The 243,202-nt window shown below is 42.3% G+C and overlaps 5 protein-coding genes, 1 long non-coding RNA gene and 1 pseudogene across 72 annotated transcripts; 3 read left to right on the top strand and 4 right to left on the bottom strand.

Moving 5' to 3' along the window:
* Positions 1-7,131: 7,131 nt before the first annotated feature.
* On the top strand, positions 7,132-38,198 carry LOC110528216 (arf-GAP with GTPase, ANK repeat and PH domain-containing protein 1). Its single transcript, XM_021610075.3, has 19 exons — positions 7,132-10,226; positions 15,289-15,347; positions 15,555-15,642; positions 16,934-17,019; positions 17,231-17,372; positions 17,575-17,709; positions 17,896-18,017; positions 18,260-18,424; positions 22,164-22,250; positions 22,529-22,633; positions 22,936-23,101; positions 29,299-29,421; positions 29,578-29,715; positions 30,123-30,182; positions 30,683-30,834; positions 31,014-31,104; positions 31,482-31,704; positions 31,977-32,316; positions 34,169-38,198. The coding sequence occupies exons 1-19, from the start codon at positions 9,056-9,058 to the stop codon at positions 34,424-34,426; spliced, it is 3,711 nt and encodes a 1,236-aa protein (XP_021465750.2). The 5' UTR covers positions 7,132-9,055; the 3' UTR covers positions 34,427-38,198.
* An 8,114-nt stretch (positions 38,199-46,312) lies between these two features.
* Positions 46,313-49,046, bottom strand: LOC110528995 (phosphatidylinositol 5-phosphate 4-kinase type-2 gamma-like; annotated as a pseudogene).
* A 3,775-nt stretch (positions 49,047-52,821) lies between these two features.
* On the bottom strand, positions 52,822-59,018 carry LOC110527137 (insulin-like growth factor-binding protein 6). Its single transcript, XM_021608285.3, has 4 exons — positions 57,008-59,018; positions 56,142-56,176; positions 55,895-56,017; positions 52,822-55,632 (listed from the first exon to the last, which is right to left on the bottom strand). Exons 1-4 carry the CDS (start codon positions 57,513-57,515, stop codon positions 55,519-55,521), a joined length of 780 nt encoding a protein of 259 aa, XP_021463960.3. The 5' UTR covers positions 57,516-59,018; the 3' UTR covers positions 52,822-55,518.
* On the top strand, positions 58,972-124,174 carry LOC110528215 (SPRY domain-containing protein 3). 8 transcript variants are annotated; one of them, XR_005052634.2, is made up of 11 exons: positions 58,972-59,111; positions 59,723-59,848; positions 61,300-61,375; positions 78,559-78,683; positions 89,709-89,844; positions 90,689-90,877; positions 108,914-109,063; positions 121,129-121,186; positions 121,947-122,066; positions 122,264-122,399; positions 122,663-124,174. XR_005052634.2 is itself a non-coding variant. In XM_021610074.3 (11 exons), the coding sequence occupies exons 2-11, from the start codon at positions 59,730-59,732 to the stop codon at positions 122,795-122,797; spliced, it is 1,230 nt and encodes a 409-aa protein (XP_021465749.3). In that variant the 5' UTR covers positions 58,972-59,111; positions 59,723-59,729; the 3' UTR covers positions 122,798-124,174. The 8 variants fall into 8 exon arrangements, 2 of the variants coding, with proteins under 2 accessions (XP_021465749.3, XP_036839700.2); XR_005052635.2 differs by having other exon boundaries at positions 122,256-122,399; XR_016497349.1 differs by having other exon boundaries at positions 90,689-90,882; positions 122,278-122,399.
* A 4,464-nt stretch (positions 124,175-128,638) lies between these two features.
* On the bottom strand, positions 128,639-164,885 carry LOC110528214 (LIM domain and actin-binding protein 1). 10 transcript variants are annotated; one of them, XM_090241484.1, is made up of 11 exons: positions 164,576-164,885; positions 155,415-155,545; positions 148,163-148,208; positions 140,893-141,345; positions 134,019-134,073; positions 133,231-133,328; positions 132,709-132,759; positions 132,298-132,349; positions 131,895-131,977; positions 131,587-131,720; positions 128,639-131,261 (listed from the first exon to the last, which is right to left on the bottom strand). In XM_090241484.1, exons 2-11 carry the CDS (start codon positions 155,537-155,539, stop codon positions 130,151-130,153), a joined length of 2,208 nt encoding a protein of 735 aa, XP_090097610.1. In that variant the 5' UTR covers positions 155,540-155,545; positions 164,576-164,885; the 3' UTR covers positions 128,639-130,150. The 10 variants fall into 10 exon arrangements, with proteins under 10 accessions (XP_090097610.1, XP_036839697.2, XP_021465744.3 ...); XM_036983802.2 differs by having other exon boundaries at positions 131,587-131,717; XM_021610069.3 differs by lacking the exon at positions 164,576-164,885 and adding an exon at positions 162,097-162,277.
* A 6,782-nt stretch (positions 164,886-171,667) lies between these two features.
* On the bottom strand, positions 171,668-175,237 carry LOC118965312 (uncharacterized). Of its 2 annotated transcripts, XR_016497346.1 has the most exons (4): positions 175,154-175,237; positions 174,058-174,138; positions 173,139-173,190; positions 171,668-172,341 (listed from the first exon to the last, which is right to left on the bottom strand). It is a non-coding gene; the product is annotated as an uncharacterized LOC118965312 (long non-coding RNA). The 2 variants fall into 2 exon arrangements; XR_016497347.1 differs by lacking the exon at positions 171,668-172,341 and having other exon boundaries at positions 173,139-173,732.
* Positions 175,238-193,687: 18,450 nt separating this feature from the next.
* On the top strand, positions 193,688-233,829 carry LOC110528212 (uncharacterized). Of its 50 annotated transcripts, XM_036983747.2 has the most exons (26): positions 193,770-193,883; positions 202,714-202,882; positions 203,738-203,923; positions 204,421-204,567; positions 205,139-205,265; positions 205,514-205,597; positions 209,295-209,378; positions 211,416-211,499; positions 212,046-212,129; positions 212,643-212,726; positions 213,053-213,136; positions 213,709-213,792; positions 216,547-216,630; positions 217,012-217,095; positions 217,849-217,932; positions 218,902-218,985; positions 219,536-219,619; positions 219,808-219,891; positions 220,243-220,326; positions 221,099-221,182; positions 222,942-223,025; positions 225,268-225,351; positions 227,264-227,347; positions 228,245-228,328; positions 228,804-228,922; positions 230,986-233,829. In XM_036983747.2, the coding sequence occupies exons 2-26, from the start codon at positions 202,838-202,840 to the stop codon at positions 231,157-231,159; spliced, it is 2,394 nt and encodes a 797-aa protein (XP_036839642.1). In that variant the 5' UTR covers positions 193,770-193,883; positions 202,714-202,837; the 3' UTR covers positions 231,160-233,829. The 50 variants fall into 50 exon arrangements, with proteins under 50 accessions (XP_090097573.1, XP_036839642.1, XP_036839645.1 ...); XM_036983750.2 differs by lacking the exon at positions 205,514-205,597; XM_090241438.1 differs by lacking the exons at positions 205,514-205,597; positions 212,046-212,129.
* Positions 233,830-243,202: the final 9,373 nt, after the last annotated feature.

The following is a 243,202-nucleotide window of genomic DNA, read 5'->3' as shown; positions in this document are numbered from 1 at the left end:
AGGCCTATGTCCCAAATGGCACCCTATTCCCTTTATAGTGCACCACTTTTGACCAGGGTCTAGGTCCAAAGTAGTGCACTATGTAAAATATAGAGTGCCCATAGGATGCAGATTCAGTTTCTAACCAGGTGTGTGTCAGGTCCAAGGTTATTATAGTAAACTAAAACTGAACTAAAGATGGAAAAAAAAAATGTAAACTGAAATAAAATAATTAACAGACCCGTTTGAAACTGTTATATTTGACTCCAAAATGAACAAAAGTAAAATAAAAACCATCATGAATTATGTTTTTTCTTCTAAACTTTGGGCAAAAATCAAATGGTGTTTTCAAGCTTCTGAATCTGCCAGGTAAATTCTGACAGGAGATGTCGATGTTTCAAAAAGGCCTAGCTTGTGTATCACAATCACTAGTTATCACCAGCTAACAGGGAAGACATCCACTACTTTGTGTCCCTAACACTAAAACTGAAACAAAATAATATAAAAACTAAATATATACATTTTTATAGAACTCAAACTAAAGAAAAACTAGTAAATCATGTATGAAAACTAATTGAGACTAAACTGAATTTGAAATAAAAATCGAAAAACTAACATAAATAAAAATGAATATAAAACCACAAAACTATAATAACATTGGTCAGTCAGCCCACAGTAGAAACTGAGACAGGACTGCTAACAGACAGTAGGTATAGAGAGACACTGATGTTTCAGTGTGAACATGCTGTGTTGACAGAAATTCATGTTCCTTCAAGTAATGCAGACACCTTATATCTCTCTTCCTTTACAGAATGTCTTTGTTACATCTATTGCTGTCCATACAGCCTGATATTTTTGCTGCTGTTTTGGCTAAAGCTGCAATATGTAACTTTTTGGGCGACCTGACCAATTTCACATAGAAATGTGAGTTATAGATTTGTCTATAACAAGTCTAAGAAGCGGTAGATCAAATCAAATCAAATGTTATTAGTCACATGTGCCGAATACAACAGATGCATACCTTACAGTGAAATGCTTACTTATGTGCCCCTAACCAACAATGCAGTTTAAAAAAATATGGATAAGAATAAGAAATAAAAGTAACAAGTAATTAAAGAGCAGCTGTAAAATAACAATAGCGAGACTATATACAGGGGGGTTCCGGTACAGAGTCAATGTGCGGGGGCACCGGTTAGTTGAGGTAATATGTACATGTAGGTAGAATTATTAAAGTGATTATGCATAGATGATAACAGAGAGTAGCAGCAGTGTAAAAGAGGGGGAGGGGGGCAATGCAAATAGTCTGGGTAGCCATTTGATTAGATGTTCAGGAGTCTTAAGGCTTGAGGGTAGAAGCTGTTTAGAAGCCTCTTGGATCTAGACTTGGCACTCCAGTACAGCTTGCCGTGCAGTAGCAGAGAGAACAGTCTGTGACTAGGGTGGCTGGAGTCTTTGACAATTTTTAGGGCCTTCCTCTGACACCGCCTGGTATAGAGGTCCTGAGGGGCCCCTGTGTTGAGGATCAGCATGGCGGATGTGTTGTTACCTAGCCTTACCACCTTGGGGCGACCCGTCAGGAATTCCAGGATCTGGTTGCAGAGGAGGTGTTTAGTCCCAGGGTCCTTAGCTTATTGATGAGCTTTGAGGGCACTATGGTGTTGAACTCTGAGCTGTAGTCAATGAATAGCATATAATAACAGAGATTGCATCATCTGTGGATCTGTTGGGGTGGTATGCAAATTGGAGTGGGTCTAGGGATGATGGTGTTGATGTGAGCCATGACCAGCCTTTCAAAGTACATGGCTGCAGACGTGAGTGCTATGGGTCGGTAGTCATTTAGGTAAGTTACCTTAGTGTTCTTGGGCACAGGCATTATGGTGGTCTGCATAAAACATGATGGTATTACAGACTCGGACAGGGAGAGGTTAAAAATGTCAGTGAAAGCACTTGCCAGTTGGTCAGTGCACGCTCGGCGTACACATCCTGGTAATCCGTCTGGCCCTGCAGCCTTGTGAATGTTGACCTGTTTAAAGGTCTTACTCACATCGGCTGGGGAGAGCGTGATCACACAGTCATCCGGAACAGCTGGTGCTCTCATGCATGTTTCAGTGTTATTTGCCTCGAAGCGAGCATAGAAGAAGTTTAGCCCGTCTGGTAGGCTTGTGTCACTGGGCAGCTCTCGGCTGTGCTTCCCTTTGTAGTCTGTAATGGTTTGCAAGCCCTGCCACATCCGACGAGCGTCAGAGCCGGTGTAGTACGATTCGATCTTAGTCCTGTATTGACACTTTGCCTGTTTGATGGTTCGTCGGAGAGCATAGCAGGATTTCTTAAAAGCTTCCGGGTTAGAGCTCCGCTCCTTGAAATCAGCATTTCTAGCCTTTAGCTCAGTGCGGATGTTGCCTATAATCCATGGCTGGCATGGCACTAAGACAGCATGGAATGAGCTGTGTTGCGAGAGCAAGAAAAACGCTCACCCAGAGACGGCGCTCCTAGTAGCCGGGGACTTCAATGCAGGGAAACTTAAATCCATTTTACAAAATTTCTATCAGCATGTTAAATGTGCAAACAGAGGGGATGTACGTATGGTCACTGTGGGGACGACGTCATCGATGCACTTATTGATGAAGCCAACGATTGATGTGGTGTACTCCTCAATGCCATCGGAGGAATCCCGGAACATGTTCCACTCTGTGATAGCAAAACAGTCCTGTAGTTTAGCATCTGCTTCATCTGACCACTTTTTTATTGATCTAGTCACTGGTGCTTCCTGCTTTAATTTTTGCTTGTAAGCAGAAATCAGGAGGATAGAATTATGGTCAGATTTGCCAAATGGAGGGCGAGGGACAGCTTTGTATGCTTCTCTGTGTGTGGAGTAAAGGTGGTCCAGAGTTTTTTTCCCCCTCTGTTTGCACATTTAACATGCTGATAGAAATTTGGTAAAATGGATTTAAGTTTCCCTGCATTGAAGTCCCCGGCTACTAGGAGCGCCGTCTCTGGGTGAGCGTTTTTCTTGCTCTCGCAGTACAGCTCATTCCATGCTGTCTTAGTACCAGCCTCTGACTATGATAAATACAGATGAAAACAGATGAAAACTCTCTAGGTAGATAGCGTGGTCTACAGCTTATCATGAGATACTCTACTTCAGGCGAGCAATAGCTCTAGACTTCCTTAGATATCCTGCACCAGCTGTTTACAAAAATACAGAGTCTGCCGCCCCTTGTCTTACCAGACGCTGCTGTTCTATCCTGCCGGTACAGCCAGCTGTATGTTGATAGTGTTTTCGTTCAGCCACGACTTGAAGAATAAGATATTACAGATTTGAATGTCCCGTTGGTAGTTTAATCTTCCACGTAGGTCATCGATTTTATTCTCCAAAGATTGCACGTTTGCTAGCAGAACGGAAGGAAGTGGAGTTTTTTTTCAGATCGCCTATGAATTCTCAGAAGGCAGCACGCTCTCTGGCCCCTTTTTCTCCACCTTCTCTTCACGCAAATCATGGGGATCTGGGCTTGTTCCCGAAAAAGAAGTATATCATTCACGTCAGGCTCGTCAGACTCATTAAAGGAAAAAAAGGATTCTGCCAGTCCGTGGTGAGTAATCGCAGTCCTGATGTCCAGGAGTTATTTTCGGTCATAAGAGATGGTAGCGGCAACATTATGTACAAAATAAGTTACAAGGGCCTCCCGGGTGGCGCAGTGGTCTAGGGCACTGCATCGCAGCGCTAGCTGTGCCACCAGAGACTCTGGGTTTGCGCCCAGGCTCTGTCACAGCTGGCCGCAACCGGGAGGTCCGTGGGGCGACGCACAATTGGCCTAGTGTCGTCCGGGTTAGGGAGGGTTTGGCCGGTAGGGATATCCTTGTCTCATCGCGCACCAGCGACTCCTGTGGCGGGCTGGGCGCAGTGCACGCTAACCAAGGATGCCAGGTGCACAGTGTTTCCTCCGACACAGTGGTGCGGCTGGCTTCGGGGTTGGATGCGCGCTGTGTTAAGAAGCAGTGCAGCTTTGTTGGGTTGTGTATCGGAGGATGCATGGCTTTCGACCTTCGTCTCTCCCGAGCCCGCACGGGAGTTGTAGCGATGAGACAAGATAGTAATTACTAACAATTGGATACCACGAAATAGGGGGTAAAATTCAAAAAATAAGTTACACAATAAGTTACAAACAACACAAATCAACAAACAAAAAAACATAATCAGTTGGGGACAGGTAAAACGTCAGACTTCTTCTCCAGCATCATTATTATTATTTTTTTCAAGATCTGTTCTATGCTCTATTTCTATGCTTCCTGTTAAGTTTCAGTTTTGCACACCAGCTTCAAACAGCTGAAAACAAAAAGTGGTTATGGAAAAGACATTTCACAGTGGTTTAGATGTTATAATGATTCTCTGCACTTGTTTTTCTTGTTTTGTCACATGAACTGAAATTAGGCTAACTATTTGAATTTTAGCAATGAGGAAATGACGGAGCGATTTCTACATATTGCACCTTTAAAAATGGTAGCCTTTCCTGATCCTTACAGCATTGCACATCAAGCTACTTCCTCTCTGTGTTACTAGTCACGTGTTTGCTTTGATTCTATTTCTATGGTTGGTCCTATTTCCTCTGTCTGTCTGCAGAGCCACTTCCTGCCTCAAGGAGACAGGCAGACCATGTTTTGGTACAGCTTCCTCCCTCTCCTGCACCCTAATTCACAAATTAAAAAAATGCTCCTTACCTTCCCTGTTTCTTTCATCACACACATCACACACCGCCCCCGTCTTACCTCATATCTTCTCTCTTCTGTCCCTCCACCTTGTGTTGTCATTTAGCCTTTCTTCACAGCAGGTTACACTCCTTGTTATGGGATCTGTCCAAATGTCACGGACACTATTCACCTTGACTACCATCTCTATGAGAGACACAGAGACAGGAGAGACCACAACTCACTGCAACACACCCTCTGGCATCTCTCCACTGGTGTGGCAGTTAGACGATTCTGTTTCTGATATCCTAATCTCCAGTCGTTATCACTCAGATGCAGACTTGTCAGACTCGTCCAGTTGCTCTCTTTGTGTTATTGCAGATCTCATATTTTGCAGTTATGTGGCAATTAGGCCGATTCGTAACCCCCCGGATCTTCTCTCAAGAGCTCTGATTAGATTTCTGAACCCAGTCCCCCTACACGTGCATGTTTCATTCTGCAATGTCTGTATGTAAGGCGTGTACGCACATCATTCCAACCTACACACTAATTTATGTGCGTTTTCCATCATACCATTTGCATTGCAGATGATTCAAGGGTCATAAGCTCTGTGTGTGTGTCCCCAATTTCTTGATTGCCTGCGTAGGTGGTCCCCTAAGTCCCCCGTTACACCCCCCCCCCCCCCCCCCCCCCCCCACACACACACACACACACACACTGCCTGCACCCTTAAAGGAGGATAATAATTGTCATTACGATGTGTCCCTTTAAGAAAGAGGTCACACCTCAGAAAGACATGTTAGTACTCTGATGCCGGCAATTACACCAGAAAGCAGAACAGAGCGCGTGTCAACTATCAGATTAGCATAAGGACAGCGGTGGCGTGGCTCTCCAGAGCAGTGTTTTAGTTATGCAGATGGTGTGTTGGAACGCACAGGGCTGTGGTCCCCCGAGGAAAGGGAACACAATCTTTCTTTACACAGTAAGGTGGTGGTGGCCTTGATAAATGTCACAGCAGCTAAAAGAACAATGACAACAATGACATACAAACATGACACCACGTTCAATGCAATGGCTTTGCCACCCCTCACTGGAATGTTTATTTCGTGTGTGATCTTTGAACTTTGGTGTGCAGTTTGCACTTGTTGTGTTCAATGGATATTTTATCTATTTAGTTCACAATATGTTTTTACATGCTTTACAATTCAAGTACCTCACCTGTGTGTGTGTGTGTGTGTGTGTGTGTGTGTGTGTGTTCTCTCTGAGAGTCTATATTCAACATTCTGTGTAAGTGTCACAGTGAGTGACACATAATTTCAGTTTAGAGGGGACATGATTCATCCCCATGCTCTGTGGGTGTCCTTGACAGATTCCATCCAATTAAAGAAGTGACACAGGTGGGTAACACACAGCAGCCACACACACACACACACACACACACACTGAAGTCCCTGGGAGACTAGTCAGGATCGAGGGAAAGATGAACGGCGCAATGTACAGAGAGGTCCTTGATGAAAACCTGCTCCAGAGCGCTCAGGACCTCAGATTGGGGCAAAGGTTCACCTTCCAACAGGACAACGACCCTAAGCACACAGCCAAGACAACACAGGAGTGGCTTCGGGACAAGTCTCTGAATGTCCTTGAGTGGCCCAGCCAGAGCCTGGACTTAAACCCGATTGAATATCTCTGTAGAGACCTGAAAATAGCTCTGCAGCGATGCTCCCCATTCAATCTGACAGATATTGAGAGGATATGCAGAGAAGAATGGGGAAAACTCCCCAAATACAGGTGTGCAAAGCTTGTAGCATCGTACCCAAGAAGACTTGAGGCTGTAATTGCTGCCAAAGGTGCTTCAACAAAGTACTTAGTAAAGGGTCTGAAACTGAGTTTCAGTTTTAGATATTTAATAATAGATTTGCAAACATTTATAAAAACCTGTTTTTGCTTTGACATTATGGGGTAATGTGTGTAGATTGATGAGGGGGAAAATAACTATTTAATCCATTTTAGAATAAGGCTGTAACATAACAAAATGTGGAAGAAATCAAGGGGTGTGACTACGTCCTTAATGTATATATTTTAAATCTCTGAAATACTTTTCATTGACCCCCAGCAGTACCTCCGCATACCCCAGTTTCAATATCTCTGGTTTAGAGAGAGCGGGATGAAGGAGACAGCCAGGGTGGTGCACATGTGACTCACTACCGTAATGTCCTGGAGCTCCAAATACCTTGGTCACAGGCGAGCCCATCATGAGAGGTGAAAGAGATGGGGGGAATAGGCTGTTGCTACCCGCAACGCTTACTGCTTAAGAGGGGGTTGAGGATAACTTTTCTGGAAGGAGATAGTGTGACTGCAAAAGACAGAGAAGAGGGAGAGGATAGAAAGAGCCTTCTCCCCTCTCCTGTCTCTTCCACGTTTTCCATCTCTCCTTTTTCCTTCCTCTATCTCCTGCATTCTTATTCTCTCATCCACCTCTAGCTACCCTCCTGTCTGTTCCTCTCTCTCCTCTCTACGCATCCCCTCCCTTTTCTGTGCCCCAAGATTTATGACCCATTCAGTTTGTTTTCAAACCACCTTATTTATTTGTCGGTTATATCCTTCCCCACACATACTCTCCTGTTCATTTTTCTCCTATTCCTATTCCTACTCCTACTCTTTTTTTCTCTTTCCTCCCTCACTCTCTCCTTTCATTCATCCCTGTGACGTCTGATGCATCCAGTTCATCATCGCCCTCTCCCTCTTTCCTGAGAGGCAGGATGGGAGGGGACAGAAGGAGAGAGAGAGAGTGGGAACTGCCCGGAGATTGCCTGAAAAAGAGAGCAGGAGAGAGAGAGAGCAAGTGATGGGTAGGAGGAGGCAGAGGTTTTTCTCCTCTTTGTTTTGTCTGATCCGACACGAGCCACAGAACGTGTGGGCTTGACCAAGGAAAGGCATCTCTCCCATGACGCTTCACCCTCAGCCTTTCCCTCTGTTTGTCTGCCTGCCTGGAGCTGAGGCTGGAGCTGGACTAGTTGTTGGCTAACGGAGAGGCTAGTGGCCCTGAGAAGAGCTGGAGGAGGAAAGGAGGAGGGGCTGAGCTGAGCCAGTGGGCTCGCTCTCTGCCTCACAGACACGTTTTATTGACTTGCTAATTGCCTGAGACACTCGGAGGAGAGGATGCAGTGAGGGAAGGGAGGGAAGGAACCTACTGTACATAAGAGTATTACAGGCAGAGGAACAGAAACAGGACTGTGTTCTTCCTATCTGGCCACCATCTCTGCTTCTCTTTGCTGGGGGAACTAAAACAGATGTTTGCAGCCTGCCTTTCATTGATCCACGATACGTACATACGTGATTCATGCATGACATTAGTGTGTCTTTGCCTCGTATGCAGTCGGAAGGAGACTACCCACCCACCACACGCTTTTGTGACACGTGAATGATTTCCATATTTATGTTTTTTCTTGTATTTACCGTAAATGTTTTTCCTCTGCTGGGTCAGCTAAAGCGGTTGTTTGCTGTGTTGCCTGCTATGTCTGGTTTGGCTTTACCACGGTACATACCCTTTGGTGTCTGTGACGGTGCAAATTAAAAATAGAAACATATTTGTTAACCAATCAAATATAATGGGAATAAGAAAATATGAAGATTCTGAAGCGTACAATGGATATTCTTCAATGGAAATGAAGAAATTATCTGAGAAGCTTACAGACTGAAGACTGGCTTGAGGCAGTTCATCTTGTGTGCTTTTGTGGAGTGGGGAGCTACATAGTACAGTCTTGGTGGGCAAATGGACCAAGCTCATTTGTTGGCTCTATCATAATTCCAGAATACCCAGTCTCAAACATCAAGATCGTGGAAAGCAATCTCAGATCCCTGGCTTTGGGCTGTAGATGAATCTTGCGTATGGAGAGAGGGAGGGAACGAGAAAGGGAGGATTGTGAATGAACCCGTGGAGCAGTCCAGTGGCAGCAGTCTTTACAGATCAGCAAAGAGGAGGTGAAGAGACGATTACAGGAAGGATTCAAATAAAAACTAGTCTAGACTTAATTCAGTAATTTAGCCTTGTTAAAAGTATGCTCCATTATTTCAAGATACCTTAGAGTGATTCTCTGTCTCGCTTGTGCTGACTCTTGAGTTTTCACGTCATGGGTTCAGAAGCCTGAAGAAGCAATCCAGGAAGACTCCAACCACCTCTTGACAAAGTTACCATTCACCCACATCAGACGTATCCATACGCCAGGCAGTTTGACAGTACCATCTGACTGGTGTCTGGCCTGGCTATTGTCTCCGTGGTGAAGCCTCCGGCTGTGGGTTGCTATGCCGGTTTCCTGTGGGTCTGTCTGGGTCACAGCGAGGGTGCTGCCACTCCGCTGAGGTTGGTCTGCCTGTCTTCCAGCCTGCCGCCCCCATGAGCCACGCGGGCACCCTACAGAGACGCACCACCTACCTCATCTCCCTTACCCTGGTCAAGGTCGAGGCCGTGGGGGGTGATGGAGTTTCCATCGGGCCCCAGCCACAACGGACCCTTGCTCTGGGGAGAGCAGGAGTGGAGGGCCCAGAGGATGAGGAGCTGAGCAGGACCACTGAGGATGAGGGAGGACATGCATGTGCCGAGATGAAGGGAGAGGGGAACACAGAGATGGAGGAAGAGGAGCAGGAGTACGTTAGCTTTGGGGGACCTGTACAGGAGCGGGAGAAGCCTGAGATAAAGGAGCGAGAGAGTCGTGGTCCAGGCTCCTCAAAAGATGTCACGTTGGAGACTAAGAGCAAGGAGTCTCCCCTCTTACCGAAGAATGTGAAAGACCAAGTGAAAGGACTTGCAGGGGTGTCAGATGTCCCCTCAGTGGGAGGGCTGAGGAGAGAGGGAACCCGCCCTAAAACAGAGCTCTATAGGGAGCCACCCATGCTGTTCCCAAGGTGCGAGGAAGGGATGGGCGACGCAAGCAACACCCTCTCCCGGGGCAGCATGCCCATCACCGTACCGCCCAGGCTCACCCAGAGACCCGAGGTCCTGATGAGGTCACATGCCGGGGGCGGGGCTGTAAGCCGGCGGGAATTGAGGGAAGCCAATCAGAGTATGCCTCCATCCGCCAAGAGTCTGGACCGCAAAGACAACCGCATAGGGGACCGGTCTCCCATGACAGCTGCTGTGGCCTCTCTGGGACCATACCGGGCGTCCTGGGCGGACAGTGATGGCAGGTCCACCCTCCTTCGCCAGGGAGCCCCCGTAGGGGGGAGGTTTACAGACGTGGTGACCAGGGAAAGCCCCAGAGGGGACAGGCTGAAGACAGGCTCAACCTCCCTGCCAGCCCAACCCACGCCTCAAATATCCAAGCCGCCGAGGAAGGGCAAGAGCCGCACTCTGGACAACAGTGACCTGCACTCCCTCTCTGAGGACCTGAAGAAGGGGAAGGACAGCCAGAGTCAGGGGGGTAACACCCAGCGTCCCCCCGCCCGTGACCGCAAGATGCTCAAGTTCATCAGCGGCATCTTCACAAAAAGTACGCCTGCGCCTCCCTGCTCCAACACAGCGCCCCCTATCTACACGCCCATTCAGAGGGGTTCTAGTGAGGAGGAAGGTAAGATACCCTTACCCACCTAACCACATTCCCCCCCCACTAGGGCTAGCTGCCCTTCCCATTCCATTTCAGACTTTTCACAACTGGAGGCTGGATTATTATTTTGCCGTACCATTTTACTCTAATGGTTTACACAATGGTTTACACAACGCTAGTGCAGTGAGTAGGTGCTCGTGCACTGTGGTCTCGTTCTAGATGGTTGTCCATCATCAGTCCGTATGGCCGGAAAACCACACACTGTAGGTCAGGATGCACTGTGCAAGGATGTGGTGAAGAAAAGGAGGTTGAAGACCTTGAAGTGAGAGGGCAAGCCTTGGGCTGTGTCCAATATGGCACCCACCCTATTCCCTTTATAGTGCACTACCTTTGACCAGAGCTCTATGGGGCCTGGTCAAAAGTAATGCACTACATAGGGAATAGGGTGCCATGTGATGCATCTTGGTCATAAAATATGTTATTGGATGGCCAATATGCCTCGATGGACCCTCAGAGAGAAGTGGAATTCCAATGGGGAAATTGCATTATACATTATAATCCGTTCACACAGTCACATACTGGATATAATGTAGAAGATATCACTTGAATGATGATGCATTCATGTGATACAGTAAAATGAGCACATCCACTCATAGGTCCTGTTGGGTGTTAGGCATGAAAAAGGTTGAATAACGAGAGAGGACAACCTGCATATGCTTCTCCTGCTCCCAAGAGTAATGCTTCCGCCAATGAAAACCTACTTGGCCTAAATTTCTCTCCAACTAGAAGCAGTCACAAGATAACATGAGATAGCCCATGGTAATCAAATATTCAGATTTCACTATATTTGCGAATGTGCTGTTGTAGACGTGTGTGATGAAGGAGTATGTAGAATTGGTGTAAGTGCTGAATAATTTGTCAGGAGTAAGTGGGACATGAATAATTAAGGGTGGGAGTACACAGAGCTGTGTTCTTCTGAGGGAAGGAGTGAGGGGGCAGGGGGTAAGGGAGGGAGGAAGGGAGGACGGAAGGGGACCCTTCCTGCTCTGCTTGCAGAGTTAATCAACATCCAAATGAAACCCATTAACTCAATGACTCCACATTGGGATTGGGTAAACAAGAGATCAATAGCCATTTACATTTTGGGGGGCATTTCAGTGTGATTGCAAAATATTTGATTGCAAAATACCAATCAGAGTTGGGGTAAAGTAATAACTAATGAAAATAAACATTTGGGGAGATTTTCAACGTTTTAATTGTATTTTGTTAACTCAGTAAATATCATGTCTGTTTTATATCCATATCATCAATATTAATAAATATAGTATGTGTGATTTACATTTGTGTAAATGTGCTCAAACACACACACCACTGTATGAATGAGAGAATGTATTGTGCTGAGAGCCAGGCAGTTTCTGGAAGAAGGGTTGCCATGGCAACAACAAGCGGCAAGAGATGCTATTTGGTCGGCGATATGACGCTGAGGGGGGGGGGTTTAAAGAGTGGGGGGGTGGAGAGCGGGAGAGACCAATAGACATACAGACAGACAGAAATTGTCCGGTGGGTGTTGGGAAGGGTACCAGGGTTTTGTTTAAATGTAATCTCCCCTGAGAGCAAGAGTGGAAGGAAGTGGTGGCTGTGTTACCGTATTGTCACTGAGGTGTGGCCGGTGCGCACAGCAAAGCACAGGCAGTATACAATGTGTCTGTGGAGACTCCCTCACTTCTGGTGTGTCCCCACAGAGAGAGGATTCAGTGTCTGAAAGGATCATACTGTCTGACTGGAGTTGGCTTCAACACTGCTTTACTCAGACCTCCAAAGGCCCTTTTGAATGAGGCAGTGTCATCATTTATATGGCTGTTTGCGCGCGCGTGTGTGTGTGTGTGTGTGTGTGTGCGCGTGTGTGCGTGTGTGTGTAAGATGCTGCCTGTTGCCCAAATCAAGAATTTGTCCACAATTGGAGGCTTATATACGTTTGTGTGTGTGTCCATGTACAAGCATATGTGTGTGTATCTGCAACCCTGCAGAATGAATCTGCTTGTTAAGCTTTTAAAGCTTTTATTTCCCATCCATAACTTCAGTCTAATTTAAAGGGGAAGTTGACCTAAAATCCAACATTTCCCAAGTGATTCCATACATTGAAACTACACTGAATTGTGTTCGTTGTTCATAGCTTATGACTGACTGCCCATACCATAACCCCACCGCGAGGAACTCTATTCACAACCTTGACATCAGCAAACTGCTCGCCCACACGACGCCATATAAGCTTTCTGCCATCTGCCTGGTACAGTTGAAACCGGGATTCATCCGTGAAGAGCACACTTCTCCAGCGTGCCAGTGGCCATCGAAGGTGAGCATTTGGTAACTGAATTTGGTTACAACGCCGAACCTCAGTCAGGTCAAGACCCTGGTGAGGACGACGAGCACGCAGATGAGCTTCCCTGAGACGCTTTCTGACAGTTTGTGCAGAAATTCTTTGGTTGTGCAAACCCACAGTTCAATCAGCTGTCCGGGTGGCTGGTCTCAGACGATCCCGCAGGTGAAGAAGCCAGATGTGGAGGTCCTGGGCTGGCGTGGTTAAAAGTGGTCTGCGGTTGTGAGGCCGGTTGGACGTACTGCCAAATTCTCTAAAACAACGTTGGAGGCGGCTTATGGTAGAGAAATAAACATTCAATTCTCTGGCAACAGCTCTGGTGGACATTCCTGTAGTCAGCATGCCATTTGCACATTTCCTCAAAACTTGAGACATCTGTGGCATTGTGTTATGTGACCAAACTGCACATGTTAGAGTGGCCTTTAATTGTTCCCAGCACATGGTGCACCTGTGTAATGATCATGCTGTTTAATCAGCTTCTTGATATACCACACCTGTAAAGTGGATGGATTATATTGGCAAAGGAATAATGCTCACTAACCAGGGATGTAAATACATTTGTGCACACAGTTTGACAGAAATAAGCTTTTTGTGCGTATGGAACATTTCTGGGATATTTTATTTCAGCCCATGAAACATGTGACCAACACTTTACATGTTGCTGTAAGATTTTTGTTAAGTATAGTTAAGTGTGGAGTTTTCCTTCTCCCCCTCTCTCCCCATGCAATCTAACCCTGTGTTGTGTTTGTAACAGTTTTCTTTCCTCTCCTCGCCCCTACCTGGGCTTGAACAAGGGACACATCAACAACTGACACCCTCGAAGTATTGTTATCTATCGCTCGACAGCAGAGCAAAGGAAACAACTACTTCAAGGTCTTAGAGCGTGTGACGTCACCGATTGAAACACTATTATTGCGTACCCCGCTAACTATCTAGCCATTTCACACCGGTTACACTCACCCCCCTGACCTCCTCCTTTTCCGCAGCAAACTGCGATCCGGGTCTACAGCATCAATGTAACAGTTTTCCTAACATCCCTCTCCTCTCCCCTACCTGGGCTCGAACCAGGGACCCTCTTCACACATCAACAACTGACACCCCCGAAGTATCGTTACCTATCACTCCACAAAAGGCACGGCCCTTGCAGAGCAAGGAAAACATCTACTTCAAGGTCTCAGAGCGAGTGACGTCACCGATTGAAACACTATTAGCGCGCACCCCGCTAACTAGCTAGCCATTGAACACTGGTTAATCACATCGGTTACATGTGGTCTGAGTGCCAAATGGCACCCTATTCCCTGTATAGTGCACTATATAGGGAATAGGGTGCCATTTGAGATGCGCAAAACCTTGTAAAGGAATTTCACATTCATTCTACATGCGTGCTCTACTGTATATTATGTCCATTAGTCTTCAGGTCAACATCTGAACAAATGCACTCTTAGGTCTTGTGTGGCTGTTGGTAGAGCATGGTGCTTGCAATGCCAGGGTTGTGGGTTAGATTCCCACAGGGGGACCAGTACAAAAAAATCTGAAAATGTATGCACTCACTACTGTAAGACTCTTTGGATAAGACTGTCTTGCTAAATGACTAAAATGCAACTGTTATTGATGGACTCTGTCACAATGAGGAATGGTACTGGCAGCCACTTACAGGATGTTACAGTACCTACTAGTCCTCTTCCACTCTGCTATGCAGTTGTGTGACTTGACTTAATCCTGTTGGCCCCCATGTGAGCATAGGGTGTTCTCCACCTCACTCTTTTCTGTGTGATGGCTATTGCAGTAGTATATAGATAGAAAATTATGTGACTTCAATAAAAGTCTCAACTCATTGGCAGTCACCTGTAGTGAGGACCCCTGTCTGTGCTTTTCAGATATTATTGAACACCTCTGGGCGATGCAGTGAAATAACAGGTACCCAGTAATTATGATGCTTGGAGGATATCCAAATTCTCATTCCACTGTAGACACAGAAATGTTCTCTCTCTCTCTCTCTCTCTCTCTCTCTCTCTCTCTCTCTATCTATCTCTCTCTCATCTCTCTCTCTCATCTCTCATCTCTCTCTCTCATCTCTCTCTCTCTCTCTCTCTCTCTCTCTCTCTCTCTCTCTCTCTCTCTCTACATCCCATTTTCAGCTTGCTGTGCAGCATCTAAATGATGGTGAAATCTACTGAGGCTTGTATTTGAATTTTGGATGAATAAAACACATAGAGATTGTTTGGTAATCATTTCACATACACGCTCAGGCACACATACGTACACACACACACGTGTACACAAACACACACACACACACACACACACACTGGCACTCTCACTCCGGCTGCGTCCACAGAGCTGCTAATGAACTTGAGCCTCACTACTGAGCCTGTGCAATTAATTTGCACTCGTCCTTTGCGGCTCTACCTCATTCCCTCGCTCCTTTTCTCCGTCTCCCCCCCTCACCTAACTCTGTAGTCTATGCCATCTGGACCTGCGACAGGGCACGTATGGGGCCACACACACTAAGAACGGCGCGACACGGCATTCCTCACAGCTTCAGAGTGCTGTAGAGCGAGACGGCCGGTGACTGTGAAAGTTTCCCCTGTTCTAAGCAGGCCGTAGACAGGAGGCAGAAAGGGAGAGGGAACACGTGATCAACATTGACCTTGTGTTTTAATCAGTCTCCCTCTCTCTCTCTCTTTCCCTCTCTCTGTGTGTTCACAGCGGCTTGCGGTAACAGTCAAGAATGGACCTTCAGTCGAACCGTCCAAGAGCTCCGTCTGGTGAGAGTGATTGCTGTTGTCATACCGCTGGAATAGGAAATAGGTGTAGTCTTGTTTCTGCTTCAACAGAGACAACGACAGTGACAGTGTCTAATAATGGAATACTTGATGATAATTGTAGTAAATAGAAGTAGCTGTTGTAGATTATGATAAACATGTCGCTATTAGAAACAGTGGGGTGATATATCCTTCTGACTATGTGTCCAGGGGGTGTTGGGAGGTCTCCGCAGTGGGAAGTCAGCCCTGGTCCACAGACACATGAGCGGCAGCTACCAGCCCCTGGAGAACCCAGAAGGTGAGTTTGACATTTTTCATTTTGGCACTCCTTTTTTTTTTTGATTTAGTCTTGTCTTAATAATTTTGACTAAAATATAATTAAGTCTTAGTCAAATTTTGGTCATTTGAATAATGATTTAGTCTGGTTATTGTCAAAATGCTAAAAACAGTGGGACATTTTAGTCAAGTATAAATGCCTTTTTATTTTAGTCACATCACATTTCCATTGCCTCATTAACCTGGTAAACATAAATCACTCACTTCCATGTGCACAAACATACTTAGCCTTGTCCTACCAACATATCGGCATAACATCCTATCCCGTAATTCTCTTCCCAACAGGCAAATTGGCAAACACCCCTTGACATACTGTAGCTATAATGTAATCAAAGTTCTGTCATAAGTAGAGGTGTGATAGGTTGCTGCAAACTAACTAGCTAGCATTATTAATATGTTATTATCTGAGCGTATATATTGAGATGATGCACTTTCAGATGTCTCTTGAGGTTGGTAGTATTTTTCCGCATTAGCTTGTGGGTGCAAACTCTGTCTTCCACCTAGCTATCTTAAGGTGAATGCACTTACTGTAAGTCGCTCTGGATAAGAGCATCTGCTAAATGACTAAAATGTAAATTAAGACGTTGCATTCGGTCTTGTTTGAATTAACACGATAAGTGAAGTGGCTCCAAACATTGCCCCTTTTTCTACCGGGAGCAATGTACCACCGGGAGAGACGCCAAGGCGTGGGCCTTATTTGCATCAATGATTTGTTGCCGCCAGATTGGAAAACGGTTGCTGGGCAGAGAGGTGACTTGTGAATGACCTGGACATGGTATTTATTTTCCTCCATTAAAAGCATTGCAACTTTGCAATGGGAAAGCCTTACAATTATGTCATGTATGCTTTTCATTGGACCCTACAAATAACACTGAAAGCTCTCAATCTCTCCAAAAACTCTTGTCCAGTCCATTTACTAGTCAGATTTTAGTCACAGAGATATTTTTGTCTCGTTTTATTATTAATATTTATTCATATTTCTTTCTGAGTCTATTTAGTCAGTTATAGTCTCGTCAACTGCCACTGAAAAATAGGTGTTTGACTAATATTTAGGTCCTTATTTTTGTTGACGAAATTAACACTGGTTTGACATCATACCTTGTACTTAAGCCTTAAAGCATTCCTGTAAAGAAAATACTACTGTATCACATAGGGCTTCTCTCTCTCTCTCTCTCTCTCTCTCTCTTTCTTTCTTTCTTTCTTTCTTTCTTTCTTTCTTTCTTTCTTTCTTTCTTTCTTTCTTTCTCTATCAGGGGGCAGGTATAAGAAGGAGGTACTTGTTGATGGCAACAGTCACATTTTGCTGATCAGGGAGGAGACAGGACCCCCGGATGCACAGGTAGGTGAAGGCTTTACTGACTGCAGACCTATGAGTAGTGTCCCCCTTAAAACACATGGAGTTGACAGGAGTTCACTCTGACACGTTGGACTGTTTAACTCTTCTCACCTGTTATTTATATGTTCTCCTCTGACAACTCTCTCTTTCACTTGTTCTCTCCCCATTTGTTCCCTATTACCTCCTTTACGCTACCCTCTCCCCTCCTCTCCAGATGGCTAGCTGGGTGGACGGGGTCATCCTGGTCTTCAGTCTGGAGAATGAGGCCAGTTTCCAGGAAGTGTACAGGAACTACAGCGAGCTTGGCATCCACCGCAACATCGCTGAGATCCCCTTCATAGTGGTAGGAACCCAGGGTAAGGAACCCAAATCATCCTAAAGATGCATTCTCATAACTTGATGCCCACCTCTAACATGTCCAGGGCCCACTTTGGGTCCCGACCCATAGTTTAAGAAACCCTGCTCTATATTATACTAAAGATAGCATCTGCATGGGTTTCTAAATGTTTATTAGGGTTTCTAATAGGATGTAGTTGATGTAGTTCCTCCTTCCTCCAGATAAAATCACCAGCACCAACCCTCGGGTGATAGAGGATGCCAGGGCTAGACAGCTGTGTTCAGATGTCAGGCGCTGTACCTACTACGAGACCTGCGCTACCTATGGTCTCAATGTCAACCGCGTCTTCACCGAGGGTGAGGACCACACAAACACACACACACTGCTCCTTTTTTCTGTTGTTTCAGTACAATGTAGCTGGAATTTGAATCAATAAACCAATGTGAATTAATTTCACATTCATCTATATCAGCATCTAGATTAGAAAGATGACTGTCTAAGAAGGGTAATGTTTGTTTTTGTCCTCTCTCTACTTACCACAGCTGCCCAGAAGATCATGGCAGTGAAGAAGCAGGCAGCTCTACTGGCCTCCTGTAAATCCCTGCCCAACTCCCCCAGTCACTCTGGAGGCTCTACCCCAGTGTCAGGAGTCTTCCCTGGTCAGGTACAGCAGCAGCTCTGGCCTCCAGTCCTTCATACTGGAGATAAGATACTGGTCCAAATCAATAGGATGGTAATGTTGGACAGGAGTGTACAGATCAGTGTTCATTTAGATTTATGGATTTTGTTTCCAGATTTTTCCACATATTCAGCTGTCTTTCTTTGCCCTCTGTAATCTCTCTCTCTTTTGTCTTTTTTGTTGTCTGTCACTCTTTCTGTTTCTTTGTTTTTGTTTCTCTCTCTCAGGCCAGTAATGGTGGTCAGAGCAGTGACTACTCGTCCTCTCTGCCCTCCACCCCAGTGATCAGTCATAAGGAGATCGGTGGGGCAGCAGGGGGGGAGAGGCTGGGCAGCGCCACCCCAGGGTCTGTCCGCAGTGCCCCTCGGCGACGCACCGGCTCCCGCTTCACGGTAACACACCAACCAACCACAACCACAAACACACACTTTTACTGTTTTAGATTCCTCATTGACCCATCCATAACCCTCTCTCAGGTCCCCTGTGCTTTCTTTGAAATGTAATCTTTTTAGCTCTATTCATGGATTATAGTCCCAATGTTAGCTCTCTTCATGGATTATAGTCCCAATGTTAGCTCTCTTCATGGATTATAGTCTCAATGTTAGCTCTCTTCATGGATTATAGTCCCAATGTTAGCTCTCTTCATGGATTATAGTCCCAATGTTAGCTCTCTTCATGGATTATAGTCTCAATGTTAGCTCTCTTCATGGATTATAGTCCCAATGTTAGCTCTCTTCATGGATTATAGTCCCAATGTTAGCTCTCTTCATGGATTATAGTCTCAATGTTAGCTCTCTTCATGGATTATAGTCTCAATGTTAGCTCTCTTCATGGATTATAGTCCCAATGTTAGCTCTCTTCATGGATTATAGTCCCAATGTTAGCTCTCTTCATGGATTATAGTCCCAATGTTAGCTCTCTTCATGGATTATAGTCCCAATGTTAGCTCTCTTCATGGATTATAGTCTCAATGTTAGCTCTCTTCATGGATTATAGTCCCAATGTTAGCTCTCTTCATGGATTATAGTCCCAATGTTAGCTCTCTTCATGGATTATAGTCCCAATGTTAGCTCTCTTCATGGATTATAGTCCCAATGTTAGCTCTCTTCATGGATTATAGTCCCAATGTTAGCTCTCTTCATGGATTATAGTCCCAATGTTAGCTCTCTTCATGGATTATAGTCCCAATGTTAGCTCTCTTCATGGATTATAGTCCCAATGTTAGCTCTCTTCATGGATTATAGTCTCAATGTTAGCTCTCTTCATGGATTATAGTCTCAATGTTAGCTCTCTTCATGGATTATAGTCCCAATGTTAGCTCTCTTCATGGATTATAGTCCCAATGTTAGCTCTCTTCATGGATTATAGTCCCAATGTTAGCTCTCTTCATGGATTATAGTCCCAATGTTAGCTCTCTTCATGGATTATAGTCTCAATGTTAGCTCTCTTCATGGATTATAGTCTCAATGTTAGCTCTCTTCATGGATTATAGTCCCTATGTTAGCTCTCTTCATGGATTATAGTCCCTATTTTAGCTCTCTTCATGGATTATAGTCCTTATGTTAGCTCTCTTCATGGATTATAGTCTCAATTGTAGCTCTCTTCATGGATTATAGTCTCAATTGTAGCTCTCTTCATGGATTATAGTCCCTATGTTAGCTCTCTTCATGGATTAAAGTCCCTATTATAGCTCTCTTCATGGATTATAGTCCTTATGTTAGCTCTCTTCATGGATTATAGTCCCTATTTTAGCTCTCTTCATGGATTATAGTCCCTATGTTAGCTCTCTTCATGGATTATAGTCCCTATGTTAGCTCTCTTCATGGATTATAGTCCCAATGTTAGCTCTCTTCACGGATTATAGTCCCAATGTTAGCTCTCTTCATGGATTATAGTCTCAATGTTAGCTCTCTTCATGGATTATAGTCTCAATGTTAGCTCTCTTCATGGATTATAGTCCCTATGTTAGCTCTCTTCATTGATTATAGTCCCTATTTTAGCTCTCTTCATGGATTATAGTCCTTATGTTAGCTCTCTTCATGGATTATAGTCTCAATTGTAGCTCTCTTCATGGATTATAGTCTCAATTGTAGCTCTCTTCATGGATTATAGTCCCTATGTTAGCTCTCTTCATGGATTAAAGTCCCTATTATAGCTCTCTTCATGGATTATAGTCCTTATGTTAGCTCTCTTCATGGATTATAGTCCCTATTTTAGCTCTCTTCATGGATTATAGTCCCTATGTTAGCTCTCTTCATGGATTATAGTCCCTATGTTAGCTCTCTTCATGGATTATAGTCCCTATTTTAGCTCTCTTCATGGATTATAGTCCCTATGTTAGCTCTCTTCATGGATTATAGTCCCTATTTTGTGCTTTTTCCTTCACTCTGTCTGTATAATAGTTATCTCTCTCTCTTTCTTTCCTTCTTTCTTTCTTTCTCTCCCCCCCAAATCAAATCAAATGACATTTTATTTGTCACATACACATGGTTAGCAGATGTTAATTTGAGTGTAGCGAAATGCTTGTGCTTCTAGTTCCCAACCATACAGTAATATCTAACAAGTAATCTAACAATTTCACGACAACTACCTTATACACACAAGTGTAAAGGAATGAATAAGAATATATACATAGAAATATATGGATGAGGACCTTCCGGATGGCGCAGTGGTCTAAGGCACTGCATCACAGTGCTAGATGTGCCACCAGAGATTCTGGGTTATGTAGAGCAACAAGCTCTGTATAACCGTGTAAATTTGTTGTCCCCTCAAAATAACTCAACACACAGCCGTTAATGTCTAAACCGCTGGCAACAAAAGTGAGTACACCCCGAAGTGAAAATGTCCAAATTGGGCCCAAAGTGTCAATATTTTGTGTGGCCACCATCATTTTCCAGCACTGCCTTAACCCTCTTGGGCATGGAGTTCACCAGAGCTTCACAGGTTGCCACTGGAGTCCTCTTCCACTCCTCCATGACGACATCACGGAGCTGGTGGATGTTAGAGACCTTGCACTCCTCCACCTTCCGTTTGAGAATGCCCCACAGATGCTCAATAGGGTTTAGGTCTGGAGACATGCTTGGCCAGTCCATCACCTTTACCCTCAGCTTCTTTAGCAAGGCAGTGGTCGTCTTGCAGGCCTCGCCATGGTCGGCCATGGCGAAGTTGAGTGCCATGGTCGACCAAAGAAGTTGAGTGCACGTGCTCAGCGTCATATCCAGAGGTTGTCTTTGGGAAATAGACGTATGAGTGCTGCCAGCATTGCTGCAGAGGTTGAAGGAGTGGGGGGTCAGCCTGTCAGTGCTCAGACCATACGCCGTACACTGCATCAAATTGGTCTGCATGGCGGTCGTCCCAGAAGGAAGCCTCTTCTAAGATATACTCAAATATTTACAAAATTTGAGGGATGTACTCACTTTTGTGATATACTGTACATATGAGTAATGTGGGGCATGTAAACATTATATAAAGTGTCATTGTTTAAAGTGGCAAGTGATACATTTATTTCATCCAATTTTTTATTATTTAAGTGGCTAGAGATGAGTCAGTATGTTGGCAGCAGCCACTCAATGTTAATGATGGCTGTTTAACAGTCTGATGGCCTTGAGATAGAAGCTGTTTTTCAGTCTCTTCGTCCCTGCTTTGATGCACCTGTACTGACCTCGCCTTCTGGATGATAACGGGGTGAACAGGCAGTGGCTCGGGTGGTTGTTGTCCTTGATGATCTTTTTGGCCCTCCTGTGACATCGGGTGGTGTAGGTGTCCTGGAGGGCAGGTAGTTTGCCCCCGGTGATGCGTTGTGCAGACCTCACTACCCTCTGGAGAGCCTTACGGTTGTGTCTGTGTGGGTGGACCATTTCAGTTTGTCCGTGATGTGTACGAGTGTTGAGGGTCAGCGGCTGGAGATGTTGTTTCCTACCCTCACCACCTGGGGGCGACTCGTCAGGAAGTCCAGGACCCAGTTGCACAGGGCGGGGTCGAGACACAGGGTCTCGAGCTTAATGACGAGTTTGGAGGGTACTATGGAGTTAGATGCTGAGCTGTTGTCGATGAACAGCATTCTCTCTCCCTCTCTCTCTCTTTTCTCTTTACCTGCTTATTCTTGTTGTTTGTCTTGTGCCATGTCTGCAGGGCCGTAGGGGCAGTGACTCGGAGAGGAGGAGTACAGACGGTAAGATAGGAGACCTGGGTAGTGGACGCTCCATCCCCATCAAACAGGTAGGTGACAAACAGACAGTATATCCTGTAGGAGCTGTATGCTCCCTTCTGTAGAGAGGAACTGACAGTAGTCTATAGGAGCTCATCACAGACAATGAACTAACATCATGGAGCTAGGAGAGGGATTTGACTTACCTTTGAGAATTTTATTGAGGTAGATTTTGTAGAAGCCCGCTATGCTCTTTTGGCATAAGGAGCATAATAAAGAACAGATAAAGAATGTGTGTCTTATCCTTGTCTCCTCTCCTATGTCCGTCATCCCTGTCTCCCTCCACCAGAGCATCCTGCTGAAGCGCAGTGGGAACTCCCTCAACAAGGAATGGAAGAAGAAATACGTCACGCTGTCCAACAACGGCATGCTCTCTTATCACTCCAGCGTCAACGTGAGTCCATGCACTGACACTAAGTGCTACACTATATTTCAGCTGTTTGTATTGACACACATAAAGAGCTGATCAGGGACATGCATTTATGATAGAGCTTCCACATGGCTCTATTACAAAGACTTTGGAATATGGTTGGATATTGAATCTCATTGAATCCCTGAGTTGGCTACATTGTTATAGTTTGTATAAGCCGCTGAACACCATTTTGAATCTCAGAATGGGTTGGACCATGCTACAGTAACATTATATATGTTTGAAATATCTGCTGTAATGGTTGGCCTTTCCCCCTGACCTGACAGGACTACATGCAGAATGTCCATGGGAAAGAGATGGACCTGCTGAGGGTGACTGTGAAGGTGCCAGGGAAACGCCCGCCCCGTGCTGGTGCCGTCCCTTCCTGTGGTCCTCCGCCCGGCCTCAACGGCCTGGTCAAAGACGTCCAGGGGCCTGAGGGGGCCAGCGCGGGTGAGAGGGGCTCCAATAGGGGTGTGCCGACATGGCCATACTCGGATTTGTAATCATATCCATAAATTGACAGTTGAGAGTCGGATCTGTTCGGATGATAATCATGATGGGAAAGAACGTGTTTTAATATGCTTTAAGTAGATGTTGGCAAAATACTCACTGCAAAAGCACTGCAGATTAGAAGCAGCGCGCGGAAGGGGTGTGTGTGTGTGTGTGTGTGTGTTCAACTTGCAGTGGGCTGCCAAGTTTGCTGTCACTCAGTCAGAATGAGCATCGGCATCTTTTTCGCTACCCTTGCCCCATTTGTTAGATATTATGCACATTAATAGCTTGATAGTAAACGTCCTGGCCATGTGATTTATTCTAGTAGGATGCAACAGCAATCTACAGTGCATTCAGAAAGTATTCAGACCCCTTGACTTTTCCCACATCTTGTTATGTTACAGCCTTATTCTAAAATTGATTAAATTGTTATTTTTTTTCTCATCAATCTACACACATAACCCATAATGACAAAGACAAAACAGGTTTTTAGAAATGTTTGCAAATTTATTACAAATAAAAAACTGAAATATTACATATACATAAGTATTCAGACCCTTTACTCAGTACTTTGTTGAAGCACCTTTGGCAGGGATTACAGCCTTGAGTGTTCTTGGAGATGATGCTACAAGCTTGACACACTTGTATTTGGGAAGTTTCTCCCATTCATTTCTGCAGATACTCTCAAGCTCTGTCAGGTCGGATGGGGAGCGTCGCTGCACAGCTATTTTTAGGTCTCCAGAGATGTTAGATTCGGTTCAAGTCCGGGCTTTGACTCATCCACACAAGGACATTCAGAGACTTGTCCCGAAGCCAGTCCTGCGTTGTCTTGGCTGTGTGCTTAGAGCCATTGTCCTGTTGGAAGGTGAACCTTTGCCCCAGTCTGAGGTCCTGAGCGCCCAAGAGCAGGTTTTCATCAAGGATCTCTCTGTACTTTGCTCTGTTCATCTTTCCCTCGATCCTGACTAGTCTCCTAGTCCCTGCTGCTGAAAAACATCCCCACAGCATGATGCTACCACCACCATGCTTCACCGTAGGGATGGTGCCAGGTTTCCTCCAGATGTGATGCTTGGCATTCAGGCCAAAGTGTTCAAACCTGGTTTCATCAGACCAGAGAATCTTGTTTCTCATGGTCTAAGATTCTTTAGGTGCCTTTTTGGCAAACTCCAAGTGGGCTGTCATGTGCCTTTTACTGAGGAGTGGCTTCCGTCTGGCCACTCTACCATAAAGGCCTGATTGGTAGAGTGCTGCAGAGATGGTTGCCCTTCTGGAAGGTTCTCCCATCTCCACAGAGGAACTCTGGAGCCCTGTCAGAGTGACCATTAGGTCCTTCCCCCCCGATTGCTCAATTTGGCTGGGTGGCCAGCTCTAGGAAGAGTCTTGGTGATTCCAAACTTTTCCTATTTAAGAATGATGGAGGCCACTGTATTCTTGGGAACCTTCATGCTGTAGAAATTATTTGGTACCCTTCCCCAGATCTGTGCCTCGACACAATCCTGTCTAGGAGCTCTACGGACAATTCCATCGACCTCATGGCTTGGTATTTGCTCTGACATGCACTGTCAACTGTAGGACCTTATATAGGCAGGTGTGTGCCTTTCCAAATCATGTCCAATCAATTGAATTTACCACAGGTGGACTCCAATCAAGTTGAAGAAACTTGATTGGAGTCATGATCAATGGAAACAGGATGCACCTGAGCTCAACTTTGAGTCTCATAGCAAAGGATCAGAATACTTACAGTGGCAAGAAAAAGTATGTCGACCCTTTGAAATAACCTGGATTTCTTCATAAATTGGTAATAAAATGTTATCTGATTTTCATCTAGTTCAAAACAATTAGACAAACAGTCTGCTTAAACTAATGACACACAAACAATTATAAGTTTGTCTTTATTGAACACACCGTGTAAACATTCACAGTGCAGGCTGGGAAAAGTATGTGAATCCTTGGATTTAATAACTGGTTTGGCAGCAATAACCTCAACCAAAAGTGTTCTGTAGTTGCGGATCAGACCTGCACAGCGGTCAGGAGGAATATTGGACCATTCCTCTTTACAAAACTGTTTCAGTTCAGCAATATTCTTGGGATGTCTGGTGTGAACTGCTCTCTTGAGGCCATAGCATCTCAGTCTGGTTGAGTTCGGGACTCTGACTGGGCCGCTCCAGAAGGACTATTTTTTTGACCCATTCTGTTGTTGATTTACTTCTGTGTTTTGGGTCGTTGTCCTGTTGCATCACCCAACTTCTGTTGAGCTTCAATTGGCGGACAGATAGCCTTACATTCTCCTGCAAAATGTCTTGATGAACTTAGGAATTCATTTTCCCGTCGATGATTGCAAACTGTCCAGGCCCTGAGGCAGCAAAAGCAGCCCCAAACCATGATGCTCCCTTCACCATACTTTACAGTTGGGATGAGGTTTTGATGTTGGTGTGCTGTGCCTTTTTTTCTCCAAACGTAGTGTTGTGTGTTCCTTCCCAAAAACTCAACTTTACTTTCATCTGTCCACAGAATATTTTGCCAGTAACGCTGTGGAACATCCAGGTGCACTTTTGCAGACCTCAGACGTGCAGAAATGTTTGTTTTTAGACAGCAGTGGCTTCTTCCGTGGTGTCCTCCCATGAACACCATTCTTGTTTAATGTTTTACGTGTCTTGGACTCGTCAACAGAGATGTTAGCATGTTCCAGAGATGTCTGTAAGTCTTTAGCTGACACTCTAGGATTCTTCTTAACCTCATTGAGATCTGCACCATGATCTTGCAGTCATCTTTGCAGGACGACCACTCCTAGGGAGAGTAGCAACAGTGCTGAACTTTCTCCATTTATAGACCATTTCTTACCGTGGACTGATGAACATCAAGGCTTTTAGAGATACTTTTGTAATCCTTTCCAGCTTTATGCAAGTCAACATTTTTTAATCTTAGGTCTTCTGAGATCTCTTTTGTTCGAGGCATGGTTCACATCAGGCAATACTTCTTGTGAATAGCAAACTCAAATTTTGTGAGCTTTTATAGGGCAAGGCAGCTCTAACCAACATCTCCAATCTGATCTCATTGATTGGACTCCAGGTTAGTTGACTCCTGACACCAATTAGCTTTTGGAGAAGTCATTAGCCTAGGGGTTCACATACTTTTTCCAACCTACACTGTGAATGTTTAAATTATGATTTCAATATAGACAAGAAAAATACAATAATTTATGTGTTATTAGTTTAAGCACACTATGTTTGTCTATTGTTGTGACTTAGATGAAGATCAGATAACATTTGATGACCAATTTATGCAGAAATCCAGGTCATTCCGAAGGGTTCACGTACTTTTTCTTACCACTGAATGTGAATAAGGTATTTTATTTTTTATATAAATGTTCAAACATTTCTACAAATCTGTTTTCACTTTGTCATTATGGAGTATTGTGTGTAGATTGATGAGAAAAAACATATATTTAATTCATGTTAGAATAAGATTGTAACGTAACAAAATGTGGAAAAAGTCAAGGGGTCTGAATACTTACCGAATGCACTGTAAATGATCAGCCCGAAAACATGGAAGGAAATCTGATCAGGTGAAATTATGAAGGGAGCGGACAGAGAAATACAGCAGGATCAACGTACAACCCACCCTTCTCTTTACAACCCACCCTTCTCTTTACAACCCGCCCTTCTCCTTACAACCCGCCCTTCTCTTTACAACCCGCCCTTCTCTTTACAACCCACCCTTCTCTTTACAACCCACCCTTCTCTTTACAACCCACCCTTCTCCTTACAACCCACCCTTCTCCTTACAACCCACCCTTCTCTTTACAACCCACCCTTCTCCTTACAACCCGCCCTTCTCCTTACAACCCGCCCTTCTCCTTACAACCCGCCCTTCTCTTTACAACCCGCCCTTCTCCTTACAACCCGCCCTTCTCTTTACAACCCGCCCTTCTCTTTACAACCCACCCTTCTCTTTACAACCCACCCTTCTCTTTACAACCCACCCTTCTCTTTACAACCAGCCCTTCTCTTTACAACCCACCCTTCTCTTTACAACCCACCCTTCTCTTTACAACCCACCCTTCTCTTTACAACCCACCCTTCTCCTTACAACCCACCCTTCTCCTTACAACCCACCCTTCTCCTTACAACCCACCCTTCTCCTTACAACCCACCCTTCTCTTTACAACCCACCCTTCTCCTTACAACCCGCCCTTCTCCTTACAACCCGCCCTTTTCTTTACAACCCACCCTTCTCTTTACAACCCACCCTTCTCTTTACAACCCACCCTTCTCTTTACAACCCACCCTTCTCTTTACAACCAGCCCTTCTCTTTACAACCCACCCTTCTCTTTACAACCCACCCTTCTCTTTACAACCCACCCTTCTCTTTACAACCCACCCTTCTCTTTACAACCCACCCTTCTCCTTACAACCCACCCTTCTCCTTACAACCCACCCTTCTCCTTACAACCCACCCCTCTCTTTACAACCCACCCTTCTCCTTACAACCCACCCTTCTCTTTACAACCCGCCCTTCTCTTTACAACCCACCCTTCTCTTTACAACCCACCCTTCTCTTTACAACCCACCCTTCTCCTTACAACCCACCCTTCTCTTTACAACCCACCCTTCTCTTTACAACCCACCCTTCTCCTTACAACCCACCCTTCTCTTTACAACCCACCCTTCTCTTTACAACCCACCCTTCTCCTTACAACCCACCCTTCTCTTTACAACCCACCCTTCTCTTTACAACCCGCCCTTCTCTTTACAACCCACCCTTCTCTTTACAACCCACCCTTCTCTTTACAACCCACCCTTCTCCTTACAACCCACCCTTCTCCTTACAACCCACCCCTCTCTTTACAACCCACCCTTCTCCTTACAACCCACCCTTCTCTTTACAACCCGCCCTTCTCTTTACAACCCACCCTTCTCTTTACAACCCACCCCTCTCTTTACAACCCACCCTTCTCCTTACAACCCACCCTTCTCTTTACAACCCGCCCTTCTCTTTACAACCCACCCTTCTCTTTACAACCCACCCCTCTCTTTACAACCCACCCTTCTCTTTACAACCCACCCTTCTCCTTACAACCCACCCTTCTCTTTACAACCCACCCTTCTCTTTACAACCCGCCCTTCTCTTTACAACCCACCCTTCTCTTTACAACCCACCCTTCTCTTTACAACCCACCCTTCTCCTTACAACCCACCCTTCTCCTTACAACCCACCCCTCTCTTTACAACCCACCCTTCTCCTTACAACCCACCCTTCTCTTTACAACCCGCCCTTCTCTTTACAACCCACCCTTCTCTTTACAACCCACCCCTCTCTTTACAACCCACCCTTCTCCTTACAACCCACCCTTCTCTTTACAACCCGCCCTTCTCTTTACAACCCACCCTTCTCTTTACAACCCACCCCTCTCTTTACAACCCACCCTTCTCCTTACAACCCACCCTTCTCTTTACAACCCACCCTTCTCTTTACAACCCACCCTTCTCCTTACAACCCACCCTTCTCCTTACAACCCACCCTTCTCCTTACAACCCACCCCTCTCTTTACAACCCACCCTTCTCCTTACAACCCACCCTTCTCTTTACAACCCACCCTTCTCTTTACAACCCGCCCTTCTCTTTACAACCCACCCTTCTCTTTACAACCAGCCAGTTGAGTTATTCAGACCACGTAGAACCTTGCACATGACTGACTAGTATGAGAAAGATGTGTGCTGGCCCTCAAATGTTTTTTTTTCTTCCAATCACCGATAATTACAAAAAATACTCGGATCATAATCGTATGCAGAAAATTGTCCATACTTGTTTTTGTCTGACTACTCGGCACACCCTAGGCTCCAAAGGACAGCCAATCTCTCTCTTTATCACCTCTCCCCTTCTATTTTTCCTTGTCTCTGAACCTAATCTAGAGCCTCCTCGCTCTAGCCGTCTTGGTGTCTCACTGTTTTTCATTCTCCCTGTAACTTACTCTTCTTCACACCTTTCTTTCATCCATCTCTCTCACTTATGTCATAGAACAGAAATAAGCACTTTACATTTTTTGTGTGTGATCTACATTACAATATCTATACATTATTTGGTTTGATCACTGAATTGTCATGAGTGTCTTTATGTAATATCTCTTTGAAATATGATGCTGTCTCCCCCATAGTCCCTGGTAGTGGTAGTAACCTCCTGCCCGTAGAAGAGGGGGCGGGAGGAGGGTTGTCTCCTGGGGGGAACAGAGGGGTGCAGCGCTGCCCCTCTACTCTCTCTAACAAGCCCCAAAGCATGGGTACGTACGCCACCCTGGTCCTCTGTGAATTATTTTGTCACTTTTGAATTTACTTACTAGTGTAATCTTATTTGAGTCATTGTAGATATTCGTTTTTTAAAAACTTTTATACCATATGGCACAAACCTATTTCCTGTGCTTGTGTGACTGTGGCAGACTCTGCCATCGAGGGGGTGTCCAGACCCTCCTCCTATAAAGATACAGGCCCAGCCTCCCCAATGGTTGACAGGAAGAAGCATCGCAGGAAGAAGAGCATGAACCAGAAAGGAGACGTAGCCATTGGCCAAGCAGATGGTAAGCTTCCAACACAGTGTATTCATGGTTTAATGAGGTGAAACATTCAGAACATTGCAGATATAAATGTATGTGAGATCAGATGATTCCCTACTCATAACAGATAATCATATATTTTCTGCACATTACATTTCTCTCTGAACATTGCACATTGAATTCTGCCACCATATAGACTTTGGGAGTGAATCAGAAAGGGGTCAATACTGAACAGATATATAAAGAAAAAGCTTAGTCTCAACTCAGTCTATGCCCTTCTGCTGGAATTTCTACTTATTCTCTCCAAAATATCTGCCTTTATCACTTTGATCTATTTTGTCTTCCTCCTCATTTCCTCCTGTGTTCCTTTATTCTCTCTCTCTCTCCCTGCTTCCCTGGGATGTCTGATCTGCTAATCTCTTACCCTGTAGCAAAGCGCAAAATGTGGAAACTAAAAAGCTTTGGTAGCTTAAGAAACATAAACAAGACAGGTAATGAGGAACTCTTGTCTGTCTGTCTGTCAGCCCTGTTTGTCTGTCTGTTTCTGTCTGTCTGCCTGTCAGCCATGCTTTTCATCCTGTCTGACTCTGCTTTTTAGTTTGTCAACTTGTCTGTCAGTGTCTGCTTTTATTGAGCAGCCTCTTGAGTCTGTCTCTAAGACAAAGCACTTACTGTATCTCCATTCGGTAAAAGACTTCTCTCCATATACTCCATACTTCTGCATTTGTCCACCATGACAGCAATGCAATAATGCATGCCGATGTCTACTTAGCAGGTACGTTCCGTTTGGAGATCCACCACCAATCATCATTGTGATGGAGGACGTAACCCTCTGAACCCACAGTGTGGTACTTTGTTATGAGTTCATCCTGACCGTGTGACCTGATTGGAACCAATGTTGTATTCCTGGTCAGGTTACATGGTCAGGGAAAACGTCATGATTTGACTGTCTCTAATACAAGTCTGTGTACTGTATGTGTTCTGTCATCAGACGAGGATAACTTTGACTTTCTGATCGTGTCGAGCACGGGCCAGACGTGGCACTTCGAGGCCCAGAGTGTGGAGGAGAGGGACTCCTGGGTGACGGCCATCGAGAGCCAGATCCTGGCCAGCCTGCAGCTGTGTGAGAGCAGCAAGAACAAGGCAAGGATGCAGACGAACACACACACACACTCACGCACACATACGCACACACACACACACATGAATGCACACACACACACACACACTCTCTACAAGAAAATATCTGTGTCTGGCAAAGTGTTTGTGTTGGAAACCAGCTGTCACTGAGGAGAGACTAATTGTGTGTGTGTGTTCCACAGGCTCGTAAGAACAGCCAGAGTGAAGCTGTGGCACTGCAGGCTATCCGTAACGCCAAGGGCAACAGTCTCTGTGTGGACTGTGAAGCACCTAGTAAGTCATTTATTAGGGATGGTTGTATCTCTCCGTGCTGCTCTTAATATCTCTCTATTCTCTTTCCTTTCGTGCTCTACTGCTTTTTCTCCTTTCTTGGTCCCTCATCCATCTTCCAGATGTCACTGAGCTTGGTTTTCAGTGTGGGTGGAACCCCCTCCGTTCTCCATATCCTTCCACTCTTTCTCCCATATACATCCTACTCATGCAGTTTCAACCCAGAATAAAACTGTACTGTAAAACCGGTACTCTAATCCCATCTCTATGTTTGCTCTCTGTTAATCCGATGCATGCAGTTTCAACCCGGACTAAAAACTGTACACGTTTTAGTCTATTATATAGACTGATCCCAGACCTAACTGTGTCTTCTCTCTCAGACCCAACATGGGCCAGTCTGAACCTGGGGGCTCTGATCTGCATTGAGTGTTCAGGAATCCACAGGAACCTGGGCACCCACCTGTCCCGTGTCCGCTCTCTGGACCTGGACGACCTGCCCAGAGAACTCACCCTGGTGTTGGGTGCCATCGGCAACCACCTGGCCAACAGCATCTGGGAGGGACGTACGCTGGGCCGCAGAAAACCCACGCCCGACGCCACACGGTGAGGACTGGGGGACAGGGGAGACAAACACTGGGGGACAGAGTATAGGACACTTAATGTGTAAATAAGTGGCAAGCTTGCTGGGCTGCAGATGCAGTATTAGTTGTAGTTGTTGTAGAAGAGGAGGCAGTTGCGTTGATAGAAGTGCTAGAGCTAGTAGTAGAAATAGGAGATGTGAAGGTGTCTGACTACATACACCTGCCTGTATTCACACACTCCGTTCCCTTTGTAACCGTGTCTCTGTCACCATGTGTGTCTGTTTCTGGTCCCAGAGAGGAGCGGGAGTCATGGATCCGAGCCAAGTACGAGCAGAGGTTGTTTGTGGCTCCGCTGGCCCTGCCCTCCTCCAGTCAGGGGTTAGAGGTCAACACGCTGTCAGCCAGTCTGCTGGCGGCCGTGATGGAGAGGGACCTCCCCCGCCTGCTCCTTCTCCTTGCCCATAGCACCAAGGATGACATCAATGCCCCCCTTCCCTCAGGGGGTCACCTCTCTCCACCCCCCCCTGCTGCCTCCCCCAGCCCTCCCCTGGAGGGCTCCCTCCGGCCGCCTTGCTCTGCGCTGCACGCCGCCTGCCAGCTCGCCGACGTGGTCATGACCCAGCTGCTGGTCTGGGTGAGAGAGCGTCCCTCCTATAATCTCTTCATCCTGCTTTTCCATTTTTTTGTCTTTCATCCATTCTCGGTTTGAGGCATCATGACATCATGCTGTCAAAGAATGGCAGAAATAACTTACAGTTGAAGTCAGAAGTTTACATACACTTAGGTTGGAGTCATTGAAACTTGTTTTTCAACCACTCCACAAATGTCTTGTTAACAAACTATAGTTTTGGCAAGTTGGTGAGGACATCTACTTTGTGCATGACACAATACATTTTTCCAACAATTGTTTACAGACAGATTATTTCACTTATAATTCACTGTATCACAATTCCAGTGGGTCAGAAGTTTACAGACACTAAGTTGACTGTGCCTTTAAACAGCTTGAAAAATTCCAGAAAATGATGTCATGACTTTAGAAGCTTCTGATAGGCAAATTGACATAATTTGAGTCAATTGGAGGTGTACCTGTGGAAGTATTTCAAGGCCTACCTTCAAACTCAGTGCCTCTTTGCTTGAAATCATGGGAAAATCTAAAGAAATTAGCCAAGACCTCAGAAAAAAAATTGTTGACCTCCACAAGTCTGGTTCATCCTTGGGAGCAATTTCCAAACACCTGAAAGTCCCACGTTCATCTGTACAAACAATAGTACGCAAGTATAAACACCATGGGACCACACAGACGTTATTCCGCTCAGGAATGAGACGCATTCTGTCTCCTAGAGATGAATGTAGTTCGGTGCGAAAAGTGCAAATCAATCCCAGAACAACAGCAGAGGACTTTGTGAAGATGCCGGAGGAAACAGGTACAAAAGTATCTATATCCTCAGTAAAACGAGTCCTATAAAAAAGCCAGACTACGGTTTGCAACTGCACATGGGGACAAAGATCGTACTTTTTGGAGAAATGTCCTCTGGCCTGATGAAACAAAAATAGAACTGTTTGGCCATAATGACCATCATTATGTTTGGAGGAAAAAGGGGGAGGCTTGCAAGCCGAAGAAGAGCATCCCAACCGTGAAGCATGGGGGTGGCAGCATCATGTTGTGGGGGTGCTTTGCTGCAGGAGGGACTGGTGCACTTCCCAAAATAGATGGCATCATGATGAAAGCAAAATTATGTGGATATATTGAAGCAACATCTCAAGACATCAGTCAGGAAGTTAAAGCTTGATCGCAAATGGACAATGACCCCAAGCATACTTCCAAGTTGTGGCAAAATGGACAAAAAAAAAAAGGGCAACAAAGTCAAGGTATTGGAGTGGCCATCACAAAGCCCTGACCTCAATCCTATAGAACATTTGAGGGCAGAACTGAAAAAGCATGTGCGAGCAAGGGTGCCATACAAACCTGACTCGGTTACACAAGCTCTGTCAGGAGGAATGGACCAAAATTCACCCAACTTAATTGTGGGAAGTTTGTGGAAGGCTACCCAAAACGTTTGACCCAAGTTAAACAATTTAAATGCAATGGTACCAAATACTAATTGAGTGTATGTAAACTTCTGACCCACTGGGAATGTGATGAAAGAAACAAAAACTTAAATAAATCAATCTCTCTACTATTATTCTGACATTTCACATTCTTAAAATAAAGTGGTGATCCTAACTGACCTAAGACAGGGAATTTTTACTAGGATTAAATGTCAGGAATTGTGAAAAACTGAGTTTAAATGTAATTGGCTAAGGTGTATGTAATCTTCCGACTTCAACTGTACATACTGTAGTGGATATTACACAGAAGTGACACTTGAACAAAAACAGCTATACATGTGTTTTTTTTATTCACTTCGAATTTCAACTGAATCTTATTGCCCTCTCTCATTCTCCCTAATCCTCCTTGCTCTCTCTCTCTCTCTACCTGGTCGCAGTATGGCAGTGATGTGAGGTGTCGGGACGCCCAGGGGCAGACGGCCGTCACGTTGGCACGTTATGCTGGCAGTCAGGAGTGTGCCGACATCCTCCTGCAGTATGGCTGCCCCAACGAGCCCGCACCTTCGGTTGCCACAACACCAAGCCTTTCTGTTGCCACAACACCAAGCCTCTCGGTCGCCACGACACCCAGCCTTTCCCGCAAGAGCAGCGCAGGCAGCCTCAGCCGCAGCAGCTCCAGAAGAGCAGTGTCTTAATGTGAGGGGGGTAGAAAACGTGTGTGTGTGTGTGTGTGTGTGTGTGTGTGTGTGTAAGAGAGAGAGGGTGTATGTGTAAGAGAGAGGGGGGATATGTGTGTGTAAGAGAGAGTGGGGATATGTGTGTGGGTGGATGTGTGCGTCAGTGTGTGTTAGAATGCCCGTGTGTGTGTGAGAGGTTGTGTGGGTGGTGCATGTGTGTTTGTAACCATATGTATGCCAGGGTGGCTCTAGTTGAAGGGGGAGGCTGTGTCCTCAGTGTCCTCTAAAAAGGAACCCATGAAGTCACACCAGGATGTAGTCACAGACCAAAAGGACTGAATGGACAAGCAGCTAATACTGTCACCACCGTAAAGCCAGAGCTCACTCTTACCTGGCTCTCTGTGTGTGTGTGTGTGTGTGTGTGTGTGTGTGTGTGTGTGTGTGTGTGTGTGTGTGTGTGTGTGTGTGTGTGTGAGAGAGAGAGGGACTGCTCTACTCAGTGGCTACCTTGTCCCCACTATGACACTGATGATCCACTCTTCCAGGCTCCCCTCACCACCGCTCTGTGGGAACTTTGACCTGTGTGTTACTGCTACACCACCATCCGTGCCCTGCACCTTAGTAACACACAGACAGAAAGACAAAGGGATAATGTAATGACAAGCGCTGGGGCCAAAATGGTGGCCCATGTATGCTGACTTGGGTTCATGCCCAATCACATCTCTCAAACCACAGGGCTGGGAGAGGAAAATGAACCAGAGGTACAGAACTGCAATAATTGAATTACCAGTGTGAGACAGTGGATTTGTAGTTTTTTCTCACCCTACTGTACCTCTAGGTGCTTGGAATCCCACGATAACAGACTACAATATGAAAACGGGAAAATGCTTTCCGTTATCGATGGCAGAAAATGTTTCTCCTGTGCTTCGATGGTTAGGTGGAGCAGGTTAACTCAAAATGCAGCTAAATCAATGAAGATGCTACATTATGACAAAATGAGTATGAGGGGGCTCATTGAATCCTCTGAACGGCATTGTACTTACTCACGCAGAAACGAAACAGTGGAGCCAAGACCAACAACAACTGCCAGTGCTGGAACGAACATAACCACTGTTAAACCTCATCACTGTACCACAGTCAAACAAAACGGTCAGTTACTGAACAATGCTCAGCTGAGGTCAAATTCAAAAGAAATACTGTCCGACAGATAAAGGATTTGTATTTTAAGAATTTAGGTCAAAATATTAATTGTATAGAAAGACATATATGAAATTGATATTATTACTTTACTTGTCATAGTTATCAATATTGAGAAGTACTTCATGTTCAAGAATGTTATTGTATGTTCTGAAGTTTGTATGGTAGGTTCTTGTTTGTAATACACATGGGTTACTCTTAGCTGTTGAGAGATTCAAAACTGTGACAGATTTGGTGATTCATTTTATTTGGCAGTCCGCTATCTACAGTCATGTGAGAAAGTAAGTACGCTCCCTGTGGTCTTTTGTTATTTGACATATTTGGACACATGGATATCGGAGCTAAATTCCAACCACATTCATGGATAAAGGTGATCCAATTTAACAAATCACACCAAAAAAAAATTTTACTTTGAAAATGTTATGCAATTAATATAAACAAAAATGCAATTTCTTTAAGCAGAAAAAGTTAGTACACCCCTACCTTTACCATCACATAAAATGGCTAAAATTAGAACCAAGTGCACCAACATAGGTGAAAATCATTAGAGAGTACATTGGGAGGGTCCAGCTTTCCATAAAGATTAGAAACTGGTTTGGTCTTAACCATATGGGTGTTTGATAAAACATCATGCCAAGATCAAAAGACCTACCTGAGGCCCTCAGAAGAAAGATTATTGATGCCCATGAGTCTGGGAGGGGTTACAAATCCATTTCCAAGCAATTTGAAGTACATCATTCCACTGTCTGACGGCTCATCTACAAATGACCATTGGCAATCTACCTAGGACAGATCGTCCCACCAAAATTAGCCCAAGAGCTGACCGAAAGATGCTCATAGAAGTCTCTAAGAACCCCGGGGTAACATCAAGGGATCTACAAGTCTCTCTTGCCACAATCAATGTCAAAGTGCATGAGTCAACTGTCAGAAAGAGACCGCACAAACTTGGCCTACATGGGAGGTCAGGAAGGAAGAAGCCTCTGCTCTCAAAAAATAATATGAAGACACGGCTGACATTTTCCAGACAACATCTGGGTGACGACCAAAACTACTGGAACAATGTGCTCTGGACAGATGAGTTAAAGGTGGAGTTGTTTGGCCGCAATGCCAGACGCCATGTTTGCGGAAAACGGAACACTGCCTTTGAACAGAAGAACCTCATACCAACTGTAAAGCATGGAGGCGGTGGCATTATGGTTTGGGCTGCTTTGCTGCCTCAGGGCCTGGCCAACTTGCCATCATTCAACCACGAATTCCATATTGTACCAGATGATTCTTGAGGAGAATGTGAGGCCAAAAAGCTGAAGCTGAACCGAACATGCATCTTGCAACAGGACAATGATCCAAAACACACAAGCAAAGCTATAACAGAATGGCTCAAAAATAAGAAATTAAGGGTTATGGAATTTCCCCACAGCATCCTGTCGAAATGCTGTGGGGGAACTTGAAGCTGGCCGTGCTTGCAAGAAAGCCTGCGAACATGACAGTTGAAGTAGTACTGTAAAGAAGAGTGGGCAGAAATTCCTCCCTGTCGATGTAAGAGACTAATAGATAGTTACAAGAAACGGCTACATTAAGTTATTTCATCTAAAGGGGGCAACACAGCTATTGAAGCTAGGGGTGTACTTATTTTTTTCCGCACTATGGAGTTACATTTCTGTACATTTTTTGATGAATAAATTATTACAAAGTATGATCTTTCAGTGTCATTTGTTAAATTAGGTTTCCTTTATCTGTCAATTGTGGTGAAGTGAAGATTACACATCCATCTGTCCAAATATGTACAACAAAAGACCACTTTCCAGGGAGTGTACTTACTTTTTCACATGACTGTATCTCCATGACATCACTTTGAGTTCCAAGATGGAGACTTGTAATGTGTGTGCATAATGTGTGTTTCAGAAATGAGAAACATGGATTTACTGTGTAGTCATAATCGAAGAATAGAGAGAGAGAGAGACCCACTAGTGCAGTTGCTCTATGTCCTATTTAAGCTGAACAGTGTTACTGCCAGACGCCGTTTTAGTGTGAAACAAATGAAATGCCTTCAGTTTGATTGAATGTATTGCGATTATTGGTAATGTTTTGGTGAACTGCCACACCTCCAAAAGAAGGGTTTCAAAGCCAGAAGTCGCAAACGTCATTCTGGATTATCATCCCAACTGTACAAAATGATCATTAGTAAGAGAAATCATTGGCCTTGTGCTGAGAATGTTTTGCTAGTGGCCACATTAGAGACTATTATAATAACACCACAAGGACCATGTTGCTTGAATATTGGGACTTACAAATCTACTGTAGTGTGATCATACCGCTAGTTGTTTTTGAACTGAAAATGAAAATCGCCAATGACTTTGTGTCTGTAAATAGTGTAAGCTTCTCTTTTTTTATTTGCAGTGTTTTTCTACTCATGTACATGATTCATGGCTCATTCAAGTTAGCTGTCAATACAATTACTGTCCAACCTGTGGTGTTTTATTTATAGATTTGGGGGTATTTCATATTTTAATGTGAAACTTTTATCTGCTTAAAAAAAGAAGGAAATAGAAAACAACACCATACAACAAAGCAACAGAATAAAATGTTCATAATATGTTTCTGGGTATTTTGTCATTAGAATGAATTGACTCAGAGGGTTAAACAAAACTCAGGCATGGATCTGTCTCTACATGTATAGTGTTTTGCTATGCAAGGTTGTGTGCGTGTGCGTGTGTGTGTGTGTGTGTGGTAAATGAACCTGAAACACTAATTTCCAGTGTCGGCCATGGGGAGGCAGCATGTACTGTAGATTGTGAGGAGACATGTGAAGGCAGACGATATCATTCAAGAATTCTGTAGTGTCAGCCCAGCTCAGGCCAGGCGACAGAAACCTGCTAATGAATCCTGGCTGCGTCTCAAATAGCACCCTATTTCCAATGTAGTGCACTACTACTAGGGGACATACCCCTGATTCCTCAGAGCAGCAAGATGTCAGCATAGCCAGGTAGTGACAACCTGGCCTGTACCAAAACTATTGACATTTAAGTTGTCATCTGTTTTTTCTTGTGAATGTGACAAGAATATACAGGCAGCAAGACATTCATTTTGAGGTTAGTAACTTGTTTGTTCATATATGAAGAAGACATGAAAGTTGTGATCCGTAACCAACCAAACATTTCAGAGTAAGGAGAACAGTAATTGGATATTTGATATATCCATATCCTGAATCTGGTTTATTGCTAATGTTTAGTAGCTTGTTAATATAGTGTTATTGAAGAGATTATAGCAGTAGGTTTTAAGATTTTACAATGAAACATCGTGAGAAAAAACTATGTGGTATAAAAAAAGCATTCTGAATAAAAGACTAATTAGCTAATTATAATATTAATTTACAGGTAATTCTTACAACAATCAAATCAAACTTTACAAAATGTAGAATTAGTCACCACTCACTTGATCTGTGCTTAAGCCAGTCTCTGCATTCCTCGACATCAGTGTTTATGGACACAGGACATGGATGATATTCCCTTCCTGGAAATGTTATGCCACTGGGGGACCCTTCATTACAGCAACGAGAAACAGGAAGTGCGTGACAGAGGAAAAGAAAGTAACCGCTAGCTTATTCCATCATGCACTTTATTGAGGGAGACATTAAGCATGGCAAAGGTAAATTCCACCACATTAGTTTTGTTACTGCGCAACAATGGGTTAAGACTACAAATCTGATTGGCTGGTGCAGGCGTCACTCAACTCCTTTGCCTTCTCATTGGCCGCCGTCCTCCCTTTACCCCTGCGTTGACGTAATTCTCGTCTCTTCCCCTGGCAGGTGGCGAGCCAAGTTGGTGATGAGGTTGCCATAGAAACTCCTGCTGAGGAAGTTGTAGAGGATGGGGTTGGCCAGGCAGTGGAACAGTGACAGGGCCTGGCCCACCGTCTGGTAGCTCAGCACCCTCGGGTTCAGCTAGTTCACCAGTAGCAGCGGCAAGACAATATGGAAGGGCAGCAAGCACAGCACAAACAATAGGGAGTACAGATGAACCAGCCACAGCTCCCCCTGCTCCTTCCCTTGAACCAGCCCCTCAGGGCTGGTCCACACCGCCTGCAGAGTTTGCATGTTAAAGGTCATGATGATGGCCGCCGGGCCCAGGAACTGGAAGATCAGATAGAGGAAGGTGTGGGCAGCACACCAGTCCACAAAGTTGTGCTGATAGATGTAGCAGCCCAGCTTGTCCCACTCCAGCAGCGTCACATGGGCGTTTCCAGCAGGTAATGAGATCATAATGTATTTGCATTGTGTGTCTATATACAGTATCTTTATTAGTTTGCCATGTTACCACCACAGCTCTCTTTGCTGGGATCTCTTGATTGGGCCAATACTGACTGTGAATTTATAATTATGCCCACCTCTGTGGTATTGTTCAGTTGACATTGATTATCATTGCCTTGCACGCTGAAGAAGGGCTCATACCCAAAACGATTGTGCAGCAATAAAAACATGTCAAGGAGTGGTGTCCTATATATATTCTTTGCGTTATCAAGCAGGCCTAGAACCATGGACAGGACCCAGAGGAATCCCCTGAGCCTGTCTGCTTGGGGCCCCAAGTTCGTGTGGTCCCCACAACCACACGTTCTCCAACATGGCCTACAGGATGGATAAGGGCACCACCACTATAATCAGCAGGTCTGACACGCTTACATTGAGCATACAGAAGAGCACGCCGTTGCAGCTGCTGACCAGGCGCCAGTTCACCCACACCACCAGGGCGTTGAGCGTCAGGCCGGCCACGAAGAGCAGCAGGTAGAGCAGGAAGAGCGCCATGCGCTGCGAGGCGTTGTCCTGGTCTGTGTAGTTGTCTTCGTACCAGGATGAGTTGCTATGCTAGTACTCGTTCATGACCTGTAGGTGGAAAACGGTAGTTTATCCATTACAGGACCACGAGAAAATACCGAAATAAATCAGAGAAATGAATACAATGTCATAAGAATCTCTATGACATGCAACCCACCAGAGTACCACCAGAGCTCTGGACTGTTACAGATTATTTCTGTGGATATCATAGTTACAAATAAACATTTGTCTGGAGAATTATCAGACCATGTGGAAAGGGCCTGCATGAGAAATAAGTAATCAAATCAAATGTTATTGGTCACATACACATATTTAGCAGATGTTATTGCGGGTGTAGCGAAATGCTTGTGTTCCTAGCTCCAGCAGTGCAGTAATATCTAACAATTCACAACATTACACACAAATCTAAAAGTAAAATAATGGAGTTAAGAAATATATAAATATTAGGACGAGCAATGCTGGAGTGGCATTGACTAAAATACATTAGAATAGAATACAGTATATACATATGAAATTATTAAAGCAGTATGTTTACATTATTAAAGTGACCAGTGATTCCATGTCTATGTTCATAGGGCAGCAGCCTCTAAGGTGTAGGGTTGAGTAACCGGGTGGTAGCCGGCTAGTGATGGCTATTTAACAGTCTGATGGCCTTGCGATAGAAGCTGTTTTTCAGTCTCTCGGCCCCGGCTTTGATGCACCTGTACTGACCTCGCCTTCGGGATGATAGCGGGGTGAACAGGCCGTGGCTCGGATGGTTGATGTCCTTGATGATGGCCTTCCTGTGACATCGGGTGCTGTAGGTGTCCTGGAGGGCAGGCAGTGTGCCCCTGGTGATGCGTTGTACAGACCGGTAACCCCCTCTGGAAAGCCCTACAGTTGCGGATGGTGTAGTTGCTGTACCAGTAGTCCTTGTTCTACTGACTGAAAAGCTAAGATTGGACTCTATTCACTACATAGTTCACTACTTTTAAGTAAGAATGAATGCATTTTTTATTTTTTTTATTTAACCTTTATTTAACCAGGTAGGACAGTTGAGAACAAGTTCTCATTTACAACTGCGACCTGGCTAAGATAAAGCAAAGCAGTGCGACAAAAACAACAACAGAGAGTGACACATTAACAAACGTACAGTCAGTAACACAAAATAAAAATCTATGTACAGTGTGTGCAAATGTAGAAGATTAGGGAGGTAAGGCAATAAATAGGCCGTAGAGGCAAAATAATTACAATTTGATGAAGAGAAGAGAAGACTACACATCAGGAGGCTTACCTTGAGTAGCAGAGAGCAGCGACGAGAGGACAAGATGAGGAGCGAGAGAGCAGAGCAGAGCAGGATACATACGGCTGAGAGAGATCAAAGCCCTGGCTTACTGAGCACTGTCCCAGAGCATAGAGCAGACTTTCAGCCTCTGTGCACTTGCTCTGTATGTTCCTCAATGACCACTGTGCTGGTACAGACACAAGTCTCACAGTTAAAGTACACTCCACGCCCACTCCCCCAACCCACCAGTTAGATGAGAGGACAAGAAACTGTATCCACGCTGGAGCATGAGCGAAGAAGACAAGAGAGGAGAGGACAGGAGACCAACATAGAGGGGAGATATACACAAGACAGAAGCCTCCAAAAAGAAAAAAGACAAGAATTCACCTAAATGAGCCTCCCTGGGTTCATTATTATGATGTAACTAAAGGGGCTAAAATTAAGTTATTATTAAAGCTCTTCAAGACCCAGAAAGACTCACAGCTGTCATGGCTGCCAAAGGTGGTTCTAACATGTATTGATTCAGGTGTGTGAATAGTTATGTAAATGAGATATTTCTGTATTTCATTTTCAATAAATTAGCAAGCATTTCTTTATGGGGTGTTGTGTGTAGATAGGTGATATATATGTAATCCATTTTGAATTCAGGCTGTAACAAAACAAAATATGGAATAAGTCAAGGGGTATGAATACTTTCTGAAAGCACTAACATGGTAGGCTATTTGAGATTTTGCCATACCCAAATACTGCTGTCTTCTATTGTTGTCTTCTATAACCCCTGAAATATTGTTGCCACCTAAACATTGATATCCACTAAATTGTGTCACAGTTTTACAGAATGCATTAAAGTTACAGTAAAGCTTGCACAACGATAGACACCAGAGTATTCTTTGTTTTCTTTATTGTTTTGGTTAGGTCAGGGTGTGACATGGGTGATGTATGTGTTTTTGTACTGTCTAGGGGTTTTGTAGGTTTATGGGGTTGTTTATCATCTAGGTGTTTATATATATGTCTATGGTTGCCTAGATTGGTTCTCAATTAGAGGCAGGTGTTTATCGTTGTCTCTGATTGGGAACCATATTTAGGCAGCCATCTTCTTTGGGTATTTTGTGGGTTATTGTCTATGTCTAGTTGCCTGTGTATGCACATTTATAGTATAGCGTCACGGTCGTTTTGTTGTTTTTGTAGTTTGTTTAGTGTCCGTCTTTATTAAAATATATAACATGTATTCATATCACGCTGCGCTTTGGTCTCCTCTTTACGCCGAATGTGACAAAGGAGCACAGTTTATTTTCTTCCCATTCCATATCACTCTCAGGTCACACAGACCCAGATCATATCTGTCTTGGATTTGTTTCAGGCTATTTCTTAGAAAAGAGTGCCTTTTACAACAACTGTGTACCTCTGTGTCCACTCAGCAATTGCCATTGTTCCCCAGAAGAATGTTGTTTCTTAATGTTCTCTGAACAATTTGAAAACATTACTTTAAATAGAACCATGAGGAAACCTGTAGGAAACATTATGTTTAAGTACTGAAATTCCCACCTAAGAGACACATGGTTCTCAATGTTTTTTGCTAGCTGGGTATATTGCACCATTCCCAGAATAAAATAATCATAAGTCAACCACGCTCTAAGAAACCTATGGTTCTCAGAACGTTATATTTTCAGTTAATCAGATTGCACTGTGACTGCCTGCTGTGTGGGATTTGGTGGTTTGCTGGAAGGCATTAGCATGTTCATGACATCCCTTAGAGATGGTCAGGACACCTACAGTGCCTTGCGAAAGTATTCGGCCCCCTTGAACTTTGCGACCTTTTGCCACATTTCAGGCTTCAAACATAAAGATATAAAACTGTATTTTTTTTGTGAAGAATCCACAACAAGTGGGACACAATCATGAAGTGGAACGACATTTATTGGATATTTCAAACTTTTTTGAAGATCAAAAACAAATCAAAAACTGAAAAATTGGGCGTGCAAAATTATTCAGCCCCCTTAAGTTAATACTTTGTAGCGCCACCTTTTGCTGCGATTACAGTTGTAAGTCGCTTGGGGTATGTCTCTATCAGTTTTGCACATCGAGAGACCGAAATTTTTTCCCATTCCTCCTTGCAAAACAGCTCGAGCTCAGTGAGGTTGGATGGAGAGCATTTGTGAACAGCAGTTTTCAGTTCTTTCCACAGATTCTCTATTGGATTCAGGTCTGGACTTTGACTTGGCCATTCTAACACCTGGATATGTTTATTTTTGAACCATTCCATTGTAGATTTTGTTTTATGTTTTGGATCATTGTCTTGTTGGAAGACAAATCTCCGTCCCAGTCTCAGGTCTTTTGCAGACTCCATCAGGTTTTCTTCCAGAATGGTCCTGTATTTGGCTCCATCCATCTTCCCATCAATTTTAACCATCTTCCCTGTCCCTGCTGAAGAAAAGCAGGCCCAAACCATGATGCTGCCACCACCATGTTTGACAGTGGGGATGGTGTGTTCAGGGTGATGGGCTGTGTTGCTTTTACGCCAAACATAACGCTTTGCATTGTTGCCAAAAAGTTCAATTTTGGTTTCATCTGACCAGAGCACCTTCTTCCACATGTTTGGTGTGTCTCCCAGGTGGCTTGTGGCAAACTTTAAACGACACTTTTTAAAAAAAAATACATTTTTTTTATTTTTATTTTACCCCTTTTTCTCCCCAATTTCGTAGTATCCAATTGTTGTAGTAGCTACTATCTTGTCTCATCGCTACAACTCCCGTGCGGGCTCGGGAGAGACGAAGGTTGAAAGTCATGCGTCCTCCGATACACAACCAACCAAGCCGCTGCTTCTTTAACACAGCGCACATCCAACCCGGAAGCCAGCCGCACCAATGCGCCGGAGAAAACACTGTGCACCTGGCCACCTTGGCTAGCGTACACTGCGCCCAGCCCGCCACAGGAGTCGCTGGTGCGCGATGAGACATGGACACCCCTACCGACCAAGCCCTCCCTAACCCGGGCGACGCTAGGCCAATTGTGCGTCGCCCCACGGACCTCCCGGTCGCGGCCGGTTACGACAGAGCCTGGGCGCGAACCCAGGACTCTGATGGCACAGCTGGCGCTGCAGTACAGCGCTAAACGACACTTTTTATGGATATCTTTAAGAAATGGCTTTCTTCTTGCCACTCTTCCATAAAGGCCAGAATTGTGCAATATACGACTGATTGTTGTCCTATGGACAGAGTCTCCCGCCTCAGCTGTAGATCTCTGCAGTTCATCCAGAGTGATCATGGGCCTCTTGGCTGCATCTCTGATCAGTCTTCTCCTTGTATGAGCTGAAAGTTTAGAGGGACGGCCAGGTCTTGGTAGATTTGCAGTGGTCTGATACTCCTTCCATTTCAATATTATCGCTTGCACAGTTCTCCTTGGGATGTTTAAAGCTTGGGAAATCTTTTTGTATCCAAATCCGGCTTTAAAAACTTCTTCACAACAGTATCTCGGACCTGCCTGGTGTGTTCCTTGTTCTTCATGATGCTCTCTGCGCTTTTAACGGACCTCTGAGACTATCACAGTGCAGGTGCATTTATACGGAGACTTGATTACACACAGGTGGATTGTATTTATCATCATTAGTCATTTAGGTCAACATTGGATCATTCAGAGATCATCACTGAACTTCTGGAGAGAGTTTGCTGCACTGAAAGTAAAGGGGCTGAATAATTTTGCACGCCCAATTTTTCAGTTTTTGATTTGTTAAAAAAGTTTGAAATATCCAATAAATGTCGTTCCACTTCATGATTGTGTCCCACTTGTTGTTGATTCTTCACAAAAAATACAGTTTTATATCTTTGTTTGAAGCCTGAAATGTGGCAAAAGGTCGCAAAGTTCAAGGGGGCCGAATACTTTCGCAAGGCACTGTATTTCCCTCTAGAGAACTTTGGGAATACTGTAACTTTTACTGTAGGCCTACAAGGATCTCTGAATTTATGGGATAGAGCCACAACTTCTGAAAATGTTACACAGACAATTTAATAGATATCAACTAAAACATAGATTTAACAAACATTGAATACATTTGCAAAAAAAATATTAAGATACATCAGTGAACAGTGATAACATTTCTTTTGGAGGGGAGGCATTTCTTCACCATGTGTTTTGATTTAAGCAAGGAAGTCCAAGTGAAGTAGGACTTTAAATCAATCAGTCTTTCTGAAATACCAGTCCAGTGTGTGTCCATAAAACAGCCACTGTCCTTTTGTGCCTCCATCTGGTCGGAGAATCAGCTGGAAGAGCATGCCATAAAGACAATGCTCTCTCCCTTGCCATCATCATAGAAGCCATTAAAACACACCCTGTTGTCAGACTTCAGAGAATAGGACTGATTGGTCTCCAAAATTCCAGAAATCCAGAACTCGAGGCACCTGATGATGATCATGTTTCTCTGTGTTCCACAGGTGACAAAGTTAGTACTAAGAGTCTTTAAATTTATTGATGGATACAATTAAATAAATAGCTCTTTTATAAACAGTATATTTTATCTCTATACGAAAGTACTTGTCAGTTAAGGAATTGTAACAAGGTAGTAAATAAGGAGTGTTTTCATATTGAGCCAGCTATGGTTCTGTAGCTGTGTTCTGATGAGCTACGCAAAGATCTCAGCAATGAACTCATGGAACCTCTTGGCGTACTGCTCAGGGTGAACGGTGGAGATTTCTTCTCCAGACTAGGAATCACAAACAAAACATGTACAGATACTGATAAACCAACAACGATGAAAATGAAAAATGTTCAGATAGGGAAGACATCTTGAAAACAATAGATCAATTAATAATTCAATCAAATGTATTTATAAAGTAATTTTTACATCATCAGTGGTTATGCATAATGTGCATAACCACTTATGCATAATGTGCTGCTGTGCTACTGATGCTGTACCCTGTCTCTGACCCTCACCTCCACGTCTCTGTTGAGCTTGTCCATGATCCTCTCCTTCTCCTTACTCATAAACCTTCTGCATGTTATTCCTGAAGTCAACATCTTTGCACGTTGGCAACTCTAATCTGACATGAGAGAGGGAGCAAGTGAACAAGAGAACCAATTTAAAATGACAAAATCACCTTTCAGCAGGACAATAACCTAAAACAAGGTCAAATATATATTGGAGCTCTACCATCTGCCTCCTGTGTTTGCATTTGGGTCTCACCTTGTGTACTTATAGTGCTTGAAAATATGAAGAGTGGTATTCAGTGAAGTGTCGGAGTTGCCCAAAACATAACACTTCGTATTCAAGACAAAGTTAATTTCTTTGCCACATTTTTTGCAGTTTTACTTTAGTTCCTTATTGCAAACAGGACACATGTTTTGGGATGTTTTTATTCTGTACAGGCTTCCTTCTTTTTACTTTGTCATTTAGGTTACTATTGTGAAACTACAATGTTACTGATCCATCCTCAGTTTTCTCCTATCGAAGTCATTGAACTCTGTCACTGTTTTAAAGTAACCATTGGTTTCCTGGTGAAATCCTTGAGCGGTTCCCTTACTCTCCAGCAACTGAGTTAGGAAGGATGCGTGTATCTTTGTAGTGACTGATTCTATTGATACACCATCCAAAATGTAATAACTTCACCATCCTAAAGGGGTATGCAATGTCTGCTTTAATTTTTTTTTTTACTCATCTACCAATAGGTGCCCTTCTTTGCGAGGCAATGGAAAGCTTCCCTGGTCTTCGTGGTTGAATCTGTGCTTGAAATTCACTGCTCGACTGAGGGACCTTTCAGATGATGAAGTAGTCATTAAAAATTATTTTAAACACTATTTCACACAGACCATGCAACTTATTATGTGACTTGTTAAGCACATTTTTACTCAACTTATTTAGGATTGTCATAACATAGGGGTTGAATACTTATTGACTCGAGACATTTCAGCTTTTCATTTTTAATGAATGTGTAAAAATGTCTAAACATAAATCCACTTTGACATTATGGTATTGTGTGTAGGTTAATGACAATCTAAAATTAATCCATTTTAAATTCAGGCTGTAACAGAACAAAATGTGGAAAAAGTCAAGGGGTGTGAATACTTTCTGAAGGCACTGTACATGGTGCCAGCTTTTTATTATCTCATTGTATCAAAGACTTTAGTCATTCAAGCTCAAGTAACAGGCAGGATGGCAAGTTGTCTGAAATGTAAGTTGATGTACTAAAAGTGAAAAATCTCACAACTAACTCTTGAAAATAAATAAATAATTTGGAGATTTCTCTGATCTTACCTTCTCTTTGAAACTCGCTTCACGGGACACCAGGGACCCCTGATAAAAGAACAGATTCTGTTAGCAACGGCTCAAAACGACTTCAAACAATCTGACTCTATTTTCAACAAACCTGCCAGTAATTCTATCTTTGGTGGAACTGAGCAAAACAACTGTGGACAGAATGGGTAAGGACACTAGAGTTCTCTCTAGTGGTCCGTCTGTGTGAGAGCATAATCACAATATAACCACATTATTTTAAGTAGACAAACTTTATCCTGAGTCCAAACCACTATCAGACCTCATATCAACAGCTTTAAACATCCTAGAACACGTTAAGTTAGAGTTGAAAAAACAAACAAATGTGGTTGCACTCAAAACAACCTAAACATGATTGGTCAGATCGTGTGTATAGGACTTTGTGACAACAAAGAGCGAGTGTATAGGTCTCTGTAACAACTGATGTAAAAAGGGCTTTATAAAATAATGAAATTGATCGATTGATTGATACCTTGAGGTCGTACTTTCTGTGGACGTCAAGTCTGCAGCTGAACATGTTTCTCATAACAATGAGGTAGGTGTCCTCACTCTCCAGTCACCCGGTACATGGCCAGGAACTGAGGCACCAGCCTGCTGCCATGACACATCACTATGTGCTGGGGGTGGGGGGGGGGGGGGGGGGGGCATGCTGTTATTTCATTTAAGTGTGATCCTGCATCTTTATGAGATTTCTTGTTGTCAACTACTGTACAGGATGTGCAGGCTTTTGTTCCACTCAAGCACTAACACACTTGCTTGAAATATTCAAGGTATCACAAATTGAATCCGCTGTATTAATGCTTAGTTCAAACAAAAGCTTAAACATCCTGCAGCTCTCCAGTCTCCAGAACCAGATATGCAATCTCACGGTGGCACAGTTGTGCACTAAAGGGAAAAGGGTGCCAGATGAGAAGCAGACTCAGTGTTGTTACGTGGTGATATTCAGACCTGGTGATATTCAGACCTGGTGATATTCATCTTGTGCAATAACGGCATCTTGATTTACAAGATGGTGTAGCAGTCGGACGTCTATTTGTCTTGTCCCGTCCCATGTATACAGTTGAAGTCGGAAGTTTACAAACACTTAGGTTGGAGTCATTAAAACTAGTTTTTCAACCACTCCACAAATTTCTTGTTAACAACCTATAGTTTTGGCAACTCAGTTAGGACATCTACTTTGTACATGACACAACTCATTTTTCCAACAATTGTTTACAGACAGATTATTTCACTTATAATTCACTGTATCACAATTCCAGATTGTCAGAAGTTTACATACACTAAGTTGACTGTGCCTTTCAACAGCTTGGAATATTCCAGAAAATGATGTCATGGCTTTAGAAGCTTCTGACAGGCTAATTGACATAATTTGAGTCAATTGAAGGTGCACCTGTGGATGTATTTCAAGACCTACTTTCAAACTCAGTGCCTCTTTGGTTGATATTATGGGAAAATCAAAAGAAATCAGCCAAGACCTCAGAAAAAAAATGGTTGACCTCCACAAGTTTGGTTCATCCTTGGGAGAAATTTACAAATTTACAAAGTGCAAATCAATCCCAGAAACACAGCAAAGGACCTTGTGAAGATTCTGGAGGAAACGGGTACAAAAGTATCTATATCAACAGTAAAACGAGTCCTATATCGATATAACCTGAAATGCCGCTCAGCAAGGAAGAAGCCAATGCTCCAAAACCACCATAAAAAAGCCAGACTACGGTTTGCAACTGCACATGGGGACAAAGATCATACGTTTTGGAGAAATGTCCTCTGGTCTGATGAAACAAAAATAGAACTGTTTGGCCATATTGACCATCGTTATGTTTGGAGAAAAAGGGGGAGACTTGCAAGCAGAAGAACACCATCCCAACCGTGAAGCACGAGGATGGCAGCATCATGCTGTGCGGGTGCTTTGCTGCAAGAGGGACTGGTGCACTTCACAAAATAGATAGCATCATGAGGAAGGAAAATGATGTGGATATATTAAAGCAACATCTCAAGACATCAGTCAGGAAGTTAAAGCTTTGTGGCAAATGGGTCTTCCAAATGGACAATGACGCCAAGCATACTTCCAAAGTTGTGGCAAAATGGCTTAAGGACAACAAAGTCAAGGTATTGGAGTGGCCATCACAAAGCCCTGACCTCAATCCTATAGAACATTTGTGGGCAGAACTGAAAAAGCGTGTGCGAGCAAGGAGGCTTACAAACCTGACTCAGTTACACCAGTTCTGTCAGGAGGAATGGGCCAAAATTCACCCAACTTATTGTGGGAAGCTTGTGGAAGGCTACATTTTTAAAGGCAATGCTACCAAATACTAATTGAGTATGTAAACTTCTGACCCACTGGGAATGTGATGAAAGAAATAAAAGCTGAAATAAATCATTCTCTTGTCACGAATATTACCGAAGGTGGCTCCCCTTCTTGTTCGGGGTGCGGCCGTCGTCGCCGGTCTACTAGCTGCCACCGATCCTTTGTTCTGTGTTCGTTTGGTTTTGTCTAATTGGTTTCACCTGTTCCTTGTTTGGTTGTTAGGGTGGGGTTATTTAAGTTTGTTTAGCCCGCTTCTGTTTGTGCAGGCTTGTTCATCTGTATGTGTGAGATTGGTTAGTGTTTTGTTGGGTTTCTCGCTGTCCTTGTATTTCACGATAGGGTACTATTTTGTTTTGTAGTTATACCTGTGTTGGGTATACTATTTTGTTCCTGTGATTTTTTTGGACATTAAAGCGTGATTTTTTTGGACATTAAAGCGTGTTTTTTTCCCGCATCCTTTGCTCTCTGCGCCTGACTCCACACCCATTCACTCATTGAGCGTTACATCTCTCTACTATTATTCTGACATTTCACATTCTTAAAATAAAGTGATAATCCTAAATGACCTAAAACAGGGAATTGTTACTAGGATTAAATGTCAGGAATTGTGAAAAACTGAGTTTAAATGTATTTAGCTAAGGTGTATGTAAACTTACGACTTCAACTGTACATGGATAAACCTTTCTTTTAATATTCAATTAGTAGCAAATTGGTTTGTGGGGAGATACAACAGTTTTGAATAAAACAGAACGAGTCAAGAAGGGAATTTATAATCAGATTACATGATGATTAATTTACACTCCACTTGAGAGTTACTCTTTGACGGTTGTTGACTTTGATTTTGGTATTGGCTTTGAAGTCATCAGGAAGAAGCATGACATGGACAGGCACCTGGACCAGGTCATTAATCTGTGGACACTGTTAGAACACACACCACACCACACAAACACACGCAATAATAATATCAACAAAAACATGAATTTCATCGACGTACCGAGTGATTGACTCCCCACATAAGGACACTTAGAACAGGGTCCCTGGATTGGAACACCTCCACTTTCTGCTGTACGAAATGTTTCTTCTTTGTCTTCGTTTTGGGAGCCAGGATACTCAAAGGGCTCGAGTTGGCACCCGGAGAAGTCATTGCGCCGTTTAAGTAAACAATCATCTGAATGGGTTGCAACACTATTTTGTTTACATTAATTCACCTTGGTGCACCGGTTTGCTGTACTCCCTTTGCCTCCTTATTTAAGTGTTTGACTCTGTTGACCCAATAGAAAAACAACCTCAGATGACATAAAAAAAAAACTCGCCAACATCTGGCATCATTTGCCCAGTGTCTTGTGTCCAGCCTAGTACAACAGGTGTGCGATAATTTATGCGCTAGCGCTCCGCCCACAACAAGTGCAGCAAAACAATTAACGTCTCATTAAATTCCCTTAGATTTGTATATTACTATCAATTGTTCCATATTGTTGCCGACCTAGGATATATTATTATCTTAAAGGCTAGAATAGGACTTAAATTACACCAATGAGACTGTACATGTTCCCACATCTCTAAGATTCAAATTTGTATTGCAATTTAATTGCAATTTTAACCTTATTCTGGACAAATGGAGTAGAGTTACAGTGCATTCGGAAAGTATTCTGACCCCTTAACTTTTTCCACATTTTGTTACGTTACAGCCTTATTCTAAAATGTATTAAATCATTTTTTCCTCATCAATCTACACACAATACCCCATAATGTCAAAGCGAAAACAGGTTTTTCAATTAATTTTTGCAAATGTATAAAATAAAATAAACTTAAATATAACATTTACATAAGTATTCAGACCCTTTGCTATGAGACTCAAAATTGTGCTCAGGTGCATCCTGTTTTGCAAAAATGTCTACAAACCTGTTTTTGCTTTGTCATTATGGGTAATTGTGTGTAGAGTGATGAGGGGAAAGTGACTTAATCAATTTTAGAATAAGGCTGTAACCAAACAAAATGTGAAAAAAGTCAAAGGGTCGGAATACTTTCTGAATGCATTGTAAATGAGTTCAGGTCGTCCTTCCTAATTCAATTTGTGGAAATGGAACAAAACAGTCTTTGTTTGTGTGTATGTGTATACTGTGTCCATCTGTATATAAAGTTGTACATGCCAACTAATTGATGTATTATTCCTGTCTGTTGTTTGGAGAACCTGTGTATTCTGTGTCTTTATTAAGGGTCCCAGATTGTGTTTTTGGATGGTACATTTTTTTCCCTTTTTAAAAACAAACTTTGAAGAGCATACCAACTCTGAGAAGCAACTCTGAGAGTCTGGTCATATGAGAAATATTTCTGGATTAAGGGCACACAGCCCAGCCACTGCAACCATAGCAGGGTTATTTTCAGACACAGACAGGTTTTTGTTGAACTGTAGACCGAATGCTGTTATGAGGCTCACATGGAACCTCTCAAACTTATATTATAAAGCAGGTCATCTTCAGCAGACATCTGAGACTTGCATATTTACCCATCAACATCAGTTTGCTTTTAGTGTGCTTCCACTCAGAGACTTTCAATGATAAAATATCACATTTACTTGTATAAAAAAATGTATAAAAAAATGGTCAACATAAATAATTACATACAATAAAATATCATGTTCAGTGGGTACAGTACAAAATAAAATGTTTTGTCATGCCCAATACAAAAACAAAAACCTTAAATAAAATGTAAAATTATTATAAAAAAAATACATACTGTGAATTAAATAATACATCAGCTTTTAATGTATATACAGTACCAGTCAAAAGTTTGGACACACCTACTCATTCAAGGGTTTTTCTTTATTTTTTACTGTTTTCTAAATAATAATATTGAAGACATCAAAACTATGAAATAACACATATGGAATCATGTAGTAACCTAAACAGTGTTAATCAAAAAATATTTTAGATTCTTCAAAGTAGCCACCCTTTGCCTTGATGACAGCTTTGCACACTCTTAGCATTCTCTCAACCAGCTTCACCTGGAATGCTTTTCCAACAGTCTTGAAGGAGTTCCCATATATGCTGAGCACTTGTTGGCTGCTTTTTCCTTCACTCTGCGGTCCAACTCATCCCAAACGATCTCAATTGGGTTGAGGTGGAGGCCAGGTCATCTGATGCAGCACTACATCACTCTCCTTCTTGGTCAAATAGCCCTTACACAGCCTGGGGTGTATTGGGTCATTGTCCTGTTGAAAACAAATGATAGACCCACTAAGCGTAAACCAGATGGGATGGCGTATTGCTGCAGAATGCTGGTAGCCATGCTGGTTAAGTGTGCCATGAATTCTAAATCACAGACAGTGTCACCAGCAAAGCACCATCACACCTCTTCCTCCATGCTTCACGGTGGGAAACACACATGCGGAGATCATCCGTTCACTTACTCTGAGTCTCACAAAGACATGGCGGTTGGAACCAACAATCAAAACATTTGGACTCATCAGACCAAAGGACAGATTTTCACCGGTCTAATGTCCTGCTCGTGTTTCTTGGCCCAAGCAAGTCTTTTTTTACTTATTGGTGTCCTTTAATAGTGGTTTCTTTGCAGCAATTCGACCATGAAGTCCTGGTTCGTGCAGTCTCCTCTGAACAGTTCATGTTGGGATGTGTCTGTTACTTGAATTCTTGTGAAGCGTTTATTTTGGCTGCAATCTGAGGTGCAGTTAACTCTAATGAATTTATCTTGAGAGAACCAATAACATCATAGCGCTTTATGGTTTTTGCGACTGCACTTGAAGAAGCTTTCAAAGTTCTTGACATTTTCCAGATTAACTGACTTTCATGTCTTAAAGTAATAATGGACTGTCGTTTCTCTTTGCTTATTTGAGCTGTTCTTGCCATAATATGGACTCAGTCTTTTACCAAATAGGGCTATCTTCTGTATACCACAACACAACGGATTGGCACAAACGCATTAAGAAGGAAAGAAATTCCACTATTGAACTTTTAACAAGGCACACCTGTTAATTGGAATGCATTCCAGGTAACTACTTCATGAAGCTGGTTGAAATAATGCCAAGAGTGTGCAAAGCTGTCACCAAGAATCTCAAATATAAAATATATTGGATTTGTTTAACACTTTTTTGTTTACTACATGATTCCATATGTGTTATTTCATAGTGTTGTCTTCATGTCTTCACTATTATTCTACAATGTAGAAAATAGTAAAAATAAAGAAAAACCCTGGAATGAGTAGGTGTGTCCAAACATTTGACGGGTACTGTATGTTTACAAAAGACTATCTTATAGTATTAAAATTTGTCTGCTGCAATGTTAGTAAAAAGGTTGGAGGTGCTCTAGTAGTGCTTGACCCTGGAGTTTAAACATCAGAATAATGTCAGATTTAAGAGCATAGTTTCAGAGTTATAAGAGAGACAGTGGATACATCATCAGAGACAAGCCTCATCACTAGGCCAGGAAAAAAGCGGGTAAATGGAATTGGGTATGTAGTTTACTACAGGCCTACCAACTTTGAGTTAGATTCTAAAATGAACTCACAACTCTGCGTCATAGCACAGAGAACAGATTTTGAAATGATAACAAAGTGCATAGCAATTCCATACCCATCTAGTCCACACTCACAAATGTACTTGGTAAATCATCTGTTTCTGGTCTGTATTGCATCATAACTCATCACTAGAGGGTGCTGTGAGACCAAACTAACAGGATGGATAAAGAGAATGACCATGAGAAATGGAATTGGAAGGATTGTGCGTGTAGGTAGCATGGTTGGGCTCAATTAGAATTTAAGGCAGTCAATCCAGGAAGTAAACAAAAATTACAATTGAATAATCTAAAAAAAAAAGTGAATTCATTTTCAATGACTTCTCAAACTGAAAAGTAGAAGTTATTTATGTAAAAAAATATGTAAATGTATGGATTTTAAATTAAATCATTTCCTGAATTGACTGCTTTCAATTCGAATTTAGCCCAACCCTAGTAGGTAGTAGTGTTGTTGGTGAATTTGTATGTGTCCCAAATGGCACCTTATTCCCTACATAGTGCACTACTTAGGGAATAGGGTGCCATGTGGTACGCAACCTTTGGCTTGTATCAGCCATTTAGTGTAAAGCACTTTGGGAAGTGCTTCCTCTTCCATCCCTCACTTTTCCTCCTTTTCTATCCCTCTCTTTTATTCTCATCTTGCTCTACTTTTCTTCCTCTCGATCCTCACCCTATGGCCCATATTCCAGACTGCAGGATAGGGTGGGCTGGACAGTGCCCTTTCATGCGTTGTCACAGATCAGGGTGCCCTCTGGGCTTGTGTGTGATGGGGTTGGTATGCCACTCTTGTCCACACACCAGCAGTGGCCGCGATGCATGCCCCGAGACGACCGACACTGCCATAGGGCACACACAGTGATAAAGCATATTTGAGATGTCAATTGTTGTATAGGACACAACTACACAACTACACACACACACACACACACACACACACGTTACTGACCAGGCAAAGTCATAGTCTATCGAGCCCAGCTTACAACTCAAGATTGAGTTAGCCCACTGAGCTCCTGTTTAGGCAATATTATACTCATCATGCAAGCAAGCATGATTCAGTGAACCACCTCTGCTACAAATACCGTTTGCTTATAAACCTACCTGCTTCTTTCTGAAGAAACCATGCTTGTCACAGTTGGGCATATATATATCAGCACAGTCTGACTGGAAGACCAGGGGCTGCAGACCTTTAAGTACAGTGTTAAGCAGCCTACGGCATGGAGCCTAGAGAGAAGAGAGAGAGATTTTTTTTAAACACTACCACATTGCTTGTTCTATTGTTGTTCAATTATATTGCTCAACACAATCCTCCTAACATCCATCTGTAAGTAAATACGAGGGATTTTACCTTCTCCAGGTCTTCACTGGGTGTTGGGTGTGTGGCTGGGAAAATACATGACAGCAGCTTTAGCATAGTGATGGATTACATTACCACAGTAACTGATTGATTACTGAGATGAATGCAATGACAGAGACAAACCAGTAGCTAGAGTTGCATATCATGTTCACAGATTGGCACAACAGGTTGTAGAGCAGGGCTCTCCAACCCTGTTCTTGGAGAGCTATCATCCTGTATTAACGGAGTTACAACTGAGGTTGGATTGAAAACGTACAGGAGAGTAACTTTCCAGGAACAGGGTTGGAGAGCCCTGTTGTAGAGTTAAAGTACTAGCTGCTGCTGATTTGAGGTTAACATCACATCATTTTTTATTATTTAAGTGAAGATAATTTCCCATACCCAAAACAAATTAATTTCTTGTGGAGTCTGAACAGATCTATTTTAAATACATTTGAAGTCTTATGGCTGAGTTTGGAGTCGTCATACTAAGACTTGGTCCTGCCTCCACAATGTAAACTACTGTCAATTGTGTGCTCCATTACATCCTAGCTGTACTTCACTGAAGCTTACTTCTGATTCACTAATGTTCTACTTCCACAGTCCAATACAATCTCACAATCGTGACCTGTCTTGTCACAACGAAGTCATCAGCACAACATCCACATCTTTATTTGTCTAAAATATACAGTGATGTGTCATGTCCATGTCCTGAGCAGGAAAAACTGGGCTCTAGTATTATAGGCTATAACTAGGTCGTGTGAACTGTCTGCAGAGGCTAAATTTACCATTGCTTTTAGTTTACATAACCCCTCCTCCACCCCATCAGATACATGTAACTAAGTGGTGTCTCCCTCTCTGCTGTAGTAGGTGCTTACCTGTGGGCTGGGGCCTCTCAGAAGGGCTGGGCCCACTGGCATTGCTACAGATTCCCCGGCCCTGCAGCAGGGCCTGGAGGGGGCTGGGGTACCCCAGTGGTGGGGTGCAGCGGAGTCCACGGGCACAGCTCAGAGTGTAGACCCCACAGGGCTCCCCCAGGGCCAGGACAGTGGTGCTGAGCTCTCCAGACTGCTGCCTCTGTGTGGGGGCCCTGGCCACCTGGGAGCCCTTACTGAAGGGATTCCCTCCACTGAGAGGAGGCAGCCGGGAGGCTAGTGTCCATGGGCTGGAGAGCGCAAGCTGGAGGAACAGTAGGGCCAGAAGGTCAGGGTACAGAAGCATGTTTCCCGCAAGATACACGTTGTCAAACAACAACGAGTAAGTAATAGTCCAGGAGGTTCCTATTTGTTTCAATGCCAGGTAGGCTGTTGTCTGAGGTTTGTTCTTATTCAGCTCAGTTCCAGTTATGGGTTGGGAGATGCAAGGCAGAGTGGATAGGAATCCCATCCAACTATGACAGAGCGATAATGAAGCAGACAGACACCAGAGACAGCAGCTTTTAAAGAGCCAAAAGGTAGAGAGAGAGGGTGGGGGAAGGAAAGAGGGAGAGAGGAATATTAGTCTCCCCTCTCATTTTCAAATTGCTGAGCACACCCCCACTTCCCCTTGTCTCTGACACGCCTCTCCTTCACCAGGGCCAGCTGGTGAAATAGGGTTAGCCCTACCTAACCCCATCATGAATGTCCTACTTTTCCAGTTTCATATTCAGCATGATTTCCCACCAGTAATACGAGTAAGGATTACTGACCCATTTATTCAAATGACAAGGTGGGACAAGAGAACTTTATAGAAAACATATTTGTGGGATTGAGTGTCACCTTCTGTGTAGGCCTATAGAAACTGAGACTAACCCTTGTAATCTGTGCTTTGATGGCTATTGTAGGATGAAGAAGCCTGATAATTAATCTGGACATTTTCCAACAGTAATCATGTTAAAGATTTAGATTTTGTTCATTTTATGACATGTTGTCATAAACAATATACTCTACAAGTGCATTAAACTTCCAGTGTGTGTTCTCTGCTAATTCTAAAAGTATGATCAATTTTATGAGCACCACCAACAGTGAATGGAAATTGATTCAAAAGGAACTCCTTCTGCTGGTGATTTGCTGAATGTGCAATCCTAATGGAGGTCTGTGATTAGTTAATGACCTATAATGTCAATTTTGGGGTATAAAATTGGTGATATCCTTCAAAGTACCAGAAAGCCTACACTGGCATGGAGTCGCCCACATGATTATTTCTTCCATCACAGGAAACACATTCCTCTGTGTGTGTGTCATGATAATGGACTAGTGAATGACTTTGAGTGGGAAGACCACCTCTAAAAAAACAACTTATTTAAAAAAAATAAGTTTTTTAAAAGAATGCTGTTTGATGCTAAAGCCAATCTGGCAAGAAATATGTAAAGACAAGAACAATTTGCTGGCAGTTCACCATATGAACTCTATTTGGTTAACACATCTCACAATCGAAAATGTTCCAAGCAATGTGCCAGAATCTATGGATGATTTTACCTATGGAAACCCTCCCTTTCCACACCTAACTAGAAGTACTCCCCACAGAACTCAGAATTTCTCCTTACACATGCCTCTGTCCCATAATTAGTCATTTATTATTTTACTGTCACCTCAAATTCTCTATCTCACTCACTCATCCTCCATACCACACACAGTATAGGCTAATACAAATGTTCATGGTCAAGAGCCTAGTCAATTTTGATGATCATGCTCTTTGAAAAGTAAACTACCAACATGCCCACTACATGTTATCAGAACTTAGTACCACGGAAATATTCTTTCCCCTGTCATATAGTCTACCCATAATATTAATTAAACAGCTACAATAAAGAGTAGTTTATTTAGATTGCTGATGCAAGAGCTCGAAATTTACCCGGAACCGTACATTTTCTAGAAAGTAAATGATGTCATTAGAAGGCGCCATTTGAACTCTGCGGAATTTGTTTTGATGGAGCTCGACGTACTGGAAATATGTAAACAAAAACGAATGCGGCCACTTGAAAGATAGAAGTCTAACGGCAAGGTGGGCAACTTTTGTGTGTGTTTTATAAATAAAATAAAACGTTCCCGGACGTGTGAGACGATATGCTACGTACGGAATTATGTTCTTCCTGTGTGTGAAGTCGCCAAGTGCTTGATGTGGATAGCTAGCATCATAGCCAGCCAGCTAGCTATTTCCCAGTGGCGTTATTATTAGTCCAAACAGTTGCAAAACGTTTCGGTAAGTACCTCCCCGTTGCGTTCCGTTTAAGAAACGTTTTGCAACAGTATCGGCGGAATGAATACAGCCCTGCTGTTAACGTTAGCTATGCAGTTGGCAACTGTAGCTCGTTCATTTAGCTATGTGTCATGCATTGGTAGGTATATAGCTATCTAGTGTATTAAGTAGGTATTAAACCGTACATTAAATATGTTATTATTAGACACCCTCACCCAAGCTTGCTACTTTTGCCGGGCATTTCATTTTCAGTTTGATTTTGATCCAACTGACCCAAACAATGCCGGCGCAACACACCGACCACCTCTGAGTCCATATTCCGTGCGTGGAGCCTGCTATTCATATGAAGCGGTCTCTGTAAAAAATTATATGAGCGTAAGGGATGAGCACCTCGTGGTTCATGTCTCTGTCCTCAGGTAAACGATGGACGAAATCAACCCCCATTACCGCTTTATGAACTGGAGGCGGAGGATACGGGAGGTGCGGGCCGTGCGGTACCGCGAGCGGTTCAAGAGGATGATGAGGGATGGAGAAGTGCTCAGGTGTGTATGAAAACTGTCAGAATTACTTTTATTCGCCAAGTACATTTACACATACCCGGAATGCTGCTTGGTGAAGTGTAGTATGAGGCATGAGAGATAATGACACTCTAGCCAGCCCAGTGTTCCTCAACCCTGGTTCTGAGTAGTTACAATTGACCCAAATGGACAATTTACTCAAATTCCTGGTTCTGGGGACCCAACGGGTCAAGAACGTCAAATATGTGATGCATTCTGGGTAAATTGTGACTGACTGACTGATCTACAAAAATAATAATTAGTTATTACGCAAGGTGATTTTTGCAGTCATGTCGAACAGCCGAGTAGTAACACAATTTATTCAAGCCCTTGGTGAGTTTTTAAAAATGGTTTTACATTTTATTTCACCTTTGTTTAACTAGGCAAGTCCGTTAAGAACAAATTCTTATTTACAATGACGGCCTAGCCCGGCCAAACCTGGACGACGCCGGGCCTATTGTGCTCTGCCCTATGGGACTCCCAATCACAGCCAGATGTGGTGAGCGAGATCAGTTTGTACTGGGACCAGGATTATCCCACTCTTGGTTAGCCTCTATTGGCTTAAAAAGCCAAACGTAACACATCTGCCAACTCATTTCCAGCAATTGTCCTTCTGTCTGTGCGCACGTTTGTCTTTCACTATGTATGTAGCCAGTTAGCGATACTAATTATAACCGTCTTGTGGGTATACAGAAAGACTTTCCCCAAAAACCTTCTAAGTTAAATGTTAACTGCCATGTAGGCATAACTGACATAACTATATCATGATTATTTGTATCAATTGGGTGGCCATTGTTTTGCAAACTGTGCCATGACATGTTGCAGTAGCAGGCCTAACAGCAGAAACATCTCTAGACTGACACATTACTCTCTTGCTAAATGTGCAATTAAAGAGGAATTACACTAAAATCAACAATGGTCTTCTGATTTGATTTAATCATTGTCATGAACATTCACTATGAATAATTGTAATATTAAGAATAAAAACCAAAACAATCCCAAACCAGGAAAAATAAAACCGAGAACAGACAGAATTCAGGAAAATACCAAAAACAATTTTATGTTTTAGCCCCCTTAACCATTATTTTACCAGGTATATTGACAGAAAACATGTCTCTTGTTCCGGGTGAAGAGTTGCAGGGTAGAGGAGCAGAGAAGTATGTGCCTAATTTGAAATCTATAAAAAAACGAGTAGCTTGCAACATGTTTCTTTAAAAAAAAAATGTAGCTCTTCTCATGCTAGAAAAGGTTGGAGACCCCTGCTTTAGACTCATACTTTCTTTCACACTGTCCTCCTCTCACTGACTTGGCTGACCTGTACCATCCACAAGTTAAATAACAACTGTATGTTGTGTAGCATATGCTTGTATGTTTGTTGAGTACATTTGCAAATGCGATACGATTAATGTAAACACATTTCTGAAATTCTGTTACAGTTACCAAGGGAACTCTGATGAAGTTGGCTGCTACGTGGCTCCAAGGCCGTTATCCAAAGGAAACTGCTACTTTGAGGTAGGATTCAATACAGAGTTAGTTACAGTGCCTTCAGGAAGTATTCACAGTCCTTGACTTTTTCCACATTTTGTTGTGTTTCAGCCTGAATTTAAAATGTATCACTAGCACAATACCCCATAATGCCAAAGTGGAATTATGTTTTTTGACATTTTTACAAATTAATCAAAAATGAAACGCTAAAATGTCTGGTCAATAAGTATTCGACCCCTTTGTTATGGCAAGACACAATAAGTTGCATGGACTGTCCAATAATAGTGTTTAATGTGATTTTTGAATGACTACCTAATCTCAGTACCCCCCCCACACATACAATTCTCTGTAAGGTCCCTCAGTTGAGCAGTGAATTTCAAACACAGATTGAATTTCAACCACAAAGACCAGGGAGGTGTTCTAATGCTTTAAAAAAAAGCAGACATTGAATATCCCTCTGAGCATGGTGATGTTATTAATTACACCTTGGATGGTGTGTCAATAAACCCAGTCACTACAAAGATACAAATAAACTAAAGTTAAAAAAACTTTTAAAAAAGTAACACAATAAAATAACAATAATGAGGCTATTTACAGGGGATACTGGTACCAAGTTAGTGTGCGAGGGTACAGGTTAGTTAAGGTAATATGTACATGTTTGTAGGGGAGAAGTGACTATGTATAGATAAACAGCGAGTAGCAGCTGTTGTGTCTTGATTATCATTAATGTGATGACGATTGTTTTATCAAATTGATTAACAATGTTTAATTATTACGATGATTAAATTAATCCCGTAACAATGAACTAATTTGCAATCTTGGGGCACCATGGAAAAAGTTTATTTAACGAGTTACTGTTTTCCGAATTAACTCTTTAAGATATAAATATCTCTTACATTTCAGTCATTAATTAATTGTTTATCTTCTATCAGTCTCATTCCAAATGTCGCAAACCCTTGGATATCTGCACGAACCCTAGTATAAATGATGAATCAGCAATATACCAATTGGCTTAACTATTTATTTACTAACTAACTAAATAATCACACAGAAGTACACAAACACACACAGGTTATACATTGGTTACTAACATGATACAATGAAAAGTCCCTGGTGGACTAAACCTATATGACGGCTTGTTACACCAAATGAAAAGGGAGAGGCAGGTAAGAAAGAGCAAGAGAAAAGACAAAGGACTCCACTATCATACACACAGCTGATAACTAGGCTCATGGAAATGCTAATACACATGAACAGCCGCTCATTCGCAATGTACATATTTACGAGTGTATGCCTTTGTCTCTCTGAAAAAGCCGGTCCATCTGCTGGAGAGTCAGTCGACAGAAAGTCTCTGGTTTGTCCACCAGAGATCAAAGTATTTTGTAGTTATAGCTTGTTCCCTTTGTTCTGGAAGTGTCTGTTATAATGGATAGGTCAGACATACCAATGGTCCGTTTGATAGGGAAATGTTCTCCAGAGTAGATCTTTCAGAGTACCACCCGGTGGTCCTCGGTCGCGTTTACCAGACTAAAGTACGTAAACAGCTGCAGACTGGATGTTCCTGTGTAGTTTTGTAGATTTCTTAACCATTCGTGACGTCCGGTTCAACACCGTCCGTATGCTTTCTAGTCTATAGCGTAGTAGCCATTTCAATGTAGGGACTCCAGTCCCTGCGTTTTCTTGACTTGCAGAGATTTTCTCCTTCTCTGTTGAAACTTTCAGAGTTTCTAGCCATTATGTACCTCTCAGCTCACGCTGCTTGTCTCGTTGGACTAATGTACATTTTGACGGAAGTAGGATTTCTACACTTCTGGGAAAAGGGGGCATTCCATAATGTCGGTGTCATGTCTGTGCTCACGTGGGCTTGGCCACCGACTTGGTTAAGACTTCATAAGTGAATTATTCATTTCAAGCAATTTTGAGATTATATTTTTTTTTCACCTTTTATTTAACCAGGTAGGCTAGTTGAGAACAAGTTCTCATTTGCAACTGCGACCTGGACAAGAAGGTGGCCAGTTTGACACATACAACAACAGAGTTACACATGGAATAAACAACATACAATCAATAATATAGTAGAAAAAGTCTATATACAGCATGTGCAAATGAGGGAGGTAAGGAAATAAATAGGCCATGGTGGCGAAGTAATTACAATATAGCAATTAAACACTGGTATGGTAGAATGTGCAGAGGATGAATGTGCAAGTAGAGATACTGCGGTGCAAAGGAGCAAGATAAATAAATAAATACAGTATGGGGATGAGGTAGTTGGATGGGCTATTTGCAGATGGGCTATGTACATGTGCAGTGATATGTGAGCTGCTCTGACAGCTGGTGCTTAAAGCTAGTGAGGGAGATGTCTCCAGCTCCAGTGATTTTTGCAGTTCGTTCCAGTCATTGGCAGCAGAGAACTGGAAGGAGAGGCGGACAAAGGAAGAATTGGCTTTGGTGGTGACTAGTGAGATATACCTGCTGGAGCGCGTGCTATGGGTGGGTGCTGCTATAGTGACCAGTGAAGGAGAAATGGGGAGGCTTGTGCGAGTTGCTGTGGAAGGTGGAGGGCTGTTGATCGGGGTAGGGGTAGCCAGGTGGAAAGCATGGCTAGCCGTAGAGAAATGCTTATTGAAATTCTCAATTATAGTGGATTTATCATTGGTGACAGTGTTTCCTAGTCTCAGTGCAGTGGGTTGCTGGGGGGAGGTGCTCTTATTCTCCATGGACTTTATAGTGTCCCAGACTTTTTTTTGAGTTTGTGCGACAGGATGCAGATTTCTGTTTGAAAAAGCTAGCCTTAGCTTTCCTAACTGCCTGTGTATATTTGTTACCTAACTTCCCTGAAAGTTGCATATCACGGGGGCTATTCGATGCTAATGCAGAACGCCACATTATGTTTTTGTGCTGGTCAAGGGCAGTCAGGTCTGGAGAGAACCAAGGGCTATATCTGTTCCTGGTTCTAATTTTTTTTAATGGGGCATGCTTATTTACGATGGTGAGGAAGGCACTTTTAAAGAATAACCAGGCATCCTCTACTGACGGGATGAGGTCAATATCCTTCCAGGATACCCGGGCCAGGTTGATTAGAAAGGCATGCTCGCTGAAGTGTTTTAGAGAGCGCTTGACAGTGATGAGGGGTGGTCGTTTGACCGCAGACCCATTACAGATGCAGGCAATGAGGCAGTGATTGCTGAGATCTTGGTTGAAAACAGCAGATGAGTATTTGGAGGGCAAGTTGTTTAGGATGATATCTATGAGGGTGCCCGTGTTTACAGATTTGGGGTTGTACCTGGTGGGTTCATTGATAATTTGTGTGAAATTGAGGGCACCAAGCTTAGATTGTAGGATGGCCGGGGTGTTAAGCATGTCCCAGTTTAGGTCACCTAGCAGCACGAGCTCTGAAGATAGATGGGGGGCAATCAATTCACATTTTGTGTCCAGGGCACAGCTGGGTGCAGAGGGTGGTCTATAGCAAGCGGCAACGGTGAGATACTTGTTTCTGGAAAGGTGGATTTTTACCAAAAGACCAGTAGGCATATGCTAGTAACAGTTGCTTGACGCTCAATTGCCGGTAAGCTTGCAAACAGTTAATACTTTTGATTACCAAACCATTTTTGGAGCTGCATATTTATTTATTTCAATCCTCTCTCCCTACAATTTAAACTTTGCACTGCACCCGATTCTTCTATAGATGTACGCTAGCTCTACCGACCTGTGTTGATTGACAGTTTGCTGATTCAACCAGACAGCAGAGTGCATTTTCACTAGCATATTTATTTTACAAGGACCGATGTTGCGGCTTCTGTCTCTAGCTGCGTGGAGAGTAATCCCCAGACTCTGTGACATTACGTTATAAAACATGGCCATACCATTTCAAGTCATCAGTCTCAATTCAAAGTCGAGTCTTGAGGCTCCAAGTCAAGTCTCAAGTTATTTCATTTTCTATTAAGTTGAGTTTCAAGTCATGTCACTCAAGTCCAAAATGTGCCTCTCTTGTGTTCCCACACGGTTTTACCCTGTTCTCAAACTGTTCCCTACTGTTGTATAGGCTAGTGTTTTGACAGTTCAAGTCGAGCATTGTAAGTCTGAGCCCATCGCCAGTCACACCCTGTAGATTAACTGCTGTCTATGCTCAGAGAACTGTACAGTTGCTAAATTTAGCTGACACATTTGATTAAAAATAGTTTGCAGACTAATCCAAAGCGTGTTATTTTTGGATCATTTCTTTTTTAACAAATTATCTGACAAATGGATCAAACATGGTAGTTTTTCCAGTGTAAAATAATTCAGTGTGTAATATAACTCCCCAATTATTCACCAGTACCTTTTTTTAATAAGAGTCCCTCCAGGCTAAATCATGAAGGCAGCAGGCTCGTTAAAAATCATCCTGGGTTTTGGGAAAGCTCAGGAAAGGAGGACTTGGCTGTACATTTTGGGATAGGGAAAGGTCTGGTTCTGGTATGTAGTGTTGGCTTCCTGAGCCTACTGTATGCTATGCCAGGGCAGTGAGTGGTTTGTGAGGGAGTCCTGCTTGTGTCTGTTGGTCCAAAATGGCACCCGTCCCTACTCCCTTTAAAGTGTACTACTTTTGACCAGGGCCTATATATATGTTAACGGAATGCTATTTGGGATGTACAGTATGACATTGGAGGACATATTGAGTGTCTGACTGAACGCACGCGCCTGCTTTAACTTTCATGGAAGGAAAACATTTCCCTCTTTTCAGGAATGAAGACCTTAAAGGGTAGGTAGCATAAACATAACCACATGTAATATATATATATATTATTTTTTGCATTAGAATATGCATTAAAAAAAGTCCCAAAGCAAAGTTACACCTCACTTTTTTTGTTTTTTTGTTATTACATCAAATTTATCAGAATATGTCATGCTGGAAAAAAAACATTTATGGGGTGTGACGTAATATGACAGAACACAACAAAAAAAGCCAGCAGATATAAAGTAGAGCGAGCGGAGACATTCCGATTGACGGCTGAGTTAGATACCGAAGTGCGAAGGAGAGGCCTTCAGAGTGATAGGCCATTTCACCGGCCGAAGGAGAGTCAGCTAATCCAATAGCGATATAGTGAGGTAAATCCACATTTGAATTTACCCAAATTATCTCCACTGCTGACACCTACGATGTACCGGTAGGCCAGTAGGAAATATCAGTTGTAGGTTTCACATTAATGCTTGACACTGCACCTGGTTTCAGTCATAATCTCATTCCCGAATCCTGCCTTCCACTGGCTATACTAAGCAATCAAAGTCCTCTGGGGTGAAATGAGCATCGCATACAGTAGATGTGCGCATACTTCAATCCATTATTTTCAATCGGACAAACCGGTCCCACTTTGAAGCTAGAGTCTCGTTTTTGGGCCACAAATGAGTCGTAACCCTGTCATTGTGGGTATTACTGTACTATGTGGGTATTACCACACTAGCTATGAACGACGGAAAACTACTACAACGCTCAGTCGACAAATCAAATGTATTTATATAGCCCTTCGTACATCAGCTGAGATCTCAAAGTGCTGTACAGAAACCCAGCCTAAAACCCCAAACAGCAAGCAATACAGGTGTAGAAGCACGGTGGCTAGGAAAAACTCCCTAGAAAGGCCAAAACCTAGGAAGAAACCTAGAGAGGAACCAGGCTATGGAGGGGTGGCCAGTCCTCTTCTGGCTGTGCCGGGTGGAGATTATAACAGAACATGGCCAAGATGTTCAAATGTTCATAAAGGACCAGCATGGTCAAATAATAATAATCACAGTAGTTGTCGAGGGTGCAGCAAGTCAGCACCTCAGGCTATGAAAAGCCAACTGACATTTACTCCTATCATTAAGAGTATCTCTACCACTCCTGCTGTCTCTAGAGAGTTGAAAACAGCAGGTCTGGGACAGGTAGCACGTCTGGTGAGCAGGTCAGGATTCCATAGCCGCAGGCAGAACAGTTGAAACTGGAGCAGCAGCGCGGCCAGGTGGACTGGGGACAGCAAGGAGTCATCATGCCAGGTAGTCCTGGGGCATGGTCCTAGGGCTCAGGTCCTCCGAGAGAGAGAAAGAGAGAATTAGAGAGAGCATACTTAAATTCACACAGGACACCGAATAAGACAGGAGAAGTACTCCAGATATAACAAACTGACCCTAGCCCCCTGACACATAAACTACTGCAGCATAAATACTGGAGGCTGAGACAGGAAAGGTCAGGAGACACTGGCCCCATCCGATGATACCCCCGGACAGGGCCAAACAGGAAGGATATAACCCCACCCACTTTGCCAAAGCACAGCCCCCACACCACTAGAGGGATATCTTCAACCACCAACTTACCATCCTGAGACAAGGCAGAGTATAGCCCACAAAGATCTCCGCCACGGCACAACCCAAGGGGGGCGCCAACCCAGACAGGAAGATCACATCAGTGACTCAACCCACTCAAGTGACGCACCCCTCCTAGGGACGGCATGAAAGAGCACCAGTAAGCCAGTGACTCAGCCCCTGTAATAGGGTTAGAGGCAGAGAATCCCAGTGGAGTGAGGGGAACCGGCCAGGCAGAGACAGCAAGGGCGGTTCGTTGCTCCAGAGCCTTTCCATTCACCTTCACACTCCTGGGCCAGACTACACTCAATCATATGACCAACTGAAGAGATGAGTCTTCAGTAAGGACTTAAAGGTTGAGACCGAGTCTGCGTCTCTCACATGGGTAGGCATACCATTCCATAAAAATGGAGCTCTATAGGAGAAAGCCCTGCCTCCAGCTGTTTGCTTAGAAATTCTAGGGACAATTAGGAGGCCTGCGTCTTGTGACCGTAGCGTACGTGTAGGTATGTACGGCAGGGCCAAATCAGAGAGATAGGTAGGAGCAATCCCGTGTCATGCTTTGTAGGTTAGCAGTAAAACCTTGAAATCAGCTCTTGCCTTAACAGGAAGCCAGTGTAGGGAGGCTAGCACTGGAGTAATATGATACATTTTTTGGATCTAGTCAGGATTCTAGCAGCCGTATTTAGCACTAACTGAAGTTTATGTAGTGGTTTATCCGGGAAGCCGGAAAGTAGAGCATTGCAGTAGTCTAACCTAGAAGTAACAAAAGCATGGATTAATTTTTCTGCATCATTTTTGGACAAAAAGTTTCTTATTTTTGCAATGTTACGTAGATGGAAAAAAGCTGTCCTTGAAACATTCTTGTTATGTTCGTCAGAAGAGAGATCAGGGTCCAGAGTAACGCCGAGGTCCTTCACAGTTTTATTTGAGACGACTGTACAACCATTAAGATTAATTGTCAAATGCAACAGATCTCTGATCTCAGATCTCAGATCTCTTTGTTTCTTGGGACCTAGAACAAGCTTCTCTGTTTTGTCTGGTAGACTACCACTATCAAACACACAGGAGAAGAGGAGATGCAATTTTCTGCATGTATTAATATGGTTTCTTCTTTGTGGATGTACATAGTAGCTCACAAGCGCCAACACTTGGTTTGGAATGTAATTACATGCTAGCATGGCTAGTAGCTAATGTTAGCAAGCTGGAACTATCTAGGTAGCACTATGATGTTGAGAAATAGTGCATTGTGGGTAGTTCTGAAGATATCTGGAAATAAGTTAATAAATATATAAAAACTCTAAAACATAACTATGTTTGTAGTTATAGTTAACCACATCGTGACTACAACTAAGTCTTTGACCACACTAAATTTAAGTAAAAAATTGCTTCCTATCCTTTTAAAAGTGAATAAAACACAGCCTTGTGTATGGAACAGAGGACTGAAGCCATGTAATTATTATATTTTTTTTTTACACATCCACTGAAATATTCCCATGTTTTCAAGACGATCATTGCCAAACCACTGATTTTATTAATAAATCATGTAACTGCAAGTTTAACTTAATTCATGGTTCTTGTATTTTGTATCAAAGCTTTTGGTTTTTGAGGTTAAGACCATTTAGCAGTGGGCTGTTTGAAAGCACCCATCTCCAGCTCACCTGTGCACATCTCATTTGAAGTGTCTTTTACGTCCCAAATAGCACCTTATTCCCTTTAAAGGGGCATTACTTTTGACCACGGCCCCATAGGTGCCATTTGGGACACAACCCACATTAGTCTAACTGAGGATTTAGGGAGCTCCAAATGGGATTCAGAACATGATACAATGACACAACATTGAGACAGACTGCTGCATATTCTCTCTCACACTCTGGGGACTATGCTAGTGAGGTCATGGGGAAGGACTTAATGGTTTCCCCTTTTCTCTCTGGATCCGTCAGTGCTCTGATTGCACTCCATCCACGCTTAGAGCCGCCCCCCCAGGGATGATGTCATAATTAATCGCCCTCGGTAGGAAAGTGTGTAGTCGCAGGTGCTCGTGAGCATCTGTCTGACTGACACCCCCACAGGGAATCGTGAATGAGGACTTTTTTCCCCCTCAGCATGTTAGGACAACTTGCTAATGCCTTTATGGTCATGTTATGGTTGAAGTGGTCTGTGATGTTTTCAGGTTTAGTTTCAGGTTATGTTATAGCCTTATTCTAAAATGGAAAAAACAAACAATGACAAAGCAATAACAGGTTTTTAGAAATGTTTGCAAATGTATTAAAAATAAAAAACATAAATACACTTCAGAGTGGCGCAGCGGTCTAAGGCACTGCATCTCAGTGCTTGAGGCGTCACTACAGACATCCTGGTTCAATTCCAGGCTGTATCACAACCAGCCGTGATTGGGAGACCCATAGGGCGGCGCACAATTGGCCCAGGGTCATCCGAATTTGGCCGTCATTTTTAATAATAATTTGTTCTTAACTGTCTTGCCTAGTTAAATAAGGTTACACATTTACATAAGTATTCAGACCCTTTGCTAACTGAGCAATCGGTGGAGAAGGGCCTTGGTCAGGTAGATGACCAAGAACCCAATGGTAACTCTGACAGAGCTCCAGAGTTTCTCTGTGGAGATGGGAGAGCCTTCCAGAAGGACAACCATCTCTGCAGCACTCCACCAATCAGGCCTTTATGGTAGAGTGGCCAGACGGAAGCCACTCCTCAGTAAAAGGCACATGACAACCTTCTTTGAGTTTGTCAAAAGGCACCTAAATGACTGACCATGAGAAAAAAGATTATCTGGTCTGATGAAACCAAGATTGAACTCTTTGGCCTGAATGCCAAGCATCACGTCTAGGGCTGTGGCAGTCATAACATTTTTGTCAGCCGGTGATTGTCAAGTAAATAACTGTCAGGCTCACGGTAATTGACTGTTAATTAACATAAGCACATTTAGCATCTCCTGGCTTCCACACATAGTCTACAAGCCACTGATGCTGACCTTTGGAACATTTCCATTTTAGAAAGTCTAATAAATCCATGTAATATAGCCGAACACATTCACAATAAACCCATCATTTTATTTTAGACACTTCTAAAGAAGCATGATTTGAAGAAAATGTAGACTATTTCTGAAGAACAGAATAGCATACTCTGAGTTGTCAGGTATGTTAGGCCCTGATCTGGATATGCCAAATGGCTGTGGGCTACACTAGTTGATTTAGCACACAAGATTTGCTTAGAATTCCGTGGCAGTATTTTATAGTATGAAGAGTACAATTGAACAAAAGCTGAATAAAATGGAAAGGATATATTCTCCAAACGATTTGAGGGAGTGCGCACATGCGGCTATTCTGTGTTGAGCGGTTACCAAAAACAGGTCTTCCTATATGCTTAATTTAGAGTTATTAATGTAACTATAGTTGTTCTACAAACGTTGCGCTATATTTGAATTTTTAATACATTGTAAGGCTGCATGATGTGTGTGGCCGTAATGCACCCTAAAATAATCCATGCCTTTTGCGGCCAGTGGCCTGTGCCCTTCTCCCGGAGTTCTACGTGCTCCATCATGTAATCAATCGGGTCTTACTCACAGGCTACAAGTGAAGACCGATACATCGGGGACGCAACTGCGTGTGTCCTTATCCAATTCCAAGGTGCATATTGAAGATATTGGAAGTAATGTCCGCATTTACCTTTCGTCAGCCAACAAGATCAGTAGGCATAATGAACAGCAAAAGCACTAGTCTATGTCAATCTACTATCCCCCATAGTATAAAAGTAGACGTATTCTGTGCAATAAATAAATATTCCAAACATAGTCTAGGACATTTGTGGGATGTGATAGATCCCAATTAACACAACCACTAGCATAAAAACTTATTTTTGCAATGTGGCGAACGCAACAGATCAGAAAGTTTAGCTTAAAATGTTCATAAACTATTGGGCTATTTCTTCACATTATAAGCGCAGCAATGCTCGCATCGTAGTAGACTTTTATTTTTATTTCACCTTTTATTTAACCAGGTAGGCCAGTTGAGAAGTTCTCATTTACAACTGCGACCTGGCCAAGATAAAGCGAAGCAGTGTGACAAAAACAACAATACAGAGTTACACACAAACAAATGTACAGTCAATAACACAATAGAAAAAATCTATATACAGTGTGTCCACATGTAGACGAGTCGGGAGGTAAGGCAATAAATAGGCCATAGAGGTGAAATAATTACAATTTACCATTAACACTGGAGTGATATACAGTGCCTTGCGAAAGTATTCGGCCCCCTTGAACTTTGTGACCTTTTGCCACATTTCAGGCTTCAAACATAAAGATATAAAACTGTATTTTTTTGTGAAGAATCAACAACAAGTGGGACACAATCATGAAGTGGAACGACATTTATTGGATATTTCAAACTTTTTTAACAAATCAAAAACTGAAAAATTGTTCGTGCAAAATTATTCAGCCCCTTTACTTTCAGTGCAGCAAACTCTCTCCAGAAGTTCAGTGAGGATCTCTGAATGATCCAATGTTGACCTAAATGACTAATGATGATAAATACAATCCACCTGTGTGTAATCAAGTCTCCGTATAAATGCACCTGCACTGTGATAGTCTCAGAGGTCCGTCAAAAGCGCAGAGAGCATCATGAAGAACAAGGAACACACCAGGCAGGTCCGAGATACTGTTGTGAAGAAGTTTAAAGCCGGATTTGGATACAAAAAGATTTCCCAAGCTTTAAACATCCCAAGGAGCACTGTGCAAGCGATAATATTTAAATGGAAGGAGTATCAGACCACTGCAAATCTACCAAGACCTGCCGTCCCTCTAAACTTTCAGCTCTTACAAGGAGAAGACTGATCAGAGATTCAGCCAAGAGGCCCATGATCACTCTGGATGAACTGCAGAGATCTACAGCTGAGGTGGGAGACTCTGTCCATAGGACAACAATCAGTCGTATATTGCACAAATCTGGCCTTTATGGAAGAGTGGCAAGAAGAAAGCCATTTCTTAAAGATATCCATAAAAAGTGTCGTTTAAAGTTTGCCACAAGCCACCTGGGAGACACACCAAACATGTGGAAGAAGGTGCTCTGGTCAGATGAAACCAAAATTGAACTTTTTGGCAACAATGCAAAACGTTATGTTTGGCGTAAAAGCAACACAGCTGAACACACCATCCCCACTGTCAAACATGGTGGTGGCAGCATCATGGTTTGGGCCTGATTTTCTTCAGCAGGGACAGGGAAGATGGTTAAAATTGATGGGAAGATGGATGGAGCCAAATACAGGACCATTCTGGAAGAAAACCTGATGGAGTCTGCAAAAGACCTGAGACTGGGACAGAGATTTGTCTTCCAACAAGACAATGATCCAAAACATAAAGCAAAATCTACAATGGAATGGTTCAAAAATAAACATATCCAGGTGTTAGAATGACCAAGTCAAAGTCCAGACCTGAATCCAATCGAGAATCTGTGGAAAGAACTGAAAACTGCTGTTCACAAATGCTCTCCATCCAACCTCACTGAGCTCGAGCTGTTTTGCAAGGAGGAATGGGAAAAAATGTCAGTCTCTCGATGTGCAAAACTGATAGAGACATACCCCAAGCGACTTACAGCTGTAATCGCAGCAAAAGGTGGCGCTACAAAGTATTACCTTAAGGGGGCTGAATAATTTTGCACGCCCAATTTTTCAGTTTTTGATTTGTTAAAAAAGTTTGAAATATCCAATAAATGTCGTTCCACTTCATGATTGTGTCCCACTTGTTGTTGATTCTTCACAAAAAAATACAGTTTTATATCTTTATGTTTGAACCCTGAAATGTGGCAAACGGTCGCAAAGTTCAAGGGGGCCGAATACTTTCGCAAGGCACTGTATGTGCAGATGATGATGTGCAAGTAGAGATACTGGGGTGCAAAAGAGCAAGAAGATAAATAACAATATGGGGATGAGGTAGTTGGGTGTGCTATTTACAGATTGGCTTGAATGTTCCATTAGCGGAAAACACCATTATCAAAAGTGACTGCAAATGCAATTATGCATGTAATGCTTTTATCATAAAGGTGCATGTTTATGGTGAAAATGATCTTCCCCAAACTTGAAACTCACGCGCTGTTTATGTATGCCCGTTAGGCTTTTCACCCCTTGTAAAGCAGATTAATTTGCTTCGTTTTAAGAAGTTATTTGGCCACTTTAGTTGTGATACAAATTAAAACATCTAGGCCCATGGGCTAGGCTAAATGAGGTGTGCGACTATGATTAGAAAAAGTCGCAAAAAAAGGCGTTGTTTCTTATGCTGGACATCATTCACAAGTGATAATCTATAATTCACAAGTATTAGGCTAATATTGTCACCCATCAGACTATTCCTGATTTAATCTTGTCTTTACATATACTAGATAATATACAGTACCAGTCAAAAGTTTGGTACTGTTTTTTACATTGTCGAATAGAGAGACATCAAAACTATGAAATAACACACATGGAATCATGAGGTAACCGAAAACGTGTTAAACAAATATAAATATATTTTATATTTGAGATTCTTCAAAGTAGCCACCCTTTGCCTTGATGACGCTATATCCCATAACTGCTCAACATTGAAAGCTCTCTCACAACCCATGCTCGCAGACACTCTGGGATTTGCAACCATTTTCTTTTTTCACTTAACTCCACACTTTTCCAAACACAAAACACACACCCCACCTTCCATCACAATACACCCACACATACCCACATACTGTGCCTTCTATGTCCTCTGTTTGCTGTGTTTTTACCCCTACCATGTTCATTCGGAGTACTTTTGTGTTCGGTGTCCTTACATTTTAAGATGTATTATTTAGCTAATTACATTTCTTCTAATGCGGTCTTATCTATTAGTAAAGTACTATAAATATAATTATTTTACAACTTGCCCTGTCTTGAATGGTATAGTGTAGTTGTAGTTTATTTCTTTATCAATTGTTGTATTTTATTGTTTTCCTATATATTTTGTTAATACAATCCCTACCATGGATAGGATTGGGGGTTCCTTTATTCAACAACTTTGAGAACCTTGTAATATTTTGAATAGCAAATTTTTGTTTGTTTCTGTGATGTTCGTAACTTATTTTTTAAACTCTTTTTGTACATAATGTTGCCTCTACCGTGTCTTATGACCGAAAATAACTTCTAGACATCAAGACTGCGATTACTCACCATGGACTAGCAGAATCCTTTTTCTTCTTTCACGACTCTGACGAGCCTAAGGATATACGGCTCCCTCGGGAACAGGCCCCGACCCCAGTGATCTGCGTGAAGAGGAGGTGGAGAAAGAGAGTACGGAGACCTTTTGAGGAGTTGGAGGCGATCGAATAAACCCCCACTCTCCTCAATTCTGCTAGCAAACATGCAATCTTTGGACAATAAAATGGACGAGTTATTGGGAAGATTAAACTACCAACAGGACATTAACAACTGTAACATCTTATGCTTCACGGAGTCGTGGCTGAACGACGACAATATCAACATACAGCTGGCTGGTTATATGACGTACCGGCAGGATAGAACAGCGTCTGGTAAGACAAGGGGGGGTGGCCTATGTATTTTTGTAAACATCAGCTGGTGCACAATATCTAAGGAAGTCTCGAGCTATTGCTCGCCTGAGGTAGATAAGCTGTAGACCACACTATCTACCTAGAGAGTTTTCATCTATATTCTTTGTAGTTGTTTATATACCACCACAGTCAGAGGCTGGCACTAAGATAGCATTGAATGAGCTGTATTCCGCCATAAACAAACAGGAAAACGCTCACCCAGAGGCGGCGCTCCTAGTAGCCAGGGACTTAAATGCAGGGAAACTTAAATCGGTTTTACCAAATTTCTATCAGCATGTTAAATGTGCAACCAGAGGGGGGAAAAAACTCTGGAACACCTATACTCCACACACAGAGATGCATACAAAGCTCTCCCTCGCCCTCCATTTGGCAAATCTGACCATAATTCCATTCTCCTGATTCATGTTTACAAGCAAAAATGTAAGCAGGAAACACCAGTGACCTAGATCAATAAAAAAGTGGTCAGATGAAGCAGATGCTAGGCTACAGGCCCCCGTCCCCACAGGAGGCCTTTTAGCTTTTGGTAGGCCGTCATTGTAAATAAGAATTTGTTATTAACTGACTTGCCTAGATAAATAAAGGTTAAATAAATAAAATACATGACTGTTTTGCTAGCACAGACTGGAATATGTTCCGGGATTCCTCGATGGCATTGAGGAGTACACCACATCTGTCATTGGCTTCATCAATAAGTGCATCGACGACGTCGTCCCCACAGTGACCATACGTACATACCCCAACCAGAAGCCATGGATTACAGGCAGCATCCACACTGAGCTAAAGGCTAGAGCTGCTGCATTCAAGGAGCGAGACTCTAACCCAGAAGCTTATAAGAAACGCCGCTATGCCCTCCAACATACCATCAAACAGGCAAAGCGTCAATACAGGACTAAGATTGAATCGTACTACACCGGCTCTGACGCTCATCGGATGTGGCAGGGCCTGCAAACCATTACAGACTACAAAGGGAAGCACAGCCGAGAGCTGCCCAGTGACACGAGCCTTCCGGACGACCTAAACTTCTATGCTCGCTTCGAGGAAAATAACACTGAAACATGGATGAGAGCACCAGCTGTTCTAGAAGACTGCGTGATCACGCACTCTACAGCTGATGTGAGTAAGACCTTTAGACAGGTCAACATTCACAAGGCCGCAGGGCCAGGCGGATTACCAGGACATGTACTGCGAGCAAGCGCTGACCAACTAGCAAGTGTCTTCACTGACATTTTCAACCTCTCCCTGTCCGAGTCTGTAATACCAACATGTTTTAACTTCTTGAAGCTAGGGGGCACTATTTTTATGTTTGGAAAAATAACATTCCCAAAGTAAACGGCATATTTCTCAGGACCAGATACTAGAATATGCATATATGACAGATTAGGATAGAAAACACTCTAAAGTTTCCAGAACTGTCAAAATATTGTCTGTGAGTATAACAGAACTGATATTGCAGGCGAAACCCTGAGAAAAATCAAACCAGGAAGTGGCTTCTATTTTGAAAACTCAATGTTCCATAGCCTCCCATTGCTCCATTTAAAGGGATATCAACCAGATTCCTCTTCATATCGCTTCCTCAAGGTGTCAACAGTCTTCAGACATATTTTCAGGCTTTAAAAAAAAAAATGAGCCAGAACGATAACATCGCGTCAAGTGATCACATGAGTTTTGCTCACGCAACAGAGTTTGGATAGGTATTGCTTTCCCTCTCCTACTGTGAAAGACATTTGCGGTTGATATTATCGATTATATATTTTAAAAACAACCTGAGGATTGATTATAAAAACATGTTTCTGTGGACATTACGGATATTATTTGGAATTTGTCTGCGTTATCGTGACCGCTCTTTCCTGTGGATTTCTGAACATAATGCGCCAAACAAATGGAGGTATTTTGGATATAAAAATAATCTTTATGGAACAAAAGGAACATTTGTTGTGTAACTGGGAGTCTCGTGAGTGAAAACATCCGAAGATCATCAAAGGTAAACAATTAATTTGATTGCTTTTCTGATATTCGTGACCAAGCTACCTGATGCTAAGTGTACTTAATGTTTTGTCATGCGATCGATAAACTCACACGAACGCTTGGATTGCTTTCGCTGTAAAGCATAATTTCAAAATCTGGAGGAAAAAGGGGGATGCTTGCAAGCCGAAGAACACCATCCCAACTGTGAAGCATGGGGATGGCAGCATCATGTTGTAGGGGTGCTTTGCTGTGAAAAACTGAGTTTAAATGTATTTGGCTAAGGTGTAAGTAAACTTCCGACTTCAACTGTATATATGTTTTTACTATTGCTCGACTAAAGAGATCTTGGTCGACCAACAGCCTATCGGCCAAACAATCGACCATTCGGCTAAATTGGGTCAACCATTATTTGTTCAATCGCAATTCTCCCCATTAGTTTACAAAAAAAGGCAAACTGATTGGCTGGCTGTAAGAGCTAGTAAATAGTTCTTTACTATTTTTAGGTAGTGGAACTACTTTAGCTTCCTTCCATGCCTGTGGACACACAAACTCCTTTAGGCTTTGGTTAAAGAAATTGTAATGTGTGCGCTGGGGGCCGGGAAGCAAGTTCAGGGAGTGCATAATTTATTAAACAAATGAACAAAACAAGAAACACAAACAACGCACAGACATGACACAGAAACAATGACGCCAGGGGAAGGAACCAAATGGTGAGTCTGAGTCTGACGCGCAGGTGCACGTAACGATGGTGACAGGTGTGCGCCATAACGAGCAGCCTGGTGACCTAGAGGCCGGAGAGTGAGCACACGTAACAGACATGGCAAATAGGTGTGGCAATACAGTCTGCTTCCATCCTCAATACTTCCCGATATAAGTTTTAAATACCTGGCGGCTTATCATTATTGATGGATAACAACTGTTTTTCCAACTCTTCCACAAAAACTTGACAGAATTCAAAACGGCAATACTTCTCTTTCCTTATTAGATCTTCAAAACACAAATATAATGGTTCACTGTTAAATTTTCTCAGTTTGTTCACTTTAAAGCTGAAAAAGTATTTTAAATGATTTGGCTATGTCAAAAGGTTTTGTTATAAATGACCCATCAAGTTCAATGTATGATGAAGATGAATTGGGTTTTCTGCCCATGAAGTCATTTAAGATGCTCAAGTCTTTTACCATAGTTTGTCAATGATCTTGTTTTAGTAATATAATTGTATATATAATCGTTGATCCAGGGGGCTCACGGTAAGTTTATTAACAGGTGCATGTTTGTCAACAATTGAGAAGAATAATTTTACAAATACTCTGCTGCATCTGGATTCTTCTCCATATACTCCTCCAGGTGACCATCATTGACACAGGGGTGAGGGGGATGATTGCTGTTGGCCTGGTGCCTCAGTACTACAAGCTGGACCATCAGCCTGGCTGGCTCCCGCACTCAGTGGCCTACCACGCTGATGATGGCAAGTATGTGTCGGGCCCCTTCTTAGCTTAAAAATATGTTTTTCCACATTCTAAAATCTCCTCTTTCAAACAAAGTTTTGAATATACCTCAACATTCCAGCATCAGTTTGGGATAATTTCAATGACATCGTCTAAAAGGGAATATAGAAATAGGCCCAATGTTCCTCAACATTAAAGAATAAGAGATTTGTTTTGAACGTTCCACATCACCACTTTATGAACATTTGACCAACGTTGAGATCACTACTTGGCCTTGTGTTGTGAAGCATGCAAGACTTAACAATCAGGTCTATAATTATTGGTACCCTTGAAATACTGAATAAAATAAATAATGCAAATACAGCGCTATATTGTATGCTCCAAAAAAATGGGTCAATTATTTTATAATACAATTGCTCAAAGAAAGACCTTTTGTATAACAAGAAATACAATTCTCCTTTTTTTTTAAAGATAGGGGTCCAAATTATGAGCACACCTGGTTTCAATACTCAAGCACCCTCCCCTTGCAAGGATAACGACACTGAGCCTTTTTCCAAAATGTTTTATGATCTTTTCAGGTCCTTGATATCATTCGTCTGCTCTTATTGACTGCCCTCTTCAATTCAATCCACAGGTTTTCAGTGGGGTTTGGAGACCAAGATGGCCATTGCAAAATGTTGCTTTTATGGCTGTCCCTGCCTAAAAAAAATCTTGGTCGACCTAGAGTTGTATTGTTCTTTCGACCAATCGCTTGGTCTACATGTTTAAAATAATTTTTCCATATGGGGAAAGGGGGATACATAGTCAGTTGTACAACTGAATGCCTTCAACTGAAATGTGTCTTCCGCATTGAACCCAACCACTCTGGTAGCCTAGTGTTTAGAGTGTATAGTCATTGTAAATAAGAATTGGTTCGTAATTGACTTTCCTAGTTAAATTAAGGTTACACACACACACACACCACACAACACTCACCAAAAAGTTATTTTGTTGCCATTTACGTATACTCCATTACCAGTAAAACATAATCAAAACCTATTTCATTCACTTACTTGCTGTGCTGTTTCATTGTTCATTTGTTCAGTCGTTTCATTCTCTACCAGGATTTCATCACACATGTCAAGCAGTGAAGTTTCTCCTCTATCTGTCCGTGGCCTCTTCCTCAGCAGATACAAAAGTATCTATATCCACAGTAAAACGAGTCCTACATCGACATAACCTGAAAGGCCGCTCAGCAAGGAAGAAGCCACTGCTCCAAAACCGCCATAAAAAAGCCAGACTACAGTTTGCAACTGCACATGGGGACAAAGATCATACTTTTTTGAGAAATGTCCTCTGGTCTGATGAAACAAAAATAGAACTGTTTGGCCATAATGACCATTGTTATGTTTGGAGAAAAAGGGGAGACTTGCAAGCAGAAGAACACCATCCCAACCGTGAAGCACGAGGATGGCAGCATCATGCTGTGCGGGTGCTTTGCTGCAGGAGGGACTGGTGCACTTCACAAAATAGAGCAAACATGAGGGAGGAAACTGATGCGGCTATATTGAAGAAACATCTCAAGACATCAGTCAAGTTCAAGCTTGGTCGCAAATGGGTCTTCCGAATGGACACTGACCCCAAGCATACTTCCAAAGTTGTGGCAAAATGGCTTAAGGACAACAAAGTCAAGGTATTGGAGTGGCCATCACAAACCCCTAACCTCAATCCTATAGAACATTTGTGGGCAGAACTGAAAAAGCATGTGTGAGTAAGGAGGCCTACAAACCTGACTCAGTTACACCAGCTCTGTCAGGAGGAATGGGCCAAACTTCACCCAACTTATTGTGGGAAGCTTGTGGAAGGCTACCCAAAACGTTTGACCCAAGTTAAACAATTTAAAGGCAATGCTACCAAATACTAATTGAGTGTATGTAAACTTCTGACCCACTGGGAATGTGATGAAAGAAATAAAAGCTGAAATAAATAATTCTCTCTACTATTATTCTGACATTTCACATTCTTAAAATAAAGTGGTAATCCTAACTGACCTAAAACAGGGAATTGTTACTTGGATTAAATGTCAGGAATTGTGAAAAACTGAGTTTAAATATATTTGGTTAAGTTGTATGTAAACTTCCGACTTCAACTGTAACATCGAGCATGGTGTTGACACAGTAAAGAGAGAATTCCACCGAATTGCTTGTTCACAGCCTGTGTCGCCAGTTTTGTTGAGCAAGCGTTTCAATGCCATAACAGAGGGTATCATGTCTGCTGCAGGCGCAGTTGTTGAGCTTATTTCTCAAGTCAGTTGTTTGAATGGAGCTAGCTAGTGTGTTTTATGTTTCCAAGTTTTGAACATATTCTCAAATGCCATTGAAATGGCAGCAGCGGTATGACAACCATGAAATACGACTTCCTCAGTACAATATCCCCGACGACCCACTGTGCTGTCAGACTCAGCATGCTCATGGGGCTGATATCGCTGGTCCAAATGTCAGTCGTGAAGCTAATAGCAGTGACGCTATACTGTGTAACTCCGGTAGGGAAACATCTGAAAAATAGCGCACTTGGTAACTTAGTGTGTACTGGTGCTCGACCATTCATTGAAAGCCAACATCACACACGACAGAGAAGGGGCAATGAATTCTATTATCTTGGCATTATTGGATTTCACCTTTTTGAGTTGTCTCGCTGAAATATTCTTTCAAATGACTGCTCGATCCACGCAGCAGACATTGTGGTCTAGGTTAGGAATACTGTGTTGCATGTGTAGCACTACATTTTACGTGGTGTCATTACGTCATGTTAGTATGCACGTCAGCTTTGACATCGGTTTTGCACATTGGCGTTAAACTAGACATTGGGCCATTGGCGATGTTGGCATTTTTAGCTAATATCGTCAGATTCCGATATCTTCACCGATATATCGTGCATCCCTAATAATCACCTCAATAAATTGGTTATAACAAATTCCAAACACAGTAATGTCGACAGCTAAATGAATGCGGAGGACGTGACAAAGAAAGTTGAAGCAGGCAAATGTTTACTGGTTACTCAGGAGGGAAAGGGGAAGTCAGATCTGACATTTGACTTAGTTGTGGAATAAGTAGCCTAGTGTTTAGAGTGTTGGACTAGTAACCAAAAGGTTGCAAGTTCAAATCCCTGGGACCACAGTCTCAAAGGAAACCATTAGTAACACACTACGCCGTCATGGGTTAAAATCCTGCAGCGCACGCAAGGTCCCCCTGCTCAAGCCAGCGCATGTCCAGGCCCGTCTGAAGTTTGCCAATGACCATCTGGATAATCCAGAGGATGAATGGGAGAAGGTCATGTGGTCTGATGAGACAAAAATAGAGCTTTTTGGTTTAAACTCCACTTGCCGTGTTTGGAGGAAGAAGAAGAAGGATGAGTATAACCCCAAGAACATCATCAAGCATGGAGGTGGAAACATTCTTATGGGATGCTTTTCTGCAAAGGGGACAGGACGACTGCACCGTATTGAGGGGAGGATGGATGGGGCCATGTATCGTGAGATCTTGGCCAACAACCTCCTTCCCTTAGTAAGAGCATTGAAGATGGGTCGTGGCTGGGTCTTCCAGCATGACAACGACCCGAAACACACAGCCAGGGCAACTAAGGAGTGGCTCCGTAAGAAGCATCTCAAGGTCCTGGAGTGGCCTAGCCAGTCTCCAGACCTGAACCCAATAGAAAATCTGTGTGTGTGTGATATATATATATATATATATATATATATATATATATATATATATATATATATATATATATATATATATATATATTAGTTATTCTGTAGCTACTACATGTGCCCATCTCATTGATATCAAATTATTAGAGGTACACAAGTCGTTTTTGAAATACGTCACTGTCATTTTATCTACCGCCACTGCACGTAATGGTCATATCGGCGGGTATTCCAACTGTTTCCAATGTAATATTTTTTTTATTTTTTTTACAGTTGCCGGTTCTGTTCTTTACAAGTATTCTGTATTAGCCCTGCACTGAAGTTTTTTAGGAAGTGCGTATGACCACAAACTTTTCTGTAGATGGTATTTCCTTTTCACACTCCAAGCTGCAAGACTCCATTACGCACCTCCATTTGTGTGTCAATCTGAGATGACAAATCGAAATGAAGAGGATTTTAACCTCCATAAGACATTTGAATTCACAATGGAAGATTATGCCCACATTATGACACTTTGTTTGACAATCATGTTGATCCAGTTAAAACAACGGATTCACTACAAAAGAGACTGAAACACCTATATGACAGAGGGATTCATCTGCATCTCCATCCACTCTGTCACTTTGAATGACTATTTGGGCAAGAAACTGATTCCATGAGGCCTTAGAATCCAGAAGGCACCCACAATCTGCAGAGACAATGAGACTTTGTGACCGGTGTGTGCTAAATAACGAACAAATGCTCATTTGTGTTCATGGTTCTCATTATTCATGGATGGAATATGTGAGAAGATACAAGCGGTGAGATTACAACTGCACGCCTCAATAACTGACCCAGAGAAACTCACAAGTATGGAAAGCACACTTCTGAAATTCAAGACTGACCTGGAGTAGGACATCAGAGCGAGGAAGATAAAGGAGTTCGATTGACACTCCAATGACTATAAACAGAACGAGGTGTAGCTGGGGAGGGAATCCCCGGCAAGGCCGTAGACAAACGAGCAGTGGCGTCAGAGACAACCAACGACAGGCTACCCCACCTCCTCACTCGAGTGCATCTTCTCTTGATGCAGATCTGGATTACAGCTATGATTCCTTTGGTAGTGGATATTTTTTAGGATAGAAGCGAGGGGGAAGAGAACCCTCAATGGCCCAAATCAAATCATCAAATTTGATTTGACGCGTACACATGGTTAGCAGATGTTACTGCGAGTGTTGCGAAATGCTTGTGCTTCTAGTTCCGACAATGCAGTAATATCCAACGAGTAATCTAACCTAACAATTTCACAACAACTACCTTATACACACAAGTGTAAAGGAATGTATAAGAATATGTACATAAAAAAAAAAATATATGAATGAGTGATGGTATTGAACGGAATAGGTAAGATGCAGTAGATGGTATAGAGTACAGTATATACATATGAGATGAGTAATGTAGGATATGTAAACATATGAAGTGGCATTGTTTAAAGTGGCTAGTGATACATTTATTACATCAATTTTTCCATTATTAAAGTGGCTGGAGTTGAGTCCGTATGTTGACAGCAGCCACTCAATGTTAGTGATGGCTGTTTAACAGTCTGATGGCCTTGAGATAGAAGCTGTTTTTCAGTCTCTTGGTCCCTGCTTTGATGCACCTGTACTGACCTCGGCTTCTGGATGATAGCGGGGTGAACAGGCAGTGGCTCGGGTGGTTGTTGTCCTTGATGATCTTTTTGGCCTTCCTGTGACATCGGGTGGTGTAGGTGTCCTGGAGGGCAGGTAGTTTGCCCCCGGTGATGTGTTGTGCAGACCTCACTACCCTCTGGAGAGCCTTACGGTTATGGGCGGAGCAGTTGCTGTACCAGGCGGTGATACAGCCCGACAGGATGCTCTCGATTGTGCATCTGTAGAAGTTTGTCAGGGTTTTTGCGCCTTCACCACACTGTCTGTGTGGGTGGACTTTTCAGTTTGTGTGATGTTTACGCCAAGGAACCTTTCACCTCTACTGCTGTCCCCTCGATGTGGATAGGGGGATTCTCCCTCTGTTGTTTCCTGAAGTCCACGATCATCTCCTTTGTTTTGTTGACGTTGAGTGAGAGGTTGATTTCCTGACACAACACTCCGAGTGCCTTCACCTCCTCCCTGTAGGCTGCCCCGTCATTGTTGGTAATCAAGCCAACTACTGTTGTGTCGTCTACAAACTGATTGAGTTGGAGGCGTGCATGGCCACTCAGTCGTGGGTGAACAGGGAGTACAGGAGGGGGCTGAGCACGCACCCTTGTGGGGCCCCAGTGTTGAGGGTCAGCAAAGTGGAGATGTTGTTTCCTACATTCACTACTTGGGGGGTGCCCTTCAAATGATGATGAGCTTGGAGGGCACTATGGTGTTGAATGCTGAGCTGTAGTCAATGAACAGCATTCTTACATAGGTATTCCTCTTGTCCAGATGTGATAGGGCAGTGTGATGGCGTTTGCATCGTATGTGGACCTGTTGGGGCTGACCGGAACATATCCCAGTACGCATGATCAAAACAATCCTGAAGCGTGGATTCCGATTGGCCACACCAGCGTTGAATGGTTCTAGTCACTGGTACATCCTGTTTGAGTTTCTGCCTAATAAGACGGTAGGAGCAAGATGGCGTTGTGGTGGGATTTGCCGAAGGGAGTGCGGGGGAGGGCTTTGTATGCATCGCGGAAGTTAGAGTAGCAGTGATTGAGCGTATTACCCCCGCGAGTACTGCAATCAATATGCTGATAGATTTTAGGTAGCCTTGTTCTTAAATTTGCTTTGTTAAAATCCCCAGCTCCAGTAAATGCAGCCTCCGGATGTATGATTTCCAGTTTGCATATAGTCCAGTGAAATTCTTTGAGGGCCGTAATGCTGTCTGCTTGAGGGGGAATGTTCACGGCTATGACGATAACTGACGAGAATTGTCTTATGACCGGAATTTGTTTGTAAGGAATTCTAGGACGGGTGAGCAGAAGGATTTGAGTTCCTGTATGTTGTTATGATTACACCATGAGTCGTTAATCATGAAGCATACACCCCCGTCCTTCCTCTTCCCAGAGGTGTTTATGGAGAAGCCTGGTGGCTGAACAGATTCCAACAACATATCCCGCGAGAGAGACATGTTTCTATGAAACAGAGAATGTTACAATCTCTGATGTCTCTCTGGAAGGCAACCCTTGCTCGAATTTCATCTACCTTGTTGTCAAGAGACTGGACAGTGGCGTGTAGTATACTCGGGAGCAGTGGGCGATGTGCACATCTACGCAGCCTGACCAGGAGGCCGCACCGTCTGCCCCTCCTGCTGCATCGTTGTTTTGGGTCAGCTTCTGGGATTAGATCCATTGTCCTGGGTGGTGGGCCAAACAGAGGACCCGCTTCGGGAAAGTTGTATTCCTGGTCGTAATGTTGGTAAATTGACGTCGCTCTTATATCCAATGGTTCTTCCTGGCTGTATGTAATAAGACTTAAGATTTCCTGGGGTAACAATGTAAGAAATAATACATTAAAAAAACTAAATACTGCATAGTTTCCTAAGGACTCGAAACAAGGCAACCATCTCTGTCGGCGCCATTTTCCACTTGAGGTATGAGGTACTGTTGGTATGAGGTACTTTTCTCCATATGCTTCTGTTTTTCAACACCAAACCCACTACTGGTGTGTCTGGCCAAAGAGCTCTATTTTCATGTCATCTGACCATAGCACCGGTTCCAATCCAAGTGCCAATGCCGTGGATCTTCCAGCAAGGCAATAACACCATGCACACATGAAAATCCACAAAGAAATGGTTAATTGACCACAAAATCAACATTTTGCAATGGCCATCTGTCTCCGGACTTGAACCCCATTGAAAACCTGTGGTTTAAATTGAAAAGGGCAATCCATAAGCGCAGACGAAGCATATCAAGGATCTAGAAAGACCATTCCTTTATACAGAATCTAAGATCCCTCCCAATGTGTTCTCCAATCTCCATAAAACATTTTAGAAAAAGGCCTCCGTGTCATTAAACATTGTATTGTTGAGAGGGATGAAGCAAAAGGAATGGTAAATAAGTCTGGCTACATAACCAATTAGCAAACGTACTGCAAATAGACTAAACTGAATAAAAACAAGAAGAAACTACACTATGAAAAAGGTAAATGGCAAAAAAAAGGTACATTTTGAATTCCGTAAAGTGAGTGTGGAAGAAGTTACTTTTTTTTGTCTATCAACAATGACAAGCCACCGGTGTCTGACAACTTTGATGGAAAATGACTGAGGATAATAGCAGACGATATTGCCACTCCTATGTGCCATCTCTTCAATCTAAGCCTGCTAGGAAGTGTGTGTCCTCAGGCCTGGAAGGAAACTCAAATAGCCAACCAATCGGCCTGTTACCAACCCTTTTGGAAAAAATAGTTTGTTTTATTTGACCAGATACAATGTTATTTTACAATAAACAAATTGACAACAGACTTTCAGCACGCTAATAGGGAAGGACATTCAACAAGCACAGGACTTGGGGCGGCAGGGTAGCCTAGTTAGTGGTTAGAGCTTTGGACTAGTAACCGGAAGGTTGCAAGTTCAAATCCCCGAGCTGACAAGGTACAAATCTGTCGTTCTGCCCCTGAACAGCTAGTTAACCCACTGTTCCTAGGCCGTCATTGAAAATAAGAATTTGTTCTTAACTGACTTGCCTAGTTAAATAAAGGTAAAAAAATGACTGATGCATAGAGAAATTGAAATTGATAATAAAAAGATTGTGGGAGCTGTTTTGTTGGACTTCAGTGCAGCTTTTGACATAGTCTGCTGATGGGAAAAACGTATGTGTTCTGGCTTTACACCCCCTGCTATATTGTGGATAAGGAGTTAACAGTCTAACAAAACACAGAGGGTGTTATTTAATGGAAGCCTCTCCAACATAATCCAGGTAGAATCAGGAATTCCCCAGGGCAGCTGTCGCGGCCCTTTGAAAAAAGTAATCTTTACCAATGACATGCCACTGGCCTTGAGTAAAGCCAGTGTGGCTATGTGTGCATATGACTCCACTATAATGGCGCCGGAGGGGATGGCTGCTGTTTTACGTGCACCTAACCAACTCTGCTATCTACCAAGAGAGTTCTCATCTATATTATTTGTAGCTGTTTATTTACTACCAATTCTGGCACTAAGACCACACTCAACAAGCTTTACAAGCAAACAAGAAAATGCTTATCCAGAAGCTGCGCTCCTTGTGGCCGGGGACTTCAATGCAGGCAAACTTAAATCCGTTGTACCTAATTTCTACCAGCATGTCACATGTGAAACCAGAGGGGAAAAAAACAGAAATCCTAGACCCATGGGTCCCCAGATCCTCAAAATTCTACAGCTGCACAATCGAGAGCATCCTGGCCGGTTGCATCACCGCCTGGTTTGGCAACTGCTTGGCATCTGACCGTAAGGCGCTACAGAGGGTTGTGAGTACTGCCCAGTACATCACTGGGACCAAGTGCCTTTACGCAAGTGTCTAAACTGACATTTTCAACCTCTCCCTGTCCGAGTCTGTAATACCAACATGTTTTAAGCAGACCACCATAGTGCCGGTGCCCAAGAACACTAAGGTAACCTGCCTAAATGACTACCAACCCGTAGCACTTATGTCTGTAGCCATGAAGTACTTTGAAAGGCTGGTCATGGCTCACATCAACACCTATTATCCCAGAAACCCTAGAACCTGGGACTAAACACCTCCCTCTGCAACTGGATCCTGGACTTCCTGACGGGCTACCCCCAGGTGGTAAGGGTAGGTAACTACACATCCGCCTCGCTGATCCTCAACACAGGGGCCCCTCATGGGTGTGTGCTCAGTTCACTCATGACTGCACGGCCAGGCACGACGTCAACACCATCATTAAGTTTGCCGATGACACAACAGTGGTAAGCCTGATCACCGACAACGACGAGACAGCCTATAGGGAGGAGGTCAGAGACCTGGCCATGTGGTGCCAGGACAACAAACTCTCCCTCAATGTGATGAAGGCAAAGAAGATGATTGTGGACTACAGGAAAAAGAGGACTGAGCACACCCCCATTCTCATCAACGGGGCTGTAGTGAGCAGGTTGAGAGCTTCAAGTTCCTTGGTGTCCACATCACCAACAAACTAAGACAGACAGTCAGACAGTCGTGAAGAGGGCACGACAAAACCTATTCCCCCTCAGGAGACTGAAAAGATTTGGCATGGGTCCTCAGATCCTCAAAATGTTTTACAGCTGCACCATCGAGAGTTGCATCACTGCCTGGTATGGCAACTGCTCAGCCTCCGACTTCCAGGCACTACAGAGGGTAGTGCAATCGGCCCAGTACATCACTGTGGCCTTGCTTCCTGCCATCCAGGACCTCTATACCAGGCGGTGTCAGAGGATAACGTGCCATAGAATTATGTGGCACCATGCAAGCTGTGCTGCAGTACGTTGCACATTTTAAAGGACAAACCACTTTTGACTACTGTCCAGTTGTGTGGTCAGGTGCCACAAAGAGGGACCTCTGAAAATTACAATTGTCTCAGAACAAAGCAGCACAACTGCCCCTTAAATTTAAATGGGGAGCTAACATTAATAATATGCATGTAAGTCTCTCATGGCTCAAAGTGGAGGAGATTGACTTCATTAGTACTTGTTTTTGTAAGAAGTGTTGACATGCTGAATGCATCGAAATGTCTGTTTAAACTACTAGAATACAGCGTGGATACCCATGCATACAACACAAGACATGCCACCAAAGGTCTCTTCAGAATCCCCAAGTCAACATAAGACTATAGGAGGTGCACAGTACTACATAGAGCCATCAGCTAACTGATATAAAAATACACCTTATGGAACACCGGGGACTGTGAAGAGACGCACATACACATGATAAGACGCGCACTCTACAAACACGTACAGATGGATGTTGTATTGTAAATATGTGATAGTAGAGTAGTGGCCTAAGGGAACACACTAAATGTATTGGGTAAAGTGTTATGAAATGTAATGTCATGTAATATTTTAAACTGTATATACCTTTCTTAATGTTGCTGGATGGCAGGAAGAGTAGCTACTGCCAAGGCAGCAACTAATGGGGATCCTTAACAAATACAAAGTGTAAGGTGCTTGAGTACTGAAAAGAGGGTTTCCAATAATTCTTTATTACTTGTTAAACAAAATCTCTCTCTGAGCAATTGTGTTAGTATAAAATAATATAATTTTCAATATTTCTGGCGCATGCAACATAGCTCAGTATTTGTATTATTTATTTCAGACAGTCAGTTTTGCTAATTTTGTATCAAGTGTGCCAATAATTATGGACCTGACTGAATATAGCTGCCCGAGCTGTGGCTCAGCCAGCACCCTCACTTCTCACATCTGGCAATCCACAGGCTGTACAATGGGAACACTATTGGACAGCAGTTTGGTCCCAAGTGTAATTGTGGCGATCGTATTGGCTGTGGGATCTACCTAGAGGCATTCGAGGACAGACAAACGACGGTCTTCTTCACCAAAAATGGAAAAGAAGTAAGCTAAGATTTTAGTCTCTTTCACACACGTATGCCTACTACATACAACCAAGCTCTTGCTGTCATTTGAAAAAGATTACTGCACCTCCCTCTGGTATTCATATGTTCTATGATATGAATGGATATGCATGGTTATGTTTTGACAGAACTGCATGGTTATGTTTTGACAGAACTGCATGGTTATGTTTTGACAGAACTGCATGGTTATGTTTTGACAGAACTGCATGGTTATGTTTTGACAGAACTGCATGGTTATGTTTTGACAGAACTGTATGGTTATGTTTTGACAGAACTGCATGGTTATGTTTTGACAGAACTGCATGGTTATGTTTTGACAGAACTGCATGGTTATGTTTTGACAGAACTGCATGGTTATGTTTTGACAGAACTGCATGGTTATGTTTTGACAGAACTGCATGGTTATGTTTTGACAGAACTGCATGGTTATGTTTTGACAGAACTGCATGGCTATGTTTTGACAGAACTGCATAGTTGTATACTAATATGTCATATGGGTGACAGAGATTGAGTCTGGACCAGTCCAGGACCATTGAGTACTAGACCCAGACTAAGACCAGACCCTTGACCCTGACTACATGTACAGTATGTGTTCTCGAGAGTAAGACTACAAAATTGAGACTCCATCTCTGATATGTAACAATGAATGCAGATTGCGCCACATATCAGAGATGGAGTCTCAATTTTGTAGTCTTACTCTCGAGACCACATACTGTACATGTAGTCAGGGTCAAGGGTCTGGTCTTAGTCAATGGTCCTGGACTGGTCCAGACTCAATCTCTGTCACCCATATGACATATTAGTAACATTGTGTTTGCGTTTAGGTGGGCACGGTGGTGGTCCCAGTGTCTCCAGAGGCGCTCTACCCGGCCGTGGGGATGCACTCCCTGGGGGAGGAGGTGCAGCTGGACCTGCAAGTGGAGTGGGGGATGGAGAAGGAAGACGGACTGATGATAGTGGACAGCCACGAGGACGAGTGGGGGCGTCTCCATGACGTCAGGTTCACTGGCTCAGTAAGGTCCTGGCTTTGCCTGTTGTCTTTTAGGCTACTTCATACATAATTAATGTTATTCACATAGTCTTCTTCAAGTGAAGAATATGAATATGAATAACATCCTTTGTATGAAGAGAGAGGGTATGGTTAAGTTCCAATGTCCATACTAGCATACCACTTAGAATGCATGCCCAATATATTGCTTCATTCAAGTAGTATGCCAGTGTGGATATCGGAAATAGTCTTTATATGTTTGTATCTGTGTTTCAGTCTGTGTGTGTTTGAATGTTGGTGTCTGTTGGTAACTGCTGAGTGGATACCTGCCTGTGTTTGGCAATGGCATGCTTGCTGAAGGCAGCAGTTACTCTTGCTCTGTGAAAACAGCCTTCATACTTTAGCTACACCTGGGATTATCTCTACACACCTATAGATTACCAAAGTCTGTTTAAGGTGGAAAACTGAGGGGGAGGCCTGGAATGCTTGCTGCTTCAGAAGGAATTTTGATATGAGAGCATGGAGTCTTCCTTTGTTGACTGAACCCCCTACCATGTACTTCAGATCCAAGAAAAATGTCATGGGTTGTCAAGGTGTGACCTAATCATTCACATTGTTTCATAATAGTTTTCTTATTGATATCACTAATCAGTGATTCATGGTGTTTAGTGTTGTTAACCTGTGAAGGCAGGTAGCCTAGTGGTTAGAGTGTTGGGCCAGTAACTGAAGGTTGTTAGATCGAATCCCCGGGCTGACAAGGTAAACATCTGTCGTTCTGCCCCTGAACAAGGAAGTTGTTCTTAACTGACTTCCCTAGTTAAATAAAGGTTAAATAAAACAATATAAATAAATAAACCTTTCATTTTGGTTGCCTGGCAACAGCAGGGCTAGACGTTTTGCAGTTAGGTTTCTAAACCCAGTGGCCCAACATCGCGAGACTTCCTGGAATGCTTGCGATGCAGATTTGGCAGACCAGCCACAACCTAGATTCGCCCCAATGTCTTAAGTAGCTGTACATGTTATTACGCCAACATCTTGATCGTGACAAACTGACACGTTTTCATTTTCATCAAAAACAACGTTATATCGAAGGAGCGCCTTTGATTTGACGACCTGCACATGCCCAGTTCGGCGCGAGACGACCGTTAGACTCGGTGACGCGTTTCTGTGCATGAGCTTAGCTAGCCAACGTCGCCATCACATCGCCTACAAGCGTGATCGGGGATTTCTATTGGAGCAATTACTACATACACTATGTGGACATCCCTTTAAATTAGTGAATTAGGCTATTTCAGCCACCCCCGTTGCTGACTGGTATAAAATCGAGCACACCGCCATGCAATCTCCATAGACAAACATTGTCAGTAGAATGGCCCGTACTGAAGAGCTCAGTGACTTTCAAAGTGGCACCGTCCAACAAGTCAGTTTGTCATATTTCTGCCATGGTAGAGCTGCCCCGGTCAACTGTAAGTGCTGTTATTGTGAAGTGGAAACAACTAGGAGCAACAACGGCTCAGACGCGAAGTGGTAGGCCACATAAGCTCACAGAACGGGATTTTGGAATGAGATGTTCAACGAGCATGTAGTGTATCGTCATACGAAACCATATTTGGTTAGGTTGACAGTTAGAGATTTAAGTTTTTTTTAAGCAATGTAAAACCACAGCATTTCCTCATTAGAACTTTGTCATATCATTGGGATGATTCTTTTGGGATGGTTACTTTTTTTTGTTGAGAAAAAGCAGAGTGCCTGCCCGTAGGTATTTTCCCTTAGCTCATGTAAAGTGATAGGTCACTACAAAATCAGCGTGGACTCCACATTTTAATATTTGAAAATGTCTGAAAATTAACATTAAGTTCAGTGACCAAAATAAGTATGTAAAAAAAGTCCTTTAAAAGAATGTGGTTAAGAAAATCACTTGTTTAAGGTAACCCACTCTAATTTGGTGAAACGTATAAATGGAACACTAGTCACTATAATAATGTTTACATACAGTGCCTTGCGAAAGTATTCGGCCCCCTTGAACTTTGCGACCTTTTGCCACATTTCAGGCTTCAAACATAAAGATATAAAACTGTATTTTTTTGTGAAGAATCATCAACAAGTGGGACACAATCATGAAGTGGAACGACATTTATTGGATATTTCAAACTTTTTTAACAAATCAAAAACTGAAAAATTGGGCGTGCAAAATTATTCAGCCCCTTTACTTTCAGTGCAGCAAACTCTCTCCAGAAGTTCAGTGAGGATCTCTGAATGATCCAATGTTGACCTAAATGACTAATGATGATAAATACAATCCACCTGTGTGTAATCAAGTCTCCGAATAAATGCACCTGCACTGTGATAGTCTCAGAGGTCCGTTAAAAGCGCAGAGAGCATCATGAAGAACAAGGAACACACCAGGCAGGTCCGAGATACTGTTGTGAAGAAGTTTAAAGCCGGATTTGGATACAAAAAGATTTCCCAAGCTTTAAACATCCCAAGGAGCACTGTGCAAGCGATAATATTGAAATGGAAGGAGTATCAGACCACTGCAAATCTACCAAGACCTGGCCGTCCCTCTAAACTTTCAGCTCATACAAGGAGAAGACTGATCAGAGATGCAGAGGCCCATGATCACTCTGGATGAACTGCAGAGATCTACAGCTGAGGTGGGAGACTCTGTCCATAGGACAACAATCAGTCGTATATTGCACACATCTGGCCTTTATGGAAGAGTGGCAAGAAGAAAGCCATTTCTTAAAGATATCCATAAAAAGTGTTGTTTAAAGTTTGCCACAAGCCACCTGGGAGACACACCAAACATGTGGAAGAAGGTGCTCTGGTCAGATGAAACCAAAATTGAACTTTTTGGCAACAATGCAAAACGTTATGTTTGGCGTAAAAGCAACACAGCTGAACACACCATCCCCACTGTCAAACATGGTGGTGGCAGCATCATGGTTTGGGCCTGCTTTTCTTTAGCAGGGACAGGGAAGATGGTTAAAATTGATGGGAAGATGGATGGAGCCAAATACAGGACCATTCTGGAAGAAAACCTGATGGAGTCTGCAAAAGACCTGAGACTGGGACGGAGATTTGTTTTCCAACAAGACAATGATCCAAAACATAAAGCAAAATCTACAATGGAATGGTTCAAAAATAAACATATCCAGGTGTTAGAATGGCCAAGTCAAAGTCCAGACCTGAATCCAATCGAGAATCTGTGGAAAGAACTGAAAACTGCTGTTCACAAATGCTCTCCATCCAACCTCACTGAGCTCGAGCTGTTTTGCAAGGAGGAATGGGAAAAAATGTCAGTCTCTCGATGTGCAAAACTGATAGAGACATACCCCAAGCGACTTACAGCTGTAATGGCAGCAAAAGGTGTCGCTACAAAGTATTAACTTAAGGGGGCTGAATAATTTTGCACGCCCAATTTTTCAGTTTTTGATTTGTTAAAACAGTTTGAAATATCCAATAAATGTCGTTCCACTTCATGATTGTGTCCCACTTGTTGTTGATTCTTCACAAAAAAATACAGTTTTATATCTTTATGTTTGAAGCCTGAAATGTGGCAAAAGGTCGCAAAGTTCAAGGGGGCCGAATACTTTCGCAAGGCACTGTATCTTGCATTACTCATCTCATATGTATATACTCTATTCTATACTATCTATTGCATCTTACCCTATGCGTTCTGACATTGCTCATCCATATATTTAAATATTTTTATTCCATTAATTTACTTAGATTTGTGTGTATTAGGTATTTGTTGTGGAATTGTTTGATATTGTTGCACTGTCAGAACTAGAAGCACAAGCATTTCGTTACACTCGCAGTAACATCTGCTAACCATGTGTATGTGACCAATACATTTTTTTAGATTTTTTTGACGTATTTCAGTTGGTTGGTTTCTTCATATTAGCTTTCCCTAGCCTTTTCTCTCTCTCGTTCACTCTCGCTCCCTTACTCTTTTCCTGCTGTGTCGGACGTTTCTCCTGGAACAGTACATCTGAGACCCATTGTAGGACAGGTGGTGCCCAGCTCTGTTTGTGTGTCTTTAGATGGGTGTTGAAATGCACAGACACACTTAAAGAAGTGTAGTGGTGTAGCGGCCAATAGAGCAGGGCATGCAAGGATACAGTACAGTAAGTACAGGGGGGGCAATTGGCCATTCCCTGCAGATTCAGTGTGTTGGTACAACGCAGGGCTAGAAAAGCTGCCCTCGCTCTACACAAGATATTAATAGACTAAAGATCTGGAGATTAACTTTTGACAAACAATAGTGATTTGCTGTTGTTTTTATTGCTACGATTCACACTGAGTGAGAATGATGGTAAAATAAATGGGGCAGGAAATGTAGACTATGAGACAGACATGGCAGGAGTCACATAGCAAGGACAGACACTCCTGTATCAGTTGGAGAATGTAGCCAGCCTCTGTACAGTACTTGAGTGCATAGGAGGGTATGAATGAAGTAGATGCATGACTGTATCAGAAATACTGTAAAAGCGCCAATGATTAATGGCGTGAATATCAATTGTGGTTGGATGTTGTTGGTATAAGAAGGAAGGGATGCCATGGGGCCAGGATATTGACTTTGCTTGGGGTAATTTTCCATGTCTCACTCAGACACACCAATTGTTAGGCTACCTCTCTCAGCAGCTGTGTGTCTTTCCCTTTTCTGTCTGTTTGATTGTCTGTCTGTCTCCCACTGTGTCCATCTCCCTGTCTGACTGTCTGTCTCTCCCTCTGTCCCGCTCTCTTTTTCCTGTCTTGGTCTCTCACCCTGTCTCTCTTTCTGTCGTTCTGATGTAGATTTATGATGGGGGGGTTGTCTGTCTGGCTGTATCCGTCATGAGGCAGGCTGTTGGGCTGGTGTCTGACTCAGTGGGGAGACACACCATACCTGCGTTAGCATGGGGGGGTAGAAGAGTTGTGCAGGGTTAGGGAGTGCAGCTGAATGGCCCTGGGGCAGGCAAGGTAAACCTGCATACCTCCTTCACTTTTTAATTACAACCCCATACCGCGTCACCACAACAGGGTAGCCTAGTGGTTAGAGCGTTGGACTAGTAACCGGAATCTGCCGTTCTGCCCCTGAACAGGCAGTTAACCCACTGTTCCTAGGCCGTCATTGAAAATAAGAATTTGTTCTTAACTGACTTGCCTAGTTAAATAAAGATAAAATATATATATAAATAAATAAAAAACTGCCAAAAAACACTGTCTGTGAAACCTTGTGTCCACTCCACATTGACCCTGGCAAGTGGCAATCCCAGCCACACCACTCACACGCTTCCCAAATGTGGAGACAGCAGCCCATTACTTTTTTTGGTAGGCTAAATCCAAAGCCAGGAAAGGAAAATAGATTCTGGCATCTGATCTTAAAGCAGGATGTCGTGTCCTGATGTCACACCTCGTGAAATATAGTGGAGAACATGATTAGATTATTCTGAAAATATTCTAGCCATATTTATGCCAGGGTGGGAACTCCTCATGCGGGATATGTGGAAAGTCTGTGTGTCTGTCTGCAGTGCTTGCCTGTGTGAATGTGGATCTGTGGCTGGATGGATGACTATTGTGCATCAAGCCTATGTGTATTGTGTGTGTACGTGTTGGTTCCAGCGTAGCATAGTCCTGGCATTAGGACTAAAACCTGCCTGGAGCGTTTTAAAACAATTATTGTATTAAGAGGTGGTGACATACCCAAGGAATGAAGGTGTTGACACAAAACTGCATGGCTATGTTTTGACAGAACTGCATGGCTATGTTTTGACAGAACTGCATGGCTATGTTTTGACAGAACTGCATGGTTATGTTTTGACAGAACTGCATGGTTATGTTTTGACAGAACTGCATGGTTATGTTTTGACAGAACTGCATGGTTATGTTTTGACAGAACTGCATGGTTATGTTTTGACAGAACTGTATGGTTATGTTTTGACAGAACTGCATGGCTATGTTGACAGAACTGCATAGTTGTATTTTGCTCAGATGATGAAACCGTCTCCCACATAACATTGCTGCTGTGTGGCATCCTGCAAAGGTTGGCTAGATGGTGGCTAGACATGATTGTGGGCACAGCCCTGACTTGCCCATGGTGTAGGAAGGATAACCATTGGGCTGAGGATTACCATCTCTGTTTTAGTTCTACACACAATACCCCATAATGACAAAGTAAAAAAGTGATGTTTTTGTAAATGTATTAGGGGAATTAATATTTATGTAAATTAGATATTTATGTACTTCATTTCTAAGTCAATACTTTGTAGAAGCATCTTACAGCTATGAGCCTTTCTGGCTAAGTGTTCATTTATGCTTGATCCGAAAATGTGGTCTGAGGCTCCGTATGGAGGGTGTGCTGCAATTGCGGAGCCTCCGGAGGCATGCAGAGGCCAAATTTCAGCTCGGTACTGCATCGCCGTAAGCCTCCCAAATTTTGTAACAATGCGGAGGGCTCCGTATAGCCCCACATTGGCATGATTGGTTGACAACTTCCTTCATAACAGCTCTGCACTGTTCCCGGAAGCACAATAAGAATGACTGACCTGACTTCACCGTAAATGCTGCACGGCCAATGCAGACGTCGAATTGACCATGCAGCACCTTTAAGTCTTAGAGCTATCAGAGTGGGAAATTAACTTTTTGGTCCACTTGCCAAACAACATAGCACGTGAACAAAACGATGTAACTTGCCAAGAAACATGAGGACAAAGTCACACTTTAGTAGCCTTGTCAATTTGACCAAACGCTACATATTGGCTTTGGATTTTTTTTTTAACGGTTCCCAAATGCTCTGTGTGACCACCTGCCAACGTGGCTAGAGAAATATACATTCTTACCCGCCAATGACTAAATGTACCCGCATTTGGCGGGTGTTAATTTCCAACCCTGCTGACAACCATTTTCAAGTCTTGCCATAGATTATACTGCCACCACTATACTGAGTACCACTCTCCATATTTTTAAGCAATGTTCTATTGGGTTTGCCACAAACATAACACTTTGTATTCAGGATAAATAGTTTATCCACATTTTTTGCAGTATTACTTGAGTGCCTTATTGCAAACAGGATGCATATTTTGGAATATTTGTATACTGTACAGGCTTTCTTCTTTTTAATCCATCAATAAGGTTAGTATTGTGGAGTAACTACAATGTTGTTCATCTGTCCTCAGTTTTCTCTTATCACAGCCATTAAACTCTGTTTTAAAGTCACCATTGGCCTCATGGTGATATCCCTGAGCGATTTCCTTCCTCTTCTGCAACTGTGTTAGGATGGATGCCTGTATCTTTGTAGTGACTGAGTGTATTGATACACTATCCAAAGTGTAATTAATAACTTCACCATGCTGAAAGGGATATTCAATGTCTGCCAATAGGTGCCTTTCTTTTCGAGGCATTGGAAAACCTCCCTGGCTTTGTGGTTGAATCTGTGTTTGATATTCACTGCTCGACTGAGGGACCTTACCATTATCTGTATGTGTGGGGTACAGAGATGATGTCGTCATTCAAAAATCATGTTAAACACTATTATTGCACAGAGTGAGTCCATGCAACTTATTATGTGACTTGTTAAGCACATGTTTATTCCGGAACTTATTTAGGCTTGCCATAACAAAGGGGTTGAATTCTTATTAACCCAAGACATTTCAGATTTTAATTTTTAATTAATATGTTAAAAAATATGAAAAACAACTCCACTTTGACATTGAGGTGTTATGTGATGACAAAATCTAAATTGAATCCATTTAAAATTCCGGCAGTAACACAACAAAATGTGGAATAAGTCGAGGGGTTTGAATACTTTCTGAAGGCACTGTAGGAAAAATAGGTCAAATGACCTATCTTATAGGTAAAATTCACAGAGGCCAGCAGGTTCATAGTGACTGTTTATTAGGATCCCCATTAGCTTTTGCAGAAGCAGCAGCAACTCTTCCTGGGGTCCACGAAAAACACAAAACATGACAAGTGCAGGGTTAGGGAGTGCAGCTGAATGACCCTGGGGCAGGTAAGGAGAACCTGCATACCTCCTTTACTTTTAATTACAAAACCACTTTCCGTCCGTCCAACCGCTGTCCAAACTCTGTGTCCACTCCACATTGACCCTGACAAGGGGTAATCCCAACCACACCACTTACACAATGTGGCAATTACATTTTTGGTAGGCTAACTCCAAAGCCAGGAAAGGAAAAAAATATATTCTGGCATCTGATCTTAAAGCGGAATGTCATGTCCTGATGTGTCACACCTCGTGAAATATAGTGGAGAACATGATTTAGATTATTCGGAAAATATTCTAGCCATGTTCATGCCAGGGTGGGAACTCCTCATACGGAATATGTGGAAAGTGTGTGTGTGTGTGTGTGCGCAGTGCTTGCCTGTGGGTATGTGGCTGGATGGATGCCTATTTTGCATCAAGCCTATGTGTTATATGTATTGCGTATATGTGTGTGTACGTGTTGGTTCCAGCGTAGCATAGTACTGGGGTCAGGGCTAAAACCTGCCTGGAGCGTTTTAAAACAATTATTGTATTAAGAGGTGGTGACATACCCAAGGAATGAAGAAGGTGTCGACACAGAACTGCATGGTTATGTTTTGCTCAGATGATGAAACAGTCTCCCACATAACATTGCTGCTGTGTGGCATCCAGAAAAGGTAGGCTAGATGGTTGCTAGAAATGGTTATGGACACGGCCTTGACTTGCCCATGGTGTAGGAAGGATACCCATTGGGCTGAGGTTTACCATCTCTGGGTAACCAGTTGAGGTTAGCACAGGATGAGGTTAGCGGTTCTCCCTTATTTGACCTAATTTGCACTAACTGTATATAGACTTTTTTTCTACTGTATTACTGATTGTATGTTTTGTTCATTCCATGTATAACTCTGTGTTGTTGTATGTGTCGAACTGCTATGCTTTATCTTGGCCAGGTCGCAGTTGCAAATAAGAACTTGTTCTCAACTAGCTTACCTGGTTAAATAAAGGTTAAATATTTTTTTAAATAAAAAATTGTCAATTTGGAAGACCCATTTGCGACCAAGCTTTAATTTCCTGACTAATGTCTTGAGATGTTGCTTCGATAAAGCCACATCATTTTCCCTCCCGCAGCAAAGCACCCCCACAGCATGATGCTGCCACCCCCGTGCTTCGCGGTTGTGATGGTGTTCTTCGGCTTGCATCGGCTGGGAACGCTGCGCCTCACGGACCTGCTTCCCGATTCCACAGCTGAGTGCCGTTGCCATGAAGTGGGAAGGATGGGAAGGATGGTCTCGGGTTCCGGGGTAGTAATCGTGGGGCTATAGCAGTGGGACAGTGCATCCGGCTTGACACTCTTAGATCCCGGCTGGTATGAGAGGGAGAAGTTGAACCGTTTGAACAGCAGGGCCCATTTGGCTTACTCCAGGTACTTGTGGTCAGTCCACACGATGAACGGATGTTCTGCCCCCTCCAGCCAGCCACGATTCCCCCACGTCGTAGTTCCTTTCCGTGGCATTGAGGCGATGGGAGAAGGCGCAGGGATGTAGCTTGAGGTCAAGGGCAGAACGCTGGGACCAGACAGCCCCCACTCCGACATCTGAAGCATCGGCCTCCACCACGAACTGACAAGATGGGTCAGGATGAATCAGGATGGGAGCTGTGGTGAAGCGATGTTTGAGGTCCCGGGTCAGCAGCTGGAGACCGGGTGAACGGAACCTTGGGCGAGTTGTGTCCTGACAGTGAAGGGTTTTGAATTAATCGTCACCTTCAAAGCACTGTCCATTTGCTTGTGTTTGGCTTTAAAACAACATCCAGAACGACCATGTTTTCCACTCAGTTTCAACCCTTCTTCAATTGATTTATTACAGTGAGGTGAGATTGAAAGTCTTGAGACTGTTTTGATGATAAATGTTTGTTGTGATTTTAGATTGCATTTGCATTGATGTCAGTGTGGTTAGAGGGACAGTAGAGCCCTGAGTAGCAAGCCATGAGCAACCTGATGATCATTAGCGAGTTGGATACTGCCAACGCATGTCCAGAGTGCATAAGAGGAGATAACCGTGACTCAACAGTCACGTTTAATTTAACTGCGGTCATGACTACTGGTGTGGCAGTAATACGGTCACCGACTCAGCCCTACCTCCAACCCCACATCTGCCCTCAAAATGACCTTATTTGCTCTGGTAATGACTGGTTGTTCAATACGGACCGGAGTGATCTGTCAAGACGACGTGCTAAAAGACAGTATTTATGGGAACTCACATATTTATGAGAACATGGAAGATGAGCAAAATGAGATTCCACTCTGCATTGCCATAGGTAAACTCAGACTCTGTTTGAAACTTTGTCTAACACATGTATGTCACAATTTTGAACTGGGCCTTGCACAATTTTCCCATTAACTCTTGCAGCATCTTTTAGTCAATCTATAACGCTAGAGATGATTCTACCTGACATGATGCCTATGACCTCAGGGGCATCTAAAGGATTGTAAACTGCTGTTATCTTTGGTCGTTGTTTAAACAGGAATGTTGTTTTCCCTCAAGAAATGTAATCTATCAAATGTCTACCAGAAGAAAGTCAGATGCATGTGCACGTGCCCTGCAAGACAGATGGTTCATCAGGGTCATAGTCTTCTTCATTTTATTATATATGTGGTTGGTGCAATTTAAATATGCATTGGAATAACTATTTAAATTATACTTAAATGTTAGACCAGCTATTAGCGGTGAGTCCGATGTCATAAAGTTCACCAAGGTCAGCCCTGCTGCCTCTGCTGACAAAACGACACAGATCGATAAATTAACACGGCCTTCTCACTGTACCTGTTGCTGAGGCAGCGAGCGGTTCAACAAAATAAGTGCTTTACCTTGCCAACATTCCTCTACACTCACACACACACACACACACACACACACACACACACACACACACACCTTGAGGATCAGAGAGAGTGAGATTTAGCGATCTGTCATCACACCCACCGGATCCTTCTGAATGCTACAGGGAGGGCCAGCACCTTTAAACGTGACCACAGACACAAACAGTCCATTACTCTGCATTAGGAAGGTGTCATTAGACCTATGAGCCCTACTTGTTCGTCAAAGAAGTAGCCTGTGTGAAATGGCTAGCTAGTTAGCGGTGTGCGCTAGTAGCGTTTCAATCGGTGATATCACTTGCTCTAAGACCTTGAAGTAGTTGTTTCCCTTGCGCTACAATGGCTGCGGCTTTTGTGGAGCGATAGGTAACGATGCTTTGAGGGTGTCGATGTGTTCAGAGAGTCCCTGGTTCAAGCTCAGGTTGGGGTAAGGAGAGGGACGGAAAGCAACACTAACACAGACATGATATATAGGAAATACATTTACATGGAAGAAATATCACGATCAAGTTCACATCCATCAATATTATATTTTTCTTTTTTCTTCAAAGTTCAGAAGGACAAGGTGAAGGAGGGAGGAATAGGAAGACAAAATAGAAAGGTTGATAGAGTTGGTTGGTAAGCCGGTAATTGCTCTACAGAAAGGAAAAGGAATAGAGTGGCATTGACAGATTGTGGTAAAGTAATAATAATTTTTTCCATGCGCTTTATTTACAGTACTTGTCTATTCTCTTTGCTAATCAAGGCAGAGGGAAAGGGTCACACACAGTGCAGTCTGACACATACACCATGTACGTTAATCCTTTCACAACAGACAAGCAGAACATGTCACGGCTGTTTTTGTATTTGTTTAAGATGGGAACCATGGTTCTCTGGCAGATGAAGCATGTCTAGAGTCAGATCAAGGTCACGTTGGATTAATGATCAGTTATTAATGCTGAATGTAGTTAGCAAACGACCAGGGAAACGAAGCTATGAGAGGAATGAGGTCATGAATCAGATAGACTACCTCATTGAGTTGTATTGATATGACCGGGCCATCAATGTTTTTTTTGCTTGATTTATACTCTATCAATGAGATGGCAGAGAGGAGTACCTCAGTCCCCTTTGACCTCTTAGCTTCTCTGTTTTCTCATCTGGACTGGTAAGCTGTTATTGTTCATTATGGACATCCTAATTGGCCACCACATTTGCTTGTCGACCATTTCATTTGTCACATTAGCTCCAACCTGAGAACACTTTCCTCAATTGACAATTATAGTACTCTACTCTATAATTAGAGGAGAGTACAGGAACATGTGTACAGGAACATGTGTACATGAACATGTGTACAGGAACATGGTACAGGAACATGTGCTCCTGTCAGCTCTACAGATTCTGATCAAGTCATGCCAGATTGTTCCTGGCCCACCAGTCTGGTTGCAATCAGAGAGATTTTGTTATGTTTGAGAGAGTTTTACCTGGCGAGCCACAGTAGCCTTAGGCCTGTTTCAGTTGGATTGGCTCAATGATAAATGGGTATAAAAAGCACTACAGGAGGAGTCAAGTGGAATTGTTCAATTGAATAGACAGTCAAATCGATTCTCATGTCTGTCGCTCTCATGACCTGGCCTCTAAAAGCCTTCAAGAGCCCATGGCCCCATCGACCTCCACTGGTATAATATTCCTATCTGAGGGTGTGTGTGTGTCTGTACATGTCTGCCTGATTCTATAGTTTCACAAGCACCACAGAGATATCTGTTGTAACCTAAATTTGTCCATGGTACAAATGGTACATTCTAGGCTTGGGTGGTGCACCGTATATACCGTATACAGGGGTACTTTGAAATACCCACACTATGATTTTCAATACCATCCCCCCCAAAAAAGTAACTTCCAAAATTATTGACAACCTTGATAAAGATTAAAAATACTGTTTTGATCTCTATTGTATGCTCCAACGTTTTTGGGAAATTGTTATTTTATATTAATACAATTGCTCAGATAAATAGATTTTGTTGCACAAGTCATATTTTTTTCACAAAAAGATGGGGGTCAAAATGATTGGCATCCCTGTTTTCAACACCTTTCAATAGCTCGCCGTGCGAGGATAATGGCACTGAGCCTTTTTCTAAAATGTTTTCTGAGATTGGAGAACAAGGGATCTTAGACCATTCATCCATACAGAATTTTTCCAGCTACTTGATAACCGTCTCTGCACTTATGGACTGCCCTCATCAATTCAAACCACAGGTTTTCAATTGGAGTTCAAGTCCGGAGACTGAGATGGCCTTGCAAAATGTTGATTTTATGGTCAATGAACCTTCTTTGTGGATTTTGATGTGTGCTTGGGGTTATTTTCTTGCTGGAGGATCAACTTGTTACTGCCAAGTTTCAGCCTCCTGGCAGAGGCAAAATAGGTTTTTGGCTAAAATGTCCTGGTACTGGCTAAAATTCCTGATGCCGTTGACCTTAACAAGGGCCCCAGGACCAGTGGAAGCAAAATAGCCCCATAACATCAAAGATCCACCACCATATTTTTCAGTTGATATGGGGTTATTTTCTGCATATGCATCCTTGTTTCGATGCAAAACCCACCACTGGTGTGCATGGCCAAAGAGCTTTATTTTTATGTCATCGAACAAATGTAAATGCTTGGATTGTAACCGGTGCTATGGTCTAATGACATGAAAATAGAGCTATTTTGCTGCGCACTCCAGTGGTGAGTTTTGGTCGAAAGGAAGATGCATATTGGTCTTTCTATAAACTAGGGTACCAGTGAGGATTTCCTACGCTGGACAACTTGTTACAGCTGTTGATAATAATCTGCCATTTAAAAACATATATAAATACGTTAAGATATCAGGGGGGAACATAGTTATTCAATAAAATTCACGAATTGATTTTAAATCTATGTTTAAACCCTCATGGTTGGTATCTTGATGGATTTGTCCAAAATCGTGTGACATAAAATATTAATTTTCTGTCCCTGCATTTATGTCAGTGTAAGTTTTCGTTATATGATATATTAAGCATTAATCAGTTAAATTAGACATTTAACTTGAACACTGTAAGAGTCCTGGATCTAGCTGTCGGACCGTTTTCTGTATAAAGAACTCAGAAATGCACTGTAACGTAACATTTCGTGTCTCCCTTATGTTACGGGGTGAAAACAGTTTTCATGCGCACACAAATCCCCCGAAATGTATGTGATTGAAAAATCGAATGCTTCTTAACTTGCAAAATCGAATGCTTCAAACTGAGGCACCTTACCTTGGTTCTTCAATAATTATGCATAATACTTGTTGGATGTGCATTTGGTGTTGAGCTGTTTAATTACGCCATGATATTTTCACACATCATCTGATACAGAAAGGACTTTTCTGAATGACAGCCATGTGACAAACAGCTGTTATACCGCATGCGATGCAACAACTGCCAAAGTGCTGGAAAAAAGTTGTTCGCGAGGAATGTCCATAATGTTTGTGTTTCATTTGTTACGCAAGCGAGTTATGCTTGGAACCACGTTTTTTATAATGTCCCTAGCGAATTGATGTTGATCATCTGTTGTTGTCTGCTTGATTTACAGCAGAGTCTCGTTAGGTCTAACTGAGAAAGCGTCAAGGTAATGAGTTCCTGTTTTTATGCCTCGGATTGGACACAGAGTCTACTGTGCGCAATCGTGTAGGATAGACTATTATGCAACACCCAACGCTATTCCTATGAATTATTCTGGATATTATGACAACAAATTACAGCCTAGTGGGCTTCTTCACCATATGATCTACTAATGAAATGACGACAAATACATTTGGGTTTCCATGTTACACCTGCAATTTTAAACAACACAAAGGCCTTGAGGTAGCCTACTTGAACTCGAATAAAGTACTCGAATAGGCCTACCTTGAAAATTAGACATTTCCTCAATTTGATGCTTGAAAAGTCCTTGTAATTATTGTAGGCAATTTATAAGTTCTCCTGCTCCATAATAAATATCGGTGATAATATTTTTGAATCAGTTTTTGTGAGAGACGTGGCCACTTGTTTTTTTCCCTCAGCTTCAATTAAAGGGTGTTGTGCTATTCTGTTGTGGTAAAACTATTTTCGCTAATTATGAGGGTGACAACATCATCTAATTCTGGCTTCAACATGGCTTTCCATACAAATCCTTCCATCACAAAATGAAATGTTTTTGGTCGCTTTTTCATGTTAATAACAGAGATGGTGAGCTTCAAATGGTGAGATTAATTCTACCACTATTCATGGCTTTATTATGTGTGCCTGCATTGGCCACATAGGCTACAGAAAATGTATAGCCTACATGATGAGATTATTATGGACAAAGGGGTAAAATTATTTGAATTTGTCAAACGGCAGCCAAGCATCTATCATCATATAACCAGAATAAGACTATTTACTTATTGAAAGGAGCATCAAACTCATCTCCTGGCACTTTTACCACCCTATGCAGTTCATCATCATTCATTTCATCTGTAGCCTAATTAACAGTTGTAGTGGGAGGACCACACAACATATTATCACGTGACTCCAAGTTTACTTCGATATGATGGTTATTATATTAATATTTGTGCATAAAAGCATTTCCACCACATTTTTCACACAATTTATTTTACAGACACAAAAAGATCCCACCTTGTCCAGCGTATTTTGATTTGTCGACATTTGGAAAGTTTACCAACAAATTTGCTGTTTCCATTAGGCTTGTCATGACATTTTTTATCCAACTTACTTTACCCCCATAAAAATGTTGGATGGAACCTGGTTAATGTCATGCCATTTTGAGGATACTGGAATTAAATTTTGGATGAATGTGCGCATGCCTACAGGAGACTTGAAGTAGCCTAATCAGATTACAACATTGTGACTGGTTGTGTTTATGACACATAATAAAGTTTCATTATTAATATTTAGGCTATATTAAAGTGTTAGGTTCTATGTGCACTGGGATAGTCACGGCACCATTCTGTATACCTCTGGCCCTTCTTTGGACACTGTGTTAACAAACCTCCAAACGAGCTTCAATGCCATACAATACTCCTTCCGTGGCCTCCGACTGCTCTTAAACGCTAGTAAAACTAAATGCATGCTCTTAAACCGATCGCTGCCCACACCTGCCTGCCCGACTAGCATCACTACTCTGGACGGTTCTGACTTAGAATATGTGGACAACTATAAATACCTAGGTGTCTGGCTAGACTGTAAACTCTCCTTCTAGACTCAAATTAAGCATCTCCAATCCCAAATTAAATCTAGAATCGGCTTCCTATTTCGCAACAAAGCCTCCTTTACTCATGCTGCCAAACATACCCTCGTAAAACTGACTCTCCTACCGATCATTGACTTCGGCGATGTCATTTACAAAATAGCCTCCAACATACTACTCAGCAAATGGGATGCAGTCTATCACAGTTATCACTTTGTCACCAAAGCCCCATATACTATACACCATTGCGACCTGGTCCTCGCTACATATTCATAGCCAAACCCACTGGCTCCAGGTCATCTATAAGTCTTTGCTAGATAAAGCTCCGCCTTATCTCAGCTCACTGGTCACCATAGCAACACCCACCCGTAGCACGTGCTCCAGCAGGTATATTTCACTGGTCATCCCCAAAGCCAACACCTCCTTTGGTTGCCTTTCCTTCTCTGCTGCCAATGACTGGAACGAATTGCAAAAATCACTGAAGTTGGAGACTCATATCTCCCTCACTAACTTCAAGCATCGGCTGTCAGAGCAGCTTACCGATCGCTGCACCTGTACACAACCCATCTGTAAATAGCCCATCCAACCAACTACCTACCTCATCCCCATATTTGTTTTTTGTTTTTTTTCTGCTCTTTTGCACAACGGTATTTCTACTTGCACATCCTCATCTGCACATCTATCACTCCAGTGTTGATTGTTAAATTGTAATTACTTCACCACTATGGCTTATTTATTGCATTACCTCCTTACTTCATTTGCACACACTGTATACATATTTTATATTGTGTTATTGACTGTACGATTGTTTATCCCATGTGCAACTCTGTGTTGTTGTTAAGCTTTCCTAAATAACTGGCCTGCCTGGAGCATATGGCCACATTATTATAGGACGATTTGGGAGAATGAAAATATGCAACAGGCATCTCACTATCAGAAGTGAGAATATAGCCAGTCTGATCTGCTACTGTGACTTTCTAGACCTTATAAACTGTGGAGAGTAGAACCACAACTGATCCAAATGGAATGAAACATTTTTGTGGCGTTATTCAAATGACATTTTCACTGCAGCCTAGAGGAGAATTTTGTACTCACTTGAAAACAATAATTCAATTATTCATTGCATTGTGGTGTTTGTTATAGACGAGTCTAGGAAGGATAATTGTATTGTCCCTAGACAAGATCAATAGAGTACCAAAGCATCTTAATATAGAAGAGGCCATGCAAACAGGTAAGAACATTTGGCTACTATGGAAGAAATTATATAGTAAAACCTACAAAAGAGCGAGTGCAAACCAGGGGGGGGGGGGGGTGGACTGATTTCAGGATCCCTGCTGCCTAAATTAGTTTTGTGTGTGCAGCACAACTGTGAGTAGCCTTTTAAGATAGGGGCTGGGTTGTCTGTCCTTGCAATTAGTTTGTTTGATTGCACTTGTTAGCTAGCATCCACTATGGGAATTAACTAGTCATTTGTTAGCCTTTGTAAGCATTTTTTAAATATCGTCAACAACAAAAAACGTTGGAAATAAATAGCGCCCTTGTGTGCACTGCCGGTAATATGTATAACCCATTATAGAACAGGAACGGTATGAAAATCTGGAAACCGCCCAACCCCTGAATACATTCACACTGAAAACAGTTTTGAGGGTTTGCCTTCATTAGTTGAAGGTAATTAGCACAGTTCTATGCCTTGTTATTTTTTCTTTCTTCCTCAGGTTAAATGAGAATAGACTGCAGGCCAAAATGTACGTGTTTTCTTTTGTTGTGCTGAGCCAACAGTGTGTTGTTATCGTCAATATATGACATAATCATATCATAAATGGTCTGTTGTTCTTGTCCTGAGGGTAGTTGTGTGCTGAGAAGAATGTGCTTCTTCTCTACGTCCCTGGCCCTGTATCCTTAATGCTGTTAAATTGTACTGAAAGTGCAAGATTGGGTTTTCATTGAGTTTAATTTATATTTATTTATTTATAGATAGTTTCCTTATTGTGTTGTGTGATACCACCCTTCTGCCCCTCAGGTGTTGGAGTACATGGGTAAAGGGAAAAGCATCGTGGATGTGGGTTTGGCCCAGGCCCGTCTACCCCTCAACACACGCTGCCACTACTATGAGCTGGAGATCACTGATGCAGGAGAGAAGTGCTACATCGCCCTGGGACTGGCACGCAGGGTACGTGTTCTTATCATATAGGAAAGTAAGCAGCAGAAATGCTGTGCTAGCAGGGCATGCAGGGGCAATATTGGAGCAATGCAATGCAGTTTAAAAAATACGGATAAGAATTAAAGTAACAAGTAATTAAAGAGCAGCAGTTAAATAACAATAGCGAGACTATATACGGGGGATACCGGTACAGAGTCAATGGGCGGGGGCACCGGTTAGTTGAGGTAATATGTAGAGGTAGAGTTATTAAATATGTAGGTAGAGTTATTAAAGTGACTATGCATAGATGATAACAGAGAGTAGCAGCAGTGTAAAAGTGTGCGTGGGGGGGGGCAAATGAAAATAGTCTGGGTAGCCATTTGATTAGATGTTCAGGAGTCTTATGGCTTGGGGGTAGAAGCTGTTTTGAAGCCTCTTGGACCTAGACTTGGCGCTCCGGTGCCGCTTGCCGTGCAGGAGCAGAGAGAACAGTCTATGACTAGGGTGTCTGGAGTCTTTGACAATTTTTAGGGCCTTCCTCTGACACCGCCTGGTATAGAGGTCCTGAATGGCAGGAAGCTTGGCCCCAGTGATGTACTGGGCCATTCGCACTACGCTCTGTAGTGCCTTGCGGTCGGAGGCTGAGCAGTTGCCATACCAGGCAGTGATGCAACCAGTCAGGATGCTCTCGATGGTGCAGCTGTAGAACCTTTTGAGGATCTGAGGACCCATGCCAAATCTTCTCAGTCCCTTGAGGGGGGAATAGGTTTTGTCGTGCCCTCTTCATGACTGTCTTGGTGTGCTTGGACGATCTTAGTTTGTTGGTGATGTGGACACCAAGGAACTTGAAGCGCTGAACCTGCTCCACTGCAGCCCTGTCGATGAGAATGGGGGCGTGCTCGGTCCTCTTTTTCCTGTAGTCCTCAATCATCTCCTTTGTCTTGATCACGTTGAGGGAGAGGTTGTTGTCCTGTCACCACACGGCCAGGTCTCAGACCTCCTCCCTATAGGATGTCTTGTGGTCGGCAAACTTAATGATGGTGTTGGAGTCGTGCCTGGCCGTGCAGTCATGAGTGAACAGGGAGTACAGGAGGTGACTGAGCACGTACCCCTGAGGTACCCCTGTGTTGAGGATCAGCGTGGCGGATGTGTTGTTACCTACCCTTACCACCTGGGTTCGGCCTGTCAGGAAGTCCAGGATCCAGTTGCAGAGGGAGGTGTTTAGTCCCAGGCTGTGATCACACAGTTGTCCGGAACAGCTGGTGCTCTCATGCATCTTTCAGTGTTATTTGCTTCGAAGCGAGCATAGAAGTAGTTTAGCTCGTATGGTAGGCTCGTGTTACTGGACAGCTCTCGGCTGTGCTTCAGTTTGTAGTCTGCAATGGTTTTCAGGCCCTGCCAAATCCAATGAGCGTCTGAGCTGGTGTAGTATGATTCGATCTTAGTCCTGTATTGACGCTTTGCCTGTTTGATGGTTCGTCGAAGGGCATAGCGGCATTTCTTATATGCTTCCGGGTTCGAGTCCTGCTCCTTGAAAGCGGTAGCTCTAGACTTTAGCTCAGTGCGGATGTTGCCTGTAATCCATGGCTTCTGGTTGGGGTATGTACTAGAGGTCGACCGATTATGATTTTTCAACACCGATACCAATTATTGGAGGACCAAAAAAGCAGATACCGATTAATGGGACGATTTTTACATATATATGTATATATATATATATATATATATATATATGTGTGTCTGTGTGTCTGTGTGTGTGTGTGTGTGTGTGTGTGTGTGTGTGTGTGTGTGTGTGTGTGTGTGTATATATTATATAATATAATATATATAATATATATATATATTTGTGTAGTAATTACAAAAATACTGAATTAACACTTTTATTTTAACTTAATACGTATATTTTATTTTAGTCTCAAATAAGTAATGAAACATGTCCAATTTGGTTTAAATAATACAAAACAGTGTTGGAGAAGAAAGTAAAAGTGCAATATGTGCCATGTAAAAGAACGAATGTTTAAGTTCCTTGCTCAGAACATGAAAACATATGAAAGCTGGTGTTTCCTTTTAACATGAGTCTTCAATATTCCCAGGTAAGAAGTGCTAGGTTGTAGTTATTATAGGAATTTATAGGACTGTTTCTCTCTTTACCATTTGTTTTTCATATACCTTTGACTATTGGATGTTCTTATAGGCACTATAGGGTTGAAGTCATAAACTACGCTGTGCTTCAAGCATTGCGAAGTCCTGCTGGCAAACGTGGGAAAGTGCTGTTTGAATGAATGCTTACGAGCCTGCTGCTTCCTACCACCGCTCAAGTCAGACTGCTCTATCAAATATCAAATCATATACTTAATTATAATATAATAAACACACAGAAATACGCGCCTTAGGTCATTAATATGTCAAATCCAGAAACTATAATTTCAAAAACAAAACGGAACCATCCCGTATTTTATCGAACGGGTGGCAACCCTAAGTCTAAATATGTTACATTGCACAACCTTCAATGTTATGTCATCATTTTGTTAAATTCTGGCAAATTAATTACGATCTTTGTTAGGAAGAAATGGTCTTCACACAGTTCGCAACGAGCCAGGCGGCCCAAACTGCTGCATATACCCTGACTCTGCTTACACTGAGCGCAAGAGAAGTGACACAATTTCCCTAGTTAATATTGCCTGCTAAAATGAATTTATTTTAACTAAATATGCAGGTTTAAAAAAATGTTGATTTGAATATTGATTTTAAGAAAGGCATTGATGTTATTGTTAAATCAGCACCTGTTTGGCGAAGTAGGCTGTGATTCGATGATAAATTAACAGAAAACGCATTGATTATATGCAACGCAGGACAAGCTAGTTAAACTAGTAATATCATCAACCATGTGTAGTTAACTAGTGATTATGTTAAGATTCATAAGATAAGATAAGTTTTATGCTAGCTAGCAACTTATCTTGGCTCCTTGCTGCACTCTCGTAACACAGGTGGTCAGCCTGCCATGCAGTCTCCTCGTGGATTGCAATGTAATCGGCCATAATCGGCATCCAAAAATGCCGATTACCGGTTGTTATGAAAACTTGAAATCATCCCTAATTAATCTGCCATGCCGATTAATCGGTCGACCTCTAGTATGTACGTACAGTCACTGTGGGGACGACGTCCTCGGTGCAGTTATTGACGAAGTCAGTTACTGATGTGGTGTACTCCTCAATGACATCGGAGGAATCCTGGAACATATTCCAGTCTGCTAGCAAAACAGTCCTGTAGCTTAGCATCTGCTTCATCTGACCATTTTTTTTTATTTATCTAGTAAATGTTGCTTCCTGCTTTAATTTTTGCTTGTAAGTCGGAATCAGGAGGATGGAATTATGGTCAGACTTGCCAAATGGAGGGCAAGGGAGAGCTTTGTGTGCGTCTCTGTGTGTGATTAATGGTGGTCCAGAGTTTCCCACACCCCCTCTGGTTGCCAGCCTCTGACTGTGGTGGTATGTAAAACAGCTACAAAAAGTACAGATAACTCTCTAGGTAGATAATGTGGTCTACAGCTTATCATGAGACTTCCTTGGATATCGTGCACCAGCTGTTATTTACAAAAGTACATAGTCCGCCGCCCCTTGTCTTACCAGACGCTGTTGTTCTATCCTGCCAGTACAGTGTATAACCAGCCAGCTGTATGTTGATAGTGTCGTCGTTCAGCCACGACTCCGTGAAGCATAAAATATTACAGTTTTGAATGTCCCATTGGTAGTTTAATCTTCCGCGTAGGTCATCGATTTCTTTCTCCAAAGATCGCACGTTTGCGAGCAGAATGGAAGGAAGTGGAGGTTTATTCGATTGCCTACGAATTCTCAGAAGGCAGACCGCCCTCTGGCCCCTTTTTCTCTGCCTCCTCTTCACACAAATCCCAGGGATCTGGGCCTGTTCCCGAGAAAGCAGTATATCATCCGCATGGGGCTGGTAAGACTTGTTAAAAGGGGGAAAACGATTCTGCCAATCCGTGGTGAGTAATTGTAGTCCTGATGTCCAGAAGTTATTTTTGGTCATAAGAGACGGTAGCTGCAACATTATGTACAAAATAAGTAAAAAATAAGTTACAAACAACGCAAATATACAAACAAAAAACACAATCGGTTGGGGACACCTTCAGCCACCTTCTCTGACCCCATACAGTATATGTGTGCTCCAAAGACAGCGGCACTAACCGCTACATCACATCATGCCATGTCCTCCTACATTATCATCATCAACTTGATCATTATCATCATTCATTGCTATTGTCAATATTGTCATTATCTCCAGCACAATGAACATCAATGTCACTATTATGATTTTCATCATCACTCTACATTCTCATTATCCAGGCTAGAATGAGTCCATCTGAAACATGCTATACTTCCATAACATTCTACGGTTCTTAATTCACTCTGTCACATCAAATGTTTTCATTCATTTTTTGTAAGTCTTCACAAGGTTTTCACACACTGTTGCTGGTATTTTGGCCCATTCCTCCATGCAGATCTCCTCTAGAGCAGTGATGTTTTGGGGCTGTTGCTGGGCAACACGGACTTTCAACTCCCTCCAAAGATTTTCTTTGGGGTTGAGATCTGGAGACTGGCTAGGCCACTCCAGGACCTTGAAATGCTTCTTACGAAGCCACTCCTTCGTTGCCCGGGTGGTGTGTTTGGGATCATTGTCATGCTGAAAGACCCAGCCACGTTTAATCTTCAATGCCCTTGCTGATGGAAGGAGGTTTTCACTCAAAATCTCACGATACATGGCCCCATTCATTCTTTCCTTTACACGGATCAGTCGTCCTGGTCCCTTTGCAGAAAAACAGCCCCAAAGCATGATGTTTGCTTCCCATGCTTCTCAGTAGGTATGGTGTTCTTTGGATGCAACTCAGCATTCTTTGTCCTCCAAACACGACGAGTTGAGTTTTTACCAAAAAGTTATATTTTGGTTTCATCTGACCATATGACATTCTCCCAATCTTCTTCTGGATCATCCAAATGCTCTTTAGCAAACTTCAGACATGTACTGGCTTAAGCAGGGGGACACGTCTGGCACTGCAGGATTTGAGTCCCTGGCGGCGTAGTGTGTTACTGATGGTAGGCTTTGTTACTTTAGTCCCATCTCTCTGCAGGTCATTCACTAGGTCCCCCCGTGTGGTTCTGGGATTTACAAGGTACAAAGTATCTATAACCATAGTAAAACAAGTCCTATACTAACATAACCTGAAAGGCCGCTCAGCAAGGAAGAAGCCACTGCTCCAAAACCGCCATAAAAAAGCCAGACTATGGTTTGCAACTGCACATGGGGACAAAGATCGTACTTTTTGGAGAAATGTCCTCTGATCTGATGAAACAAAAATAGAACTGTTTGGCCGTAATGACCATGTTTATGTTTGGAGGAAAAAGGGAGAGGCTTTCAAGCCGAAGAACACCAAACCCAACCGTGAAGCACAGGGCTGACAGCATCATGCTGTGAGGGTGCTTTGCTGCAGGAGGGACTGGTGCACTTCACAAAATAGATAGCTTCATGAGGATGGAAAGTTTTGTGGCTATATTGAAGCAACATCTCAAGACATCAGTCACGAAGTTAAAGCTTGGTCGCAAATGGGTCTTCCAAATGGACAATGACCCCAAGCATACTTCCAAAGTTGTGGCAAAATGGCTTAAGGACAACAAAGTCAAGGTATTGGAGTGGCCATCACAAAGCCCTGACCTCAATCCAATAAAAAACGTGTGGGAAAAACGGAAAAAGCGTGTGCAAGCAAGGAGGCCTACAAACCTGACTCAGTTACACCAGCTCTCCCAACTTATTGTGGGAAGCTTGTGGAAGGCTACCCAAAACGTTTGACCCAAGTTAAACAATTTAAAGGCAATGCTACCAAATACTAATTGAGTGTATGTAAACTTCTGACCCACTGGGAATGTGATGAAAGTAATAAAAGCTTAAATAAATCATTCTCTGTACTATTATTCTGACATTTCACATTCTTCAAATAAAGTGGTGATCCTAATTGACCTAAGACAGGGAATTGTTACTAGGATTAAATGTCAGGAATTGTGAAAAGCTGACTAAATGTATTTGGCTGAGGTGTATGTAAACTTCCAACTTCAACTGTATATGCAGGCCTCAATGCCAAATGATTGGGAAAGATGGGCACCATCTAAAAAGGTGGAATTAGTCTAGATGCCAATCAAACCTTAATTTTGGGGTACAAAGGAGGTCAAATGAAAAAGAAACTGAGGCAGTTGTTTAACCAGTCAGTGTCTTTGGTCAAATGTTGCTGTCACTTATCTCGCTAGCTCAGCCATGACTATCCTATCCTCCTTCAACTACTTCTCCTCCACATCTCTCACTATTTCCACCCCATTCAGAGTGATGAATGATGGAGAGGGGAAAAGCGAACCCCTCATTTGGTTTTCCGTAGAAAACACAGGCTGTTCCATTTACATGCTAGCCGATCGTGCTAACATGATAGCAACTCTGACTGAAGTGGAGTGTGGAAAATGTGCTGTATCGAACCCGGTCTCCACCTCACAAGATTACAGCCACTTAGATATATTTATATATATATATAAATATATCTATCTATCTATATCTCAAATTATCCACCTATCGCTGCTATTTTTCTTCTGTTATTCATGGCAAGCATGGTTTATTTCACTATTTCCAAGTGAATGACAACTTTCACAGTGTGGCAGTTTTCCAAGCATGGCTATTTAGCCGCTAGGTAGCTGGGCATTTTTGTCTGATGAGTTGCTTACCACTGAGTAGCACCATACACAGAAAAAACTACATAAAAAGAAAGGTATGCAGCAAGTGCTTGTATTCTCTGGGTTAGAAAGATCAAGTTGATATCCTAAAGTAATTAATTTGGACCCCTTCCAATGGTGTCTCTCTCTGTATAATTCATGATGGTGATTATCTCCATATTGTGGGAGGGCTTGTCTAATGACTGTTTGCTCAATACAGAGACACCTGAACTCATTATGACAGCAGAAATTTAATCAACATGGAATCTGCACATCCTGTTTAATATAAATCAAAGAGCTGCTCCTTCAGATATGTCAGTTATTTGATCAGATAAGAGAACCTGGAAATAAGAGCCCCTCGATACTGCTGGATCCTTCTTGATCTTTTTGACTGCATCTGGAGCTCCCACTCTTGTGACATCATGGAGAGTTTCAAGTAAATCACAGTTCAGGTAGGCCTCCCGGTTTCAGCAAACAAAGGGGAGTAGGTTTTCTCAACAACAAATGGCAGGACAAAACTCTCCAAAATGACTTATTCAGAGGAGAAACGTCAGGATACCTGTGCTTCATCAGAGTATGGAGCAAAGCCTGAGCGTAAGAAGTAGATCTCTGCCTGTTTTTTTTTAGTGCTCCAACTCCTGTTTACCATGAATTGTGCTTTTGGAAGTTTTTCCTGGGTAAGCCCTATTATTGAGGTTTTAATAGGTATCATAGGTGTCTTCTATCTTTGGCCTGTACCTCCTGATAGCTAACCACTGTGGTCCCATGGCTGTTGTAAGGATGTGTTGTACCCAGACAATGAATGAAAGTCCTCCATTGGGTGTTGAAGCGAAACCATCCTGATGTCAGTTAGTTACGTTTGCCCAATTCATCTACCTTTGATCAAGTCCACACCCTTGTTAATCTCTGGGGTTGCCTAATGTCATATCACACACAGTCACTCTCCCTACCTCCTAAACCTTTGCACTCTTGTCTGTGTGTGTTGCTTGGCACTAAAGGCTGGATGAGGGCGAGAGAATAGAGCTCTGTGATTTCACTGATTTGTTTTCCGGGAATTGTTTTCTGAAGCAGTCGGCGGTTCTGGTGGGGCATCATAAATCCAGCAATCTGCCATTCCTGAGGTTTCAGACTTCCACTGCTCCCCTTCACCTCCTAGCAGGCCCAATGAGCCATCCTGTCATTAATGTGTTGATTGTGAACCATTACCTCTCACAGGAAAAATCAAAGGCGGGCGTCATCCCCGTTGAAAAACCACTTGTGAAAGCAGATCAGTGACAACTTTGACTCCTCTTTTTTATTGGAAAACAGTGGGATGGTGTGATACACATTCCTGTGCCACTCTATCTCTCGGTCTCCTACCTCTCCATCTCTTTCTCATCTATCATGATCTTCATCTTCACTTTTTCATCCCTTAAACATACTCACATTTAATCTCATCTTCCCATCTCTCCATTGCCTCACCTGTCCATCTCCATACCTCTCCCACTATCTGACCCTCTCTTTATCCACTGTCCTCTCCTCCCTGCGTCTCTATCTCTTCATATCTGTACCAATAAAGCCCTTGCCACTGTGGCCATAGGGGCTTCCATTGGCACAAAGGCAGCTCTCTTTTCATTCTTCTCTAAACCAGTTAGCATTAGTCGTGACCTGTTGGCGCTACAGCCACCCTAGCCACCCTAGCTTCTATACCAGCAAAGAAGCTAGGGCTATTAGCTCCGGTGATGCCATCCCCAGCTGATGTTACCCACGGTGTGTTAAAGATTAGCATCTGAGTGTTTTGGGAAAGCTGTTTCATTAATGGATAGCGGTTGCTGTGGGTAAAGCCTATAACAAATGGTGTCTTCAGAGTAGCAGTGACTCATCATAGTGTTTTATGGCTCCAAATCCAGATCCTTTTAATGACCCTTATGTGTCAAAATGTATTGCAGAGATGGAGTAGAGGAGGCTGGCTGAAAAACTAGAAAATAAATGCTCTTATTGTTCCTTCATGAGGACTTCCATTGTATGGGCTGATGGACAGGGTGCACCCCCATTAAATGTGACTCATCTTCAGATCTTATCAGCTACAACACTGGGCCTTTGTTGGGGTTTCTGTTGGATCACCTGGGGGCTCAATGGCACATTGGCAGGAAACTAAATCAATGAAACAAACTCAGCAAAAATAGAAACGTCCTCTCACTGTCAACTGCGTTTATGTTCAGCAAACTTAACATGTGTAAATATTTGTATGAACATAACAAGATTCAACAGCTGAGATAAACTGAACAAGTTCCACAGACATGTGTCCCTAGACTAAGGGGGGGGGGGGGGAGTCAAACTCAAAAGTAACAGTCAGTATCTGGTGCACCAGCTGCATTAAGTACTGCAGTGCATCTCCTCCTCATGGACTGCACCAGATTTGCCAGTTCTTGCTGTGAGATGTTACCCCACTCTTCCACCAAGGCACCTGCAAGTTCCCAGACATTTCTGGGGGGGAATGGCCCTAGCCCTCACCCTCCGATCCAACATGTCCCAGACGTGCTCAATGGGATTAAGATCCGAGCTCTTCGCTGGACATGGCAGAACACTGACATTCCTGACCAGCAGGAAATCACACACAGAACGAGCCGTATGGCTGGTGGCATTGTCATGCTGGAGGGTCATGTCAGGATGAGCCTGCCGGAAGGGTACCACATGAGGGAGGAGGATGTCTTCCCTGTAACGCACAGCGTTGACATTGCCTGCAATGACAACTAGCTCAGTCCGATGATGCTGTGACACACCGCCCCAGACCATGACGGACCTTCCACCTGCAAATCGATCCCGCTCCAGAGTACAGGCCTTGGTGTAACGCTCATTCCTTTGGCGATAAACACAAATCCGACCATCACCCCTGGTGAGACAAAAGCGCGACTCGTCAGTGAAGAGCACTTTTTGCCAGTCCTGTCTGGTCCAGCGATGGTGGGTTTGTGCCCGTAGGTGACGTTGTTGCCGGTGATGTCTGGTAAGGCCTACAAGCCTTCAGTCCAGCTTCTCTCAGCTTATTGCGGACAGTCTGAGCACTGATGGAGGGATTGTGCGTTCCTGGTGTAACTCAGGCAGTTGTTGTTTCCATCCTGTACCTGTCCTGCAGGTGTGATGTTCGGATGTACCGATCCTGTGCAGGAGTTGTTACATGTGGTCTGATACTGCGAGGACGATCAGCTGTCCGTCCTGTCTCCCTGTAGCGCAGTCTTAGGCGTCTTACAGTAAGGACATTGCAATTTATTGCCCTGCCCATATCTGCAGTCCTCATGCCTCCTTGCAGCATGCCTAAGGCACGTTCACGCAGATGAGCAGGGACCCTGGGCATCTTTCTTTTGGTGTTTTTCAAAGTCAGTAGAAAGGCCTCTTTTGTGTCCTAAGTTTTCATAATTGTGACCTTGATTGCCTACCGTTTGTAAGCTGTTAGTGTCTTAATGACCGTTCCACAGGTGCATGTTCATTAATTGTTTATGGTTCCGTTGAACAAGCATGGGAAACAGTGTTTAAACCCTTTACATTGAAGATCTGGGAAGTTATTTGGAATTTTACAAATTATCTTTGAAAGACAGGGTCCCGAAAAGGGAACTTTTATTTTTTATAGTTTTTAGAGTTTATACAGTGGGGATAACAAGTATTTGATACACTGTTGATTTTTCAGGTTTTCATACTTAAAGCATGTAGAGGTCTGTAATTGTTTTTATCATAGGTACACTTCAACTGTGAGAGAGGATCTAAAACAAAAATCCAGAAAATCACATTGTATGATTTTTAAGTAATTTATTTGCATTTTATTGCATGACATAAGTATTTGATACATCAAAAAAGCAGCATTTTGGTATTTGGTACAGAAATCTTTGTTTGCAATTACAGAGATCATACGTTTCCTGTAGTTCTTGACCAGGTTTGCACACACTGCAGCAGGGATTTTGGCCCACTCCTCCATACAGACCTTCTCCAGATCCTTCAGGTTTCAGGGCTGTCGCTGGGCAATACGGACTTTCAGCTCTCTCCAAAGATTTTCTGTTGGGTTCAGGTCTGGAGACTGGTTAGGCCACTCCAGGACCTTGAGATGCTTCTTACGGAGCCACTCCTTAGTTGCCCTGGCTGTGTGTTTTGGGTCGTTGTCATGCTGGAAGACCCAGCCACGACCCATCTTCAATGCTCTTACTGAGGGAAGGAGGTTGTTGGCCAAGATCTCGCGATACATGGCCCCATCCATCCTCCCCTCAATATGGTGCAGTCGTCCTGTCCCCTTTGCAGAAAAGCATCCCCAAAGAATGATGTTTCCACCTCCATGCTTCACGGTTGGGATGGTGTTCTTGGGGTTGTACTCATCCTTGTTCTTCCTCCAAACACAGCGAGTGGAGTTTAGACCAAAACCTCTATTTTTGTCTCATCAGACCACATGATCTTCTCCCATTCCTCCTCTGGATTATCCAGATGGTCATTGGCAAACTTCAGACGGGCCTGGACATGGGCTGGCTTGAGCAGGGGGACCTTGCGTGAGCTGCAGGATTTAAATCCATGACGGCGTAGTGTGTTACTAATGGTTTTCTTTGAGACTGTGGTCCCAGCTCTCTTCAGGTCATTGACCAGGTCCTGCCGTGTAGTTCTGGGCTGATCCCTCACCTTCCTCATGATCATTGATGCCCCACGAGGTGAGATCTTGCATGGAGCCCCAGACCGAGGGTGATTGACAGTCATCTTGAACTTCTTCCATTTTCTAATAATTGCGCCAACAGTTGTTGCCTTCTCACCAAGCTGCTTGCCTATTGTCCTGTAGCCCATCCCAGCCTTGTGCAGGTCTACAATTTAACCCTGATGTCCTTACAAGCTCTCTGGTCTTGGCCATTGTGGAGAGGTTGGAGTCTGTTTGATTGAGTATGTGGACAGGTTTATTTTATACAGGTAACGAGTTCAAACAGGTGCAGTTAATGCAGGTAATGAGTGGAGAACAGGAGGGCTTCTTAAAGAAAAACTAACAGTCTGTGAGAGCCGGAATTCTTACTGGTTGGTAGGTGATCAAATACTAATGTCATGCAATAAAATGCAAATTAATTACTTAAAAATCATACAATGTGATTTTCTGGATTTTTGTTTTAGATTCCGTCTCTCACAGTTTAAGTGTACCTATGATAAAAATGACAGACCTCTACATGCTTTGTAAGTAGGAAAACCTTCAAAATCGGCAGTGTATCAAATACTTGTTCTCCCCACTGTATGTGCGCACACACAATTAATCATTATCAGGAAGGTGTCATTAGATACACACACACCTCGTATGAGTCAAATGAGACCTCATTGACATATTATCACTTAATTTCACAGGGATATCCCAAAAACAGACACCCTGGCTGGAGCAGGGGCTCCATAGCCTATCATGCAGGTGAGTGTCCTGAGTCATGTAACGTCTGTCCGTCTGCAAGTGTTTCTGTAAGATGGTTTGTTTTGTTGCTTGAATGTTTATATCTCTGTACCTGCTTGTCATGCATGATTCTAATTATTGGTTAGACTGACTCCTGTGGCACCCTTCCTGCCCATAGGGCTCTAGTCAAAAGTAGTGCACTATGTAGGGAATAGGGTGCCATGTAGGGCTCAGCAAGAGATTGCGAGATAAGCAGAGAGTTGTCCAAGTCCCCATGAATGGTGGGACACCATTATCAGTGTGTTACTGTTATCATAAGCCTGTGTGTTTATCGCTGCTTATCTGCCAAAGTGGTGATTAGGTGAAGCCCCACCTAGTGATCTCTTCATGTTTCATCTGTTCCATGTCATTGTTTCTTTCTTCCTAAAATCCACCCTAAAGATGAGAAAGTAGCTCTTTCCTCTCGCATTCCCCCTGACCTCTAGTTGACTATTCCACTGCCGAGGGAGGTTGAGTTGAGGACAAATGGAGTTTTAAGTTAATGTTCTAGCTCGGGAACACAGCAGTCATCTCACTCATTTGGAAGTTCTGGGTTGGGCTCATTTTCAATTCAGTTAATTTAGGAGATTCATTGAAATAGGAATTTTCTGTTTACCTTGAACTGATTGAATTTGCATGGATTTGAAATACAGAATGATTCAAACTTGCATACATGCTCTCATATACACACATATCCCGAGCTAGAACATTAACTTATCTTTTCTCCTTCCCTCTCTCTCAGATGATGGGAAGCTCTTCCAGGGTAGTGGGGTGGGGGACGCCTTTGGCCCTCGCTGTTTTGAGGGGGACGTCATGGGCTGTGGCATCATGTTCCCACGGGACTACATCCTGGACAGTGGAGGTGAGTGCACCATTAGGCTGCTGCCATCTGAGACAGACAACCATGAGACAAACAATGTCATTAGATTATAAAAATGTTTATAAAGCAGCAAATGTGAGGAGGTATTTTGAATGGTAAACTTAGTTAACTTTATCCTCGTCCTCCCTGTCTATCAATCTGTCTGTCTCGCCACGTGTCTGTCTTTCTGAGCATTTCAGTGTGGCTCCCTCAGATGACCGTGACGACGGGGACTCAGAGTTGCGGCCTAAGCAGCAGCGTGTCCAGAATGACCTCTATATGAACGATGAAGACGAGGAGGAGGATGGGGAGGAACTGGAGGGGAGGAAGGTCGTGGTGAGAGACTTTTGTCTACATCAGCAAACCTTCAAACAGGGCCAGAGCGTCAGCTCTGTGAGAGGCAGGAGAGGGGTTATGTTAAATTATTCTTAAAATTCAGTGCCTACTGTTTTACCACTCCTATATCCAATCAGAACACATCACATATAAAACCCTAACTAATTTGTCACTTTTGTTCATATCCTAAATTCATTTAAATGGAATCAACCCCAACCCTAGTGTGAATAGTAGCTCACTGTCGCCCCCTTGTGTTGTGCTAGGTGTTCTTCACACGGAATGGGAAGGTGGTGGGCCGCAAGGAGGTGGCAGTGCCAGCAGGGGGGTTCTATCCTACCATCGGCATGATGAGCACCGGGGAAAATGTCAGGGTGGACCTGCACCCTCTAAGTGGGTGAGAGGAGAGGGGGAGGATGGAGGGTGGAGTGAAGAGAGTAGGGACATGACCAGAGAGAAGTGGCTCCAACACAGACAGACACACACACCACAAACTTGGAGGACAGGGCCAGCTGTATGGCTCCAAGCCACTAGCCCCCCCCCCCAAAAAAAAAATGATGTGGTTGTGCATTAGCAATTTTTCTCTTGGTATGTCAGTCACTGACAGTCACTCAATTAACCATGTCAGCTAACTATTTTAGATTGGTAAATTATTCTTGCCAGCTAAACTAGTAATCATGGTAGAATACTGACAGGTCACGCAGGATGCATGCCCAGGGGCCCATTGCTTTTGTTAGTCACTTTCACTCAGATATCATTAACATGGCAAAATGTGAAGAATTACAGGAAATTAGCTTTAAACTGCAACAAAAATAATCTGCCCCATGGCAAAAGGGGCAGAATTGGCCAACAAAATCTCGCTTAGGGCCCCCAAAAGGGAGGATGACGATATGATGCTAGACCAATATGGGAATTTGTTGTCGTCACAGTGCAGTATCCCTTTTCTTCACATCACTCCTGGATCCAACATGTTGTCTGGGAAGTCCCACCTCAGTTTAGTTTACTCTGGGTTGACTCCTATCAGTAGAGGAAACTCATGCTACTAGATAGTATGAAGATTAATATTATTCAAAGCTGATATGTCAAGACTATACTGTATGGGTGCCTCAAAGTGCTTACTTTTATCATGTCAATAGAAAATGCTAGAACCAGTTTAAAGAGATGCTGGACCAATCCCAGTCTTTAGCAACAATCATTCAAGTCTTATTAGTTCAACTATATTTTGAGATTATTAAAGGAATGCATTCAAAATGCTGAAATAAATGTAACCCACAGACAAGAAATACAACTCTCAGGTATGCCAAAATCCAAATAACTATAACTATGATGTTGTGATATGTCATTTTTTTCTAAGACTATGATAATACCATATCATTTTATCACAAGCACTTTATTGTAGATATACTGAATTATGATGCATACTACAGGCATTTGAGAGGCTTTTTGTTTGGGCATGTCCATGTTCCTTCTCTTTTGGGTTCATTTATATTGTGGAATGACAGGTTAAATGAAATACTTAATCAAGATCTGCCTTTCTAGACCATTTTAATTTGTTTTGATTAATCTTCTGTAATATCAGAACTGTACTCAAGCAATGTGCTGATTGATTGTATTTTATGATTAAAAAAACTGAAGATCATGCAATAAACTGTTCCTGACAGAGTGTCATTTGATTTCATATTAGGTTCATTTAATCATTGATATGAATGTATGTGTCACCTCTAAATTGTGCACTTGTATGCAATGTTTATAAATAAAGATGAGTATCTATTTATAAAGGATGGCCTGCTTTGTGTTTTTTCTCTCATTTGGATGAGACTTATAGCCAGCAGAGGGAGCTATATTATTTTATTTAACTAGTCAAGTCAGTTCATTAAGAACAAATTCTTATTTACAACGACGGCCTAGCAAAAGGAAAAGTTCTCCTGCGGGGACGGGGGCTGGGTTTCAAAAAATAAATAACAAAACACACATCATAACAAGAGAGAACACTACATAAAGAGAGACCTAAGACAACAGCAAGGCAGCAACACATGACAACATGGTAACAACATTATTGGGCAAGGGCAAGAAGGTAGAGACAATAATACATCAGGCAAAGCAGCCACAACTGTCAGTAAGAGTGTCCATGATTGAATCTTTGAATGAAGAGATTGAGATAAAACTGTCCAGTTTGAGTGTTTGTTGCAGCTCGTTCCAGTCGCTACCTGCAGCGAAATGAAAAGACGAGCGACCCAGGGATGTGTGTGCTTTGGGAACCTTTAACAGAATGTGACTGGCAGAACGGGTGTTGTATGTGGAGGATGAGGTCTGCAGTAGATATCTCAGATAGGGGGGAGTGAGGCCTAAGAGGGTTTTATAAATAAGCATCAACCAGTGGGTCTTGCGACGGGTATACAGAGATGACCAGTTTACAGAGGAGTATAGAATGCAGTGATGTGTCCTATAAGGAGCATTGGTGGCAAATCTGATGGCCGAATGGTAAAGAACATCTAGCCGCTCGAGAGCACCGTTACCTGCTGATCTATAAATTATGTCTCCGTAATCTAGCATGGGTAGGATGATCATCTGAATCAGGGTTAGTTTGGCAGCTGGGGTGAAAGACGAGCGATTACGATAGAGGAAACCAAGTCTAGATGTAACCTTAACCTGCAGCTTTGATATGCACTGAGAGAAGGACAGTGTACTGTCTAGCCATACTCCCAAGTACTTGTATGAGGTGACCACCTCAAGTTCTAAACCCTCAGAGGTAGTAGTCATACCTGTGGGCATTCTTTTTACCAAACCACATTACCTTTGTTTTGGAGGTGTTCAGAACAAGGTTAAGGGCTTTGTTGTAGAGCTGAGTATAAGACTGTATCTGCATATAAATGGATGAGAGAGCTTCCTACTGCCTGAGCTATTTTTTTTATTTTTTTATTTTTTTACTTAACTAGGCAAGTCAGTTAAGAACACATTCTTATTTTCAATGACGGCCTAGGAACAGTGGCCTGTTCAGGGGCAGAACGACAGATTTGTACCTTGTCAGCTCGGGGATATAAACTTGCAACCTTCCGGTTATTAGTCCAACGCTCTAACCACTAGACTACCCTGTCACCCTGAAATGTTGTTGATGTAAATTGAAAAGAGCGTGGGGCCCAGAATTGAGCCTTGGGGTACTCCCTTGATGACAGGCATTGGCTGAGACAGCAGATTATCTGACCTTATACACTGCACTCTTTGAGAGAGGTAGTTAGAAAACCAGGCCAAAGACCCCTCAGAGACACCAATACTCCTTAGCCGGCCCACAAGAATGGAATGGTCTACCGTATCAAAAGCATTGGCCAAGTCAATAAAAATGACAGCACGATATTGCTTAGAATCAAGGGCAATGGTGACATCTTTGAGGACATTTAAGGTTGGACCTTCAAAAAAGAAGGTCCAAGCGTCTTCGATAGAGGGGATCAAGCTGATTCTATACCATTTTACAGAGGCTAGTTCATGAAGGAAGGCAAATCAGGACAGGTCGTTTCACTGAGCTGCCATTACGAACACAGGCTGTCAAACAGTGATCACTAAGGTCATTACAGAAAATACCAGACTGATACTTATCAGGATTATTTGTAAGGATAACATCAAGAAGAGTAGCCTTTTCTGGGTGTTTGGAGCCATAGCTTGTGGGATTGGTAATCTGAGAAAGATTTATGGAGTCCCATTGCTTTAGGACTTGGTCAGGTGGTTAAATGTTAGATGTCCCAGTTTAGGTCGCCTAGCAGGACAAATTCAGACTTTGTGTAAGTGGACAGGAGAGAGCTTAGGGCAGTTAAGGTACAGGCCGGGGCTGATCAGAGGACAATAGCACCCAACAACAGTCAACAAAGAGCTATTCGAAAGTTGAATACTTAAAACCAGCAAATCAAATTGTTTGGAGACAGACTTGGTGGAGACAACTGAGCACTGAAGGTGATCCTTGGTAAAGATTGCCACTTTGGAAGATCTGTCTTGCCGAAAAAGGTTATAACCAGAAAGGTTAACATCAGTGTTCAAAACACTCTTCCTTAACCACATCTCAGTAATGAACAACACATGTGGATTGGAGCTGTGAACCCACACTTTCAATTGATCAATTTTAGGTAATAAGCTTCTAGTGTTGACGTGCAGAAAACCTATGCTTTTACGAGAGCAGAAATCAGTGAAGCAGATATCAGAGCACAAGTCAGAATTGGGGCTAGCAACAGTAGATGGGCCAGGGTATACATGCACCTTTCCAGATATTATCAACAGTAATACAGTCAAGGCACGGGAGAGGACAGGGAGAGCTCTGCAGTGCTGATTTATGACATCTGAATGTGCATCAGATGGCAACAAGATTATATTGTACAGCAATTTCATCAGGTAACATGAATACAAAGCCGGCAAGAGGTGGTTAGAATGGGATGGGAGGCCATAAGTCTGTGTAAACAAGAGAGTCAGAGTCCCGAATGTGGGAACAAACATAGTCTGTCCCACAGTTGGGCAAAGAAAGTTCGTAGTCAACAAAGCATGCAGGAGTCATGAGGCAAATAGCAAAATGCACAACACCAAAAAATAATATACACTGCTCAAAAAAATAAAGGGAACACTAAAATAACACATCCTAGATCTGAATGAATGAAATATTCTTATTAAATACTGTTTTCTTTACATAGTTGAATGTGCTGACAACAAAATCACACAAATTATCAATGGAAATCAAATGTATCAACCCATGGAGGTCTGGATTTGGAGTCGCACTCAAAATTAAAGTGGAAAACCGCACTACAGGCTGATCCAACTTTGATGTAATGTCCTTAAAACAAGTCAAAATGAGGCTCAGTAGTGTGTGTGGCCTCCACGTGCCTGTATGACCTCCCTACAACGCCTGGGCATGCTCCTGATGAGGTGGCGGATGGTCTCCTGAGGGATCTCCTCCCAGACCTGGACTAAAGCATCCGCCAACTCCTGGACAGTGTGGTGCAAAGTGACGTTGGTGGATGGAGCGAGACATGATGTCCCAGATGTGCTCAATTGGATTCAGGTCTGGGGAACGGGCGGGCCAGTCCTTAGCATCAATGCCTTCCTCTTGCAGGAACTGCTGACACACTCCAGCCACATGAGCATTGTCTTGCATTAGGAGGAACCCAGGGCCAACCGCACCAGCATATGGTCTCACAAGGGGTCTGAGGATCTCATCTCGGTACTGTCTGTTTCTGACCGTTTGAGCAGACACATGCACATTTATGGCCTGCTGGAGGTAATTTTGCAGGGCTCTGGCAGTGCTCCTCCTGCTCCTCCTTGCACAAAGGCGGAGGTAGCGGTCCTGCTGCTGGGTTGTTGCCCTCCTACGGCCTCCTCCACGTCTCCTGATGTACTGACCTGTCTCCTAGTAGCGCCTCCATGCTCTGGACACTACGCTGACAGACACAGCAAACCTTCTTGCCACATCTCGCATTGATGTGCCATCCTGGATGAGCTGCACTACCTGAGCCACTTGTGTGGGTTGTAGACTCCGTCTCATGCTACCACTAGAGTGAAAGCACCACCAGCATTCAAAAGTGACCAAAACATCAGCCAGGAAGCATAGGAACTGAGAAGTGGTCTGTGGTCCCCACCTGCAGAACCACTCCTTTATTGGGGGTGTCTTGCTAAATGCCTATAATTTCCACCTGTTGTCTATTCCATTTGCACAATAGCATGTGAAATTTATTGTCAATCAGTGTTGCTTCCTAAGTGGACAGTTTGATTTCACAGAAGTGTGATTGACTTGGAGTTAAATTGTGTTGTTTAAGTGTTCCCTTTATTTTTTTGAGCAGTGTATATAACGACTTGGGGCTAGCCATTGTAAGTTCAGAGTCACTCGCCCCAACAGTGTGTGTGTGCTGGCCAGGGCCAGGGCAGATGGTGAACAGATCGCCAGGTGGAACCCAAGCAGCAGTGCAGCAGGCAATGGGAGTAGGTGTCACACCCACTTGGGAGAAACTTTTATTTCTGGAGGCAGATTTCTTGAAGAAAATGCCAGTGGATGGTCTTTGAACAGTATCAGTATCATAACACTGTACTGAGTTAAGCACGCTATAAACGCAGATCTGACATTTAAAGGTAATTTACAATTGGGCTGACATTTACAGCATTCACCATGAATGTGATGTCAGCAAACGCGGAAACATTGCCTTTCAAAGCTGGCTACAAGGGCGATCGTATTGAATCCCGGCCTTAGTTCATGTACTGAAACAAGACAACAGATGTATCAATGATAGACCATTTATTATTTATTTCAAACACATCTCAAGACGTACAATTCCAAGATTACTTTATGGAGGACCCCAAAAAATTAAGTATAAAACATTGAGGGTAAATATAATAATCTGTATTTATCCAGTTTTCTAAATTCATTATAAAATAGGATGCTTTTTATACAATTTAAAACAGGCACTGTGTCAAATGACAACTAAAAATATACACCCAGGAAGGGAAAGGGCCCAAACATACATCACAGATAGTACATTGTTGGTTTAGTCATCCCGGATCAAATTACCACATTCTGTCACAAGCCTTTTTTGATTCTTAAGGTATATTACAAGATCAAGTACTATCAAACCCATGAAGCGACTGCTTGTGATTATTTAAAGCAGCTCTGATCCTGGAATCCATCTGGCAGTGCTTTGTACTAGCCCACTTAAAGGGGCAGTGCAGTCAAACGTGATTTCCCTATTTTATTGATATTTCCACACTACGGGGTCGAAATAACACTGAAATTGTGAAAATGTTGATAATGCCCTTTTAGTGTAACAGCTTTTGAAAAAAAGGGGATGTAGTTTTTGGCCCACAGCATTACATCACAATCTGATTATTCTGACCAATGACCAGTCATCTTTTATTTGCATAATATGTATTGTCCTACTCTGAAGGGGTAGGCTCTAGAGCCCTCAAACTCATCTCTGGACCTCCAAGCTAGTTCCACTGAGTTTTTCATTGTTCCCCTCTAATCAGGGACTGATTTAGACCGGGTACAATTAATGATCAGATAGAACAGAAAACCAGCAAGCTCCGGACCTCGTAGGGTAAGAGTTGAATACCCCTGCTCTAGGGTCTAGGCCAGGTTTTCCCAAACTCAGTACTGGAGCCGACCCTGGTTGCATATTTTGTTTTCTGCCCTAACACTACACAGCTGATTCAAATAATCAAAGCTTGATGAGGAGTTGGTTATTTGAATCAGCTGTGTAGTGCTAGGACAAAAACCAAAACGTGCACCCAGGGGGAGGCCCAGGACCGAGTTTAGGAAACCCTGGTCTAGACGATCCTATCCGCCAATCAGGGCTGTGTATCCTATCCGCCAATCAGGGCTGTGTATCATAAAGATCGTAACTGTATTCACTCCCAGTTTAAAAAAGACCAGCCTTTCCAGCGTAAAAATACAAAACATGGAAAACGGTACTAAATGTTTTTAATCCAACTGTCTACAATCTACCAGTCCCTTCTATCAGGCTCCCTCAGAAATCACTCAAATAAATAGGCTATTTGGTTCAATGTAGTGTAAGACTGATGTATTGCTAACTTTTCTACTGTGAACGAAACAAACACTCAAAATGATCACAAATTACACCCAAACAGAAAAATCACAATTGTTGTGTCCCTGCACTTAAGAACTCCCTGGGTTTAATAAAGTGGACAGGGAATACTAGGGACATAATATGTTGGTGTGTGTCCATGGTGTGTGTCCAGTCTAAATCCAGTCTGATTCAGAGCTAAGTGTCTATTCAGACGTCATCTTCCCCTTCCTCCTCATCTTCCTCATAATAGCGGTTCCTCTTGATCATCTCCTCTATGGTGAGCTGTTCCCCCTCCCCTTCGCCTCCCTCCTCCCCCTCGCCTCCCTCCTCCCCCTCCCAGAAGCCCACATCCTGGGAACTGCGGTTGTGTTTGGGCTGCGGGGGCGGAGATGCTAGGATGTCTGGAGAGGCACTTTTGCATTTTAAAGAAGCCCTTTCCTCTTCATCTTCCATTGCTGCTTCTTTTCCTTTCTTCATCGGCTCTTCTTTCTTGTCCTGCGTTGCCAGGAGACTCTCCACCTCCTCGCAGCTGATCTCTCCGTTCACCGCACTGCCGCTGGGCGGTGTGGGCTTGCTCCCCTCTTTCTTCTCCTCTCTCCCCCTCTGGAGTTGGGGTTCTGGTTCCTTAAGCGTGGAGCAGCTGTCCTCCAGCGACCCCCTCCTCTCCATCAGGGATTTGAGGGGCTGGCGGGGCTCCCGTGGCCCCAGGGCATTGGTGTTGGTGAGGCTGGGGGCCACCGAGAAGGGCCGACTGCGCTCCTTCAGAGACGAGCTCCTCCTGAGGCTCTTCAGCTCGGCCCTGTCGGGGCTCAGGGTGGACGATGACACCTCACCCTCCGGGGGCCACTTGGCCCTCCAGGGCCGGCCCACACCACCACCCTCCAGAGCAGGAGAGGCTCCAGCATCACTGTCAGCAGGAGGGGGCCAGGCAACCCTAAGCCTGCGGGCCTCTGGGACTTTCTCGGCGGTGGAGAGTTTCTCAGTGGAGGAAATGTGGCTGTGTGTCTCATGAGAGGCAGTCAGGTCTGTCACCTTGGCCAGGGGAGACTCCTCCACCGTGGGGCTGGACTGCTTGGCTGGGGAGAGTGGTGTCTCAGCTGGATGGGACACCACCACAGCTCTTTCTGCCCGCTCCGTAAACCTCATCTCCACTACCCGGTCTACTCCTTCTTCCTCCTCTTCCTCGGCACGGGGCGTCCACAGGTCCTTGTGGGGGCGGTGGCCAAAGCCCTCGTCATAGTTGCCTTTGGCCTTGAACAGCTGGCTGAAGTGGGGCTTGCAGTAGACCTTACCGTGTAGAGAGGCATAGCTCCCCAGGCTGAACAGCAGAGGGCAGCAAAAAAACACAAAAACATACATTAGCTAGATGCAGACAAGACACCGGTCACTGAAACAAATGTACATTTCAAAGCTAATGTTTTTCCAATAGATTCAGCTTAGGATAAATCCAATTAAAATGGCATATTGAAAAGATAGAATTATCATGCACGATAGACAATATTTTTAACATGTTCTTTTTTATTTTCCCCCAATGGTTTCTAAATGTTTTGGAATGTGACATTTGAATGAAAAAGGACATTGACAAAATTACAATATAACGTTATTTGAAGTGTCCCGTAGTGAGTGAGCATCCCTACTAGTACCTGAGCTTGGTGTTGCAGTGGAGACAGCGGAAGCAGGTGGTGTGGAAGATCTGGGTGTTGGCCACCAGCCTCTCCAGCGGGTACACTGTCTTTAGGCACGTAATGCACGTCTCCCTCGCGGAAAGGCAGAACTTCTACACACACATTAAGGATTTGCCTTTCATACACTGAATTGTGGTTGTCAGTAACAGTAATGGATAAATACATTTAAAAATGTAAAAACTCTTACTGTCAGACTTTATATGGATTTAATACATGTTACTACAGTTGTACGTGTCATTGTGATGGAGGCTATGGAGAGAACTCACCCAGGCTGCCTTGGGCAAGTCACTGTGGACTGAGGATGAAGATGAGGTGCTACCCTTAAAACTAGATATGTCCATGCCATCCCCTGAAACAGACCAAACACATAACATACAGATCAGACTACAGGGACTCCATCTTGACTCCAGAGGTCAGTGTCACAGCTGGGCAGAGCAATATATATATATTTTTTTTTAAAGGAGCCAGGCTTTTCACTAGACACAGAGCAGTAACTCAGAGTAACGACCCAGTCGGTACTCCACCCCTCTCTGCCCTTTAACCTAGAATACAGAGGACCAATCAGAGGCAAGAGCAGCCGTTGCCCCGCTGTCCCCGGCGCCCCCAGCCAAGAGCTGTGGGGTTGACATCATGCGAGATAGGGAGGGAGGGAAATTAAAGCTTACTCACCATTGGTCTCTGCTACAGCAACTTTTCTGCTGTAGGACTCTAAAGCCTGGCTCTGAGTGGAAAAAAAGAGAGAACCTTGTTATAGAAATCCAAAAAACAGTATAGCTTGTTCATCCATTTCAAATAGTACAAAAAGAGTTTACTGTCACTGTGTATTCATGTTTAAGAGCAGGTATTTCAGGAGACTATGTTCAGTCTTGTATGTTAATTTACTCACAGCACATCAGCTTTGATTGGTTTACAGTGTGTAACTGCTTAAACGCTGCTCCCCTATCCAATTAACTAATCTTCACACACAAACACAGTTTATCTCAAAGATTCACTATGTTCACTCAGTCGCTCGCTCTCTCACGTACCCACCTCAAAACCAACTTTTTCACACGCACCACATGCACACATGTAGGTACTTACCACAGCCACATTCTCCTTCAGGCTGTTATACTCTCGCTCTGACTGACTGGTCTGCAGATGAATGGAGGTTGATCAGTAGAACACAGTGACAAGAGAGACATGAAATGACAAACCAAGGCCATCTTTACAAAATATGTGAAGTATGATCTGTCTTTCTTTGACATTAGTTTAGCAACTTTTCCCATTTACACTATCCTTACATTAGCCTTGAATGTTTTATTTTTTCTTACTGACTTTGCTGATAGCTACTTTGTACTTACTATGACTGTGATATGTGGTTGTCCCACCTAGCTATTTTAAGAAAAATGCTCTGGATAAGAGCGTCTGCTAAATAACTAAAATATAATGTGACCATTTAACAAGAGCAGAGGACCACTTTCTAAAAAGGACATTTAGGTCTGGTGACTGAGTCAACGGTGTCTCTAGTCTCTCCTAAATAGAGGAGACTAAATGTGAGAGGAGGGGAGTGTGTAAAAAATTTAGGATAGCATCTATAATAAACAAACACACACACAAACTCACAGTGTGTACTAGTGGGCCCTTTTTGGTAGCGGCTGACTGGTACTTGGCCATTCTTTCCTTCAGGGAGGTGGTCTCAACCACTCTGTCAGGGGACAACACTACGAGGAAACAGACACACAGACACACACACAGAGATGAGCATAATGAAGTTTCTTTCTCCTGATCCACCAACTAGTTCTGATACAATGTTATCAGAAGCTCTGTATGTATATTTGAGACCAAAAAACAAACAAAAAATGGGAAAGCACGATCCTACATTAGCTACTATGACAAAAACCTGGGCAAAGGGGACAGAAAAGCTGCCAAAAGTTTAGGAATTAAGTAAATAAAGCTGGTCTTTTTAGATGGAGCACAGTGCCCTCACTATGAATTGACACACTGTTCTGCCACACAGTTCACCCACAGCCCTTCTAAAAAAATACAAATAAATAACCTGCAATTGTCTTATTCCTACTAGCACCAACTTAGCTGATAATGCCTTTATTGAGGGGAAATGTACTTACTATGACATGTGGTTGTCCCACCTAGCTATCTTAAGATGAATGCACTAAATGTCAGTCGCTCTGGATACGAGTGTCTGCTAAATGACTCAAATGTCAAATGTTGCTGTCAATGCAAACCCTGCATCCTCATCTGTAACATTCATGGATAGAATGAGTGCACTGGCACCTCTCTGCATGGGATCCTTTGTCAGTTATAGCCTAGTGCTGGTGATACCAGCTGTGAATTTGATTATACTGTATGGGTCTTTTGCAGTGTGTGTGTGTATTTGTGTGCTCATGCATTACCTCCTAGTCTCTGGTCCATGTCCTCGGAGGAGCTGCTGTGTAGTCCTGTCCTCACCTGGATGATAACACAGGGGTCAACGGTCAGGGATCAGCTTATTACACAACCTCAGACAGGACTCACCTTCAACTCAGCAACCACAGACTCTTCCTGCTTTCTCTACTCCCATCTATCTCTAAGCCTTAGTTTGTTGGCCTCTGCGTTGCTACCCAAATCAACACTCATACAACTCCGTCATTGGTCACTCTTGACCACCCCCACAATTCCCACCTCTCTCACAATGGCATCAAAGCCAGTTCCTGCATATCCTTTACATTACAATGAGCCACTGATGGTTGCTTAAACAAACCCCTATTAACACAGGTACACACACAAAACACACACCCATTTGGAGCATGTTCTATTCCCCCCCACACCTTGCTCTATTTTATTTATTTATTTATCTGACCTTTAAGTCAGATATTTACAATGACATCCTATCCCTGCCAATGCTGGACCAATTGTGCACCGCCCTATGGGACTCCCAATCATGGCCGGATGTGATGCATCCTGGAATCGAACCAGGGACTGCAGTGACGCCTCTTGCACTGCGATGCAGTGCCTTAGACCGCTGGGCCACACGGGAGCCAGTATTTTAGCTCTAGACCTAACCAATAACCAAGTGTTCACGTCTAATTTGCCCAAGAGAGAGACTGATAACAGTAAGGAACATTTTACTGTTAAACACCAAAACAATCACAAAATATCTATGCTGATATCATATTTCATAAGAAGCTCAATTGTCTCAAGTTGCTGAAACATTTCAGATTTGAACAAGATGGTGAATTTACTGCATTCAGCAAATTTTGGACAGCAGATGTAATGAATTCTACAGCTAAACCCAATTCTTTATGGTTTATAACAAATAACCATTATGCATAATATGTATTTAAAATTGGAAAATAAACAAATATGACAAGACAAACCACTTCATAGATGTGAAACACTTCTAGCACCACACAACAGATGGAAACGGCAATGAACCACATAATTACTTACCAGAAAGTCAAGGGAGACGTGCCCCCTACACCACCACTAACCACACACACTATTGCATGTACACATACTGTATGGGTGCGGAAATGTGTACACAGAGTTAATCCCCTAATAAGCTCAAGAGCCAGAGTCAGATAGGACTGTCTGTCCCCCCCACCAACTCCCCCATGACATTAATGGCCGCCTCGCTTCGTGTTTCTAGGAAACTATGCAGTTTTTTGTTTTTTTACGTGTCATTTCTTACATTGGTACACCAGGTCGACGTGGGTTTCATTACATACAGTCGAGAAGAACTACGGAACATAAGAGCAGCGACAACTCACCATCAGTACGACCAAGAATATGACTTTCGCGAAGCGGATCCTGTGTTCTGCCTTTCACCCCGGACAACGGAATGGATCCCAGCCGGCGACCCAAAAAAACGACTTCGTAAAAGAGGGAAACGAGGCGGTCTTCTGGTCAGACTCCGGAGACGGGCACATCGTGCACCACTCCCTAGCATTCTTCTCGCCAATGTCCAGTCTCTTGACAACAAGGTTGATGAAATCTGAGCAAGGGTAGCATTCCAGAGGGACATCAGAGACTGTAACGTTCTTTGCTTCACGGAAACATGGCTCACTGGAGAGTCGGTGCAGCCAGCTGGTTTCTCCACGCATCGCGCAGACAGAAACAAACATCTTTCTGGTAAGAAGAGGGGCGGGGGCGTATGCTTCATGGTTAACGTGACGTGGTGTGATCATAACAACATACAGGTACTCAAGTCCTTCTGTTCACCTGATTTAGAATTCCTCACAATCAAATGTCGACCGCATTATCTACCAAGGGAATTCTCTTCGATTATAATCACAGCCGTATATATTCCCCCCCAAGCAGACACGTCGATGGCTCTGAACAAACTTTATTTGACTCTGTGCAAACTGGAATCCATTTATCCGGAGGCTTCATTCATTGTAGCTGGGGATTTTAACAAGGCTAATCTGAAAACAAGACTCCCTAAATTTTATCAGCATATCGATTGCACAACCAGGGCTGGAAAAACCTTGGATCACTGCTATTCTAACTTCCGCGACGCATATAAGGCCCTGCCCCGCCCTCCTTTCGGAAAAGCTGACCACGACTCCATTTTGTTGATCCCTGCCTACAGACAGAAACTAAAACAAGAAGCTCCCGCGCTGAGGTCTGTTCAACGCTGGTCCGACCAATCTGACTCCACACTCCAAGACTGCTTCCATCACGTGGACTGGGATATGTTTCGTATTGCGTCAGACAACAACATTGACGAATACGCTGATTCGGTGAGCGAGTTCATTAGAACGTGCGTTTGAAGATGTCGTTCCCATAGCAACGATTAAAACATTCCCAAACCAGAAACCGTGGATTGATGGCAGCATTCGTGCGAAACTGAAAACGCGAACCACTGCTTTTAATCAGGGCAAGGTGACCGGAAACATGACCGAATACAAACAGTGTAACTATTCCCTCCGCAAGGCAATCAAACAAGCTAAGCGTCAGTATAGAGACAAAGTTGAATCTCAATTCAACGGCTCAGACACAAGAGGTATGTGGCAGGGTCTACAGTCAATCACGGATTACAAAAAGAAAACCGGCCCCGTCACGGACCAGGATGTCTTGCTCCCAGGCAGACTAAATAACTTTTTTGCCCGCTTTGAGGACAATACAGTGCCACTGACACGGCCCGCAACTAAAACATGCGGACTCTCCTTCACTGCAGCCGATGTGAGGAAAACATTTAAACGTGTCAACCCTCGCAAGGCTGCAGGCCCAGACTCAACCACACTGCCCTAACCCATCTGGACAAGAGGAATACCTATGTGAGAATGCTGTTCATCGACTACAGCTCGGCATTTAACACCATAGTGCCCTCCAAGCTCGTCATCAAGCTCGAGACCCTGGGTCTCGACCCCGCCCTGTGCAACTGGGTACTGGACTTCCTGACGGGCCGCCCCCAGGTGGTGAGGGTAGGCAACAACATCTCCACCACGCTGATCCTCAACACTGGGGCCCCACAAGGGTGCGTTCTGAGCCCTCTCCTGTACTCCATGTTCACCCACGACTGCGTGGCCACGCACGCCTCCAACTCAATCATCAAGTTTGCGGACGACACAACAGTGGTAGGCTTGATTACCAACAACGACGAGACGGCCTACAGGGAGGAGGTGAGGGCCCTCGGAGTGTGGTGTCAGGAAAATAACCTCACGCTCAACGTCAACAAAACTAAGGAGATGATTGTGGACTTCAGGAAACAGCAGAGGGAACACCCCTCTATCCACATCGATGGAACAGTAGTGGAGAGGGTAGTAAGTTTTAAGTTCCTCGGCGTACACATCACAGACAAACTGAATTGGTCCACCCACACAGACAGCATCGTGAAGAAGGCGCAGCAGCGCCTCTTCAACCTCAGGAGGCTGAAGAAATTTGGCTTGTCACCAAAAGCACTCACAAACTTCTACAGATGCACAATCGAGAGCATCCTATCAGGCTGTATCACCGCCAGGTACGGCAACTGCTCCGCCCACAACCGTAAGGCTCTCCAGAGGGTAGTGAAGTCTGCACAACGCATCACCGGGGGCAAACTACCTGCCCTCCAGGACACCTACACCACCCGATGTCACAGGAAGGCCATAAAGATCATCAAGGACAACAACCACCCGAGCCACTGCCTGTTCACCCCGCTATCATCCAGAAGGCGAGGTCAGTACAGATGCATCAAAGCTGGGACAGAGAGACAAAGAAATCAGCAATTGAGTGCACCTCAGATTGCAGCCCAAATTAATGCTTCACAGAGTTCAAGTAACAGACACATCAACAAACTGTTCAGAGGAGATTGTGTGAATTAGGCCTTCATGGTGGAATTGCTGCAAAGAAACCACTACTAAAGGACACCAATAAGAAGAGTCTTGCTTGGGCCAAGCAACTCAAGCAATGGACATTAGACCAGTGGAAATCTGTCCTTTGGTCTGATGAATCCAAATGCGATTTTTGGTTCCAACCGCCGTGTCTTTGTAAGATGCAGAGTAGGTGAATAGATGACCTCTGCATGTGTGGTTCCCACCGTGAAGCATGGAAGAGGAGGTGTGATGGTACTTTACTGGTGACATGGTCTGTTATTTATTTAGAATTTAAGGCACACTTAAACAGCATGGCTACCACAGCATTCTGCAGCGATACACTGGTTGAGAGAATGCCAGGAGTGTGCAAAGCTGTCATCAAGGCAAAGGGTGGCTACTTTGAAAAATCTCACATAAAATATATTTTGATTAGTTTAAAACTTTTTTGGTTACCACATGTTTCCACATTGTGTTATTTCATAGTTTTGATGTCTTCATTATTATTCTACAATGTAGAAAATAGTACAAATTTAAAAATAAAAAAAACTTGAATGAGTAGGTATGTCCAAACATCTGACTGGTACTGTACAAAACTATGCAAAAAAAATGTATAACTTCGGTACCTATGTTTTGAATACTATGGTAATAGAGATAAAACGAATGCCAGTGGCAAGCAATATAGGGTTTTATTTAGGGCCCAGCCAGGCAGTGAATCAGAGCCCAGCATGATCTGTTCCATTTCAACCTTTTATGTCCAGGCTCCATTACAGCTATTTAGATGGACTGATATACAACATCCTAGCTCATAAGGTGGCTGGTACCAAGCCGAACTCTGAAAAAATGTGCATTAAAACAAGTCGTCTTTCGTTGAATAACGACAAAACCTTAATTGAAAAATCCCTGCTGTTGACCAATCACTGAAGAAGGGGCGTAGACGTCGGCTACTTTTCTTTTTTCACGAACCGTTCGGAAAAAAACCTTACGGAAGACCAAAACGTCACAAAATGTCATCATAATATTATGCACAGACTGTTCCGGATGGGAAGCATGCGGATTCCTTACACCCAGGGCTGATCGAAAAACAGTAGAGACAAAGAGAAAGTGTGAATACAGAGAGTAAAAAATAACTAGAAACAAGGGGAGAGAGGGAAGGTGTGAGTGAGTGAGTGAGTGAGTGAGTGAAAGAGAGAGAGAAGGAGTGTGAGTTTGTAGGCCTTCAGTGATTGGGGGGTAAGGAGTGTGTGCATAACACTCCCATGACATCGTCACTGCTGTAGATGGCATCAGTCAAGAGCAGGCGCTGAGCTACAGCTGGGGCGGGCACTAATGTGTGTGTGTGAGATGGAGCATGAGTGCGTGTGTGTACACCTGGGGACGAGATTCGCCTCCCCCCAAGCTCAACCCCACCTCAGCTCTGGTCAGCCGGGTGTAGTCAGCTGAAATGCACTGGGGTAGCAATACATTTTGTGCGTATGTGTATTAAGGAAACACACACCGAGCACAGCTCTCAGACAAAGACGAGACGAGGCCCTCCTACCGTCACTCCCCTCTTTAAAAGCTCTGGCAGTAAATTCAGTACAAGTCCTGAACCATGGCCATTGTGGCACGCCTCGTCTGACTGGCTGAGAGAACAAAGACTACAACACAACCACTGTTCTCAGACCAGTCTCCCTAAGGAGACACTGGGGGAAATTCCAACATGTAGGCCTAGTTCTTGGACTAGTGGTCATCATGAACACACTTAAGAGAGATAAACACCAACGCGTGGTGGCAACTTACTCTGGTCCGAGTTGGACTCCACAGCCTTGCTCTCCCACCTGGACCATGCATCAACACTGTTGGCTAAGCCAGGGTAAGCAGAGACCACCAGGAATACAATACACTATTGTCTCACAATAATATGATGTATACAAAATACTATTGTCTCACAATAATATGATGTATACAAAATACTATTGTCTCACAATAATATGATGTATACAAAATACTATTGTCTCACAATAATATGATGTATACAAAATACTATTGTCTCACAATAATATGATGTATACAAAATACTATTGTCTCAGAGTCACACCCCAAAGTTTTACTCAACTTTTATTAGACAAGAACATTTGAGAGGAAACAGGAGACTTAAAAATAGGAGGATCAGCAGTGTACAGAAGTGGAGTGTAATCTTGTGTGATGCTGAGAGAGGTGGGTTGTGGGCCATGGGGGGTGAATACCTAACTGAAGGAGAATTCCAAAAATGGTGGGTCTTTGAAGAGAGAGACAAGGAATGTGGGTACATTCTTGACCCTGGGCAATTATGGTGTACATACGTGTATGTTTGTGCACTAAAGAGGGGGTTGTTTAGGAAGAGATAAGGGACAGGGCATATGGGCAGTGTGAATAATTGAGTTAAGGAAACTTTTTGTGGGGACAGAAGAGAGGGACTGAAGGGTTGAGTTAGTTAGGCAGTAATGGGCCTGAGAGGGCCGGTTCATTAACATGGCCACTAATGAGTGACATTTGAGAGCCTCTTGTGTTATTAGGTAAACTAGTTTTAGCAAGTTTCCTCTAAGTGTGTGTGCGTGCTGAAGTCTCAGTGAATGGGTGTTCTGTCTGTGCTTAGTGATGTGCACTGAGACAGACAGTGGTCTTTGAGGTGCCTTATGAAGTCAAGAGACAGAGCTTTTTGAAAAGCACGATTGCATCAGGTACCAAGGAATGTGACTGCTAGCATGACTCTAGTTCAAAGGAAGCATTCAAATCTCTGGCTGTGCAACAACAGATCAAGAGTTCAGCTGCATCCCAGCTGGATACAGGGGGCTAACCAATCACACACACACACAGATGACTGACCTGACCCCACAACTATGCGGAGCAGCTACATGTTGAGGAATATGCCAAGAGACAGAGTGAGAGAGAGAAGTATCATTAGAGGAAAGAGGGAAAGATACGGTGTAGAGGGATACATACCCACTGTGTATGTGTGCCTTATCAGTCTTACCTTTCCCTTGGTGCCCTCTCCCTTCTCAAACATCATCTTCAGGCTGTTGAGAGGCACGCTGGGTTTCTCGATGGGTGTGCAGGGGCTGGGTGGCACCACCTCGTCTTCCACCTGCATCAGCTCTTTCTCCTCCTCTCGCTCGCTTGGCCGCTGCGCTTTCTTCTCCATCCCTCTCTGTCCCTCCTCGGCTATAGCTGCTGGTGCAGGATACTGGAAGCGGCTGAAGGCTGTGCTTTGGCCACCCTGAGTGTTCAAGGATTCCGGAGACTTGGCTGGGGGAAGGTGCTCGGTCAGGGGGGTTGGTTTTGGTACGGCAGAGGGGGAGAGGTGGGCACGGGGTGGCCCGTTGGGTAGCGGGGCGGATCTGTCTTGGCGAGGACCTGGCTGCTCCCAGCGCTTCTTCAGAACACTCAGGTTCCCTGAACGCAGGGTGGGAGGCAGGCTCTCCACCGACTGACAGGCAGAAGAGGAGAGCAGATTAGTGAATGGTCAACAGGAAGAATGTCTTGAAGTTACTGACTAAAGCAATGTCCTGAAAGAGGTACTTGTGTGTAGGAGTAGTCTTGTATGAGAAACACGGTACCAATTTATAACAGTTAATAATACAAATAGTCAGTCTCATTTTTCAACTGTGTGGGATCAAATGACTAAACAAGCTAGAATGAAACCATTACCAACCAAATAGTCATCACCATTTACTTCCTACATCCTGTATTATGTAATCCAATTCCAAGCACCGAGACTGCAACCAAATGAACAGGAAAAAACAGAGGAAAAATCAAAAGCTCATAACTTTCTTCCTGAGTCCACAGTGGGAAAATACTTTGTGAACAGCAGTAGTTACTGACGTGGAAGAAAATTATAATTAGATAAGCAGCTGTTCCCAGAGTTGGTCCAGGAAAGAGATATTTTGTCACAGTAGCTGAAGTCAGAGCTGGCAATCATCAGCTGCTGTACAATCAACTCTAGAGAGGCAAACAAAGTCTTGGCTCAAGATGGAGAGAGAGCAGCACTAAACATGGAGACCTCTTTCCCAACCGCATTCCATTCAGTGGCACCCTACCTCACCTTTTCCTGAAAGTACAGAGGGTTCTCTGCTCTGCTAAGCATATAGGCTCAACCATCCATGAAGCTCCCAAATCATAACTGACGCCGAGTAGCAAGCTGAACTATTAGAGGACAACAATACTCCACTGTGTGACGTCCATGAGTTAGATTTTCACTAGAAAATATGGAAATGAACACCCGCTTGGAAACAGTCTGTGTAATATGGGGAAGTTCTGAAAAGGTATGTAAAACATACGGCCCTTTGAAAGCAGAATAGAGTCAACTAATGAACTAATAAAGTTAAGTTTACATGGGGAACTCTATGTTCCTGTCATGGAACCGCACTGGGCTATGGTAAATAGAGCCCAACTCAATACAAACCATCTATATCGCACGGTTCACACCCATGAAGAAGAGAAACAATATGTATTCTTAGTGGTAAAAGGACATCCATAACACAAGCCCCAAGCAGTAGGTAACCATCAACATCCACAACTCCCTAACAAAGAACAAACCTGACTTTTCCCTTCAACGTGATAATGAGGTGGTCAACCATATAGCATTGGAGGTCCACACAAACTTGAGAGAGATATAAAAAGCTTACACGACTTCCCAATGTCATCGCATTGACCACACACACACACCACAACCATGCAATTCCAACAAACCTAACCTGCAAAATACATCAAGCCATGTTCCACCAACAAAGGATGTGACAGAAACTAGATGGAAACACATGAAAAAAGAGCAGAGCTTAAGGGAGGACTGAACGGAGGGAAAGAAGGTCAGAGAATCCCAATAATTATCTTTGTGAGAGCAACTGGAGTACAATAAGTACAAAAGAAAAGGAGCAGCAGACAATGAAAAGTTTGTTCCTGTTTTTTTAAAAGAGAAGTGGTGAAACCTGTGAGAGCGAGACGAAATGAGGCGTAGTGGGGAGGCTAGGTGGCAGGCAGGGGGAGAGAGTCCTGTAGCTGGAATCAGTCTGCAGTCCTTCTCTCTGGTCTGTGCTAAGTGAGAGTGATCAAGCTCTCCCAGATGTTAGCAGTTAGAAAAACTCTGCATGTAAGAACTAGCCCACCCCCCATCAAGACCAGGAGAGAGAGACTGCGGTGCGGCGGGGGTAATACCCCAGGAAACCAGAAAATGATACATTTGGGAAAAGGTTTAACTCTTCACTGACTGAGTCTTTTTTTTTTACTTTAGTTTTCACTTCCCTTATTGATGTTGATCCCCAAATAAAGATGTTAAATATATGTTGTTGTTTTTTGTGTAAATCCAGCTCAAACACAGCTGAAGGATTCCATTTTTGTGAGAAATAAATATTTATTTTTTAAACTTTACTTCACCTTTATTTAAACAGGTAGGCCAGTTGAGAACAAGTTCTCATTTACAACTGTGACCTGGCCAAGATAAAGCAAAGCAGTGCGACAAAAAAAACAGTTACACATAATTGTACAGTCAATAACACAATAGAAAAGAAAAATAGAAAAATCTATGTACAGTGTGTGCAAATCTAGAAGAGTAGGGAGGTAAGCAATAAACAAGCCGTAGATGCGAAATAATTACAATTTAGCATTAATACTGGAGTGATAGATGTGCAGATGATGATGTGCAAGTAGAGATACTGGGGTGCAAAAGAGCAAATCAAAATGTATTTCTATAGCCCTTCGTACATCAGCTGATATCTCAAAGTGCTGTACAGAAACCCAGCCTAAAACCCCAAACAGCAAGCAATGCAGGTGTAGAAGCACGGTGGCTACAAAAACTCCCTAGAAAGGCTAAAACCTAGGAAGAAACCTAGGGAGGAACCAGGCTGTGGGGTGGCCAGTCCTCTTCTGGCTGTGCCGGGTAGAGATTATAACAGAACATGGCCAAGATGTTCAAATGTTCATAAATGACCAGCATGGTCAAATAATAATAATCACAGGCAGAACAGTTGAAACTGGAGCAGCCCCCCGACACATAAACTACTGCAGCATAAATACTGGAGGCTGAGACAGGAGGGGTCAGGAGACATTGTGGCCCCATCCGATGACACCCCCGGACAGGGCCAAACAGGAAGGATATAACCCCACCCACTTTGCCAAAGCACAGCCCCCACACCACTAGAGGGATATCTTCAACCACCAACTTACCATCCTGAGACAAGGCCGAATATAGCCCACAAAGATCTCCGCCACGGCACAACCCAAGGGGGTAAGTAATAATATGGGGATGAGGTAGTTGGGTGTGCCATTTAAAGATTGGCTGCATACAGGTACAATGATAGGTAAGCTGCTCTGACAGCTGTTGCTCAAAGTTAGAGAGGAAGTTAGAGAGGGTCCCTGATTTTTTTCCGGGAGAGAAGTGGCTTCTTTGCTGCCCTTCTTGACACCAGGCCACTCTCCAAAAGTCTTCGCCTCACTGTGCGTGCAGATGCACTCATTTCGGCAGATCATTTTAGAAAGAGAGAGTACAAATTGTCTAGCCCAGCTGATTTGTAGGGATACAGATTTTACAGCTCTTTCAGAACATCAGCTGTCTGGCTTTGGGTGAAGGAGAATCAGTGTGGGGGGGGGGGGGGGGCAAGTTGCTGCAGGGTGTGCTGAGATGTTGGCCGGGGTAGATTTATCGGTGGTGACAGTGTTTCCTAGCCTCAGTGAAGTGGGCAGCTGGTTGGAGGTGCTCTTATTCTCCATGGACTTAACAGTGTCCCAAAACTTTTTGGAATTAGTGATACAGGAAGAACATTTCTGTTTGAAAAAGCTAGCCTTAGCTTTCCTAACTGACTGAGTATATTGGTTCCTTACTTGCCTGAAAAGTTGAATATCGCTTGGGCTATTCAATGCTAATGCAGAACGCCACAGGATGTTTTTGTGCTGGTCAAGGGCAGTCAAGTCTGGGGGAACCAAGGGCTATCTATATCTGTTCTTATTTCTACATTAATTGGATGGGGCATGCTTATTTAAGATGGAGAGGAAAGCACTTTTAAAGAGCAACCAGGCATCCTCTACTGACAGGATGAGGTCAATATCCTTCCAGGATACCAGGGCCTGGTCGATTAGAAAGGCCTGCTCGCTGAAGTGTTTTAGGGAGCATTTTACAGTGATGAAGGGTGGTCGTTTGACTGCGGACCCATTACGCACGCAGGCAATGAGGCAGTGATCGCTGAGATCCTGGTTGAAGACAGCAGAGGTGTATTTAGAGGGCAAATTGGTCAGGATGATATCTAAGAGGGTGCACATGGTTACGGATTTAGGGTTGTACATGGTAGGTTCCTTGATAATTTGTGTGAGATTGAGGGCATCTAGTTTAGATTGTAGGACGGCCGGGGTGTTAAGCATATCTCAGTTTAGGTCACCTAACAATACGAACTCTGAAGATATATGGGGGGCGATCAATTCACATATGGCGTCCAGGGCACAGCTGGGGGCTGAAGGGGGTCTATAACAAGCGGCAAAGGTGAGAGACTTGTTTCTGGAAAGGTGGATTTTTAAAAATAGAAGCTCGAATTGTTTGGGCACAGACCTGGATAGTATGACAGAAGTCATACTTGCAACTCCGCCCCCTTTGGCAGTTCTATCTTGTCGGAAAATGTTAGTTAGGGATGGAAATTTCAGGATTTTTGGTGGCCTTCCTAAGCCAGGGTTCAGACACGGCTAGGACATCAGGGTTGGCGGAGTGTGCTAAAGTAGTGAATAAAACAAACTTAGGGAGGAAGCTTCTGATGTTACCGTGCATGAAACCAATGCTTTTACGGTTACAGAAGTCAACAAATAAGAGTGCCTGGGGAATGGGAGTGATGCTGGGGGCTGCAGAGCCTGGGTTAACCTCTACATCACCAGAGGAACAGAGGATGAGTAGGATAAGAGTATGGCTAAAGGCTAAAATAACTGGTTCAGAACAGAGTAAAAGGAGCAGGTTTCTGGGTGCGGAAGAATAGATTCAAGGCATAATGTACAGGCAAGGGTATGGTAGGATGTGAGTACAGTGGAGGTAAGCCTGGGCATTGAGTGATGATGGGAGAGGTTTTGTCTCTGGAGGCACCATTTAAGCCAGGTGTGGTCACCGCATGTGTGGGGGGTGGAACAAAGGGGCTAGCTAAGGCATATTGAGCAGGGCTGGAGGTTCTACAGTGAAATAAGACAAATCACTGACCAAAACAGCAATAGACAAGGCATATTGACATTAGGGAGCGGCAATTGTAGCCGAGTGCTCATAGGGTCCAGTGAGTAGCTAGGCAAACTGGAGGCACAGCGATTCAAACAGCTAGCAGGCCGGGGCTAGCAGGCTCCAGGCTAACTGGTGCTTGCATCGGGACAGAGACGTTAGCCAGGAGTAGCCACTCGGATAGCAGCTAGCTACCTGCGATGATCCAGAGTAAAGGTTCAGAGCTTGCAGTAGGAATCTGGAGATGTGGTAGAGAAAAGGAGTCTGATATGCTCTGGGTTGATATCGCGCTGTGCAGACTGGCAAGAATTGACCGGGCTGAGGCTGGCAGATGTCCGAGTTAACGGTGGCTATCTGACTACTATCTAGCTTGCTGGTTCCGGTTCTAAAGTATTTTAAAAAATAGCAAATCTATACCACATTGGGTGATGTCAGAGCCATACCCATGCACTGATGTCATGTTGCAGAACCTCATGCTGGCAGTGTTGAGATCTGTGATGCCAAATCACATCATGACATTCAAATTCCTGACAGTGTTGTTGTACAAAACCAAACTCTTCACCTTTGTCCTCAAGAAGACAGTGTAAACTACAACACATTATGTTGTTCTGTTTAACCTATGTAGCCATCTCGGTCAGTGACAGTCAGGTTCCTGCTATAAGCGGCTAATTTCCGCCATTACTGCTACTGAATACACACACTGAATACACTGACTCAGCAGCAGGGAGGACCACATATTGAGAGTGCAGTAATCGACCATGATAGCTCTTAGGGAGTGGAACATCCATTCCCCTGTAAAACGATCATTAACTTCTGCGTGTATTTTGCAGTTAGAAAACATAATAGATGTCATTAAGAAGAAATAATAAGTTGAATGGGGGGTGGGGGGGGGGGTTGACATTCCACACAGTCAACATAATATTAGGAAGACTACAGGAGGCTCCTTACAGTTTATTTGTGGACCACCATGCCATCTCATAGTCTCATGTTAAATTGTTTTAGTCCCATGTAGTCTGTCAGTTCCAAATGTCATTAGGACATCGCTGCTGTTTTACCTGGAAAAACGCAAAGACAGAACAATGTCTGAAAAGTTACAACTCCTGACCCCTATGCTCCATACCGCAACACAGAGGACTGCCTTTCAGGTATCTCAGAAAGCAGAGACCTCTCTTCCTCCTTCCATGGAAAATTTACAGCCCACCCTTGACACCAGTGTTGCCTGCATGTCTCTCAGTGCGCACACACACACACACAAACAATTGTGCTGACTGGACCTGTTTAACTCAGCACAGACAGGAAGGAACAGCATGCACCACACAGTAAGAGCAGTGTGTGCGTGGCTCTGAATGACTAAGAAAGGACCCTGTGTTTAAACAATGTTTGTCTTCAACTACTTGAGCCTCTCCACAATGTTGTGTCACGCAGGGCAACTCCTGTGTTACAATCTAGGTCCACATTAACTGGCATCTAGGTAACCAATGATCAGAATACATTCCTCATCAGCCATTGGAAAATGGTAGTTACCTTGCACTCCTGCATGACATCGGCTGATCACTTATTCCCTGTTCCCTTGTCCACTTCTCCAGCACTGCCCAACAGATAAAGACAACTATCCCAAGAGGGAATTATTTTGGGATTAGTAGACTGAATCAGGATTAGGGTCATGACTGCCAGCCCATCACAATAAGTGACCAGGCAGAGCTAGGCTTGGACTCGTGTGTGTTCCTCAGCCAGGATGAGGATAATACTGTGTGTGTGTGGGAGGTAGTTTTTGAAAAGGCCCACTAAAAAGGAGGCAGACATTTTACAATGTGAATGCTAGTGCTTTGTCCTATTTACTCACTGTCAAGCATAAGTAGCCTAAACAGAGAAGAGAGCACAAAACCACTCTGGCATACACACTTGAGCATATAGTTCACTGGTGACAGAGTCAAAGAAACAGGTTCCTGACCAAGAGGACAGCTCCACAAGTGTATCACTGAACTGGTGACTGTGTGTCTGATGTAATGACGTCACATCCTGTAATTCCATGAGTGGACCTCCTGTTGGGGATCTGAATGGAGATACTCACTGCTTTCTTCTTCTCTGCATTAGACTCCTCAGCAGCTCTCTGGTACCTGTGGGAGAGAGAATCAACATTGACCTCTGCTGATCAAGAGAAGAGGTGCACACAAAGTGAACCAAAGCCTTTCCAACATTGGCATTATACTTGGAATGGAAGTTTGCATTGGTGTTGAATCAATAATATCCTCAGAGGTTTTGCAGGTCTGAAGAGACCAGGTAGGTGAGCAAGAAATATAAAAAGGGTTTATTGAGGCTTCTCAAATTTTTTTCTGGATCTGCACACTGAAGGGTTAGGGACTAACGGTCTAGTGGCCGTCTAGACTGACCTATATTCACCTCCCAATGACATAACCCTTCATTAAGTTTCTCCTTTTCTTAACTCATACAGTTGTACTTTCAGTCTGCTGCCAATACGATGAATGGCGACGAACTGGAATATCAAGATTGTGGTGAGGTAACATCTACTTTGCATAGCAACAGAAGAAAAGGACGTGTAAATATTTTATTAGGATTCCCATTAGCTGTTGCCAAGGAAGCAGCTACTCTACACATTGTGTGTTATACAAATTTACATTACAAACAATAATGTGTGGGTGTAGAGTGTGTGTTATAGAATGTGTGTGTAAGTAAGAGTGTGTGCGTGTGTGTGTGTGTGTGTTTCTCTTCACAGTCCGCATTGTACCGTGAGGTGTTGTTTATTCTTTTAAATCAGATTTTACTACTAACTTGAGTTACCTCTATTTAGTGCAGTATGCATTTCCTAGCCTCTGTTCTGGACTTAGGGACTGAAGAGTCTTCTGGTGGTATGTCTTGAGGGGTATGTATGAATGTTTGAGTTGTGTGTTAACCAATTGAACAGACAGTTCTGTACTTTTTACAGATCAACACCTCTCCCAAAGACCAGTATTGATGCAGTCAATCACTCCTCTACTTTGAGCCAGGAGAGATTGATATGCATGTTGTTGATATTAGCCCCATGTACATTTAAGGGCCATGCTGCTCTGTTCTGGGCCAATTGTAATTAGCCTATGTCCCTTATATACAGCGCCTTCAGAAAGTATTCATACCCCTTGACTTATTCCACAACTTGTTACAGCCCAAATTCAAAAAGGATTAAAATAGATTCTCACCCATCTACACACAATACCCCATAATGACATCACAATACCCCATAATGACATCACAATACCCCATAATGACAAAGTGAAAACATGTTTTTAGACAGGTTTGCCAATTTATTGAAAATGAAATACATAAATTGTATTTACATAAGTATTCACACCCCTGAGTCAATACTTTGGAGAAGCACCTTTGGCGACAATTATATCTTTGAGTTGTCTTGGGTATGTCTGTATCAGCTTTGCTCATCTGGATTTTCTTTCAGTCTTCCCTGCAGATTTTCTCAAGCTTCGGCTGGGCCACTCAAGGACTTTCACATTCTTGTTCTGAACCCATTCCAGTGTTGCTTTGGCTGTATGCTTGGGTTAATGTCCTGTTGGAACGTAAATCTTCATCTCAGTCTAATTTGCACTCTGAAGCAGGTTCTCATCGAGGATTTGCCTGTATTTGGCTCCATTCATTGTTTCCTCTAGCCTTACCAGTCTCCCAGTACCTGGCTCTGAAAAGCATCCCTCATAGCATGGTGGTGGCAGCATCATGCTATTGGGGATGCTTTTCGGGGATGGTGTGAGATGGGTGATGAGCTGTGCCTGGTTTCTCCAGACATAGTGCTTTGCTTTCAGGCCAAATAGTAAAATGTTTGTCTCATCAGACCACAGAATCTCATCCCCATATTGTTATTTTTTTGCTCCTTTGCACCCCAGTATCTCTACTTGCACATTCATCACTCCTGTGTTTAATTGCTAAATTGTAATTACTATTTATTGCCTTACCTTCCTAATCTTACCTCATTTGCACACACTGTATATAGATTTTTTTTGTGTTATTGACTGTACGTTTGTTTATTCCATATGTAACTCTGTGTTGTTGTTTGTATTGCACTGCTTTGCTTTATCTTGGCCAGGTCGCAGTTGTAAATGAGAACTTGTTCTCAAGTGGCCTACCTGGTTAAATAAAAGGTCAAATAAAATGTAAAAAAATCTCTTGACTTATGCTCAGTCTTTCACGTGCCTTTTTGCAAACTCCAGGAGTAATGTCATGTGCCTTTTTCTGAGGAACAGTTTCGTCTGGCCACTCTCCCATAAAGCCAAGATTGGTGAAGTGCTACAGAGATTGTCGTCATTCTGGCAGGTTCTCCCATCTCAAGACAAATTTTATTTGTCACATACACATGGTTAGCAGATGTTAATGCAAGTGTAGCGAAATGCTTGTGCTTCTAGTTCCGACAATGCAGTAATATTAAACGAGTAATCTAACCTAACAATTTCACAACAATTACCTTATACACACAAGTGTAAAGGAATGAATAAGAATATGTACATAAAAATATATGAATGAGTGATGGTATAGAACGGCATAGGCAAGATGCAGTAGATGGTATCGAGTACAGTATATACATATGAGATGAGTAATGTAGGGTATGTAAACATTATATGAAGTGGCATTGTTTAAAGTGGCTAGTGATACATTTATTACATCAATTTTTCCATTATTAAAGTGGCTGGAGTTGAGTCAGTATGTTGGCAGCAGCCACTCAATGTTAGTGATGGCTGTTTAACAGTCACATGATGGCCTTGAGATAAGCTGTTTTTCAGTCTCTCGGTCCCTGCTTTGATGCACCTGTACTGACCTCGCCTTCTGGATGATAGCGGGGTGAACAGGCAGTGGCTCGGTGTCTGTGTGGTTGGACCATTTCAGTTTTTCCGTGATGTGGACGCCGAAGAACTTAAAACTTTCTACCCTCTCCACTACTGTCCCATTGATGTGGAGAGGGGGGTGCTCCCTCTGCTGTTTCCTGAAGTCCATGATCATCTCCTTTGTTTTGTTGACGTTGAGTGTGAGTTGAGTTGAGTCCTGACACCACACTCCGAGGGCCCTGCCCTCCTCCCTGTAGGCCATCTCGTCGTTGTTGGTAATCAAGCCTACCACTGTAGTGTCATCTGCAAACTTGATGATTGAGTTAGAGGCGTGCATGGCCACGAAGTCGTGGGTGAACAGGGAGTACAGGAGAGGGATGAGAACGCACCCTTGTGGCACCCTAGTACTGAGGATCAGCGGGGTGGAGATGTTGTTACCTACCCTCACCACTTGGGGGCGGCCCGTCAGGAAGTCCAGGCCCCAGTTGCACAGGGCGGGGTCTCGAGCTTGATGATGAGTTTGGAGGGTAGGTAACATTCTCACATAGGTATTCCTCTCTTCCAGATGGGTTAGGGCAGTGTGCAGTGTGATTGCGTTGTCTGTGGACCTATTGGGGCGGTAAGCAAATTGGAGTGGGTCTAGGGTGTCAGGTAGGGTGGAGGTGATATGGTCCTTGACTAGTCTCTCAAAGCACTTCATGTTGACGGAAGTGAGTGCTACGGGGCGGTAGTCATGTAGCTTAGTTACCTTAGCTTTCTTGAGAACAGGAACAATGGTGGCCCTCTTGAAGCATGTGGGGACAGCAGACTGGGATAAGAATTGATTGAATATGTCCGTAAACACACCAGCCAGCTGGTCTGCGCATGCTCTGAGGACGTGGCTGGGGATGCCGTCTGGGCCTGCAGCCTTGCGAGGGTTGACACGTTTAAATGATTTGGTAGCGGCCCGCAGGTTTTGGCAGCGGGCCGAGTCAGTGGCACTGTATTGTCCTCAAAGCGAGCAAAGAAGTTGTTTAGTTCTGTCAGAGTGGTCATTGGGTTCTTGGTCATCTCCCTGACCAAGGTCCTTCTTGCACAGTTGTTCAGTTTGTTCAGATGGCCAGCTCTAGTTAGAGTCTGGGTAGTTCCACATTTATTCCATTTCCCAATGATGGAGACCACTGTGCTCTTGGAAACTTTCAGTACTGTCCAAAATTTGGACACACCTACTCATTCATGGGTTTTTCTTTATTTGTTCTTTTTTTATACATTGTAGACAAATAGTAAAAACATCAAAACTATGAAATAACACATATGGAATCATGTAGTAACCAAAGAAGATTCTTCAAAGTAGCCACCCTTTGCCTTGATGACAGCTTTGCACTCTTAGTATTCTCTCAACCAGCTTCACCTGGAATGCTGCTGCTAATCTCTGTTTATCATATATGCATAGTCACTTAAACTATACATTCATGTACATACTACCTCAATTGTGCCGACCAACCAGTGCTCCCGCACATTGGCTAACCGGGCTATCTGCATTATGTCCCACCCACCAATCCCTCTTTTACGCTACTGCTACTCTCTGTTCATCATATATGCATAGTCACTTTAACCATATCTACATGTACATACTACCTCAAAATCAGCCTGACTAACCGGTGTCTGTATGTAGCCTCGCTACTGAATAAAGCCTGTCTTTTTACTGTTGTTTTATTTCTTTACCTACCAATTGTTCACCTAATACCTTTTCTGCACTATTGGTTAGAACCTGTAAGTAAGCATTTTACTGTAAGGTCTACAATACCTGTTGTACTCAGGGCATGTGACAAATAAACTTTGATTTGATTTCAATTAACAGGTGTGCCTTGTTAAAATGTAATTTGTGGAATTTCTTTCCTTCTAATGCGTTTGAGACAAGGTAGGGTTGGTATACAGAAGATAGCCCTATTTGGTAAAAGAGCAAAGCTGTGTTGGAATACTCATGCTAACCGCACTAACTGTACTATTTGTGATGTTAATTGAGTATATAATTTGCTTATTGGTCATGGTATGGATATAGTTAGTATGCCAAAATGTCCCAGATGTCGTACTAAATTTGGCAAAATATGAAGTATACACACAGGACACTTTCCGTACTTTAGGGCCCATAATACAATTCTTCAGGAAATGGGTGTGGCTTCACATTGTTTTCAGATTTGAAGAAATTATGCAGCCGAAGCACAATGAGAGCAGATACAAATTCATTGTTTTAACTAATTATGACAAATGTTAAGAAAATGTTGATCAATGTAATAAAGAAATTACTTTTCAAATAAGTTACCTTACACGTTATGTTGCCTGACAATGTTAGCTACGCTGTCCTTACAAACCACATAGGATATTATTACAGCAGTATGTACAGGTGTTATCTCCATAACTTAATTGGCTACTTACACGTCAGACTTGCCAGTATATAACTAACTACCCAACGTTTATTGACTTGATTATTTCCATCAATCTTAGCTAAATCGTATAGTCGTTGTGCGTTCTCATTCAGGTGCTTTCTTAAATTCGCTCTGGCTATCTACTCCGATTTCAGAGCACCCTGGTCTGAGTGTACCAGAGCGCAGAATAATGCATTTTCAAGTGCTCAACACCCGTTGAATATGGCCGGTGTCAGTAAACGTCGGCAAAAAAGCATAATTAAAATTTGCCAGCAGCACAGTTACAGTCACCAATGCTCTGGATAACATTAAAACTGCCTAACCAGCTCAGCTAGGGCAAGTACATGATCAGAGTAGTCTCATGTGTCTGGAAGTAGCTAGCAAGCTAGCCAACGTTAGCTTGGGTCCTTGACTGCTGTTGTAAGGTCAGAATGCTCAACCAGTGTGCACTCCGATAGCGAAACTCTGAATTTACAAAACGGACAATCTGACAACGCTCTGAATTTATGAGTGCACTCTGGCACTCCAGATTGAATTTAAGAACACACCCAAAGTCATAAAATGTCTAACTAGTCATTTGTCACGCTAACTAGCTAGCAAGAGGTTGCACAGCAACAACTTCAGGTAGACAGGTGAAGAGCTAGTACGCTTAACTGATAGGATCCCATTCATTTTCAGTATACTAAAATAAACTAATAGTATATACTCATTAAATATGTAGTATAGAGTATGTTAGTATTGGTATTCGAATACAGCTCAAGTCAATATTATGGCAAGAACAGCTCAAATAAGCAAAGAGAAACAACAATCCATCAGTACTTTAAGACATCAAGGTCAGTCAATCTGAAAAGTTTCTTCAAGTGCAGTCGCAAAAACCATCAAGCGCTATGATGAAACTGGCTCTCATGAGGACCACCACAGGTCAGGAAGAACCAGAGTTACCTCTACTGCAGAGGATAAGTTCATTAGAGTTACCAGCCTCAGATTGCAGCCCAAATAAATGCTTCAGAGTTCAAGTAACATACACATCTCAACATCAACTGTTCTGGGGAGACTGTGTGAATCAGGCCTTCATGGTCGAATTGCTGCAAAGAAACCACTACTAAAAGGACACCAAGAAGAAGAGACTTGCTTGGGCCAAGAAACACGAGCAATGGACATTAGACCGACCGGTGGAGGTGGAAATCTGTCCTTTGGTCCGATTAATCCAAATTAGATTTTTGGTTCCAACCGCCGTGTCTTTGTGAGACGCAGAGTAGGTGAATGGATGATCTCCGCATGTGTGGTTCCCACCGTGAAGCGTGGAGGTGGTGGTGTTCTGGTGTGCGAGTGCTTTGCTGGTGACACTGTCCGTTTTTTAATTTAGAATTCAAGGCACACTTAACCAGCATGGCTACCACAGCATTCAACAGTGATACACCATCCCATCTGGTTTGCGCTTAGTGGGACTATCATTTGTTTTTCAACAGGACAATGACCCAAAACACACCTCCAGGCTGTGTAAAGGCTATTTGACCAAGAAGGAGAGTGATGGAGTGCTGCATCAGATGACCTGGCCTCCACAATCTCCCAACAACCCAATTGAGATGGTTTGGGGTGAGTTGGACCGCAGAGTGAAGGAAAAGCAGCCAACAAGTGCTCAGCATATGTGGGAACTCCTTCAAGACTGTTGAAAAAGCATTCCAGGTGACTACCTCATGAAACTGGTTGAGAGAATGCCAAGAGTGTGCAAATCTGTCATCAAGGCAAAGAGTGGCTACTTTGAGGAATCAAAAATATATTTTGATTTGTTTAACACTTTTTTGGTCAGTACATGATTCCATGTGTTATTTCACAGTTTTGGACTTTAAAAATGTCTTTGGGGGGTATTTTTCTTAAAACTGCATTGTTGGTTAAGGCTAAGGGCTTGTAAGTAAGCATTTCACTCTAAGGGCTACACCTGTTGTACTCGCCGCAAGTGACAAATAACATTTAATTTGAGATGGAGGATTCTGTAATCCCTACAGACAGATGTGAGTTTGGTAAGATGCATTTGGAAGATAAGTGTCTACTGTTCATTCAGACAGAAGTGTCTTTAGTGGAGTTGTGTGTCACTCACTTGGAGAAGCGCTCTGCGATGGCGTTGGTCTTGCCTCGCGTGCTGACCAATGAGAGTTCCCTGGCAGTGACGCGTAAAGACTGCGACGCCCACGACCTTCGGCTGAACGAACTTCCGCCTTCCATCTCTGCCTAGAATCACACACACACACGTAGTTAATGATAGAATAAAAGTGTAGACAATTTCAGTTCTACATTTATTATGTAAAAAAAATATATATATATATTTTTTTTAAATATAAAAAAATCCTCCAATACCCATCGTATAGGAATTCACTAATAGAGTGTAGTATCATACAGACAGCCAGGAGAGCCTGGGTTCAACAACCCACACTGATGCTGTTGGATGACACCATTCTGCGGTGAGCAAACATTTTACTGTGACATCACCCAGCCGTTTGTCCATGGTGTGCACCATTACCTCACTGCTTATTAATTAACATTGCCTGTGTTGTCTGACACTTTAATTGAAGGGTATTGGAAAAACATATGTTGAAAACTTTCATATCAACTTGTGTATGGTTAACAAAATTGTGTATGGTTAACAAACTTGTGTATGGTTAACAAACTTGTGTATGGTTAACAAACTTGCATAAAGTTCTGTATTTTTGTGTTGGGTGTCATGTATAGGGCCAGGAGTTTTTCCTGAGGACATGACCATACCAGGTAGCCTATAAGTAGGGCCCAAAGTTTTTCATGCAATTTATATGTAGTAGGCTAGAATTGCAGGAAATTGGCTTAGAAATGCAAAAATTGCTCCACACCGCCATGACATGGCCGCTAAAATTCAGCCACACCAACCGCACCCCTTGCCACACCCCCTACTGCGCCCACCCCCTACTGCGCCCACCCCTTACTGCGCCCACCACCTAAGCTCCTTTTTGATCCAGAAAAAAACCCACACACAGGATTGTTGCATGATTACAGGAACAAGAAAAAAACAAACTCTGCCATCATGATCAAGCGAGCAAGTTCAGACACTGCATGTGCTACTTGACTGCGGGACTGGTACACAATAGACATCAGCAACAATGCTGTCATTGTGTGAATCAGAGCATATCATCATCATCATCATCTGGCTGAGACAGACAGGAGGTTCCGAGAAGATAAATCAGCACCCCGACTGCCACTTATCTCTGCCTGATCTTTATAAGCAACAATTATAGAAGGCCAGAGTATAACATATAGGACATACACACACAGGCAACAGTTAGTTACTATAGTTGCTGTGCTCCTGACAGACACGTACACATTAAAAAGCAGTCTGGTAACGCAGCTGGTAAGCCAGTAAAATAGTCATTTGCCTGGAAGGTAGAAACGTCAAAAGCACGTGACACACGTTATAAATGGAACCACCTTTGGTACACTGCATGATGTGTATTTGTACAGTGGTTTTCAGATTATTTAAATGCCAATAGGCTAACTCTAATGCAGCCATAAGAGTGTATGGACAATGCCCTTTCTTCTGCCCCTTTCATTAAGGTGTGCTTTGCAGGTATTACATTAATGTTACCCGACAAAGACACAGAGGACTTTGAACTCAACGTTACCAGAGCAGCTGGTTTTGTATTGACACAGCACACACAACCATACACATGCAAACAACCAGCACTACTAGACAGTGACCATGACGAATGACCAAATCCAAAAGAATCTCCAACACTTCCTGTCCACAAACCATGGGATCCAGGAAAGGAATCATCTAAGCCACTGAGATGGCAGCCAAGTTCACAAAGAGAGAGACATCACATTAACTTCTCATAAAGACAGTATTTAACATGGCCACAGGGATAGTTTTAAACTTGGCCTTGCATATGTCATATTTCATGAGAAAACGCTAAGAAAAATCAGCCAACGCTTAAACCTTAGCTTAAGTGGATATTGGTTGAAACCCTGAGGTAGTGTGTGTCTCAGAGGCAACGCAACATATTTATGTGCATCAGGACAGCTCAGGAAGCCAGACAGGCAGGGGACATTCCAACGGAATTCCTCCAAAAACGTCCTCAGTCTTTCCTCCAAGCTAAGCGGAGTAAAAAACTAACTCACAGTAGAAAACAAGATGCAAGGCTTGAAGAACTAGAGTAGCAGGAAATATTCAGCCACTCCTGGAGGAGAATGGAAGTAGAAAAAAAAAAAACATTTATTATGCATTTCATCACTGAAGCCTTTAGGTGGATGCTTTTCTATTAAATGTCCATTGTACTTATATCAATTATATGTGCAAGCTAAGCCATCTCCGTTGTGACCTTGAGCAAGTCGCTTAACCCCCCTATAATTGCTCCAGGAGCACTGCATTGTTGCTGCCCTCAGCCCAAACCAGTGCATATTGTATGTCCTGAGGGGTTGGGATAAAGCAGAAGACAAATTGCCGTTGGACATTCATCTAGGCTACATCTTCTTGTAAGCTAACAGAAGCAGTGACAGTGTAGCTAGCAGCATAGCTGTAGCAGCAGCAGTAGGTGTTATGGTGATTGTGATACATAGAGGAACAGGTATCCTAACAGAGATAAGGCTTCCTTCTCACATGGCATTTGTGTCCTTTCAACAAGCTGCGACAGCAGTTTGGTCAATCTGTCCCCACAACACCAGATCTACCCTCTCACCATACCTGAACAAAGTGTCTGCATGCATGGTGAGCTAGTCTATTGATATCTGGTAGTACAATTAAATCTATAGGCTACACTTTACTTCACCATAGTTGATTTTGACTGCAAACTGGGGACAGGATGTCCGAAATAACTTTTGAACCCTTAAGTGACATTGACAGATCCTGTGGATGCACCTTTTCCTGAGCAATCATTATCGTATTTCAGTCAACTAGGCCTCTATGTCAAGCGTCTGTACCCCCCACCCCAAAAAATACAAATATGCACTTTCCAACTAGCACTGATCTCACTGTTAACTACTTTGTTGAGGGAAAACGTACTTGCTACGATTGCAATATGTTGTCTCACCTAGCTATCATAAGACGAATGCACTAACTCATGTAAGCTGCGTCTGCTTAATTACTAAAATGTCAATTCAAAGCACAAAGGCCTTTGAACCCTCACTTTCATCGCATTTTCCCTAGAAATGCTGCATCCACAACAAACCCAGATATGGAACACAACACAGGATCAGTCTATAGCGCAATATAGGCATTTCATCATCAGCGCCTTGAGTGACATGAAGGTACAATCAGTCCTGAACAGCTCAATGCAGAGACGGTGGTTTATAAGTTGCTATTCTCCACCTTCCCTGAATACATTTAGGGAATATGTTTTAAAAAAACACGAAGATTTAAAAAACTTTACATGTAAAATATTTAATTATTTATTTATTTTTACTTTGCAGCCAAGTAAATTCCAGGGACAATAATAACAGCCATGTTAAAATGTCAGGATAACATTGACTGCACCAACTGACAGATCTAGGGCAGAGGATATAGCCTAATTTAAAGTGCTCTTTTACGTCTTACCAAACATACTAGACAGGTAACACCTGAGACAAACCAGTCAGTTACTCTATGCAAACTGATTTGCAGATAATGTAAATCAGTTTGCATAGAGTAACAGACTGGTTTGTCTCAGGTGTTACCTGTCTAATATGTAATTAAACAAAGTACGATGAGGTGTAAAAACTAGTTAAAGTCTGGCTCCAAAACAAACTGAACAAAGAGTCATTAAACACAAAATCATTGTAGATAAACTAGCAGATGAGTCAGAGACCAGGGTTTTTTCCTGGATCAAAAAGGGGCTTAGGTGGTGGGCGTGGCAGAATGAGAGATGAACTTGACATTTTAAAACTAATTTCCTGCAATTCTACATATTTTGCCATGCAGCGGAGAGAAAAAAAATGTAGCAGTTTCAAAGGAATTCACTAATGCCCATGGGCGTGGCGTTGCGCTTGGCCGGAGCAAGGAGTCGAGAGAAAATGTTGCAGTTTTAAAGAACATTTCCTGCAATTCAATGCATTTTCTTTTGCTCAAATAAACACACACAAAAAAAAAAAGAAACGTCACTTTTTCAGGACCCTGTCTTTCAAAAATAATTCATAAACACAGTTTCCCATGCTTGTTCAATGAACCATACACAATTAATGAACAAGCACCTGTGGAATGGTTAAGACACTAACAGCTTACAGACGGTAGGCAATTAAGGTCACAGTTATGAAAACTTAGGACACTAAAGAGGCCGTTCTACTGACTCAGAAAACCACCGAAAGAAAGATGCCCAGGGTCCCTGCTCATCTGCGTGAACATGCCTTAGGCATGCTGCAAGGAGGGCACGAGGACTGCAGATGTGGCCAGGGCAATAAATTGCAATGTCCATACTGTGAGACACCTAAGACAGCGCTACAGGGAGACAGGACGGACAGCTGATCATCCTCTGTGGCAGACCATGTGTAACAACACCCGCACAGGATTGGTACATACGAACATCACACCTGCGGGACAGGTACAGGATGGCAACAACAACTGCCTGAGTTACACCAGGAACGCACAATCCCTCCATCAGTGCTCAGACTGTCTGAAATAGACTGAGAGAAGCTGGACTGAAGGCTTGTAGGCCTGTTGTAAGGCAGGTCCTACCCGGCAACAACATCGCCTATGGGCACAAACCCACCGTCGCTGGACCAGAAAGGACTGGCAAAAAGTGCTCTTCACTGACGAGTCACGCTTTTGTCTCACCAGAGGTGATGGTCGGATTTGCGTTTATCGTCGAAGGAATGAGCGTTACACCGAGGCCTGTACTCTGGAGAGGGATCGATATGGAGGTGGAGGGTCTGTCATGGTCTGGGGCGGTGTGTCACAGCATCATCAGACTAAGCTTTTTGTCATTGCAGGCAATCTCAACGCTGTGCATTACAGGGAAGACATCCTCCTCCCTCATGTGGTACCCTTCCTGCAGGCTCATCCTCACATGACCCTCCAGCATGACAATGCCACCAGCCATACGGCTCGTTCTGTGTGTGATTTCCTGCAAGACAGGAATGTCTCAATCCCATTGAGCATGTCTGGGACCTGTTGGATCGGAGGGTGAGGGCTAGGGCCATTCCCCCCAGAATTGTCCAGGAACTGGCAGGTGCCTTGGTGAAAGAGTGGGGTAACATCTCACAGCAAGAACGGGCAAATCTGGTGTAGTCCATGAGGAGGAGATGCACTGCAGTACTTAATGCAGCTGGTGGCCATACCAGATACTGACTGTTACTTTTAATTTTGACCCCCCCCCCCCTTTGTTCAGGGACACAGTATTCCATTTATTTTAGTCACGTCTGTGGAACTTGTTCAGTTTGTCTCAGTTGTTGAATCTTATGTTCATACAAATATTTCCACATGTTAAAGTTCGCTGAAAATAAACGCATTTGACAGTGAGAGAACCTTTGTTTTTTCCTGGTTTAGTACCAAAACCAATACTGCTGAATGTATTGTTTTGGAATGTTTTATTATCCTACTGTCTAGATTTTATTTAGGTGATTGTTTGTTAAAATATGTGGGTCTATTATTTTTTATACATACTGTACATTTGGAAAGTATTCAGACCCCTTGACTTTTTCCATATTTTGTTACATTACAGCTTTATTCTAAAATAGATTAAATAAATGTTTCTCAATATACACACAATACCCCATGATGACAAAGTTTGAAAATGTCTTAAAAATAAAACTGAAATACCTTATTTACGTAAGTATTCAGACCCTTTGCTATGAGACTCGAATTTGAGCTCAGGTGCATCCTGTTTCCATTGGTCATCCTTGAGATGTTTCTACAACTTGATTTGAGTCCAACTGTGCTGAATTCAATCAATTGGACATGATTTGGAAAGGCACACAACTGTCTATATCAAGGTCCTACAGTTGACAGTGCATGTCAGAGCAAAACCGAGACAGGATTGTGTCGAGGCACAGATCTGGGGAAGGGTACCAAAAAAATGTCTGCAGCATTGAAGGTCCCCAAGAATACAGTGGCCTCCATCATTCTTAAATGGAAGAAGTTTGGAACCACCAAGACTCTTCATAGAGCTGGCCACCCAGCAAAACACACAATACCCCATAATGACAAGGCAAAAACAGGTTTTTAGAATGAGCTCAACTTAGTGTCTGAATACCTATGTAAATGAGGTATTTATTTTTTATATAACACATTTGCAAACATTTCTAACATCCCATTTTCACTTAGTCAATCATGGGTATTGGGTGTTTTTTTTAATCAATTTTAGAATAAGGCTGTAACGTAACAAAATGTGGAAAAAGTCAAGGGGCCTTAATATGTTCCGAAGGCACTGTGTGTAGATCGATAGAGAGAGAGAAACATTGTTCAGACTTAGGCAAGCCAAAAAAAAAAAAAAGGATTTCAATGGCAGAAAAATACCTGGACTCTGAAACACAGATCTCTCCTTCATGGCTGACTTGGCACCTCTCAGCTTAAGGTACTGATCAAGTGTCAACCCTGTGTGTTTAGACAATAGCCTACATATGGTAGAAAAACATTCACATCCATGACATGGATACTGTTGGACTAGCCTTACTACACTAACAGTGGGAGTTACGGTCAATAGTACGAGAACAGATCATTATTATTTGAGATATGCGATCGATATAAAACAGACACACAGTTACAAACAATGGCACAAAGGGAGTGGTAACTTAATTTCTCCCCAAAACATTTGAGTTAACTGTGACACACCTGCAGACATGAAACTCACCTTTTTTAATAGTCTAGTTTTTCCTGGTCTCTTCGATGTAAAATTGTCTCATCTATTATTTTAAAGCACTTCAGTTTGGGTTCAGCATGTAATTTCAGAACTTCCGATGTGTCATACTCCACTGGTGAAACCTTGCGATACCTGACACTGTGTGTGCAATGTCTCTAATGTGTAAGAGTTTAAGGGGCGGAGTGCAGAGAAAAGTATCATGAGAGCGGAGGAAGCAGGTCATGTGATTCCCTGCACCAATGACCTTGGATTGCATTTCTCCTGCCAGGTACATTGTCTGTGTGTCTTCAGCAGAATTTCTAGGAAATAGCTTATACAACTCCCTGCTCTACAGTTAAAAGCATTTTAACAACCTGGTGAAAAACTCAAAACTGATCTAAATTCTATGATTCTATGTCATAACTTGATCCCCCTTCATGAGTGTGGTAAAGAAGGAGAGGTGGTAGTTACAACAAAGGACAGAAAGAAAGCTGGAGGAATGAGTTGAAGAGAAAGGAGGAGAGAGAGCGGGAGAGGAGAAACAAACAGAACCAGAAGCTCAGGTTTCTCTGCGTTGTTTGAAAGGGGACCTGGAGACACCGAGACGTCCCCAGGGGCCTTCGTGGTGCTGTAGCAGGGAGAGAAAACCCTGGCTCTCAATACACTCCACACATTCTAACCACTACTAACCATTGCCTCACACCTGGAGGTGAGCACACGCTTCGTCTGAAAAGTTTATTTTTTATTTTTTAAATTAAACGTCAAAAAAATAAAAACAATACACAAACGTTTCACTTGGGCAGTTTCTCTATGACTTATTGTAGCAATGTATAATCAGAATAACCTTTATCCACCAAGTACATTTGAATTGAACAGGAATTTGACCTGGTAAAATGGATCTGCCACAATAAACATAATATACAGACAGAATGTATAAACAATGAATTTACACTAATAATATATAACGTCCACTATAACACTAAATGCAAAACCACAGGCTACACTGTAAATCTATAACTACACTGTAAATCTATAACTACACTGTAAATCTATAACTACACTATAAATTGGGGAGTCAGAAATGGACAACTGAATCATAATGTAAACTTCTGTGTCTCTATTAATAAACAGGCTTCAAGAGCATGTCAGAGTTGAGGACATTACTCATTTTGCTAAAGAAATAAATACACACACACACACACACACACACACACACACATATACATACATACATACATACATACATATATATAAATAAAATTCTGCCCAGCACCTGAACCAGTGAGATCTGTGTGTAGCCTATTTTCTCTTCAATTTATACAGGAAAGTCCCCTAGTCAACAATGAGAAAAGGGATCACGAAATTATGGTTACCATCATCAATGCATTCCACTGAGTCACCATCACTGGGACATTACTACCTGGCTGCTTCCTCTGTGGTCTACCCTGTCTATTTGCAGAGAGAGAAGGGTGATAAGGCGACATGGTCTGACAGTGTTTTCTAAGACTCAGCTGTGCCATTTCCAAGAAGACAGAGAGAACTGTAAAAATAGTGCCATTAAATGAACATAGAGATGCATTCAAATGGCCACATGGTGCGATCAAGGTACAAAGATGGACAGTCGGCATTGTGCTGGCTGACTGCTGGCACTGAGGTGAATACCAAAGTAGACTCCTCAATTCTCCAGGGACAGCCAATGAATACCCAGCTTGTAATACTCAGCAGGGGTTTGAATAGAATATAGCCTGGCTGTCAGGCCAACAGGTAACCTACTCTGAGAAGCCCAAGTCCACAAAATGGCTGTGCTGAGTATTAAACTAATAGTTCACTCCAAAATCTGTTTTTTAAATGTTTTGAAAATGTAAGTGGTCTAGATGAGTCCATGTCTCACATGCCATCTGTTGTACAGATCTAAGTATATTCCTCAACCCCCTCCCCCCCAGGCACCATCTACAAATATTCCATTAGATGGTGTCTATCTTACCCCTTCATTTGGGGTTGAGGAATATAGCTGGATCTACACAACAGATGGGGTGTGGGTAGTGGACTCATTGTGACACTGCACCCCTATGAGTTTTGAAAACATTTCAACTTTTGTATAGACTCAATAGAGTATAACCTAATAAAACATCTGGTCATGCACTTGCAAAAGTTGCATCAGCAGGAAGGAGTGGTCCAATATGCATTGTTACCACAATCATCAAGTAGCCATAAGCTTATTGTGTCTCCAGTCCTCCACATAGGGAATACCCTCAAAATGGGTTGGCCAACTCCCATCACCTCCCTGCAACCTCCATAAGTAATAATGGTGCAAAATTGGCAACACCTGTGAAATGGGCAAGCATTTTACCCTTGGCTACAGCAAATTCACCATGTGCACACCACTGCCTAAACTAGCATAGCTTAACACACATTTAGACTACTTTTATTAAAAAGTCTAAATGTATTGTATTATAATAACTGGATATATCAACACAAGCTCATAACAAACCTCTTGAAACTTCTTCGGCCTTACGTTTCTGATCTTGCCAGCAACAGCTCCTCCGACAGTCCCACAGGTGCACAATAGAAAGAGAGGCGTTGGTTGTCGTCTGCTAACGTTAGTCTGAGATTTTAACTACATTTTTAAAAGAACATAATTAACATGATTTGTTTAAATGTCTTGCTGCTAAACCAATACGTTTCATATAGCTAATGTAAGTGACTTTGGCTAATTACACTCACAATGATTAGTCTTTTTTTCTCGTGCGCTCCTCAAAGTATTATTGCAAAGTGCGCTCAGTAAACCACGCCCCAGGCATGTTGTTCATACATTGGGACACATTTTATTTTTAATATGGAGATAGGCCTCACATTTTAACAGTGGTGAAAACTATTAAAGTACAAACATTTAAAATAACTACTTAAATCGTTTTGGGGTTTTTTTTTGGGGGGGGGGGGGGGTGTATCTGTACTTTACTTTACTATTTATATTTTTGACTATTTTACTTTTACTTCACTACATTCCTAAAGATTATGTACTTTTGACTCGATACATTTTCCATGACACCCAAAAGTACTCCTAATATTTTGAATGCTTAGGACAGGAAATTGGTTCAATTGATGCACTTATCAAGAGAACATCCCTGGTCATCCCATGGCAGACTCACTAAAAACACATGCTTATTTTGTCACAAAAACACATGCTTATTTTGTCACTAAAAACACATGCTTATTTTGTCACTAAAAACACATGCTTATTTTGTCACTAAAAACACATGCTTATTTTGTCACTAAAAACACATGCTTATTTTGTCACTAAAAACCCATGCTTATTTTGTCACTAAAAACACATGCTTATTTTGTCACTAAAAACACATGCTTATTTTGTCATACTTTTAGACTTTTAGTCAAGTAGTATTTTACTGGGTGACTTTCACCTCTACTTGAGTCCTTTTATATTACTTTTACTCAAGTATGACAATTGGGTACTATTTCCACCACTGCATTTTACAATGCTAATGTGTTTGAGACATGCGTAGACTATTGCAGTTAATTTTGAATTTGACTTAATAATAAAAATATATTTGAGTAGCAAGCAGGCAAACGAGTTCCAGACAGTTCACAATATAAAATGTTCTGCCTTGAGGGGGGCGTTGTATACTAGCTACCTGGTTTGACATTAAATTCACATTACTGTTATTAACCCTTGTACAATGTGTGTAGAGACAAAATTTGAGACACAATTTGAGACATTTTTGCAAATGAATAAAATAAAAAAATAACTGAAATATAACATTTACTTAAGTATTCAGACCCTTTACTCAGTAGCACAAACTCCAAAAAGTTCTGGGACACTGTAAAGTCCATGGAGAATAATGGAGAATCCTCCCAGCTGCCCACTGCACTGAGGCTAGGAAACACTGTCACCACCGATAAATCTGCGATAATTGAGAATTTCAATAAGCATTTTTCTACGGCTGGCCAAGCTTTCCACCTGGCTACCCATACCCTGGTTAACATACCCCCCCAACCCCTCTTTTATGCTGCTGCTACTCTCTGTTTATCTAATATGCATAGTCACTTTAACTATACCTTCATGTACATACTACCTCAATTGGCCCGACCAGCCAGTGCTCCCACACATTGGCTAACCGGGCTATCTGCATTGTGTCCCACCACCCGCCAACCCCTCTTTTTACGCTACTGCTACTCTCTGTTCATCATATATGCATAGTCACTTTAACCATATCTACATGTACATACTACCTCAATCAGTCTGACTAACCGGTGTCTGTACATAGCCTCGCTACTTTTATTTTCAAATGTCTTTTTACTGTTGTTTTACTTCTTTACTTACCAACACACACACACACACACACACACACACACACACACACACACACACATCCTTTTTTTCTCCACACTATTGGTTAGAGCCTGTAAATAAGCATTCAACTGTAAGGTCTACCTGTTGTATTTGGCGCATGCGACAAATAAACTTTGATTTGGTTTGATTTGATCAATGATGTCGCTCTTGCTGCTGGTGATTCTCTGATGCACCTCTACGCAGATGACACCATTCTGTATACTTCTGGCCCTTCTTTGGATACTGTGTTAACTAACCTCCAGACGAGCGTCAATGCCATACAACTCTCCTTCCGTGGCCTCAAACTGCTCTTAAATGCAAGTAAAACTAAATGCATGCTCTTCAACCGATCGCTGCCCACACCTGCCCGCCCGTCCATCCAGCATCACTACTCTGGACGGTTCTGACTTAGAATATGTGGACAACTACAAATACCTACACTAGGTGTCTGGTTAGACTGTAAACTCTCCTTCCAGACTCACATTAAGCATCTCCAATCCAAAATGAAATCTAGAATTGGCTTTCTATTTCGCAACAAAGCATCCTTCACTCATGCTGCCAAACATACCCTCGTAAAACTAACTATCCTACCGATCCTTGACTTCGGCGGTGTCATTTACAAAATAGCCTCCAACACTCTACTCAGCAAATTGGATGCAGTCTATCACAGTGCCATCCGTTTTGTCACCAAAGTCCCATATACTACCCACCACTGCAGCCTGTATGCTCTCGTTGGCTGGACCTCGCTTCATATTTGTCGCCAAACCCACTGGCTCCAGGTCATCTATAAGTCTTTGCTAGGTGAAGCCCCGCCTTATCACAGCTCACTGGTCACCATAACAGCACCCACCCGTAGCGTGCACTCTGGCAGGTATATTTCACTGGTCACCCCTAAAGCCAATTCCCCATTCAGCCACTTTTCCTTCCAGTTCTCTACTGCCAATGATTGGAACGAACTGCAAAAATCACTGAAGCTGGAGACTCATACTCTCCCTCACTAGCTTTACTGCTCCTGTACATAGGCCATCTGTAAATAGCCCATCGAACTACTTCATCCCCACACTGTTATTTATTTTATTTTGCTCCTTTGCAACTCAGTATCTCTACTTGCACACTAATCTTCTGCACATCTATCACTCCAGTGTTTAATTGCTATATTGTAATTATTTAGCCACTATGGCCTATTTATTGCCTTACCTCCCTTATCCTACCTAATTTGCACACACTGTATATAGACTTTTCTATTGTATTATTGACTGTATGTTTGTTTATTCCATGTGTAACTCTGTGTTGTTGTTTGTGTAGCACTGCTTGGCTTTATCTTGGCCAAGTCACAGTTGTAAATGAGAACTTGTTCTCAACTAGCCTACCTGGTTAAATAAAGGTGAAATAAAAACATTTAAAAAGTGTTTTGTTGAAGCACATTTGGCAGCGATTACAACCTCGAGTCTTCTTGGCACACCTGTATTTGGGGAGCTTCTCCCATTCTTCTCTGCAGATCCTCTCAAGCTCGGTCAGGTTGGATGGGGAGCGTTGCTGCACAGCTATTTTCAGGTCTCCAGAGATCTTAGATCGCGTTCAAGTCCGGGCTCTGGCTGGGCCATTCAAGGACATTCAGAGACTTGTCCCGAAGCCACTCCTGCATTGTGTTGGCTGTTTGCTTAGGGTCATTTTCCTGTGGGAATTGTGAGCCTTCGCCCCAGTCTGAGGTCCTGAGCACTCTGGAGTAGGTTTTCAAGAAGGACCTCTCTGTACTTTGCTCCATTCATCTTTGCCTTGATCCTGACAAGTCTCCCAGTCCCTGCCGCTGAAAAACATCCCCACAGCATGATGCTGCCACCACCATACTTCACTGTAGGGATGGTGCCAGGTTTCCTCCAGATGTGACGCTTGGCATTCGGGCCAAACAGTTCAATCTTGGTTCAATTCATTCAATTTCATCAGACCAGAGAATCTTGCGTCTCATAGTCTGAGTGCTTTAGGTGCCTTTTGGAAAATCCAAGTTGGCTGACTGGTGGAGTGCTGCTCCTTCTGGAAGGTTCTCCCATCTCCACAGAGGATCTCTGGAGATTCTTGGTCACCTCTCTGACCAAGGCCCTTCTCCCCCGATTGGCCGAGCAGCCAGCTCTAGGAAGAGTCTTAGTGCTTCCAAACTTCTTCCATTTAATAATGATGGAGGCCACTGTGTTCTTGAGTACCTTCAATGCTGCAAACATTTTTTGGTACCCTTCCCCAGATCTGTGCCTCGACACAATCCTGTCTCAGAGCTCTACAGACAATTCCTTCAACCTCATGACTTGGTTTTTGCTCTGACATGCACTGTCAACTGTGGGACCTTATATAGACAGTTGTGTGCCTTTCCAAATCATGTCCAATCAATTGAATCAAGTTGTAGAAACATCTCAAGCATGATCAATGGAAACAGGATGCACCTGAGCTCAATTTCGAGTCTCATAGGAAAGGGTCTGAATATTTATGTAAATACGGTATTTCTGTTTTTTATTTTTAACAAATTTGCTAACATTTCTATTTCTGTTTTCGATTTGTCATTATTATTGATGAGGACATTTTTTATTTCATCAATTTTTAAAAAAAGGCTGTAACGTACCAATATGTGGAAAAGGTCAAGGGGTCTGAATACTTTCTGAATGCACTGCACACCGCTGCTACTGTCTATCCTGTTGCCTGGTCACTTTATCCCTACCTATATGTACAGTACATAGCTTCCTCCTTGTACCCCTGTACCCCTGTACATCGACTCGGTACTGGTACTCCCTATATATAGCCATGTTATTTCTTGTTGTTATTCATTGTATTTATTCCTCGTGTCATTATTTCCATTATTTTTATCTTTACCTCTGCATTGCTGGAAAAGGACCTGTAACTAAGGATTTCACTGTTAGTCTACCCCTGTTGTTTACGAAGCGTGTGAAATACAATTTGACATTGCACCCTGCATCACACAAGCACACAAAGTGACATAATCTGCACCCAGCGAGCAGTTGTTGGGGGTTAACTGCCTTGATTACGGCAGAACGTCAGATTTTTTCAACCTTGCCAGCTCAGGGATTCAAACCAACGACCATTCAGTTATTGGCCCAATGCTCTTAACCACTAGGCTACCTATGTGTGAGCCATATTCTGCCAGTGCAATAGTGGTCGTGATCATAAACAGATTAATATACAGTCTAAGATTAACTAAAACAGCCTTATAGATATTGAGTTATGATAGGCAGGGTCCAACTGATTCTGCATTGCTTTTCAATGGAATGGAATTGGAATTGACCTTGATAATAGTAGTAGTAGTATACACTGAGTGTACAAAAAATTAGCAACACATGCTCTTTCCATGATATAGACTGTCCAGGTGAATCCAGGGGAAAGCTATGATCCCTTATTGATGTCACGTGTTAATCCACTTCAATCAATGTAGATGAAGTGGAGGAGACAGGATAGTAGATGCCAGGCGCACTGGTTTGAGTGTGTCAAGAACTGCAACGCTGTGTGTTTTTTTCACACTCAACAGTTTCCCATGTGTATCAAGAATGGTCCACGACCCAAAGGACATCCAGACAACTTGACACAACTGTGGGAAGAATTGGATCCAGACAACTTGACACAACTGTGGAATGCTGTTTACCTTGCTGATATACTGTGCGTTATTTAAGCAATAAGGCACGAGGGGGTGTCGTATATGGCCAATATTCCATGGCTAAGAGCTGTTCTTTCGCACAACGCAACACAGAGATGGATACAGCCCTTAGTTGTGGTATATTGGCCATATACAACAAACCCAGAGATGCCTTATTGCTATTATAAATTACGTTGGTAACCAGTTTATAATAGCAATAAGGCTCCTCAGGGGTTTGTGATATATGGCTAATATACCACGGCTAAGGGCTGTGTCCAGGCACTCCTCATTGTGTACATAAGAACAGCCCTTAGCCGTGGTATATTGGCCATATACCACACCTCCTCTGGCCTTATTGCTTTAATATAGCATAGTGGGCTTCGTAAGCCACGCCCCAGTGGGCGGGGCTATGTATGTTGCTCTTGCACTGGGACATATTTGATTTTTTATACAGCGATAGACCTCTCATTTACAAAGGGTCTGCGGTGGTTCTGTGTATTTATGGTAGTATTTAAGACAAGTGTAGGCTTTTGCAGTTTCTTTTGTATTTGGCGTTGCGTCGTGCATAAGAACAGCTTTAGCCCGTGGTATATTGACCATATACCACACCCACTCGTGCCTTATTGCTTAAATAACGTACGGTATATCAGCAAGGTAGAATTCAATGTCTATAGTTGATTCTTACATGTACTATTGAGATGATTTTGAAAGCAAAAGTCGAATTGAAAACATTATTGTCATTATGAACATCGAATTCAACAATAGCAAGCTGGCTGATGGGTTGGGTTATCTAAACGAGTAAATCTGCAAATCTGTTTGTTTGGTTACCAAGGCAACTAATGTAGCTATCTATTAAACGTGCTAGCTACTTCAGTAGATGTAGCTGTTAAACACATTTCTAGCAGAAAATGTGTTAAATTATAGCCATGGTATAGCCATGGTACTTTGCTAGCACGTCGTGGAACACACCTTCTACGTCGTTCATTATTTTCCATAGAACGCTTAGCGTTATCCCATCGTTGATTAACCCTTCCATAAAGTCTTTATCCAAGAGTTATTTTTTATCTCCAAGTTCTAGGTCCAAAAGGTTTCTTAATTTAACAGCTTCTACCCCCAAGCCATAAGACTCCTGAACATCTAATCAAATGGCTACCCAGACTATTTACATTGTCCCCACCCCCCATTTTTACACTGCTGCTACTCTGTGTTTATTATCTATGCATAGTCACTTTAACTCTACCTACATGTACATATTACCTCAATTACCTCGACTAACCGGTACCCCCATCACATTGGCTCTGTACAAGAACCCCCTGTAGTATATAGCCTCACTATTGTTATTTTACTGCTGCTCTTTATTTATTTGTTACTTTGATTTTCTATTTTTTACTTAACACTTGTTTTTCTTAAAACTGCATTGTTGGTTAAGGGCTTGTAAGTAAGCATCTACTACACCTGTTGTATTGGGCGCATGTCACAAATACGATTTGATTTATGTAAAAAGGAATCATGTCAAGGTTCTTACCACCACCTAGTGGTAAGAACTTTTAAAAAAAACGTTATTTGCACAGTTTTCATACACACAGAAAAATAAACAAACAGGCTTCCAAAGAGACAAATGAATAGTATATTATATGATTATAAATAATAACTTAAGTTTTAAAAAATCTGTCTCCTATGTTTGATGATGCAGTAGGCTATAGTAAAACAATGACTACAATTCCTATAGGTTTATCATTTGAACTCTTGCTATACAAAGTGTCATATAGACAAATACACAGTTTCAGTAAAAATTTATGCTTAAGCTTCTGTCTTAGAAGGCTATCCCTATTAGGTCAATATAGTATAACAAAGACTATTTTTCAAATAGGCCTATAATTGGAACAATATAACAGTTGCAATACAAAATGTCATAGACAAATACCTGCTTAAGCTATTGTCATACAAGTATACAATATATATATATATATTTTTAAATTATGTAACCTAGGACGCTCACCTACCTAGTTTTAATTTAATACCATCAATACTGTTGAATGTAAGTATTTACATTCTAATACTTAAAACTTAATTCACATTTCTGACAGCTTCAGCTCACTACTGTAATGTTGGGTTAGAGATCCTTAGAGAGCCTGCTTTTGTATTACGCTCAACACTAATTTCCCTATGAGGGCACCATTCCCTCTGTTTTTTCCAAAGCTGCTCGGAATCCTGGCTCCAACTTCCAGCCTCATTCATGTGACATCACACACACTCAGTGGCAGCTGTTGGTGTACTCCTGAGAGAGGAAACATGCAGTATTGCTTTTAATTCATTTCTTTTGAGTGAGATGTGCCAAATAAAACAACATAATTGTGGTATTCCGTGCACTGATTCAACTTCAATGTAAAGATTGTTGCCTGTTGAGGTCTGGACTGGGGGTGCCTCACCTGAGCACCTATAAGTGCCGCACTACTTGTCTGATAAGATAAAATAGTCCAACTACATAAAGTATACTTTCAATCTGGTTGGACGAGCTCTTTACTTTTTTGTAAATCTTTTGGCGCAAGCAAAGCAAGGCCATGGACAAGATGGAGATAATGAAAACAAGGACCACAAGGGGCACAATGATACTATAGAAAGACATGCAGACAGAAAGATAGCGAGTTAGCTAAATATTTTTGGAAAAACTTTATTGTAAGGTACACATACACTGAGTATACAAAACATTAAGGACACCTTCCTAATATTGATTGCCCCACCCCCCCCCAATCCGTCATGGCATGGACTCTACAAGGTGTTGAAAGTGTGCATTACTGGACAATCTTTAATAACCTCATTGTTAACCATAATAATGATATATTAATAGTTAATAAAGAGCTAGATGCATAAGAAACAGGCTCTATATGGGACTAATACGGGCATAGTACCTTAAAATGTGTTTCCTATTCTAATGTGTTCCCTATATCCCAGAAATGAGCTCATTGGACAAAAAGGGGCACACTTTCCCACAAATATGCCATACAGCCAAATTTCAAGTCACAATTTAACATGAACAATTAACAACTAAACTTGACAAGAGGCATGCAGTCTTACATTGCTATTAATATCATGGACTCCACAGACTCCACTGGAGAATGAGTTGAATCTGAGAAAAAAAAAGAGACGTATATTGGTCATGTTTTGATCAACACTATAATGGGTCAGATTTCAGACATCGCTTGAAGTCTCTCAGTTGTACATGTGGGCAACGAATGCAATTCGTGGGCACCCAACCAAAATTCTGCAAAATACAGAACGAGTCGAGACAAGAATGGAATGTGTACTTTACATGCTGTTTTCTAGTCATAGCATGTACAGTCTCAGATTACACACGTTGACATCCGGTCTCGTTTACTCAGTAACCATGGCAAATTCAGACAACTGAAAACAAAATAGAACTGTAAAGTCTTGTACAATATTAAACTGTAGATTACATTTCCATGTCCTCGTGGCTTTAGACAGGAAATACATTTCAAAATATATTATTTTCAAATACAATTGCATAATTACCCAATGCGATATTGACTGAATCAACTGTAAACACTTATTTCTGGAAATCACCCATTGAGGTAATGTTGTAGCCATCCTTGTAGCCACACACTGTGTCTGAGAAAGTTGAGCAGGAAATAACAGTCATCTTGCCATCCCCTGCCATGGGTCAAGCAGACATATAGAAACACTCAACAACAGATTGACCAGACTGCAAGCACATAAGAAAGTGAGGTACTAGTATGAACCAGCTCCTGAGTTGTAGCAAACAAAGAATGAATGGACTAATGAAATGTCAACTAATGTGCATTATCCAACTCTTCATTACTATGTCGGATATATCCATTTGAGATTTTCTTCAAGTCACATCTGCTGGGCATGCCAGTCAGAATACCAGTGAATTTTCTCCATCAAGTTAAACATGAGCGAAATAATAATCTTATTACAATATGTAATAGATTTTTGTTGTTGTTATGTGTTTTACCTGAACAGTCACTGCATAGAATACAGGTACGTCCTGTCCACCCCACATCCAGCTGGCTGCAGTTTCTGATGGCAAATCGCCCTAAATGAGAGGACATTTGATATCATCAGTAACCATAAACACTGAGAGGGACTGTGAAGAACATAGTTAGCTGATGATTGAAACATAAAACCATCATTAGTAGGCCAATAAAGCTTAGCAGCGATATATCTCAACCCCCCATACAATTTGTTTTACTATGAAAAGTTACATTAAACGTCCCTTGCGGACAGAGTGGACAGTGCTGTCCACTGCAGATAAGTGCATATGCCATGGCCAGCAGAGAGAGCAAGAGAATCTAGAAGGGGGAAGACAAAAAAAAAACAGTGGCTTCATTAAACAGGCAGCAGATAAGGTGTGTGCCTGGCTACAGGTCGCTATAGTATGTTACTGTTTGCTATCAGCAACATGCAGCATTGTAAAATATAGAGCGACATCTCTAGGCAATAATTAACATCTTTGGGACTAGGACCTAGGCATATGGCTCACAATCACCTGATAACCTACTGCATGTGCACTATCCGGTTTATAGTATAAAGTTAAACTGGTAATACTAATCCTGCCTGCTGTTCTAATCATTCATAGTTTATAGACCTATAATTACATGGCTTTTGATTGGTAAATGAATTGAATGTAATAAAACATGGAATGAACAAATTGAATACTAAAGTTCTTAAAATACAATGAAAGATAGGGCTAGGGAAATGTAACCAAACTTAGTTTCATAGACAGAGCTATAGATTCATGTATTGACATATTTCATAGCCTACATTGTTTACACACTTGTCAACAAAAACATAAAATGCAGCCATAGATCTTGGGTTATGATAGGATAAGGCACTTGCATAAAGCTCATAAGGCAAAACAAATATTTTTTCAACCTATCTATGACCATTGACCAGCAGGACTGGCTTTATTTTGGTTTATTCTGTGCAGCAGAATGTAGACTATGGTTTGTTCTGAGCAGCAGAACGTAGACTATGGTTTGTTCTGAGCAGCAGAATGTAGACGATAATACATTCGATTAAATAATTCTGTGTATTTTGGTTGCACTTACATTTCTGAAGTTAGACATTATTCCGTTGTCATTGAAGGCGATCGGCACTATTTGCACCTAAGTGGTCGGGGTGCAATATTGCAGACAACCTGTAATGTCCAAATGCCTTTCTCTCTGTCTGTAGTCAAAGCGAAGAAGTTAATTGTTTACTCCATGTGTAACTCTGTGTTGTCTGTTCACACTGCTATGCTTTATCTTGGCCAGGTCGCAGTTGCAAATGAGAACTTGTTATCAACTAGCCTACCTGGTTAAATAAAGGTGAAATAAAAATAAATAATAAATAAAATAAAAAAAGTCTGATATGCTCAGACTTGAGGCACATAAATTATATCAGAGCGCAGACTTGATATACAGTTGTAGCCAAAAGTTTTGAAAATGACACAAATATTAATTTTCACAAAGTCTGCTGCCTCAGTTTGTATGATGGCAATTTGCATATACTCCAGAATGTTATGAATTGATCAGATGAATTGCAATTAATTGCAAAGTCCCTCTTTGCCATGCAAATGAACTGAATCCCCCCAAAACATTTCCACTGCATTTCAACCCTGCCACAAAAGGACTAGCTGACATCATGTCAGTGATTCTCTCGTTAAAACAGGTGTGAGTGTTGACGAGGACAAGGCTGGAGATCACTCTGTCATGCTGATTGAGTTCGAATAACAGACTGGAAGCTTTAAAAGGAGGGTGGTGCTTGGAATCATTGTTCTTCCTCTGTCAAACATGGTAACCTGCAAGGAAACACGTGCCGTCATCATTGCTTTGCGCAAAAAGGGCTTCACATGCAAGGATATTGCTGCCAGTAAGATTGCACCTAAATCAACCATTTATCGGATCATCAAGAACTTCAAGGAGAGCGGTTCTGTTATTGTGAAGAAGGCTTCAGGGCGCCTAAAGTTGATTCAGCTGCAGGATCGGGGCACCACCAGTACAGAGCTTGCTCAGGAATGGCAGCAGGCAGGTGTGAGTGCATCTGCACGCACAGTGAGGCGAAGACTTTTGGAGAGTGGCCTGGTGTCAAGAAGGGCAGCAAAGAAGCCACTTATCTCCAGGAAAAACATCAGGGACAGAGTGATATTCTGCAAAAGGTACAGGGATTGGACTGCTGAGGACTGGTGTAATGTCATTTTCTCTGATGAATCCCCTTTCCGATTGTTTGGGGCATCCAGAAAAAAAGCTTGTTCGGAGAAGAGAAGGTGAGCACTACCATCAGTCCTGTGTCATGCCAACAGTAAAGCATCCTGAGACCATTTATGTGTGGGGTTGCTTCTCAGCCAAGGGAGTGGGCTCACTCACAATTTTGCCTAAGAACACAGCCATGAATAAAGAATAGTACCAACACATCCTCAGAGAGCAACTTCTCCCAACCATCCAGGAACAGTTTGGTGACGAACAATGCCTTTTCCAGCATGGAGTACCTTGCCATAAGGCAAAAGTGATAACTAAGTGGCACGGGGAACAAAACATCAATATATTGGGTCCATGGCCAGGAAACTCCCCAGACCTTAATCCCATTGAGAACTTGTGGTCATTCCTCAAGAGGCGGTTGGACAAACAAAACCTACAAATTCTCACAAACTCCAAGCATTGATTATGCAAGAATGGGCTGCCATCAGTCAGGATGTGGTCCAGAAGTTAATTGACAGCAAGCCAGGGTGGATTGCAGAGATCTTAAAAAAGAAGGGTCAACACTGCAAATATTGACTCTTTGCATCAACTTCATGTAATTGTCAATAAAAGCCTTTGACACTTATGAAATGCTTGTAATTATACTTCAGTATTCCATAGTAACATCTGACAAAAATATCTAAAGACACTGAAGCAGCAAACTTTGGAAATTAATATTTGTGTCATTCAACTTTTGGCCACGACTGTACTGTAGGTCTACCCAACCCCAGAGGTTTCCCTCAGAAGCCAACTTCAGGGAGAAAAAAAACAGAATGGTTTTGATCATGGACATGTGCATGTAATTATAATTGTGCCAGAGTAGGCTGGTTGGAGGAGCTACAGGCAGACAGGCTCATTGTAATGGTTGGAATTAAGTTAATAGAACGGAGTCAAACATGTTGTTTCCATGTGTTTGATGTGTTTGGTACCATTCCATTGATTCCATTCCAGCCATTACAATGAGCATGTCCTCCTATAGCTCCTCCCACCAGTCTCCTCTGCACTATGCTTATTTAAACAATAAGGCACGAGGGGGTGTGGTATATGGCTAAGGGCTGTTCTTAAACACAACAGATCTCCATGGATACAGCCATTAGCCGTGGTATATTGGCCATACACCACAAACCCCGAGGTGCCTTATTGCTATTATAAACTGGTTACCTGTCACGGTCTTCCTCCTCTTCATCTGAAGAGGAGAGGCAAGAAGGATCAGAGGACCAAAATGCGGCGTGGTATGTGTTCATAGTGAAGTTTAATAAAGAGAACACTGCAACACTATACAAAAGAGTAACAAAAACAATAAACCAAATATGACCGTGAAGCTACAAAATGAGACCTGTGCTGACACAAGCCACTAACAAACAGTGCAACCCAGGCTACCTAAGTATGATTCTCAATCAGAGACAACTAATGACACCTGCCTCTGATTGAGAACCATACTAGGCCGAAACATAGAAATGCCCCAAAACATAGAAAAACCAACATAGACTGCCCACCCAACTCACGCCCTGACCATACTAAATCAATACAAAACAAAGGAAATAAAGGTCAGAACGTGACATTACCAAAGTAATTAGAGCAATGTTTTGTCATACCCATGGTATACGGTCTTGTATACCACGGCTGTCAGCCAATCAGCATTCAGGGCTGGAACCACATAGTTTATAAATACCTTTTTAATGGCATTTTGAAGAGGAGCGTGAACTCTGGAACCCCAAATAACTTCTGGTGCGTTTGTAAACAACAGCTAGCTAGCTAGTTTAGTATAGTTGTATTCTAAATTACCATAGTATTCGCGGGTGGGAGGTCCTACGTCCGGGGACAATTTTATTTTTTGAGAACTAAAGTTTATAGATTTCCCAAAGAATTTATACAAAATACACACACATACACATCATATTAAATAACACAATTTAGACAAACTAAGAAGAAAAAACACGATGCAGCCCAGGCGTCCACTCTGGTTGCGGAGAATTATTCTTAGCAACAATGGCAATGTATTAGGTGAGATCAGTCATGGGACAAAAGTACAACACTCATCACCAATGATTGCACAAGTGTCCCCTTGACCTGCCAAAAGATCGTCAAGAGCCTCTCTGTTTTGCAGAGCCAATTTACACAATTCTTTTAGCATTGCCAATTTTCTCTATGTCTCTAGAGCTCTCCCGAATTTGGTCTATGGCACATGCATATTGACTTTCACATGGAAGAGAGAGAACAGGTGTTATAACAGTTTCACACCAACCTTGATAAGAATGAGATTGTGGCAAGGTTAGCCCAAGCTACAATCTAGTGGCTCTCCTCAAAATGTAGGGGCATAGCTCTGTCTCTAGAAGCCTCGCCTTCCCAAATCTTTTATTAGAACTATTGATGATAAATTATCCAACCCACATTTTAATGACAGTCCTTAGTGCTTCATATTGGTTCTATCACTTTAATTTAAAACCCTCAATTTAGCACACACCGATACTGGCAGATGTACATTTACATTGACATACAGTATATTCTTCTTATATTTCTAGCATTATTCTAAACTATTCTCATCACTTGTAGTAATGACAGACTGGTGTCTCAATACATTCTTAGTCTAAATTACTATACATTTTACAGTGTGCAGACCTCCACAATCAAGCTGATACCTCAAAAAAACAATTTTGGATAAGCCTAAATCAATTTCGGGCACGGTTGACCACCCCCTCCCTCATTATACCATGTGCATTTTCAACGATTATCTTGTCGTTACTTGCTAAACACCATATGTATCTTGCTATACATATAAATAACACCCCATATTCAAAAACACCTCGTGTTATTTGTAGTGGCTGCTTGGTAATATTTAGTTATTCACGTCCACATCGCAGCGCAGTCCACATATCATTTTCTCAAGGAAACCTCGGTAAACTTTAGTAGGTGAAGGTTGTCACATTGTCTGACACTAGAGAGTCAGGCAGACCGCGGGTTGCAAACACCTGGCGCAGCTCCTTGATGGTTGTTGTCACTGTGATGTTGCTCATAATCCAGGCTGCATCACATCCGGACGTGATTGGGAGTCCCATAGGGCGGCGCACAATTGTCCCAGCGTCGTCCGGGTTTGGCCGAGGTAGGCCATCATTGTAAATAAGAATTTGTTCTTAACTGACTTGCCTAGTTAAATGAAGCTAAAATAATAAAAAAATTATGTGAGCCTCCAGCCACTTGGAGTGCACGTCCACCATGACAAGGAACATGGGAACCATAAAAGGGTCAAGCCACTCCTACGGATGCAGTGGCGCGGGCAGAGCCATCTTCTGGTTGATTTGACATTCAGAACAGGTTTTTACTTTGTTTTCTAAGTCTTGATCCATTAGCCCTTCAGATATAAGATCTGGCTCAACTTTTTATCTGGGATGCACCCGGGTGAGCCTCATGAACCTCGTCCATGACTTGTGAACGGCCAGGGGGCAGGACGACCACTCTGGATCCCCAGAGTATGCAGCCATCTTGAACACTCAGATCAGTTTTGCGCTTTGCATACGGCCTCAGTCCATCATCCTCTATGACAGGAGGCCAACCCTGCATAAGGAATCTTTTTACTTGGGACAGTATTTAACCTGTTTGACATCGACAGGTGAGTTTGACAATCTCTCCATTAGGAAACTTGTCTCAGGAGGCACCACAGTTAGTTTTTTTTATCATTCAAAAGCGTATGCCACAACTGGGTAGATTCCTTTGTCAGCATTATTGCAGTGTTTCTGTAACAAAGAATGTTTAGAGATAGGCCTGTAAATCATGGTTTCAGGGCAGCAATATACTGGAAATTCACTGCAAGTTGGGTATCAATTTGAAATGGAAAAACATACAACAAAGAGTTATAGTATCTAGATATAACAGACTGTTTTCCTCTCAGGTCTCAAGTCAATGACAGTGGTGGTCCAATAGAGAGAAACACTGTAGCACCAGCATACCGTGTCAATCACGAGAAGCGTTGATATCCCATATTCCTTATATTCCTGTACATCCCCAATAGTTGCTTAGAATCTCTGGCTTCTATCTCAACTGTTTTTCAGCATCCATGGGATGGCAGACACTCAATGAATCATGCGGTGTAATCCTGAACTTTGAAAAAATGTAATCAATTCACCTGTGCAAGTATCAAAGCTCTTCAGCCACTATTACTCTTTCTTTTTTTCCTTCTTATTTTAATCCGACTACATCCATATTTTTGCATATTTGATTGGATAGGATAGAGAGGTAGGAAAGTTAAAAGGAGAGTACTGATTACCTACATTTACTATTTTTTGCCACCAAATGATTACAATCCCAAAGAGAATGGAGATGAGACAAGGAGTGACAACTAGGAGCACAATGAGACTAAAAGAGGGAGAAAAAGAGAGAGACAGACAGACCAAATGTTAGTCCATATAGCATGGTGTAATATGCATCTTTCCCCCCAAAAGCGGCCTAACAAGTGCCTGCCCTTCACTGATTAAATAAGAACATAATCCCTATCTCTAAAATGATTAAACTCAAAACAGCTGAGACATACACAGAACTTTGCATTGTTGTTTGTTCAACTCAGTAGTTTTTCTAATAGTACATCATTAGTTCTCAAATTAACTGACATTTAATTGTTTTTCTACTGTAAAATGGGATGTATTTGGATGAATTGGGACTGAAAAACAACACCTTTCAAAGAAATATGTGAAAACATGACCTGCAATAAGCTACGCATAGGAACAGCTGTCAGGTATTTTAAGCAGATCTACTGGAGCAGTAGAGCAACAATCTCCCTCCTTTGCCAATCCTGCGTCATACTGGGCAAGTCAGAGTGGGTGTGAAATGTACATTAAATATTGTGTGGATGAAGGGCGGGTGAATAAAGAGAAAAAAATGCATTAAAAATCCATAAATGTATAATTCTTGTGCAATTTATATAGGCTACATTGAGTTTTTTCTTTCATTATTTTAGGCTACCTGGCAGTAGTGTATAAGCCTAAACTTTAGGGCCCAAATGTACAGCGGCAAATAGCCTACAGACCACTCGCAAAATGCGTTTGGGAACGGGCAGAAAAAGTCCACGGAGGCAAACAGGACAATGTCGGAGTTGAACGGCTCGTGTACTCTATTGGCGACACCGCGCGGTGAAACACCGAATCATGCAAAAAAAAAAAAAAAAAAAAAAATGAATACATTTTAGATGAATGTGTTAGTTAATGTAGATATAAACGATTATGTTTTTTTTGTCATACAGTTAATTTACGAAAATCGCTATTTAGGCAGCTAACTGACTACCTAACATTAGCCAGCTAATTAGCTGTATGGGCGTTGTTGACATGAGTAAATTATGACATTGTAATTCGTGTAGTTATTGTTTTAGGGACTCCAGAGAAAACCAGCAGACCAGGCTGTCGTCTTGTGAAACAGGCTGTGGATGTAAATAATCTAGCTAGCTAAAGCGTTTACTGCCTTTCTGATATTTGCCATGCAATACAGCTGAAGTAACGTAGCAAGCGGTAGCTAACTATTTTCTTGCTTATTGTGTAGTGGAGCATAAACATACCTGCATGCCCTATGGATATGTAGCTGGCCATGTAGCCGATCTGTGTATGTACCCTATAAAGTTTGGTAAAAATATTAGTTCAGAACAGGGGTTTCCATTTCTTCCACCAGTTAATCATTAATCCCCAAGAAATTTCAGAAAATGACTGTTACACACGACTCTTACATGTCAATATGCACGTCGTATATACATGTAGTTATTACCAAGCATGAGTTCCCCACATTGTAGCTTGTTCACTTATCACATATATAGGTTCAAGTATAAATGTCAGTCATATCCAATACCAGGAGTATCAAACTCCAGGATTTGAATGATGCTGTGTCTACATATATGTATTACAATTATACACTTCAACAGTGTTTACCAATCTTGCTCCTGGGACATCAATGGCTACACATTGTAACTATGCAATAGACTAGAACACATTATTTAACTAGTTAAAGGATGATTTGTAATTCATATATACAGAAACAGAATTTTAAAAACAGTACATTGTACTCCCTATGCATCAACTAAATACTCTAAAACAGGTTAATCTCAATATCTAATTTCCTTCATCTGCGCTGATCTGAGGACACGGGATAGGTGTAGTATTTCATCAAATGAGAGACTTAATTTCAACCAGTAGATAATGTGAACCAATTCCAGCAGAGAATGTGAAACGCTTTATCGAAAGAAGTTAATTATCCAAGTGTTATGAATACAAAAAACATGCATTATAAATATTATAATTGTATAATTATTTTTATTTCACCTTTATTTAACCAGGTAGGCCAGTTGAGAACAAGTTCTCATTTACAACTGTGACCTGGCCAAGGTAAAGCAAAGCAGTGTGACATAAACAACAACAGAGTTACACATGAACAAACGGACAGTCAATAACACAATAGAAAAATCTATGTACAGTGTGTGCAAATCTAGAAGAGTAGGGAGGTGAAATAATTACAATTTAGCATTAATACTGGAGTGATAGATGTGCAGATGAGGATGTGCAAGTAGAGATACTGGGGCGCAAAAGAGCAAGAGGGTAAGTAATAATATGGGGGTGAGGGGGGGGGTGGGGGGTGGGGGTGAGGTAGTTGGGTGTGCTATTTACAGATTGGCTGTGTACAGGTACAGTGATAGGTAAGCTGCTCTTACAGCTGATGCTTAAAGTTAGAAAAGGAGATTTAAACCTCCAGCTTCAGTGATTTTTGCAATTCGTTCCAGTCATTGGCAGCAGAGAACTGGAAGGAAAGGTGGGCAAAGGAAGTGTTGGCTTTGGGGATGACCAGTGCAATATACTTGCTGGAGCGCGTGCTACGGGTGGGTGTTGCTATGGTGACCTGTGAGCTGAGATAAGGCAGGGCTTTACCTAGCAAAGACTTATAGATGACCTGGAGCCAGTGGGTTTTGCGACGGATATGTAGTGAGGGCCAGCCAACGAGAGCCCACAGGTCACAGTGGTGGGTCGTATATGGGGCTTTGGTGACAAAATGGATGGCACTGTGATAGACGACATCCAGTTTGCTGAGTAGAGTGTTGGGGGCTATTTTGTAAATGACATCGCCGAAGTCAAGGATCGGTAGGATAGTCAGTTTTACGAGAGTATGTTTGGCAGCATGAGTGAAGGAGGCTTTGTTGTGAAATAGGAAGCCGATTCTAGATTTAATTTTGGATTGGAGATCCTTAATGTGAGTCTGGGTATATTATAAGTACAATTTCAATCTGTACTTCAATGCACATCTGGTGTGCATTGTAGAAACAGGAAGAAAGAGGAGGTGGGGCGAGAGGTGTGAGAAAGAGTGTAAAAGACAGAAAGGGAAATATGTAAGAACAGCATATGATTAATGAATTACAGTGCCACTAAACTTCATATTCTCTCAGGTCATCACAATAACATAATATCTCGAGCAGTGTCTCCTAACCAGCATTGGGCCCCCAGTTGGTCCGTATGTTATCTTAATTGTAGGTAAGGTGGTGATGATGGGACTGGGGGTTGGCATCCTCTCTTACATAAATAAAATCAAATTTATTTATATAGCCCTTCGTACATCAGCTGATATCTCAAAGTGCTGTACAGAAACACAGCCTAAAACCCCAAACAGCAAGCAATACAGGTGTTGAAGCACGTTGGCTAGGAAAAACTCCCTAGAAAGGCCGGAACCTAGGAAGAAACCTAGAGAGGAACCAGGCTATGAGGGGTGGCCAGTCCTCTTCTGGCTGTGCCGGGTGGAGATTATAACAGAACATGGCCAAGATGTTAAAATGTTCATAAATGACCAGCATGGTCAAATAATAGGTCTGGGACAGGTAGCACGTCTGTTGAACAGGTCAGGATTCCATAGCCGCAGGCAGAACAGTTGAAACTGGAGCAGCAGCACGGCCAGGTGGACTGGGGACAGCAAGGAGTCATCATGCCAGGTAGTCCTGAGGCATGGTCCTCCGCGAGAGAGAAAGAAAGAGAGAATTGGAGAGAGCATACTTAAATTCACACAGGACACCAGATAAGACAGGAGAAGTACTCCAGATATAACAAACTGACTCTAGCCCCTCAACACATAAACTACTGCAGCATAAATATTGGAGGCTGAGACAGGAGAGGTCAGGAGACACTGTGGCCCCATCCGATGATACCCCCGGGCAGGGCCAAACAGGAAGGATATAACCCCACCCACTTTGCCAAATCACAGCCCCCACACCACTAGAGGGATATCTTCAACCACCAACTTACCATCCTGAGACAAGGCTGAGTATAGCCCACAAAGATCTCCGCCACGGCACAACCCAAGGGGGGGCGCCAACCCAGACAGGAAGATCACATCAGTGACTCAGCCCACTCAAGTGACGTACCCCTCCTAGGGACGGCATGAAAGAGCACCAGTAAGCCAGTGACTCAGCCCCTGTAATAGGGTTAGAGGCAGAGAATCCCAGTGGAAAGAGGGGAACCGGCCAGGCAGAGACAGCAAGGGCGGTTCGTTGCTCCAGAGCCTTTCCGTTCACCTTCACACTCCTGGGCCAGACTACACTCAATCATATGACCCACTGAAGAGATGAGTCTTCAGTAAAGACTTAAAGGTTGAGACCGAGTTTGCGTCTCTCACATGGGTAGGCAGACCATTCCATAAAAATGGAGCTCTATAGGAGAAAGCCCTGCCTCCAGCTGTTTGCTTAAAAATTCTAGGGACAATTAGGAGGCCTGCATCTTGTGACCGTAGCGTACGTGTAGGTATGTACGGCAGGATCAAATCAGAGGGATAGGTAGGAGCAAGCCCATGTAATGCTTTGTAGTTTAGCAGTAAAACCTTGAAATCAGCCCTTGCCTTGACAGGAAGCCAGTGTAGGGAGGCTAGCACTGGAGTAATATAATTTTTTAAAAATTGGTTCTAGTCAGGATTCTAGCAGCCGTATTTAGCACTAACTGAAGTTTATTTAGTGCTTTATCCGGGTAGCCGGAAAGTAGAGCATTGCAGTAGTCTAACCTAGAAGTAACATTTTTGGACAAAAAGTTTCTGATTTTTGCAATGTTACGTAGATGGAAAAAAGCTGTCCTTGAAACAGTCTTGATATGTTCGTCAAAAGAGAGATCAGGGTCCAGAGTAACGCCGAGGTCCTTCACAGTTTTATTTGAGACGACTGTACAACCATTAATATTAATTGTCAGATTCAACAGAAGATCTCTTTGTTTCTTGGGACCTAGAACAAGCATCTCTGTTTTGTCCGAGTTTAAAAGTAGAAAGTTTGCAGCCATCCACTTCCTTATGTCTGAAACACAGGCTTCTAGCGAGGGCAATTTTGGGGCTTCACCATGTTTCATTGAAATGTACAGCTGCGTGTCATCCGCATAGCAGTGAAAGTTAACATTATGTTTTCGAATGACATCCCCAAGAGGTAAAATATATAGTAAAAACAATAGTGGTCCTAAAACAGAACCTTGAGGAACACCAAAATGTACAGTTGATTTCGGTGAATACATAACTACATGCCTTCAGACAAGAGACAGATGGAGAGAGAGATAACATGCTTGTGTTTGTTTTATAACACTCTCAGTCCTCATAATCATCAGGAGGTGAAATGCAAAACTGACCTTGGATAAGTAACTCTGGGACAACTACATCTGTATCTGTATTTCAATGTAAAGTATCTCTTTAATAATACTTCCTGTTGACACGACCAAGTGACCTCTCACCTCTGATCATGCTGTACAGAAATAGAAGTAGAAATCAAAGGGAGAGAAACTGGGAATTGAATAGCTGCAGTTGACATAGCTAAGTAAATGGAATAATTATATTACTGCAATGTGGATGGCTCTTAAAGGAGCCTTTGGTTTTGCATAGTGTAGTCTATAGTGTTGCAAGGGAACAGCACCCTCTTCGAAGAAGAAGGAGGTGAAGATCTCCCGCACACAGATTTCCTCCAGTGCTGCATTGTTGGCCCCCATCCTGGCAACATCCTGCAGAGCAGCAGACCTCTCCTTTGGCACACGGTGGCGAGATGCCAATCCCCTCCTGGTCCTCATGTCCATCCTCATGAAGTTATGCAGGACAGAGGTAGCCTTCACACACGCCTGAATTCCCCCATGAGGCAGTCCCAGATGGCCCTGGTCACCCGACCGTGCAGTGCACTACACAGTAACTGTAGACAATTGTTTTGAAGGAATCTCCAGTTGCAAGGTATCTGTAGGAATATGGACGATAATGTAATTATTAGACTTTACATCACCAGGTCATTGTTGACTACTAAAGTATAATATCTCTTAAAACAAATCATGATAACATTGGATAGATGGATGCATGTCCACACATGTGCATGAGTAGTATGTGATCATATCAAGGATAGCATCACAAATGAATACATAATACCACTTGAAGCTTGATGATGAGTTGATCAATGAATCAGCTGTCTAGTGTTAAGGCAAAAACAAAATGCTCACACATTTGAGTCCCCAGGACCAGGACTGTTTAAACAAATGTGGTTTCTACTGACAATTAAAATGTACAAACAATGGCATAAGGGAACGATGAGCGGAAAAGAGGCAATCCGTAATTTCGATTAAAATATTAATGAGCGAGCTAGGACGGACGTTGTCAATATAACTATTTGTTCAGCCCTTTTGAAATGTACAGCGACAGAATTCAGAACATGGGCCGTTCTTACAGTATTCTCCCTGTACACCAAGTCAGAACCGTAGGATAAGTAATGGGGGCATATAAGCAGACAATGAAAGCTCTTACAATATTTGATGATTACATTTCTCTGAAACAGGCTATATGTGCACCACCAAGTCAGGACAGTAGGTGAAATTAAGATGGGAAAAGGGACCAAGTTATTAGCATGAGGCACATGGGCTACTAACAGCTTACTACACAACATACACTTATACAAATCAGTATCCATATTTCCCTGACACTTCTAATGTAACTCTATGGCAGCCCCATGAGTGACAGAACACTTAACCTTTATTTAACTAGGCAAGTCAGTTAAGAACAAATTCTTATTTACAATGACGGCCTACCAAAAGGCAAAAGGCCTCCTGTGGGGGCGGGGGCTGGGATTAAAATAAAACACATTAAATAAAAATATAGGACAAAACACACATCACAACAAGAGAAGAGAGACCTTAGACAACAACATAGCATGGCTGCAACACATGACAACACAGCATGGTAGCAACACAACATAACAACAACATAGTATCAGCACAACATGGTAGCAGCACAACATTTTCTGCTGGCTTGCTCCACCACCACAGAAAGCACTGAGCTAGGCTGAAACACCTACATTTTGGAGCTGCCTTACTCAAGAAACAAAAAAGAGACCATGTTTGTATGCGCCTTTATTAACTCAATTATATTTATATTTATTAACGCGTATTAATGCCAAAATAACATACAAAACAGGCAAGCCCCCCCAAAAAATATATGTATTTTTTGCTAAAAATGTGGGGTTCAAAGCAGGTGGGGCTCTGCCCCATCTGCCCTGAATGACGGGTCGCCACTGATGTGATGATTGTGAGGCGCAATGGGGACTATATTTGGGGACTTCAAATAGACCTATCTGATTTATTTATTTCAGCATCTTGAGAGAATGCGAATGCAGAGTTAGATAGAACCACAACCACATAAAATAGGCTACGCATCCAAGCCGAACTGAAATCTTATCAGATACATGTTGGGTTGTTTTCACAGCTTTTGATTTTCTTTCAACCTGGTCAAACTGATGTCATTTGGAAATTTTGGACAGAAATTCTTTCCAGTTTTTTTTCTTGCACTTTATCCTGGTCCTTAAACGTTTTTGCTCCAAGCAGAGATGACTTTACCGATGTCAACTAGATTGAAGCAGTCATTCTATCGATTTAGTATTTTAGGTCAACATATAATGACAAAAGAGAAGTAGCATGTATCTAATTGTAGACAGGTTGACTAACAAATAGCCCACCAAAATCAGGCAAGAAAACAATTTGTGCACCCTCTGTCAAAAAATCGTTCCGCTGTCTTTGAGTGTAAAAACTACAGCTAATTTTCTATATTAGCGGGTTAGGGTTGGGTGGGGGCCTCAGATTTTCATTTTATCACATGTAGTCGGCGGATGGGTTTGGGTTATTAGAAATGGGCGGGTGAACAAATAGCTGAATTGCACACCACTAATTTTGTATCTCCAGTCATGGGACAAGCCCCTTGAAACTAAACAAACTACACTGAACAAAAATATGAACACAACATGTGAACTGTTGGTCCCATGTTTCATCAGCTGAAATAAAAGATACCAGAAATGTTCCATATGCACAAAAAGCTTATTTCTCTAAAATGTTGTGCACAAATTTGTTTACATACCTATTAGTGAGTATTTTGCCGTTGCCAAGATAAAACATCCATCTGAAAGGTGTGGGATATCAAGAAGCTGATTAAACAGCATGATCATTAAACAGGTGCACCTTGTGCTGGGGACAATAAAGGCCACTAAAATGTGCAGTTTTATCACAACACAATGCCACAGATGTTTCAAGTTTTGAGGAAGTGTGCAATTGGCATGCTGACTGCAGGAATGTCCACCAGAGCTGTTGCCAGATAATTTAATGCTAATTTCTCTACCATAAGCCACCTCCAACGTCGCTTTAGATAATTTGGCAGTACGTCCTACCGGACTCACAACCGCAGACCACTTTTAACCACGCCAATCCAGGACCTCCACATCTGGCTTCTTCACCTGCGGGATCGTCTGAGACCAGCCACCCGGACAGCTGATGCACAAACTGTCAGGAACCAACCAGGGAAACTCATCTGTGTGCTCCTCGTCCTTACCAGGGTCTTGATCTGACTGCAGTTCGGCGTAGTAACCGATTTCAGTGGGCAAATGCTCATCTTCAATGGCCACTGGCATGCTGCAGAAGTGTGCTTTTCACGGATGAATCCCGGTTTCAACTGTACCGGGCAGAAGGCAGACAGCCTTTATGGCGTCATGTGGGCGAGCGGTTTGCTGATGTCAATGTTGTGAACAGAGTGCCCCATGGTGGCGGTGGGGTTATGGTATGGGCAGACATAAGCTACGGACAATGACGACAATTGCATTTTATCGATGGCAATTTGAATGCACAGCGATACCGTGACGAGATCTTCAGGCCCATTCCCTTTCATCCGCTACCATCACCTCATGTTTCAGCATGATAATACACAGCCCCATGTCGCAAGGATCTGTGAACATTTCCTGGAAGCTGAAAATTTCCCATTTCTTCCATGGCCTGCATACTCACCAGACATGTCACCCATTGAGCATATTTGGGATGATCTGGGTCGACATGTACGACAGCGTGTTCCAGTTCCCGCCAATATCCAGCAACTTTGCATAGCCATTGAAGAGGAGTGTGACAACATTACACAGGCCTCAGTCAACAGCCTGATCAACTCTATGCAAAAGAGATGTGTTGCGTTGCGTGATGCAAATGGTGGCCACACCAGCTACAGACTGGTTTTCTGATCCACACCCCTACCTTTTTATTAAGGTATCTGTGACCAACAGATGTATATCTGTATTCCCAGTCATGTGAAATGCGTAAATTAGGGCCTAATGAATTTATTTAAATTGACTGATTTCCTTATATGAAATGTAACTTAGTAAAATCTTAGAAATTGTTGCATGTTGTGTTTATATTTTTATTCAGTGTAGAATAGAATAGTACATATAATTACTACATGATAATTTATTGGATTTTAAAGAACAACCCTTGGGTTTGATACTTAAATTAGCCTTTTGAATTTCTAAAATATATTTGAAATGTTTGTTTTATTAAATCATCCCCAGGTACATCACATTTTTCTGGCAATCACCAATTGAGGTCACGTTGTTATGAAACAGTGCTTCAGTTAGAATAAATGCACTTAAAGATGGACAACCTGAGATCAATGTTTTGACAATGCCCATAAAAAGTGAGCCCCAAAAATATTGGGACAGTGACACATTTGTTGTTTTGGCTCTGTACTCCAGCATGATACAATGACTATGAGGTGAAAGTGCAGTCTGTCACCTTCAATTTCAGGGTATTTTCATCCATATTGGGTGAACCGTTTAGAAATTACACCACTGTTTGTACATAGTCCCCCAATTTTAGGAGACCAAAAGTATTGGAACAAATTCACTTATATGTGTATTAAAGTAGTCAAAAGTTTTGTATTTGGTCCCATATTCCTTGCATGCAATGATTACATCAAGCTTGTGACTCTACCAACTGGTTGGATGCATTTGCTGTTTGTTTTGGTTCTGTTTCAGATTATTTTGTGCCCAACATAAATTAATGGTAAATAATGTATTGTGTTTTTGGGGGGAATGATATTTTTGCATCTGTAACTTTCTCAATGACCAACAGGTTGGGATAAGAGCACCTAGTTATCAGAAGAGAAGAGAAGAGATCCTAAAATACATGTAAACGTTTCAAAAACCCAATGCTTCTTTAATTTATACGGCTCTAATGAGGTTTGATATTCTGTGCAGCTGTGGAGACACCTCATAGATTCCTGAATTATGTTTGCAGACACAATATGTTGCAGTGTAAGAACTAGGTAGTTTGCAACAATGCTCCCATCAGCAGCAAAGTTTAAATACAGATGTACAGCTAGCTGTATGACTGTGTGTGTTTGCATTACTGTTCAGTCAACCCTGCCCACTGGATCCTATCTATGTGGAAGACAAGTGGCAAAGAGCACACTCACCTGTGATCCACCACAATGGAAATGCACACAGCTATCTGATTCTGGATACGTGATAGATTTTATGTCTACGCTCAAAGGCATTAGTTCAGCCAAATGAGAGGAAGTAGACAATTAAGGTTGGTGTCCGCACCACATGGAAATTGAATTAGCATAATACAAAAATCCCCTCCTCGCCATAGGACTCTCATCTGAAAATTAAATAAATTGTCTTAGGAACAGTGGAGAACTGCCCCCTAATCTAACCATAACTCCTATTCTGACCCTAACCTAACTCATATTCTAATCCTAACCACTATTCTGACCCTAACTTTTATTCTAATCCTAACCCTAGCCCCTATTTTAACTCTGACCTCTAACGCTAATTCTAACCCTGCTAACTGGGGGTTAGCTAGCTATGCTAGCAGACATTAGCTTATACTAACTAACATTTATTTCACCTCAGACTTTCTGCTGGTGAGGTTTATAGTTTGCTAACTGGGCTAGCCAGTACCTGAATTACAGATAGAAACAAATGATCAACCATAAAGGAGTGAGATGCCCCCGTGAAAATCTTGCCCCAACATACTAACCTAACATATTACTACTTTACCCAAAAACAATCTAAATGTTTCTCTCTAGACAAGTGGATGATTTGTCTTAAGGCTTCCCTGCATGTATATTAAAAATAAAAGAATGGATGTAACTTCATTGGATTATATAATTATGACACCATCTTGTGGGTGGGGGTGGGGGGGCGTCTCACCCCATATTACTCTAATTTGTTTGTTCAACTTCAACATGGTGGGATAATTTTGTGTAGGTAAAATTAATTATCTGGGAAATGGCGTTGGAAATGCCTTTATGCTCAAATATTGATATAATAACCATATCGAAGCAAATTTGGAGTCATGCGATGAGATGGTGTGTGGTCCTCCCACTATGACTCGGGAAACTATGCAGTTATTAAGCTACAGATTGAATAAGTTATGATGAAGAACTTCACAGGGTGGTGAAAGTGCACGGTGATGAGCTTAATGTTGCTTTCCAATAAATATTGAGGGTCTTATTCTGATGATCGATGCTTCGCTTCTGTTTGACAGTGCGTATCATGCACTGATTTTTAACTGCAATAAGTCCATTTGATGGAAACATAGGCCTACCACTGGTGGGAAAATGTGACTATTTTATTTAATGTGGATTCAAGAATATTCACATGATGTCCATCGCCAAATGGATGGAAACCTAGCTACTGACAAATAGGGTTAGGCCTACACAGGCTTACACAGACTTATTGGAGATTGAAGTTGTCTAATGTTTTTCTAAATAACTAGACCTGGAGGAGTTAGTTTGGTGAACTATATACTGTATGATGAATAACATTGCCTGAGACCTGAAAACTTACGTTAGCTCCATGATCTGATCTGATGCGTAGGCTGATGCGTAGGCTTTAGCTCTGTGGGCTGCCAACTTGTAGCTCACTCTTGCACAGTGCACCTACAAACTGGAGTTGGGAGGAGTGGGGAAAGTTGAGCCAAAGGGGTAAATTGAGCGACCCTTTTTTATAGGAAACCATAGCCTACACAAAAGGTATCATTTGACCAAATATTTAGGAAGAGGTAATAATTTCATGGAGTCTGTGAAGGAAGAAACCACATGGAAAAAGTGGTAAGCAAGTTAGGTAAAAAACACTGGTAGGTAAATTGAGCCAATGGGAATAAGGTAAGGGTAAGTGAACTGTGTTGGGGAAATAAAGATAGACATGGTTTTAAAAAGGTAGTGGTAATTTTTTATTACATTTTTTTATTTCACCTTTATTTAACCAGGTAGGCTAGATGAGAACAAGTTCTCATTTACAACTGCGACCTGGCCAAGATAAAGCAAAGCAGTACGACACAAACAACAACAAAGAGTTACACATGGAATAGACAAACATACAGTCAATAATACAATAGAAAAAGTCTATATACAGTGTGTGCAAATGAAATATAATATAATATTTCATTCATAACAGAAATGTGTATGCGACTTAATATACCATGTCCTGTGACTCAATTTAGCCCATAACTGGGGTAAGTTCTGCCAAGAGACAAGTGTTTTTTGGACAAGCTGTTTTCAAAACTGTTATGTTTACATGAATTCTGATTATTTCTAGGGATACACAACATCCTGAAACATATATAGATGCCTTTGTTAGAAATAATACTAGAGTACTGTTCAGTGATGCTGAATGTAAAAAAATTGCTAAATTTACCACACTCTCCCCTAGGCTATGCATTGGTCAAAGAAAATGGTAACATTCTAAAGCCAATGCTTTTGTCATCCTTTGTAGCTCAGTTGGTAGGCGCTTTCAATGACAGGTAGTGTGTTTGATTCCCTGGACAACCCCTGTGTAAATGTATGCACACATGATTGTGGTCACCTTGGACAAAAGTGTCTACTAAAGGGCATATATTATTGTAGTTATCGGTTACAAAATTGGAAATTACATGCTTTGATTCACACATCCTATTGGAACTCCAATGTTTTAGCATAGCCTAAGCTATGATGATGTTTTTGGGAAGGGCAAAGGCTGAAAATCATGTTTTTGTGGAAGAAAATCAACGTGCATGAATCCAGGCAATGTTGAGGCAAAAATAATCCCCTTCTAAACTGAAATTATCTGTAGTTGAGACAGCTAATTGATATCAACTAAAATGGAGTAACGTTTTCACATTCACCAACATGGCAGACGTGTATACCCATTTTCTCCAATCGCATAGCAGGATTCTCCTCAGGGAGCACATCCGGTGGTGTTTCCTGTGTTTGTAAACTGAAAGAAATTGGAACTCGGGTGACGAGCCACGACAGACGAGTAAAATTAAAGGTAAATAACAAAAAACAACGTTTGAATATCACCAATGTTGTGTATGTTTAGTCGTGTATCAGACGATATTTGCGAAATTCGGCCTCCGCCTCTAAGCAAAAAAATAAGTGACACGACTTGAGTTAGCGTAGACAACAGGGGAGGGGGAGAACGTTCGCTAACTACAGTACGCATCGACCATTCCCTATTTATCGCGAAATCTTGCTGTAACTGCTCAGTCTTGTGCCTCGTTTGATAGCAATCCTCGAACTGTTATTTTGTCTAACTAGCTGTATTTATCCGGATCCGGATTAGCGATATCTAATTTCGATGTTTAGATGGCAACTCAAGTTTGTACGATTTGATGTGCGTGGAGGCCAACGGTAACGCCGTTATGTTAGCCCGAAACAGCTAGCTCGTATTCGCTCTGTTTTGTTTCCGTGAGTTATGAGGAAATACTTTCATTTTTTGGGTCAGTCAATTAAATATTACATCAAGTAGTATTTCTACCGTGACAGATAACTAGCATGTTTTTCACACTACTTGGTCAATAACCTTGCCCCGTTAACGTTATCTAGCTGCAGTGCAGCCAGGGAAAATAGCCAGCTAACTTTACTATTTGTAATAATCTGTTATGATAATCAGCTGCTAGTGTATCAAGAGGTTGCTGATGCAGTGGTTCTGGTAGAGCACCTGCGAAATTACAAATATTTATGTAGTGTTGGGAAAATATAGTTGAGGTTTTTCTTGGATCATTAGCTTGCCGGCTATGGGTGCCATTGGTAAAATGTTTTTCAATTATGAGGCTATGGGGTCGTTCCATATGATTAAAATCACTTTCTGACTGCACCCCTTTTGATTTGAACAAAACTTTCCATATATTTGCCCATGGTGTATATATAAGTGGTCAGAAAGTGACTTAATGACCCTGAATGACAAACGATTCAGGAGATGGCGGTGCTTAAATATCCAATGCATTCGTTTTTGTCAATATCAAATATTTTGGGGGTAACGATTAAGTACCTTACTGTGATTGTTTTCAAATAAAATGTCCAAAAAGAAAAATAGCTTCTTAGCAAAGAGCAATTTCTAAAGTAATACATTTGCTAGGATTGTCTGGGAGTGCTCTGAGTAGGGAGGGGAAAACTAGCTGTTATTGGCAGAGAGGGTTGGAACTCTCTTATTGGTCTATGATCTCATTTTAACAGGCCAAAACTCCAACCAACCGAAATTTCAGGCAATCGTTTTAAGCAGCTATTGTACTTAAAGGGCAGAATTGTCATCTTCACAGTATTATTCCAACCTCATAGTTTGGAAATGTATCTACGGGTTGGCCGACAACGTGACGACAATGACGTTCCCGGGTAGGCGTGCGTTATGATTTTAGATGGTCAGATAGCTAGCAACAACGACAAGAAGCTGCCTTGTGGGGAATCGTAGGTGGCTCGATTCAGCTCATTGAATATTTAAGCAGCACGGCCAAAATCCCCAAGATGCTTTATTGCTATTATAAACTGTTTACCAGTATATTAAGCGCAGTTAAAATAACTGTTTATTCATAAACTAGGTGGTTCGAGACCTGAATGACTGTTGGCTGATAGCCGTGGTAAATCAAATAATTTATTTTTACTGCTCAAATTACGTTGGTAACCAGTTTATAATAGCAATAAGGCATCTCGGGGTGTTGTGGTAAATGGCCAATATACCACGGCTAAGGGCTGTATCCAGGAACTCTGTGTTGCGCTTCAGAACAGCACTTAGGTGTGGTATATTGGCCATATACCACACCCCTCAGGCCTTAATGGTACCATGCTTTGAGGCGTTTTGACTGATGTCTATGCTAATATGACAAATTCGCTAACTAACCCAACAACTGTACAATATATTTGAGATGAGTGCTCACTGTGCAAATGTGTTGGTTTTCAATGAACATTTGGAGACCAAATATAGTTTACATGTTGTCAAAAGTCTATGACTGTCTGTTTTGCCCCACCTGTTGGTTTTGTTGCTAAACAACCAACCCTTCTATTTAAAATGCAGACAAATCTAGTTTTTGACAGCAATTGGCCTTTAACATTAACTCATTTTGCATGTCCCACCCTACAACGAAACCCATGTCTTAATCACTGAAACGGTTGAGATTGAAATAATTTGAAAGCTTACAAACAGGGTTGTCAAACTTTTGTTGTCTAATAAATTTGACATTTTAAGCTATACCGTTATGTTTTTTTACGTGTCCCTATATACTGAACTAAAATCTAAATGCAACATTATTATTATTTTTTTTTTTACTGAGTTACAGTTAATATAAGGAATGATGTCAATTGAAATTAATTCATTGGGCTATAATCTATGGTTTTCACATGACTGGGCAGGGGTGCCACCATGGGTGGCTCTTAGAATGTGGTAACACCCACTGGGGAGAAAGGCCCAGTCTATCAGAAAGAGTTTTTAGGGCTTTATTACAGACAGAAATACCCCCCCCCCCTCAGATGATCCCGCAGGTGAAGAAGCCGGATGTGGAGGTCCTGGGCTGACGTGGTCTGCGGTTGTGAGTCTGGTTGCTAAATTCTCTGTTGGAGGCAGCTTATGGTAGAGAAATGAACATTCCATTCTCTGGCAACTTCTCTGGTGCACATTCCTGCAGTCACACACCAATTCCACGCTTCCTTAAAACTTGACATCTGTGGCCTTGTGTTGTGTGACAGATCTGCACATTATAGAGTAGCCTTTTATTGTTACCAGCACAAGGTGCACCTCTGTAATGATCATGCTGTTTAATTAGCTTATTGATATGCCATACCTGCCAGGTGGATGGATTATCTAGGCAAATGGAAGAAATTCTCACTAACAGGGATATAAAAACATTCGTGCACACAATTTGAGAGAAATAAGATTTTTGCGCATATGGAACATTTCTAGGATTTTCATTTGTATCAGCCCATGAAACATGGGGCCAACACTTTACGGCCCAGTACATCACCGGGGCCAAGCTTCCTACCATCCAGGACCTCTATACCAGGCGGTGTCAGAGGAAATCCCTAAAAATGGTCAGATTCCAGCCACCCAAGTCATAGACTGTTCTCTTTGCTATCGAACGGCAAGCGGTACCGGAGCGCTAAGTCTAGGTCCAAAAGGCTTCTTAACTGCTTCTACCTCCAAGCTATAAGATTTCTGAACAGATAATCAAATGGATATCCAGACTATTTGCATTCAAATCAAAGTTTATTTGTCACATGCGCCAAATACAACAGGTGCAGCCTTACAGTGAAATGCTTACTTACTAACCAATAGTGCAAAAAAGGTATTGCCATTGCCCCCCCCCCCCCCCCCCCCCCCCCCATTTTCCTCAGCTGCTACTCTGTTTATTATCTATGCATAGTCACTTTAGCTCCACCTACATGTACAAATTACCTCGACTAACCGGTGCCCCTGCACATTGACTCTGTTGATTTGGTTTATTTCACCTTTATTTAACCAGGTAGGCTAGTTGAGAACAAGTTCTCATTTACAACTGTGACCTGGCCAAGACTAGTGAGGTGACTAGTGAGATTTACCTGCTGGAGCGTGTGCTACGGGTGAGTGTTGCTATGGTGACCAGTGAGCTGAGATGAGCAGGACTTTACTTAGCAAATACTTGTAGATGACCTGTAGCCAGTGGGTTTGGCGACGAGTATGAAGCAAGGGCCAGCCAACAAGTGCGTAGAGGTTGCAGTTGTGGGTAGTATAGGGGCTTTGGTGACAAAACAGATGGCACTGTGATAGACTGCATCCAATTTGTTGAGTAGAGTGTTGGAGGCTATTTTGTAAATGACATCGTCGAGGATCGGTAGGATGGTCAGTTTTACGAGGGTATGTTTGGCAGCATGAGTGAAGGAAGCTTTGTTGAGAAATAGGAAGCTGATTCTAGATTTAATTTTGGATTGGAGATGCTTAATGTGAGTCTGGAAGGAGAGTTTACAGTCTAACCAGACACCTAGGTATTTGTAGTTGTCCACATATTCTAAGTCCGAACCGGCCAGAGTAGTAATGCTAGACGGGCGGACAGGTGCGGGCAGCGATCGGTTGAAGAGCATGCATTTAGTTTTACTTGCATTTAAGAGCAGTTTGAGGCCATGGAAGGAGAGTTGTATGGCATTGAAGCTTGCCTGGAGGGTTGTTAACACAGTGTCCAAAGAAGGGCCAGAAGTATACAGAATGGTGTTGTCTGTGTAGAGGTGGATCAGAGAATCACCAGCAGCAAGAGCGACATCATTGATGTATACAAAGAAAAGAGGGGGCCCGTGAATTTAACCCTGTGGCACCCCGATTTGACACACTGAACTCTATCAGAGAAGTAGTTGGTGAACCAGGCGACGCAATCATTTGAGAAACCAAGGCGGCTGAGTCTGCCGATAAGAATGTGGTGATTGACAGAGTCGAAAGCCTTGGCCAGGTAGAATACGGCTGCACAGTATTGTCTCTTATCGATGGCGGTTATGATATTGTTTAGGACCTTGAGCGTGGCTAAGGTGTGCCCATGACCAGCTCTGAAACCAGATTGCGTAGCTGAGAAGGTACGGTGGGATTCGAAATGGTTAGTAATTTGTTTGTTAACTTGGCTTTCGAAAACCTTCAAAAGGCAGGGTAGGATAGATATAGGTCTATAGCAGTTTGGGTCTAGAGTGTCTCCACTTTGAAGAGGGGGGATGACCTCGGCTGCTTTCCAATTTTTGTGAATTTCAGACGATATGAGAGGTTGAACAGACTAGAAATAGGGGTTGCAACAATTTCAGCAGATAATTTTAGAGAGGGTCCTGATCTGTACCGGTACCCCCTCTTTACCGTGTATATAGCCTCGCTATTATTTTACTGTTGATCTTTAATTATTTGTTACTTTTATTTTCAATTTTTTACTTAACACTTATTTTTCTTAACTGCATTGTAGAGGTCGACCGATTATGATTTTTCAACGCCGATACCGATTATTGGAGGACCAAAAAAAGCCAATACCGATTAATCAGACGTTTTTTAATTTAAAAAAAAAAGTTATTTATTTTTAAAAATGACAATTGCAATAATACTGAATGAACACTTATTTTAACTTAATATAATACATCAATAGAAATCAATTTAGCCTCCAATAAATGAAACATGTTCAATTTGGTTTAAATAATGCAAAAACAAAAGTCTTGGAGAAGAAAGTAAAAGTGCAATATGTGCCATGTAAAAAAAAAAAAAGCTAACGTTTGAGTGCCTTGCTCAGAACATGAGAACATATGGAAGTTGGTGGTTCCTTTTGACATGAGACTTCAATATTCCAGGGTAAGAGGTTGTAGGTTGTAGGTTTAGGTTGTAGTTAATATAGTATTTATAGGACTATTTCTCTATACCATTTGTATTTCATATACCTTTAACTATTGGATGTTCTTAAAGGCACCATAGTATTGCCAGTGTAACAGTATAGCTTCCGTCCCTCTCCTCGTCCCTACCTGGGCTCGAACCAGGAACACATCGACAACAGCCACACTCGAAGCAGCGTTACCCATCGCTCCACAAAAGCCGCAGCCCTTGCAGAGCAAGGGGAATAACTACTCCAAGTCTCAGCGCGAGTGACTTTTGAAACGCTTTTAGCCCACACCCCGCTAACTAGCTAGCCATTTCACATCGGTTACACCAGCCATTAGGCTGATAGGCTTGAAGTCATAAACTGCGCTGTGCTTGCGAAGAGCTGCTGGCAAAACGCACGAAAGTGCTGTTTGAATGAATGCTTACGAGCCTGCTGCTGCCTTCCATCGCTCAGTCAGACTGCTCTATCAAAGCATAGACTTAATTATAACATAACACACAGAAATACGAGCCTTTGGTCCTTAATATGGTCGAATCTGGAAACTACCATTTCGAAAACGAAAAGTTTATTATTTCAGTGAAATACGAAGCCGTTCAGTATTTTATCTAACGGGTGCCATCCCTAAGTCTAAATATTCTTGTTACATTTGAACAACCTTCAATGTTATGTCATAATTATGTAAAATTCTGGAAAATTAGTTCTCAATGAACCAGGCTGCCCAAACTGTTGCATATACCCTGACTCTGCGTGCAATGAACGTAAGAGAAATGAAACAATTTCATCTGGTTAATATTGCCTGCTAACCTGGATTTCTTTTAGCTAAATATGCAGGTTTAAAAATATATACTTCTGTGTATTGATTTTAAGAAAGGCATGGGTGTTTATGGTTAGGTACAGTCTTCCAACGATTGTGCTTTTTTCGCAAATGTGCTTCTGTTAAATCATCCCCCAGCGTTGCATCGATTATATGCAACGAAGGACACGCTAGATAAACTAGTAATATCATCAACCTTGTGTTATAACTAGTGATTATGATTGATTGGTTTTTATAAGATACGTTTAATGCTAGCTAGAAACTTACCTTGGCTTCTACTGCATTCGCGTAACAGGCGGGCTCCTCGTCGAGTGCAATGAGGCAGGTGGTTAGAGAGGTGGACTAGTTAACTGTAAGGTTGCACGATTGGATCCCCCGAGCTGACAAGGTGAAAATCTGTCATTCTGCCCCTGAACCAGGCAGTTAACCCACCGTTCCTAGGCCGTAATTAATCGGCCATTCCGATTAATCGGTCGACCTCTCCTGCATTGTTGGTTAAGGGCTTGTAAGTAAGCATTTCACTGTACGGTGAAATATTCGGTGAATGTGACAAAATTTGTTTGAAATGTTTTTGTTTTTGTTCAGTGTGTGTTGTAGCTAAGATCCTATATGACATAATCCGAGTTGTTTGTTGTGCCTGCCATTAGTTGAGACGCAGTATACTCTTGAATACAGGGTGGGCCAGTGTCATGTTTGGGCTGATAGATTGACTCAAGTGTATAAAGTTGACATTCCAACTTTCAAATGTTACCACAAAGATGGTTGGAGGTCCACCCATCATAGAATGTTGACTTGAGTGGGAATATCCGTTATAAATTAAATTTTTCGATCTTTCATAGGAAACCTATTGAAATCATAGAAATAGATAATAGAATAGACAAACCCATTCAAGTTGACATTTGACAGTGGGTGGAGCGGCGTCCATCTTTCTGGCACTACTTGGAAGTTTATAGTTTCAATACAATTTAAATGTCAATGCTGTATCAGCTAAATTTCAGGTGTCTGAAGAGAATGGTCCAGTTTAGGAATTAATTTCTATGTTTGCATTGACACCCACCCTGTATTCAAGAGTATACTGTCTCAACCAATGACTGGCACAATACAAACACTTAAGATGATGTCAAATAGGGTCGAAGCTACAACATTTGTGAAAATGAGAAATGTAATAAAGCTTTATTTATTTTTAATTGTTCAAGATATCAGACTATTTTGAAAACCCGGATTTGTAAGCTTTGAAATGATATCAACCGTTAATTGTTTTCAGTGATGAAGACATGGACGTCTCGTGGTATGGTGGGGTATGCAAAATCGGTCGACTTTGAGCACCTCGCTCAATGTTTTGGCATTCTGTTGCAAAAAGTAACTTTCTGACTTCTGTTTCCACCATGGATAAACATGTATGAATTGTTTTGTTCAAATCAAAAGGGGTGCAGTCAGGAAGTGATTAAAATCATGTGGGGGCTGATACTTGCAGTATCAGTCATTTCTTTGTACCAAATGTATTATATATTTATTGTGGTCACACCTGTTCAACAGCTAGCTAACGTTAGCTATGTTTATGTACACAATTGCTATTGTTCTGTATTAGAATTGCTTGAGAATCCCATTTTGGGTATTAGCTAGCTAGATGTGTTGTGTTGGTGTGACACTTGAGCGGTGCTTTCAAAATCTTAATTCATAGCCAAGTGACCAAAGGGTTATCCTACGAAGCAGTTATGAGAAGTTAGCGAGGTAACTTTGGTCAACTGTTGAGTTTAACTCAGGATAACGCTTCATAAGAAGGTGGCTTACCTTTTTAGCCAAGTACATTTCTATGGCAACAAATCCTTCAGAACTAACCTGCTCCGGGGCACGCTAACTCCACTTCCTGAAGTGACTGAGCCACGAGTTCAGGACCATAAAATCAGATTCCCTCCCTCTTGCAAATATTGTCGTCATCCCCTTCATTTGAGGATTTAAAATATTTTATTAACCAAATGTTTGTTAAAAAATTATGTTAATGTCACATTACACATTTAGTAATGACAGAATGGATTTTAAACTTCACGCACAGAAACTTGTTTGTGTGACTTGATTATTTTGTCATTAGGAGTGGGGGGGAAAGGGGGGCTTGTGGTTGTGCATTGATAAGCACACAAGTCGCCATTTTAACAATAAGTAGTAATAAAATAAAGACAGCACTTCTAAAAGCCTATTTCACACCATAGCCTGCTAAATTTGCAAGATAACTTTTCTTTCATTTTGATTTCGGCACATATGAAATTGTGGCATTGACTCGCCCATGGATTGATGTTACAGCATTGTGTCATTTAAGATTTTGGCGTCCGACAAGCCGAGTGCTACATGCATGCGCAGTTACAAGCCTGCTTGAGTTAGTGGAAGGCGGATGAGCGATATGCACCGTCGTAATACAGATGAAGCCTGAGATGGAATGTGATGCTAACTGAAGCTGGCTAGCTTTAGAAAACCCTGAGTAGATCTAGCTTGCAATGTAGGATACCCCTTTGGTGACAAAGGCAAACAAGGAGTTAACCAAAGGACTGTCTGCAGTTATTATGGGGATGCTTGTTTTTGAGTAAGAATTGGGTGTTGTGTGATTTGGAGTAGTTACAATTTGATTCACTGCGGGTTTTAGCGTTAAATTATTTTATTTTAAAATTATTATTGAATGCGTTTTCATGTTTTGTCCACATCGTCCTCTTCTTCAGTTTTAGTGCTAGATGAGTGAGGTGGGTGTGGCCTCCCATCAGACTGACCATCCTGATTGACGGATTCCTGGATGACCTTGTCCCTGCCCCCGTCCCCGCCCTCACATACACCGTTCCCACTGCAATGTCACATCTGCCCAGCAGCTCAGTCCGCGATCATATGAAATGGGTTTGTTTTCCAACAAAAAATATAACATTTCTACAACCAACATGCCTACTATTAGGCTACATTTATCTTTTGTCACTCAGGATGTTGTCGTCATAAAAGGTGCTGTGTTTGAAAAAAGATTTGATATCTTTTATTGTGTTTCATACCGTTTCTGGTGTAGCTAACTCAGCCTCTGGAAGTCTTGAGTTTTTGTTTTCTCCTTTGTTTAGCTCCTCTACACCCAGACTGGTTCTATTTGTACAGTGAGCTCTGAACGTATTGGAACAGTGACACATGTTGTTTTAGCTTTGTACTTCAACTCAATGACTGAGGTTAAAGTGCATACTGTCAGCTTTAATTTTCATCCATATCGGGTCAACCAGTTAGAAATTACAGCACTTTTTGTATATATCATCTGTTATCATAACAGATGATAACAGATTGACCTGAAGAAGCGCAGAATAATGAGTGAAAGTTAGATGCACAAATATATCATACCCCCCAATATATCATACCCCCACCAAAAATTAAAACCTCCCCTGTTATTGTAATGGTGGGAGGTTAGCATGTCTTGGGGGTATTATATTTGTGCGTCTAACTTTGGGACCAAATATGAAAATTTTTACTACTTTATACACAAGTGAATTTGTCCCAAATACTTATGGTCCCCGGCACAAAAAGTGCTGTAATTTCTAAACGGTTCACTCTAATATAGAAGAAAATGCCCTTAAAATAAAGTGGACAGTCTGCTCTTTAACCTCATAGTCATTGTATTATTTCAAATCCAAGGTGTTGGAATACAAAACAACAAATGAGATGTATTTTCTAAATGTCTGATAGTGGATTTTCCTGACTCCGGCTCGGTTCTGTTCCCAGGCAGGGTTGCTTGGCTGTGAGGCTGTTCTCTCAAGTATGGCCCTGATGCAGGCCAGCTCCATGGCCGGTCCGCCAAAGAAGATGATGGCTCCGCTCGGACATGGACCACCGCCCCAGAGGGATGGCCCTGACCGCGGTCCTCAGAGCCACATGATCCTGCCATCTGGAATGAGCTGTCCACCCCTGGTTAGGAGGCGCCGGGGCACTGCAGAGGGGGAGGAGGGGACTTTGTTGTTTGTCATTGTCACTCGCTGAAAGAACAACAAATGAGAAATTGACATATTTCGCATTGGCTAGGTCTCAGCAGTAACTTGCATTTATGTAGGTCAAGCACTTTCTTACTGTTGGCTGCTAATATACCTAAATCATAGTCTTCAGTAATGATTTAAAGAGGCTGCCAGATATGTACAGCAATTGAAAAGTAGGCATGAAGGGAGGTTACCTTCTGTCTTTTGACAAAGCTTTTTTTATTTTTACTGTTATTATTATTCTTTTCCCAGCATAATCCCATAAAGAATTCTTAACAATCCTGTCCTTCATGTTTTATTTTATTTAGAAAGCAAGGAATATATTCTTGTTTTATTTCTGTACGGTAATTCCTATTTGTATGTTTCAGGCTATCAAAAAAAAAGTCCAGTCAGGCTGACTCAAAGCCCTCTCTCCCTCTTGTCTGTGCACCCCAGCTTATCCGGAAGGAGGGTGACTTCCACACCCCCCGCCTGCTGGACGAGAAGGAAATGAGGGCCAACGAAGACATGCAGCTGAAAAAGAAGAACAGGAAGTCAGGAACGCCCTGTAAAGTGAGAGAGCAAGACGGGAGGGGAGGGAAGGTCAGTGCCTCTGAATTTTTAAAGCAAAATTGACTTTTTTCTGTGTTTCCGAGGGATTGTGTTATAAAAACAAACAAAGTGTGTTTGTGTGCATGTCTGTGGGCGTTTGGTTCTCTGTGTGCTTCTATGTGTATAAGACTGACTTTTGTCTCTAGCTGAGTTGGTGCCTTTGAGTGCACATATTTTGTTTGTGTGGGGGGAGGAGTGGAGAGGAGATGGGGTTCTCTGGAGAGGAAAGAGGGGGAGGGGAACAACTGTTATTGTGCGAGAGAGGGGGAGCAGTAACATATGGGGGTGGGAGGGGTTAACCCTTCTCTAGGTTTTGGGTACTTTGTCATTTAAATGGATAAAAATGGTCACCTCTCACTTTTTTTATTTTTATAAGGAGCTAGAAATAATGTATTACCTTTTTAACCAGGACTAGTTGGACAGTACTAGCTTTTCTCATACTGAATAAACCAATGAATCATACATTTCCTTCTTTACAAAAGTGAAGTCTGAGTTTTTGTCTGTGTGGTGTTAGGCATACCATTTTTTTTGACGGGCCTCTATTCTGTCCTATCCTGCATAGGTGGTTGTTGTGGATGAGAATGGTAACTGTCCAATATCTAAAGTGCAGAAAAACTTCATCTGCAATCATTGTTATGGAGCATTTAGGAGTGGATATCACCTGAAGAGACACATCCTCATTCATACAGGTATGTGTCAAGACCACAATGGCCAGCTAACTTCTGGAGGTTCTCCATTACCAGTTAGGGAGATGTTTAAAATGCCTGGCTAATACAGTTAGAAAATACATAAGGCCAGCAGAAACACCAGTTTGGATTAAGTGACTGGTGTTTTTAAGAATATGAGATGGCCTCCTTGTCTAGTGTCAGATTTTCATTCACCGTTTTTGGTGTTCTCTGTGGGGACCTTTCACTAAAATTGGTACTCTTCGATTTAGGGGAGAAGCCGTATGCTTGTGGCATATGTGACATGAGATTTATTCAGCGTTACCACCTGGAGAGACACAGCCTGATTCACACGGGTATGCGTCCTCTTACCATACCCATCTTTATCTAAACAGGCTACATCTGTAGTGCTGCACTGGAACCCCAGTATAAAGGTGTTTCAGTGTTTGTCATTTGGACAGTAATTTCCAGCAAAGCTCACACTTCCTTTCACCTCAACTATATGAAGGAGAGGGGTTATCATCACAAATGTTCAAATGGTTCCCCCAACACCAGTGAGAGTACAAATGAAAGGTCTGCTTGGTACAAATGTTTATAGATTGTGCAGCCTTCTGTGGTCAAAGGTCCCAGTTTTAGGACAATGTTGCTTTATCTAGGTGAAGGTGTTGCAAGTTACCAGTAGCTTTTTGTTTGCAGTATGATATTTTGAATAGAATTTACAGCATGGATATCAAGAAGCTATTCGTTAGGGAGGCAGGGTAGTTTGGGGCGGCAGGGTAGCCTAGTGGTTAGAGCGTTGGACTAGTAACCGGAAGGTTGCAAGTTCAAACCCCCGAGCTGACAAGGTACAAATCGTAATTGAAAATAAGAATTTGTTCTTAACTGACTTGCCTAGTTAAATAAAGGTAAAATAAAAGCTATGATTTTCTGAGATATTAAGTAATCTTGGTAAGTAAACTATTTGGCGAGTGGCCTGCAGCATCTCCTAAATTGGAAAACTATGCTTTCCAATTTTGCATTTTTATTTTAAAATAAACTATTTGCTTTCGATTCTAGTCATCTTGTTTTGTGGTATTTTCGTTTGATCAAAATCCAGATACATTTTGTACTTAAAAGGTTTTCTAGGTTTTTATCCAATTGGCGACAGATTTTCATGAGAATATAAAAAAAACATCAGCATAAACATAATATGCACATTTTCCCAACAGAGATGTTTCCATGTACCAAATAAAATAAATAAAAGTTAAATGGGTTTCCATTGCATTTTCAACTCTACTGATGGTTTTCTCACCAAAAATCTTCCATTATATAGAAGGGGGGGCCACTCTGGTATTGGTATTTAGCAACGTATAGCCTAAATCGGTGGTTCCCAAACTTTTAATAGTCCCGTACCCCTTCAAACATTCAACCTCCAGCTGCGTACCCCCTCTAGCACCAGGGTCAGCGTGCACTCAAATGTTTTTTGCCATCATTGTAAGCCTGCCACACACACACACTATACGATCCATTTATTAAACATAAGAATGAGTGAGTGTTTTTGTCACAACCCGGCTTGTGGGAAGTGACAAATAGCTCTTACCAGGGCACAAATAATAATCAATCATTTTGCTAATAACCATCTTCCATATTAAACCTTATTTGTACATCGAAATACACCTGTGGTGAGTTAATCACAATTTAATGAGAAGGGTGTTCTTGAAAGGATGCACATAACTCTGCAATTTTAGGTTGTATTGGAGAGAGTCTGTCTTAAATCCTTTTCCACACACAGTCTGTGCCTGTATTTCGTTTTTAATGCTAGTGAGGGCCGAGAATCCACTCTCCCATAGGTACGTAGTTGCAAAGGGCATCAGTGTCTTAACAGTGCCATTTGCCAAGGCAGGATACTCTGAGCGCAGCCAAATTCAGAAATATGACAGTGGCATCTGATTTAAATAACATTTTCACAGAACCGCTTGTTGCAATTTCGATGAGGCTCTCTTGTTGAGATATTGTTAAGTGGACTGGAGGCAGGGCTTGAAAGGGATAACGAATCCAGTTGTTTGTGTCATCTGTTTCAGGAAAATACCTGCGTAATTGCGCACCCAACTTACTCCTGTGCTTCGCTGTATCTCATTGTCCGTAAGCTTGAGTTCATTTGCAAACAAACAAATCTTCCAATGATGGAAAGACCTGTGTGTTGTCCTTGTTAATGCAGACAGAGAAGAGCTCCAACTCCGTAATCATAGCCTCAATTTTGTCCAGCACATTGAATATAGTTATGGAGTCCCTATAATCCTAGATTCAGATCATTCATGCGAGAGAAGATCCCTTGTCAGCAAGAGCCTTTCCGTGGATGCTGCAGCGTACCCAAGTGGCGTCGGGAGCAACTGCTTGCACGCGCGTTACCACACTATGTATGTGCGACAGGTAGCCTAGTGGTTAGAGCGTTGGACTAGTAACCAAAAGTTTGCAAGATCGAATCCCCGAGCTGACAAGTTAAAAATCTGTTGTTCTGCCCCTGAACGAGGCAGTTAACCCACTGTCCCTAGGCCGTCATTGCAAATAAGAATTTGTTCTTAAATGACTTGCCTAGTTAAATAAATGTAAAATAAAAAAGTCTCCCTGTCATGGCTTTTGTGCCCTCAGTTCAGATACCAACACATGTTGACCACCAAAGTCCATTTGATGTCACAAAGCTGTCCAGTACTTTGAAAGTATCCTCTCCTGTTGTCCTGGTTTCCAACGTCTGTTGACTCATCCAGTTGTAACGCATATAATTCACTGGCTTGTATGTGACGCAGTAATTGTTTCAAAACATCTCCTGCCATGTCACTGATGCGTTGTGAAAGTGTTGTTTGAGGAAGGCATTGTCTGTATAGTGTTTTTGGGCCTTTTCCCCCAGCATTGTCCCAGCCATATCTGCGGTAGCAGGAAGAATTAAGTCCTCCACAATAGTATGGTGCTTGCCTGTCCTAGCCACTCGCTAGCTCACCATATAAGACACTTCTAGCCCCTTCTTATGGTATCTGTTGCTTTTCTACATATCTTACTACTTGAAAGTCATCTTTATTCTCTCTCAAACTTCCGTGGCCTATTTTTTTTCAAATTGCAATGTTTTTTGTTTCTAAATGTCTGCGCAAGAGTGAAGGTTTCACCGAGTTGAGAGAGAACCGTTGCACATATAACACACTGTGGCTGAGGAAAGGCACTACTCCAAATATAAGTGAAACCCAAATCAATGTAGTTCTCATCATATTTGCACCTCTTTGATGGTCCTGAATTAAAAATGGGTTAAATCAACAACAACAAAAAAACTCACCCATCAACACACAATTCCCCATAATGAGAAATGGGTGACACTACATTTTGAATTATTATTTATTTATTTATATTTTTTTATGTGAATCACAATTTTATTTGGAGTACCCCCAATGCCATTGCGCATACCCCAGTTTGGGAATACCTGGTTATGATTATGGACAAAAAAGTGAGATTGACAAATAAAAAATAAACGGCAGCCAAGAATCGATCATCATGTCACCAGAATAAGACCCTCTATTGGAAAGGAGCATCAAGTTCATCACCTTGCATTTTCAACACCCTGTGAAGTTCTTAACTTATTTCATCAAGTTTTAATGTCACCTGCACAAGTACAGTGAAATGCCTTTCTTGTAAACTCTAATCCCAACAATGCAGTAATCATAATTTATTTAATCTGTAGCCTAATAAACTGCATGCTTTCTCAACAAATCAAAATGGAAAGACCACACATGTCATCGCGTCACTCCACGTTTCCTTCAATATGATGGTTATTATATCAATATTTGCATATAAAAGCATGTTTCCATTAGGCCTGTTATAATATTTATCTGACTTTACGTGCATAAAAAGGTAGGATGGAAACCTGGTTAGTGTCAAGTATTGTGTGTGTTCATTTGGCCGTATGTTTATCCTTGTAAATCTAACCAATCTTACTCTAGTTTGAATTGACAGAAATTTGCAATTGGTATAAAAACTTTTTTCATTCTGTGCAGATTGAATAGCTAATATTTTTATGCTCTGTGTGTATAGGGGTGAAGCCGTACGCTTGTTCCATGTGTGACATGAGGTTTTTCCAGCGTTACCACCTGGAGAGACACAGCCTCACTCATACGGGTATGAGTCCTCTTTCCGTACCCATCTCACATAAAACAAGCGACCCATTTTACTCCTGTTTGTCACGGAGCAGCCTCTCAGTAGAAATGTATTGAGTGTAAAATAAATATGTATTTCTTACATGACAATCTGCCAGCATCAGGAGCTCACGATGAGACAAATCTTTATGCTAGGACAAAAATTGTGGCATTCATATACACTACATGGCCAAAGGTATGTGGACACCCATTCAAATTAGAGGATTATACTATTTCAGCCACACTCGTTACTGACAAGTGTATCAAATCCAGCACACAGCCATGCAATCTCCATAGACGAACATTAACAGTAGAATGACAATTACTGAAGAGCTCGGTGACGTTCAACGTGGCATCGTTATAGGATGCCAGCTGTCCAACAAGGAAGTTTGTCAAATTCCTGCCCTTCTAGAGCTGTCCCGGTCAACTGTAAGTGCTTTTTTTTGTGAAGTGGAAACATCTAGGCGCAACAATGGCTCAGCTGCGAAGTGGTAGGCCATACAAGCTCACAGAATAAAACCGAAGAGTCCTGAAGCGCGTAGCGTGCAACAATCGTCTGTCCTTAGTTGCAACACTCACTATCGAGTTCCAAACTGCCTCTGGAAGCAACGTCCGCACAAGAACTGTTAGTCGGGAGCTTCGTGAAATGGGTTTCCATCACCGAGCAGCTGCACACAAGCCTAAGATCAACATGCGCAATGCCAAGTGTTGGCTGAAGTGGTGTAAATCTCGCCGCCATTGGACTCTGGAGCAGTGGAAACACCTTCTCAGGAGTGATGAATCACTCTTCACCATCTTACAGTCCGACAGACGAATCTGGGTTTGGCGGATGCCAGGAGAAGGCTACCTACCCGACTGCATAGTGCCAACTGTAAAGTTTGGTGGAGGAGGAATAATGGTCTGGGGCTGTTTTTCATGGTTCGGGCTAGGCCCCTTAGTTCCAGTGAAAGGAAATCTTAATGCTACCTCATACAATGACATTCTAGACGATTCTGTGCTTCCAACTTTGTGGCAATGCCACCATGCAAAAAGTGAGGTCCATACAGAAATGGTTTGTTGAGATCGATGTGGAAAAACTTGACTGGCCTGCACAGAGCCCTGACCTCAACCACATCGAACACCTTTGGGATGAATTGGAACGCAGACTGCGAGCCAGGCTTAATCGCCCAACATCCATGCCGACCTCACTAATGCTATTGTGGCTGAATGCTGCGGGGACTTGCTTCCTAAGTACCAACATCTAGTGGAAATCCTTCCCAGAGGAGTGGAGGCTGTTATAGGAGCAAAGGGGGAGGAACTCTATATATTAATGCCCATGATTTTGGAATGAGATGTTCGACAAGCAGGTTTTCATATACTTTTGGCCATGTAATGTGGGTAGAAATGCAGACATACTATATAGTGATATGTATTTGACCATTCTGACACTTAAAATGTTTGAAACTATTAGACTTATGTGGAAAAAGTCTCTTGCCCACAGAGGGAATGGTCTCTCACTCTCTCTCGATGTCTAATCCTTGTACATGATTTACTGGTAGTTGTTCATGGCTAGGTAGCTCAAATGTAATTGATAATGGCTTGAAGTTGGTACAGAATGTGGCTGATGACTATTTTCTAAGTTTTGTAGATAAAAACAAGTTCTTAGCCAAATAGTTTATTTTAATGTGAGCGTTAACTGCCTAATTTATAGCTAACGTTTTTGTGGTAGAATCCGGACGTTTGTTGCTATTGAACCCAAATTGACCTTTGGCTTTTGTTAATTGAGCATAATAACATTTTGTTTTTACCTTAAATGCATGCTTGATTGTTTGTCTCCAAAGGTTAAGACTTAATCGGGAAGTAATTGCTCTCTATAGCAACAAACATTTACACCTCTAGCAATATACCTTATCAGTCCTTACATTTTAATGAAATGTATGCTCGTAGTTTGGGATTAGCGAATTGGTATGTGTTCCACTTTATATAATAAGAGCACTAGCTAATATATTAATACTCTGCGTGTGTGTGTGTGTGTGTATAGGGGTGAAGCCGTATGCATGCAACATGTGTGACATGAGATTCTTCCAACGTTACCACCTGGCGAGACACAGCCTCACTCATACGGGTAGGCGCCCCCTCACCATAGCCCTTATAGAGTAACATTGTAGTGCTAACCAGGTTTCCTCAATGAAGTGAGTTAACATACAGTACCAGTCAAAAGTTTGGACACCTACACATTCAAGGTTTTTCCTTATTTGTATTTTCTAAATTGTATAATAATATTTTTTGGTTACTACATGATTCCATGCATGTTATTTCACAGTTTTTATGTCTTCACTATTATTGTACAATGTTGAAATAAAGAAAAACCCTGGAATCAGTAGGTGGGTCCAAACTTTTGACTGGTACTTTACATGACCATAAACTCAAGTTTGGGTAATCTTGGTAATCTCAGGCGCTTGGTACAATACTTCATGATTTTAAATGAATCTCCATGTATTTGTCAAATTGTATTAAGTGTCTTCAGATAGAGTCCTGTAGCTGAAAGCCATTATCATGCTAGAAAAGTATATTCTCTTACAAGGCTTGACATCATAGTGACAACTTGGTGCATTTTTTAAAAACCAAGACGTTGGCAGCTAGCTAAAATATTGATGTTCTGTGTGTATAGGGGTGAAGCCATACGCTTGCAACATGTGTGACATGAGGTTTTTCCAGCGTTACCACCTGGCGAGACACAGCCTCACTCATACGGGTATGAGTCCGCACACCATGCCCTTTTTATTTAGTTATTTATATTAATTTGTTTACAATGGGCTGGAAACACTGATGTTGCACCAATTCACAAATGTCTTATGTTCTTGCGCACACTGGCGTGTAGCCTCAACAAACTAAAGTTTAAGAACCGCTAAACAATTTGTGGCTTTCAGTTAATATCTCTGTATTCACTGGATTAGTATCTTGGCAATATCGTTGAAAATTGCCCAACCAACCCTTTAGTGAGAGTGCATTAATTAGCTATATTTCTATACTGAAATGACTGCGGTATGCTCGTGATTTGTTTTAGATCACTTTATAGCCATTTACATATTTTGAATGGAAATCAACTGTGTTGAACACTTATGTCAGTGCACGTTTGCATGGCTGTGACGTTTAATTGCTGCCAATGTTCTGGCATGTCTGGCTTTCTTTGAGTGTGTTAATGACTCTAGTTTATCAAAGGGCAAGATGCAGACTTTTCTAAAGTTGGTGTTCTGTGTGTGTATAGGGGTGAAGCCGTACGCTTGTTCCATGTGTGACATGAGGTTTTTCCAGCGTTACCACCTGGCAAGACACAGCCTCAAACATACGGGTATGGGTCTTCTCACCATACCCATCTCACATATGTTGGCTACGGATGGAGACCAAGAAGTTGTTTATAGAAGTTCTTTGGACAAGTTGCACCGCTGCCACTACTTTAAAGCCTCTACCTTTACTAGGCCACTGAGTTCCAACTTTTTCATACATATATTGGTGTCTGGCACAATTCAAACCCAGTTAACACATGTTCTTAAAACAAGCCTTTCTATATTCACATGACTGGTGCAGGTACACACACTCTTGGTTTAGATTTATTCTAAAGTTTGGTGCTCTGTGTGTGTATAGGGGTGTATTGACTGGTGCTCTGTGTGTGTATAGGGGTGAAGCCGTACGCTTGTTCCATGTGTGACATGAGGTTCTTCCAGCGTTACCACCTGGCGAGACACGGCCTCACTCATACGGGTATGAGTGCTCATTTACCATCTTACTCTCAGTACTTTTTTACTGGAGCTGCTGACTCAAAATGATTCAGTTATGAATATTTGTACGGTTAGACTACTAAGTTAGACAGAAAATTCATTGTTGAATGTCCTTGTGTTGGTAAACCCTTCTCAATCTCAGTGAATGGAATAAAGAGGCTTTGTTGGAAACTACTGTCCACTTTAAAGAAAAATCCCCATGTTATCAAATATTAGAGTGATGTCATTATGTATTAAGAATGTATTGTTTCATTATTTTTTGGGTCAGTGATCTCTAACCAAGTTCCTCATAATTGACTATTTGTAACAAGGGGAGAGATTATCACCAGATGACATTGTTTTTTAACTTTAGAGAAAATCATTGTATGATATGAGGAATGTCATTGCTAGTACTCTTAAGGGTAAGGACACTCTTTATCGAAGTATGGTTTTTCATTGTATGTGATTGTTTATACTATTTAAGTTGTAAAGCAGGAAATTGAGCATGCAAATGTATAGAATAGATTAAAACTGCAACAGAAAGATGGCTAATATTTGTATGCTCTGTGTGTTTAGGAGTGAAGCCGTATGCTTGTTCCATGTGCGACATGAGGTTTATTCAGCGTTATCAACTGGAGAGACACAGCCTCACTCATACGGGTATGTGACCTCACTTTGAATCCCTCCCTCTCGCTTCAATCTGGCCTCAGATGCCATGCATGAGCCCCACTGCATTGTGGTTAAATGAGTCGCCCCCCATGTGATGTTGGGGTAAAATTGAATTTAATTGATACATATGGCTGCATCAAACTCAAATTTGTATTGTTAAAGGCATTTTATTTAGAAATTAGACTGCATTTATGCTTAGCCATGTTTCCTTTCAGAACAGGTTTTCTGAGAGAAAGATGTTGAATATTGTTCTACATAGGCAGATGATTTCCAAGGTAACCAGTTTAGAGGACTGATGGATTCTTCTCCAACCCTTAAATCATTGCACAGCATTAGTTAACCAGCATCATATCATGTTTAGAAATTAGGCTTGTTAGTGAAATGAACCCATTTAATCAAGCCCCAGGTCTGATATAAAATCTTTAAACCCCCATCTTGGAGTTGAGCTAGAGTCTGGCTAAGAGCAAACATTTTAGGCTGCAACATCGGTCTTTCAAAAAATGTCCAATGGGAGCCATCTTTGATGTAGGGCTGGTCGGTATACCGTATTTTACTATATTACCGGTATTGATGCACGGACCTGTTTGGGTTTTTACTTTACCTAATATAACTATTTTTCAAAGTTTGGTTTGTTAAATGTAATACGCAACTTCCAGCGCGTTTCCACCGTTTTGCTACTTTATTCGTCTTTCTCCCTCCTGCTGCACTACGCTTTCCACACTAAGCCCTGCCCACTCACTCGAGAGGGTAGCTGCTCGACCACGTGAGTCACAAGCACTTTCTTGCAGTTAACTCAGTACTGCAGTCGGCATGGTTAAATAGCAAGTTGTGGCTAAAATAAATCTTGTTAGCCGCTAATACTAATATAGCTAGTTAGCTGGCTAGCTAGCGTGCTAAATGTACAAATGTAGCCATCTAATACAGCATGGTACCAGTGCTGGTGTAGGCCTAGATAAGCATGTTTTGAACAACCTATATCTTTTTAAATCGGAGAGGAAAAGGTAAAGCATGAATATGTTTTCTAAGCTACATGATTGAAGAAAATAACATGTAATGTAACATCTAATTAGGGTCAACTGGAAACACTGACTAGTACTTTGGTTCCTACCCTTTCAATAATTCCTCCCTGGTTTATTCAGTCTTTGTCGTGTTAAACAACAATATATTCAATATGCTGCCCACTATATTCTAACTATATAATTAGAACATTAATTCTATTTCCATTCCAACAGTTCACCAATTAACTAGGCTTTGTTTTTTTTCCATATCATGCAGCCCTGCATGGCACAATGTGGAAATTAACAAAAAATGCAATGGATTCAACCATATAAAACAATAAGAATAGCGAAAAGCCCATTGAAATCACGTATGCGTTTTCACCCTAGGGTCATGAACTATACTGAACAAAAATATAAACGCAACATACAACAATTTTACTGAGTTAGAATTCATATAAGGAAATCAGTCAATTGAAATGAATTCATTAGGCCCTAATCTATGGATTTCACATGACTGGGGAGGGGTGCAGCTAACTGAGCCATGCCCAGTTCTTCCCTACAAAAGGGCTTTATTACAGACAAATACTGTCCAGCTGTCTGGGTGGCTGGTCTCAGAAGATCCCGCAGGTAAAGAAACCAGGTATAGGTCCTGGGCTGGCATGGTTACACGTGGTCTGCGGTTGTGAAGCCATTGGACGTATTTCCAAATTCTCTAATACAACGTTATAGGTGGCTTATGGTACAGAAATGAACATTGAATTCCCTGGTGGACATTCCTGCCGTCAGTATGCCAATTGCACACTCCCTTATCTTGACACGTCTGGCATTGTGTTGTGACAACTGCACAATTTACTATGGCCTTTTATTGTCCCCAGCACAAGGTGCACCTGGTTTATGATTATGCTGTTTAATCAGCTTCTTGATATGCCACACCTGTCAGGTGGATGGATTATCTTGGCAAAGTTGAAATTCTCACTAACAGGGATGTAAACAAATTTGTGCATAGCATTTGGGAGAAATAAGCTTTTTGTACATATTTTATTTTAACATTTTACATGTTGAGTTTTATAGTTTTGTTCAGTGTAGGTACTCATAAAACATTTAGAATTGTTATTATTCAAAACTTAAAATGTCGTCATGTGAAAAATATATGATAGTTTGGCCATATCGCCCAGCCCTACTTTGATGGATTTCAGGATTGAGAGTCGGACGGCTTCAGGAGTTTGTGACGTCACAATAGCATGGCAAAAATCACATGGTTGTGTGAATGTGTGTGATGTTTAAATATGTACCAACTGCCTAAAATTTTCACATCTAATGTTCATATGAACAGCATGACGTGAAGCCATCTGTCCACCAGTATTTTCACCCAAAATTCTAACCTGACTCGGAAATTGCAATTGTTATTCGCTAAACCATTGGCAGCGAGTAGCCACGCTTAGGCTACAACAGTTGTTTTGTGGTGTATTATTGCAGTGTATTAGGGCACTACCTTTCTTAGCATTACCCTTTGAACATGGAAACGGCCCAATATGGCCTACTCATTGGGCACTGAAATCGTGTCCCAATTGGATTAGTAGATTGCACCTTTTTGACCAACCACTGAAACAACATTTTCTGTCAAAGTAATGTGTCTGGTGAACAAGACCAAAACTTTGCTAAGCTTATTGAGCTACAGTAAAGTTAAGATCGATCATTTTTGGCAGTTGACATTTTTTATACTGAAGTTGGTGCTCTGTGTGTATAGGGGTGAAGCCATTTGGTTGCACCATGTGTGACAAGAGGTTCTTCCAGCGCTACCACCTGGCAAGACACAGCCTCATTCATATGGGTATGCACCTGCTCACTGTATCCCTGTAATTGAACCCTAGTATACAGGGTTTGCAGGTTTTATGCACAAAAAAAAGATGAGCACAATTTTATTTGCAGGTTTGATATCAAAGTCCATAATTAAATTTCCCTTAAGGATGAGAAGGGTTAGTTTTGCCACCAGGTGACATCATCAGCTCGTGTTGTGGACAAAAGCTTTGAAAAAAACATTTAAAAAATATCTCACTTATTTGGGGGAAACATTTTTTAAGATTTGTTAATCGTGAGTATATTATGGCAAGTATAGTGGTAAACTACCAATCAATTTAACTTCCAAGTATATTCATATCTAAACCTAAAATTCGAGGCTCTGAAATGATGTATTGATGCTCTGTGGGTTTAGGTGTGAAACCTTACGCTTGCACCCTGTGTAACATGAGGTTTGTTCAGCGCTACCACCTGACAAGACACAGCCTCAAACATACGGGTACAGTCCGCTCACCGTACCTATCACACATACAAGCTAGTATAGGATGTTAGTAAAAATGTCACAGGCACACGTTCAATAAAGATGTAAGACTTTGCAAAAATAGCAGTTGATTTGATCAGGTATTTATGATAAATTAGTTAAAGATTAAATAAAAAGTACAATATATTTAATTTTCAAGACATGCTGGACTAGTGATGACTAAAGACGGGCATTTCTATACATAATGATTGTGATTTGCAGTCCTTTACAAGTGAACTCCTTTGATGAAAACGGTAATATTGCATCATTGTTATGTTGTACTTGCGAAGTTCCCAGTAGCACTAGGTCATAAACTGCCACTAAAACCACTTTCTTTTTGCAACTTTGTAAATTGAGCGCTTTAAAAAAGCTTTGAACTACCAGTAGATAATGTCATCAGTTCATCTACTGTGTTGTATCATTAAGTGCAATTTCCTTCATTCTGAAGTCTGGATGGACACCTTGTAAATTGTGGTTCATCATAAATGAATGATGTTTTATTGGCCAATCCAAAATTTGCTCACTATACCAACACCTTTTTGATTAACCCCCAAAACAGCACGCTTTTGAGTTGGTAGTGTAATCGGATTCTTCAGGATGAATAGCAAGGAAGTCAACATCAGGGTTTTATAAGCTATCAATTTATGATAATGTATATGCCTGAACTTTAATATTGGAACATTTCAATTTATGAAGAGTGCGGCATAAAATAATGCTGTTCTGTGTGTATAGGGGTGAAGCCGTACGCTTGCACCATGTGTGACAAGAGGTTTTTCCAGCGAGACCACCTGCGGAGACACAGCGTCACTCATATGGGTATGGGTCCCTTCACCGTACCCATGTCATTAATCCACACCGGAACAATAGTATACAGAGTTGGAAGGGTTTAGCCTATATGCTAGCTACTGCGTGAATAAAGGATGGCCAATAATTTGTTTATGATGAAATAACATTTTAGATTGTTGGATAAATCATGGTTCTAGGGATGTTAAGGGGGGCTACCAACTGAAAATCTTAAATTCTGCTGTTTGAAAGCAGCATGTTGATAAGAATGTTGCACTATTGATAAATTGTTGATGGTACTGAATGTGGTGTAGTTTATGGTATTAGATCATGAACTTCTCATCATCCAAGTGCAATTTCTTACATTCTCAGCTCCGTGGATGGACGCCTTGTAAAATTGTCTCATCCTAATCAAATTATGTTTAATTGGCCGTCCTTAATTTGCGCACCTTACTTTTTTGATAGACCCCAAAAATGCAAGCTATTGAGGTGGTAGTGAAATCGTATTCTTCAGGGTGAATACCCTGGAAGTTATGGTGCGTTCGAGTGCTGTTGGAAATCCAGAAAATATGAGGTCCGGACTCTGAAATAACCACTTGAACGACATTCCAAATTGTTAGAGGTGGGAAACTTGGGCCCCAAATGTTTTTTTTTTTAGACCAAAATATGGTAAAACAAAGCCATTTACAATGTAGCTAGCTTGACACATTGTCAATGTAAGCAAGCTAGCAACATTGGTTCTTCGCCATTAAGCTTAAATCTCATTGGTTGAAAAATTGTGAGCGCCAACTAAAATAGCACTTGAACGCACTCATGTCATAACGATGACTTCACCAACTGGGAAATATGAGATTCTGAGGACCAGTCAAACACACCACCATTGACATCAGTGGTTTATCCAAATCTATTTAGTATAAATGTATATGCCTAAGCTTAATTTTGGAAGACCTCAGTCAATGGAAAGTGAGACATAAAGACATTTTGTATTTTCTGTGTGTACAGCGGTGAAGCCGTTCGCTTGCACCATGTGTGACAAGAGGTTTTTTCAGCGCCACCACCTGCAGAGACACAGCATCACTCATATGGGTATGGGTCCACTCACCGTACCCATGTCTTTAAGATCAGGGTACACCTGAACCCGAGTATACATAGTTGGCGAGGTTTAAACACTTTAACTCAATAATATTTGAATTAAGCAAGTGTTACCATAATTGGTTTTCTTGCATCTCAAAAACACCTTTAAAAACACTCAATCCTTCTGCTTGAAATTAGCACGTTGATAACAATAACAGAGCTAGGTACATATTTTTTTATCGTACTGTATTTGGTGTGAAGTTAATGGTAAAAGATCAAACTTGTCATCAATTTCTTACATTCTACATTTTATTGGCCACCCTTAATTCTTGCACCTTGTCAACACCTTTTTGATAAAAAAAAAATAAAAAAAACGCACGCTATTGAGGTGGTGGAGTATTTAGATTCCTCAGGGTGAATACCTTGAATGTTAACGACATCAGTGATTTTTATACGAAATCGATGTAGTATAAAAGTATATGCCTGAACTTAATATTGGAAGACTTCAATCGATGGACAGTGAGACACAAAATAATCTGCGTGTGTGTGTGTGTGTGTATAGGGGTGAAGCCGTACGCTTGCACCATGTGTGACAAGAGGTTTTTTGAGCGCCACCGCCTGCGGAGACACAGCATCACTCATATGGGTATGGGTCCGCTCACCGTACCCACATCATTAAGATCAGGCTACACCTGAACCTTAGTATACATATCCCCCCCCCCCCCCCCCCCCCCCCCCAAAGCTCAGAATATCTGGTATATACCTGAACTTAATATGGAACACTTCAATCGATGGAGAGTGCAGCATTAACATAATGCTGTTCTGTGTGTATAGGGGTGAAGCCGTTCGCTTGCACCATGTGTGACAAGAGGTTTTTTCAGCGCCACCACCTGCGGAGACACAGCATCACTCATATGGGTATGGGTCCACTCACCGTACCCATGTCTTTAAGATCAGGGTACACCTGAATCCTAGTATACAGGGTTGGCAGGATTTATATGCTAGTTATGCACAAAGAAATGTATAGATTATATATATATATATATATATATATATATATATAATCTATACATTTATATATATAAATATAAATATAAATAAAATTATTTGCGGATAGGTTGGATATGAAAAACACAATTTCCCATAAGTTTGTATGGACAGCAGTGGCTTATAAACAATTCATTTAGTTTAACTGAATATACATAATATTGGAAGACTTCAGTGGATTAATTCTGAGAACCAAAGTAACGTATTGTTCTGTGTGTATAGGGGTGAAGCCGTACGCTTGCACCATGTGTGACAAGAGGTTTTTTCAGCGCCACCACCTGGCGAGACACAGCGTCACTCACATGGGTATGTCATTAAGGCTATTGGTGAAATGTTTGCATGTTAGGTTTGATATTCAAAACGTCCATAATTCCATTTCTTCTAAGGACAAGGGCTTATATTACTACCAGATGATGTCATCAGCTCATGTGATGTGTTTTGCTATTTTGGGAAAAACAACTACACCGACTGTTCGATAACTCGCACCTCAATAGCATGCGGATTCGGATCTCTTCCAAATTGTCTTCTATTTTCAAACCGAGACTATTTAAATTGAGCAGGTGTTATCATACTTTTTTTCTTGTAACCTTAACAAGAAGTAGTTCAAGTAATTCTACCATCCCAAAACGGGTCCATTCTGCTGCGTGAAAGCAGCACGTTGATAACACTGCTTATTATTAGCTCTCTTGTAATTCCGTGTCAAGTGGTGTTTTGGGTATGAGAGAAATCACACTTGATGACAAGTTCATTCTGAACCCAGTGGATGGAAAGCCCTATATTTTCTACCATTTTAAAAGTGAGTTCTGTACAGATGACGTTTTATTGCTCAACCCCAATTCCCACGTAAAACAAAAAAACGTGTGCTTTGTTCGACTCCAACGACCACCGCGAGTTATCGAAGTGGCGGTGTAATGACATTTTCAGTGTTAATCCTCTGTTATAATTGCATAGGTTTACAACAGTGATTAATAAACAATTAATCAAGTATAAACTCATACACATGCTATTCAATAGATTCACACATCTTTGAAGGATGGAGTGTGAAACAGAAAAATAATAAAACATTCTTTGTGTATAGGAGTGAAGCCGTATGGTTGCACCATGTGTGACAAGAGGTTTTATCAGCGCCACCACCTGGCGAGACACAGCGTCACACATATGGGTATGGTTCTGACACCGTTCTGTCATTAAAGGAATAGTTCACCCAAATTACAAAATTACATTGGTTTCCTTACCCTGTAAGCAGTCTACGGACAAGGTATAACAGCAGTACATGCTTTGGTTTAGATTCCCTGGCACTGTGTCCAAATACTGGAGTTTTAGCATTTGTGGCACAAATCACATTCAAATCATGGTACCGATATTATCATTTTCAGGCATGTTCAAATCATCGACGTGACTGAGCTGCACAATACATTTTTGACACTTGGATGATTTGGACATGTGCAGAAAATGCTAATATCGGTACCATGACTTGAATGGGATTTGTGCTATAAATAGTAGCATTTTGCGTGCCTCCCGAGTGGCGCAGCGGTCTAAGGCACTGCAGTGCTTGAGGCTTTACTACAGATCCGGGTTCGATCCCGGGATGTGTTGCGACTGGGAGACCCATGAAGCGGCGCACAATTGGCCCAGCGTTGTCTGGGTTAGGGGATGGTTTGGCCGGCCGGGATGTCCTTGTCCCATCGTGCTCTAGGGGCTCCTGTGGCGGGCCAGGCACATGCCAGTTGTACAGCGTTTCCTCCAACACATTGGTGCGGCTGGCTTCCGGGTTAAGTGAGCAGTGTCAAGAAGCAGTGCGGCTTGGCAGGGTCATGTTTCAGGGAACGCATGGCTCTCGACCTTCGCCTCTCCTGAGTCGTCTGTATGGTAGTTGCAGCGATAGGACAAAACTGTAACTACAAATTGGATATCACGAAGTTGGCGAGAAAAAGGTGTCAAAGACATTTTATTAAAAAAAAAGAAAAACAAGCACTATTAGCATTTGGAAACCGTGCCAGGGAAATAAAACCAAAGCATGGATTGCTGATGTACCTTGTCCATAGACCGCTTACAGGGTACGGAAACCAATGTAATTTTGCAATTTGGGTGAACCATCCCTTAAAGATCAGGACACACAAACCCTAGTATACAAGGTTGGCAGGAGTTATACGCTAGTCATGCACAAAGAAATGTATTGATGAATATATAATATTTTGTAAGTTTTGTTTGATATGTAATTACCCTTGAGAATGAAGCTAATGTTAGGCTAATATTACCACCAGATGACATCAGCTCATGGGATGTGTGCAAAATGTATTACCAAGAAATTGGCAAAAAAACAAGTACATTGACCACTCCGTAACTCATGCATCAATAAGATTAAAAACGTAGTTGTGGAGATGTCTTCCAAACATGTTTGTATTTTCAAGCCAGACAGTTATGATAATTGTTATTGGATGTTATTGGAAACTGCAGAAACGGTTGCAGATGTCTACAATCTGAAAACACCCAATCCTGCTCAGTATTGCCAACTTGGACACTTTACCTTAGTCACTAGATCTAGCAACATTTTGGACCCCTGAAAGTGACTAGGAGTCAGGACGAATTCAGCAATTATTTAAAGCATTCTCGAGCGTTTGCCTCAAGAGTTTTCAGAAATTTGCGACAGGCTATGTAATGATCACATGCCTTGAAAATGTGTGTAATCTAACAACTTCTATTGACAATGTGTAGACAATAGCTTTTTTCCCCCAAAAAAGTTGGCAACACCGGCCCTGTTGCGTGAAGGCAGAATGTTAATAATAACAGCACTTAGTGCATATTGTCAGTCCAGCTGTTATTGTGCCTGATGTTTATGGCAAACCTAATATTGGAAGATTTCAATATGGAGTGTGGGGCATTACAGTAATGTATTGATATTCTTGTGTGTGTGTGTATAGGGGTGAAGCCATACGGTTGCACCATGTGTGACAAGCGGTTTTACCAGCGTTACCTCCTGGCAAGACACAGCCTCACTCATTTGGGTAGGGGTCCGCTCACCGTACCCACCTTACCCAAGATTAGGCTACACCTGAACCCCAGTATACAGGGTTGGCAGAATTTGTATGCTAGTCGTGCTCAAAGGAATGTATTCAGTGCCTTCAAAGTATTCATACACCTTGAATTATTCCACATTTTGTGTAACAGCCTAAATTCAAAATGGATTTATAGATTTTCTTGCCCATCTACACGCAATACCCCATAATAACAAAGTTAAAACATGTTTGCAGATTTATTGAAAATAAAATACAGGTATCTAATTTACGTAAGTATTCACACCCCTGAGTCAAAATTTTGTAGAAGCACCTTTGGCAGCGATTACAGCTGTGAGTCTTTCTGGGTAAGCCTGAGCTTTACACACCTGGATTGTGCAAATTTGTCAATTTCTTTAAAACAAATATTCTAGCTCTGTCAAATTTGTTGTTGATAATTTCTAGACAATCATTTTCAGGTCTTTCCATAGATTTTTCAAGTAGATTTAAGTCAAAACTGTACCTCTGCCATTCACTGTCTTCTTTGTAAGCAGCACCAGTGTAGATTTGGCCTTGTTTTAGGTTATTGTCCTGCTGAAAGGTGAATTCATCGCTCAGTGTCTGGTTTTCCTCTAGGATTTTGCCTGTGCTTAGCTCCATTCTGTTTATTTTCTATCCTAAAAAACTCCCCATTCCTTAACTATTACAAGCATAACCATAACATGATGCAGCCACCACTATGATTGAAAATATGGAGAGGGGAACTCAGTAATATGTATTGGATTTGCCCCAAGCAACACTTTGTATTCAGGACAAAAAGTTAATTGCTTTGCTACATTTTTTGCACTATTACTTTAGTGCCTTGTTGCAAACAGGATGCATTTTTTAAAGTATTTTTTATTCTGTACTGGCTTCCTTTTCACTCTGTCAATTAGGTTTGTATTATGGAGTACAATGTTGATCCATCCTCAGTTTTATCCTATCACTGCCATTAAACTCCGTAACTGTTTAAAAGTCACCATTGGCCTCATGGTGAAATCCCTGAGCGGTTTCCTTACACTCCGGCAGCGGCGTTAGGAAGGACGCCTGTATTTTTGTAGTGACTGGGTGAATTGTGTGTGTGTATGTATATATACATTATATATATATATATATATATATATATATATATATAAAGTGTATATATATCTCTCTACCAGTAGCTTTACGAGGCATTGGAAAACCTCCCTGGTCTTTTGCGGTTGTTTGAAATGCACTGCTCGACTGAGGGGCCTTACAATTATCTGTATGTGTGGGGTACAGAGAGAAGCTAATTTTTACTCCTGAACTTATTTAGGCTTGTCATAACACATACATTTTAAATTTAGGCTGTAACGCATCCAAATTTGGAGGAAGTCAAGGTGTGTGAATACTTTCTGAATGCAATATAGGTGAAATATATTCTCTACATTTTAGGTTTGATCCCCCAAAAAGTTAATAATGTAATTTCACTTAAGGATTTGAAAGGCTAGTTTTACTACCAGATTACATTTGATGAGATGTGTGGTGGATATAAGCGATTAAAAAAAAGCATGAAACTTAATTGTCCAAAAAATGATCACTGAAAACGCATGCCTCAATAAGGTTCAAATTGGAATAACTCCCAGTTGTAATGATGTCTTCCAAAATTGTATGTGTATTTTAAATCCAGACAGTTTATGATGTATTAGTTAAATGACAGATATTGGAACCTGCAGAAAGGGTTAAAGATGTCTACAATCTGAAAACACCTTCTCCTGCTCCGTATTTCCAACTTGGCAATGTTGCACTAGTCATTAGATCTTTCAGTCCCCTTCTCATTTCCCCCCTAAAAGTGGCTAAGGTAAATTCAGCATTATTTAAGGATTATTTTACCTGTTAGTTTTCAAAAATGAAGCGACTTTCCTGCAGTGATTTGGCCTAGTCAGAACAGCAGCGTACACACACACTGTGCTGATGATGATCACATGCCTTACAAATGTGTGTTTGGAAGTTATCATGGAAATCAATTGTCTACTTTATCTACAATTTTTGTAACATTGTGCTGCTAACAATAGCTGGTTTCTTACCCCACAAAAAGTTGTCAACACCAGTCCTGTTGTGTGAAGGCAGAATGTTGATGACAGCACTTGGTGCATATTGTCTGTTGTGCTGTATTTGTCTGAACTTTATGGAAAACTTAGTGGAAGACTAACAAGAGGCACAAAGTAACATATTGATGCCCTTGTGTGTATAGGGGTGAAGCCATATGGTTGCACCATGTGTGACAAGAGATTTTACCAGCGATACCACCTCTCAAGACACAGCCTCACTCATTTGGGTAGGGGTCCGCTCACCGTACCCACTGTACCCAAGATCAGGCCACACCTCAAGCCTTGCATATAGGGTTAGCAGGATGTACAGGAGCAGTCGCACCTACTCATTCCAGGGTTTTTCTTTATTTTTACTATTTTCTACATTGTATAATAATAGTGAAGACATCAAAACTGAAATAACATATGGAATCATGTAGTAACCAAAAAGTGTTAAACAAATCTAAATATTTTGAGATTCTTCACTGTAGCCACCCTTTGCCTTGATGACAGCTTTGTAAACTCTTGGCATTCTCTCAATCAGCTTCATGAGTTAGTCACCTGGAATGCATTTCAATTAACAGGTGTGCCTTGTTAAAAGTTAATTTGTGGAATTTCTTTCCTTAATGTGTTTGAGGCAATCAGATGTGTTGTGACAAGGTAGGGGTGGTATACAGAAGATGGACCCATTTGGGATAGACCAAGTCCATAGTTTGACAAGAACAGTTCAAATAAGCAAAGAGAAATGACACTCCATTACTTTAAGACATGGTCAGTCCATCAAGAAAAAGACCTTTGAAAGTTTCTCCAAGTGCCGTCGCAAAAACCATCAAGCACTATGACGAAACTGGCTCTCATGAGGACCGCCACAGGAATGGAAGACCCAGAGTTACCTCTGCTGTTGGAGGATAAGTTCATTAGAGTTACTAGCCTCAAATTGCTGCCCAAATAAATGCTTCACAGAGTTCTAGTAATAGACACATCTCAAACACAACTGTTCAGAGGAGACTGAGTGAATCAGGCCAAATTGCTGCAAAGAAACCACTACTAAAGGACACCAATAAGAAGTAAAGACTTGCTTGGGCCAAGAAACATGAGCAATGGACATTAGAACTGTTGAAAAACTGTCCTTTGGTCTGATGAGTCCAAATTTGAAATGTTTGGTTCCAACCGTCATGTCTTTGTGAGATGCAGAGTAGGTGAACAGATGACCGCCGCATGTCTGGTTCCCACTATGAGGCATGGAGGAGGTGGTGTGATAGTGCTTTGCTGGTGACACTGATTTATTTCGAATTCGAGGCACAATTAACCAGCATGACTACCACAGCATTCTGCAGCGATGCGCCATCCCATCTGGTCTGCGCTTAGTGGGACTATTATTTGTTTTTCAACAGGACAATGACCCAACACACCTCCAGGCTGTATAAGGGCTATTTGACCAAGGAGGAGAGTGATGGAGTGTTGCGTCAGATGACCTGGCCTCCACAATCACCTGACCTCAACTGAATTGAGATTGTTTGAGATGAGTTGGACTGCAGAGTGAAGGAAAAGCAGCCAACAAGTGCTCAGCATATGTGGGAACTCCTTCAAGACTGTTGGAAAAGCATTCTAGGTGAAGCTAGTTGAGAGAATGCCAATAGTGCTCAAAGCTATCAAGGCAAAGGGTGGCTACTTTGAAGAATCTCAACTATAAAATGTATTTTGATTTAACACGTTATTTCGTAGTTTGTAGAAAATAGTATAAATAAAGAAAAAACATTGAATGAGTAGGTGTCCAAACTTTTGACTGGTACTGTATATGATAGTCATCATGCACAAATAAATATAGGTGAAATATATATTGTTAGGTTTAATATCCAAAAAAGTCCAGAATTTCCATAAGTTTGGATGAGAAGGGGTAGTTTTACTATTAGATTACATCATCAGCTCATGTGATGTGTTGTGGTTGTGGACTAAAGCATTGAAAAATACATTTAAAAAAATAGTTGGAGAAAACATCTCCCTGATTCTTCCACCTGAATCCCCTGTAAGTCATTGCATGAATTGAAATTAGTGGTAAAAATCAGTTTAGCGTAAATGGATAAACTGTACTTAAACTTCCTATTGGACTTAAAATGGTGCGAGGCACAAAAATAATATCTCAATGCTTTGTGCATTTAGGTGTGAAACCTTACGCTTGCACCATGTGTGACATGAGGTTTGTTCAGCGCTACCACCTGACAAGACACTGCCTCACTCATACGGGTACAGTCCGCTCACCGTACCTATCACACATACAAGCTAGTAAAGGATGTTCGTAATATATTTTCACACACGTAATGAAGGACTGCTAGAAAATAAAAATGTCTCATCTACATAGTTTTGTAGTGATAAATTAGTAAATTGTTGATTTTAAGTTTAAAATACTGCAGCAACACAAATTAATATTTGTAATACATTCTAGTACAAGTTCCATTTTTTATTGTTTAAAGCTAGACCCCTAAAGATCTTCAGCTAATTTAGCTATCATGTGGATGTTGAGATAATAAAAACATTTATTTGAACAATAAATCTATAACAATCTATTTCCTGCTGTTCCAAACATGAATTGGCCAAGCACCAAGTAAAACGATATCATATTGTAAGCTTGTTGTGAGACATTGTCTGCAGCTAAGTAGCTATTGCTATAATGATTTTAGTGAAGAATTTAGTTAAAATTTGAAACTACAACTATTTTTTACATTGTCTAATGATTATTTTAGCTAGTTATTTTTGCAGTGGGATTATACGTTCTGCGAAGGCTTTGACACACAATTACAGATTTTGTTCTTAATAGTTTTATTCGGTGCTTAGTTCACAATTAGTTCACAATTGCGTGTGTTGATTGTTGTTAATTAGCTAGTAGTGTTTTATGATGAAAAAAATTCGTGTTCATTAGAGCTTAATAAACAAGTCAGATTGCCACGTCTTCTCATCCTTGTGATCAACAGCCCCCATCTTCAGGGTCCACATCGTGATATGACACGTAAAGCACTCTTACTGTAATTGTTACATGCTTATGGTAGCAAACAATTATCTCACAATAGTATTTGTAGTGCTAACTTGATTTTTGTGTTGTACTCTTTGGAGTGAGAGCTAATGCATTGCTCTGTGTGTGTATAGGGGTGAAGCCGTATGCTTGTTCCATGTGTGACATGAGGTTTATTCAGCGTAACCACCTGGAGAGACACAGCCACACTCATACGGGTATGCCCCCATTTACTGTACCCTTATCCCCAATAAAGGCTATTTTAACCAAAACAAATATACGATCACAACAAACTCGAGTTTGGATTGTCATGTCATTTGATGAGCTGTTGAACCAGCCTCAAACTATCAAAACTTTTCAGTGGCATTGAGTTGGTTTGATTTAAAAAGCAAAAACAAATATCAGTTTCCACTTTTATCTACACATAATGAGTTGATGACAAGACATCTTAAAATGTTACCACAAGTTTAGTTTCTTATCCTTAATTCCTGTCCAGAAACTGGCTCATATTCAGTAGTTTGTCTTAGTTTTGATGTCAGAAGATCTAAAGAAAACAGTTTCCCATCACTTTAACAAACATTTGTAGATTGGTTATTGTAGCCAGTAGACTTTTTTAAGAGTAAATCATATACAGTTTGTTGTGGTTGGACTCTGTGGATTTGATGTGATGAATCTGTTTGTGTGCTCTTTTAGGGGAGAAGCCGTTTGCTTGTGACATGTGTGACATGAGGTTTATCCAGCGTTACCATCTGGAGAGACACAAGCGTGTCCACAGCGGAGAGAAGCCTTATCAATGTGAGCGATGCCAGCAGGTAAAATAACTTAGACACAGACGAGGAACAGAGAAAGAGGCACACACATACCCAGGCACGTACATATACACACCTGCATTGGAGAGATGCCATCTGTGTGAGCAGTGCCAACACGTAGAAGAACTTGCCTTGCGTGCTGGCACTGAGGAACACATACACACCAGACATGCTCACGAAGCAAGGAGAGAGCGTCATGCCCTCTTACGTTACAAAACATCTGCCGCAGGGTGAGCAGTGGTTACAAAACATCTGCCGCAGGGTGAGCAGTGGTTACAAAACATCTGCTGCAGGGTGAGCAGTGGTTACAAAACATCTGCTGCAGGGTGAGCAGTGGTTACAAAACATCTGCTGCAGGGTGAGCAGTGGTTACAAAACATCTGCTGCAGGGTGAGCAGTGGTTACAAAACATCTGCCGCAGGGTGAGCAGTGGTTACAAAACATCTGCTGCAGGGTGAGCAGTGGTTACAAAACATCTGCTGCAGGGTGAGCAGTGGTTACAAAACATCTGCTGCAGGGTGAGCAGTGGTTACAAAACATCTGCCGCAGGGTGAGCAGTGGTTACAAAACATCTGCTGCAGGGTGAGCAGTGACCGCACATTGGAGAATGGTGTCACAGAGGCACATGTACACGCTGATAGACACGTAGCAAAGACATGCCCTACCAAGTTAGAATTTTATTTTTTAGGGTGAGCAGTGCCAGCACATAAGAGAATGTATTGCATTGGTCATGCACACACACGGATATACCAACATACAGATGCCTGCCCACGTTAAAAATAAGTATTCTCCTTGGGCTGTGCCCGCAGGTAAGAGAATGTATGCACATACTCTGACATGCAGTCACGTCTGTAGCCATGAAGTGCTTTGAAAGGTTGGTCATGGCTCACATCAACACCATCATCCCGGAAACCCTAGACCCACTCCAATTCACATACCGCCCCAACAGATCCACAGATGACGCAATCTCAATTGCACTTCACACTTCCTTTTCCCACCTGGACAAAAGGACCACCTATCTGAAAATGCTGTTCATTGACTACAGCTCAGCGTTCAAGACATTGCAGTGCCAGGACAGCACACTCTCCCTCAATGTGAGCAGGACAAAGGAGATGATCGTGGACTACAGGAAAAAGAGTGCCGAACACATCCCCCTTCACGGGGCTGCAGTGGAGCGGATCGAGAGTTTCAAGTTCCTTGCTGTCCACATCGCCAACAAACTATCATGGTCCAACCACACCAAGACCGTTGTGACGAGAGCACGACAACACCTTTTCCCCCTCGAGACTGAAAATATTTGGCATGGGTCCCCAGATCCTCAGTTCTACAGCTGCACCATCGAGAGCATCCTGACCGGTTGCATCATTGCCTGGTATGGCAACTGCTTGGGATTTGACTGCAAGGCGCTACAGAGGGTAGTGCGTACGGCCCGGTATATCACTGGGGCGAAACTTCCTGCCATCCAGGATCTATATACTAGGCAGTGTCAGAGGAAGGCCCAAACAATTATCGCTCCAGTCACCCTAGTCATAGACTCATAGCTACCGCACGGCAAGCGGTACCCAGAGCGCCAAATCTAGGTCCAAAAGGCTTCATAACAGCGTCTACCCCCAAGCCATAAGACTCCTGAACAGCTAATCAAATGGCCACCCAGACTATTTACATTGACCCCCTTTGTTTTAACACTGCTGCTGCTCGCTGTTTATTATCTATGCGTAGGCACTTTACCCCTACCTACATGTACAAATGACCTTGACTAACTTGTACCCCTGCACATTGACTCGGTACTGGTACCCCTTGTATATAGCCTCATTGTTATTTTATTACTTTACTTTATTACTTTATTAAGTCTATTTTCTTAACCTACAATGCAGTTCTAAGAAAATAAAGTTAAAGGCTTGTAAGTAAGCATTTCACGGTAAGATTGTATAAGATTGGATTTGACCCACATGCACCAGAAAAGCCCATTGACCAAACGGACACAGTGGGCTTAATTTTATTGGGCATGTGTACACACTCATCTGTTTAAATGAATGCTGCATAAATCCTCCATGTATGTGTTGTAGAACTTCTCGCGGACGGACCGGCTGCTGCGACATCGGCGGCTGTGCCAGGGCCGTGGTGTGGCCAAGGTGGAGAACCAGCCGTGCTGCGAGCCCCGCCCTTACTCCCAGGAGCCCCCACCCGCTCCACCCACCTGGAGCCCCCTTCACCCACCCCCTGGTCGACTGGCTGTCTGACTGACATTCCCTCCCATCCTCCCTCCCCCCATACACACACACCATCTCCCAGAGACGGGACAGGCCACCTAGTCTCACTCAACCCTGCACTCAGTGGCGCCACACTCTGGCAAAGACTGATCCTTCATCTCGGGTCCTGAGGTTACTATGACAGCGGGACAGATGTTTTTGTCTTCTTTTGAGAGCGAGTTTCCTTCGATAATCGCTGGTCTATTTTGTACTTAATCTATTTTTTAAAAGTTGTTTTTTATTATTATTTAGATGTATTGTTTGTGCTGTTGGTGGTACTCTCTGGTAGAGGGGGTGGGTGTTAAATGTTTGTTACACCATTACAATGATGAAGTGGGATATATATATATCTATATAACAATAAACAACACAGGACGTTTGTAGAAAATGTAGTTTGTGAAAGAAAAAAAGAGTTGTCAGACAATGGTACAGGTGTCAGAACTAAAACAGGGTTCCATAAAGTTTGATTTTAGGACGATATAGGCAAGTGGAGGATGTCCTAACAGGTCAGAAGTGAAGGGTCAGGTCAGAGGATATTGTGGTTCTTGTTGGATAAAGTTGCTGATGACTCAGGAAGTGGAACAGACATGATGATAGTGTTAGCAAGTTACATTACACCCTTTAACGGTGTATGTACAGAGGTCTATGGGAGCAGGTTGCAGGCTCTCTTCTACAGCCAGTTCTTATAAAGATGTACGTGGAAAACAACGGCACAAGATGGCAGCTTCAGCAAGTTCCATTACTTTGTTTGTACAGATCCTCATGTTGAGAGCATAGCAGGAGGTATACACAGTCTTGTGGCCTTAGAGCGTGCTTATGTTATTTGTTTAATTTGCCTTTTGTTTTTTTTTGTTCATTGTTTAATTATAATTTTCAGATAAGGATGCGCCACTGCCTTTTTAAAAGCTGGGTATGTTTTTCCAAAGCTGTCACCCTTATAGAACACTGCTTACTACAATGGCACTATAAGGCATAGGCAAATATTCCTTCATCTGTTCGTTGAGAATTGATATAGTGCTGGTTATTATTGGTAATAATTTAACCCTGGGTTCCTGAATGATTACGTGAGGGGAGTTTGACAATTCCAGTGAGATGCTAATAGTGCTAACTTCAATTTGTCAGGCAGTGCTTTGGTCAGCTAAAGGCCATACAGATACTTTTTCTGATAGTTAAATGAACACGTGTTTCACTTTGCTACACACTAACAAATGCCTTTAACTGAGATTGGGGTAGGTGTGTATAAAGGATTTCTGTCATGTTCTTTCGGGGGTTAGCCTTAACTCGAATAAGATCTCTCTTAAATAATCATTGTAGTGTAAAATTATATTGTAATGAATGACTGTAACCTGTACTGAACTTTTGAACATGTCTGTGGTTTACCCCCTCCAAGTGTAATGGCTACAGAGCACAGAGATGCTTTCATTAATGTCTATCTACTCTTGTCCTGGTTAATCAGTATTCCTATTGGTGGTGTTCCACAGCAGCCTGTCTGTGGGCTTGTAGCGCAGTTTAGGGAAGGATCTCTGAAACCTGGTACTGAGGACCAGTGTGTGCTGGACTTCACTTAAACCGATTCATTGAATTGAATGATTCTCAATGTCGCCAGGCTACTACTGTTAGTGAAACCAATGTACTTTTGTTTATTTAGTAATGCCAAATGTATATTCCAGAAATGTTGCGATGTACACTCTGCAGTAGTTAAGAGATTTAACTGTTTAAAAATGCCTGAGTGATTAAATGATGCAATCCAGCAAACAGGGGTATTCTAGTACCAGGGTTAAGAAACTGCAGCTTACTGTATGATTTGGCAACCCCTTGCCCCAAGAAATGTGGAAAGGATGCCACCTGTAACCACCACTACCCACTAGTGAGGCCACAGGGCAAGGTTGGTTGCCATTAACTGTTAAAGCCCTCTGTTCTGTCCTTTTTAAGGATTGTTCTCAATCTCATGATGAAAATGCAATAGAATCTTTTGAGTCTGATCAGTTAATACAGTGAGGTTTATTTTCTTCTAAGGGTCAGGTAAAGGATGGTGCGGTTAGAGAAGAGCTCCTTGCTCTCTGCTCTACTGTATTTGACGATTCTGGTAATGTTTCAAGGACCTTTTTTTTCTGATAATATAAACACTGGAGTGATAAAAACAAAAGTAAAAAACATGAAATATGGATTTTAAAAAATCAACTGTTCTAGATTTTAGTCTTTAGACAGAGCCTCTTACTACTCAACTTGACAAAGATGGCAGAACCATTTGGATCAGTACTGTGTTGAGAGCCCAGGGCGTTTTAGTAATTTCAAGATTAGAGGTGGTAGTACCTCAAGAAAATGACTGTTTTTATACAGGTCCCCTTCTATTTGTAGTGAATTATATTGATAGAAATATTAGGTAAGCAACAGCATCTACATTAGCTATCACAAGTTAGTATTTTCTTTGTCTTTATTAGTCTTGCATGCAGAGTTATGGTCCTCAGTTAAGATAGGATCTTATATTGATTATTATTTTGTCTAAGCAAAATACGTGCATAAAAATAACTTCTTAAAAAAATGTTACATTTGATTATTGTAAAAATGGGGAAACTAATATGTACCCTTGTGATCCAATTAGTTTTAATTGTAAGGGGAGAGGCTTCCTACCATTATGCTGAAATAAAATACTTTATAAAAGACTTGAGTTTTGTTTCCTCTGTTTACTCCAACAGCCTTGTCTGGGGGGATAATCAGTGATATGAATATATCAAATTGTATTGGTCACAGACGTGTTTAGCAGATGTTATTGCGCGTGTAGCGAAATGCTTGTGAAAGTGATGTTCTTTGAGGGCCGTCGCGCTATCTGCTTGAGGGGGGATATACATAGCTGTGACTATAACCGAAGAAAATTGTCTTGGGAGATAAAACGGTCAGCATTTGTTTGAGGTATTCTAGGTTGGTTGAACAAAAGGACTTGAGTTCCTGTACGTTATCACAATTACACCATGAGTCCTCAAGAGGGTACCAAAGTTGAGAGGAAATATGAGATGTGTGCAGAAAGGCTAGTCAGTGTCATATTGTAGATTCCTGATAATCAGAGTACCAGTCTACACTATCATGCCAACTTCTCATTGTCGTGCCAAACACATTTGTCTTGACAATGAGCACGAACTGATCTGGGACCAGGCTAATATCACACCACTACCTGGCTAGAATGTATGTTCTTTGAAGGTTTATTTAAACATTGCTAAGCTACATACTCATTATTGGGACTGATATATATATATATATATATATATACTGCTCAAAAAAATAAAGGGAACACTAAAATAACATCCTAGATCTGAATGAATTAAATATTCTTATTAAATACTTTTTTCTTTACATAGTTGAATGTGCTGACAACAAAATCACAAAAATGATGAATGGAAATCAAATTTATCAACCCATGGAGGTCTGGATTTGGAGTCACACTCAAAATTAAAGTGGAAAACCACACTACAGGCTGATCCAACTTTGATGTAATGTCCTTAAAACAAGTCAAAATGAGGCTCAGTAGTGTGTGTGGCCTCCACGTGCCTGTATGACCTCCCTACAACGCCTGGGCATGCTCCTGATGAGGTGGCGGATGGTCTCCTGAGGGATCTCCTCCCAGACCTGGACTAAAGCATCCGCCAACTCCTGGACAGTCTGTGGTGCAACGTGGCGTTGGTGGCATTGTCTTGCATTAGGAGGAACCCAGGGCCAACGGCACCAGCATATGGTCTCACAAGGGGTCTGAGGATCTCATCTCGGTACCTAATGGCAGGGCTGTGCGGCCCCCCAAAGAAATGCCACCCCACACCATGACTGACCCACCGCCAAACCGGTCATGCTGGAGGATGTTGCAGGCAGCAGAACGTTTTCCACGTCGTCTCCAGACTGTCACATCTGTCACGTGCTCAGTGTGATCTTGCTTTCATCTGTGAAGAGCACAGGGCGCCAGTGGCGAATTTGCCATTCTTGGTGTTCTCTGGCAAATGCCAAACGTCCTACACGGTGTTGGGCTGTAAGCACAACCCCCACCTGTGGAAGTCGGGCCCTCATACCACCCTCATGGAGTCTGTTTCTGACTGTTTGAGCAGACACATGCACATTTGTGGCCTGCTGGAGGTCATTTTGCAGGGCTCTGGCAGTGCTCCTCCTGCTCCTCCTTGCACAAAGGCGGAGGTAGCGGTCCTGCTGCTGGGTTGTTGCCCTCCTACGGCCTCCTCCACATCTCCTGATGTACTGGCCTGTCTCTTGGTTGGGCCTCCATGCTCTGGACACTACGCTGACAGACACAGCAAACCTTCTTGCCACAGCTCGCATTGATGTGCCATCCTGAACAGTTTGATTTCACAGAAGTGTGATTGACTTGGAGTTACGTTGTGTTGTTTAAGTGTTCCCTTTATTTTTTTGAGCAGTGTATATATATATATATAAAAACTTGTGGTGGTAATTGTCCTTTAGAGACCCTACCCCAGGCGGTAGTTGGTGTCAAATCAAATTGTATTTGTCACATGCGCCGAATACAAATGGTGTAGACTTTCCAATGAAACGCTTACTTCCAAACCCTTTTCCCAACGATGCAGAGTTAATAAAAACACGAGGTATGAAGCTATATACAGGGAGTACCAATACCATATCAATGTGCAGGGGTACAAGGTAATTGAGGTAGGTATGTACATATAGGCAGGAGTAACGTGACTAGGCATCAGGCTTGAGGAGTAGAAAAACAGTTGCAGAAGTGTATGAGTGTGTTTGTGTGCATATGTAGTGTGTACTGTGTGTGTGGGTTTGTATGATATATAGTGTGGGTAGTCTTGAGTGTGCGTATGTAGTGTGTACTGTGTGTGTGGGTTTGTATGATATATAGTGTGGGTAGTCTTGAGTGTGCGTATGTAGTGTGTACTGTGTGTGTGGGTTTGTATGATATATAGTGTGGGTAGTCTTGAGTGTGCGTATGTAGTGTGTACTGTGTGTGTGGGTATGTATGATATATAGTGTGGGTAGTCTTGAGTGTGCGTATGTAGTGTGTACTGTGTGTGTGGGTATGTATGATATATAGTGTGGGTAGTCTTGAGTGTGCGTATGTAGTGTGTACTGTGTGTGTGGGTTTGTATGATATATAGTGTGGGTAGTCTTGAGTGTGCGTATGTAGTGTGTACTGTGTGTGTGGGTTTGTATGATATATAGTGTGGGTAGTCTTGAGTGTGCGTATGTAGTGTGTACTGTGTGTGTTGGTTTGTATGATATATAGTGTGGGTAGTCTTGAGTGTGCGTATGTAGTGTGTACTGTGTGTGTGGGTTTGTATGATACAGTGCCTTGCGAAAGTATTCAACCCCCTTGAACTTTGCGACCTTTTGTCACATTTTAGGCTTCAAACATAAAGATATAAGATATATATTCTTCTTTTTTGTGAAGAATCAACAACAAGTGGGACACAATCATGAAGTGGAACGACATTTATTGGATATTTCAAACTTTTTTAACAAATCAAAAACTGAAAAATTGGGCGTGCAAAATTATTCAGCCCCTTTACTTTCAGTGCAGCAAACTCTCTCCAGAAGTTCAGTGAGGATCTCTGAATGATCCAATGTTGACCTAAATGACTAATGATGATAAATACAATCCACCTGTGTGTAATCAAGTCTCCGTATAAATGCACCTGCACTGTGATAGTCTCAGAGGTCCGTCAAAAGCGCAGAGAGCATCATGAAGAACAAGGAACACACCAGGCAGGTCCGAGATACTGTTGTGAAGAAGTTTAAAGCCGGATTTGGATACAAAAAGATTTCCCAAGCTTTAAACATCCCAAGGAGCACTGTGCAAGCGATAATATTGAAATGGAAGGAGTATCAGACCACTGCAAATCTACCAAGACCTGGCCGTCCCTCTAAACTTTCAGCTCATACAAGGAGAAGACTGATCAGAGATGCAGCCAAGAGGCCCATGATCACTCTGGATGAACTGCAGAGATCTACAGCTGAGGTGGGAAACTCTGTCCATAGGACAACAATCAGTCGTATATTGCACAAATCTGGCCTTTATGGAAGAGTGGCAAGAAGAAAGCCATTTCTTAAAGATATCCATAAAAAGTGTTGTTTAAAGTTTGCCACAAGCCACCTGGGAGACACACCAAACATGTGGAAGAAGGTGCTCTGGTCAGATGAAACCAAAATTGAACTTTTTGGCAACAATTCAAAACGTTATGTTTGGCGTAAAAGCAACACAGCTGAACACACCATCCCCACTGTCAAACATGGTGGTGGCAGCATCATGGTTTGGGCCTGCTTTTCTTCAGCAGGTACAGGGAAGATGGTTAAAATTGATGGGAAGATGGATGGAGCCAAATACAGGACCATTCTGGAAGAAAACCTGATGGAGTCTGCAAAAGACCTGAGACTGGGACGGAGATTTGTCTTTCAACAAGACAATGATCCAAAACATAAAGCAAAATCTACAATGGAATGGTTCAAAAATAAACATATCCAGGTGTTAGAATGGCCAAGTCAAAGTCCAGACCTGAATCCGATCGAGAATCTGTGGAAAGAACTGAAAACTGCTGTTCACAAATGCTCTCCATCCAACCTCACTGAGCTCGAGCTGTTTTGCAAGGAGGAATGGGAAAACATTTCAGTCTCTCGATGTGCAAAACTGATAGAGACATACCCCAAGCGACTTACAGCTGTAATCGCAGCAAAAGGTGGCGCTACAAAGTATTAACTTAAGGGGGCTGAATAATTTTGCACGCCCAATTTTTCAGTTTTTGATTTGTTAAAACAGTTTGAAATATCCAATAAATGTCGTTCCACTTCATGATTGTGTCCCACTTGTTGTTGATTCTTCACAAAAAAATACAGTTTTATATCTTTATGTTTGAAGCCTGAAATGTGGCAAAAGGTCGCAAAGTTCAAGGGGGCCGAATACTTTCGCAAGGCACTGTATATAGTGTGGGTAGTCTTGAGTGTGCATAGGTTCAATGTAGATAGTCCAGGTAACCACTTCATTAACTATTTAACAGTCATGGGCATGGCTTGGGGATAGAAGCTGTCTCGGAGCTTGTTCGTGTAAGACCTGATGCTCCGGTACCGTTTGCCAGATGGTAGCAGAGAGAACAGTCTGTGGCTTGGGTGGCTGAAGTCTTTGGCAGTTTTCGGACCTTCCTCTCCATGTGTTGGCATGAACTCAAAGGGCATTGTTGGTGTAACTGCTCCAAATCTCTTCAAGTCAAATTAAACGGCTCACTTTGCCTTAAATTAAACCGTGTTTGCGGTGATCCAGAAGTTCTTTGGAACGTACAGGTATTTCCCCAGAAACACGGACCGTGGTCCTTCTCTGTCCATTCCACATCCCCCTCAAACCATCAACACTTGCTGATCATAACGGCATGGAGGGGAGGAGGAGAAAAACGTGGAGTTAGTCAGGGGTGTCCTCTAAGGCCTGCCTTTCTATTGTCTAGCTGCCTGTGCTTTCCCAAATGCCCTGTGAATGGTGTGTGTACAAATAGGATAAGACACTGTTTTGTCCTGGTAATGCACCCACCACCATCCAATTGAAATGGTCTTGTGTGTATGGTGCTGTAATAAAGTATGTATGCAGAAGGGTGTTCTGGAAAAAGTATCCACAAATTCAGGATAGTGTTGAGTTAACCTGCAACAAAGCAGGTTAGTTGTGGAGGATTCATTCATTCCCACGGTTTCTAAGTTCATTTGAGATAAATAAATAAAAATACTCGCTAACTCATTGATCCTGCTTTTCTTTGTTTCGCTTAAACTCCCCCCAAAAAGATCTTGGTATTTGTTTCATTAGTCCATTGTTGATACAGCCGGTCTGATTGGTTTCCTTTAAGCTTCACTACCTCAGATGTTTTCCTACACACTGACTGCAATGCTATCAGAGTTTTAGGGGTCTAATGAAACCATCTCACTGAGGCATCACTCATAGAGGACTTGCTCTCTCTCCATTCCCCTGTCTCTCCCTTTTTCGAGGGGTTCAGCCATAGACTAATTTACAGCACCCTGGAGCTCCGAGCACTTAACACAGAGCCATCCTAAGTGAGGGGAGAGTATGGTTGCTGATGGGGTGAAAGGTCACTGCTAGGGTGTGTGCATCTTTTCATAAAGTAGGTGTCTGGGTAGAGTTTTCAGTGTTTCTCTAGATAACGGACACCCGGTAAGGTTGCAGACAGTTTGGTTGGACACATTGCAGTGGGGTAGATTATAGAATTCTGATAAAGCTTTTATTTATCTCATTGATCTTTCAGATGTTTCTGAAATCAGAGAGTTAAACCCTCCTTTCATTTCTCATGGTTTGAGCCTGGATCCCTCACTGTCATAAATCAGTACAAATTATTTAAAAGCACCCCAGACTCAGACACCCCACTCCTCCCACCATGAGGTACAGGGGTGGCCTGTCATTTAGTGGTTAATTAACAAATGAATCAGCTGCTCTGCAAATGCAGTGATTGACCCTTGGTGATCCCCCACAGGATCACCATGGTTACTGTCTGTGGTAATTAAAGATTATATTTAAGGTCGCAGATACATGTCCTGGAGGGGTCTGTGGCTTCATGTCAGCATTTACACACACACGCACACACACACACACACACACGCAATGTTGACTAAAAATCATATTTTTGTAATATAATGACTATGAGGTGCAGACTCTGAGCTTTAGGATATTTTCATCCATATCGGGTGAACCGTTTAGAAATTACACCAGTTTTTGTACATTTTAGGGGACCAAAAGTATTGGGACAAATTCACTTATATGTGTATTAAAGTATTCAAAATCTTATTTGGTCCCATATTCCTAGCATGTAATGATTACATCAAGCTTGTGACTCTATACACTTGTTGGATGCATTTGCTGTTTGTTCTAGTTTGTTTCAGAAGTCACTTTTATTGTAAATAAGAATATAATAGGTTTCTGAACACTTCTACCTTAATGTGGATGCTACAATGATTTGTATTTATTTATTTAACCCTTATTTTACCAAGTAAGTTGACTGAGAACACATTCTCATTGACAGCAACGACCTGGGGAATAGTTACAGGGGCTGAGGAGGGGGGGATGAATGAGCCAATTGGAAGCTGGGGATGATTAGGTGGCTATTATGGAATGAGGGCCAGATTGGGAATTTAGACGCACACATGTCATACCCACAAGACATGCTAACCTCTCACCATTACATTAGCATTTTGGGGGGTATGATATTTATGCCTTTTACTTTCTCATTAATCATTATTCCTGATTCATTCAGGATTATCTATAATCATGGTCGCGTTCACATTAATGTAGAAGTGTTTAGAAACATATTATGTTATCATTTACAATAAAAGTGACTCCAAAATATATACATTATTTACCATCAATTTATACTGGGCACAAAATAATATGAAACACAACCAAAACAAACAGAAAATGCATCCAACAAGTTTGTATTTACAAGCTTGATGTAGTCATTGGGTGCTAGGAATATGGGACCCAATACTTAACTTTTTACTATTTTAATACACATATAAAGTTCATTTGTCCTAATACTTTTGATCCCCTATGTGCAAAAAGTTCTGTAACTTCGAAACTGTTCGCTGGATGAGAATACCCTCTATTTAAAGATGTCATAGTCAATGTATCATTTCAAGTACAGAGCCAAAACAACAAAAAAGGTGTCACTGTGCCAATACTTTTGGCACAAAACTGTATACTGTATCAACAACTAACCACTCTGTGCCAGATCTAGAAGAAAAAAAATATTTCAGCTTAGTGAGTGTCAGCTTGTTTCCTCAGCAGTGAGAATGGATTTTGAGAGGACCGTCTGAGTTATTTTAGAGGGAGAGTGTGCATTAGCTTCAACTTCAACCATGATTTAGACTGGTCAACACTAGTGTATGGAGGGGGATCAGATAAGTCATCTTAACAGAGAACTGGAATTTCACATGCTTTTAAAGTCTGTAAATTCCTAACAAGGAAAAATGACATACATTGCTGCTTTCCATTGGATTATGTGTTGAAGAGATAGAAAAATGACTGCTATTAACACCACCAGACTGGAGAAGTACTACTTTACTTCTACTACTGTGTGCTACCACATCTACTCGTCCCATTGTGTCTGTGATTACACAACAGTAGTAGGCTTGATTACCAACGATGACAAGACAGCCTACAGGGAGGAGGTGAGGGCTCTGGGAGTGTAGGGCCTGGAAAACAATCTCTCTCTCAATGTCAACAAAACAAAGGAGATGATCGTGGACTTCAGGAAACAGCAGAGGGTGCACCCCTCTATCTACATCAACTGGACCACAGTCGAGAAGGTGGAAAGCTTCAAGGTGTGAACTGAAAACAAACTGAAATGGACCACCCACACATATGATGTGGTGAAGAAGGTGCAACAGAGCCTCTTCAACTGTCAGGAGGCTAAAGAAATGTAGCTTGTCACTTAAAATCCTCACTAATTTTTACAGACGCACAATTGAAAGTATCCTATTGGGCTGTATCACCGCCTGGTACGGCAACTGCACCGCCCAAAACCGCAAGGCTCTCCAGAGGGTGGTGCGGTCTGCCCAACGCATCACTGGGGGCAAACTACCCACCCTCCAGGACACCTACAGCATCCGATGTCACATCAGTCAGGAAGTTAAAGCTTGGTCACAAATGGGTTTTCCAAACAAACAATGACCCCAAGCATACTTCCAAAGTTGTGGCAAAATGGCTTAAGGACAACAGAATCAAGGTATTGGAGTGGCCATCACAAAGCCCTGACCTCAATCCAATAGAAAATGTGTAGACAGAACTGAAAAAGCGTGTGCGAGCAAGGAGGCCTACAAACCTGACTCAGTTACACCAGCTCTGTCAGGAGGAATGGGCCAAAATTCACCCAACCTATTGTGGGAAGCTACCCAAAAAGCTACCCAAAAAGTTTGAAAGTTAAACAATTTAAAGGCAATGCTACCAAATACTAATTGAGTGTATGTAAACTTCTGACCCACTGGGAATGTGATGAAAAAAATGTAATCTGAAATAAATAATTCTCTCTACTATTATTCTTACATTTCAACATTCTTAAAATAAAGTGGTGATCCTAACTGACCTAAGACAGGGAATTGGTACTAGGATTAAAAATTAATTGTGAAAAACTGAGTTTAAATGTATTTGGCTAATGTATTTGGCTACTATATATATATATATATATATATATATATATATATATATATATATATATATATATATATGTATGCATGTGTCTGTGCCAATGTTTGTGTTGCTTCACAGTCCCCACTGTTCTATAAGGTGTTTTTTAATCTATTTGTTTAATCTAATTTTACTGCTTGCATCAGTTACTTGATGTGGAATAGAGTTCCATGTAGTCATGGCTCTATGTAGTACTGTGTGCCTCCCATAGTCTGTTCTGGATTTGGGGACTGTGAAGAGACCGCTTGTGGTATGTCTTGTGGGGTATACATGGGTGTCCAAGCTGTGTGCCAGTAGTTTAGACAGACAGGTTGGTTCATTCAACATGTCAATACATCTCATAAATAAAAGTAGTGATGAAGTCAATCTCTCCTCCACTTTCAGCCATGAGAGATTGACATGCATATTATTAAAATTAGCTCTCTGTGTACATCCAAGGGCCAGCTGTGCTGCCCTGTTCTGAGCCAATTGCAATTTTCCTAAGTCCTTTTTTGTGGTGCCTGACCACATGACTGAACAGTAGTCTAGGTGTGACAAAACTAGGGCCTGTAGGACCTGCGTTGTTGATAGGGCTGTTAAGAAAGCAAAGCAGCGCTTTATCATAGACAGACTTCTCCCCATCTTAGCTACTACTGCATCAATATGTTTTGACCATGACAGTTTACAATCTAGGGTTACTCCAAGCAGTTTAGTCATCTCAACTTACTCAATTTCCACATTATTTATTACAATATTTAGTTGAGGTTTAGGGTTTAGTGAGTGTTTTTTTCCAAATGCAATGCTTTTAGTTTGAGAAATATTTAGGGATAACTTATTCCTGGCCACCCACCTAGGAAAAAACTGGATGCAGTC

This window comes from Oncorhynchus mykiss, chromosome 7 (genome assembly GCF_057628025.1).
Source record: "Oncorhynchus mykiss isolate SJ-2025 chromosome 7, ASM5762802v1, whole genome shotgun sequence".
Taxonomy (NCBI): domain Eukaryota; kingdom Metazoa; phylum Chordata; class Actinopteri; order Salmoniformes; family Salmonidae; genus Oncorhynchus; species Oncorhynchus mykiss.
This window is presented reverse-complemented; position numbering and strand designations above follow the sequence as displayed.

Coding starts and splice junctions, on each gene's coding strand:
- LOC110528216 (XM_021610075.3), top strand. CDS start 9,056: ATGAGCCACGCGGGCACCCTACAGAGACGCACCACCTACCTCATCTCC. Junction 15,348..15,554: donor CCGTCCAAGAGCTCCGTCTG/GTGAGAGTGATT, acceptor CTATGTGTCCAG/GGGGTGTTGGGAGGTCTCCG. Junction 31,105..31,481: donor TGTGGACTGTGAAGCACCTA/GTAAGTCATTTA, acceptor CTTCTCTCTCAG/ACCCAACATGGGCCAGTCTG.
- LOC110527137 (XM_021608285.3), bottom strand. CDS start 57,515: ATGGGATTCCTATCCACTCTGCCTTGCATCTCCCAACCCATAACTGGA. Junction 56,177..57,007: donor TGAGAGGCCCCAGCCCACAG/GTAAGCACCTAC, acceptor GTATTTTCCCAG/CCACACACCCAACACCCAGT. Junction 56,018..56,141: donor CCAGTGAAGACCTGGAGAAG/GTAAAATCCCTC, acceptor TCTTCTCTCTAG/GCTCCATGCCGTAGGCTGCT.
- LOC110528215 (XM_021610074.3), top strand. CDS start 59,730: ATGGACGAAATCAACCCCCATTACCGCTTTATGAACTGGAGGCGGAGG. Junction 122,067..122,277: donor CTACATCCTGGACAGTGGAG/GTGAGTGCACCA, acceptor TGGCTCCCTCAG/ATGACCGTGACGACGGGGAC. Junction 122,400..122,662: donor TGGAGGGGAGGAAGGTCGTG/GTGAGAGACTTT, acceptor GTGTTGTGCTAG/GTGTTCTTCACACGGAATGG.
- LOC110528214 (XM_090241484.1), bottom strand. CDS start 155,539: ATGGAAGGCGGAAGTTCGTTCAGCCGAAGGTCGTGGGCGTCGCAGTCT. Junction 141,346..148,162: donor ATGCAGAGAAGAAGAAAGCA/GTGAGTATCTCC, acceptor TCTGCCTGTCAG/TCGGTGGAGAGCCTGCCTCC. Junction 131,721..131,894: donor ACTTGCCCAAGGCAGCCTGG/GTGAGTTCTCTC, acceptor ATGTGTGTGTAG/AAGTTCTGCCTTTCCGCGAG.
- LOC110528212 (XM_036983747.2), top strand. CDS start 202,838: ATGTCACATCTGCCCAGCAGCTCAGTCCGCGATCATATGAAATGG. Junction 202,883..203,737: donor TCCGCGATCATATGAAATGG/GTTTGTTTTCCA, acceptor TTCTGTTCCCAG/GCAGGGTTGCTTGGCTGTGA. Junction 203,924..204,420: donor GAATGAGCTGTCCACCCCTG/GTTAGGAGGCGC, acceptor TGTGCACCCCAG/CTTATCCGGAAGGAGGGTGA.